The sequence below is a fragment of the Stegostoma tigrinum genome, chromosome 11 (genome assembly GCF_030684315.1).
Source record: "Stegostoma tigrinum isolate sSteTig4 chromosome 11, sSteTig4.hap1, whole genome shotgun sequence".
In the NCBI taxonomy this organism is placed as follows: Eukaryota; Metazoa; Chordata; class Chondrichthyes; order Orectolobiformes; family Stegostomatidae; genus Stegostoma; species Stegostoma tigrinum.
Window position 1 is genome coordinate 23284659 of NC_081364.1, and position 252332 is coordinate 23536990.

Sequence of the window (252332 nt, forward strand, 5' to 3'; positions counted from 1 at the left end):
GCTTGGGTGCTTTCTTTTTATAAACTGGAACAATAGAAGCAGCCTGAATGGGTGTGGTCAAGCTCCCACCCACAGAACCAGGGATTTTTAGCTTCAGCAGCACTTGCCTTTGGGGCCATGAAGAAGTGGTAATGACCTTTCCCCTCTCTCGATTATAGCCAAAAGCTGGGTTGTCTTCTTAAGCTGCTAGATTTCATATGAGACAAAACCTGTTTTCTAAATGGGCCTTTTGCCCAGGGTGGTTATGGGATGTTATTATATTGGAGCGGTTAATTAGTAAAAGTTACTATATCTATTGTTCTGTTAAGTCTGGCAGTAGAGCTAAGATTTTCCAAGTTTTTCTTTCTTTTGTTGTATTTTAACTACAGTATTTGAAAAAATTGTGTTTTTCTTAATGTCGAGTAGTTTGACCAATTGAATTGCATTTCAAACACAACATCTGACATTTGCCATTAAAATAAGAAAAGTTAGGGTCTAGGCTACCTTCTTAATATATTTTGAGGAGGTCTGGTTTGATCCATAACATTGGCAGTATAAGACACGGCCAGCCTACAATACTAGTGCAGACCCTACCTGAAGAGGTCATAGTCAGGATACGCTTCTCATATCGGATAAAGATCCAAATGGTAGGCATCACAGCAGCCATCTTGACTCTTTCTGTCTTTCTATTGGGCTACTTTCCCTCTGCAAGCAGAGAGAAGCAGATATGGGAGATGAAAGAGGGTGACACAGTTGTTATTTTTGGTACTGGTGGGGTGTTTCCTGAGTGAGAGAGTAGCTAATGCAGAGGTCCTGCAGGGTTACATTGGGGTGACAGTAAGTGGGAAAATTGCTGCCGGTTTCAGAGAAAGTGGTAGAGCATGAGCCTTGGTGCGAAGTGGATACAGTAGCAGAGGGAGAGAGAGAGAGAAAGAAAGAGATAGAGAGAGAGAGGTATCAGAAAGAAGATGGTGGACCTTTATCCCTAGTGGAGTAGAGAAGGATATTGACCTTATTCCAACAGTTGGGTATTCCTCCAAAAGGCCGAGAAGATTTTAATCCAGGCTGACGTGGTCGGGTGGCAATCCTTGATTACTCATCATGGGCGAAGAGGAAGTCCTTCCCTTAACATCTTGTCTAGTTGGATTTCCAGAACCTTGCCTACTGAGAGGAGAGCTTATTTTCACTTGCCTGCAATATCCAGGGCAAATGTCACTCACCATGCAGAGCAGCTTCAGACTGACAGTTCTTATCTGGGTGCATGACAAGCTTTTAAAGATGGTGTGAGTGCAAGGGACGCTGGTGAATTCTGAGTTATTTTCCAAGTGGTGAGCTGTTGTGGGAACAATGCATGTTTAGCTGGGGATGAAATCAGATATGAGAGATGCCAGAGGAACCGGGGTAGATAATTAAAGACGCATATTTGGTAAGATATAGCAAAAATTGTCACTGGGCCCTCAGCAGAAGTCTCTCAAAAAACTAATGCAACTTATATTAGCTAAACTAAAATGATTCAGCGCTTGGTGTCCACTCAAGCAAGGAGGAATGCTGAAAGCCACACCACCATTTCCACCCCCCACCAGCCTTGTGTTCCCTCCCTCCAGCAAACCCCATTCTGCAACCCCCATCCCACCACACTCATCCGCTTACAGAGTTCCAATGATGATCTTCTAGGTATCCCTTGGAGAATTACCAGCAGCAATCACCACTCCTGCTGCCTTTTCAGACAATGGAGAGCTGCCATCCTCTGATTGGTCAGCTGGTCTCATAGCAGGACCCCTCTGGGGTCCTTCATTATGTAGGAGACCTGTCGCTGCTCAGTTAAATGCCTGGGTGAACTTATACTGTCTTAGGTCTCCCCCACAGAAGTGACTTGGGACTCCCTCCTTCTTTGTTCACCATGAGGAAAGTGCAGAATAAGTGGTGGGAGCAAAGTCCTTCACAGGAAATCATTGCGTCCTTTTGTAAATGTGATTTGATTTGATTTATTTTTCTCACATGTACCTAAATACAGTGAAAAGTTTTATTTTACGTGCAGTACAGGCAGATCATAATACACAAAGATCTTGCTCATTGTGCACAAAAGAAGGTGCACAAAAAGCAAGATCAACATTAGATTTGAAATTTGACAGGTCTGCTCAGAAGCATCTAGTCCCAATTTGGGATAAATCTAGTCCCATTTGCCAGCATTCCTCTTAAACCCTTCCTATTCATGTACCCATCCAGATGTCTTTTAAATGCTGTAATTGTACCAGCCTCCACCACTTCCTCTGGCACTTCATAACTGAATGTATCCAGAACACACCATCAGAAACTAGGCTTTCACTTATTTTTCTAATCTTATCATTTTGATTTAAAAACTCTTGTACACTTACCTGGGTTTAAATGTATTCTTTTGGCAGTTTCTCAGTATTCTCTCCACTTTGGATGCACTTCACGAAGGCAGCCATTGTGGAATACCGTTACATTGGTAAAACATTTAACTGGTGTTCACATCTGTATAATATCTTTTATTTAGGGTGGACTTTTTTTAATGGAAAATCATTAAAACTAATTCACTATCAATAATTTTACAAGAAGCAAATGAAAATTGGAGCACCGCTTGGCTCTGAAGCCTTCACAGAAAGATATTCAAGTCTATTACTTATACTAAGTAATTGGTGTCATTTCCGAAACACATGCTGTTTTATTACAGCTATCCGTCTTCACCTATCACAGAGCTCCATTATTACCTGCTCTGCCTTGACTCTTACTTCTATATTCAGGTCAACATTTCAAAACAACTTGATGTGCTTATTCAGCCACTTGTATCTTTGGTGGGCTGAGATTCTCCATTTAGTTTCCAAGTTGCTGTTTCGCGGGTCATTTTTGGGGAAGGAAGGCTTAAATAATTAATTAATCTATCTCACAGAATATAAACTGCTTACCATAGATACTATTGCAAAAGTGTCAGTGCGGTTGGAAAAAAGTCCCTTTTGCGAGAAGGCCGGTCTTGCTGGGAAACCTATTTTCTTGCTAATAAAGTGGGCATTGAAGTGTGTTAATCTTGAGGGGTACAGAAAGAACTATCAAGAAGATAGTGTTAAACAACAGCATGTTGAAAGTCACTACTAGTTAAAAAAAATCAGTTCCACATGGGTTTCATACTGTAGTCTTGTTTAGAAATAGAATGTGCAAGGGAACGCAAATTATTATTTAATGAGGTCAATCAATGCAATACAGAAGCATATGATTAAAAATCTTGTAATCACCATTGTTTAAAGATATCTTTCCGAAACACAAAAGGCTTAAACTTAAAATCATTTACAGTTATGTAATACCAGCAACATCAAGTTCAATGGGTTCAAGCACGTACAGGCATCTTGTTTGTCTTTTAAATGGCACACTGTGAATTGGAGCTAGGAAGTGTTTCTATGTGTAGTACAAAGTACCGGCAATATGTAGGCCAAACCTGTTCTTCTTGCTAGATGAGCACAAGCCAAATTCTCTGCAATTGCCTTGTGGAATAAATCTAAAAGTTCCAGGTGATGAAAAGAAAATGAAATAGGCGGAATTCGTCGTTGATTTAAAATTAACATTTACTTATTTAAAATTGTTTATAGTACAATAGAATCATCTTTGAAATACATCTAGAACTACAGTGCTTTATTTGAATTGCCTTAGGAGAAAAAATACAATTTCATTTGATATGAAAGATGGCACTGTGCATTAAAGAAAATGCAATGACATGGAAGTTGGATAAATGATACAAAGCAAAGAGTACAGATTAACAGTTCATTTTCAAACTGAAGGACCGAAAACACTACTGTTCCTTAGAATTTGTGGTGGGACTATTGACATTATTTTTATGTGCATAGTAAATAAATATCTCTCCACTTAGGTGCAAGTGGAATAATATCAAAATATATAGGCTTTCATTTTATATAGGGTGGCTTTTATATACGGAAAATTATACAGGGTACAAAACATGGAGCATAGTCAACCGGCTTGTAAAGAAGGAACAAAAGCAAAGTCGCTGGAAAAGCTCAGGAGGCCTGGCAGCATCTGTGAAGAAAAAAATCAGAGTTGACATTTCAGGTCAAGTGACCCTTCCTCACAATTGATAGTGGCTGGGAAAACGTCAGTTTATATGCAGAAAATAGGGATGGGGTGGGTAGAGAGTAAACAATAAGATAGAGCCTAAAGAGAGAGAAGAACGGTTGGACAGACAAAGGAGTTGATAACAATCAGGCTGGGACGGTAAATAGCTGCTAAAGATTTAGTTTACAACCAGGTAAAGTCAATTGTGCCTCTGTTAGTAATTCTTTTGTTGTTTTGAAGCAAGGTTCAATGATACAAGTCAATTGTGCCTCAGTTAGTAACTCTTGTTGTTTTGAAGCAAGGTTCAATGATCAAGCTCCATACCAGGGCTTGAGAGAAAAAATCAAGGCTGAAATTCATAGATCTCATGGCACTATTTTGGAGAAATGCAAGGTAGTTCTACCCATTGCTCTAGTCAATTCATTTCTATAGATTAACACCACAAAACAAAATTTTGGTCTTTATCATGTTGTTGCTAATTGGAGCCTGTGATATGAAATCGGTTGCCATGTTTCCGGCATTGCAAAATACTTCAAAGGTATCTCAATGACAGTAAAGTGCTTGTAGGTGCCTAGTGGTCAAGAAGGGTGTTATATAAAGGCAACTTTTACCCTTTTTAATGAAGCGGTCAGATAACAGATTTAATTTTTGCAGAGAATCTAAAGTAATACATGTTAGGAAAAGGTTATAAGACAGGAAATGTGCACCAGAACTTTAAAAGGGGGAAGGGAAAATAGAGTCAGGGGTTCTGCTGATAAGACCTTAAAACTGTTTAAAAATAAATAAGTGTATCTTAGGATTTGGGAAGAAATCTTCTCAACCATCTACCATAACTTTGATAGAAAAATTGTCGAAATCCTTGAAAATTCATGAAAGTTCGAGAAAAATGATTTCAAATGCAGGATGGTAGAGTTAATGTGATAAAAGGAGAAAACATGTTTGTTCCACAAAGAAGATATTGTGCCCCATTTGGACAGAGGAGGGAGCTATCTTTAGGAAGAATGTCAAATCCCTTTAGAGATTCATAAGATGACATCAAGTATCAGAATTGTTTTGCAACAAATGGGGTTAAAATGACTTTGTTCAACAGAGTAAATAAAAAGTGGAGATCTGGTTGAAGTGTTCAAAACATTGGAAATTTTCAATTTGGTAAATTGGCGTAATATCATTTCCAACACAAACACAAATAAAAACAGAAATTGCTGGAAAAGCTCAGCAGGTCTGGCAGCATCTGTGGAGAGAAATCAGAGTTAACGTTTTGGGTTAAATGACCCTTCCTCAGAACTCAACCTGAAACGTTAACTCTGATTTGTCTCCACAGACACTGCCAGAACTGCTGAGCTTTTCCAGCAATTTTTGTTTTTGTTTCTGATTTACAGTATCTGCTGCTTTTTTTTGTTTTCATTTAATACTTTCCTATTGGACATAGGTCACTGAATTTAGCACGTTCACCAAATGTATAAAAGGAAAAGTTAGAAGCTTATATTTTTGTAGTACAGAAAAACAGAATTGATAAAAGCAGGATCTATAACAAAAAGGAAAATGGAAAAATATTTGATAAAATAAAAAAACATATTAATTGGTAGAAATGTAAGGAAATGGGACTAACTGGCTCACTGCTTTAGAGAGTTTGGTAAGTTGTGATGAGTCAAATGACTTCCTTCTGTAATGTATGACTTTACAGAGAAAGTAAAATTGTTTTACTAAAGTTGTACTTGATATACAAGTAGGAGACATGGTAACCAATTGTATACAAGCAACAAGTGGTAATGACCAAATAATATGTTTTTGTGATTTTTTTTAACTTTAAAAGTAAACTTTATTCATAAAAAAATGCATACATTGTCACTAAAGCAAACATTGGAGTTTGACTCTGGCCAAAAGACAAACATAAGGCATTTCTTAAATGTACAGGATTACATTTACATGTATTTGAGGCACCATGACGGTCCGACAACTGAATGTGCTTCTGTAATGTTAAACAGATTTATTACAAGTTAACTGTGCTGGGGATAACTCCCCAGTCTTTGCAATAATTCCAGGGGATCTCTGACTAAATCATTTCACATTTGTAACAACTGCAGGAATAGTGGGGCTTGATTTCCATTGCATTATCCTGGTGAGTTATGACAACTCTAAATTTACAAGTTTAAACCAATTGCTGTTGGAGATACTATCTTGAAATTACGCAACTTCTTTGCAACAGTCAGTATGTATGCTTTAAAGAGGCATTAGCAGGTTTATTTTAAGAGAGTTAAATTCCATTATAAAAGGGTGAATGAGATAATCTCAGTAAATAATTAAATATTGTAGTTCGTTAGGACTGCGCTCTACAATACCATGGAGCAAGCTCATGACTCTTTTCTGCACTGTCTCCTGGACATGAATGATTCCTTTGTGCATTGGTGATCAAAACTGAACTGACTACTCATTAGAAATCTTATTTATTGTCCCTCCATTCTATCATTGATTCACTTGCAAATTGCTCACATTAAATTAAAAGTGCTAAACACAACCCTCTTAACCATTCATGAATGTGAAATAAACTATCACAATGGTACAAAATGAATAAACCAGTTTTCTTAGGGAAAGTGATTTTTTTTGTGGCTGACAAGAACAGGTATGCATTTATTGTCCCTTCCTAGTTGTCCTGAATGCAATAAAATTCAATCACAAATGAAAGCAGAGAGTGAAACATAACAAAGTGTGGAGCTGGATGAACACAGCCGGCCAAGCAGCATCTTAGGAGCACAAAAGCTGACGTTTCAGGCCTAGACCCTTAAGCAGAGAGTGGGTCTCTTCCCTGTGGGGCAGATCAGATTTCCTTCAGAGCATGAAGAGCTATTTAGGATTTTCTGACAATCCACATTGTACTTCAATTGGGCCTAGCGAATTACTGTACGTTTCTAATGCACGTATCAGAACTTTAACAGTGCCTCACCCTTGAGAGTAGTTCTCTGTCACCCTTAAGTAACTTTAGTATAAGCTACTTTTGACATTACTATTGTAATGTATGTGAACGTGGCAACTAATACATAGACAGTTCCACCAACAGCAAATGACCAGGTAATCATTGTGGTCTTGGTTGAAAAAATGATTAGCAAGACAGTAAGAGAACTTGTGTTACTCCTGGCACAATAAGATCTTTTATGCCCACCAGAATGTGTAGGCAGGGCCTCTGAAAATGGTACCATAGATGCTGCAACATCTCTTCCATATTTTGCAGAAGTGCTGGCTTAGATTATGTACTGAAATATCAGAGCACTCAAAGGTGAGAGTACGAACACTCAGTAACAAACTGATGTTTATCTTGCTAAATAGGTAACAGCTCTCTATTCAATACCAGAGTTGTCTGCACAAAGTAAGTTTATTACTTTTCCAAGCTTTTAAACGTTCATACACATGCGTCTAGTTGGAGGTATTACACCCTACAGCACTTCTATATTTCACCATTTTTTTCTGTTCTCTTCTCATTCACAGTTGAAATTAAAAGCATTGATCCTCAGTTTGTCCTTTCCTGGCAACAGCTGCAGTTTGATTCCCAGTTAACCTGCAGACTCCTGCAACTTGAGTCCGGTTTTCAAGATACTCGGATTTGTTCCTCATGGATTATAACCCACTCTCAAGAAGTGATAGGACCATCATCTAATTTCAGGTTTGGCCATTTTTTTGTCACCAAAGTTGTAGGTGTCATCAAAATTTAAGATGAGTGTAATTTTTAAAATTGCTCGCATTTTCAATGGATCTGTGTAGTGTCCAGTGACAGGAGTTTCTTTCTTTCTATATAATGCAAGAATGTCCTCAAGTTCCTACCCATTGACATATGGTCTGGTAACTCATTGCAATGTTTAAATAGATCTGCAAAGGATATTCAGTATATTTTTCTGCCATGAGTCCATTGAAATTGATAGGGATAGTGATATAGGATCTTCACATTCACCAGAATATATTGGTAGTGCCTTACTTTAATGGCTGAATTGAAAAGAGATACCTCTAATGATGTAGCACTTCTGATAATCTTTTATCAGCATCTTTTCAACATTGCGCTGAAGTGCTGACCTAGATTTTGTGCTCAAGTCTGAGTTCAGCTTGAATCCACACCTTCAAATTTAGAGTTGAGAGCTGTGTACCAGACAAATCAATTGATGTTGGATTAAGTTAGTATTGCTATTGCTAAAGAGGAAACAATTCTGTCCTTTTACTCATTGTCGGCTTTCAATTCTACCATTGTCTAATCAAGATAAGTATATTATTTTTCACAGCTTTTAATTTTAACATGCATGTGAAACTTGATTGCTCTTCCTTATCTCTAAAAACAGATGTATATAAATTTGTTGTCTCACATGGAAGCAGTATTTCAGCAGGCATGTGAGGAGAGTTGATTATGATCCTAAGGATTCTATTTTCAGATTCTCAGACATAAAGGCACTGCTTCGAAACATTAAACTATGAAACAACTGCATTGCTGTTTTTGGCTCTCCTGCATTTTGTTACACTTTTGGAATTTTAAGATATTCAATCAATAGGGTCTGGTAATAGCTGAACACTTAATCCCTTCAAAAGAAGTCTTTTACCTCTGTGAGAAATTGCACATTAAAATTGATAGCAAAAAATATATTAAATCTTCAATTTGCACATATTTTTCAGAGTATGGAGTGAACTTCCTGAACAAGACTAAAACCAAGAGTTCCATAATCTTTTGGCCAAATTTAAACATTGTGGTTAGAAATGAAATCAGAGTGCATGGGTCATATAGCAATTTCAGTGAAAGTAAAACTCAGGGAGAAAGCTGTATTCAGTTAACTAATTGGGTTAAAATTGATTTTCTTCTTTGTCCCTGTGGCTGAAGAACACCTGCACATGCCCTGATCGCCAGTTAGTCTTTGGGCAGCTCTCTGCCAATCTTTGCAAAACACCTATTGGGCTCAGCTTTTCATCCAGCACTAGAGAACATATTCTCATCACTTACCCTTCTTTTATCCTGGCCTGTTGGCACATGATCCATTGGAAAGTGGGATGGAGGTACAAAATGCCAAGGATGTACTGCAGTGTATGCTCAATTACACTTCTGTACCTATCTCCACTGTGTATCTACCAAATTAAAACAACAAGAGATCAAACATTGTAAACCAATGCAATTGATGTAAAGAGTCACCATTTCACAGTGGGGAGGCATTGGCCTACTGGTATTATCACTGGACTGTTAATCCAGAGACCCCAATAATGTTCTGGGGACCTGACTTCGAATCCCACTACTGCTGATGGTAGAATTTGAATTCAATAAATATGTGGAATTAAGAATCTGGTGACAACCATAATCCATTGTTGATTGAATGACCGTTGCAAGGTGAAAAAACCCATCTGGTTCACTAATACTGTTTAGGGAAGGAAACTGCCATCCTTACCTGATCTGGACCACATATGTCTCCATCCCCACAGCGATGTGGTTAACTCTTAACAGCCCTCTGGGGGGCAATTAGAGATAGGCAAGAAATGCTGGCCTAGATTCTGTGAACGAATAAAAAAAGCTATGAGAGGTACTCTTTCTTCTGAGTCTTACTCTAGATTTAAATATGGATATGACTTTCATTCCATCACAACTTATTGCATAAATTTACATTATTATGGAGACCAGAAAGTTTTAAAAAGAGATACAAGTTTTCCTGTGACCAATGTAAAGCATTCATGCAAGAAGAATTCACATTTTCAGACTTTTACTGTGGTAAAGAAATTGAAATCCGCATTGACTGAAGATTATTTAGTAGGGACTGAATGAACTAATCTACAGGACAAAGTTAGTTTCTATTAAACTCTTAACATGAACAAAAACTTTTCATCATGTTTACAGTCATCCGTATGCATGGATGACTAATACTCCAACAACTCTCATGCAGCTTGACACCATCCAAGTCAAAGCGACCTTCTTGATTGGCACTATCCTGTCCACAAATATTCACTTTCTCTATACAGTATCATCAGTGTGTGCCATCTAGAAGTTTCATAACAGGAATTAAAGCTCCTTGGATTGTACCTTCCAAACCAACAACTACTGTCTAGAAGGATAAAGACATCAAATACATGGAAACACCACCATCTACAAGTGCTCCTCAAAGAGAGCCTATCCTCACATGGAAATAGATCGTTGTTTCTCTAATGTCATTGAATCAAAATCCTGAAACTCCCTCACTGAAGCCATTGTATATGTTTAAATATTGAATGGACTGTATTGCTTCAGGAAGACAATTCTCCACAACCTTCTTCAGTGAAATTAGAATGAGCAATAATTTCTGGCCTAGCTAGCAATGCCCACATCCCCTGTGTGCACTACACTGCCCAAGTGAAATCCTTCAGTTCCTTTTCAAACAAATTCTCTTTCAGTCAATCTTCTGTGCATATTGGAATAGATGTGCATTAGCAAGAGATCCACTCATGACTCTTTGGTGGTTAACTCTTGACAAACTTTATTTCCTCAAGAAGGGAGCTGACTATACTAACATTCTAAATTTCACATTTGGGATAGCAGCTCCTGTTGTTTGTCCTCCTTCTTAAAATCTCTCTGGCTGGCTGACTCTGAAGCTTGAAATTTATGAATTGGAAGGTGCCCAGAGTCATTTATGAATAGTGGGCAGCACCAGAATGCAGGATTCTCTCTCACATTCCTAGGTAGCAAGCTCGCATGCTATACTTCCAACTGGCCAACTCCATTGTAAGGCAAAGCATCTACTAGTCCCTTTCAATTTTCATGGAGTTGAGAGAGATTCTGTGAGACTACTTGGAAAACCATTAATAATTCTTTGAAAAAAAATCTGCTGTTCCTACAACCCTAAAGAAGTGTTAATAACAGAAGTTTGAAATACTTTAGATCTCTTAACCTTGTGCTGATAAATGCTGAGATTTTTAGAAAAAGAGGTCACGGAAGAGATAACATATTATAATCATACAAAGATGTCAATCAAGTGAAGTCAGCAATTATCTCCAGCTGGATAAAGAATCTCCCACGCCATAATCCTTTTATCATCTGAGCTGTCAGACAAGCATGCATAATGAGATTTGGATTCACAGTGCCGATATAAAAAGGCAACTCTATGGCAGGCAGATTGCAAATGGGTTAATAAGATCACAGAAGGACTGAGGAGATCACAAGTTGGGGGAGACTGTAGAAAGGTCACTAGTCAAGAGGAAATCAGGTCAGGGAATAACATCTTTAAATAACTTTTAGAAACATGTATTTACCTGTCGTCATCATACAACTAAAAGCAAAAGGATGCTCAGGTTTGGATTTTTGAAAACTAGTCTCTCATTCCCTTCCTATTCATTTTTGGGGGTTAAACCTCTCCCTGCATATTTTGGATTCAGATCGGCAATTGTTTCTGCTGTTAAAATTAACATACAATGGCTTGATGTGGAAATGTAATGCTCAGGGTCAGATGTTGACATTTACAACTTTTGAGATATTGCACCATTATAACTTTACATTATAAAATAGAATATTCCTTGTGCTCTTGACAAACAGTTGCACCATTGCATTTTGATGTTTGAAGTTTGACTTGTCTTTAATCAGTTTTAATGACTAACTGAACCAGGCTCTGACAATCTTTAAATCTGTGTCGAAACAGGGAGGTATACAATGACCCATTCAAGGCTGCATCAGCTAGTCAAAAGAACTTGATGCTTTTCTGATTGACTCCATAAATACGAAAAATATAAATCATAACAATGAAAATTCACAGGCCACAATCCTTGCAATTACACTGGAATATATCTGCTGGTGGCCCTCTACTCTGACCCTGTCAGATTTCACAAAGCAAATGGCAGGACCTCATTCCCACGCTGCTATAAATTCTTTGGTATCAGTTATCCAAGGACTGAGAGTTTTGCTCATTTTGGACAAAGGGCTAATATAGTAATATTTTCAAACTGTAAGGATACGTACCAGTTACCTGGTTTGTCTGGCTACATTCAGCTATTTATTATTTAAAATAATACTCATGTTGAAGTGTTTGTAGGGGATATTTGACAATGTATTCGTTACAAAGGTTCCCAAGTCACAAGTGATCCAGGAAATCTCAACTGTAACACGTCTAATGTCTAGCTCTGCTCAGGACTGCCCAATTTCATCTCAGTGTCCAAAAATCGGTCTAAGGAACTTCATTGCAGATGACAGAAAATTATCCAATATCAACATGGAATTGAACAATTTTCAGTAATGCTTGGGCCTAGAGACACAGACCTGAAATATTGGTGAGCATTGTCTTTCTCCATAACCAAATCTCATTAAAACCCTGTTCTTTACAGCAAATATCAATTCTTCATTTTTTATGATTTGGGCTGGAATAACCTCAAAACTGCAATAGTTTGGACTGCCTCAGAGATTGTCATGTCTTGGGAGTACAGTCTCCTCCAGGATTCCTGAGACTATTCTCAATTATCTTATTTCCAGCACAATCTCAGTTCTTTCACAGACAGTTAGCTTCTCACTGCATTCTATAAGTTGCAATCTTTAACATTTGCATCAAGAAAGTGAAGCTTGTGGGCTTCTTCACTCCACTCTCAGCTACATTGATCCATCAATGAACTGTTTTCTTTACTGTAACCTTTTTTGACAACATGGATTCCCTTATCCTCGGACTTCTCCATTACAGGAACTTGGGTAACTTAGGGAGAAGAATGGATGTTGGAAGTTCTAGGATTTAGATGCTTTAAAAGAAATAGGGAGGGTGGAAAAAGAGGTGGGGGATTGGCATTGCTAGTCAGAGCGAGTATAGCAGCTACTGAAAGGCAGGTCAAGAATGATATGTCTATGGAGTCAGTTTGGGTTGAGGTCAGGAACAAGAAAGGAGCAGGCACTTTGTTGGCGGTATTTTTACACATCCCTTAATAGTTGCAGAGAAGTAGGGGAGCAGATTGGGAGTCAGATACTGGAATGGTGCAGAAGTCACAGGGAGTAGTCATGGGTAACTTCAACTTTTCACATATTGATTGGAAACATTTTAGTTGTAATAGTTTAGATGGAGCAGATTTTGTCCAGTGCATTCAGGAAGGATTCCTGACACAGTATGTAGATAGACCAACACGAGGAGAGGCCACTTTGGATTTGATGCTTGGCAACGAACCGGGCCAAGTGTTAGGCCTGTTGGTAGGGGAGCATTTCGGCGGTAGCGATGATAACTCTGTTTCTTTCACGATAGCCATGGATAAGGATAGGTACATAATGCAGGGTAAGGTTTATAATTGGGGGAACGGTAATTACAATTCTGTTAGGCAAGAACTGGGTAACATAAATTGGGAACAGATGCTGTCAGGGAAAAGCACCACAGAAATGTGGAGATTGTTTAAGAAATGCATCCTGCGTGTGCTCGATATGTTTGCTCCTAGTAGGCAGAGAAGATGCGGTTGAGTGAGAGAGCCATGGTTCTCGAGAGAGGTCAAACAACTTGTAAACAGGAAGAAGGAGGTTCATGCAAGGTTTAGGAAAAGAGGAATGGAAAGGCCCTAGAGGGATACAAGTTACGCAGGAAGGAGCTAAAGAAAGGGCTTAGGAGAGCTATAAGGGGGCATGAGAAAACCTTGGCAGATAGGATCAAGGAAAACCCCAAGGCTTTTTACACATATGTGCAGAACAAGAGAATGGCCAGAGAAAGAGTTGGGCCAATCAAAGATTGTAAAGGGAATTTGTGTACAGATCCTAAAGAGATAGGAGAGGTCCTTAATGAATACTTTTCTTCAGTATTCACAACTGAGAGGGACCTAGTTGTAGAGGAGGACATTGAGGAACAGGTAGGTAGGCTAGAGGAGGTTGATTTTAGTAAGGGACATGCGCTAGGAATTCTGAGGAAGTTGAAGATAGATAAGTCCCTTAGGCCTGATGGGAATTATCCAAGGATTCTAATGGGAAGTGAGGGATGAGATCGCAGGGCCTTTGGCAATGATCTTTTCATCCTCACTGTCCACAGGTATAGTGCCTGAAGATTGGAAGAGGCAAACGTCATTCCCTTGTTCAAAAAAGGGAACAGGGATAATCCCAGAAATTACAGACCAGTTAGTCATACATCAGTGGTGGGAAAAGTATTGGAAAGGGCTCTGAGAGACAGGATTTATGATCACATGGAAAGGCACAGTTTGATTTGTGATAGTCAGCATGGATTTGTGAGGGGTCTCACAAATCTTATTGAATTCTTTGAAGAGGTGACCAAACACGTGGATGAAGGTAGAGCAATGGATGTGGTATACATGGGCTTAAGTAAAGCATTTGATAAGGTTCCCCATGGTAGGTTCATGCAGAAGGTAGGGAGGCATGGGATGGGGGAAATGTGGGAGATTGGATTCAGAATTGACTAACTCTTAGAAGATAAAGGCTGGTAGTGGATGGAAAATATTCAACATGGTGCTCAGTTCTGAGTGGTATACCACGAGGATCTGTTCTGGGTCCTCTTCTATTTGTGATTTTTGTAAATAATTTGGATGAAGGAGTGGAAACGTGGATTAGTAAGTTTGCGGACGATACAAAGGTGGGTCAAGTTGTGGACAGTGCGGAGGGCTGTTCTAGGTTACAAAGTGACATTGATAGGATGCAGAGCTGGGCTGAGAAGTGGCAGATGGAGTTTCGCCCTGAAAAGTGTGAGATGATTCATTTTGGAAGGACAAACTTGATAGCAGTATACTGGGTTAACAGAAAGATTCTTGGCAGTGTGAAGGAGCAGAGGGATCTTGGGGTTCATGTTCATAGTTCCCTGAAAGCTGCCACCCAGATGGATAGAGTTGTTAAGAAGGTGTATGGTGTGTGAGCTTTCATTAATAGAAGAATTGAGTTTAAGAGCTGTGAAGTTATGCTCCAGCTATACAAAACTTTGGTTCGGCCACATCTGAAGCACTATGTCCAGTTCTGGTCACCTCATTACAGGAAAGATGTGCAAGGGTTGGAAAAGGTGCAGAGGAGATTTACCAGGATGTTACCTGGAATGGAGGGAAGGTCTTATGAGGAAAGATTGAGAGAGCTAGGGTTTTTCTCTTCAGAACGACGAAGGATGAGAGGTGACTTGATAGAGTTGTACAAAATGATCAGAGGTACAGATAGAGTAGACAGCCAGAGACTTTTTCCTCGGGTGGAGGTAACTTTTATAAGCGGACATAGTTTTAAAGTGAAAGGAGGTAGATATTGGGGAGACGTTAGAGGTAGATTCTTTACTCAAAGAGTGGTAGGAGCATGGAATGCATTGCTGGAGAGGGTAGTGAAGTTGGCCTGATTAGGGGCACTTAAGCGGCTATTAGATAGGCATATGGATGATAGTATAAGGTAGGGGTGGAAGTTAGATAGACCTTAGGTTTCAGGTAAAAGTTCAGCACAACATCATGGGCCAAAGGTCCTGTACTGTGCTGTACTGTTCTATGTTCTATGTTCTCTTGTCTTAACTGTACAGAGTTTGCTTACAATAGGAATTGAGCTGCAAGTCACTTCTGCTTCAACACTCTCCCAATTCCAAACTATGACGAACTTTACTCAGCAAAGACATGTTCAGGTAAACTGTTCTACATATCTTTGCAACAAGGAAGCTTGCTCCAGACTATCCTTCCCCTAACCTTTGGCTTACCAAAGGTTTTTAAGTTAATTTAAGTTTAACCCTTTCTGGATTGCCAGCTTTGCAGACACATACCTTCAGCTAAATGGGCCAGTGCTGATTTTATAGCTCATCTCTTGTATTCTGATTCCGTTGTTCAAATATGGGTAAACTTTTGAACTGCCATTTCTTTTAGAAATTCTCTCATCCTACACCCCAGTATTTAATTACCTTAACTTGCTATCTGTTAGCCTCTTACAGCATCGTTACCTAAACCTTTCAATTGCACTAGACTTAAGAGTGCTTCAATTGCATGTATCTCATTTTATGTTGTTAAATGTTAATTCAAGAAACTACGAGTTATGCACTAAAACATGTGAAACATGAACAAGAGATTTGAAACACGTCATAATTTGACCTTGCCCTACAGTAAAGGCTAACCTCTCTAGTCCAGAACTCTGTTGTCCAAAAACCCCAGTTGTCTGGAAATGTTTTTGAGCTGATGCAGACATACTAGGACTTGCCAGTCAACACTTCAGCATCATTTTAGTAAATACATTAGGGAGCAAACACATGGAGAATACAAAATTGAGATAATAAAACAATTTTTATGACTGCTCCAGAATATCTTATCACTCTTTCATGTTTCAGATAAACATTTACATCAACAGTGTTTTGTGGTTCTGATGTTATTCTACAATTAAGAAAATATTGACATTCATAAATGATTGGATCTCATGAATTCTGGACTGAAGAACACACAGTGTAGAAATACAAGCAACAGTCTCCTATAGTCCAACAGCCTGAAACAGTGTAAACTTAAATCTTATTTATTCTCAACCAGATGGATTAAAAAGCCAAAGAAAACCTATTTAAAGGCTTCATTGAAACTTAAAAGATTCATAAGTTTACAGAAAATGTTTAAAAATGTTTAATAAGGCTAACCTAAATCTTATAATTATTGAAAAACCAAAGAACTGTGGATGTTGGAAATCAGAAACAAAAACAGAAATAGCAGGAGAAACTCAGCAGGACTGGCAGCATCTGTGGAAAGAAACACAGAAACATGGAAAGTAAGTGCAGGAATAGGTCATTTAGCCCTTCAAGCTGCAGTATCACTCAATACAATCATGGATGATCATGCAATTTCAGTATCCCATTGCTGCCCTCTCCCCAGGCCTCTTGTTCCCGTTAGCCACAAGGGCCACATCAAGCTCCCTCTTGAATATATCTGATGAACTGGCCCCAACAGCTTCCTGTGGGAGAAAATTTCACAGGTTCACAACTCTCTGAATGAAGAAATTCTTCCTCATCTCAGTCCTGAATGGCTTACCCCTTATTCTTAGACTGTGACCCCTTGTTCTGGACTTCTCCAACATTGGGAACATTCCTCCTACATCTGGCCTGTCTAATCCTATCAAGATATTATATGGTTCTATGAAAACCCTCCTCATTCTTCTAAATTCCAGTGAATACAAGTACAGTCAATCCAGTCTTTCTTCAGTCTTTGTCAGTCCTGTCATCCCAGGAATCAGTCTGGTGAACCTTCGCTGGACTCCCTCAATAACAAGAATGTCCTTCCTCAGACTAGGAGATTAAAACTGCACACAATACTCAAGGTGTGGTCTCACCAAGACCCTGTATAACAGCAGCAAACCATGCTTCCTCCAATACTCAAATCTTCTCATTATGAAGGAGAGCATGCCTTTAGAAGGTAGATTTAACATGTTAAGTCCCATGACTCTTCGTCACAATGGCTTTAATGAAGAGTTTCTAGTCTCAAAACATTAGCCGGGCTTTCTGTCTGCAATTGCTGACAGACTTGCTGAGGTTTTCCAGAAACTTCTGTTTTTGTTCCCTATAATTAAGATCCACGTCAACATGCAAGCGCTTTTCACATTTCTTTAAGTCTCGGTTTGGCAGTAAGATGGAACCTAAATTGTTGTAGTGAGTAAAGTCCTTAACAATGTCGAAAATCAGATTTTAAAAGAAATCTATTTTCCTAATCAACCCATTCAGGCAGGTTATTACATACCTCCAGACCAGGTGGGGCTTGAACCGAGGCCTCCTAGCCCAGGAGTAAGGGCACTACGCCACACCACAAGAGCCCCTGAAAAACTGATGAAATATAGCAAACAACAGATTGAATTCAGTTGTTGGTAAGTACCCCTGGTTAAAGTTCAGATGGGAATCTACCTGTATCCTCGGATTTCCTCATCTGAAAATTATCAGTCTCACCCTTGAACTTCATTTGGTCTCTGCCAACCATATTTCTACTCCTGTTTACAATATGGGAATGATCAACTGTGGCAAAATACAATTGAAATGCTGCATATATTTTCCAAGATTTCATATTGTATAATGAGTATCACAATGTACATGTCACCCCATAAATTATTGCTGAATCTCTTGGGAACTTTTATCATCTTGTTTGGTGCTTTGAGCCCATCTGATGTTACCACTAAACAAATCAGATCCCAGAATGAAATCTAGCTTGATAAATCAAGTTCTGTGATTTTTTTTATATTTAATATAGTGGTCTTCACTGAAACATAAGTATGCCAGACTGCATATTTGGTTTTAATAATAAAATAGAAGTTTAAATAAAAATAAAATAAAATCTATTTACAAGCAACATAGGATGAAAGATTTTAAAACTTATGGCAAAACTGAATTTAGTCTATCTCCACTATCATCACTTTACATCTAGCCAAAACTTCAGCTAAATTTTCCTTCACTACCAAATCTATCTATCTGAATTAATTGTGTCTTCTCAGTTCCAGGCCTGAATTGTGAAGCTTGTTTCTTTGGCTCACACAGCTGAGAACTTATGCAGCCTCAGTCCTTTAATAAAACTGTAGAGTTCCAAATAAACATCTTGGTCTAAAAACTTTCACAAACTATGACAGTTACATTGAGGAAACATATTCCCTTAACCACTCTGAACAATCTGCATTTTTTAAGGAAAAATTATTCTTGCATCTTACACCTTTTCCAACTGAATTTTATCTGTTTGTTTTAATTTTTCTTCCCAGCTTCTGTTAAACTAATCACTCTTTTTATTTTCTCCCATTTTCAAACCCCATAATGTAACAAAGCTTCCAATAACACTTTAAGGACCTTTTAGTCATCTGCTTTCTGTTAAATGTAGTTTACAGTTTTGCTTGTGTAAAAACTGACATTTTGGATTATTAGACACCTTCATAATAAATAGACCAACGTCAATATTCTACTAGTTTCAAACCCCAGCTCTGAAAAAGTGTAATATATAAATGACATACCTTTCATTACATTACATTTTTAACATTGTTATTCTTGATCATTTTCATCTAAGACCCCAACAGTCGCCTGACCTTTCAAATTAATTGTAACTTCTATTATACATTAAGTTAAATCTGCCTGATTTTGTGCAGCAGAACATAAAATAAAATCCTTTAATTATTGTCTACAGTATTCTCTGTAAGTTAATTTCCTTTATCATGCTTTTTAACATTCTGCTGTCATGCAACAATTTGACTTTCATCTTATTACTTCTGTAAAGTCACAAATATGTCCCTCGAGGTGTCAATGACTCTTTCGTACCACTATTTTGGATGCCGTCGATCTTTGGATCTCGTCTACAGTGTGATCACAAGCTGACACTGTACAATTAATGGATAGTCGCCATCTTAATACTGCTGGGGCAAATGTAACTGTATTGGGAGAATATTCGGAACAACAATATCGTTTGTAATCTTAACATTCCACACATGGGGGATGATAACAGATTTCAGAAGTTCTCAGAAGCTGTCACGCAATCTTTTCCAGCTGTGGTCTCAGTAGATAGTGTTGATGAACCATGGAAGTGTTGCAGTCAAATCATCTGTTTTATTCATTCATGAAATATGGGCGTTGCTGGCTGAGCCAATTATTTCCTTTCTCTAATTACTCTTGAAAGTGTGCCTTTTTGAACTGTAGCTGACCAGAATGTAGGAAGACCCACAATACTGTTGATGAAGGAGTTCCAGGATTTTGACCCAACAACACCAATGGAACAGCAATATATTTCCAAGTCAACATGGTGCGTTGTTTGGAGGGTAACCTGCAGGAGGTGGTGCTCCCATGTACCTGTTGCCCTTGTCTTTTCAGAAGGGAGTGGTTGGAGGTTTGAAAGTGCTGTGTAAAGCCTGAGTGAATTTCTGTAATGCATGTTGTAGATAGCATACACAGCTGCTACTGAGTGTTGGTGGTGGAGGGACGGAATGTTTGTGGATGTACTATCAATCAAGCAAGCTGTTCTGTCCTAGATAGTGTCAGGTTTGTTGAGTGTTGTTGGACCTGCACTCATCCACGTATATTTCATCACACTCCTGAATTGTACCTTGTCAATAGTGGGCAGGCTTTCAAGAACCAAGAAGCGAGTTTCTCATGGCAGGACACTTAGGCTATGACCTGCTTCACTGGTTACTAGAGAAAATCAGCTGTCTTCCTAAGCCCCTGCAACAAATACATCAGCAGCATGCATCCCACATCAAGGCAAGGGACAACTCATTGCCTTTCCAGAATCAGTTTAGCCAGCCTAAAAGGAAGAACATTAGACCATCTCACCAAAGGCCAGATGTTGCCCTATCATTTTTATAGATCGAAGGATGCCAATCAGCCTCAACAAGCAACTAGAAACCTGAAAACAAGAGAAACTCATGATCTTGGCATCTCAGTATTTGTAATATGTGAAATGTTGACATTTTAATGTGGCAGGCAGATGGTAACAGCCAGTAGAAGTACATATCCATTGTTCACTAGGTGGGAAAGATGCAAAATGTGTTACGCTGCTTCGACCAGAGTCTTGACTTTCCTCCCCCCACAAATATGGCTGCTGTCATTCTGTCATTATTTGTAAGACCTGTAAGAGGTAAAGTTATGTTCCACCTTCTGGAATCCAACTCAGCCCTAGACCTCCCAAGACAGTCTCTGCGTATTTTGGGATATTGACCTGTTGCTGCTGTGGTGTTAGGCTGGAGAGGAAGAAATACACCAACTGCACTTTTCTCAAGTATGAAACAGCAACTTTGCGTGCAGCAGAAATCTGCATTCATAATATTAGTCAGGATAACCAAGGCAACCCCTCCTTTTTATCCTCGAATACTATCTTGAAATATTTTATGTCTCCCTGAGAGTACAAACAGCTAGGCTTTGTTTGACTACTTCATTTGTAAGATAGCATTAGTCAACGTAACAATGCATTAAGAGGTGCCTGCAGTTAACGAACACATTAATCGACTAGCGACAACAGCTGGGGCTATTTTGTGGAACCACTTTATGACTGAACAATTAAACTCTATTCACAAAGTTTCTTGTCTTCTGTTTCACTGATTGGCTTAGATCTAAGTTGACAGTACATTTGACGGTGGAGCACTTACTCAGGACAAGACTGAATGTTAGCCTAGATATTGCGCTTAAATGTTTGGAGGCTCTCTCTTGACATCACAACATTCCAACCCACCATTGAGAATGCTATCATCTGAGACATATGGACAGTTGAGCAGGCAAATTCTTTACTAATCCTGATTGATTGCTACAATATTAAACTAGAAATTTGTGGAACGCAGTCACATAAACTAAGATTTAGGTACAAAGAGCATTGCTAAATCTCTGCTTCAGTGTTAGTAACTTGGTAATTTGCAAATATTTCTTATCATATTACTGTCTGAAGTGCTGATATCATATTTCTATTTTACATTATTGACCATTTCACTTATCTGAATTATATTCTCATTTGACATCTGACATGTATCTAAATTGATAATTTATGCTTAGTACCAGAATGCCATTCATATAAAATACCATATTGATTTATTAACTGAGAAATCTATGTAATTATTTTATGATTTTACATTGTTAACTTAAAAAGATAATGATGGTTAAGCCTTTTGATCTGTACATAATGTTCGCTCTCTGCACCTTCTATTTACGTATAGGGCTTTCAGACCCGTGTTGAGTGCTGATCTTTCCAGCAGCTGTATCTTCTGTCTAGTGATAAACCTGGATGATAGCCAGCAGATTCCTACAAGATACTGTTTCCTCATATCAAATTTCAACTAAGTCCTCATTCAGCCCTACCTCATCAGAAGTCCAAATCAATCACCTTGGCCTAACAATTAGCGCAACTTTTCATGGTCCCTCTGAGAAATGTTATCATAAGCCTTTTGCTTAACAAGAAGCTTTAAATTGTAGATCGCTACAGCTATGTTTCAAGATTGTCTCAAACTATTCCAACTACACACGAGCTTAAAATTTCTTGTTGGCTGTTCATCCAGCCCTTCTGGTAACTCGTGTAAGATTCTTAATTCAGAAGAAACTCAGAAATACAAGAAACATGTGATGCATAGAACGTGAACATTGCTGAAAAATGATTCAGGCTGCTGAAGCTTTTTGTCTTGCACTCTTCAGAACAAAAGCAAGAATTTTTTACAACAATGGCCACAGTTCAAACTAGAGGAGAGAAGGGTGCTAAAGCAGAGTTAATGTTTCGAGTCTGTTGATTCTTCATCGTGCAACCTCTCAAAGTCCTCAGGTACTTAAAAAAGGGTGCAAAACCTGAAATGTTTTCCTCTTATTTGGAGAGAACAGGTCCCTGTATCCGTAGAGGAGTGGCGTAGTAATGTTCCAGGATTACCAATCTAGAGGCTAAGGCACAATAGATGCTGGAAATACATTAATAAATCTGAAGTTAAACGATCGTCTTAGCCACACTGACCAAAATTATCCAAATATATGAACATTTGAATGTACATACTATCGTGATTGTAATGCAGTCAGCTAGATGGACCTCATAGAATGTGAGTTCTGTGACTGTGGCTGTTAACTTGGTCCAATCAGGGTGCCCTGGTTGACAGATGTAAACAGGAGTGTCAGGGATTCTGTTCACCCTGAGAGCTGGCTCAGTGCCAAGTACTATACATGTGTAAATAAAGGATACCAGTCTCTGTGGAGTTATTTCACCTACTAAACTACAAATTAGGACATTGGTTGTCATTGGGGTCTCTTAAACTCTCTTTACCATTTCATAGGGTCATAGCTGATATGGTTGTGGATTTTCAAATTCCACATTCCAACCTACCCCTGATAACCTTTGATTCCCTTGCCTAATAAGAATCTAATTCTACCTTAAAATATTCAATTAACTCCCTTCTGCAATCTTCTGAGGCAGAGTTCAGAAGGAACTCTTAGAGAAAACAACATTCTCCTCACCTCAGTCTTAAGAGGGAAGTCTTTAAGGTTAAATTTTTAAGTGCCCTTAGCTCTGGATATGCCCAAATGGGAAACATCCTTCCATATCCACCTATTCAAGAGCTTTTAGGATCTTATGAACTTTGATCAATTACCCCTCACTCTTTTAAACTCAATGGAAGCAAGCTCAGTCTCTCTAACCTATGGTCATAACACTCTCACTCAAGCTATCAGTCTAATAAGCCTCCTCTAAGCAACCTCCATTTTATTTGCATCTTTCCATAAATAAGAAGGCCAAAACTGCACCTGGTATTTGAGATGTGGTGTCAACAGGCCCTTTATAACTGGAACATAACATCTTTACTTTTATGATCAATTCCTCTTGTCAAAAAAGGCAACATCCTCTATGCCTTCTCAATTGTTTGTGACACTTGCATACTAATGTTTTGTCCCTCATGCATTAGAGCACAGAGATCTCTTTGAGCCTTAAAATTCTACTGCCATTCCCTTGTTAAGTAATGCTCCGCCTTTTTATTGTTCCTGCCAACGTGAACAACTTGACATTTTCTCACATTATATTTCATCTGCCAGATTTTTGCTTAAACTCAGAGAGTCACACAGCATGGAAACAGACCCTACAGTCTAACCAGTCCATGCCATCCATGTTCCCAAACTGAACTAGTCCCACTTGCCTGCATTCGGCCTATATCCCTTATAGCCTTTCTTATTCATGTACTTATCCGAATGTCTTTTAAATGTTGTAACTGTACCCGCGTCCATCAGTTCCTCTAGAAGTTCATTCTACACGCGACCACTCTATATGTAAAAAAAGTTGCCCCTCATGTCCTTTTTAAGGCTTTGTCCTCTCAGTTTAAAAATATGTCCCCTAATTTTGAATCTCCCCCCACCCTAGGGAAAAGACCCTTTTCATTCATATGTGTCCCTCATGATTTTATAAACCTCTATAAGGTTTCCCAACAACCTCTTATGCTCCAGTGAAAAAAGTCTGAGCCTAGCCAGCCTACATTTATAACTCAAACCCTCTAAAAAACAACCCTCCACCACCACCCTTTGTTTCCTTCCATCAAACCAATTTTATATCCAATTGGCAAGCTCACTCTGAATCTGATGTGATCTATCTCTACTAATTAGTCCACTGTGCCTTGTCAAATGCTTTACTAAAGTCCAAATAAACATTGTCTACTGTTCTGCCCTTATCAATCCTTGTGGTTACATTCTCAAAAAACTGAATCAGGTTTGAGAGACACAATTTCCCATGCACAAAACCATTCTGACTGTCCCGAATCAGTCTTTGCCTCTCCAAATGCATGTGAATCCTATCTTTCAGAATCACCTCCAAAAACTTACCCCTGGCTGATATCAGACTCACAGGTCTATAGATCCCAGGCTGCTCTTTATTCAGCCTTTCCAAGGCGGCCTTCAAAATACACAATGCTACAGAATCGCTGAGCAGAAATTGATTGCCAAGTTCCATTCCCATGAAGATAGTCTCAACCATGATCTTGGATCCATGTCGTGCTACATGTGACCCCACCATACTGTTCTGTATCTTAGTATCTTCCTTACTGTCCTGTTTTGACACCATCGCTTCGATAATTTATTATGTTTTCTCTACGTTCATTAGTTTGTACAGTTTGGGATTACTTGTTACTTTGGTTAGGCCCTCAGCATGCGACTCTTATAGCTACTATCTTATTCCATCCATTTAGTTTGTTTCCAGCACAGCCTTGTTATTAATTTTTTGTAATTATCTCTCTGCTTCAGTTAAATGGATTATAAGTCATCCCTTCAATGTTACTCAGCCATCAACACTATACTGACACCGTCTGACACTTTTGATTGCCTGCAGAGACTTATTATTCAGCCTGTCAACACTCTACTCACACCATTTGCATGGTATTTTGATCTCTGCCTGTAAATTATGTGCCTGTGTGCCCCTCTTCACTTCACCTGATGAAGGAGCAGTGCTTCAAAAGCTTGTAATTTCAAACGAACCTGTTGGACTATAACCTGTTGTCATGTGACTTCTAGCCTTGTCCTTCCCAGTCCAGCATGGGCATCTCCACATCAATGCTGATCTTCTTAATGTTGATCTGGTCTAGCACACATCCTGTGTGACGTAACCTGTACGCCTCACTCTGTCCAAGTTTTTTGTTCACCCTATAATCTATGTGTCCTCACCTCACTTAATATGAACCGCCTGTATTGCTCGCAAAGAAAGATTTTCACTGTACTTAGGTACGTGTGACAATAAATCAAATAAAATCTTAGTGGATTCAACTCACATCTTGCTCCAAAAGTCTTCCATGTTGGACACCACACACCAACATCTCAAGAACTCTTGTGGGTACCACCCACACACACCCAAGGTCTATAGACATTGTCATCCAACTTGTGTCAGCCTCGATAAACCCACACAGTAAATCTCCAAGATAATGGGAACTGCAGATTCTGGAGAATCCAAGATAACAAAGTGTGAAGCTGGATGAACACAGCAGGCCAAGCAGCATCTCAGGAGCACAAAAGCTGATGTTTCGGGCCTAGACCCTTCATCAGAGAGATGAATGTTTATGAACATCAATGCTACACCTCACACTGCACCAGCAGCTATCATTGTAATGCTGTGGCAAGGATATGTTATGTCAGGGAGACACACCCAACTCATGGACTGCACCAGACTGCATCTCCAGGCTTTATCCTTGCTGTCATAGTACTCACTCACTCTGACCCTGCCTGGAGGCTCGTAACATCCCTGCCATGCATCAGCTTATCTTGTGTGATTTGCCTCCTCAGCCAGAGATACCAAGGCCATATTATTACGAAATAAAAACCAAAAGGATTGCAGATGCTGTTAATCAGAAACAACAACAAAGTTGCTGGAAAAGCTCAGCAGGTCTGGCAGTATCTGTGAAGGGAAAAACAGAGTTAACATTTTGGGTCCGGTGACCCTTGAGTTCTGAGGAAGGGTCACCAGACCCGAAACGTTAACTCTGTTTTTCCCTTCACAAATGCTGCCAGACCTGCTGAGCTTTTCCAGCAACTTTGTTGTTGTTCCCATACTATTACTGTCTTGCCATGCCATGTTGCACAGACACAAAGCTAGGAAGCTTGTTTTGGTTGTCAACAGGTCTCAGTTATGTCAAGGTCTGATAACCTTTGCTCAAAACATCATGAAACATTAAGTCAAAGGCGGCATCCAATTGCAGTCCTGGTTCTGCTTGAGGCATTCAGAGTCAGGATCACCTGTTGGTAAGGAGTGAAAAGTTGAACGAATGGCAGCAAACTGTCCATTTTCTGTCCTATTCTGATCTATTTTGCTCATGGACTGAGAGAGAGGCAGATATCATCAATAATAAAAGTGAGTGGCACAACTATTACTGGTGGTGAAAGTAGGGAGGACTCCTAAGTGAATAGTTAGGCCAAGCAGGGGGTGTACAGGATGAGCAGTGTCGCAGATTGGAGTTTTTTTTGAGAAAGGAGAAATGGTTGAGTGGTAACATGTATTTCTCAAAACAATTCAGCTTTCTATGAGGCCTTTACTTCTGTGTGGTCCTGTGTGCCTTCAGACCAGGCTTTGGAAAGTGAAGTGTACATCCTGAAGGGCAGAATAAAGCCAGGGTTGAAAGACTGACAGCGAAAAGAAAAGATGTGAAATTCTGATCGCTCTAAGGACTGTATCCAGTTTTACCATTATACCTCTGGGGATTTTATCTCTGTTAACTATGTGGAAAAGCATCATAAACTTTTACTTTAAAAATAAATTCACAATGTCATTACGTGCAATCTGCAGTGAAAAAAATTTACTGATATTTGTAGTATTTTGAACAGGCATTTAAAAAAAAGACAGATTTGGTATTGAAATACATTTGAATGATTACCACCTTGGAAAGTCTATTTTCTACAATCTGATCAAGTAAAATTGCCTAGGCATGAAGTCTCTACAGAGAAGACGCTTATCACACATAGGTAGGAAACTTTTTTTTAAAATAATCTACCGGAAGGGCAAAACTTGCAATTATATCACTACATTCAGAACCCCAAGATGTCCCAATGCGCTCTACAACCAATTAAGTACATTTTTAAAATGCAGTTACTGTTGTAATAAGCACTGAGGACGATTGCAGAAAATAAGCTTTTTCAAAAAGTGAAGTGATACTGATCAGATTAATTGTTTTTTTAGGGATGTTGTTTAAGGGATACATATTGGTCAGGATCCCATGGAGAGCTGTGTTCTCCTCTTTGGAACTGTAAAATGATATCTTTCACCTCAAACCAAGTGGACAGATAGGACCTCAGTCGAACACATGATCTGAAAGAGTTGAATATCTTATTTTCATAAAGGAAGCAGCATTGTATTGATTTGTCAAGATACATTATGTAGTTGTAAAGGCTTCCTTTGACTCTACAGAAATGTATTAAATGTGTTCTAACAGATTTACAATTTCATTCAAATTACCAAACGAAAGTAACCTTCACACAAAAGTTTACAATGTTGCTACACACTGCATTTGGAAGACTGCTTGCTAACGTGGTACAATTAATGAAAATTAAACTCAAGGAAATGTTTACAAAAAATTGGTATTAGTAACAAGGGAGAAATACATGGAATCTGATAAAGGGGTCCATTTCTGTGAAAACAATGTAACAGCAGATACCTTATCATGAACAATGTGGCAACCTAAAAGTTAGTTTTAAAATCTAATCTCCAGCTCACTGGAGAGAATAATGTGGTTTAAAAACTTCTTCAAATAAATTATCTTCATACAGAAGTCACAACTTGCTACAGGTTTTTCTCCGCAATTTGCATGAGCTAACTCAACTAGCCACTGATTTGAGGATGTCTAATGTGAATAACGTGAAAGAAACTTACAAGGTGATTTTAGCAACAACTTAAATTTCAGTTTGTGTTATTATACTCACCCAGTGTGGGTACCAATGAAAGTAAAACAAAACAAATGTTGTCAGTGGGAATAAAAATCCTTTCCTTCTAGAATTCAGTGTCTGGTTTCTCCTTTCTAGGAGAATGATTCAAAGTCCTTTGACCATGCTGGCACTGATCCTTTGTTCCAACCCGTATTGCAGAAAGCTCCTTAATGATTAACTTCTAAATATATTTATCCAGAAATCTCACATGGTAATTATTAAGTTGCTGATTATTGGAAGGCCTTCTGCTGCTAACACAATTTTGTTTTAAGAGCAAACGTCCTCTTCATCCGATACAGAATGATTTGTCATTAAAGCAATGGGCAGCGAGTATAATCATAACTCTGAGTAGCAAGCCTGAAATTTGGATTGATTGTATTCCAGACTGTGGCAGTTTTAAAATCAAAAGGCAAATGTAGGTTATGAATAATCCATTTTCGAATAAGAAGTTTATTTTATTCTGTCACCGGAATCTTAATAGGCCATAGCATTTCACACAAACATTTCAACCCAAAAGTGAGATATTTATGTACATTCTCAGTCAATTGATGTCATTCCATCTCATTCCTATTCATCAAGCTGTTTGCGCAAGTTCTATGAACCATCAGTCCTTGCTGGCTTATATATATTACTTTGTACACTTTTTTTCTAACTTATTGAAAATTCGATGGTTTTCAATTGAAAGCCACCTAATTTTTAATGTTCTCCAAGTTAAGGATCGGCAAATCCAAAGCACATCTAATATGATTTACGAAAACTATCTCATAAGGGGCAGCATGGTGCCTTAGTGGTTAGCACTGCTACCTCATAGCACCAGGGACCTGGCTTCAACTCCAGCTTTGAGTGACTGTGCAGAGTCTTCATGTTCTTCCTGTTTCTGCTGGATGCTGTAGTTTCCTCCCACCATCCAAAGATGTGTTGGGTAGGTGGGTTGGCCATGCTAAATGCAGGGTGATTGGATAGAGATGTGGGATGTTCTTTGCAGGGTCATTGCAGATTCAATTGTCTGAATGCCCTCTTTCTGCACTGTAGGAATTCTATCTTAATCATTTTGTCTTTTGTTTTGGTTACCAGCACCCAGTCCATGTTCATCAGAAATTTCTCTTATCATCAGTTTTGATGGAGAAAGATATGGGTGTTTGAAAGAGTGGTGTAATATTGTTAGAACATATTATTGAGACTTTTTTTGCTGTGTTTAGCATTGCCAAAAATCACATGACAACAGATTATAGTCCAACAGGTTTATTTGAAAACACAAACTTTCGCAGCTCAGCTCCTTCCTCAGGAGTAGTGTGTGAGAGAGGGTATAAGACACAGAATTTATAAGCAGAAAGCATTGCCCTGAGAGGTTTCTTGCCTCTTCAAACATGGCTTGATAAACAATTCCTGATAGCCCATCATCAGAATGTCATATCAATGCCAAAATGCAGACACCCAAGAAAATGATGCCATGTGTGCAGTAGATCAGTGTTTATGCTGCTCTATAATTTCCTTAGAAATTTGCACTGCTGCATCAAAAGTCTGATGACCACTGGGATAAGTTCATGGTCATATTCATGTGGGCAGAAATTGTGAATTTCTCTCATTTATGTTAGCTTTCTTGCCACTTCTAATTATGCCAAAATTATAACAGAGCAGAAGGGTCTAGACCCGAAACATCAGCTTTCCTGCTCCTCTGATACGACTTGGCCAGCTGAGTTCATCCAGCTCTACACCTTGTTGTCTAGGATCTTGTTTAACTGATTGAGACATAAATTATTCTCAGTGCATTGAGAATATTAAAAGTTATAGCCTCCTCTTTAACTATTGAAATTGCACATATTGATTCATTTCTGTTTCTCAGCTGCTGAGATCCTAGATTTTGCAAAGCAAGGTTCTGTGATTGTCTAAATATAATACTTTTGAGACATCATTCTCCCATTGCATTCAGAAGGGAATGGGATTGCTTTGGACTTTTACAATCTGTTCTTCAGCATTATCATTTTCTGGTTGAAAAAGAAGAGGAGTACAAGGTAGAAAAAATGGTACATAACCTACCATGGCTGGAAATTTTATGATTACTATCTAGCTGGGACACAGTTCTGAGTGCAGGTAAAGGTAACTGTTTTGGGTAATGCACCCAGAGCCTAGTTCACAGACATCACAGATGGCTTAGCTGTGCAGAAGGTAGATTTGTAAAGCAATTGCAAGAGGGAATTCTATCGTTAGGGAAACAGACAGATGTTTCTACTGCAGTAGATATGACTCCAGCATGGTACCTGCCTCCCTGGTGCCAGCGTCCAGCATGTCATTGAGTGGCTACACAGCTTGCTGAGGTGGGACAGTAAATAGTGAGAGGTTGTGTTTCATAGAAAGAGGAATGCAATCCTGCAAGCAGAGGTTAGGGAGCTAGGAAATAGATTAATAAGCAATGCCTAACCATTTGATGATGGAAAACAACATTCTGTTGCATGTAAAAGCACTTCCAGATATCTTGAAAAAGAAGGTGATCAAAGGAATGTTGGAATCCCTCTATCATGGTTGTCTGCAACTGCTCAATAAGCCATGTGATCATGATTTCAACAGCAATATTGCAATGGTAACAATTGAAGAAATGGTGAATGAAGGTTGTACTGTTTCTATGTCTTGTACAACTAAGGCTTCAAGTGAAAATGCTACAGGTGTTCTCATTTATGTTACGGCAGACAGTGGCGCATACAACAGCTGCTATATGACCTCATTACAAACACTGGCATTAAACTTCTACATACTGTTCAGATCATCACCACTTATTTCTGCTAAGTGCCTTTCAGTTGTAAAACATTTCAGATTTCCAGCCACATGTTCAATGATGTATTGTCATACCTGTCACACCCTTTTCAATGTATGAGAATAATGCTCTCCATCAAATATTTGCTCACTTTTCTTCAGAACCAGTTAACCAGCATGTCTATTGTTTCCTTTGTGGAATTCTTTCTTTGAGTTTCCAATGGAGGCACTGTAAAAAAATTTCATATTATTTTACATTTACACCAGCTAAATGGCCTGTCAATAAATTGTGAAATATTAAAGGATTATTGTTATCAGTGCATCATAATTGTATCCTGGCTCTTGTTATTACTGTATCCCCTTACAAACTACAGTTTAGACACACTTCATGTTTTAGATCCTTTAGTGGATGCACAATAGCAATCTTCATTGCCTCAAGTGTACCTATGTCCATCACTGATACTTAGCATGCTTTGTCCTTTCTTTACTTTAAAGATCATTTCTGATTCTCATGTTTTGTTTCTACGGTAGTTGAATGAGTATTTAATATGAATAATTGAACCTGATTTACATGTAGAAACAACAGCGTGTTCAAGAGCCTAATAAGAGTGACAAATTTCTTATGAAAGAAAGAGTAATGGAAACATTCCAGGGACAAATATCATTAATGCCAAAACCCCAGGCCTCCAAAAGAAGGAAATACAAGCAAAGTGATTGGAAAGTGATTATGATCTTCCAAAATTACCACCAATCAACAATGCTGTGAATGGATTGGAAGGTAGCAGATGTGAGATTTTTACTTCTCAATTTGACCTGATACAATTCGGTGATCGGTGTTTATTGACAGATCAATGTATTGCGGTATATTACGGCAGTGGTTTCGAACTTTGTTTGGTTATTACCTACTCAGTCACTGGATAGAATACTCGGTAATGTCCTATTAGCCTCCTTCACTTTGATTAAGCAAATATTAGATTCCAGGCAGCAATTATATTAACCTCCATAAACTCAATGATTGAGTAACACATTTTTGTCTTTTAGACCTCAAAATGACAGTCACTCTCAATTATCTCCTTTGTGATTAAGTTAAACCTTGAAGGGAGGTGGTGGTGGAGAAGTGGTATTACCAAGACACTAATAATTGAGGGGTCCAGACTAATTGTCTGTGAACAGGGGTTCAATTCCCACTTTAGCAGCTGGTGTTATTTAACTTGTGAAGACAATAAATAGGAGAAGCTGTTAATTGATGAAAAATAAACACACAGGTGATGATTGTGTGTAAGAGTATTCCTGGATTATAAAAAAAAGGAAAAAATACACAGGAGCAGATGCAGTTTGTTGGGGCCTTCAACCCTGCTCTATTGTCCAATAGGATCTTGAATGATGTGTTTGCTTTACAAATTCCACATTCCCACCTACTCCTGATAATCCTTTGATGCAATCATCTCCATTGTGAATAATTTAAATTTAGAGAGGAGGCAGTCAGTAATGACATGGGGCTAGTAGTCCAAAAACCAATGCTAATACTCTGGTGTCACAGGTTTAAAACCTACTATGGCAGATCATGAAAAGTGAATTTACTGAAAGAAAGACGGCCTATTGGTATCCACTGCTGATTGTTATAAAAACCTATCTGGTTCATAGATGCTCTTTAGAAAAGGAAATCTTTACCTAGTCTGACCTACATGTGATTCCAGACCCACAAACATGTCGTTGAAACTTAACTGCCCTCTGAAATGGCCCTACCAAATCACAAAGATTAAGAGGCAATTTGAGATGTGCAATAAATACTGGCAAGGACAGCAACTTCCACCATTATGGTCAAACAATAAGATTCTCTTAGCTAACAAGAATCTATCTAACTGTACCTTCAAAGTATTTAATAACTCTGCCTCTGCTGCCTTCTGAAGTAGCGAGTTCCAAAGAAAAAAATATTCTCCTCATCTTTATCCTGAAAGGGTTAACCATAATTTTAAAATATTTCCCCCTAATTCTGGACTTTTTCACAAGAGGAAACAACTGTTTCGTGTACATCTTGTCAAGGGTAGTCAGGGACTTCTACACTTCAATCACAACACCCCTCATTCTTCTAAATTCCAGTGAAAACAAGCCCAAACCATCTAACATGTCCTCATATGACAAGCTGCTCATTCCAGTCATCAGCTAGTAAACATCCTCTGAGCCACCTCCAAAGCACTGACTTCTTTAAATAAAGAAACCAAAGGTGTACACATTACTTGAGATGTGGTCTCAAAAAGCCCTGTATTTGAAACATAACATTTTTACTTATGTGTTCAATTCTTCTTGCAATAAAGGACAACAACCTATTAACATTCTTGATTATATGCAGATTATTCTCTGCAACTAATGGATTAGAAACACCTAGATCGCTCTGTATTTCATATCTGTACAGTCGTTCTCCATTTAAGTGATGTTTTGCTTTCTTCCTGCCGAAGTAAACAGCTACATATTAACCTACAATAGGTTCCATCTGCCAGATTTTGTTCACTCACCCAACCCTGTCCACATCCATCTGAAAACTCCTTATAACTTCATCAGAAACACTTCCGATCTATTTTAAGTCATCTGCAAATTTATCTACCATGCCTTTTCTCCTCTCTTCTTAGTCGTTGACATAAATTGTAAATAAGTGAGGTCCTAGTACAGACCCATTCGGGCCTCCACTTGTCATATCCTGCCAATCAGACAAGGACCCTTCTGTACATACTTTTGGCTTTCTCCCAGCCAGCAAATCAACTTTGCATGCTACAATGCTAGCCCCTACATCATGAGCTTTCATTTTCAGCAGTACTCTGCTAGCAAATCTTCTTTACGTGCCAATATGTTAACGCCTACACCATGAGCTTTTATTTTCTGAATAGTTTTTGTAGTTTCTTGTCAAATGACATCTGGAAATCTAAGTACAGTCCATCTACAAGCTCCCCAAATCTACAACTAATGTTAATCCTACAATTTTATTCTTATTTAATAAATTAGTTCAAAAAGATTTCCCTTTTATGAGACAGTAGGAACTGCCGATGCTGGAGAATCTGAGATAACAAGGTGTAGAGCTGGATGAACACAGCAGGCCAAAAAGCATCAGAGGAGCAGGAAGGCTGATGTTTCGGGTCTAGACCCTTCCCTTACCCCCCAAAAAAATCTGACCCCACTACCATCCCTCCCCACCTTCATCTGCTTTCCGGAGGGATCACTCTCTCCGTGACAGTCTTGTCCGCTCCACACTCCCCATCAGCCCCACTACCCCTGGCACTTTTCCCTGCAACTGCTGGAAGTGCTACACCTGCCCCTACACTCTCCCCCCACCCCCATCCCAGGCCCCAAGAAGACCTTCCACATCAAAGAGATGTTCACCTGCACATCTGCTGATATAGTATACTATATCCGTTGTTCCCTGCACTTCCCAGTTGCGAACTATTTCAATTCCACCCCCCCCCCCACCCCCACTCATCGGATGACATGTCCATCCTGGGCCTCTTGAATGCCACAATGATGCCTCTCCAAGGTTGCAGGAACTGCATCTCATATTTAGCTTGGGAAACCTGTAGCCCATTGGTATCAATGTGTATTGCACAAGCTTCAAAATCTTTCCTCCACCAACCGCATCCCAAAACCAGCACAGCTCATCCCCGCCTCTCCAACCTGTACTTCCTCCCACCTATCCCCTCCTCCCATCTCAAACTGCACCCTCATCTCCTACCTACTAGCCTCATCCTGCCTCCTTGACCTGTCCATCCTCCCTGGACTGACCTATCTCCTCCCTAACTCCCCATCTACATGCACCTTTACTGGTCCCATCCCTGCCTCTTTGACCTGTCTGTCTCCTCTCAACCTATCTTCTCCTTTATCCATCTTCTATCCACCTCCACCTCTCTGCCCTATTTCTTTCATAATCCCCTTCCCCTCCCCCATTTCTGAAGAAGGGTCAAGACCCAAAACTTCCCTTCTATGAACCCATTTTTACTCCTCCCAAGTGACTCAGCATTTCTTCACTTCAATTATTAAGTGTGAACATAACATAATGAGTTTGGTAGCTGGGGAAAATGTCATGTCTGTCTAAAACTTTTCAAGACACTGCTATTCAAAGTCAATTAATTTATTCTACATAGCTATGGAGAAGGAGAGGATTAGGCAAAATGGGAGGATATTTAATTGGGGAAGAGGAAACTATGATGCGATTAGACATGAGTTAGGAAGCATGGACTGGGAGCAATTGTTCCATGGCAAAGGCACTATAGACATGTGGAGACTGTTTAAGGAACAGTTGTTGCAGTTGATGAATAAATATGTCCCTCTGAGACAGGCAAGAAGGGGTAAGATAAAGGAACCTTGGATGACAAGAGCGGTGGAGCTTCTCATCAAAAGGAAGAAGGTAGCTTACATAAGGTGGAGAAAGCTAGGGTCAAGCTCAGCTCTAGAGGATTACAGGCAGGCGAGGAAGGAGCTCAAAAATGGTCTGAGGAGAGCCAGGAGGGGGCACAAAAAAGTCTTGGCAAAACGGATTAGGGAGAACACAAAGGCATTTTACACTTATGTGAGGAATAAGAGAATGGTCAAAGAAAGAGTAGGGCCGATCAGGGATAGCATAGGGAACTTGTGTGTGGAGTCTGAGGAGGTAGGGGAAGCCCTAAGTGAGTTTTTTGCTTCTGTCTTTACGAAAGAAACGAACTTTGTAGTGAATGAAACCTTTGAAGAGCAGGTGTGCATGCTGGAATGGATAGAGATAGAGGAAGCTGATGTGCTGAAAATTTTGTCAAACATTAAAATTGACAAGTCGCCAGGCCTGGACCGGATTTTTCCTCGGCTGCTTTGGGAAACGAGAAATGCAATTGCTTCGCCACTTGTGAAGATCTTTGCATCCTTGCTCTCCACTGGAGTCTTACCTGAGGACTGGAGAGAGGAAACTGTAATTCCTCTCTTCAAGAAAGGAAATAGGGAAATCCCCAGCAATTACAGACCAGTAAGTCTGACATCTGTCGTCTGCAAGGTGTTAGAAAGGATTCTGAGGGATAGGATTTATGACCATCTGGAAGAGCATGGCTTGATTAAATGCAGTCAACACGGCTTTGTGAGGGGCAGGTCATGCCTCACAAAACTTATCGAGTTCTTTGAGGATGTGACTAGAAAAGTTGACGAGGGTCGAGCTGTGGATGTGGTGTATATGGACTTCAGCAAGGCATTTGATAAGGTTCCCCATGGTGGGCTCATTCAGAAGGTCAGGAAGAATGGGATACAGGGGAACTTAGCTGCTTGAATACAGAATCGGCTGGCCAACAGAAGACAGCAAGTGGTAGTAGAAGGAAAATATTCTGCCTGGAAGTCAGTGGTGAGTGGTGTTCCACAGGGCTCTGTCCTTGGGCCTCCACTGTTTATAATTTTTATTAATGACTTGGATGAGGGGATTGAAGGATGGGTCAGCAGTTTGCAGACGACACGAAGGTTGGAGGTGTCATTGACAGTATAGAGGGCTGTTGTAGGCTGCAGCGGGACATTGACAGGATGCAGAGATGGGCTGAGAGGTGGCAGATGGAGTTCAACCTGGATAAACGCGAGGTGATGCATTTCGGAAGGTTGAATTTGAAAGCTGAGTACAGGATTAAGGATAGGATTCTTGGCAGTGTGGAGGAACAGAGGGATCTTGGTGTGCAGATACATAGATCCCTTAAAATGGCCACCCAAGTGGACACGGTTGTTTAGAAAGCATATGGTGTTTTGGCTTTCATTGGCAGGGGGATTGAGTTTAAGAGTCATGAGATCTTGTTGCAGCTCTATAAAACTTTGGTTAGACCGCACTTGGAATACTGCATGCAGTTCTGGTCACCCTATTATAGGAAAAATGTGGATGCTTTGGAGAGGGTTCAGAGGAGGTTTACCAGGAAGCTGCCTGGACTGGAGGGCTTATCTTATGAAGAGAGGTTGACTGAGCTCGGACTTTTTTCATTGGAGAAAAAGTGGAGGAGAGGGGACCTAATTGAGGTATACAAGATAATAAGAGGCATAGATAGAGTTGATAGCCAGAGACTATTTCCCAGGGCAGAAATGGCTAACACGAGGGGTCATCGTTTTAAGCTGGTTGGAGGAAAGTATGGAGGGGATGTCAGAGGCGGGTTCTTTACACAGAGAGTTGTGAGAGCATGGAATGCATTGCCAGCAGCAGTTGTGGAAGCAAGGTCATTGGGGACATTTAAGAGACTGCTGGACATGCATATGGTCACAGAAATTTGAGGGTGCATACATGAGGATCAATGGTCGGCACAACATTGGGGGCTGAAGGGCCTGTTCTGTGCTGTACTGTTATATGTTCTATGTTCTAAATAAGCAATGTTTTTTAAATAACTATTTGACTGTCCATTTCAAAGTAATCAAGTAATCAAAGTAAGGGCGCAGAGGAGATTCGCTAGGTTCTGCATGGACTGGAGGGCAGGTCTTATAAGGAAAGATTGAGGAAGCTAGGGCTTTTCTCATTGGAGCAAAGAAGAATGAGAGGTAACTTTATACAGGTGTACAAGATGATGAGAGGCATAGGCGCATAATTTTAAGGTGATTGGAGGGACATGTGGGGAGAGGTCAGAGGTAGGTTCTTTACACAGGTGGGTGTGTGGAATATGCTGCTGGCAGTGGCAGTACTTTAGGGACATTTAAGCGACTCTTGAATAGGCGCATGGATTGTAGTAAAATGAAGGGTATGCAGGTTAGTTTGATTTCAGTAGGATAACGGGCCAGCACAACATTGTTGGCCGAAGGGGCTGTACTGTGCTGTAGTGTTCCATGTTCTCATCACATGATACACTTCTACTTGGAATTTTAAACGGTAACTGATAAGACATGGCAGAACAGGTTGCTACACAGGTTAACAGTTCCAGGGCTGGCAGGAACACATTAGTATAGTGGAGTATTAGTCAAAGGACAGAAAATGGAAAATTGGAAATAATCAGTCAGGTTATGGGTTATAACTAGTACAATGCTGTTAAGATCAGTGCCAAGAACTCAGCTAGTTACAATCTATGTTAATGACTTAAATGAAAGGATCAAGTATAACCCATCCGAGTCTGCTGCTGATACAAATTCAGGGGGAAATGTTTGTTGTGGTAAGAAAACAACGTATGCTTTTCTCGGTGCAGACATCCATCTGCAGTTCTTATCCTTCTAGGATTAGAGGTCCTGGGCTTGGAAAGTGCTGTTGAAGGAGACTTAAGCAAATTGCTACAGTGCATGTTGTAGATGATACACAAGACTGCCATTGTGTGTTGGTTGAGGAGGGAGTGAATATTGAAGGCAATGCCAATGAAGTGAACTGTTTTGTCTCAGATGGTGTCAAGCTTCAAGTGTTGTTGAATGTGCATGTATCCAAACAAGTGGAGAGCATTCCATCAAATTCCTAACTTGTGCCTTTTCAATGTGGACATTGGGGATAGGAGGTGAGTCATTTGCTTTGAGATTCTGAGCCTCTGAACTACACTTGGGGCCACAGTATTTCTGTTGCTGGTTCAATTAACATTCTGAACAATTGTAACTCCCTAAGATTCAGCAGTGGTAATGCCATTGACTATGAAGAAGTTCATGGATAGATTTGCTCTAGTTGAAGATGGTCATTGCTGGTAATTGATTTGCACAAACATTACCTGAAACTTAACAGCCCAGGCCTGACCATTATCCAGGCTTTGCTCCTTTCACACATGGATTGCTTCAATACCTGAGTCATTGGAAATGATGCTAAACCTCGAACAGTCACCTATGTATATCCTCACTTCCATATCTAATAATGGAAGGGATACTAGCGGTGAAACATTTGAAACCCTAACCTTTTGCTGGTTAAAGAAAGGCACTGTTTCTTTGTTTCTTTTGTCTATCACATTAAATCAATGTTCATTGGCCCTCAACCGTTTTGCCCATGGAAACAGGGTACAACAGTCAGGAAGTTATGGTGAACACTATTCTCTTACGAAATAAGGCAGGGCCAGTGACTGAAGTTTTAATGGGGGAACACTTTGGGACTAGTGATCATAATACTATTGGTTTTAAAACAGGTGTGGGAAAGAAAAAGTCTTCCAAAGAAGTTAAAGTCCTTAAATGGAGTAAGGCAAATTTTCAGGGAATGAAATATGAACTTTGAAGAGTTGAATAGAGTAGATTGTTTGCAGGTAAAGGGACGACTGACAAATGGGAGCCCTTCAAAAGTGTGGTAACCAAGAGTTCAGAAACATTATGTTCCTGTTAGAGTGAAAGGCAAAGCTGGTAAGGTTAGGGAACAATGCATGAATAAAGACATTGAAGTTCTCATCAATAACAAACAAGAATCACATTTTAAATATACATACCTGGGATCAAATGAATTTCTTGAAGAGTATAAAGTGTGTAGGGACAGTCTTAAGAAGGAAATCAGGAAGACAAAGAGGACATATGAGGTATCCTTGGCAGATCAGGTTAAAAATGATCCAACAAGATTTTATAAATACATTAGGTACTGGAAAGCTACTAGAGAGAAAGTAGGACCAACTAAAGGTCAACAAGGTTGTCTTTGTGTTGAACCTCAGGAGGTGGGAGATATTAAATGAATATATGTTGAGAAAGAAATACAAACGACATAACTCAGAGAAATAAACACTGATGTTTTGAGAACAGTTCATGATGCAGAAGCGAAGTGCTGGAGGTCTTAGAAAGTATAAAGGTGGATGAATCTCTGGGACCTGATCAATTGTATCTTACAACTTTGTATGAAGTTATGGAGGAAATTATGAGGCCCATGTCAGAAATATTTGGTCTGTCTATAAACAGGGGTGAAATACTGGATGACTGGAATGTAGCTAATGTTTTTGCAATTCTTTAAGAAAGTCTGTAAGAAGAAACCTGGAAACTATAGATCTGTGAGTCTGGTATCAATGGTGGGTAGGTTATTGGAGATGATTATGAAACATAGGATATATATGTATTTGGAGAGGCAAGGAATGATTAGGAACAATCAGTATGGTTTTGTGCAAGGAAAATCATGTATCACAAACTTGATTGAGTTTTTTTAATGAAGTAACCAAAATGGTCAATGATGGCTGAGCAGTAGACATTGTTGGTAAAGCCTTTGACAAGGCTATGCATGGTAGACTAATTAGTGAAGTTAGATCACATGGGATTTAATGTGAGCTTTCCAGTTGGATACAAAATTGGCTTTATGGTAGGAGACAAAGAGTGGTGGTGGAAGGTTGTTTTTTGGACTGGAGGCCAATGACCAGTGGTGTTCCAGAGGTGTCGGTACTGGGTCCAATTTTGTTTGTCATTTATATAAATGATTTGGATGAGAATATAGTAGGCACGGTGAGTAATTTTGCAGATGGCACAAAAATTAGTGGTATAGCAGACAGTGAAGGTTAGCTAAGATTACAAAGGAATCTCAATCCCCAATGGGCTGAGGTGTGGCTGATGGAGTTTAATTGGATAAATGTGAGGTATTGCATTTTGGTGAAACAATCAAGGGCAGGACTTATACAATTAATGGTAGAGCCCTGGCTAATGTTGTAATAATTCTTTGAAATTTGTGTCACAAATAAGGTGGTTAAGAAGGCATTTGGCACGCTTGCCTTTGCTGCTCAATCCTTTGAGCAGAAGGTTGGGACATTTTGTTGATGCTGTAGAGGACATTGGTGAAGCCTCTTCTGGAGCACCGTGTGCAGTTTTGGTCACCCTGTTGTAGGAAGAATGTGGAGGTGCCGGTGTTGGACGCTGGTGGATAAAGTCAGAAGTCACACATCACCAGGTTTGTTTGAAATTACAAGCTTTTGGAGTGCTGCTCCTTCAAGTCACATGACACTCTCTTAATCCAACAGGTTTATTTGAAATCGCAAGCTTTTGGAGTGCTCTCCTTCATCAAGTGAAGGAGCAGCACTCCAAAAGCTTGTAATTTCAAACAAACCTGGTGATGTGTGACTTCTGACTTTGTTCTAGGCAGGATATTATTAAACTGGAGAGAGTTTGGAAATTTTACCAGGATGTTGCCAGGAATTGAGAGTTTGAGATATCAAAATAGCCTGGAAAGACTGGGACTGTTTTCATGGAGTATATGTGGTTGAGGGATAACTTTATTGAGGTTTACAAAATCATCAGGGGCATAGATAAGGTGAATGACAAGGGTCTTTTCCCTAGCATGGAAGAGTTCAAAACTGGAAGGCATATTTTTAAGGTGAGAGGAGATTTTAAAATGTACATGAGACACAACCTTTTTATGGAAGAGTGTTTAGTGTGTGGAATGAACTGCAAGGGAACATGATGGATGCAAGTACGGTTACAATGTTTAACAGACGTTTGGATAAATTCATGAATAGGAAAGGTTGGAGGGATATGGACCAAATGCAGGCAGTTGGGATTCATTCAGCTTGGGAACATGGTTGGGATAGACTACTTGGACTGAAATGGTATGGAAACAGACCCATGACTCTAAGGAGATTATGTGTGAGTATCAATAGTTAGAACTGAGTTGAGATGTATGGCTTCCTTTGTTTAAGAAAATGTTGTTTTGATAAGAGCATGCCTTACTGCCAAGATGGTGACAGAGAGCTCATGCGACATTTTAGATTTGAGACGTAATTTCTGCAGGAGTTCGTCTTCTTTTTCTTAATTATCCAATCAGAAATTGATCGGCAAACTGTTTACTTGGAAACTTGAACTAAAGATAGACTATATAACATTTGAGAAGATGCATGATACAGTTTATTTTTCCGCTAATGTAACAAGTTGCCATTGACGCCGCACTCGTGCACTGAAGTCCAACGGGTTACGTGTTAAGGATTCTTACAGGTTACAAAAATGGCATTTTCGTTGCTGGTCGTAAACAGTAAAACCTAAAAAGCTCCAATACAGCGGGACCCCATTTTAAGAGTGTGGAGAGGGGCTGTCTTGCGGATCTGGACACAAGCAATTCCAATGTTTGTTTCCATGTAAATATCCACGCTTTGCACAAGTCTGGCTCTGAGATTTGGAGGGTGCTGTTAAATTAAGTCGTGAAAGCCGCCAGGAGAATCCGCAAAGGAAAGGATCATTGTAACTTTGAAAAGTTGAATACAACATGCTATCTGTTTGGATCCTGACTTTCAAATCCACCCCTCTCTCTGTCTCTTCCCCCACCCCTGCGGATCAGAGAGGACTGCATGAGAAGAACATTTGTCATTTGCAGGGAACTGGCTGCTCACAGCTAACGGGACTCCCGCCTCCACCGCATGCCCTTACATTCAGCTATTAGTTGGATATTGATCCGCTTTGCAATTTGCCAGGCTCAGACTGCAAACCGGCCGGCGGGCCGTGCGATAAACCATGCCACCAATGCTTTCCGCCACTAACTCAACAAAACATTACGCCATTAATTGATACATTTCCGTACGGCAAGCGAGAGAGCTCAGTCAGCAGCACATGGCTCGGCTCCAGTAAACAGCAGCAGCAGCAGCATCTGAGAAAAGACTGCGTTTGTTTCCTCAAGTCGGTTGTCTCGCAGAAGGCATCACCAGAGTACCAAGTACATCTGAACTGATTTCCAGCCCCCCTCCCCTCCCCACCCCCTCCACACAGGCACAGCAAGCTGTGGCGGGATTTCCCCGGAGCTGGTATATTGACAATTTCTGTGTTATTTCAAGAAAGGGAGCAGCACTGTTCTAAACAGGCGGGTGTACAGCAAAACCCTTACCCGGTGAGTAATTCTTCACGATCATTGTCAGTTTTAGCACTCAGATGCATCGCAAGGAGATCTTCACGAACTGATCATATAAAGAGCGGGGTCTCCGAATAGCTGATGCTGAGCTTGCTTATCCGCATATTCGCCCCAGTCCATTGCAAATTAGTTTCCGTACTAATTGATCTGTAGAGACCAAAACCTGCAAGTGATTGGAAGAATTGGAAACCAATGCGGTAATGGCTGTAAACTTTTCATTGTCCCCCTCCAGGCCGAGATGACAGCGGAGAAAGCGATTCCTATAATCAATGGGAAGCCAGACGATGCGATGGACACCGAGGCATCGAACGTCAATTTAGTTCGTACCAACGACAAGAAAGTGTCAGACAGAGGCCAATGGAATAACAAAATCGAATTTGTCTTGTCTGTGGCTGGGGAGATCATTGGATTAGGAAATGTGTGGCGATTCCCATACCTCTGTTACAAGAACGGAGGCGGTACCGTTATACGGAATTTATTTGCTTTTCATCTTTAAATTCGTATTTTTAGTTAGCATAGTCACTGAATTATTTATGTTTTACAAAGCAAAATGCCCCCAATCTAGGGGAAAAGCAGTAATATACGATGTCTCTAGATAGTGCGTCCTATCTATTGTGTGCGTGTAAATAAGTTGCACTGTACGAAAGTAATATAAACTCAGGAGCACTTCGGTGCTAACCAGAGTCACATAAAGAAGTGACAAATTCTAACAACTTGTGGTTAATCTTGTTGCCTTTGTTCCTTTCCAGGGGCCTTTCTTATTCCATATGTGATATTTTTCATCGGCTGCGGCATACCGGTGTTTTTCCTGGAGACGGCACTGGGCCAGTATACCAGCGAGGGAGGAATAACGTGCTGGCGGAAAGTTTGTCCGCTTTTTGAAGGTAACTCGTGCTGCCTTTAGCTTGAACGTGACTGGCATCGATACAGAGCTTTCAGAAACCAGTAAGCTATTGCTTGCTGTTCATTTGCAGGTATCGGGTATGCTACTCAAGTGATTGAAGCACATTTGAATGTGTTTTATATCATTGTTTTGGCCTGGGCCATATTTTACCTGTTCAACTGCTTTACAACTGAACTCCCTTGGGCTACCTGTGGACATACTTGGAACACAGGTAAGGTGTGCAGGCTGCCATCCCTCTGTGATGGCATTAATTGTAATAACTTTTAAAGTGCCAATATGCAAGCATTAATTTTCACTAATTAATAATTACTGTTTTAGTTATGGACTGCCCTTTTATTTTTCTTGAAGGAAACTGTGTAGAGTTTCAGAAGCTGAATTCCACCAACTGTAGTCACACAGCTGTGCCAAATGCAACTTCACCTGTCATTGAGTTCTGGGAGTAAGTATGGAATAATCTGATTACAGAAAAAATATTCAAATAAAATTAATAACCACGTAAAAAAAATGCATGTTTATTAAAAGAAAGTATTAAACATTTCAGTTGATTGTATTTACTTTATATTTATTATTGAATTGGGTGTACATTCTTCCTGAAATTGTAAGAGGGTTCCAACATAGAAAGATGCCCATTGGGCTTATGCCAGCTCTTAGAACTGCTTATTATTCATCCATGGCCTTTTCATGTAGGTGCAAAGAATTTTTGAAACAAGTTTTCTCATTATTTTGGAGAGTTTTGTTTTCGAGCTAAAATGAATGCATTTTCTCAATGCATAAATGCAGCTGTGTAAACATGTACTTGATACAAAGTTAATTGTTACCATTCTGTATCCAATCAGGAAAATTTAGTTCAAAATCATCTTTGGCATCTGTTATACAATCCTTGGAAGAATCATTTTTTTCCCCCCATTGTGGTCAATATTCTGTTTTTCTCTGTGCAGGTTTCGTACTCAAAGGCAATTAGCTAAGCTGGGGAACAAATTAGAGATGTTTGGAGTTACTAATCATGGAAACCCCAAGACAATAAGATATTATTTGTGTCTGTATATGACCATTTGTTATCTAGAGTATCACTCACATGATACTCCTATATGTGCAAAATTGCTATCTGAGAATAACTTGCTATGGTCGTATTCTAAGTTTACTGGGGATGTATACTCACTCAAGCAAGGTACTTGGAAGATCCTGGTGGCATTGAAATATTTTGCCTACGGGAATCAACGCATTTTTTTCAAAAAATCTATTAAATTGTTCCAAAGAGTAGCTCCACAGGTACTGCATATTGCCACATTGCCACTTTTAAAAATAAGTTCCGAAACAGAACGTTCAGCTGATCTGCAGAATACAAGTGAAAGCAACATGTTACATTTGATACTGCCCAAGATCAAAGGATAGTTTTGTTATTGCTGGACAAATATTAGTAAGGCCTCCACTTCATTAACAGAGACTAAAGTTGCCACTGAATGTATCTGGAAAGAAATTTAGAAACTTGCAGTAATATAAATTTCTAAACATTTGTATGCTCTCCTGTTATTTCACTGACAGTACTGCTATATTGAATATGTTTTAATTTAACAGTTTCAGAATGTTAATTCTGCTAATTAGGACAAGTGCACAGAATGTAAAATTGGTGCATTGTTCATCAGTTAACACTAAACTTTGAACCGTGGGACCCAAGTTTAAAATCCAATCAAATTCAATTACAGTCAGAAACTGTTCATTAGATTATGTGAGGGTATGTTCTTGGGAGGAAAGATGGTGAGAATGAATTATTTCTCATAGTGAAGCAAATTCTCTGGTGTATTATCTTAAAAAAATGAAAAACATTCACACCAACGTGCTTATCTAGAATAGCTAACTGATGGAGAAAATGTGGATGTTAATGGTGTGAAACTTAACAAGGGGAATAAGCAAAGGGAAAAGTGTTGAAGCATAATGAGAAGCTTTTAACCAGGATGAAAAGCAACGCTCGGAATAGGACAACAGCAAGTGAATTATGATAGTCATTCGCACAAGGCAACCAGTGGAATATATCATTGAGTGTATCACATGTAATTTACAGCAAAAGCTAAAGAAAGTTATTGACCAAATTGCAGTTTGGAGCTCTTTGTATGATTAGTTAAACACAGTTTGTCATGATTATATTTAACCACCATTTTTCTAGCAGGTAAAGCTAGTGATTATTTTATATTTTTCACTTGGCTAATTATCACATGACTTGCTTCTATAATTATCAATATCATCCAGAAGACACATTGAGATAAGGATTTTAGCATAAATGTGCATTGACATAATTTTGTAAGAAATTTATGAAGTTGGGAGGGATGTAGTGTAACTTAAATTAAACCAACGCCATAACTGTAAAACTAAATTAGAATGAGAGTGAATCTTAGCTTGATGTATTCAATATGTTTTTCAGTAGACGTCAAACATTTTTTAAATATGTTAACCAATGCAAAATTCATGATGTGATGTGTGCGACTTGATCACTGCTTGACTTGACAACATTTGTTTCCTAGACCCAAATACAAGGGAAGTTTTTTGATTTGATTCAATTTTCTGCCTGACTCACTGTGGACATTGAACGTAGTCTTGGGTAACAAGTTAACAGGTCCTAATTGCATGCAGCAACATAAGTTTTCTCTTTGCCATCGCATTTCTTTTTACTTCAATTTGTGCTTGTGAAGTAACAAGAAACAACTTGTAGGTAGACCTATTAAGTATCAGTGGTAATTTGATAACATCACTGATTAGTCAGAATGCTGTGAGTTCAATTCCAATTCCAGTAACTTGAAAACAAAATATAAGATGATACTCTCATTAGGTATTGCTGTCCTGTTAAAGATGTTGTCTTTCAGAACTGGAGCACTATCTGCCAGCTGAGATGGATGTAAATGCTTCCATGATATTATGCCAAAGAACAGCAATGGACTTCTCCCCTGTGTCAGGGATGATTTTTAACTACCATCTACATTGAGAAAATAAATTACATAGATTATTGCTATCTACGAACTACTTGTTACTTGTCCTGTGCTATAGCAATGATAGACTTCAATTATACTTAATTAACTGTGGAACTGTTTAGGATGTCCTGAGGTCAAGAAAGGGGTTAAGGAAATACAAGTTTTATTTATTTATATGAAGATATGATGGGTAAATTCCCTTGTCAATTTTGATATTTAGGAATTAAGCAGACCTTTTTATAACTGAGGAAATTTGGGTGAAAGCAATTTTTACTACTTTGTACTTTTAATCTGCATCCCTGGAATTTCCACATTTTTTTTTAGTCTTACAGACTTAGAGACATTTATAGCACAGAAGGAGGTTTCTTGACCCAATATGTCTGCCAGTCAACACTGATCTGACTACATGAATCCCATCAAACAACTCTTAGCCCATAACTCCAAAGACAATGGTAACACAAGTGAATAACTAAGTATTACTTCAATATTACAAGAATCTCTGGCTCAACCATCCTACCAGGCAGTTTGCTCTCAACCCCCACCACCTTCAGCATGATAAGAAATGCTCCTCAGCTCTCCTGTTAGCTTTCTCCCTCTTGTCTTAAATTATCACCCCGAGTTAGTGACCCCTCTAATGATGGATAGAAGATACCTTCTTATCCACCCCCTCTATATCCCTTGTAATCCTATATACTTCTATTAGGTTGCTCTTCAACCGTCACTGCTCAAAGGAAAATAACCCCAGTTTGGCCAATCCTTTCCTATAGCTTAGACTCTAAAGCCCACATAGCATCGTAGTAAATCTCATCTGCACCCTCTCGAGTGCAATCACACCCTTCCTATAATTCGGTGTCTGGAAATGCAATAATCCAATTGTGATATAACCAGAATTTAATATAATTCCAGTTTAAACTCCCTATTCTTGTATTTAATATCTCAGCTAATAAAGATGAATATCCTAAATACCCTCTTAACCACCTTGCCTACCTGGCTTACCAACATTCAGGGATCTGTGAGTCTACAATCCAAGGTCCCACAGATCTTCAATACTTTCTAGGTGTTTTCCATTCATAGTGTAATCACTTAACCAGTTACCTCCCCAGCCACTTCACGTTTTTTTTGGATGAATTCCACGTACCAATGTTCTGCCCATCTACTTAGTCCATTTACATTATCCTGCAGTTTACGGATATCCTCCTATTTACCGTCCTATCAATTTTCATGTCATCTACGAATTTCTTAGTCATATCTCCTCCACTTAAATACAAGTCATTAATGTACACCATTAGGGCCCCAGTACAAGCTGTGTGGATCTCTACACGTAAGCAGATTTCCAGTCACAGAAACATTTATCTATTATCACATTTTACTTCCATCCTCCCAACCAATTTTGGATCTGTTGTGTCACTTAACTGTGGATGCTGTGAGCTCTAGCCTACCACGAAGGACCTTATCAAAAGTCTAGTTAAAGTCCATGTAGACCATATCAGTGCATTGCCTTATTCAGCACTTCTGTTAACCTTCTTTAAAAATTGGATTAGATTTGTTAAACATGACCTTTCCAATCCCTTCACAAATTGCAAGATACAGCTTCACTAATGGACCAATTTGCTCATGTCAGAATGGTGAACAGTACAGTGGCAGTTCCCACTTTCTTGGCCTTACTTGCTGGGTAGCTGAGACTGAGATGTACAAGATACATAAGCTGGCAAAATGATCTGAGGAACAACATCAAGTTATATTTATATAGCACTTTAAACAGAATAAAACTTCATGATTTCTTGCTGGAAGAGTTTGTTTTTTCCGTAATGCCTTACGGAGGAAAGTGAGGTAGAAGATGAAGAGATTGAAGAAGGGAATTCTAGAGTGTAGGGCCAAGCCGAATGAAAGTACAACCACCACTGTTAGGGTAATTGAAATTGAGGAAGAGGACAGAATTAGATAAGAACAGGTACCTTTGGCAGGTTGACGGACTGGATTTAATTACAAAGATAGGGAAGGGGGAGAGCTCAAAATGATTTGAAAACAAGGATGAGAATTTCAGATCAAAATATTTGCTTGGCTGGAAGCCAGTGTATGCTAGGAAGTGTAGGGTTGATAAGTAAATCGGGCTTGGTTGGAGTTAAGTGAAAGCCAGTTTTACAATTTTGAATGTCTTCAATCTTACAGATAGCAGAGTGTGGAATAATCATTTGCAGGAGTAATAAGAGAAAGAATGGGAGTTTTACCAATAGATAAACTTTTAATAGAGTATTTATGCTTCATTTCAGAGGTGGAACTGTATGGTCAAAAACAGATTTTGTAGTCAAACATGATACCAAAATTGAGAATAGACTGATTCAGTCTTAAACTCTTACTAATAAGAGAGATGCAGTCATTATCTAGAGACCAGAGTTTGGAGCAGGGGCTAAAAGCTAATGGTTTCAGTTTTTACCGTATTTAACTGAAGTGGAACATGTGCATGTAAAAAGCAAGAAAAGCAAACAATGTGGATGCAGAAAAATTGAAACAGAAGCAGAGAATGCTGGAGAAACTCAATAGGTCTGGGAGCATCTGCAGAGAATGTTTTGAGTTTTTGATTGTTGTTCAGAACTTTTTTGAAGAAGGGTCATGCTGGACTTGAAATGTTAACTCTTGCAGATTCTAGCGAATTTTGAGAAGATTTGTAGCTCAGGTTGAGGTTCTGGATGTGAGTTTGCTCGCTGAGCTGGAAGGTTAGTTTTCAGACGTTTCGTCACCATTCTAGGTAACATCATCAGTGAGCCTCTGACGAAGCTTCGTCTGATGATGTTACCTAGAATGGTGACGAAACGTCTGAAAACTAACCTTCCAGCTCAGTGAGCAAACTGACATCCTTGCAGATTCTGTCAGACCAACTGAGTATCTTCACCATTTCAGTGGTTGATTGTGAAAAATAATGCTTTGTTTTTGGAAGATGTTGCTGAACCAAGCATTTAGGTGAGCGACAGGAAGTGATCAAGGATAGATCGTTGGGGGACACAAGAGGTAACTGTGCAGGGCATCAGGATGAAGTGAGGATTTCTTGAGTTTCAACAGCCTGAAGACTTCTCCAGAGATTTTTGAGACATAGAACTGCATTTCAAACCTATTTTAAGAATGTTTCCACATAGTTCTGATCTTGATTCTGACCGATTTTCTAATGATTTTCCATGGGCATACCATGGTATGGTGTTAGCAATGAAGAGAAAAAGGAACAATACAGAAGGAGAGTCTTACACCATTTAAGCCAGATGCCATTCCCCCATACTCTGTAAACTGACTATGCTGACTGAACAGTTCATATCCCTTCGTTTCTCAGGAGCTCTACAAAGAAGTGCGCCATGCTTGACATACAGAAAGTTACTATGATGTTTCCATCGTTCATCATTTAAACCTTTACAACTTCTCCAGGTATGGGAATCAGATCCATTGATGGTTTCTACATGATAAAGCAAACCTCCAGCTCCTATAACAGGTACCTTAATGAGGCTGTCCCATCGAGAGTACAACATGCAGCACATGGCTGATGAATTTGTTAGGGTAGTGACAGTTGCCTGGGTAGGCTTGATGGTGGGAACAGCAGAATGCTGCAGATCAGGTGACCAGGATGTAGATAACTTGCCATGTGCTTCACAACCAAGTCTACTGGAAATGCTGATAAGCAAAATTGCTGAGAAGGCAGGTATGGCTCTGGTCAATCCAGGAGATCAGAACACAGCCTATTTTGAGGAATCCTTGCTAACTGTACCATGGAGCACCAAATGTGCACTGAGGTTTGTCTTCATTATAACTTGGTTTTCCTTGCCCCAAACTGCAAATAAAGAGATAGTTAATTGGGTGACTATCTGTCCGAATACATGGCAATATAGCAATTGTCTTTGACTTGTGCCTGTATCAGCAATGACCATCTGAATGACTGATCAGGATCAAGTGAGTGCACCAACTCCTGTATGACAATATCTTTCATGAATAATAATCCATTTCAGTGTGCAACCTATTTAAATACAATAATTGAAAAGTGCAACAATTACCCAATTCTTACCTGACTCTGTTTCCCAAAGCATCTATGCATAACTTGCTGTCATATGTTACTCCTCCTAAATGACATCTGAGGGTCAGGATCACAGGAAGTATTTGACTGGTGATGCTGTATGGAAGGGCATAGAACAAAGAGTTGCTTCATCTGCATGTAGACAATATCTCTAGGCTGGGTCTCCTGAATAGCTGGCTTTGTCTTCCATGTTTCATTAGCATATTATACTGAAGAATAATGCCAGATTCATGGCATGTATTGTTGCCCTGAGGCATGACAATACTCAAGGTAGAGGACACTAGCAATAAGTATTCCTTTAGGCCCAGGTAAACTTGCTGCCAATTTCAGTGGTATGACTAGTATAATGACCATCAAGTTCTGAAAACTCCAAGATGTGCTACGATCAGGAAGTCAAAAGGCAACCCTGCATTTTAATCTCTTTATTCTTACCTAAAGAGATGTAGTCCATGCTTCTGTGGGAATGACAACACTAACTGGTTACAGGCCACTCCTTGCATGACAGTTGCTGTAGATGCAATTCTATCTGCTCCAGCAGTACCTGGAAGGAAGGGAAAACGTTTGGTGCGATGGATGTCTTTAAACTTGAAATGTTTGACCCATCAATTGGAAGTTAATCTTGGAGCTTGTCTGTAGGTATAATGTACCTAAGACATCTTTATTCACTGAATTTTGGGGCCCTTGGTGCATTGGACATTGGGGAGGAATGACATGATTGCCGTTGGTGGGTTGACCTCATCTTTCTCTTTCTCGTCATCATAATAAGTGAGCAACACCTCCCCCAAACCCTAACCCTACCCACAATCAACTTCCATTTACTGCATTTCTGTATGATTACAGTGAACCTGCAGCAAAGGAAGGATAGAAGGCAAGAATTATTGAAGACAAGAATTATCTCCCAAACATCTGGGAAGCAAAGAATGGGGTAAACTATAGAAGAATTTTGAAGTGACGATGTGTGCCTAGTCAGTAATCTGGCACGAGAAGGGCGCTGCCAAACTTGCATCTGTCATAACTGTTGGGAAGTGAGCCTCACTCAAAAGGTTGTAAAGATTTAAAGGGGCAGGATATTCTCCCTCTTTTCACCTCTCTCCGATGGGCATTGGGCACCAACACATCCTGCAGGAACATGAGTGAATGAAGGCAAGGCCAGATGTTGAAGATGAGAGGACTGTTATTATTCATGACATGTGGATATCTCTAACAAGGCCATTATTATTTGCCTGTAATTAATTATCCGTCAGAAGAAAGTGCAGAATCAAGTGTTTTTGTACACCTACAGTACAGTTAGTGAACAGAGTTCAGTATTTTGACCTATCAGTGATGAGAAAATACTGATAAATTTCCTTCAGAAGTAACATCTGGCTTGAAGGGCAACTCAAAGGGGATGGTGTGTCCATGCATTTCTCCCTTGCTTTTCTTGGTGGTAGGGGTCATGGTTTTGGAAGATGCTATTGAAGAAGCTTTCGCGAATAACTGCAGAGCATCTTACACAAACCTTCATCACTGTGCAGTAAGTGGTGGAGGGAGTAAATGTATAAATTGGTGGATAAGGTACACTGGAGTGTTTTATCCTGGATGGTGTTGAGTTTTTAAAGTGTTACTGGAGCTGTAGTCCTTCAGATGAGTGACGAATAATACATGTGAGGAGTTGCTGTGAACGTCACTGGATTGCCATAGTAAGCCACTGGATGAGATCCGTTCTTCATCAGAGCATAGTTTGAAAGATTAGTTGTGGAAATGCTGCTTTAACATTTAAAGAGTGTTCAGTGTGGCATAGGAAGAAAATGAAGGTTTGTTAGCTTGCCAGCCTTGGTGAGGTTGCAGAATGTTTTGAGTACCCAGTTCTGTGTCACATCACTGCAGAAAAGACAAGTTTCATTTTTGGCTGGCTTGGTTGTTCGCATACAAAGAATTTTGTATTTTTTGACTTTAAATTCTTTGAGGAGCGACATGGAGATTGAATTAGTGAAGTTTGCCTTTTTCCTCATTGTTGTGGTGCCACATTTTGTTGCCTTCAGGGGCCAGATGGAAGCTCTGTAAGCAGAACATAAGTGAATCATGAACGATGTGTTTGTAGTAGTCCGTTGGAACAAGGATAATGCTTGTTCGTGGCAAAAGCCTGCAAGTGAAAACCATTGAACTGCAGATTCCACACAGTTCTGGCTGACCAGAAAAATACCTCAACTCTCACTGCTTGCCATTGGTTTTTCAGAAGGATTCACAGATTGGTAATCACCCTGTTTGGCCATACAACAAGGTACCTTTTGTAGCCATCAACTCTTGATGTGGAACCAGAGTCTTGAGCTTATGGCACAGAGATAGGAATACTACTTGCTCCACAAGACCTCCTCATAAGACTGTCAAGACCATAGGAGCAGAAATAGTCCATTCAGCCCATAGAGTTTGCTCTGCCATTCAGTCACTGAATTTTGGGGCCCTTGGTGCATGGGACATTGGGGAGGGATGACATGATTGCAGCTGGTGGGTTGACCTCATCTTTCCTTTTCGCATCATCATAAGAAGTGAGCAACACCTCCCTCAATCCTAACCCTACCCATGATCAACTTCCATTTACTGCATTTCTGTGTGATAACAATGATTCAATTAGATCATGGCTGATCTGATAATCCTCAGCTCCACTTGCCTGTCTTTTCCCCATAGTCCCTGATTCCTTTACTCATTAAAAATGTGTCCATCTCAGCCTTGAATATAATTGATGTCACAGCCTCAGGAGCCCTCTGCAGTAAATAATTCCACAGATTCACTGCCCTCTGAAAGAAGAAATTGTTTCTCATCTCTGTCTTAAAAATGATGTGGAGATGCTGGTGATGGACTGGGGTGGACCATGTCAGAAATCACACGACAGCAGGTTATACTCCAACAGGTTTTTTATGAAATCATGAGCTTTCAGAGCACTGCTCCTTTGTTGGGTGAAGGAAGCACCTGTCAAAGGAGCAGTGCTGCAAAAGGATTTCATCCAGGACTCCCAAACGCCTGTGTTTGTGGCTTTTTGCAACTTTTCTCCAATTAACTAATATTGAACTCCTCAATTTTTCCTGCTGAAGTGCATAACCTCACACTTCCCCACATCATATTCCCGATGCCAGGTTTACGCCACGCCCACTTGCTTCACCTGTCTATATCCCTCTGCAGGTTCTCCCTGCCTTCTCACCTATTTTTGTGTCATCCACAAAAGTTGGCTTACAGTAAATTCCCTTTTGTCAAGCAAATCATTACCGTACATTATAACTAATTGGAACCCCAGCACTGATCCTTTTGGCATGCCACTAGTCACAAATTGCCATCCTGAAAATGACCCCCTTATTCCCAACTCTGTATCTTCGATAAGATAGCTGATCCATGCTAATGTGTTATGGGCTGTTATTCTATTAATTAGCCCAAGTGTGATACCTTATCATTGTGGTGAGAGATGATGGGAACTGCAGATGTTGGAGAATCCAAGATAATAAAGTGTGAAGCTGGATGAACACAGCAGGCTAAGCAGCATCTTAAGAGCACAAAAGCTGACGTTTCAGGCCTAGACCCTTAATCACTTTATCATTAGCGATAGAAATTGTATTCATTTCCTCTCCTCCTACCTATTTACTCTCCAATAAACTGATGGAGAAAGTAGGTTGACTGTAATTGATTTTAAGAGCTACAATGGGCTTTTCCATCACTCTTTTTTTCTGATGAAGGGTCTAGGCCCGAAACATCAGCTTTTGTGCTCCTGAGATGCTGCTTGGCCTGCTGTGTTCATCCAGCCCCACACTTTGTTATCTGTGATACCTTATCAAATGCTTTCTGAAAATCCAAGTATGTTACATCTTTTGCATCCCTTTTATTTATCTTGCTTGTTATCTCCTGAGAGATTGCAAGTAAATTTGTCACGCATGGTTTCTCCTTTGTGAAGCCACGCCGAATCTGCTTGTTCATATTATGGATTTCTAAATACTTTACTATCACTTGCTATATAATATAATTCAATATTTTCCTAAAAAACAGATGTTAATGCTTTGGCTTATACTTTCCTGTTTTTTTTGTCTTATTCCCTTTTATAAATAAAGATGTTACATTGGCAGCTTTCCACTCCTCAGGGACTTTGCTAGAATCTCAGATTCCTGAAAGATTACCACCAGTTCATTAACTGACAGTAACTATTTCTGGTAATATCCTAGGATACATCTGACTGGGTCGAAGGGATCTGTTGGTCTATGCACCCCCCCTCCCCCCCATTAGTTGCCCCAGCACCTTATCATTAGACAGAAATTGTATTTATTTCCTCTCCTCCGACCTATTTACTCTCCAATAAACTGATGGAGAAAGTAGGTGGACCGTAATTGATTTTAAGAGCTACATGGGCTTTTCCAAGTAATTCGGCTGCTTTAGACTGGGTTGGCACCCATATCTTACCAATGGGAATGAGTAGTACCAGGAAATGATATATCAACTCCACAAGAGGCCATCAACCCATGGAATATTTTTAATGGAGCAACAGCTGTTTAATTCATTTCAAGGAGATACTCGGCCATGTTTTTAGCAGCTGCATTTCAAGCTGCTCTGATATAGAGACTTATTAATAACAAATGGCATGTCTGGAAGGATGAACAGAGGACATGGGACACACATCAGAAAAAGTTACTGGAAGAAAGGAGGAAGGTGTGATGAGTTTTCAGTAAGGAGCCACACCCTCTTAGGGTATTTTGGGAACAATTCCCCCACCTAACCCTCTGTGAGGAATAGTATGGACGACAACTCCCTTTAGCTGGGAATGTCCTCACTGTAATGTGCCACTTTTTGCAGCCATAACTTCAGGATAAGGTAATGATGAGATTGCTAGTTGGTGTAAATGTGAGCATAAGCATTAATCCTTACACTATTCATTCCACTCATGTTGAACCCAGAGAAATATCTTACAGCTTGCTGTCTGCTCTTGTGTAAGGAAGGTGGCTGATGTTCTTGGTTCAAAGAGAGCTGGTGACTTTTAATTCTCTTTTGCCAAAGAGTGGCAGATTAAACAGCTAGCTTCATGAGAATTGAAGGCTTTCTAATGGTGCAAGGTGCCATCGAATATGTGCAACTTGCTTGTAGGTATCTCTGAGACATACCAGGTCTGAAAGAGCCTCCGTTGCCCTCCTGGTATTCGAGCCCAGGTAGCAATATGGTATATATTGGCACAGTTGTGATGCATTTATACAGTGGCAGTCTGTGCACTATTTGCATTTGAGATGCCATAACAAACAAAAGGCTGAATAGTGGACAATAAGTGCTGACTGCATGGTTAATAACTCCAGTTCATGCAGGAGCTACCATATAGAATTCCTACAGTGCAGAACCAGGCCTTTCAGCGCATTGATTCTGCACTGGCCTCCAAAGAGCATCTGACCCACCTTTCCTATATGTTTCCCATGGCTAATCCACCCTGCCTGCACCATCCCTGGACACTACGGTAATCCCCGTTGCTTGCATGTGTTTGGGCTGCAGGAGTAAACCAGAGCACCTAGAAGAATCCCACGCAGACGCAGGGATAACGTGCAAACTCCACACAGTCACCCAAGGGGGGAAATTGAACCCGGTTCCCTGGTGCTTTGAGACAGCAGTGTCAACCACTATGCCACCCCAGCCAACTGTGCAGCCCATTCAAAAATGTGACAGAGCAGATCAAAGGGATTCTGGACCAATGCTCCCACTACATGGAAGGTGCCCTACAGCGCTTAACACTGCAGCTGTCATACCTCTTGCTGGCTTGCTGTATAATTTCACCACTGTGTGAGTATTTCTGTAGCCACCAGTTCCCTGTGAACAACTGAGGAAGAGGAAGAGAGATGGTGACTGAGCCCCTTTGTAGCTCAGCTGTCTGTGAACAAATTGATCTACATTGATACCAGCAAGTAGAATCCCAATTTCCCAGTCACAGACAAGGCTGCAGGTTACTTTCAGTTTGTTGCTGACTATCAGAGTGCCTGCCAGGTCACTATGCAAAATTAAAAACCATCACAAAATAGTCCTTCCAAATCCAAATCAAATCAAATCATGCCATGTTACATACAAGTGCCAACTCATCATCCTTTGGCATTTCCGTACTGTTGGTTGTCCTTGTGCCTTTGTCTGACATAGAACCACCCTAGCAATGAGGCATGGTTTTGCAAAGCTGCTGACCTTCAACACAGGAGATTACGGTTGACCTCTTGAGCAGCTTGGCTACAGAATGCCTGACTTTGGACTGCACAATTCCAGTGTGGCTGGTAGGCTGATGAGCATTGGCAGGCACACAAACAATGTTGCTTTGGTAGGAGGCAAATTTATTTTTCTGAGAGGAGATGGTGGGTTGATGCTCATAGTACCTCTGTCACCCTCCTGCATGCCTGTGCTTTCCTCCTCCTCCAGATTGCTAGTTGGCTGGGGCACCTTGCAAGCCTCGTTGAACACTGGCATTTGCAGCTCAGTTGGCATCAGCCTACAATTGCATGACAGTTTGAGCTTTCACTGCAGCATCCAAATAAATGCTGGGTGACTTCAGTTTGTTGGATGCCAAAGACTATGACCTCAGACACTTCCTGCTAGAGAGGATGAGCTCCAAGCTCTGAATAAAGTTTTGTGGAATGTTGGTGCCAGATTCTATCCTGTACCTTGTACAAGCTTTCTACCAAGTCAGCCAATGCACCAAGTTCTGAGCTCTGAGGAAGGGTCACTGGACCTGAAACATTAACTGTTTTCTCCTTCACAGATGCCACCAGACCTGCTGAGCTTTTCCAGCAACTTTACTTTTGCACCAAGTACTTTACTGTGCAGGCCAAAAGCTTCTTATATTAGCATAGCTGAGTTTGAGATTGAACAGTGGTGTTTATCAGCCACTGTCACCATGTTCTTCCGCTTGTTTCAGCCACACTACTACCTGGGCATTTTCAATTCTTTGTGATCTGAAACGATAAAGGTAAAAGCTTAAGGTGATGGGAGTGAAAGGTGTATGCTTACTACGTTTAGGGATGCAGTTGGGGAAGGGGATCGTCCCCTCCCCCCACTGCACCACACAACCAGCCCAGCTCTTCCCCTCCACCCACTGCACCCCAAAACCAGTCCAACCTGTCTCTGCTTCCCTAACCTGTTCTTCCTCTCACCCATCCCTTCCTCCCACCCCAAGCCGCACCCCCAGCTACCTACTAATCTCATCCCACCTCCTTGACCTGTCCGTCTTCCCTGGACTGACCTATCCCCTCCCTACCTCCCCACCTATACTCTCCTCTCCACCTAGCTTCTTTTCTCTCCATCTTCGCTCTGCCTCCCCCTCTCTCCCTATTTATTCCAGAACCCTCACTGATGAAGGGTCTAGGCCCGAAACGTCAGCTTTTGTGCTCCTGAGATGCTGCTTGGCCTGCTGTGTTCATCCAGCCTCACATTTTATTATCGTGAAGTTATGAATGTTAGTTATGATCCTAAGTGATAGAGCGTGCTAGTAGGTGGTATGAATTGAGCAAATGTAATAATAAATGCTAGCTGTGCAGTTGGCAGGATATGTCATATGTGTGGACCAATTTTTACCACACACTTTAGGTCATTGTCATTCCTGTGACACTGCATCCAGATCCTTGAGATGTGACGCTTTGCAATAGCTACTACAATATTTTTCTTCTTTCCTGGGATATGGGCAACAGTGGAAAGGCCAGCATTTGTTGTTCATCCTTAATTGCCTTGAACTGAGTGCCTGGCTCAGCCATTTCAAATCAAGCAGATTGCTGGGACCTGGAGTCACCTGCAGTGCAGATCAGATAAGCATGACAGGTTTCCTTCCTTAACGTGAACCAGATGGGTTTTTAACCGACAATCATTGTTAGTTTCATAGTTTTCATTCCTGTGATTTATATTAATTGAATTAAAATTCCACCAGCTGCAAGTTGGGATTTGAAACCCAGCCCCCCCCCCGGGGTATTAGAGTTAACATTGTTCAGTTCTGAGACAGAGTCAGACTGAATTAGAAGGGTTAACTCTGTTTCTCTCTCCAGAGATGCTGCCAAACCTGCTGAGTTTCTCCAGTTTTCTCGCATCTGTGGTGTCTTGCCTTTATTCCAGTGTTAGCCTGGAGTATAGGTTCAGGGATGTTACCACTTCACCACCATTTGTGGAATTTATCTGAAGGTCAGACTGCCCTTTTCCTCATCTGTGGCTTGTGCGCAACTCTCCTCATCTTCGTTTCCTTGACCTTGTGGATCACACCTCTTGTATTCTGCCATTCTGTCTTTTCCTAGGACAGAATCTGTTGGGAAATAACTTGCAGCACCTGCCCAGTCATAATTCACCTCCTTTTCAAACTTTGTGAGATCTAAGTAGTGCAGGCTAGTGTTGGAAAAGGGTCTGATGAAGGGTCTAGGCCCGAAATGTCAGCTTTTGTGCTCCTAAGATGCTGCTTGGCCTGCTGTGTTCATCCAGCTCCACACTTTGTTAACCTGCATCAACTGAGCTTGGCCACTTCAGTGAACGCAATTGCATAGTGTCATTCAAGACATATCTTGAACAGACGGACTTTAGGTCAGTTCACAGCAAAATTGCAAAACAAAGCCAAGCCCTGGCCAAATGGCCAAATATTTCTTCAGCCATTGCAGCTGCTGCCAGTATGCAGACTTGAGACTGCAGAAGAGTCCCACTAAACTTAAATGAAGTAAGAGAATTCATCACTGGTATCCAGGAGAGTGTGCACCCTGGAAAGCCCAGTTGAATCTGGTTTGGAACAGTTACATTGCTTGGCAGCATCCAAATCAGAACCAATCAAAATAAACGTCTGAGTAAATAGTCACCTGGTTCTAATGGAGGTCAATATCAGTGCAGCAGTGTCAGTGATTGCAGAACTGGCCTTTAACAAAATTCATTTTGAACTCCAACCTTTACGTTTGTGAAAGGACTCAGCTGGACTGAGAACCTACACCGGGGAACCTTTACGGGCTAAGGATACAACTTTGGTTTGGGTCTCGTGTATGAGAAGCAGCTGGTTCAGTTACCACTGATTGTAGTAAAAGGCTCAGGCCCAAGCCTGGTGGGGAGGTATTCACTGAGAAAGATTCACCTTGATTGGTTCAATGTTTTTCAATTAGAAAATGGTTGCCTGAGTGAAGTCCTAATTGAATACCAGGAAGTTTTTTCAGGAAGGGACTATCAAAGGATCCAAGGCCACTTTGCATGTTGACCAGGAAGCAATTCCATGATTGTGCAGGGCCCACCCAGTGCCATTTGCCTAAAGTGTAAAAGTAGAAGCAGAAGTCAGAAGTCTGGAAAGTGAAGGAATAGTCAAACTGGTCCAGTTTCTACAACGGGCAGCGCTGGTCGAATCGATTGTGGAGCCCAATAGGTCAGTTCGCATTGTGGGGATTTTAAACCAAGAGTAAACCACTCCCTGCAGCTAGATAAGTACCAAATCACTCGCATAGAGGATTAATGCATAAATCTGGGAGGGGAGCTGTCCTTCACAAAGCTGGGCATGATCCATGCGTGCTAGTAGTTGTGGTTAGGTGAGGATTCCCAGAAGTATGTATGAAACTACAATTTAGGGTATTTTCAGCTTATGCACTTTTTCAGCTTCAATGGAGAACATTTTACAAGTTGCAAGCCAGATTGCTACTTATCTGGATGATGTGCTAATAGCAAGGCAGATTGATAAGGAACATTTAGAGAACTTGGACATTGCCCTTAAACGTTTTTCCCAAGTGGAGCTTAGGTCTTTCCTTGACTGGTGACTTATTATGGAAAGTTCTGAGGCTTTATAAAGCTCTAGTTAGGCCCCATTTAGAATACTGTGTCCAATTTTGGGTCCCACACCTCAGGAAGGACATACTAGCCCTGGAGCGTGTCCAGCGGAGATTCACACGGATGATCTCTGGAATGGTAGGTTCAATGTATGATGAATGGCTAAGGATCCTGGGATTGTACTCATTAGAGTTTAGAAGGATGAGGGGAGATCTAATAGAAACTTACAAGATAATGTATGGCTTAGAACGGGTGGACGCTGGGAAGTTGTTTCCGTTAGGTGGGGAGACTAGGACCCGTGGGCACAGCCTTAAAATTAGAGGTGGTAAATTTAAAATGGAAATGAGACGACATTTCTTCAGCCAGAGAGTGGTGGGCTTGTGGAATTCATTGCCACGGAGTGCAGTGGAGGCTGGGACGTTAGATGCCTTCAAGGCAGAGATCGACAAATTCTTGATCTCAGAAGGAATCAAGGGCTACGGGGAGAGTGCAGGGAAGTGGAATTGAAATGCCCATCAGCCATGATTTAAATGGCGGAGAGAACTTGATGGCCCGAATGGCCTTACTTCCACTCCTATGCCTTATGGTCTTATGGTCTTATAATGTGGGGGCCTCCATCTTTGCATCAACTCGAAAAAGAAGGGTCAGCCTTGAAAATGGTTGCCAAGCCATAGCTGTTAGGGAAATGAAGAAACAGCTATCATCCTCAATGGCGTCGGTACATTGTGATCCCAAGTGAGATCTGGTATTGACATGTGATGCCACCGGATGTGGCATTTGGAAAGTATTGGTTCATAGATGGCCCAATGGAGAAGAATGCCCAAAAGCATATGTATCCAGGATTTCAGCTAATGGAGAACATAAATGCACCCAGATAGAGAAGGAAGGTGTGGCCATCATACTTGGAATCAGGAAGTTCCACCAATTCTATTATGGACACAAATTCATAATAATAATGGATCACAAACTCCTCCTATTTCTGATTAAAGACGATAGAGCAGTGCCGCCCATAGTTTGCGACAATTTCAGTAGTGAGCTGTAATAATAAGCACATAAGTTGGAATACAGTCCAGGAGGCCAAGTAGCAAATGCAGGCGCATTGAGCCTCCTCTTGCTGGCAGATAGATCACTGGCGGTCCCGCCACTTGAAGAAACCATTATGGTTTAAAATTTTTAGTCACAGCTGACAATGTCAGACTGTGGTCACAGGAAGATCTAGGCTTGGCAAAACTGAAACAGCTGGTGGTGATGGGAGAAACCAAAAGGCTGTCACTACCAGATTTGAAATCTTTTTGTACCTGCAGACACCAGCTCGCAACAGATGATGGGCATTTTAGCATGGGGTGATATGGGCAAGAGTGATTGTCCTGGGCAAAAGTCTCTGCCAGGTACTGACTGAACTCCACCAGGGTCATGCAGGGGTGTCCAAAATGAAGATGTTGCTGAAACATTATGTCTGGTGGCCAGGATTTGGATGCAGACATAGCCATGTTTGTGGTGCGGTGCCCACACTGCTGGCAAGATCAAAAATTACCACTAGCAGCTCTCCCACATTTGTGGGAATGGCCAGGTAAACCCTGTTGACTATGTTGGCCCTTTCATGAGCTCAATATTCTTAGTCTTTGTGAGTGGCCATTCAAAATGTCCGGACGTGCGTAGAGTTCATTTGTCAAACATGAAGATGATGGTAGAAAAGCTGCGCGTATCTTTTGTAATACACGGACTCACGCAAGTGTTGGCCACAGATAACAGGCCATCTTTTACCAGCAGGACTGTTGAGTATTTCCTAAAGTCAAATGGTATTCAACATATAGGGACAGCTCCATATCATCCATCGTCCAATGCTCTGGCAAAAAGGGCAGTCTAAACTTTGAAGGCAAACTTAAAGAAACAGCCTACAGCTTCGCTAGATACCAAAGTGTCTCAGTTCCTATTTGACAATAAGACCACCCCTCATGCAACTGCAGGGATAGTTTCATCAGTGTTGTTATTGGAGAGAAGACTCTGCACAAGGTTAAATCTGATCTTCCTGGACCTAAGGCAGGGGAAGGGTGAAACAGCATCAGGAATGCCAATGCCAGACATAAGACTCTGCCAAATGACAGAGAGAGTTCACTTAAGGGGATGAAGTGTGGTGCAGGAATGAGGAGAACAGCCCTGCAAGGGTAAGAGGCGTGGTCAGTGCAAGGTGAGTGACATATAAAGTTGGGGTAGGTGCGACAGTCCTGAACAAGCACGTAGCCCATATGAAAGCTGCAAACAATGCGGGAATATGACATGTCAGCTCTTCAACAGCTTTTCAAACCATTCTGGAATATGTGGATTCTCCCTGTTTGTCAAGCATTGAAGAAATTTTGGAATCTGAGATGGACATGGCACGCCATTGTCGGCGGAAGCAGGGAATGATATTTTCCTGAGATGCTGTGGGTGCAAGATGTGAGCTACTATGTATTACACGCTGCCCATACCGGAGGCAGAGATGGAGAAATCGGACCGGTGCTACAACACCCCAAGGAAGAGCTACAAAATTAAGAACTGGCCTATGTCCTTGGACTCAGAGGGAAGGATGTAGTGATTGTAATGAGGTTATGAATAACAAGGAATATGAATTTTCTGGTTGAGGTGTTAACCTGGTCCAATCAGGGACCCCTGGCTGACAGATATGAACAGGAGTGTCAAAATCCCCTTCACTCTGAGAGTTGGCTGTGACGGAGCTAGATCAGCGTCAAGGACTCTCCACTTGCAAATAAAGAGTGACTTGGTGACGGGATAGCAGCCTCTGTGGAGTTATTTAACTAAGGTCTTAGCTGTGCGGCGATTCATGGAAAAGATTCACAGCTCACATGACGGGAACTGAGAGGAAAAAAAACAGTTGCCAAATGCACAGATTTGATCAGGAAGGGAAGTTTTTCTGGTTTTGAGTAACTGTGAAGTGGTGGTGTTGGGGAGTAGATATAATTTTCTTTTGTCCTGTGTTTTGAAACCTTCCAAGTTATGTTATGTGCAGATAGTTTTCTTTGTTTTGTTGTATTTACTTTACTTATGCATAATAAAATTCTGTATTACTGTTAAAATCAAATCTGTAATCCTGTGTGCTTGAGTTTCAGTGAAAGATCGCAAAGGTTAAAAAGAAACAAAATAATTCTTCAAGCCTGATCTCATCCGGAATCTAATTTGTCTAGTAATAACATCAGCTGTGATCATTGTCAATGTAATAGGATTCTATAAAGTCAGCTTATCTGGGTTGTGTCCTGTGTTGCCTTCATCAGGATATGAATTGCACTTTTAAATGTATCTATATGGAGTTAATCAAATGCTAAATATGTTCATATGTAAGGTATGATAGGTTAGAGTCATAGAGTCACAGAGATATACAGTACCTCAAAAGTGTTTCATTGGCTGTAGAGCAGTTTGAACTGTATAGTGATTCTGAAAAGTACAATAAGAATGAAAATCTTTTTTCATATAAATTTCCAACTACTGAACTTTTAGTTGAAAAGAAAACCTGGCAGAATAAAGCAAAACCCAACGATCTTCTTTGGAATATGTGATGGAAAAGATATATTTCAAGAGATTTTTAATAAAACATTATTTATTACCCTCAGACGTAGAGTGCTTGGATTATCAAGTGGAATTGACCACATTGGAAGCGTACGATGGGAACTGGCTCTTTGTCTTCTTGCTGCTTGGATTATCTGTTATTTCTGCATTTGGAAGGGACCAAAGTCCACTGGAAAGGTGAGCTGAGATCTATTAATTTATACTTAACACTTGAAACGATCGAAACATTAATGGCACATGTATAGTTTCCTCAATAAAACCGAGTTGCTTCCTTCCAAGCGATTTAATATTGAATGAGTGTTGATATCTCTAGTATTTAATTCAGCTTCTACCTCATTGTTGCATTAGGGTAATTAGGGTAATTTATTCGTCAAAGCCAATCACACCGATATCACAATTAAAATAGCTTTCTTGTCTTCCAAAAGAAGAAAACCCTGGCATACATGGAAATAAATTGTCATTGGCTTATGTTATAGGACCCTTTCATATTTTTAATATTTTAGCATTGTTAGTGTAGATCTGAAGAAAGTAAGTCTGTAACATATAATGAATTTGTATACAGGCTTCTTATTGAATTGCCTCTTTCACATGCTTAATGTTGTTGTAGCATTTCATAAATAAATCCCTCTTGGCCAACACTTTTGTACCTAACATCTTTAGATTAGATTAGATTCCCTACAGTGTGGAAACAGGCCCTTCGGCCCAATAAGTCCACACCGCCCCTTGAAGCATCCCACTCAGACCCATCCCCCTTATAACCCACACACCCGTGAATACTACGGGCAATTTAGCATGGCCGATCCATCTAGCCTGCACATCTTTGGACTGTGGGAGGAAACTGGAGCACCCGGAGGAAACCCACGCAGACATGGGGAGAATGTGCAAACTCCACGCAGACAGCCGCCTGAGGTTGGAAGAGGAGAATTGACAGAGATACACGTTCATTTATGACAATGGTAAATACCATTCAGATTTTCCTCATAAGACAATTTGTTTGTCACTTGATGTGATAATGGGAACTGCAGATGCTGGAGAATCCAAGATAATAAAATGTGTGGCTGGATGAACACAGCAGGCCCAGCAGCATCCCAGGAGCACAAAAGCTGACGTTTCGGGCCTAGACCTTACATCAGAGAGGGAGATGGGGTGAGGGTTCTGGAATAAATAGGGAGAGAGGGGGAGGCGGACCGAAGATGGAGAGAAAAGAAGATAGGTGGAGAGGAGAGTGTAGGTAGGGAGGGGATAGGTCAGTCCAGGGAAGACGGACAGGTCAAGGAGGTGGGATGAGGTTAGTAGGTAGGAGATGGAGGTGCAGCTTGGGGTGGGAGGAAGGGATGGGTGAGAGGAAGAACAGGTTAGGGAGGCAGAGACAGGTTGGACTGGTTTTGGGATGCAGTGGGTGGAGGGGAAGAGCTGGGCTGGTTGTGTGGTGCAGTGGGGGGAGGGGACGAACTGGGCTGGTTTTGGGATGCGGTGGGGGAAGGCGAGATTTTGAAGCTGGTGAAGTCCACATTGATACCATTGGGCTGCAGGGTTCCCAAGCGGAGTATGAGTTGCTGTTCCTGCAACCTTTGGGTGGCATCATTGTGGCACTGCAGGAGGCCCATAATGGACATGTCATCTAAAGAATGGGAGGGGGAGTGGAAATGGTTTGCGACTGGGAGGTGCAGTTGTTTATTGCGAACCAATAAACAACTGCACCTCCCAGTCGCAAACCATTTCCACTCCCCCTCCCATTCTTTAGATGATATGTCTATCATGGGCCTCCTGCAGTGCCACAATGATGCCACCCGAAGGTTGCAGGAACAGCAACTCATACTCCGCTTGGGAACCCTGCAGCCCAATGGTATCAATGTGGACTTCACCAGCTTCAAAATCTCGCCTTCCCCCACCGCATCCCAAAACCAGCCCAGTTCGTCCCCTCCCCCCACTGCACCACACAACCAGCCCAGCTCTTCCCCTCCACCCACTGCATCCCAAAACCAGCCCAACCTGTCTCTGCCTCCCTAACCTGTTCTTCCTCTCACCCATCCCTTCCTCCCACCCCAAGCCGCACCTCCATTTCCTACCTACTAACCCCATCCCACCTCCTTGACCTGTCCGTCTTCCCTGGACTGACCTATCCCCTCCCTACCTCCCCACCTATACTCTCCTCTCCACCTATCTTCTTTTCTCTCCATCTTCAGTCCGCCTCCCCCTCTCCCCCTATTTATTCCAGAACCCTCACCCCATCCCCCTCTCTGATGAAAGGTCTAGGCCCGAAACATCAGCTTTTGTGCTCCTGGGATGCTGCTTGGCCTGCTGTGTTCATCCAGCTTCACATTTTATTATCTTGTTTGTCACTTGCTGTTTTCTCTGGTGGCCCAACTAATCACGGTGAATCTTGCTTATTGAAAGCAGGCACATGTGAATACAAGCCAAAACTGAAATGTTATCTCCTCACTCTCTGGTTTCTTAACTTCTAAATTTAAACTGAAACCATGCATGACCACAAGTAATTCTATTTACAAACCTTGCTACAATGTTTATAAATTAATTAAAAACTGAAGGTAGAAAGCTGATGCCAAACCATAGTGACAAAACATATTAATGAATTTGCAGAGATAATGGGAACTGCAGATGCTGGAGAATCAAAGATAACAAAGTGTGAGGCTGGATGAACACAGCAGGCCAAGCTACATCTTAGGAGCACAAAGGCTGATGTTTCGGGCCTAGACCCTTCATCAGAAACGTCAGCTTTTGCGCTCCTGAGATGCTGCTTGGCCTGCTGTGTTCATCCAGCTCCACACTTTGTTATCTTTAATGAATTTGCAGACTATATTTCTGCTGATTCAGAAAACATGGAACAGTGTTGTGATCAAAATCTTTTGCAATGCGATTAGTGAATTACATAGTAGTCTACTGCAATGTAATTTACTGTAGTAAAAGTTTGCACTTCTACTTTTTTTGCTTGACCAAAACCTCTCTGATAAGACATTTGGAAATGCCTTAACTTGTCAACAAAACACAATGCAACAAGTTTATAAGCAGCAATATAGTAACCCTGGTTATCCCAGTCCTCCTTTAGTGTTTAGAAGTACAGCCTGGAATATAGTTCTTCCAAGTGCCGCAATAACTTGTTTAGTTACAGTAAAGAACATGAATATTTTTTGAGATTTCTCTACAATCTGTAGTAAGATTCACAGCAAATCATGACAAATGTGATTTTGTAGACTTGGGTTGCTTTTACGAATCTAAACTAAACTGATGTATCAGTGATCATAACCTGGCATGCCACTGTGTTTGTGACCATTTGTTGCGTTATTTCCAATTCAAGGAATTACAAATGATGAATTTCACAAGTATTAGCCTCCTTTCTTCCAATACCAGACAAGATCCGGACAGTGGTTCACTCCACGTATTGTCAGGTCAGGAGGGTTGATTGGCTCCCCTCTTTTTAACCCACTCTCAGTTGATTGCAACAAATGTTTTTACTTTTTAACGATTCAATTGAGCTTAGTTAATTCAGTCAAAAATGAAAGCAAGGCAATTCCAAAGTTTCTTTGAGAGAATGAGTGGAGTTTTATTACTAAGCAAAATTTTAAAAAGATAGAAAAAGTAAAGAAAATATAAAAGAACACTAAGAAAATGTGATATTATTAATGTGTTTACAAAATTGGGGTGGGGGCTTGTGGATGTCAAGTATAGACAGGAAGATAAATCAGTTGCAGTTTAAAATTCTTCACTTGAATGTGTTAAATCTGCATCTCAACTGCTGTTCACCTAGTACATTAGCAAAGATGGTGTTTATAGGTATCCTAAGCTCTCAGTGAAGGCTATTGTTCCACTTGATTTTTTTAAACGAGGTATTGATTTCTTATCTTGACGAGAGAGAGAGAGAGACTGGCAGAGACTCTTCAAGTCTTGCTTACAAATGGATTTTTCCTACCTGCAGCTTAAAAGTAGCTGTTGATAAAGGTCCATTTATATACTTCTGAGTCTATACATTGTTTTCCGAATACTCCACAAAAAATCTATCACCTCAATATGTAAGTTTGAATCAACCAGTTCCAGTGCCTATTTATAACAATGTTAATTCTGGCTCAGACTGATGTTTGCTGAGTCGTTTCACGAGCTTGTCCCAATCAGGTAATCGCAACAGTTATTTTAAATGAGTATGTGTCCTTTTTTTTTGTCTATAGAAATCTCAGGTATTAACAGCAATGAATGAAGTTGAATGTTGATAGTCCACTTTCACTACAATTTGAGTCCACTGGACTTCTTACTTTCAGTGATAATTAACCCTTGTTTCAGAATAAAAACCATCTCTAATGTAGCTAATAACTGTGCGGTATTTACTGTTAAAAGAACTGTTTTAATGAACATTCAAAGTCATATTAATTACATCTATCAGTGCCACATATACAATCATTGACAGAAATGTCACTTAGCAGTCTTTAATGGACAAGTTTTAAAATTAAAAATACGCTGTTGTAAACGAGTTTGAGAAATGAACCCAAGCCATAGACTCCTTCTACCTTTTGCATTTTGTGCACTTTCCCTAACATTAGAAGAAGCCTGACTTACACTGATGCCAGCAGCTTAGATTCTGTCATTGGTTGCGCTCAGAAGGGTTTTCAAAAGCACACTATAATGAGGCTAATGGATTCAATGAGGCATAAAGGAACACTGGACAAAGGAAAAGAGATGTGTGAAATAAAAGGAATGAGCTACATTGTGATGACCTAGGAAAAGGAGCTAGGCAGCAATGATTATATCTCCTGAAGTGTCTTTTGTTTCAGTCTGCAGTAGTAGCAAAGAATGGTCCTTCACGGAGAGGCATTAATAGTAGGGCAAAGATTGATCTCTGTATTCACAGGGGGGAAGAAGAACATTCATGAGATGCATGCAGAGTTTCTGCACTCCAACCGCCCCTGTGTGGGGAATTAAAGCAGCCAGTAAAAGATTTTTTTCCTGTTCAGATCTAAGCATTCAAGTCGGCCTCCAGGCTGTTTGCTGCATGTCTTTGTATTTGTGGTTGGAAAGTTTTTCACATATTTCTCAACTCAGGAATAACAGTAAACCAATACTCAAAAGGCTCAAGCAGTCAACAAAGTCTTAATCTTCATGCATTACAGAATAATCCGACTGACTCCTAAAAGAAGTTGTAGCAAGGAAAGCAAACGTATATCCAGAGAGAAAAACAAACTTATGGGGCTAGGGGAAAGAGAAAGGGAGCTGGATGATTGAGATGACCGACACAGGTAGAAGAGTCCTCCTTTATACTTCAGTTTTCTACTCGAAGGTGGTCTGGCTCACAGCATGACAGAATCTACCGTGGGAGGGGAAGAAGCTAGGTCTAAAATCTACTGCAACCAGACAGAGACTGAACTCCATGGTATTGACATCAATGTGACCCACACAGCTGTCCAGCTGGGTGTATCAACTGGTTCCCTGACTGTCACAACATATATAAACTTCATTGAATCATAGAATCCCTACAGTGTGGAAGAAGTCCATTCAACCCATCGAGCCTGTGCCACCCACCAAAAAGCATCCCACCGAGACCCACACCCCTAACCCTGCCCCTGTAACCATGCATTTCCTATGTCTAATCCACCAAACCTACACAACTTTGGACACTATAGGCAATTTAGCATGGCCAGTCAACTTAACCTGCTCATCTTTGGACTTGCATGTTGTAGCCTGGAGCTATGCTAGAGGCTCCAATTTCTTTCCATAACAGCGCTGACCACAAGTCATACCCTAACCACCTGTCACTGATGTACGTTGGAAGGATCATGGTATGCTGGCAGTATTTCACAGTTGCTCTTTTATTCCTCCTGGTAAATGTTTCTACAACAAGGTTATGTTGTAATCACAATGCTGAAGTGTGCATCTGTGGAATGGACGGAAATCAGCAGTGGCTTGAAATGACTTGATCATTATTCAATGAACTCCAGTACCTTTTTCAGATTTTGACATAAATTTTAATTTTACTTTGATGCCATTTTGTAGCGTACCATTAGTATTCAATTTATGTGCAATGATGACCATTCAGTTTATGCACTAAATCTGATTGGATTGTGAAAAACCCACCCAAGAGCACATCATGGCTGATATCCTGTGAGGGGGCAGCACAGTTGCTCAGTGAGTAGCACTTCTGCTTCACAGCACCAGGGACCTGGCTTTAATTCGAACCTTGGGCAATTGTCTGTGTGGAGTTTGCACCTTCTTCCCTGTGCTTGCTTGGGTTTCCTCTGGGTGCTTCAGTTTTCACTCACAGTCCAAAGATGTGCAGGTTATGTGGATTAGCCTGCTAAGTTGCCCATAGTGTCCAGGAATGTGCAGGCTGGTTGGATTAGCCAGGGCAAATGCAGGATTACAGCGATAGGGGAGTGGGGGTGGGTCTGGGTGGGGTGCTCTTCCGTGTGGCAGTGTGGAGTTGATGACCCGAATAGCCTGTTTCAACACAGTAGGAGTTCTATGATTCTGTGTGTCACCGTTGACAATTGGTGAGGAATAAAATTTGTATATTTTCTAAGTAATGCATAAATCGACCCCACAAGTGAATTATTTTTAAAAAATGGGTAAAGTAGGAAGGTGAGAATTGCTCAAGGACTCATTTGCCTAAGTGTGACATCAAACAGTCCAAGCAAAGTTGGAGTCACCGGTTATCAGAGGGACAATTCTTTGCTGGTTGGAATCAGACTGGGCACAAAGTAGGATGATTATGGTTGTTGAAGATCAGTCACCTCAGTTTCAGGCCATCCCTGCAGAAGTTAGTGTCCGGAGCCCAATCACAGTCAGCTGCTTCATCAGTGACCTCTCCTCCATCATAATGTTAGAAGTGGGATGTTCACGAATGATAAAGCGTTGCATGTCCAAATACTAGAATGTTGCTGCTGGAGGTCACCACTGCTCATGCTGCAGGGAGGTGTGGTACCCCAGTTTTGAGTTGTAATCAAAGGATGGGTGAGACGTGAACAATATCCAGACTTGAATCAGAATCATGGAACTTTCTCCCTCATGGCAATGTGGGTATACTAACAGCAAATGGACTTCAGTGGATCACAAAGGAAGCTTACCACCAACTTCTCAAGGACAAATAGGGTTGGGCAATAAATGCTGCTCGAGCCAGCGATGCCCACTTCATTGAGTGAATTAAGAAACGACCTCCCTGGGTTTCCTGTGTGTAGCAAATTTCCATGTTGATTCTATGACACATGGAGATATGTTTTTTCTATATTGTTGTTATGTTGTATTAGAATTGAATTGTGCAGTTCGGGTGGCAAAAAAAGGAGTAAGTTAGGCAAGAAACCACAGTAATTGTGACCTCAAACAATAGAGGATGATATCAACAGTAACAGCCATCTGACGGGAATGCTCAGAAACTTTTTCAAACTAAATATACCATGAAGCATCCAAATTAATGTTTTATTATTGGTAATGGTATTTTACCTTCAGCATTGTATAAAAGGCTTACTCTGAATAACTAGTCCATTCAGAGTAATAATGAAGTAAAAGACATTTCTTTACATGTGCAACAAATGAATATACAAAAGTGAGAAATTTACCTGAAATACATGCGTGAAACAAATTCTAAACTTTTGTCATGAGGAGAAAGTTATTAAAGGAGTGAGTAATTAAAGAGCATTTCTCTAAACAAGTGTCACTAAATTATCATGTTAATTAAAAGACAAATCAAAATATTTCTTATATCAGAAGGGAATTCTGAAAAGGTTTTAATTCTGTTCAGATTATAGAAGTTTTGTACTTTTGAATTATTTGATCTTTGGAAATGTCAGAGTTCTTTTATGTCTGTAAAATTGTACAGTAATGATTGACTAGAATTATGTAATTGTTAGTGCTGTAAGGAACAATTTAAAGGGTAAAAACATAAGTGAGTGACACATTACATATTGTTCATTGCGGTTCATAAAGCTATCTTGAGATTGAAAGGCTTTGGGAGAATCTGTGTTCAGCAAAACTTAGCAATTATTTTATATGAATATTTATGGGAAACTATCTACCACCATTCAACCAGTTAATGTAAATTTTGATACATTGTCTGAACATAAATTTGATATGCAGTTCTATTCTTTAGGTCTGAAAGCTACTTTAATTCAACATTTATAGTGTTGGACAGACTGTATTGCGAGCCTTTACTGTTAATGTCAATCCATCTCCTTTTATCTCAATATCTTTGGTATAGCTGTCACTCCTTCACTATAAGTAAGGCTTTGCTGAACCTGATGATCACTTGTTCCATTGAAAGTCATGAACGATTTATAAGAAGTTTTATCTGTGCACCTGTTTTTGAACTAAAGACAACACATTAACCGTGGTTAAATGGCAGCATTTTATTAAGGATCTTAAAACTAGCATCACTAAATATTTAAAATAATTGCACAACAAGAAAAGTAGGATAAATGAAGCAGAATTACTTAATATTAAACATTATTATGATTACATTATTGTATTCCTAGCCTGGGTTGTAAATATTGTACCTTATGGGTCATTAAACTCTGAATCTTGCATTGCGTTAGTATGAAATTTTCCAAATGATTGCTCTAGAATATCAAATCTAAATTCAAAGTAACAATTAGTAGCTGTCATAATAATCTCTCTTGTATATTTTGTTAACATGAATATTAAAGGACCTAATAATTATTGATTGTTGCCTGTTAGTTAAAGCATTATCTTTGTTCAGTGAATAACAAGAAGGGCATCTTGATATCCACAGAAGTTTACATGTATTACATGCAATTTCCTGAAGCCATCTCTTGATTAATGCTAAAATGCATTTTCAGGACATTGGACAAAAGTCCAAAGTTTGTTCGGTATTTAAACAATAAGTGCAATTTATCGTGTACAACGCTGAATAGCATGATGTGAAATATACTGCCCTAAGACGGATCACTAAATGATTGGCATGTATCATCAACTGTATGGAGCCATAGCAATATTCTGGAGTGTGACATTAATCTTAGAATCACAGAATATCTACAGTGCTCAAAGAGGCCATTTGGCCCATCAAAAGTGCACTGACTGTCCAAAGAGGATCCCATACAGACCCAGCTTCCTACCCTATCCACATAACCCTGCATTTATCATGACTAAACTACTTAACCCCTGCATCACTGGACTCTGTGGACAATTTAGCATTGCCAGTCTACCGAACCAGTACATCTTTGGAGTCTGGGAGGAAACCAGAGCACCCAGCAGAGAAACATGCTGACATTTGAGGAGCATGCAGGCTCCACACAGACAGTCACCCAGGGCTGGATTTGAACATGGGTTACCTGGCGTTGGGAGGCAGCAGTGCTAACCGCTGAGCCACTGTGCCATCCTTGTTGGGGAGGGGTTGGGGTTGGGGGTGGGGTGGTGGAGAGTGGAGGAGCATCTTCTAATGCTCATAGTTAAAGTCCTCATTAGCTGCGACACTTGGTTCTTTAGCTGTTCGAGCTTAGTACAGCATCATCATAGCAGGGCAAGCCTCTGCTAATAACTTAGCCCCTTTTCCCTTGGATCTTAGTTGATCGAGGCTGAATAGCTTTCCATCGATTCTGGTACACCAGACATCCTCTACAGATAATTTCAAAACATATGACAGCAGCAAATTGTAGAATATTCCAAATGTCGATGCCAGAGCATAGCTGTATCTGACCCCAACGTGGATTTCAAAGTGTAACATTATTTCTCCACATTAGAGAAGTTGTTCATGGCTTTTAACTAGTACTAAAACTAATTAAATCAGGATCTTGATCAGCTGGGCCAATAGGCTGAGGAATGGCAGGTGGATTTAATTTAGATAAATGTAAGGTGTTGCATTTTGGTAAGAAAAGCAGAGCAGAACTCATATGGTTAATGGCAGGGCACTGGGGAGTGTTGTCAAACAGAGATACCTAGGGGCTCAAGTACGTAGTTCCTTGAAAGTAGAGTTACAGGTAGATAGCATGGTGAAGGAGGATTTGGCACACTTGCTTTCATTGGTCAGAATATTGAACAAAGGTCTTGGGACATCATGTTGCGGTTGTACAGGAAATTCGTGAGGCCACTTTTAGAGAACTGCATATAGTTCTGGTTTCTTGGCTGTCGGAAGCATATTAATAAATTGGACAGGGTGCAAAAAAGATTTACATGGATGTTACCAGGACTAGAGGGTTTCAGTTACAAGGAAAGGCTGGATAAGCTGGAATTTTTCCCCCTGGAGCATAGATGGTTGAGGGGAGACTTTATATAGATATATAAAATCATGAGCATAGATAAGGTGAATATCAAGGATTTTTTTCCCTAGGGTAAGGGAGTTAAAAACCAGAAGGCACGGGTTTAAGATAGGAGGGGAAAGATTTAAAAGGGAACTGCCAGAAGAAATGGTAGATGTGGGTGCAATTACAACATTTAAAACATGTCTGGACAAGTACATGAATAGGAAATTTTTAGAGGGTTATGGGCCAAGTTCTAGCAAATGGGACTAGTTTAGTTTGGGAAACCTGGTCGCCATGGATGAGATGGATCAAAAGGACTATGCTGTATGACTGTCTGATTCACTTGAAGGAGCCCTGAATGGGGTCAAAGTAAATATAGTTTCTTTCCTGAAAAACAAGTGTAGAACAGTTCAATGAATTCAAAGTTGCCTCAGCAGAAACGTTTAGTTTGTACAACTCCCAAGCCAGGTGTGTTTGGTTATTAAAAGCTGAAAAAGTATAAGCTCTCAGTTTTGAGATAATTCATGCAAGGAGTCATTGCAATTCACAGTAAATAACTGGGAAGAATCAGTTGTGTTGAACTAAAAGATTTAAAGATTTGATAAAGATGTATAATTCCTCTGGATTTGCATCACTGATGATGTTGAGGAATAGATTGAACATTTATTTTGCTGGGTGTTTTAAGATTTTCTCTAGCTGGACTGTATATTTAGGTAACATTTTTTTTTGTCCTTTGTTTACTAAACTTTTGTTCTATTGTTAAAGAAGCATTCTGCCCCTGCACCAAGTCCCGTTCATTGATTACCCCCCCCCCCCCCCGTTTGCTGCCAAACATCATTGGCTGTGCATTTTTAAATGAGGTTCCATCCATGGTGCTGACTCTCTCTCTCTCTCTCTCTCTCTCTCTCTCTCTCTCTCTCTCTCTCTCTCTCTCTCTCTCTCTCTCTCTCTCAGTCATCTCCTCAAATTCCACAACTCAGAAGATAACTGCTCCTCTAGTTCTGGCCTCTTGCACATTCTTTATTTCAGTTGCTCCAGCATTGACGGCTGTGCCTTCAGCTGCCAAATCTTTAAATTTTGGTGTTTTCTCTTGAAATCTCTTTGTCTGTCTATTTCTCTTCTGTCCTATAAAACACTCTCTGAAATATACCTCTTATGGTCATCTTTCGAATATTGCTTTGTGTCTCAGTGTGAAATTTTGCATGCAAGAATACTTGCAAGTATAGTTGAAAGGTCGACTTCAGATTTGCTGCACTTTGTAATAATTTTCTAGACATCGAAACATTTAGAACAGAAAAGGAAACATATTTAGAAGATACCAGGTAGTTAAAAGTAAAGGAAAATCAACGAGGAGTCAGTTCTATTCACCGCTCTTGCTCACTTTACATTGAAAAAACCATGTACTCATGAAATATTTGCCTTTTTTATTAAATGTTTACCTCCTTGGAGCTGTTTGATGGAATTTGCATTTCTTCCAAGCTTTTGTTGGTTTAGGCAATGATGAATACAAGAAAACCGTTCCCCCACTTTGCTTAGTGGGTGTTCTTAAGCAATGTGTTTCTCTAATTGAATAGTTTATGATTTGTTTTCCTGTTTTCTTTGATTAAACTCCTGAGTCACATGTTTGGACAGTAGCCATAGCTAGCCCATAGAGCAGAGCTTTCATCCTCCCTTGGTTGCCTCATCAATGGGAGAGCATTACTTCTTTTATGGGATATTCGTATTGTTTCGACTGTGATTTACCTTCAAATTAGCATAGTTCATTAAGATAAGGCTCGTTAAGACAGGTTTCCTCTCTGATTTTTGCTTTGTCAGGAGTGCACATTCATTCGCTAAGAACGGCATAGATTCTCATTACAATAGTGACATGATTTTTCTCATGGTGAACCCTCGCAAGCAATTTCAGTGACACTGCCACCTACCTGGCACTCTGTGTATTTTTTCACTAGTAGCAACAATCACTGCATTGAGTTGGGAGGTCATGTTGTACAGAACATTGGCTAGGCTACTTTTGGAATACTGCTTTCAATTCTGGCCTTCCTGCTATAGGAAAGATGTTGTTAAACTTGAAACAGTTTAGTTAAGATTTACAAGGATGTTGCTGGGTTTGGAGGGTTCGAGCCAGAGGGAAAGGCTGAATAGGCTGATGGGGGCTATTTTCCCTGGAACGTCCGATGCTGAGAGGTGTCCTTGTCGAAGTTTATAAAATCATGAGGGGCATGGATAGAATGAATAACCAAGGGTTTTTCCTCAGGGTTGCAGAGTCAAAAGCTCGAGGGCATAGGTATAAGATGAGAGGGAAAAGGTTTAAAAGGGACCACAGGGGCAACTTTTCATGCAAAGGCTGGTTCACAAAGGGAATAGGCTGCCAGAAGAAGTGGTGGAGGCTGGTACAATTACAACATTTAAAAGCTTATGGATGGATACATGAATAGGAAGGTTTAGCGAGATATGGGCCAAATGCTTGCAAATGGCAGTAGATTGAACAAATGAAAAAGTACAGCACAGGAACAGGCCCTTCGGCCCTCCAAGCCTCTGCTGACCATCATGCCCTAATTAATCTAAAAACAATCCTGCCATTTTTTGATCAGTATCCCTCGATTTCCTCCCTCTTCATGTACTCGTCTAGGTGCAGCTTAAATGTCTTCAATGTGCCCACTTGCACTACCTCTTCTAGTAGTCCATTCCAGGCTGCTACCACTCTCAGCATAGAAAATTCGCTTGCACATCTCCCTCAAACTTTCCCCCTCTGACCTTGAACCTGTGCCCCCTTGTAATTGACGACATCTGGTCAGCATTGACCGGTTGAAACAAAGGGCCTCTGCTTGTCCTGGTCAACTCTATGACCCTATCACTACATGGATGTGTAATTTGGGCCAAAAATACCGTCACAGCCAATGACAAAAATAAGCTGAGAATCCCAGTTGAAGTAAGTAACGAGAGCTAAATAGAGACTGGGTTATGTCAGTGGATTATTTCTTACATTCTGGAAACCTTCTCTGAAATGCTATTTGATACTTGAGTCCTACCAATAAGGACAGGGCCCAGCCATGCCATAAACTTGACACGTCATTCAAAACAACATCAGAATGAAATTGATCTCCAGCTGGTGGAGTTGAAATTTTCCCCTCAATGGAAGTGACAAAGTAGATGGCAGGAAGTAACAGGAGATACCACCCACTTCCCACCAAATTAGCAATGAAATGCTGGGCAATGAGGTCCATAGCCTATTTTTTTTTCTGCTGCCAGTCAAGGCCTTTAAGTGGTCAATTTAAAAACAAACATGAACACAGAACATAGGAATGGGGTAGGCCTTTTGAGCTTGGTTTATCATTCAGTATGATCATGCCTGATCATCCAACTCAATACTGTGTTCCTGCTTCCCCCACCCCTCCCCTCCATGCCCTTTGATCCCTCTAGCTTTAAGAACTATATTTAACTATTGTTGAGCTAATTCATGGCAGTGATTTGCTACTGGACTGGGCCATAAAATTGATCTTAGTCACTTTTTAAGACCGCTTCAGCATTACTTTCAGATTGTAATACTTTTTTTTTCTTGCCTGAAAGTTTCTTCCTTCCCTTCTGGTTTCTGAAGATGCTAATTTCTCAACAGGGCACAGTCCCAAAAGTTGCAACTGTCACTGTTATTTCACCCAATGTCAATGCCTGTGAAGGCTTTGCTAATTTTGTTCACAGTGTCTTGCAATGATCAAAAAAAAACTATTTTATATAATATTAGATTCCACAGAAGTATCAAACCATATTTTGAAAAAGCGAAATACTGGCTGCCTAGCAACCACAAAAAGAATCACATGACTTTGAGTTTTGCTGTCTGATGCCACATTGTAACATCTAAATATTCTTAGCATGCACACTCAGATGTGGAAATTGTTATTAATTCTTGCTGTGATCTTTACGATCTTCTTCAAGTTGCACTATCTATTTGAAATAAAGAGGTTCAATTGTCACAAAAGCTCAGTGTAATTTTCATGGGGGTGCCACTCTCAGAATCTTGCTAGCTATAAATACAAAATCTTTGCATGAAAAATTGTTCTAATTTAATCATGCAATGCAGCGAAAAATTCTGCCACACACAAGGATGGGAATTAATGTACAAAAACAGCGAAGCACCCATTTTATATGGATATGCCATGCAATGAAGAAAAGTGTTAATATTCATTAGTTGTTGCACATTTAGCATCAATGTATCTGACATGACCAGAAACTGACCCAGTGCTTTGGGTGCATGTTTAGCCAGCAATTTTTTTTTTGTATTTACCATTGATATCTCTCTGGTAGCCAGCACATCCTTTTAAATAGGGGATATTTATAAAAGAGAAAAACCAGAATGCTTCTCTCAGCCTTAAGGATTTTCAGACCTTCCTGCTGCTTTATGTTCTAATCATTTCTCTGCAGCATTTCAGACGTTGTGATAATGATATTCTTTGAACTTAATCTCTTCCAGCTCCCCACAGAATGTACTGATAATTCAGCTTCTGTAACTATGTTCTTTTTTTTAAATTCATTCACGGAATGTTGGCATCACTGGCTAGACCAGCATTTATGTCCATCCCTAATTGCTCTGAGGGCAATCAGAAGTCACCCAAATTGCAGTGGGTCTGCAGAAACAGGTAGGCCTTTCCTAAAGGGCATCAGTGAACCAGATGGGTTTTTTCAACAATGGTTTCAGAGTCACCATTAGACTGTTAATTCTAGATATTTTAACAATTCAAATTCCACCACCAGCGAATATAGGGTTTGAACATGGGATTCCACAACATTACCTGCGTCTGTGGATTCTTAGTCCAGTGATGATATCACATATTGTTTGTTGCGATAACTACAATATGGTGAACGTAAATTGTTTCACCATTGAGACAGGATAAAGCTCTAGTCAATCATTAGAGTTCCATATGTTCTGGAAGGCCTGGGATTTATGATTGTTGTCAGTGAGTGAGTTGAAGCAAAGTAATTGCAAGTGAATAGAACAAAGTGAAAGATTTGAATTTTACATTTTTCAAACCTTTATGTTGCGTTAGTTGGATGACATGTAAAGCAGACAGACATTACAGTCGCAGTCAAATTGATAGAGAGGAACTGCAGCTAATATCTGCTGCTCAGTAATGCCAGTTGCACAGGAAGCTGTGGACCAGTACGACATTTTATGAAATTAAAACCGAAATTGCTGGCAAAACTCAGCAGGTCTGCCAGCATCTGTGGGAAGAAAACAGAGTTAATGTTTCGATAGCAGCTAGGAAAAGCTGATATTTATGTTAAGGATGAATTTTGGGGGTTGAAGGCTAGAGGAGGAGTGAAAGGTGAGAGGATAAGTGGAGAACAAACTCAGAAAATGAGAGAGGCGTATAAGGGACAGGCATTGGTAAACAAGGGAATTATTTATAATAGGCCAAGACAGAAGAGAAGCTGAGTAAGTGATAATGAGAGCTGAGGATAGCAGAGAATGGGTAGTCTGTGTTGAAAGCCAAACATGTATTGCGATAATAGTCCTGAGAGCAGTTGCAAATGGATTGGCTGTGCTAAAAGCAAGCCATGTTATAATGGGACTGGAGATAGGGTGGGTAAAATACATGGAAGGATGGAATCAGGATCTAAAGTTATTGAACTTAACATTGAATCCCAGTGGCTGCAAGTCCTCAAGCGGAAAAATGAGGTAGAGAGAGATAATGGGAACTGCAGATGCTGGAGATTCCAAGATGATAAAATGTGAGGCTGGATGAACACAGCAGGCCAAGCAGCATCTCAGGAGCACAAAAGCTGACGTTTCGGGCCTAGACCCTTCATCAGACAGGGGGATGGGGAGAGGGAACTGGAATAAATAGGGAGAGAGGGGGAGGCGGACCGAAGATGGAGAGAAAAGAAGATAGGTGGAGAGGGTGTAGGTGGGGAGGTGGGGAGGGGATAGGTCAGTCCAGGGAAGACGGACAGGTCAAGGAGGTGGGATGAGGTTAGTAGGTAGCTGGGGGTGCGGCTGGGGGTGGGAGGAAGGGATGGGTGAGAGGAAGAACCGGTTAGGGAGGCAGAGACAGGTTGGACTGGTTTTGGGATGCAGTGGGTGGGGGGGAAGAGCTGGGCTGGTTGTGTGGTGCAGTGGGGGGAGGGGATGAACTGGGCTGGTTTAGGGATGCAGTGGGGGAAGGGGAGATTTTGAAACTGGTGAAGTCCACATGGACTTCACCAGTTTCAAAATCTCCCCTTCCCCCACTGCATCCCTAAACCAGCCCAGTTCATCCCCTCCCCCCACTGCACCACACAACCAGCCCAGCTCTTCCCCCCCACCCACTGCATCCCAAAACCAGTCCAACCTGTCTCTGCCTCCCTAACCGGTTCTTCCTCTCACCCATCCCTTCCTCCCACCCCCAGCCGCACCCCCAGCTACCTACTAACCTCATCCCACCTCCTTGACCTGTCCGTCTTCCCTGGACTGACCTATCCCCTCCCCACCTCCCCACCTACACCCTCTCCACCTATCTTCTTTTCTCTCCATCTTCGGTCCGCCTCCCCCTCTCTCCCTATTTATTCCGGAAAAATGAGGTGCTGTTTTTTGAGCTGGCACCGAAACTTGTTGGAACGCAGGGCACTCTGGTCCTCTCCTCCTCCATTCCCAACTCCCCCTCCCAGCCCCGTGGCTTCTTCCTATGCATTTGAAAAAATGTGTAATATCTGTCCGTTTACCTCCTCCCTTCTCACTATCCAAGGCCCTAGACACACCTTCCAGGTGAAGCAGCAATTTGCCTGCACTTCCCTCAATCCCTCCTTTACTCACTGCTTATATTGTGGTCACCTCTGCGTTGGGAGATGAATTGCAGACTGGGTGACCACTTTGCAAAATACCTACATTCTGTCTGCAAAAAAATGACTCTGAGCTTCCAGTTGCCTACCACTTCAACACACCATCATGTTCCCATGCTAATATATCTCCCGTAGGCCTGCTGCAGCGTTTCAACTAGACTCAGTGCAAGCTTGAAGAACATCATCTCATTTTCTACTTGGGGACTCTACAGCCTCTGGGACTTAACATGGATATCAGTAATTTTAGAGTCTGACTCCATCCTTCCATGTTTTTCACCCACTGCCAGACCTGCTGAGATTTTCCAGCAATTTCTATTTTTGTCTGCAGAGTTTGTTACTCGCAAGGCCTCAAAATGACAATGAAGGCAGAATCTGAGATAACAAGGCGTAGAGCCGGATGAACACAGCAAGCCAAGCAACATCAAGAGGAGCAGGAAGGCTGGCGTTTTGGGCGTAGACCCTTCTTCAGAAAGGTTCTAGGTTCTTGATTTCTGAAGAAGGGTCTAAGCCCGAAACATCAGCCTTCCTGCTCCTCTGATGAGCTTGGCCTGCTGTGTTCATCCAGCTGTACACATTGTTATCAATGAAAGCAGAATCGCAGCTTCTCCCGTGGCTTTAAGGGACAGATCAACATTTAACTTTGGTCAAAAATCTCACAACACCAGGTTATAGTCCAACAAGTTTATTTGAAGACACAAGCTTTCGGAGTCTCACTCCTTCGTCAGGTGTCAGTGAGAGTCAGACACAGAATTTATAAGCAAAAGATCAAAGGGTCATAGAACTGGTGTGAATGTGTTGAATATGAATCCTTTCTAACTGATTAAAGATTTAACCGCCACCTTAGTTGGTTCAACACATTCCAAATAAATCTAATAAAAACCAAAAGGACTGCAGATGCTGTAAATCAGGAACAAAAACAAAGTTGCTGGAAAAGCTCAGCAGGTCTGGCAGCATCCGTGGAGGAGAAAATGGAGTTAACGTTTCGGGTCCGGTGACCCTTCCTCAGAACCTCTTGGACTATAACCAGTTGTCGAATGATTTTTTTTACCTTGTCTACCCCAGTCCGACACAGGCACCTCCACAATGTGTAATCTAGGTATGTAGAACAAGCAGCCTGGAGGATTATTGCTGGATGTGTGTTGAGGTGGTAAGCAATCTGTTAAACCTGGTGAAGGTTGATGGTAGTCCTGAGGGTTTAATTAAGGTTCAGAAAGAAGTTTGTCATCTTGCAGGAAAATATCCATGTACTATATCAGGTGAAGTCAGCATTAAGCTTTGCTGTGATCCTTTTCATTCTCCCACACAATCAGATAACCTTGACAGTACACCATATCTAGACACTGAAATGACAGCATTTTCCAGTATTTCATATTTGGCTGGAGAAGAGTTGAAAATTGAATCCGTGAAAGGAATGTGTAAGACATCATTAATGTGTAAGTGGGAATTTGTTTGTTTTAACACAAAACATATCATGTAGTCAGGACGATTAAGTGATCGACTGTAATAGTTTTACAGACTTTAGAAATAATTATCAGCTTTTCAGTTTGTGAAAAATGTCACTTTTACACCAGTGTTAGTTACCTTATTTGCTCCCTGATTTGGTCTAGCAGTGTATGACTTTCTATTTTAATTGAAGTTCCACTTATTATGTAATTAACAATGTGAACATTGGTTTTTATTTGCTTAGTCCAGTAGAAAAAAGATAAAGACGTCAAATAATGTCCAATGTTTCGTTGGTATATAATTCATCATAAACAGCTGAGAATTTAACAGAACGTTCTGTGCTAATACTTCATTACATATGATGAAGTCTAAATTATGGAGAGTTTAACTTGCCAGAAGCTTAAAAGAAGACAGTTGGATGAGAAAATGAACAACCATTTAACTGTCAGGCTGTTTTTCATTACTTAATCGGACAAAGCCTCAGTTTCCAAATGATTGCCTTCCTTATTTTATGTTTTATTTTCGCTCGAGCTAAGTCAAAACTCAGAGGTGTATTCAGCTACAAGAATACTGGGGATTGTTTTTTGTAACACAGCAGTAATATCAGTTTTAGGCTCCCTTTCTCAGTTAGTAGTAAAATGGTAGAGAGGGGACAGAATGGATTTATCAAGTTGTCATGGGGACAAGACGCTTCAGTTATGATTAAAGACAAGAATAACTAGCAGCTAATTACCCAATTTTCAGCAGCATTAGGATCAGCTGTAAATGTTATTAAAAACTCACATTCTGAGAGGGTGTCCCTGAAAATCCTGACATTTTTCAGGACAAATTTGATTTTGCAAAGCAATGGTGAGCAATGACAAATTGAGAACGTGCTTGCCTCCAGTTAGGTAACCATTAGGCTCCTGGAAGAACTTACTAATGGAATGGACAGGGCACACATGCAATTTTCAAATGTGATTCTGGTGAAGTCAAGTGGTTTGATACATATAAGTACAGTGTTGTCAGGTTGAAAGCAAGATGATAATAATTCCTTTTTATGCATTTAAGAATATTGGAAAGTGGGGTGTTTGCACTACATGTTGTACATTACTTCTGATTTGAGCAGAGAGATAATGTCTTAAACTTCTTTGCTGCTAGCCCTATGAAGTGCTGCCTGTTATTTACAGCAGGACAGCAAACAGGCCCCATCACGGTTACCATCTATCATTGGTGCCTGTGCACTATGACCAGTTCCTGCTTTCTGGAGGTACCTATCACCACTTATCACCCAATGCGCTGACCTTCTGCCCAATTAGGGCATTTCCATTTCAAAACATCATTGTTTTCCTTCTTTGAAAATCCAGCCAGGAGACTCTTCACCAAAGCTGAAACTGTTGGGAGAAAATCTGATAGAGCTGTTCAAAATTAAGAGAGTGCTTTGACAAAAAAAAACAACCATGGAGGGAAGAACGATTAAACGAATTGGGTGGGTCAGTAGTCATAGAATACAGTCCTAAAAATAAAACAAATGAAAGGAGAAATTTGGAAGAATTTATTTTGCACAGAAAATTAATAGGATGGGAAATATCTTACTGAAAAAGTGGTAGTAGCAAATCCATCGTAGTTTATTAAAAGAAAGTGATTCAGAATTGGATAAAAAAATCTTTAGAGACATCAAGAAAGAAGGAAAAAGAGCTTCAGAGATAATGGGAACTGCAGATGCTGGAGAATTCCAAGATAATAAAATGTGAGGCTGGATGAACACAGCAGGCCAAGCAGCATCTCAGGAGCACAAAAGCTGACGTTTTGGGCCTAGACCCTTCATCAGAGAGGGGGATGGGGAGAGGGAACTGGAATAAATAGGGAGAGAGGGGGAGGCGGACCGAAGATGGAGAGTAAAGAAGACAGGTGGAGAGAGTATAGGTGGGGAGGTAGGGAGGGGATAGGTCAGTCCAGGGAAGACGGACAGGTCAAGGAGGTGGGATGAGGTTAGTAGGTAGCTGGGGGTGCGGCTTGGGGTGGGAGGAAGGGATGGGTGAGAGGAAGAACCGGTTAGGGAGGCAGAGACAGGTTGGACTGGTTTTGGGATGCAGTGGGTGGGGGGGGAAGAGCTGGGCTGGTTGTGTGGTGCAGTGGGGGGAGGGGACGAACTAGGCTGGTTTAGGGATGCAGTAGGGGAATGGGAGATTTTGAAACTGGTGAAGTCCACATTGATACCATATGGCTGCAGGGTTCCCAGGCGGAATATGAGTTAAAAGAAAAAGAGCTTGCAGGGCTCAGTCTTTAAGAGATCTGGTAAGGGGCAGCTAGGACCCCAGAACAGGTAATAGTTTACCACGTTGTATGCATTACATAATTTAAATAGACCAGGAAGAAAATGCATTTTCTATAGAAACCAGGTTAGATGAACTATTGCATTGTTTGTCTAGAGATTTTGTGATTCTCTGTTTTTATGTCAATTTGATATCAACATTGAACAATTACTGTATCAGAGTGAGCCAAACATGTCAGTTATTACATGCTGCCCTGCCTAGGTCTGTTCTTGATGTGGTGGGGAACAATCTGTGGCTAGCCCACCAGCTTCTCACTCAGCCCTGAGCTCACCCCATAGTGCAGCAGGTGGACAGAAACTGAAATTATCAGCCTGCCCACCATATATGAGTAAACAGAAGTATTTCAATGGCATGAGGGATGAGGGGCAATTACTTTAGGAGGATGCCCTTTAAGCTTTGCGTGAACCACCTGAGAAAATAGTAACCTCTCATTCATCCTACTGATGACCCACACTACTCTGTCTTCCAAGGCAAGTGAACTGGCTGAAAGCATGTTATGATTATGGTGCTGCCTCCTTTCTGGTGTGACCATTTGCTCCTCACTTTCCTTCTGGGGTGGACGGAGACAGCAGTAATTTTTGGCTTGTGCTACCCATTATAGAACTTATCCATGAACATCTGCCAAATATGATTTTCTATCACTTTGTCATTGGGCTTGCATGGTGATAGACAACGTTAATGACATCAGATGGAAACTTGCAATCCATCAGACATTGGCTGATATTGAAATAAAACAGAAACTGCTGGAAAAGCTCAAAAGGTCTGGCAGCATCTGTGAATTTTAAAAAACACAGTTAACATTTCGGGCCCGGTGACCCTTCTTCAGAGCTGGGACCGAAATGTTAACTCTCTTTTTGCCTTCTCAGATGCTTTCAGACCTGCTGAGCTTTTCCAGCAATTCCCATTTTGTTTCCTGATTTACAGCATCCGCAATCCTTTCGTTTTTTTATTGGTTGATATGGACTGATGGTCAATAGGAGGTAATCAGAGTAGCTATTTTGTTCTTCCTTATTATGTTGAATATTTTGCCAGTAATATTTACCAGCTTAGTCTCTGAAATTATGCATCTTGTTTTCTGAAAAGGATTCATCAGTGAAAAGTAGATAGGAAGTTTATTTGATGAATGAATCCGGTATAATTATGAAAACACACAGATGCTGTCCTAGCTGATATGATACATGACCATGGCTATGTGTTAAAATAAATATTGTATAAAGATAGCGATTTAGGAGGAGAAGTGGAGTCAATGTTAAAACACGGCTATGTAAATAATAAACTACATCAGTAATGTTGAAAGAAATCCTATGACAGGAAGACTCTCTCTCTCTCTCTCTCTCTCTCTCTCTCTCTCTCAAAGAGAGAGAGAGAGATGCTACAGGGTACATCTTGTGACAAAAGAAAGTACATTGTTCACAGAATGTTGAATAAAATTAACTTGCTAAGCTTAGTCTCAAATATATATCTTTAAATTTTGTCATGCACCTAACCTGCTTCAATATCCACCAACATTATAACAAAATGAGATTTTTTAAATAGCTTTCATTATTATCACAATCTTTCAATAGGAAGAGTCAGTAATAGATTGCAATTTGACTGATATTCAACTCAATTCACACACATCGCAAAACAGTTGAGATGGGGCCTATTTGGCAGAATTTGGATCTTTAGAATTAACTTTTACTAATAATTAAGCACACTCTTTTGGTCATGGCAGAAAATCATGACACAAATTTATGAAGGGGCCCATTCAATTTCTACCTAGCCCTTCCTCAATATAAGTTTACAGGCTACTATTTTTAGCCTGGTACATAATTGCTACCTTTCTTTCTCAGTTATCTTGAGGTTACAGGCTTAGTAGTCTTGTAGTTTGGTGTTCTCAGTCAGATTGCTATTGTCTAACTGTCTCGTATTCAGCTGGGATGTAATAGCTGCAACTTTAACAATGTGTGAATAGATTTCAGCATTAATTGACAGATCATGAGGGATTCTAGGCCTAGATAGGTGAAGTTATCAACACCACCAGTTATCCACTCAATGTCATAATATCAGCGCTGGTAAATGGTAATGTGCCATCATCCTAGAAGATATTTGTCTCCCTGGTGCTGCTGATCGAACCAACCTCATTTCACATGTAAAAGAGTCTTTCCAATTGACAGCGAAAGTATTCCTCGCTCTGGAACGCTAGTCTGGTATCATCAACATAGAACAAGCATCTGGTGTCAACTTGGACCTTTTGCTTTGCAGCTCGGGGTCAAGGCTGAACAGCTTTCTGTCAGTTTTGAATATAGGGCAGACAACCTCTGCAAATGAACTAAAGGCATAAGACAACAACAAAAAAATGCCAAAACACAACTCTGTTTGACCGCTGTTCAGATCATGAAGTATTCTGCTGCTGTCATGTCACAGTTAGCTTTCTTTTAGCTATATCTTATAAGTTATTTAGACAGTTGACTTCTGTAGACAATCTTATTCTGGAAGCAATTTTATTTCAGGCTCAAGGGGCTATACTGTCTGCTCCATCTCCAATTTCTTATATTCTTTTATAATCAGGAGCCAAATAAGTTAGAATCCATAAACACTGCAATAAAGCAATAAACTGAGCTGGATTTGCAGCCATCAATTTCCACCTCCATTTGATCCTGTTTGCTGTTATTCATGTACTACAGGCTGCACCTTATTTTTAGTTATGTTACTAATTGCTTCAGTTAGTGAGATCATGTCTAGTTGTGATAAAGTGCTGACTTTCTAGGGGAGATTGCGTCCTTTCAAGCCTACAGTAGCAGGGAAGTACCATGTCATAATACCGTCCAAGAAATGCCTCAAACATCTTTTGTACTGCAGCATACCATGCTTGAAATCTTTTGTGGTTGCATATGTTGGTACATTTAGTGGAATGGCAAAACATGGCAAAAACATGAAGTCATTGTTCTGAATTGGAGAAATGCTCTGTCTGCATCCTTCCACTTTGTCTTCATGCTCTGATACCAAATTAGGTCCAAGAGGCATTCGTTCAGCGGACTGTACAATGTGTAATTTCTGGGCTCTTCTCCAATTAAGTTCCATTCCCTTCTAATACATGATGTCTAATCTTGCATTACCCCTCGTAAGTTGCACTGTTTAGAAAGCACAGCTAGTGATCTATGTCGATCTATGTTGTAGCCTGCCCTGGTGAGAGTAGATAATGATGCACATTGTGGTTACATTCTTCTGTAAAGCTCTTTCAAAATTTTAACATGGCAAAGCATTAGTTGTCATCTCTAGTCAGCGATGTATTCTACACAAAAGGAGCAGTTGGAACTTGAACCTGGAGCTCCTGGTCCATCAAACTGCAGCTGACTTTGTTTGAGCTATTTCCTCATCCATTCCAGTTTCACCATCTACATGATGGAGCTTGAATCCATGTTCCCAGAACATTAGCCTAGGCCCCTGAGTTATCAGACCACTGTATCACTTAATGACACCAGCTAGCCTTGTTTGTTTGACTGTTGTGGCCTACAGATTTGAAGCTGCTGCATGGCAGTGAAAGACATTTAGCTGGACCTAGGCTGCATTTTTCAACTATGCTTTTTCTGACCTGAAAGCAATTCGTCTGAGCTATACTAGAAGCATGAATTTACCTGCAATATTTGACCAGGCTCTGTGTATGCTTTTAAGAACTGTCCTATGCCATTAGTAACAGCTTTAATTGCTTATCTCCTGCATCACTAGCTCCATGTGCTTGTATTGTTGAAGCCAATGATTGTCCAAATGTGGGCAGTGGACTGTCGTGTTCTCAAGATGGCCTGGAAGGTGATTAAAAATTCAATCATTGATAAGCAAGACCATGTGAGACCATAAGCCAGGACTGTCCTCTCCACGACTCACTACTTGATGTTTTTGTCCGCATGCATGTGGTCTAAAATGACATGAATGTGAGAAATAATGACACATGTTTTATAAGCAAGGTTTATGTTACTGATGCAACATTTTAGAAGAAATGGTGGTGTCATGATCATGTAGAATAGATTCCCTACACTGTGGTAACAGGCTATTCAGCCCAACAGTTCGCACTGACTCTCTGAAGAGCATTCCCTCCCTACCCTATCCCCATAACCCAGCATTTCACATGGCTAATCCACCTTTCCTACACATCACTGGGGCAATTTAACATGGCAATCCACCAACCCTGCACACTTTTGAACTGTGGGAGGAAACTGGTGTCCTGGAGCAATCCCACATGGACACAGGGAGAATGTGCAAACCCCACACAGACAGTTGCCCAAGCCTGAAATTGAACCCAGGTCGCTGGTGCTGTGAGACAGCAGTGCTAACCATTCAGCCACCACACTGCTCCTGTAATTTTAACTGCACCAGGAATTCAAAGGCTTGCTAAAGTTGTGGGGGCATGAGTTAAAATCATAGCACAAAGCTAAGTGCATTTTGAATTCAGTTGATAAATGTGAAAAATGAAGTTGTTTTCAGTCGGGGTGCATTGAAGCTATGTCATAAAAATCGTTTTGATTCACCAGTGTCCTTAGGGAAGGGCATCTGCATTTCTACATGGCTTATGTGTGATTCCAAACCCACTGCAATGTTAGCTGTTAACTATCCTGTAAAATGGTGTAGCTAGGTGCTCAGTTCAAATGCAGTTACGGATGGGTAATAAACACTAGCATAATTGGAGACACCTGTATTCCATGAAACAAAAACAAGATATAACTGCAAGATCAGATCAGATATTCAGCACTTCTAATAACTGAAACCAGCTGAACATGGAGTCCAACATAGGACGGAAACTGGGCATTATCTCACGGATGTATTATCAAAAGTAGCAGAATCCTCCTGTTATGTTCTTATAAATTTAGTTGTAAAACCAAGTGAAATCAGGAATGGTTGGTTGGGTAGGTAATCTGCAAATTCTTTTGCCTCCACTGTACAATCTGCAAAAAAAAGATTTTGAGAACCACTGGTCAAGCGAACAACTCACAGGTTGGAAGTCTGTACCTGCCTGGAATGTCAGTGTATGAGTTGCGCTGTACTTCTCAGTGAAAATGTCAGAGCTTATAAATTTGCTGACACAGGGTTTAACAGCTAAAATAGTATATCCAACCATACCCCCACCCCCAAAACATATAATTCCTGACTAATCAAGTTTATACTGTTTACTTTTTACCTTTAGGTTAGTTAGATGATTCAAATGAAAGGAGAATAACTCCAGTTCCTCAAGTCTCTCCCCCCCGATTTGATCGCTGATACTATTCTGGTGAATGTCTTCTGCTCCCTATCCAATGCTTTGATATCCATCCTACTTTGTGCTATCCAGAAGTGAACACTGGGCTCTGGGCAAAACCTGAGGCAGTGCTTTTAAATGTTCAAAGTTTTCCAGCTTTCCAACTCTGTTCCTCTTCTAATTCAGTTGATGATCGCCTTTGGTTTTGACATTCTCGTAGATTTGAGTAAATACATTCCAAGCCTCTCTTCCATCTCCTGAAATTCATACCAACTGTTTGAGCATACTTAGTATGCTGTATACCAGGAGAGCTGTATATTTTTTCCAAGCTGCTTCTCACATTCAGATTATAAAGAGTTAAAAGCAGTAGGAAGTCATGATCCAGATTCATGCCAACTCTTTAGTCTTTAAGAAAATTATTTATATATGTACATAATTGTCTGCATTAACATGAAAATATTATAACTCAGGCCTCCAGATGACTTAGAGCTTTGTAAACATTTTCACATTTGAAATATTTGCAAGGGGTCTTGACATTGAGATAGTATATTTTCCAAATTTAGCTACAAGGTAATAAAAGGTAGTGTTTTGCACAGAAGAAGAGAAAGACAGGGATGATGATGAACTGAATAAAGACTGTAAATTATTTAAAGATGTTATTGTATTGTCACAACAGAAGATTTTGTATCTAAATATTGAAAAGAAGTGTGAAGCTCTCAACTGACCTAATTACTGAGTTGGGATTAGTGCTTTGATTATTTTTGAATAATATCTAAAAAAGTAATTGCACCTTTTAAAAAACTGGAAGTTACAATGTGTAATTTATGGAATTTTAATGAGCCATAACATAATTCTGTAATTGAAGATGCTTCACAAAAGTGTACATCCTGGCTTAAAATGCAGTTGCAGTCTTTAAAATCTTAAAAGGGACAATTATATGCATTATATTTATCAAAAATAATCATACAATCAGTTTTGATGTCAGTTATAAAACTACAAATTAACCAGCTAATATAATTTTAGGCGCTACTTTTCCACTTCATTGCATTTGTTTTTTTCCATTTTTTGTTAACAAGGAATGTGCCTCTGGCTGAGAGTTAACATTCCCACCTCTGCATCAGTAGGCGATAGGTTGAAGCCCACCCCAGACAGCATTGGCAAGTGGAGGCAAGAGCATGAGATGTGAAATTGGATTTCTGTGCTGCTTGGTTTTCTCCTGCGACATGAGTCATATCTGATTTCCAAGAAAACCCATGTAACAAGTCTAAATGTCCTCACTTCTGCACCAATTCACACTTAAATCATCAGTCTCCCACATAGAAATTTTAAACATGTCTGCTGCAAAAATTCAAAATGGGCCAGATTTTGTTGCAGCATGTCCCATTAGAATTGTTTTTATTATTCATTTTTGTGGCATGTGGGCATCGCTGGCTGACTAGTATTTAGTGTCCGTCCCTAGATGCCCTTGAGAAGGTGGTGGTGAGCTGTCTTCTTGAACTGCAGCAGTCCACCTTCAGTGGGCTGACCCACAATGCCAATAGAGAGGGAATTCCAGGATTTGGACCCAGTGCTGGTGAAGGAATGGTGATATATTTCCAAGTCAGGATGTTGAGAAGCTTGATGGGGAACTTGGTGGTGGTGTTCCCAAATATCTGCTGCCCTTGTTGTTCTAGATGGAAGTGGTCGTGGATTTAGAAGGTGCTGTCTGTGGGTCTTTGGTGAAATTCTGCAGTACACCTTGTAGATAGTACACACTGCTGCTACTGAGCATTGGTGGTGGAGGGAGTGAATGTTTGTGGATGCGGTGCCAATCAAGTGGGCTGCTTTGTCTTGGATGGTGTCAGGCTTCTTCTGTGTTGTTGGGGCTGCACTCATCCAGGCAAGTGAGGAGTATTCCATCACACTCCTGACTTGTGCCTCGTAGATGGTGCACAGGCTTTGAGGAGTCAGGAGATGAGTTACTTGCTGCAGTATTCCTAGCTTTTAGCCTGCTCTTGTAGCCACTGTGCTAACTTGGTGAGTTCAATTGAGCTTCTGATCATTGATAACTCCCAGGATGTTAGTAGTGCGTAATTCAATGATGGTAACACCATTGAATGTCAAGGGGCGATGGATAGATTGTCTCTTTATAAGTGATGGTCATAGACTGGCATTTGAGTCACTTGCCACTTGTCAGCCTAAGCCTGGATTTAGTTCAGATCTTGTTGCATTTGTACATGGACTGCTTCAGTGTCTGAGGAGTCATGAATGGTGCTGAATATTGTGCAATCATCAGCGAACACCCCTACTTTTGACCTTATGATGGAGGGAAGGTCGTTGATGAAGCAGCTGAAGATGGTAGGGCCTAAGACATGACCCTGAGGAACTTCTGCAGAGATGCCCTGGAGCTTAGGTGATTGAACTCCAACAACCACACCCATCTTCCTATGTGTCAGCTATGACTCCAACCACCAGACAATTTTCCCTCTGATGCCCATTAATTACAGTTTTGCAAGGAGTCCTTGATGCCGCACTCTGTCAAATGTAGTCCTGATGTCAAGGCCTGTCACTCTTACCTCACCTGTAGAATTCAGCTCCTTTTTCCATGTTTGAACCAAGGCTGTAATGATGTCAGGAGCTGAGTGGCCCTGGTGGAACCCAAACTGGGCGTCACTGAGCAGTTTACTTTTGAGCAGGCGCTGCTTGATCGCACGGATGACTACACCTCCCATCACTTTACTAATAATCAAGAGGAGACTGATGGGGTGGTAATTGGCCAGGTTGGGCTTGTCCACCTTATGTACAAAATATGAAATTGGCAATTTTCCACATTATTGGGTAGATGCAAGTTTTGTAACTGTACTGGAACAGCTTGGCTAGGGGAGAAGCAAGTTCTTTAGCATAAGTCTCCAGCACTATTACCAGAATGCTGTCGGAGTCTATAGCCTATCCAGTGCTTTCAACCATTTCTTGGTATCATGTGGAGTGAATCAAATTCGTTGAAGAAGATATCTGTAATGCTGGGGACCACTGGAGGAGGCCAAGATGGATCATCCACTCAGCATTTCTGGCTCAAGATTACTGCTAAAACTTCAGCCTTATCTTCCGCACTGATGTGTTGGGTTCTTCCATCGTTGATAGTGGGGATATTTGTGAAGCCTCCTTCTCCAGTGAGTTGTTTAATCTTCTACCACCATTCACGACTGGATGTGGCAGGACTGTGGAGGTTCGATCTGATCCGTTGGCTACAGGATTGTAGCTCAATCACTTGCTGCTTATGCTGTTTGGTGTGCAAGTAGACCTGTTTGTTGGCTTCACCAGGTTGACGCCTCAACTTCAGGTATGTCTAGTCCTGCTCCTGTCATGCCCTCCTGCACTCTCCATCAAACCAGAGTTGATGGTAATAGTTGAGTGGGGGATATGCCAGGCCATGAGGTTACAGATTGTGCTGCTGCACATGTGCTGTTACCTATTTAAGCTTGAAAATCATCTGTGATCTCAAAATCACTGAAAGTGCAAGCACATGAGAGCATCTGAGAACTTGGCAAACAATGGGACAATGTATTTCTCCTTAACCAATGAGATCTAAGAATTGAGAACTAAATGGAGGAAAGACTGAGATGGGGTTGGAAATTAAAGCAGATGAATTCTATGTCAAAATAGATACAGAAAGAGAAAAATAAACACTATATTAAATTAGGAATGGCATAGACATGATAAGTCAAATAGTCCCTATGATTTTATACTGTTATGAATTAGAGAGAGAGCTTAGAAAAATTGTAACAAAAAATTAACATTGGACATTTTACCTATTACCTAAATCAATTCACATCTTGAAGGAATGTGGCTTCAAAATTATGATCATTAACATTTTGACCATTGTTAGCATTTACAAATTTTTCAGAAATGTGCTGGTATTGCTAATTACTAAACTTGCCTTTCTGTGATGAGTTCAATGGGCAATTCATGTATAAAGAAAACAATTTCCTGGAATGCACAGGGAGGTCGAGTGTTTTGTTTCCATTCAAATGGTTGGGAAAGTAGATATAGTTTGAAGTTGAGGTTAACAATAGAGAGAGATTTCTCTCCACAGATGCTGCCAGACCTACTGAGCTTTTCCAGCAATTTCTGTTTTTGTTTCTGATTTACAGCATCTGCAGTCATTCTGGTTTTTATCAGAATGTGCAAAATATGCTCACTGGAGGAGGAGGCTTCACAAATATCCCCATTATCAACGATGGAAGAGCCCAGCACATCAGTGCGGAAGATAAGGCTGAAGTTTTAGCAGTAATCTTGAGCCAGAAATGCTGAGTGGATGATCCATCTTGGCCTCCTCCAGTGGTCCCCATGAGCCACATGAGCTGAATTGTTGTGAACATCCAAGAAATAATCCTCATGATTTGTTGGACATCCCTAACTACCATGTCTGTGCTGATGCTCCCGAACCAGGTTGAGCAGTGGTACTCTGTTGTTGGGGAGATGAGAAACAGTTTGTTGGCTCTCCTGTTCCACATGATACCCAAAAATTTCCAGATGAGGTTCGCTCTCATTTAGATTTTAGCTCTGGTGACCTACCTCTCCAGGTCATTGTATGGTCAATATTTTGGCACTGGATTGAATAGTTGACCACAGATCTGGACATGAGATTCTGCACTGCTGTTTGAATTGTTTAGGTGGAAGGCTGGAAATATTTTGTCAACGTCTCTGTTTCTCATCTCCCCAGCAACAGAGTACCACTGCTCAACCTGGTTCAGGAGCCTCCTCACAAACATGGTAGTTAGGGGCCTCCAACAAATCATGATTATTTATTGGATGTTCACAACAATTCAGCTCAGGTGGCTTTCTGGAATAGGCTTTCAGAAATGTTCAACAAATGTTTTCTCAATGTCCTGGGAGTTCTTTAGCCTAGAAACCAAGGGCCAAGGTGTCAATGCCTGTGAACAGTCATGTTCTGGAAGGAGCAGTCACTGGTAAATATGTTGTAGTTAGCCACTGTGAGAACTGATTCCCGTGGTGGTTGGGAGGAGTGTGGGGGAGGGGGTTTGTGAGTGGGGGGGCATTAGTTTTGCTTGAATGGCTGATATCATCTCCTACCAGTTGTTGATGGAGCTACAGGATTCTCTTACAACAGATAATCATGAATGTTAATTATGAAGAATTTCAGCAGAATGCCTGTGTGTCACACAACATAGTAGGCTCAGGATAAGTCAACACATGTGGTTCTTGGCTTCAGTCCTTTCTGGAAACCAGCCTCAATATGCAGAGTAAGTCACAGAACCATTGGGGTCAATGCAAAAGTTTGCCTCAATAAAAACTGAGAGGTCTGCAGATGCTGTAAATCAGGAACAAAAACATAAGTTGCTGGAAAGGCTCAACAGGTCTGGCAGCACCTGTGAAGAAAAAAAATCAGAGTTAACGTTTCAGGTCCGGATTCAGAGGAAGGGTCGCTGGACCCAAAACGTTAACTCTGATTTTTTTCTACACAATTGCTGCCAGACCTGGTGAGCTTTTCTAAAAATCTGCCTATTTGGGTCATTGCTTTTCCAAATTTGGACTTGACCTGTTCAGCAGGAGGAGCTCCAGGTCTTTATGTGTTATTGAGAGCAAGGGACAGAAGTTGTGCAGGTCTTTAAGCTACCGCCCTGGTTTGGCAATGGCTACCATCTTGTTTTGGTGCCAGATGTTTGGAATGCTATGAATTTTGGTAAATAGCTTTGCTAGCCACTTCCTTCACTTTGATGTGATATTTTTCAGGAGGGAGACAGCAAACTTCACATGACTCCCATGTAAAGTAAATTTTCCAACCTGAGAAACTGTGAACTAATACTGCCAAGAAGACAACTAAAACCTAAGTCACCCAGGCTCGAACTGCAGAGGGAAAACCCCACGTAGGAAATGGATTCTGCCAGTGAAAGAAATGGGGCCATCACCAAGAATATACCATCTCAGCATCAGATGCATATTCTGGTCAAATGTGAGCTACTCATTATAGAACTCATTGATGGAAATAGATATCTGCAAGAAATCCATCTCATAGACTACTCCAACCATCAAGCCACATTTCCCACTACAAATCATTCCAAGGACAGACAACAAGATGAATGGTCTACCCTACTGCTACATCAAGGAAAGCCTGTCCAAAATCACACAAGATCTAAAATCGGATGACTTACCTACTCTGCTTCCATCAAAAAAGATAAGATTGCAAATTGCAACAGCCCAATATTGTAGTAGTGCCAGCAGCACACCTAACCATCTACATTGGTGACTTCAACAGCAAATATTCTGTTATCATATTGGATTGGTTCCCTGAGGCATTCACATTTTCATTAAAGGTGGGGTCAGTACACAGGCAGTGGGCAATCAATTAGAAGGCAGTTGTGGGCAACACCGCAACAAAGGAGCTGTCAGAAATGAAATTCTCCGTCCATAGCACATGGCCTGGCGGCTAGTAGACCTGTTTATTCTCAAATTTACAGAGACATCTAAGAATGTCTCCTTGTGGAGGATGTATAACAATAATCTTCCTGCCTCTGCAGTGCTCACTTCTCCTGCTGGGGCGAGCTGTTGTATTTGGCAATGGTTCTGAAGGAGTTCATGTTCACGTTACGTTGAGCTCTATCCAATCTCAAGCCATACAGTCTTTGGATGGAGACAGTTGAGTCCTGCACAAGATCCTATGGAGAGTGAATATGTTGTTTACGCATCCTTTCAAACCTAGTAGTTATGCCTGACTAGTAATGCAATTGTATGACTGCTATCGTTCAATAAACTCGCTTGTTTACAAAAACAAGTGCTTCTTCTGTATAGGCTCTGAGATGGTGTAACCTCTACCATTGATTATGGGGTGGACCCTAGATACCAGACAGGCAAAGTTGGAACAGTGACAGCAACACTTAAAACACTCCTTAATGCACACCACATACTGCAGGAGGTGGCAGATATCTCGAGGTGCCAGCAGCAGCAGAAGCAGTAATACCACACTAGTTATCCTATGCAGTGATTGGACTGCTTGTTGCTGGGTCCCCAGTCATTCTCCCTAATCAAACAAGGCTCCTGGAGGTGGTATATTGATTACCTATGGAAAGAACAAACACCACAGCTGTGTCCATGGTCCCAAGTGGAGATCATCCACTATTGGATTGTGACACACCCAGAAAAGTTCATCTCATAAAGCACTCTGTGTGAAACTGAACTTTACTACATATGACTGGGAATTGACCTCTGCTGACATTGGGTGCCAAAAGTCTTTCCTCCCTTTAACACAAACAATGTTTAGTTTTCTGAATAGAAAAAATGAACACCCAAATGCAGTTTCATCTTTAGTTTGATATATTGCTTGGTTAATGCATTACTTCTGATACTGATGCTATCACACTTTGTAGTATTGTGATCTTTCCAGTCTCTACACTGGCACCACCAGGGTGATATAGTTGAGTACAAATTCATATTTGGGTTAGGCATTGCCATTACTTGCTAGTTTTCACAATGTTTAGCTTTCCAAGGTATCTTTTGTGAGTGAGTGATAATGAAGAGGTTTTGCCTGGTGAGCTTTATACTGGGACATTGGGGCTATTCTGTCCACAATGTTCAAACTATAATGGCTGGAAATTATTAAACCACTCTGCTTGTAATTCTTTTAATTTCAATAAAACAGCAGTCCCCAGTGATAGCCCCTGATCTTATAAAATCCAATTGATCGGGACCAAATTTCATTTAAGGATAATTGGTTGGCAAAGATTGACAGGTGCCAGCTGCAGTGTTGTTTAAATTTGATGGGTTTTAAATTGGCACATGCCAGCAGGGTAATTTGATGAGGGGCTGGAAGGTGAGCCCAAACACGAAGCATAGAGGGCCGGAGGCAACAATGCCCTAGATTCTTTTTGTAGAGTGCACGTTGATGTTTTTCTTTCATGGCTTCCTTTGGTTCCATTGCCCGTGAAATTTGGTCAGCAGTTCCGACCAGAAATGTTTTAAAAAAGGGACAAATTTCCATATTAAAAATGGTCAAACTAGGTGGGTCATTTGAAAACCATGCAGCGTTATTTCCTTTCAGTATAAAACCAGATGAATTGCTAGTGTTAACAGGATACAAGGCTCCCCTACTATTTTGATGTCATTAATACTCTATTAATGCCAAGCAAAGGCAGTTAAAATCAACCCCATAGTATGTAGTCTTTTGGATATTAATGTCAACATATTGCTGTCTTCTGAGTCAAGCCACCCTATGTGGTTTTAACATTCCAATACATTAATTAGTATTTGTAAGAAATTCCTTCCCACAAGACCATAAAAATTTTCAATTTTTGAGTTAATCAAACTGTTTTCTCAAATCTGAGTGTTTTTATGAAAAGGACAGAAATTTCTTGGAGGTGATTTTAATAATGTGGTAGAACAGAGAGACGTAAGGGTTCAGGTACATAATTCTTTGAAATTTGAATCACAGTTACAAAGGATGGTTTAGAAGGTGTTTCGCATGCATACTTTCATTGCTTAGACCTTTTGAGTATAGGAGTTTAGATAGCATGTTGAGGTTATCCAGGATGTTGGTGAGGCATCTTCTGAAATATTGTTTAAACTTCTGGTTGCCTGTTAACGGAAGGATATTATTCAACTGGAGTGGGTATAGAAAACTAGAAACTAGAGTGTTGCCAGGAATGGAGGGTTTGAGTTATAAAAATAGGCTAGATAAGCTGGGACCGTTTTCACTGGAGCATAGGAGGAAAAGGGGTGACCTTAAAGAGGTTTATAAAATCATGAGGGTTGTAGGTAAGTCAAATAGCAAAGGTCTTTTCTCTAAGATGGAGGAATTAAAAACTAGGGGACATATTTTTAAGGTGAGTGGTGAAAGATTTAGAAGAACATGAGGGGCAACCGTTTTGCACACAGAGTGGTCCATGTGTGGAATGAACTGCCAGAGGAAGTGGTGGATGCAGGTGCAGTTACAATGCTTGTAAGACATTTGGCTAAGTACGTGAATAGGAAAGATTTGGAGAGATATGGGCCAATTGCAGGCAAGTGGGACTGGTTTAGTTTGGGAACATGGTTGGTTTGGACTAGTTGAACCAAAGGGCTTCTTTCCATGCTGTATGACTCTATGACTAATAAATGTACAGCAGCGCATGTCCTTGTATTTGATATTATTACCTATTCAGAACCATTGCATGGCCATTTGGCTCATAGCATCTATGCCAGCTCTTTCTGAGAGCAATCTAAAAGTAATACCCCTTACCCTGTGCTCTCCATGTCTGTTTTGCAACTTCACGTATTTACTTGACTAGCCTTTAATTATAGTGCAATGGTCTCTCCTTTCTATGACAAAGCATTCCAAACTCTAACAACCATCTGAGAAGGAGGATTCTCTCGATTCAGTCGTTAGGGGTAATAGTTCCCTTTTTCTGATAACTCATTGAACAAAAAATTAGTGAAAACCATTGCTCAAATGGTGGCTTTGAAAATACGATTTTTCAGAACGTGATTTTATAAGTAATCCCTCAAGTATGGACAATGCACTGACTCTCATATTTAGCTGAAAGAGGAAACCTACTTTTAAAAAAAATTGCACAATCAATTTAGAATTGTTGAACAAAAACAAAGCTCAGCAGGTCTGGCAGCATCTGTGAAGGAGAAAAAAAAGAGTTAACGTTACAGGTCAGGTGACCCTTCCTCAGAACAGCTCTCTGGACTGGAAACGTTAACTGTTTTCTCCTTCACAGATGCTGCCAGACCTGCTGAGCTTTTCCCGAAACTTTGTTTTTGTTCCTGATTTACAGCATCAGCAGTTCTTTTGGTTTTAATTTAGAATTGTTGTTTGTCTGTTCATTTCCATGCACATCTGGTTACATTACATAAGGCAAATGGCAGGATCATGCATTTTATTATTCTGTTTATCAATTGTTAATGCAATAATCAGGGAATGTTAAGTTCACTGCTTTTTGTCATTTATGCAAATGATTTGGATGTGAACATAGATGGTATGGTTAGTAATTTTGTGATTACACCAAATTGGAGGTGTAGTGAACAACGAAGAAGCTTACCTCTGAATACATCAGGATCTTGATCAGATGGGCCATTGGGCTGAGGAGTGACAGATGGAGTTTAATTTAGATAAAGGTGAGTTGCTGCATTTTAGAAAGACTAATCATGGCAGGACTTATACACTTGATGATGAGATCCTGGAGAGTGTTGCTGAACAATAAGACCTTGGAGCGAGGGTTCATAGCCCCTTGAAAGTGGAATAGCAGGTAGATAGGATAGTGAAGAAGGCATTTGGTATGCTTGTCTTTACTGTTCAGTGCATTGAGTATAGGAGTTGAGAAGTCATGTTGCAGCTGTACAGGACATTGATTAGGCTACTTTTGGAATACTCTGTGCAATTCTGGTCCCCCTGCTATAGGAAGGACATTGTGAAACTTGAAAAGGTTCAGAAAAGATTTACAAGGATGTTGCCAGGGTTGGAGGGTTTGAGCTATAGATAGAGTTTGAATACGCTGTGGCTGTTTTCCCTGGAGCATCAGAGACTGAGGGCTGACCTTACAGAGGTTTATAAAATGATGAGAGACATGGATAGGGTGAACTGACAAGGCCTTTTCCCTGGGTTTGGGTGTCCAAACCTAGCAGGCGTAGATTTAAGGTGAGAGGGAAAATATTTAAAAGGGACCTAAGGTGCAACTTTTTCATGTAGACGGTGGTGCTTGTTTGGAATGAGCTGCCAGAGTAAGTGGTGGAGGCTGGTTCAATTCCAGCATTTAAAAGACATCTGGATGGGTATATGAAGAGGCAGGGTTTGGAGGGATAAGGGCAATATGCTGGCAAATGGGACTAGATTTATTTGGTATTTCTGGTCAGCACGGACAAGTTGGACTGAAAGATCTGTTTCCGCGTTGTGACTCTGACAGTAAAAGGTGGGATTTTTGTATTAATTGCATAGTGTTTAACAGTCACCACTGTTTATTATTCTTTCGTTGGAAATCAGTACAAAGGCCAAGTTGATGGTGTGCTTCCTTTCATTCTCAGGTGGTGTATGTAACAGCAACATTCCCCTATCTGATGCTGCTGGTTTTATTGATTCGAGGAGTGACTCTACCTGGAGCTGGAGAGGGAATAAAGTTTTACCTTTACCCAGACATCTCACGTCTGTCGGATCCTCAGGTAGGAACACAGAGTACAGATATTATATCTCAATCCGCATCTTCAGTCGATGCATGAATGGTGTGATGAGGAGACGCTGTATTATTCATGTCCAGGCACTTGTTCACTGTAAGTAAAGTTTACTGATTTCATAATAAAAACAAACCACTATGCATAGTGATTTATCATGGTAAGTATGTTGGGCTGAGATTTAGAGAGTACAATACCTGCGGCCTTCTGCACAGTTTGTAATTTTGTTTCCATACGAACGAAGGGTGGGACAAAGACCAAGAGCCCTGGATATCAAGGAATGTAAATGTTAGGATTAAGTGAAAAAGAGAATTTAATGTCTGGCATTGAGGCATACTGAATATAACGCAGTCCTAGAGGAGTGTGAAAAATGCAGGAAATTAGGAAATCTAAGAGAATGCAGGAGAAAGTATTGGCAGCTAGAGTAAATAAAAACCTAAGGGGGTTTTGTAAATATGGTATATAAAGAGCAAGGGGAAAATGAGGGGAAAAGCAGGGAAAATTTAGGTAATCTGTGTGTGGACCCACAAGAAGTGGGCATAATGATCTTCACAATGGAAAATGATGATGCAGGTATACACATCAGGGTGGAGGACTGTGAAATATTAGAAGAAATTAATGTGAAGAAAAACGAGTTACCAGAAGGTTTAGCAGCCTTAGAAAAGGATAAATTCACAGGCCTGGACGGAATTTATCCCAGGCCGTTGAGGGAGGCAAGGGAGGAGACATCAGTGGTCCTAGCTGTAATTTTCAAATTTTGTCTGGCCACGGCCGAGGTGCCATAGGAATGCCTACTGGTGCTATCTGATTATTTTAAAAAGGAGGAAGGAATTGATTGGGAAATTACAGGACAGTCTGTCTAACTTTGATTGTGGACAAGTTATTGGAAGAATCCTAAGAACAGAATAACTTATGCTTGCATGTTACGCATTAATCAGGGATAGTCAGTATCAATTTCTGAACTGTAGTTTGCCTTTGACAAATTTGATCAAACCTTTTATGGAAATAACCATGTTAATGACAGAAATTGCTGGAGAAATTCAGCAGGTCTGCCAGCATCTGTGGAGAGAAATCAGAGTTAGTGTCTGGTAACTCTTCTTTGTTTTTAGGTTTGAAGAGAGTAATGCATTTGATGTCATCTAAATGGACTTCAATGAGGCTTTTGTTAAGTTTCTTCATAACAGCTTGGTCAAGAACACATTGGATCCAAAATTAGCTGAGAGACAGGAAGCAGACAGTGATGGATGAGGAATGTTTGTGTAAAGGAAGTTTGATTCTAGTGGGGTCCCGCAGGGCTTGATGCTGGGGCCCTTGCTCTTTGTGGTGTTTTCAATGCAGCATATTGCCCAAATTCTGCCTCTTCATATACCCATCCAGATGCCTTTTAAATGCTGGAATTGAGCCAGCCTCCGCCATTTCCTCTGGCAGCTCATTCCAAACATGCACCACTGTCTACATGAAAAAGTTGCACCTTAGGTCCCTTTTTAAATATTTTCCCTCTCACCTTAAACCTATGCCTGCTAGGTTTGGACACCCGAACCCAGGGAAAAGACCTTGTCTATGATTTGCACTTAAATGTAGGAGATGTGATGAAGAGGTTCATTGATGGTATGAAAATTGATATGATGGTATATCATAAGGAAAATAGCTATAAACTGAAGGAGAATATCAACAGACCATTGAGGTGGACAAAGCACAAGTAAATAGAATTGAATCCAGAAAAATGTGAGGTAAATGCACTTAGGAGAAGCTAACAAGGCAAGGGGTTGCTTTATAAGTGGTAGATGCCTGAAAAGTATTGAAGATCAGTGAGAACTTGCATATTCACAAATCACTGAGGTTCGGTAAGGCAATCAGAAAGCATGTTGGATACTTCCTTTATTAGCAAAGACACAGAATAGAGCAGGGAGGTTGTGCTGGAACTCTGTAAACTATTGGTTATGCCACAAGTGGAGTACTCCTTGCAGGTCACCACATAATCAGAAGGATTTGATTGAATTTGAGAGGATGCAGTGGATACTTACCAGGATGCTAGCTGTGCTAGAAGGTTTGGATTGTGTGAAAAGGTTATATAGGCTGGAGCTGTTTCGTCCTGGAGAAGTGAAAATTGAAATGGGACCTGATCGAGGTGTATAAAATTGAGATGGAAGAGATAGAGTGGATAGGAAGGCTAATTTCATTAGTGGAGGTGTCAACAGCAAGGACTATAGATTGGAGGCAAGAAGCAATAGGCTAAATAGAGCATTGCGGAGAAATGTTTCACCCAGAAGGTGGTGGAATTCTGCAACTTACTGGCTGCAAGAGTGTTTGAGCCAAAAACTCTTGAAATATTTAAGCAGTATTCATATATTCAGTTACATTGCCATAGCCTTCAGGGCTATGTACCGTAAACTGGAAGATGGGATTAGTGTAGTCAGATCTTTGGTGACTGGTACAGAGGTGATTGGCCAAATAACGTCCTCCTATGCTGTAAACATCTATGAGTCAAAATAATTTCTATAAATTTGAAGATGTTGACTGTTTCCAATGAGGAAGTCTTTTGGTGAAGTGAGTAGTGCCCCTCACTCTGAATTGGATGCTCTGGGTTTAGGACCCCTCGAGGACTTCTTGGGCAAGGAAAGCTACAATCATGACATGTTCAAACAGGTTGATTATCAATTTGTAAATTCTTTGAGCATTTGCCACTGGCAGGAGATAACAGCAGAAGAGATTTTTGATCAGCCATGTGTTGGAAAGAAATTTGGAGCCTCTATTATCATTGTCCATAGCTCCAGATTACAACATACTTCCAGAGAGATCTGTAACACACCACCACCATTCCCAATCCCAACAGACTATTTACCCCACCTGAAACATCAACTTTCCTGCTTCTCTGATGCTGCCAGGCCTGCTGTGTTTCTCCAACTCCACACTGCATTATCTCTGACTCCATCATCTGCAGTTCTTGCTATCACAGACTATTTTCATGACAGTTCTCAGAAAGTGGATACATTGTTTACCAATATGCATTCGCTGTCAAATTAGAAAGGAAAACTTTTCTGTCATCGGGTTTCTTCTAAAATTTTGAAAGTGATTAAAATATTCCAATGATATTTCACAGCGTAAAGATTTTATTCTGTTAATAGTTAGAATCGATTCAAATCTAGTAGATGAATTAAACTAAAAGAATCAATGATACACTGACAGCAGGTAACTGTGTGTAGCCTGGAAAAAGACATCATTGAACAGGAGTTGAACCATCGGACCTAAGGTCAAATTCTTACACAGACGCCGAAGGGTCTGTGGGATCCTGTTTCTTGTGAATCATGTTTCTGGCTTCACTGTTTGTATGAAAATCATTTGCTGCCAGTTTGAAAATCCTATACAGCAGCTTTAAATCTGGAGGCAACTTTAGGAGAGAACAAAGTTGGCCTCTCTCGACTGCATGTTGTTGTGCAGGGAAAGCCTGGCTGACTAACCTTCTAATATTGTTATCGTGTTTGCTGCAGTTCCCAGCCTCTCTTTAGTACCAAGCCTTGACAGCACAGTCAAGATTGGAAACATGAAACCAGGATCACAGATCTGCATTTTAACTCTCTCTTTAGCATTGTGCTGGAGTTATCACACAGATGCATAGCTAGGTTTAATTTGGTTAAGATGTTAATTGTCTGAGTAACATCGTGGTCAGAAACTGCATTAACTCTCTATTAAACCTTCTTTTCAGTATATCATAGATTAGAAAAAACAGAATCAGAAAATATACGCTGCCTGTTTCTTCAGTTGCAAGCAATCCGTTATGCATCACAAAATAGTTTATTGGGCGCAAAACACAGCTAGAGGTATCATTAAGTGCACCATTTAAACAGATAGGGCTGACATTAATAGCTACAGTGGTGGCCCTCCCACTTGTCAGAAAGCCAGTGGCCCTGGTGGGATTAGATGGCAGACAGTTCATTGTCTGCTTTTGGTGTTTCTATACCTTCCAAGAACTGCCCACCAATCAGAGGTTGCTTGTGTGTCAGGACATACAGCGCCACAGGGAATGGAGTCTGTTGCTGGAACTGCAGCAGGCCCTCTTGGAACAGCCAACAAGAAGGCCCAAAAAAAATGAATGGGATAAGCTCACTGGTGAGAGAGCGCTAGAATGGAGGACAGAAGGAGAAATATCAGGAGAGGACTGCAGAGGCCCAGAGCTACCTGGAGTAATAGCATCTGAACTTATTTTAATGTGTATCAGGGTGAAAGATCACAAGAGTTTTAAATGATTAATAACATTTTGAAGTGCAGTTATTGTTAGGTAGGCAAGTTCATTTTACATTTCAGACAGTGCCCTTCAGTGTTCTATAAATAGAATGAACACATTTTGATACAGAATATGTGCCCAGCACCAATTTGTTTAGATAAAATCTATTATTTTATGTTTACTATAGATGAATGAGAATGCTGAGCTTTGTTATTTGCATTTTCTGAAGTGAATGTTTAAAGTAACTCAGTGAAAGATTGCAACTGTTTGAATGCTGTGAAATGGCATTTTCAAAGAAATGGTTGGCCTTTGAGAGAATTTGTGTCCACACATATGGATACGAAGCATGACAAATCCCTGGGCACTTTCAGTATCTACTCCATCAAAGACTCTCTAAATATGACCTATTATATGTCCAATGAATGTGTTAGCTTACATTAGTGATACTTGCAATTAGAGGATAGACTCCACAAATACAAAACAAATTCAGATGATAAACCATAAAAGTGCTTGCAGTAAAAATAGCTTCTCTTAACCTGAACAATATGTCATTTATCTTACAATAAATTATTCTGTCTGCACCTTGATTTGCAAGTTGCAACTGTGCGACTTGATGAATTCTTCACTGAATTGCAAGAGCTGTTAATTACATTTCATAGAACTGCAATGCACAGGATGTTGATTAAAGGTGAGTTGCTGCATTTTAGAAAGACTAATCATGGCAGGACTTATCCACTTGATGTCAGAATCCAGAAAGAAGCAGAGAGGAAAATGTTTTGATGTTGGAAACAGCACTTGATGGGAGAGTGTATGTGTGTCCCACAAGTAGTTTCTGTAGACGGAGCAAAACAAAAGAATTGTAGAAAGAAGAATGCAGAAGTTCAAGGATATCCTGTTCCATCACAACTGTTGGCTTCCTGCTTCATTATAGCCACTAAATCTGGCTGGATTTCTGAAAGGCAAGTCAGGGTGACTGGAGTGCAGTGTGATAAACAGTTGTGCAGAACATTTCATGAAAAATCATCCAAAATGCATTTTACTAATACTGCATAGTATTGTCCAATTAAAGTGAGATCTAGCACATGCCAGACACCATAGCTACAAAACACACAGTTTTCTCTATATATTTATTTCCTTTATTTCCACAAACCAAAAGACCTACCACTCAGTGAAAGCTGCAACTTTGTATAGTTTGTAAAAATAGCTCAAAATGTTGACTGTGAATGAAAAGGATCACACATCCATTATTGCAGTTTAAACAAGCATGACATTCAAAATTGTTCCAAGTTGAATGACCAGTTACTTTGCTTTTGGTGAGGTTTTGAGGTCAAACATTTGTTTCATTCTCTGGGAGTTCCTTGGCCAAATCCAGGTTTGAGAAATGGCATTTTGACATTGATCTAAATGGAATAACATAGCAACGTAGAAATCTAGAAGCTAGAAGCAGGAGGAGGCCGTTCAGCCCTTAGAGTCTGCTCCTCCATTCTTCAAGACCACGGCTGATTGGCCAACTCAATAGCCCAATCCTGCATTCTTCCCATAACCTTTGAACCCATTTGCCCCAAGTGCTATATCTAGTCGCCGCTTGAATACATTCAATGTGTTGGGATCGACTACTTCCTGTGGTAATGAATTCAGCAGATTCACCACTCTTTTTAGATGAAGAAAAGTCTCCTCATCTCCATCTTAAATTGTCTACCCCGAATCCGCATACTGTGCCCCCCTGGTTCTGGACGCACCCACCATCAGGAACATCCTCCCTGCATCTACCCTGTCCAGTCCTGTTAGAATTTTATAAGTTTCTATGAGAGCCCCCACTCCACCTCATTTGCCTGAACTCCAGCAAAAACAATCCCAACCTAGTCCATCTCTCCTCACATGTCAGACCCCCCCCATCCCCGGAATCAGCCTGGTAAATCTTTGCTGCACTCCCTCGAGAGCAAAAAATTGAATTTTGGTTTAGCAAAACACTTGAAGTATGTCATCTCTAATAACACAACCTTTCCCTGGAAGACTCTGTTAGTGGAATGTTAGCATTGGCTGGGTCGCCATTTTATATGGTGGGATAATCAGCCTAAGGGGAGCATAATGACCTGAAATTGGAGTTGGTAACCTCACTGCTCTGTTAACCTCAGTGACCAACTTCCACATGTTTCCAGGTACCTATTACTTACAGTCTGAAGTACTTTTCTGAGACAAACAGTAAACCTGCTTCCCACGAATTCTGAAGTCTGACTGATAGAGTTATTTGTTTGAGTTAAAAATTCCAACTGTTTGGAAAGATGGCGTTTGTTGAAGTGAGTTTCTCTGACAACCAGGTGAGGAGCCAGAAAGAGTACTTTAAACGTGAAGGGATGAGTGAAGCTCATAAACTAGAAGCTGACAGTTCAATTGCACCAAAATGTGAGGCTGGATGAACACAGCAGGCCAAGCAGCATCTCAGGAGCACAAAAGCTGACATTTCGGGCCTAGACCCTTCATCAGAGAGGGGGATGGGGTGAGGGTTCTGGAATAAATAGGGAGAGAGGGGGAGGCAGACCGAAGATGGAAAGAAAAGAAGATAGGTGGAGAGGAGAGTATAGGTGGGAAGGTAGGGAGGGGATAGGTCAGTCCAGGGAAGACGGACAGGTCAAGGAGGTGGGATGAGGTTAGTAGGTAGATGGGGGTGCGGCTTGGGGTGGGAGGAAGGGATGGGTGAGAGGAAGAACAGGTTAGGGAGGCAGAGAAAGGTTGGACTGGTTTTGGGATGCAGTGGGTGGAGGGGAAGAGCTGGGCTGGTTGTGTGGTGCAGTGGGGGGAGGGGACGAACTGGGCTGGTTTAAGGATGCGGTGGGGGAAGGGGAGAGTTTGAAACTGGTGAAGTCCACATTGATACCATTAGGCTGCAGGGTTCCCAGGCGGAATATGAGTTGCTGTTCCTGCAACCTTCGGGTGGCATCATTGTGGCACTGCAGGAGGCCCATGATGGACATGTCATCTAAAGAATGGGAGGGGGAGTGGATTGCAACCTTCGGGTGGCATCATCGTGGCACTGCAGGAGGCCCATGATGGACATGTCATCTAATTGCACCAGTTTCTTCACTAAGCTGGATCAGCCTTTAAAAGTCACCAAGCAACTTTCTGGTGTGGATGTTCTTAATGTGGTGTCAATTTTCTTGACTGCCTCGATAATACCCCTCCAAAACCTGCACCACTGTCTATTGGGCTTCCTACACTCAGGGTGCAATGGACAGTCTATCCTTATCTTCAGTTCTGACAGCTGTACCTTTTACTTTTCAGTATTGGGAAGTGGGACTCACTGGTAATGCCAGCATTTATTGCCTGTCCCGAATTACCCTGGAACTGTGTGGCTTGCTGGGCTATTTCAGAGGACGTTAAAAGGTTCAGAGGTTAAAAGTCAACCACATGGCTCTGGGTCTGGGATCACATGTAGACCAGACTAGGTAAAGATGACAGATTTTCTTCCCTAAAAGACATTGACCAACCAGAGGGTTTTTGCGACAATGGTTACAATTAGACTAGTATTTTTAATTCCAGATTTGTTTTAATCTGAATTCAGATGTCACCGTGAGTGCAATTCCATGTCCCCAGAACATTTAGAGCCTGGACCTCTGGATTACTAATCTAGTGATATTACCACAATGACACTGCATTCCCAATTAAAGTACTGGAAATTCAGGAAATTGATAACACACCGGCAGAAAAATAGAGTTAAGATATGGGTCAATCACAATCAAATTGAAACGCAGAACAGGTTTTGAGAGACTGAATGGTCTACTCCACTTCCTGGGGTCCTATTACTACAGTACAATATTCTGATTTAATATCATCTAATTCCTCTGTTTTTTGGCTTGCGGATTATTGAATCATTGCCTTGTTCTTGAAGTAAACCAGTTGATCTATTTATTAAGCTTTTATGTTGAGTGAAAGTGATTTTGAAATAAGTAACTCATGTATATCGTTTACAAGCATGCACTAATGCTTAAGTTGGAGTTTTCTACTGCTAGATATAGTTACCAACATAGATGAACCTTTTGTGTAGACCTCAGTGTATACAATTATTTCTAACTCACACTTTAGTGGTTGAAATTACTTGAACAGGATAGAGATTATATTCAAATATTTAGTTTGGCTCAGCCATGTTAAGTTCAAATGAATATGTGTGTTGAACAATGTTGATTAGTTGCAGGCATAGTTAAAAGTTGGAAGCTTTATACTGTAATGCCCAAGTTTAGTTGTCTTACACAATGTAAATTAAAAACAATAAATGTTGCAGTGTAGAAACAGGATCCCTTAGGTACCAGATTGTATTTATTTTATTATCTAATGCACAATTGCATTCATTTTCCTTTCAGCATAACATTAACCATCTGGTTTGGTTCAAACTTCCATGAAGTTTGTTCAGTGTACATATATAGCCTCTAGTCAGTAACTGAGATTGAAACAATCTGTGAAGAGCATTAGACTGTGGCAGCAACAAACTCAAACTAAACCTGAACTGAAGAGGTACCAGGTGTGAGGATTTATGATAGACAGTCTCTATTATTTCTGCATATTGGGCCAGATTCTCTGGGGAGTGACAGTCTCACATAAATTGCCATTACAGTCTTTTTTTTAATGTGAGAATGGAGGTCCATATTTCTGAAAGATGGTTCAAATCTGGCCTCCCTCAGATATATAGAGCCATATTTTCATTCTGAGAATTCTTTCCTGCTTCAAAACCATCAGAGGAAGGAAAACTTTGGCCCCATTTCACAGCTACCATATTCTGATATTTAAATGTCCTTACATTCACTTCGACAGCTACTGTCAAAGGGGAAATGCATACAGTACTTGTGAAGTTTGTGTGCTGGGTGGTTAGGTTGCTGGAAGTTAGAATACTAATGGGTAGGGTGCAATGATCCAGACAAATAGGGTGTCAGATGGGTCAGGGTTAAAGTGTCAATAAGGTGTCGGGGGTGGGATGCCAGGTGCCAAGTAAATCAGATGTTAGGTGAGTTAGACTTATGATAGCTGGTAGATGGTGTGTCAGAGTGCATTGGTGGCAAGGTGCCGGGTAAGTAATGTAGCCTTTGAGGTAGGTTTGGGTGGTTATGAGAACACAGGTTAGGCAGGATGGCTTGTGGCTTCAAGGTAGTTCCAAGGTAAAGTTCCATGTGTCTGTCACTCTTGTCCTCTTAGAAGGTAGTGGTTATGAATTTGGAAGGTGATCTCTAGGGAGGCTTGGGGAATTTCTGCAGTGCATCTGGTCAATAGCACACGTTACTGCTGCTGAGCAGGAGAGCGAGTGAATTATTGGGGATGTGCTGCCCATCAGGCAGGCTGCTTTTTGCTTCTTGCATTTCTTGTTGGTGCTGCTCTCAGTTAAGGGAGTGGAGAATATTTAGTCAAACGTCTGACGTCTGACTTGTGCCTTGTAGATGGTCGACAAGCTTTGGGGAGTCAGGCAGTGAGTTACTCACTGAGGGATTCCTAGCCTCTGACATGCTCTTGTCGTCACATTTTTATACAGTCCAGTCAGTTTCTGATCAGTGACAACACCAAAATGTTGATAGTGGGAATTCAGCAATGGTAATGCCATACTTGCTCAGGAAAGAAGGTCAGGTTCCGAGATAGTAGGAACTGCCAATGCTGGAGAATCTGAGATGACAAGGTGTAGAGCTGGAGGAGCACAGCAGACCAAGCAGCATCAGAGGAGCAGGAAAGCTGAACTTTTGGGTCTGGACCCTTCTTCAGAAAATGGAGAGAAAGGACAGATTTCCTCTTGTTTGGAATGGTTTTTGCCTGGCACTTCGGTGGTGTGAATTTTACTTGCCACTTATCCCCCTAAACCTGGATATTATCTAAGAATTTCTGTATTTGGACTGGTTCAGTTTCTGAAGAGTTGCCAATGCTGCTGAACATTGTACAATGTCCCGTGAACATCACCACGTGTGACCATATGATGAAGGCAAAGTCATTGATGAAGCAGCTGAAGGTGGTTAGATTTAGAATGCTCTGCTGAAGAACTCTTGCAGACATCTCCTGGAACTGAGCTGACTGACTCCAACAGCCGCAAAACATTCCTTTGTGCCAAGCATGACTCTAACCAGCTGAGAGTTTTCTTACTGATTCTAATTGACTCAAGTTTTGCTAGAGCTCCTTCCTGGCACTCTCACATCAGTATTCAAGTAGTTTGGCATGGGGTACATGAGAGGCCAATGGGTTGAATGACATACTCATGAGCAGCTGTTTTCTGACGAGACCCCCCACCTACACAGGTAAAAGCATTTCTTGTATTTCTGAATTTAGAAAATTGATAACTGACCAATAGGTCTTCCACAATCAGTTGTTCCAAAAACCTGTTATAAAATGGAATAATTATTCCACAGGGCTCAAATGTTTCAAGAGTATAATGGACATCTGGCCTCTTTATCAAGAATGTATAATGAGATTTGGCATACACTCGAGTTTTAGCTGAGCCCCTGAGAAAACATTGCTTGATTGACAGCTCTGGCTTTGTGATCTCTTCTGTCAATTGCACAAGCATTTGTAGTTTCTGCCATTGATAGTTTAAATAGTCTGAATGATTGGCACTTTATTGACCTACAGTGAGACAAGGATGCTTTCAATGAAAATGGAGAGTTATGAATGATAGGATATGTCAAATAAATCACCCTTAATGGGCAAAAAAGTGCCATAGCTTGGCATGGGATATATGAAAGGCAGTGAGTGGACTGTGCATGGTATAGCTTGTCATTGGGCATAGCAGGAGCTAAAGTTATTGGGTGCATGTGTCATAAGGAAGTAAGTGGGATGTGAATGGAAAGGTGTTGCTTGATATGAGAGGTGGATAGGGCATGAAATGTGAGTGGTTGGGCATAGCTTTGCGTAGGGAATTGAGTGGTTATTGGGTTGAGGGAAGGGACATGAGGCCTGTGGCATGGGGAGTGGGTGGAGTTTGAGGGGATATGAGTGATGAGGGCGAGAGAGTCTATGCTTTTTATTACAATTACCACAAAGTCACGCAACATGAAGTGGGCCTTTTAATTAGTTCCCCATGGCATACAGCAGCTCCTTGATTGTTTTATTTATTGTCATGTGTACCAAAATACAGTGAAAAGCTTTGCTTACGAGCAGTACAGCAGACCATAGTAAGCAAAGGATGCACAGATCAAAAAAACTGAGGCAGAGGTATACAGGTTACATTGCACAGAGCATGAACTAGGCAAGATCAGATCAACATTAGCTGATATTACAGTGAGATGCAAACCTCTGAGCTACCTCTGAGCTTTTTCCACTGTGGGCTAGCCATACTCCAGCTCATACTGGTACCTGTCCTACAGAATGAAAATCCCACCTTTGCAGGCACTTTTTCTTGAGGAGTAGAGGCCAAACTAGGAATTTTCCCAACCCTTACAATACACCTGAAAGGTGAAAATCCTTGCCAATAAATGAGTCACTACGAAGTGGCATAACATTTCGCATTAGTATACGAAGGACGTAAGCAAAATTCTTTATTTCCTGCAACATATCATTAGAATGAGGAATAAATTGTTGCAACTGGTTCTTGGAGCCAAGTAAATCACATTATTGCAAAGAAAATTAGAAGACACTAGAGGAATAATATTCCAGAAATGGTCAGACACGTGGAATTGTACTGTTGAGGTAACTCTGGAGAAGGGAAGAGTGATGGCTGGGAGTTAGCATAACATCTCTGGATGTAATAGTTTAATTTCATCAGCATAAAGAGGTTCATTGTGAATTTGCAGAGTTTTTATTCTCCCAAACTTCATCCAATTGGCGTTAACAGAACAATTACTCAAATTCATATTGAAGACATGTTTCTGAGACTCACAGTTGCCTTTATTCATTTAAAATTAAAAATATTATAAATACTTTGTATGTTAACGTGAAACTGAAAAACTGGAAAAGTGACAGCATCAGCACTGTTTCACTCTGAGCATAAACTAACTTTACCTTGCTGCAGTTTGCTGAATTACTTTCTGACATTTGGAGGAACTCCTTGTGAAAGTAACAGTCATTTTCCCCTCTTATTTTTGACTCATTAACATTTCTATTGATTGAAGAGCCAGTGAAGATGATGACATTGCCTTCATTGTACAATTAATATTTTCTTCTGGTTGGGAAAGCTTCCCATTAATTCCAATTTAACCTAACTTGCTCAGAGAAAGCAAGGTTACATTGGAGATAATGGGAACTGCAGATGCTGGAGAATCCGAGATAACACAGTGTAGAGCTGGATGAACACAGTAGGCCAAGCAGCATCTTAGGAGCACAAAAGGTGATGTTTCGGGCTTAGACCCTTTTCTGATGAAGGGTCTAGGTCCCAAAATGTCAGCTTTTATGGTCCTAAGATGCTGCTTGGCCTGCTGTGTTCATCCAGCTCTACACTGCGTTATCTAAGGTTATATTGGACACTGGAATTATAACTTCTGGGTTTACACTGCATTGAGGTCAGTGAAGATGTTAAGCAACAGCAAAAGCTGGAAATTCAATGCATGTTTAATTTTCTACTTTATCTGTACAGATTTGAAGGGCAAATCATTTTGCATGGAATTTCTTTTATAGTTAATCTGATAATGACATAAATTCTTTGCTACCATAACTAAAACATCACCTAATTGTTAAAAGTGTTAACACATATAAGGATTCAGTTAACAAATTCAAACTGTGCACAGCATATAATACATCAAGAGTGCAATCAGGTCACAGACATTTGGGCCTGTTTACCTCACAGAACTTTCTGTCCATCAGTGGACATTTGTAAAGCTACCCCTTAACATCCATGATGATGATTTGGCATCACATTTTGCACTAATTGTGCAAACTGCCATGCCTGTATGAATTGTATGCTATTACGATAATGTGTGAAAATGCCTCTGGGACCAATCAGGGTTGCTTTTGGAGCTACATGAGCCGCGTTTATGGCATGGTTAAAATAGAAATGTGTTAATTGCAAGCTGTTCCTGGAGGCTTCAACTGGATGATATGGAACCCCATGTAAACAGCTGCAAAATACATCAGTCACGCAGAAATACCCCTGCTGTTGCTTAGTTCTATACTTGGAATAGACCTGTGAACTGTGGCAGAGTTCAAGTTGGTTTAAAGCAGACCGATATATGTTACTGATGCATATTACAAATGGCCAGATGTGTTTGCTGTGTTCTCAACTTTCACAAAACCTACATCAGATTATTTTCTGCTGATAATTTTTACAAAATGTTTATGGTGAGATTTCCTAGCTCTTTTAAACTGATAATTTTGAGTAGGAGAATGGAAGTGGTTTGTCAGTAATTTGCTTAATTATGAAAGCTACTTCAGCTTCAGTTTATATCTGAGAAATTTCATAACAACGATTGAATGTTATGGCAGGGTTTAAAGTTGTTTCTTACCCTGCACCGTGTGATTGATTGATTGATTCAGAAGCAAACTTAATAGAGACATTTTTCTTTCTGCAGTGGTGATCAAACTTCCTGAATGTTCATTGAAGCACACAAATGTTGAATGAGTGAATCTGTCTGTGAATACTTGACTAAACTTAGCAGGATCAGGATAAATTTATACAAAAGTGTGAATGTTTTTAGTCTTGCACACAATGTTTGTGTGGGTGAGGAATTGCACTATGCCTAAGAAGATGATTGACACTAAAGATCAAGAAACTATGGGATAGTAGATCCATGTTTTTGTTTAAATACTTGTTGCTTTAGTTTAAAAAAAAGATCTTTTTACTTGTTACTGTGGAGGAAATGTGTAATCCTATAGGGAAAAAATGGAACAAATTGTCCTGTTAAGAAACATATTGCACAACAATTGTGCAACCACTTGAAGTTTACTACATGGACCTGGGCATGTGACTAACCAGACTCTTCTGTGAAAGTCATTTAGATGAGCAGAGATCAAACCAATGTATCTGTATTCACAGTAGCCAGGGCAGACCTGAGCAGAGCAGTAAAACCTCTATAAACTTTCGTATTTTTGCTAGGAAAGTTAATAAAATTGGGTTGTTTGTCAAAATATGTTCTCAATGAAAGACATTTTTATTCTTTAAGTGCAAGTGGAGTTGTGTATGGAGTCTGAACACAAGGCTCATCCCCTCCATCTGCTTTTCTTTTCATTTCTTTTCTTTCTCTCTTTTCTCAATTTCATTTTCTTTCTCTTTTATTTTACTTACAACTTGTTTAAGAGCTTGGTCACGGTGACAGCATCGGCAGTGACCGAGCTCCCAGCGCAGACACAAGACAGCCCAGCGCTGACTGACGCCGACTGCAGTGGAGGTGGGTCTGGGCTCCCGGCAGTTTCTGTATCGACGAGGCAGTTTCCGGTGCTGACTCATCACTGCTGCCGCAGAGGGTGGGCTGAGTTCCTGGCAGCGTCTGTGTCCAGCGCGGATTTCATGGAAGGGGGCGGGCGGAGGCAAGCTTGTGCCCAGTATGAGAGCTGGTGCCATCAGCAACTGCGGCTTCGGTGAGGTGGGCCTGAAGCAGATTCATGACAGTGTTGGGGTCACGTTTGGGCTGGCGCAGTACCTTTCAGCATCGGTAGTGTCTGCATTGGCGAGGGTCCAGGGAGGACTCATCGTGGCGAGGGTGCCAGTGGAAATGAGATGCCGCTGAGGAGTGGCAAATTTTGTTCTAGTAGTGCCACAGAGAAGGAGGCTCCTGCCTGGCCACCAGGGCCATGGCCCATGGCAGACCACTCAACAAGAAGGACTATCAAGTTGAACACTTTAATTATTTCATTACTTTTCTGCCTTTCTATTCTATGTTCTGGCTTATTTTTCTGTGTTTTAAGATGGCACCGGAGAATGGCCGACAGCAAACAGCACTTTTCACTGTATTTTGCAACAAAATGCATGTGACAGTAAATAAATCAAATCAAAGCAAGTAGTTACATTTATGGAGCTGATTCAATCAGCAGGTTTTGCGAGAAAGCAGTTACTTGCCGAGGAAAGTGAAGCTAGAACCAAAAATTGAGAAAATGGGGTGCAAATTGAAGCCCGTGATGCAAGTATTTGTGTAAGGAGTTTGTATTTGAAAAGAAAACGTTTTCAAGCCTACAGGGAAAAAGCAGCAGAAAGTATAGGGCTTCCAACTGTGATTAGTCATCTTTCTGAAGGTTTCATCACATAACATTCTAGTAGCTTGTCAGCCAATACATCCATCCTCACTACATCCTCACTGGCCTTCCTATACCTTTTGGAAAGCAAGAAGAATTGTATTTAACTGCTCGACAGATGACCAGCAGCCAAACGGTCTTTTTTCTCCATTTTCAATATTTCTATATCAGGCAAAGAATTATTTTTTGTTAATGCCCCTAATGAATTTTGCCCAGGATTGCATACAGCAATGTGCTGGATATTAAGCTTCAATTCCTGAAGACTCCAGGCCAATCCTGGAGAGCTGGCTACCCTAACAAAATATCAGAACAGTCCCAGGGAGGATCACATAAAGACAAAATACTATAGATCTGAAATTAAAACAGAAAGTGCTAGAGAAACTCAGCTGATCTGCCAGCATCTGTGGAAAGATAAAGAGTGTTTACATTCCCAGTCCAATGTGACATTTCTTTTGATCAGTTCTGAAGACGAGCCCAACTGAATTTGAAAAATTAAACTTTGTTTCATTCCCCACAGTTGCTGCCAGACCTTCTGAGTTTCTCCAGCATTTTCTGTTCTTGTCTTTGTAGACCAAATCTGTTTTACGGAATTTCACAACAGAAGTTCAAAGTAACTTGCTATAAAAAGTGCTTAAAATATTTTGACACAGTATGCCATCATATGTGTAAGTATTGGGTTGTCATGGGAACCAAAACACAGTGAGTGTCATTCACAAAAGTGTTAGATTTACAACATAAAGAAAGATACTGATGAAAGTACACTCCAGTGCTATTAATGAGGTAGCACTTGCAAGTCCCACATTTAGGATTTTGGCAAGCCACATGCTGCAACATTCCTATCATTACCTTTTGCATCCATAAAATAAGCCTCATTGCTCGCTTAGTGTAGGCAAGAAATTCATTCAGGTCAATCATTTAACCTGTCATGCAACTTAGACAAACAAGTCTAGTTGGAAAAACTGCACACTGAACAAATAGTTGACATTGTAAAGACTACCCAGAAGCACATTGTAATGAGTTTCCAAAGTTATATGGAGTGCATCAGATCTGATTGGCTCATGCTTACACTGTATAGTACAAAATACCCAGAGAAAGATAGTTATAGTGTAATGAAGGCACAGAATTTGACTAGTGAAGCTTCCTAATCAATGTGTGCTTCACCAAATTATTGTTTTCATGAGATTTCATTTGTAGGAGCTTAGTAATATTTAACAATTGAACATAATAACAGCATTTAGTAGCACATCACTGACATTTTTGGCTGGATCACAATAAAGAGAAGAATCATTTTGTTATAAATAAAGTGTCCTGGTTTATATGTGGGTGGGATGTTTCATTGATAATGCATGTTTTATATGAATTTGGACATTTTAATTACATTTTCACTAATGTAAATGTTTGTATCTGGATGGTTTTCTTTTATTTGTGTTACTAGCTGTGCTCTGCACTACAGATGTAGTAGATTGGAGGTTAAGCACAAATTTATATTTGTTTAGTTGTCTTCAGCCAGTGTAGATGGAGATCCTAACGCTTCTCCAAGCTGTTTTCCTGGATTCACGAGAAGGAGAAGATCCATTTGTGACTAACACTGTCTGCTGCTTGTAAGGAGCTTATTGGACATCAAGTAATCGTCAGATCAGATTCACAGGGCTAGATTTCCAGATCCCACCTCTGCAGTTGCCTGGATTAAGGGTCATTCTATTACATGAGTGCCTCTGGTGACATACCAGCAGATCCCTGAAGAGTAAGAAAGCAGCATCAATTGACTACAAGGCCCCAACAACTCCTCACACTTACATCTTCAACAGTTGACTGGAGAGAGTGAGAGAGGAGAATTGTATTTAAACGTTGTCTCTCCAATTTTTGCCAAGGCATTTGTTCACTCGGAGGATAAATGTCATGGTTTGCGTGGTGGTCACAAGACCAGTAGAAATGGGACACATAGGTGGGAGATGGTCTGGGAACCCTGGCCCTGACAACACTCGCAAGGAACGAGCAGAGAAGGAGTAGCCAATGGCTGTCTTATCAGGGACATACAGAAGGAAATTAGTGCAATATTGGGAGGAAAATCCCTCTGTCATTGTTCAGATAAATGCAGTTGTACCATGCTGACTTCTGTGTTTATGAGGTGGTATGTCCGAGATGCTGGAAAGCCAGTTAAGTTAGGTGTTGCAAAGTTCCTGGAAAACTCTGTTCCTGGCTTGTTGGGAGCCAAATCGATAACATAAAAAGGAGAGCCAGTGGCAGTAAATCAGAGCTAGGGTCCTTAGAGATTGGAGTGGTGGAGAGACAGAGGTCAGCTGTGATATTGAGATGGAACAGAGGTTGGTAATCATTATGGAGGAAGAGAGGTTGGTGTTGAGCAGAGTGGAGGTAAAGGAATTGCTTCTGAGATCTGAGGGCAACCAGTCTTGTTTCTTCTGTCTGCAAGATGAGTTGTTAAAAGAGACTTGTGAAACTGGCAAGTCCTGCCTGTCCACTCCACTTACCGCTCCCCCTACAATGAGGGTTCTCAGCCCCAGGTTTCTAAAACCCACACAACAACAATGATTTTTAAGTCAGTCACCTAACTGTGGTGGGAAAATTATTGGCTTCTGAGAGATAGTAGTTATGAATATTTGGAAAAGCACAGTTTGATTAGAAATAGTCAGCATGGCTTTGTGAGGGGCAGGTCATGCCTCACAAGCCTTATTGATTTCTTTGAGGATGTGACAAAACATATTGATGAAGGTAGAGCAGTGGATGTGGTGTGTATGGATTTTAGCAAGGCATTTGACAAGCTTTCACATGGTAGGCTCATTTCAGAAAGTGAGGAGGCATGGGATTCATGGAAATTTGTCTGTCTGGATACAAAACTGGATATCCAATAGAAGACAGAGGGTAGTAGTAGATGGAAAGTATTCAGCCTGACCAGCGGTGTTCTGCAGGGATTTGTTCTGGGACCTTTGCTGTTTGTGATCTTTATAAATGACTTGGGTGAGGAAGTGAAAGGGTGGGTTAGTAAGTTTGCCGATGACACGAAGGTTGGTGAAGTTGTGGACAGCGTGGAGGGCTGCTTTTAAGTTGCAATGGGACATTGACAGAATGCAGAGCTGGGCAAACAAGTGGCAGATGGAATTCAACCCAGGAAAGTGTGAAGTGATTCATTTTGGGATGTCGAATTTCAATACAGAATGCAGGGTTAATGGCAGGATTCTTGGCATCTTGGAGAAACAGAGGCATCTTGGAGTCCATGTCCATAGATCCCTCAAAGTTGCCACCTAGGTTGATAGGGATGTAAAGAAGGCATATGGTGTGTTGGCTTTCATTGGCAGGGGAATTGGGATTAAAAGCCATGAGGTTATGCTGCAGCTCTATAAAATGCTGGTTAGATCACATTTGGAATATTATGTTCAGTTCTGGTCACTTCATTATAGGAAAGATGTGGAAGCTTTAGAGAGGGTGCAGAGGAGATTTACCAGGATGCTGCCTGGATTACGGGGCAAGTCTTATGAAAAAAAGTGAAGGGAGCTAGAGCTATTTTTATTGGAGTGAAGAAGGATGAGATGTGACTTCATAGAAGTGTACAAGATGATGAGAGGCATAGATAGAGTGGATAGTCAGAGACTTTTTTCCCAGGGCAGTAATGACAATTATGAGGGGGCATAATTTTAAGATGATCGGAAGAAGGTATAGGGGAGATGTCAGGGGTAGGTTCTTCGTACAGAGAGTGGTGGGCGTGTGGAATGCGCTGCCAGCAGTGGTAGGGGAGTCAGATACTTTAGAAACTTCTAAGCGACTCTTAGATAGGCACTTGGAGGATAGTAAAATGTGGGATATGCAGGGTAGGTTGATCTTAGTAGGATAATAGGTTGGCACAACATGTTGGGCCGAAGGGCTTGTACTGTGCTGTACAGCTCTATGTCTGTGTTCTAATTGCACAACTTCAAGATGTTTGTTAAATATCACAAGGCTCTACAGCTGGCCATCCAGACTATAGTCTATTGCCTATGACTACAGCCTATAGCCTATGACTATAGCCACCACCATAGGCATGCTCATTCCCTTACCCAATATCCTCCTGCCTATATTTGGGCTTTTAGTATCAAGTTCCAAGACTATATAGATTTAATTTTGCACATTATAAGGGCCCCAAAACTAAAACCTAAAGTTAATTCCCTGTCATTTTGCATCTTGGTTTTTTCAGCGTGCTTCCATCTTGTTAAAGTTAAGTTGTCTGATCCAGAATTGAAAAAGAGTCTTTATTTACTCTGTGCTACAGTCACTGTCTGTGGAGCAGCCTGCCAGTCACTTCATTCTGTAATTTATAAGATTTATCTGTGGGATATAGGCATCATTGGCTGGGACAACGTTTATTTCCCATCCCTAGTTGCCCTAAGATGGTGGTGGTAAGTTGTCTTCTTGAACTACTGCAAGCCAAAGCTAAATTTTTAAAAAATGAACTGCGGATGTTGTAAATCGGGAACAAAAGCACAATTTGCTGGAAAAGCTCAGCAGGCCTGGCAGTATCTGTGAAGAAAAAAATCAGAGGTAATGTTTTGGGTCCAGTGACTCTTCCTCAGAATTTCCTGCACTTTTAATCACAGTATTTATCTGCCTTGTTGAGTTCAGTTTCTGTAGTAAATCCAACATGTTGATGGTAGGGGATTCAGTAATGGTAATTCTGTTGATTGACAAAGGGCAATGGTTACGTTCTTTCTTATTTGAGATAGTCATTGCTTAGCTTTTGTGTGTTAAGACTGTCACTAGCCACTTGTCAGCCCAAGCCTGGACATTGTCCAGGACTTGACTGCTTCTGTATCTGTGAAATCATGAATGATGCTGGAAATTGAACAGTCATCAACAAAAATTCCCACTTCACCTAATGATGGAGGAAAAGTCATTGATGACACAACTAAAGATGGTTATGTCTAGAACACTACCCTGAGGAATACCTGCAGAAATGTCCTGGAGCTGAGATAACTGGTCTGTAACAAACAGAGCCATCTTCCTTGTGCCTCTATGATGCTGACCAGTGTGGTGTCTTTCCCCTGATTTTGCTCATATTCCTTGTTACTAGAAATGGGCTCTGATATCAAGGGTAATCACTCTCAGCTCACTTCTGGAACTCAGGTCTTTTGTCCTCACTTTACTGACGATTGAGATAAGATAGATGGCGCATTATTTGGCAGGATTGGATTTGTCCTGTATAGGACTTAACTGGGTAATTTTGGACATGTTTGGTTAGATAAGGTCGTAGAGTCATACAGCATGGAAACAAATCCTTTGGTCCAACCAGCCCATGTTGACCATGTTCCCGAACTAAATTAGTCCCACTTGCCTGCATCTGGCCCATATCCCTCCAAACCTGTCCTATTCATATGCTTATCCAAATGTCTTTTAAATGTTGTAACTGTACCTGCATCCATCACTTCTTCTGACAGTTCATTCCACACTCTCACCACTCTGTGTGTAAAAAAGTTGCCATCATGTCCTTCTTTTAAAAAAAATTTCTCTTCTCACAATAAACATATGCTGCCTAGTTAAGAGTCTCCCACCCATGGGAAAAGACCTTTCCTATTCAGCTTACTTATGGCCCTCATGTTTTTATAAACCTCTTTAACGTCACCCATCAACTTCCTAGTCTACACTGAAAAATGCCTCAGCCTATTTTTTATAACTCAAACCCTCCCTTCCTGGAAACATTTTAGTAAATCTTTTCTGAGCCCTGTCCAATTTAATAATATCCTTCTGATAACAGAGCGACCAAAACTGCATACTGTACTGCAGAAGAGGTCTCACCAATGTCCTGTACAACCTGAAAATGACATCTCAACCCCTATACTCAAAGGTCTGAGCGATGAATGCAAGCATGCTAAAGGCCTTCTTAACTAACCTGTCTACTTGTGACACAAATTTTAAAAAATGATATATTTGAAACCCCAGATCTATCTGTCCTACAACACTACCCAGATGCCAGTGTAATAGCTGTAATTAAATGACTTGGCCACAAGAAGTTCTAAAGGACATTGTTTCAGTACTTTTGCTGTAATATTGTCAGGGTTTCAGTATCTAGTGTCTTCAGCCACATCTTGATTTTACATGAGATAAATTGAATCAGTAATAGAACATGTCAATGTACGGATATGACCAAATCCCCATTACTTGACTCTCAGAAAACTAGCAAGGAACATGACTTGGAAATGAGAAGTCCCTGTATGACAATTTTTTTGAATAGTGTGCAAGGATATGAAGAAATAGTAAGAGACTGGCATGAGGTAATGCTGCTCGTTTGAAGAGCTGTATGCATGATGGGCCAAATGATCTCTTTTCTGCACCATAACAATTCTGTGATTCTGTAAATAATGGTGCGATATATCTGGATGATTAAGTATCTTGAAAGAAATATTACCTGCCACAATTTTCAGAACTAATCATGGACATTTGCTTTTGGTAGTTCCTTAGGCGGATCCTTCCCACACTATATTCAGTTAGAGAACTTGGAGAACATTGAGCACTTCCAATAGCTCAACAGTGACCTGTTGGCCAAAGAAGTTGTTGAAGAAGAGATCCAACACCATGTCCTCTGTGCTAGCGCAGCCATCGGCCGTCTAAGGAAAAGGGTATTCAAGAACAACAACATCAGATACGACACCAGGATCATGGTTTACAGAGCTGAGTTAGTTTCCCCTCATGCTATATGGGTCTGAGATTTGGACTGTCTACAACAGACACTTCAAGGCACTGGAGCAGTACCACCAATGCTGCCTGCACAAGATCCTGTGAATTGGCTGGGAAGAAAGACACACTGACACCAGCATCTTTGACCAGGCCAATATCTCCAGCAATGAGACATTGACCGCCCTTGATTGGCTACAATAGGCTGGGCACATGGTCTGCATGACCAAACAAGATTCCCCAAGCAGGTGGACAAAAGAAGCACACAAGGGGATCACTGAAGTGCTTTCTTTGTCCACCTGGAAGCAGAATACCTGCTCAGGGAGTCTCGTGGGAAATGTTCATAGACACCTGGGAATCAATGGCCCAAGATTGTCCAAAGTGTAGGAGGACCATCCAGGAAGGCATTCAACACCTCGAGATTTGCCATTCGGGAAAAAAACAGACACCAGAAAACAATGAACGCAGCATGCCGCCACACCAATGCCTCCCCCCACCTTTCCCGTGATCACCTTCTGCCCCAAGCGTAAAAGAGCCTGCGGTAGCCGCATCTGTCTGTCCATCCACCTACGGACTCACGCTGAGAGTGGAAGAAAGTCGTCCTTGTCTGTGAGGGCCCATTGGACTCAATGAACTTCTACCCTAATATTATTTAAAATGGCCTTAGAATTGCCAGTGCTAAACATTTCCCTAAAAAATAAATTTCTGAAGATAGCTTAATGAATATGTTACTTACTGTGGAATGGCCTGGACAGAGCGGATGTTGGGGAAGATGCTTCCATTGGGAGGAGAGACTCGGACCCGAGGGCACAGCCTTGGAGTAAAAGGAAGACCTTTTAAATGGAGATAAGGAGAAACTTCTTCAGCCAGAGAGTGGTGAATCTATGGAATTCACTGCCGCAGAAGGCAGAGGAGGCCAGGTCATTGAGTACATTTAAGATAGAGATAGATAGGTTCTTGATTTTTGGGGATCAAGGATTATTAGGAGAAAACTGAAGAATGGGGTTGAGAAACTTATCAGCTATGATTGAGTGCCAGAGCAGACTCAATGGGCTGAATGGCCTTATTTCTATTCCCAGGGCTATGGAGATAATGGATCATTTAGTCTTTCTTAAGTGAGATAGAAAACCAATGGAGAAATGACCATTTACAGGTATGTGTCAAACAAAAAATAAGAGCAAAGAATGAAAAATAGGGAGAATATGTTGCCAGTAGTTTGAGGGGTGCAGAGTAAAATGAATCGTACAGGGAGCAGAGATTGTACAGTATGTATGAAAATATTTTGCATACTGAAGTACGAAAACAGAAAAGAGCTCAAGATAATGGGCTATAATTTGCTTTCAAAATAACAGAGATTCTAATAGCTTTCCCCATTATTTATGCAAATATTACAGTAGCTTCAGGCAAGATGTCATTCTAGATGAAGCAATCCAGTGATAGTTCCTGAGTTGTGTTGCTTAGCTATTACATTCAAAAGCACAATATCTCACTGGCTCATTATCAAACTGCATTGAATAGTGTAGAGTTGATGTATTTGGAGAAGGCATGAATTAAATTCATCAAAGAAAGTTAGTATTGTACTTTTCACGATCAGTAACTACTTTGTGAAATAATAAATATGGCCAAAGAACTACTGGAAATTTACAGTTGCAAATGGGAATGTAATTCCTTCAGATTTTGATTTTCTGTAGAGATTTTAAAAATAGAACTTTCCTGTCCAAATTCTATCATTTAACCCAATCTGCCTTTCATTCTCTTTATTAGACTTTTGTACCATATTTAGCATTCAGTTCACCCACTCTAATTTGCACATTCTTAAGACCATGAGACATAGGAGTGGAAGTAAGGCCATTCGGCTGATAGGGTCCACTCCGCCACTTAAATCATGGCTGATGGGCATTTCAACTCCACTTCCCTGTACTCTCCCCGTAGCCCTTGATTCCTTGTGAGATCAAGAATTTATCGATCTCTGCCTTGAAGGCATCTAACGTCCCGGCCTCCACTGCACTCCGTAGCAATGAATTCCACAGGCCCACCACTCTCTGGCTGAAGAAATGTTTCCTCATTTCTGTTCTAAATTGACCCCCTCTAATTCTAAGGCTGTGCCCATGGGTCCTAGTCTCCCCGCCTAACGGAAACAACTTCCCAGCATCCACCCTTTCTAAGCCATACAATATCTTGTAAGTTTCTATTAGAGCTCCCCTCAACCTTCTAAACTCTAATGAATACAATCCCAGGATCCTTAGCAATTCATCGTACGTTAAACCTATCATTCCAGGGATCATCCGTGTGAATCTCCGCTGGACACGCTCCAGCGCCAGTATGTCCTTCCTGAAGTGTTGAGCCCAAAATTGGACACAGTATTCTAAATGGGGCCTAACTAGAGCTTTATAAAGTCTCAGAAGCACATCACTGCTTTTATATTCCAACCCTCTTGAGATAAACAACAACATCACATTCACTTTCTTAATCACGGACTCTACCTGCAAGTTAACTTTTAGAGAATCCTGGACCAACGCTCCCAGATCCCTTTGTACTTCTGCTTTACGAATTTTCTCACTGTTTTGAAAATAGTCTATGCCTGTATTCTTTTTACCAAAGTGCAAAACCTCGCATTTGCTCACGTTGAATTTCATCAGCCATTTCCTGGACCACTCTCCTAAACTGTCTAAATCTTTCTGCAGCCTTTCCACCTCCTCAGCACTACCTGCCTGTCCACCTATCTTCATATCATCGGCAAACTTCACCAGAATGCCCCCAGTTCTTCATGTCTGTCACAGTCATTCAATCTGATTGGCAAAATGCACAGCCACTTGGCCTGTTTGCTTAGATCTCAGGTGCGTGTTATATCAGCTAACACTTTCCACAATTTGCAGTGCAACGTATCAGCAAGGTTAGACAAGCAATGCTAAGTAAACCTAACAAACTGAGAAGGCATTTTGTGGTGAATTCAGTGACTCAAATTTCTATAATGAATTTTAGTTCATACCTGCTACACAACTTCACACCATTCAATACACTCCATTCATGAGCCAGTCAACAGAATGATGTTTTTGAAGTATGAATTTTTATTTAAATAAATGACTGGTTCTCTAAATTTTGAAACAATTAACACTCATCAGAGCTTTTGGAATGGAATGTTCATGAAAATGGCAGCACCTATCTCCAGGCAGATAAAAATTACCACCCTGGGTTTTTGATATGGCAAAACAAATACAGTTAAATTTGAATTCAGAGATGCTTTGGAATGAAGGTATTGCATCTGTCAAGACTGACTTTACAGTCTCCTTTCAAAATGACTATGAACTAAACATCAAATTGTTTTCTCAGTAAGGGCGTGACATGTTTCGCTGTTTGCTTGATAATTTTTTAATCCTAACATTTCTACTCATGCCTAAAACTTCAAGGCAATTCACATGAAATTACTTTGAAATGCTGCAGTTGTTGCTGTGTAGGTGAATGAACTTCTCCAGAACTAAGTTGCTGCAGGTATGGACTTAGGTCAGATCTTCTCAAGCAAAATATTTTGCGACAACTGAAACTAAAAGTGTCCAAACATTATTGCTGCCATTCTCAACTCAGTTGTGCAATTAATTTTACCAGAAGGCCAAAATCTGATTATTTTGATTGGTTGATGAATTAAGTGAACAACTAGTAGCTCTACATTGCAACCCTAAGTATCTACCTTTGGAACATAGTGCGGAATATTCAGGGACATAGATCAGTTAAGTTGACTGCCCGTCTTCTTTTTGTTGTACACAACCAAGAAAATCACCAGAAATGGGCATGACTTTAAATTGAGTGTGAATGAAGTGGTGTCAAATTGTTTTCCTGGGCTTCCTGTCTAACTGATGGTAATAAACAGCATTCATTGACTGCAAGATTTATAGGCTGAGGCTAACCCTTTGAGATTAGGCAACTGAGATAGGCTGCCAGCAATTGTTTTGACCTCCCAATCATTGAATTTTCATTGCTCCAGTCCAGCAAGTTGGATGCTGCAGGCCATCTGGCCGTGGTTTTATAAGTGTCAGAAGGTCACAAAACAGACTTTAGCAATACCAAGTTTCCTCCCTTCATCAGATGAATTTCCATGTTTAAGTGAAGATCGTACATTCAAATGAGCTGAATCAAGAAACTCGTTAGGCTTCAACAGTGCTCCTTCTGAGTGTAGTGCAGCTATTTGCAATGCAGCTGAGCTATTGAGGCAAGACAGTGTGTGACACTATCACATATTTAGGTTTTCAAAATTGAAATAAAGGTTTTTCTTTGGTGATCAACTAACGTCTTTTATACCTCAAACTTACCCCTTGGCCATTTGAGCCAAACAATTATGAAAAGCTGCCCATTTTGATCACTGATTATGAGTTGAAATCTCCTCTGAGCGCTTGTGTGCTTGCAGTGTTTAGACAGGCATTACTGAAAGTCGCTGCTGAGATCAGCTTGTTATGAATAAATTGTATTCCTGATGAATTAATTAAGCTACGACCTTGCAATACCTCAGCGTTCAATTCATCAGAGATAAAGGGAACATTTCCATTCTTTGTTGATTATGTCAGAATGCCAGTTCATTTAATGACCATTCAAGATGCTGGATTCTACAATATAATTTTCCTGACATTTTAAATATTGATCATGCTTTTGAAAATAGTCTGTAGTAATGTTGTTACAAAATTAAAAAAAGAGAAAGCACAGCACAATTTAGTACAAAGTGATAAATATATCAAAGTGAAATAGTTAGAATATAAAGAATACACAGCCAGGATTATAATTGAGGCAAAGATTCCCCAGCGTTTTAAATGTAACAACATCTAGCAACAAAATCTGGATGCACAGTGCCAGAAATTAATTGGAGCTATTAGTGTGGTTTTGTCTCTGAAATGCATCAGCACCATACACATACACTATACGTTCTAAACATCTAATGCTAATGCCATTTTGCTGAGGGTGCTTGTACATGTACAGGGAACATCCACTGGACACATGGAGAGTTTGCAGATTGTAACAATATCAGTGCCTTCAGCCGCAGAAAGGATCCCCCATCAGCTTTATTTAAAATGATCAGAAACTGCTTACAGGTTAGCTGCTGAGTGAGTTCTGTCAGCTCTTGCTGTGATTGTAGAGCTGTTCCATGGTTTCTGAATTGATTAAAGTTGTTGGAGTCTACAAGAAGTATTGTGGTATGTGTGACTTTGTCTTAATTTCAAGGCTTTTACACTCGTCCTGAGCCTTTTATGTAATACTGTGCATTGCCTTGCGGGATTACAGGGAGACTGAACAGAGGTGCCAGAGAGTTAGACAAGTATTGGAAATAGGAAGGAGAGAAAGAAGTCTCTCAGGAAGTTCACAGGACAGTCAGTGTTCAAAGATTGGTTCTCCTAGGGAAACCTAGGGAAACCTTGGCAACAAACAGTATTTAAGGCATTGAAATCTGCCACCTACTGCAGCCACAATTATTACTGCAGGGCAGGATGAGGGCTGTGATGTCGATGGCTGTGAAGGTAATCACAATCATGAACCTTTCTGCATTTGCCTCCTATCAGGCTAGAGCAAGAAATTATTTCAAATATCTCTCTGCTTGTACAAAGGATATTGCTGAGGCTCTGTGTTCTGGCAGAGCTAAATACATTTCATTCTTTCTTACCAGTGAAAAGCAGATAGAGCAAAATAATTAGTTTCAGAAGGACTGTAGACTGGCGTAGGGTGACAGGTACCACATATGCATCAGTTTGAAGATACCTTAATACCAATTCCCTCATTGTTCAGCTGATGTGTGACTATCCACTAAATATTGTGCACATCTATGCCCAATTTTCTGGGAACAATCATAATGATTTCATTCTGCAAAAGACTGCCTGGATTTGAGCCTCCATGACAGCAGAGAGGGTGCCCCCTGAAGAACAAGAGAAATCCTTTGTTGATACAGTTCACAACACCATTGCACAACAGATGTAGATGTGAGTAGCATTCATGTAATGAAAACCTGCCTGCCAAATACTGTGTGGTATTTCTGATGATTGTTATGTTTCATCTACCTGGACTGCTGTGGAAGTGGCTTGTCATAGCATGTTTACCTGACGAGATTCATAGCCTCATTATTATGAGGGCCCAGCCCTTACCTCAATCATAAGAAGCAGGAGAGAAATAGAAAGATGAAGAAAAGGAAGAAAGGAAGCAAAAAACTCAGCCTTCATATCTGGCTGTCTATAGTGGACCCAACCGATTGCATTGCCAGTAAATGCAACCCAATTTCCTGTTCACTGCCAATTCCACATCTTCCCTTCTGTCATTGCTTACATTACAAAGATAGTACCCACCAAAAAATAAATATTCCAGACCAAATATACAAATTCAACCATGCCATTCTGCATTCAGGTATCAACTAATCAGCCTGTGCAGTTTCCATTATTCCTACCTTCCGTGTGCTTTATCCTACCCTGTTGCAGTGATGTAATGTGAGCTCAGTGGCTGCAGAGTGACTGGGGACTACTGCTGAATCTCTGTAAGAATGTGTGGTTGGACTTGCAGGATGTCATGGGGCAGCTCTGGGATCAGACGGCCTGACTCTGGATTCTACCACCTCGGCACCAGTAGCAGCTCACTAGCTGACCATGAGAATAAACAGTAGGCTTGAGCTGCACTCCCTTGGGGCATGCAATGATTATGCTCGTAATGTGATGGAGAATAGATTGCACAACGGTCGTAATACCTTGGAAGCTGCTTTGAAATCTGGTACCTGCAATTATGATAACAAAGTGCGGAGCTGGAGGACCCTTCCCAACCCAAAACATCAGTTTTCCTGTTCCTTTGATGCTGCTGGCCTGCTGTGTTCCTCCAGCTCCATACTTTGTTATCTCTGACTCCAGTATCTGCAGTTCTTGCTATATGCCGTTATGATGGCAATATTCTCAATTCTCTTGATAGCCGTAATAAGCTTGGTTTCATGAAAGCAGCCTGAGCTTGTACAGCAGCAAGCTGAACTCAGAGTGCTTTCCAGTGCAGTTTCCAGGCGTGGAGGGCTCTGTCTGTGCAGCAATGGAAAGTACCACCAGATGCTGTATCAGAGAATTTGCAAATGGGCTAATGGACTCGGTCATCACTTCCAAACTGAAAAGGATGGGCTCCATGCCCTGTTATAATGCCCTGTGGCAATTTGTCCCACATTCTATACTCCTCAATGTTAACTGCAAGCTTTCTGACAAACTTATTAACATCTCAGTCATTTCATTGTATATATGCCTTGGTCTTCTTCTGTAGGTCACCACACTGAAGTTCTCCTCCAAGCCTTCTCTTCAGTGAGCTGGCACCCATGATGCCCTTGTGTGCATCATGGTCATTTAGGCCTGGTGTCTCAGCACATGTAAATTCCACCTGTAAGGTGTCCTGTGAAGTACACTGTGTGACAACATACAAGCTGAATGCATTGGTTCTTCATCACTAATGTCTTCTTGCTCTTCCATCATTTTCCCTTCCATTCTTTCCTGACCACATTGATGTTCTGAAAGAAGGGAGGCAGAGGACACAGAGAAAAGCAAGAGAGTTCAAAAAAGATATGGGAAGAGGGAATTAGGATGTAAGGGGAATTAGATATATGAGAATATTGTTATCTTTAATGGCTTCAGTCCTGTTCCTGATTACTATCTCAGCCATGGCTACTCCAATGATGATCTCGTCCATGTGGATAAGGTGCTGTAACTGTACCTGCCACCAGTTGATAAAATTCTGCAGTCTCTGATTATGCATCACCTTATCTGGTAAGAGAACAGGAACTGTACCAAAGTGAGGTGTGCAATTTGTCTGAGCTTTGAAGCTGTCAAAATATTACATGTATGTGCACCTCTCTGTTTGGAACCAAAATAACACTGTTGTCCATTTGTATCCTTTCTGACTTTAATCTATTTGCACAAGGGATTTGATATTTATTCTTAGATATTGATTGTGTTTGATGTCATCTTTTGTTTTTGATTTCTGGTAATTTGTATTCAGGGCTCAATATTGAGATGCAACATGTAGTAGTCAACTTCCATTTGTAAATTGCTAACTTTCTCAAACACAGGCAAAGAAAACAGACCAGCCCTCTGGGAAGGAGTGATTTTGCCAGGATCTATTGGTTTTCTGGGGAGTAAGCAAATGTTATGTTTCACACCTGTGAGCTGGACTAATGCAGACAGAGATTAGACAACAAAATTTTATCCTTCTCTCAGTTCTGCCTCAAGTGCACATCGATTGGAAGGGATTTATGTGTTCCTGCACCACATGCCCATTAAAACCTTCCAGTTCCCCAGGATATCTATAAACTGCACATGTTTACTTCTTACTATTTAGGACACACTCACCTGCTTTATTCTGCCACCTTCTCAGTCCAGTTCAATGGAAAGAAAAGAACTAAAGAAGTCTTCTGACATTAAGACGGCATTCAATTATAGTTACAGAAGAGTCTTATTTTCAAACATTCAAATCGCCAAGGCCAAAATCTTTATTTTAGTGAAAACTACAACATTGGGAAATAGAACATCACAAACCAGTAAACAAACCAAGATTATCATCTCCAGTATTCTAGCAATCCAACTTAAATGTTCGTTTGTAAAATTCAGGTTAATTTGTAATTTCCTCCCCCTACACTGGCTTGTAAAATGTCTAAGAAACTTTTGATAGGAATTGTGCAGGCAGGATTAGGGGTGGTCAGAGAGACTTAACTCAGGATGTATCACTGGATTGAACATCTGTCTCCTGCCCAAACCCCTGGCCCACAAGGAAATAGGAAAAAGCAGAAATTTGCTAAATTTCTATCCCATCAATCAATACTGCAGAGTTTAACCTAAAAATCCAACTGGAGGTTGCCAGTATTTCTATGAACTGTTTTTTAATAGTTGACTGTCTCCATTCAGACACAACTGGAATTAGGTTTTCAATTACACTGGAAACTATTTTTATGTTCAGCCAGTATTTGCAAGGCTAGATGTGGCTGATTCCATTACCTTTCTACTATTTGGCTGTCTAACGAGATACTTCTGTGGAATACCCTTTGCTCCCTTTTGTATATGCCTTGCTATTGTGGATATTCATATCAAATGACTCCTGAAAATCTGAAAAATTAATGTTAGTTAACAAGGTGTAGGGCTGGATGAACACAGCAGGCCAAGCAGCATCAGAGGAGCAAGAAGTTTCGGGCCTAGACCCTTCTTCAGAAATGGGGGAGGGGAAGGGTGTTCTGAAATAAGTAAGGAAGACAGGTCGAGGCGGCTCGAAGGTAGATAAAGGAGAAGATAGGTGGAGAGGAGACAGACAGGCCAAAGAGGCGGGGATGGAGCCAGTAAAGGTGAGTGTAGGTGGGAAGTTAGGGAAGAGATAGGTCAGTCCAGGGAGGATGGACAGGTCATGGGGGCGGGATGAGGTTAATAGGTAGGAGATGGGGGTGGGGCTTGAGGTGGGAGGAGGGGATAGGTGGGAGAAAAGACAGGTTAGGGAGGCAGGGACGTGCTGGGCTGGTTTTGGGATGCATTGGAGGAAGGGGAGACTTTGAAGCTTGTGAAGTCCACATTGATACCATTGGGCTGCAGGGTTCCCAAACGGCATATGAGTTGCTGTTCCTGCAACCTTCAGGTAGCATCATTGTGGCACTGCAGGAGGCCCAGGATGGACATGTCGTCTGAGGAATGGGAGAGGGAGTGGAAATAGTTTGTGACTGGGAGGTGCAGTTGTTTAGTGCGAACCGAGCGTAGTTGTTGGAAGTGGGTTAATGGAGTCCAGTTCATCCACTCTGATTGCTGCTTCACTTTATTTGTGCCTATCTTTAATCACTGCAATATAATTAGTAGTCTATTTCATGAGTCAGTGAAAACGATGCCCTCCATGCTAACCAGGAAATACGGTGCATTAATTATTTAGTAATGTATCATTTTTAAATTACATATGAAGTAAATTTTCTCCCAAGATGTATTCATTTTACATATTTTAAAAAGTCTTAGCCTTAACCTCGGAGACTGTACCTCTGAAATGAAATACAGTGAAGTCAACTCCTCCAAAAAAGCTTACTCCTGTTCACGCTCATGCAATCTACATTTACACTATAACTGCAGTGACAATACAAAATGAAATTGCTTCACGCTGACATGCCAATTAAGTTTACTATTGACTTCTTGTTCCTCATACTTGCAAAATAATATCATTAACATTTGACTACCTTGGCTAATTTTGGCATTATTCAATCTTTGCATTTTGACAATGTTGATGATTTATAGAAAAGTTCAAAAAGTAACCAAATATTACATTGATGCAAGTAAGCATTTATCGTAGTGAATTCTGACAACAAAATGATTATAGCAATTCTTGGAGTTACTTTTCCACTTGGCATACTGTTACATTCCCTGAAAGAGGACAGAATGCAAAACAGTAGTCTGTTTCAAATGAACTGACAGCATTTTAATTTCATCTTAGTAAGCTTCAAGTGCCCAAAATTAATGAGAGTGGATTTTATTCATTTTGAAAAAAACCCGGCAGATCTTCCTGTTACTCAGGTTCAGCTTTGGCAATATTAAATGGATCACAACTAACAATCTTTAAAGACTTTGCAGGTTTTTATTTCTAGAACTAATACGTCAAGTAATAATAATACAGAGCCACTTGCAAGCTATGGACATAATGAACTGAAAATCTTCAGAAACTGGGCAGTTCTCTGTATACCAATAATGTTTTGCTGGTTCTGAATAGGTGCATGTAGGATCTGTTCAGTTTACGTTAACTTATTAACTGGTGTCTCACAGCACCAGGGACCTGTGTTCGATTCCAGGCTCAGGTCACTGACTGTGTGGAGTGTCCACATTGTCCCCATGTCAGTGTGGGTTTCCTCTGGTTGCTCCTGTTTCCTCTGATAGTCCAAAGATGTGCAGATTAGGAGGATTGGCCGCAGTAAATTGCCCACAGTGTCCAGAAATATGTAGGCTAAGTACAGGAATAGGGTAGGATGGTGGATGTGAGTGGGATGCTTTTCAGAGGTTGATTGTGGACTTGATGGGCTGACAGGCCTGCTTCTACACTGCAGGGATTCTATTCTATTCTTATGCCTTCATCGGTAACTCTGTGTTTGAAATAGCCATTTGTAGCTCCCCTACGCTGTCTGCTTTTCATGTGGCTTTCGACCAACTACAAATTATGCAGCCACTTACTCCTTGGCTCTGTCACTCATCTTCAAAATGGTGAGGGTGTAAGCTTAAAATGCGTGAATTTTCAGGTTGTCATAGCCATGTGGCTCAGAGCTGGAATGAGAAATCAAGAGCTTGGATATTTGGTATTGCCAGGTCTGTGGCATGAAGTACATGCTTCTAGTAAACTTTCAAATCAGGCCAAAGTGTTTGAAACAAGTGGGAACTTCATTTAATATTAAAATAAAATTTGAATCAAACAAAGCTGTTTTAGCATATGGTTATGTTTTGTTCAGGGCAAGCTTCACATGGGTTTCAGGGTTCTGATGTCATAAGACATAGGAGGAGAATTAGGTTATTTGGCCAATTGATTCTGCTCTGCCATTCAATCATGGCTGATTTGTTTCTTAACCCAAATCTCCTACCATGTCCCCGTAATCTTTGACCTCCTTACTGAACAGAAACCTATCAATCTCTGTCTTAAATACACGCAATATCATGACCTTCATAGCTTTCAATATGTTATACACGTTCACCACCCTCTGGCTGAAGAAATTCCTCTTCTTCTCAGTTCTAAAGGGTCATCTTTTCACTTTGAGGTTGTGCCTTTGCGTACTTGTTTCTCCAACTAGTGGAAAGATTGTCTTCACCTCCACTCTGACCATGCCTGTAAGTATTCTGTAAATTTAACTTAGATTCCCCTTCATCCTTCTAAACCCCACCGAGTACAGACCCAGAGTCCTCAACCATAATCAAGCTATGCTACTTGCTAATCATGGAGTTAGTCCATCAATTTTACTGCAGGCCAATTCCTGATTCTGTTCATGATAGTGACTGAAAGATTTCTAGATACTTATGAGAGCCAGGAACATGGGGCTAATGTGGGAAATTGCCATTGAGGTAGATGATCGGCTGTGATCTACTTGAATGGCAGAGGAAGTTCAAAGACAATATGACCTACTCCAGCTCCTTTGTTCCTCTGTGGAGGGAAGTTTCTCTGTATTCAGTCTCCATGTTGGAAAACCAATCTAGTATTGGGTCCACATCGAGGAGACATCCTGTCAGAACATTCTACTTTTCTCGTACACACTTGCCCCATATCCCAGGTTCCCCATCCTAGGCCAGGAAAATTCTCGGTGCTTAAACACAGGAGCCTTGGGCCTTTCACAAAGCCATTTTTTTAAAATTACTGTCTCTTGTCACATACATCAAGCCAGAAGCAAGTTTACATATCTAGCCTCTTCTATATTACAATGGATGGGATAGCATTACCTACAAACATTCCTTTAGATTAATAGCAACGATCATACATTTTCTCAACACAACATTTCGTCTGTGATGTTGAGATTAAATTTCCAGTTGTTTAAATGTTGAAGAATGCCTGTTTTTCTCCATGATTAGAGACGAACTAATGTTAACTCTTTTAATGGATAACTGTGAAATGTATGACTCTCAATTTATAATGTTGTTAGTTAATTTGAAATTATGGAATAAAACAGACATTTACCAATTTAAAATTCGCAAGGTAATTCTATCTCCATACATGAACACTATGCAATCAAAGATCTTTTTGCAATCAATGAAAGAAACTCTTTTACAACAATTACCAAAATTGGTGTGAGTCTAATAACAATGCAAAAAGTTTGCTGCAAACATAAAATGACCTGGAAATCGGCTCTGCTACCAAGTGAAGTGGCTTTTTTTTAAATTACATTGATTATATTCTTCAATTTCAGTTGAATGTGGTTATAGAAATCATTTGAGCTCTTTATCTGCATCATGCTTTTAGGATTTGCCTTTTCCTTAACAGCAACCTTTTGTAAAGTAAATTGAATAAACACAGTCTGAATTTGTTACATAGTAAAATGCGACTAATAAGACTGCCATCATAAGACAGCTGTCACTAATCGCATTAGCACTATGGTTTGAACAAAATGCACAAACTGAATTCCAAACTGATGGTATCTGGAACAAGGAAAGTTCATGCAAATATCCAAAGACTAGATTCCTTTAGGAAAGCATGTGTTTCTAGTGGAATGGGATCTTTCACTTTTCCAACCAAAGACGATCCTTTGCTACACTCCAGTCACAATGGCGGTGGAGAGCAGGTTAGCAGACAAATCTTTAGCAGAGAATTTGGGGCATAGCTTGGGGCATTGCCATTCCATCTTCACAACTCGGGCTGTGTGCCTTTAAGATTCAGTGGAAATGATTCTACTGAGAACATGGGTTCAGTACTTTCTCAAGGCCCTAAAAACTTCAAGGAGCATGACTACTGGATCCCAAGAAGAAGTTATGACAGCCCAGCATTCCTTGAGGGCAGGCAACTCTGTTGCCCTTTATAAGAATTAATCTCACGCTCAATTACTACAGTTACTTTACTTTGGATTCTTAATGGAATGAATATTGCTTCTGCCATGCAGTTAGGATAGCTACACTTTGCAGTAGTACTGGCTGTGGAGCAAGAATCCAGAGTATTGGACCCCTAATGTTCAACTCCTTACTCTTGGTCCAACATTAAAGAGTCTATATGAATTAGGAAATTTCTCACATACCAGCTCGCAAAATTTCTCGTTGCAGTGTTCTGTATTTCTTTGTTCCTTGTTAATGCTGAACACACCTTGGTACAAAAGTTCTTGTATTTGGAAGGATGAGAAATAAATCACATTGGCCTTTTTTTGTTTAAGCTACACTCTTATGGAAATTTACATTTGTTATTATGCAGACAGAAATGCTTGAAGGTTTTTTTTGAGGAGCAGCTTGCTGTCTAAAGGTTAGGGCTCATTTTTAAAACCAAAATCAATTGTTTTCAATTGAAAAAAAATGCTGCATCCTTTATAAGTTTATTTCATTTTATAGAGTATACAACAGCGCACACAAGCCATTGATAATAAAGTGTGGAGCTGGATGAACACAGCAGGCCAAGCAGCATCTTAGGAGCACAAAAGCTGACGTTTTGGGCCTAGACCCTTCATCAGAAAAGCTTTTCTGATGAAGGGTTTAGGCCCGAAATGTCAGCTTTCGTGCTCGTGAGATGCTGCTTGGCCTGCTGTGTTCATCCAAGTCCACACTTTGTTATCTCGGATTCTCGAGCATCTGCAGTTCCCATTATCTCTCTCTTACAAGCCATTGTTCTGTTTTAGGTGATCAAGTATTTGTTTCTGAGGCTTTTCATAATTTTGAAGCCGAGGCAGCCCATTTTTTTTTCACTTGTACTTCTTTTCTTGGCTTGCCCACTTTGACATTTTTGTATCTGAAGGGTTTAGAGAGATTTTATTATGGGAAGCTGTCAAGTCTGTCAGCTAATTGATCAATGAACTCTATGAAAACACAGACTATTAATGCAAAATTTGGTTATATACTAGTTAAAGGAACCTAATAGCTGTCATCCAAGTCTCCTTGAATCTTAAGCATATGTTGATCTAATGCAAATAACATGGTACATACAGTAATTGTTCAACATCCCTCACACCTTTATACATGACACAAGTCATGAGTAGCGGAGAGGACATGTGTTGTCTAGAATTTTGTGGTTCAATTGCCATTGTATTAAAAAAGTCTTGCATTGATATAACACCCTTCATGACCTCAGGATGGCCTCGTGCATTACAGTCAATGGAGTATTTTAGAAGTGGAACTACTGTTCTATTGCACAATATCAGGTGCCCCCTTAATTAGTTAATTTTAAAGAACAAATCCACTGTGATGTACTAAGTGGGACATTAGGCAATAAAACACTGACTCATCTAGTACTAAGGTCTGCTGTACCAGGCATTAAACTTAACAATATGCATACAACTTTATATACAGAACTGACACTGACGCACTGACTACTTGTACTTAATCACATATTTTTGAATAGTTCTTATTTACGTACTGGTTCTATGAAGGTTAAACACTTCATCGGAAAGTACAGAACACAGTTAAGTTAAATAATTAAAAATATTGCAAGGATGGTCCATATAGATGGAGTAAACATCAAGAGCCAAACACCTTAATTTCGTGATCTTTAAGTTCTAAAACTAAATTCGTTTATAAATTGTCTGAACATAGAACCAGGAAAACCTAAAGTGGATTTTTATGGCTCCCCGATAATTCTGCCAAACAATGCTTAGTTTAGCCAGAGTCCTGATTGTCCAAGAGCTCAAATTTCATGTGTTCCTCTTCTGATGTAGTTCAGCCTGGCAGTTCATGGTTAATGCTGAGCATACATGCAACCTTGTTTGCAGGCTATATTAATAATAAATTTATTTAGCTATTACTACATCTTCAATTGAAGGGCTATAGCAACTGATGCTCAGGCTTATGTTTTGTACACATATTCAATGACAATTACTGAAAATGGGATGGACGAATGAGACAAGAGCTCAGTGGAATGGCTGCACTATCTGTCCCAAGCCATCTTATTTCACAAGGGCAGGAGATCAGCCAGTTGTCTGCTCCTCTTCATGGCAGTAAAAGAAAAAATAGGATTGGATCTCTTTGGTGGAGCAGCCAGCCTCCCAGTGTGACATTCTGTTCCTTGAGGCCTCGTAAAATCCCAGGCAAGGCTTCAGCTTGATGCCCCCTAAACAGAATGTTGCTGTATTTTATTGTAGTTCATGCCTGTGAGCATGAAAGTCATCTGACCCATGATTGTGTGGTTGGCTAACTGGTTACATGAGGCAGGGAAAGACAGAAGTAAAAAACAAAACTGCAAATCCTGGAAAATAAACAAAGAAAACAGCAAGTTAGTTGGCAAAATGGGCAAGTAAGTTAATGGTCTAGATTTTCCAATGGGCACAAGACCCTATAAATTAACCTCAACATCCAACACCTCCCAATGTCCTTGACAATCTCCCCATAACCTCCACTATTATCTCATGACTTCCAAAACCTTCCATCCGTATCTACGACCATACCTACTTGCCTCCATAATCTCCCAGTGATCTCCTTAATCTCTCTCAATGTTATCTCCCCCTTTACCTCTATGATTTATTCCCCTCAAGGATCTATTCCCTATTCCTTTATGTTAGCACTTCTCAAATCTTTCTTTCCTCCTCCCACCGTCTTCTGATCTCCTGCCCCAGGCTGATGGCACAGGTCATCTTTCTTGTTCACCTGGCTGTTGGATAGCAAACCCAGAAAAAGTATTTCAGCAGGAATTCAGGTTTTCCAAGCCAGAAATCCTCCATGTGTAAAATCATCCTGCTGTCCCCATGGCTCAAATTTAAATGTGAAGATCATTATCTACAGCTGAAAGGTGTGAGTTCCATTATAATAACAAGTGTCTGACATTCATTTCAAGGGATGAATCACCCATCCTGACAACAACACAAGGATTATTCTTATATAAGATAACAAGGCGTGAAGCTGGATGAACACAGCAGGTGTGCTCCTGAGATGCTGCTCGGCCTGCTGTGTTCATCCAGCTTCACACTTTGTTATCTTGGATTCTCCAGCATCTGCAGTTCCCATTATCTCTGATACAGGATTATTCTTATGTTTTGTTTTGGCTGAGTCTGAATTGCATTGAGTTTTGTGGAGGGTTTGTAGCTAGAGAGTTCTCTTGGACTTTTGGGCCCCATCTTAGAAAACGCACCTCATTAATTGCCTATTGCACCCCTAAGGTATCCATCACATCTGATTTCTGCCCTATCTTACTGTGCTCTGTTCCTGGAACAACTCACAATTCATCGGATACCCTGAAGTTCACAAGCACCACTAGTGCCCATGCTTTTTTTAAAAGCCTGTTGTGCATCCTGGCAAAGCACTGCTGGTCCAGAGCCACCCTACATGACTGTTGATGCCTGCCTTGATCAGGGATTCAGGAGGATAGCTGCGCTGCATGGGCAGGGGTCATGAAGGTACTGCTGGATGGGGTGGTGCACAGGAAGTGGATTTCCTCCTCCCTCAGTGACCAGCAGTGCAAGCCATGACACTGGGCCATACCAGCCTGATCCAAAGTTGCCATCTGGGTTGAAGCAGGCTGCAACATCTGGAGGAATGCCCAGCATGTTTGGAAAAAGATTATGTCCTTCTCCACTCACCAGCCCCCCACCTTGAGTAAGTAAGTTCAACCGTCTTATCTCCAGTACGCACACACTCTCTATTTCTGCTATCGCACCTACATCCCACCAAGGGTCATGCTCTCACTATTGCCTCCAACATCTCTACTTGCTCACAGTCCCCCAAACCCTTCCACTGATAACCCTGCATGCCCTCTGTGCCACCCACAGACTCGCCCAATGACATTTTCCCACCAGCACCAACAGTAATAGCCATGCTGCTCACTTTCACCTCCCAAAATGACTGCTTCTGTCTCTTTCTGTGAGGAAAAACAGCTCACAGTTGGGCAGAAGGAGTCAAGACAGGTGACGTGTTGCACTTTATTTAGCTCCACACTTCTTCCACGATCATGATCCTGGATTGGTAGCAGAAGTCGCTCTTGGCATACCCTGTGGGGTTCCCCTGGGCAAAGGCTGTCCCCCTTGATTGGACTGAGGTGTACTGACACCCGTGGCAAATTTCTTGCCATTCTGTCTATGCATTATGTCATTGGGCGGCACGGTGGCTCAGTGGTTAGCACTGCAGCCTCACAGCGCCAGGTACCCGGGTTCAATTCCAGCCTCGGGTAACTGCCTTTGTGGAGTTTGCACATTCTCCCCGTGTCTGGATGGGTTTCCTCCAGGTGCTTCGGTTTCCTCCCACAGTCCAAAGATGTGCAGGCTAGGTGGATTGGCCATGCTAAATTGCCCGTAGTGTTCAGGAGTGTGTGGGTTATTGGGGGATGGATCTCGGTGGGATGCTTCAAGTGGTGGTGTGGACTTGTTGGGCCAAAGGGCCTGTTTCCACACTGTAGGGAATCTAATCGAATCCAGTCTATTCTAAATAGACATGACAAGACAGCAGTATGCAAGCTTTTAGAATTTCTGGTAGAGAGAGCAAAGTGCAAGAAGGAGAAGGTAGTGCAATAGAAGCTAGGAATGCTGTGAGTGTGCGGGTAGGTGGTGAGTAAGTGAGTGAGTGCCATGAGACCAAACCAAGAGCCTGGTGAGAGAGCTTGCTCCAGCCCATGAGCTGGGTGTCCACTGTCTTAGATGCACTGTAGCAATGACAATTTCTGGTGCAGCCCAAAGTGCAATATTGGAATGAAGAATTTACTGTAATTGGATCGGAGATGTGCCATGAGGGTTCTTAGGGACTGGTACAGATTGGAGGCCAATGCCATCGATGTTGGTGGTGGTTTGTGCCCACAGAGCAAGCCCTGAAACATTGATGGCTGGTTTCTAACATAGAGTTGATAGCCAGAGACTATTTCCCAGGGCAGAAATGGCTAGCACGAGGGGTCATAGTTTTAAGCTGGTTGGAGGAAAGTATAGAGGGGATGTCAGAGGCGGGTTCTTTACACAGAGAGTTGTGAGAGCATGGAATGCGTTGCCAGCAGCAGTTGTGGAAGCAAGGTCATTGGGGTCATTTAAGAGACTGCTGGACATGCATATGGTCACAGAAATTTGAGGGTGCATACATGAGGATCAATGGTCGGCACAACATCGTGGGCTGAAGGGCCTGTTCTGTGCTGTACTGTTCTATGAAGGTCACTTGGTGAAAGCAGTCTGCTAAATCTGCCAGGGGCTCACACGTGTGTCATTGTTCTCCCAACACATTGTTTATTTTACCTAGTCTACCTATCACTACCTCATCTCACCTCACTAATGTGCAGGCTCACAAATTTCCAATCACCATGTCGATACCAGAATTCTTGATCTGAATATCTGGGGAGGTATGTGACCATTGTAGCTCACTGCTTGCTCCTCCATACCATCTACCTCGGACACCTGGCCACAACAGCTCGTACTACATTGCATTGGAAGTGAACACATGAATGTCACGTCCACGGATGTTGGCATCTAACACTTGGAGCTTCATTACACATTCCTGGAGCATTTTAAATCTGTTTCGAATACAGTTCTGTAGTTCAATGCTGCACTTTGGAGCACACCAGCACCTTTCATTGCAATGCTGCTGCAAATACACGGTGCCTGCAGGGTCAGGCCCCCAGTTGACGGGCCGCACAAACAGAAATTGCAGGAAAAGCTCAGCAGGTCTGGCAGCATCTGTGAAGGAAAAAAGTCAGAGTTAACATTTCAGGCCCGGTCTTCACTGAGATGTAGGGAATCAATTTACTTTCAAAAACAAGAAGTGAGAAAAGTGAAATATTTCAATGCTAGCTTTGTTGGAGAAAAGGAAATGATATTAACTCTGTACTGGACATTGTTTATGTTACAGTTGAAGTCTTTGTGTCATTCTTGCCAACCCATTTCTGTTAAGCAAAGGCTTAAAATATGGTCTGGTAAAGTGAAGATTTACCAGGAATGATAACCGATAGAAATAGAGTTGTAAAGTCATGGAAATTTACCACATGGAAACAGGCCCATCGGCCCAACTTGTCCATACCACCTAGTTTTCACCATTAATCTAATCCCATTTACCTGTGATTGGTCCATATCCCTCCATACTTAACCCATCCATGTACCTGTCCAAATGTTTCTTCAATGACAAAATTGTAGTCACCTCCACCACTACCTTTGACACTCGTTTCTGACACTCACCACCCTCTGTGTGAAAAATTTGCCCCCTCCGCCCTTTTGTATCTCTCCTCTCTCACCTTAAACCTATGTCCTCTAGTTTTAGATAATAAAGTGTGAAGCTGGATGAACACAGCAGGCCCAGCAGCATCTCAGGAGCACAAAAGCTGACGTTTCGGGCCTAGACCCTTCTCCCCTACCATGGGGAACAGCTGTTGGCTCTTCCCTTATCTGTGCCTACCATTATTTTATAGACCTCTATAAGATCATCCCTCCATCTCCTATGCTGCAGGGAAAAGGATCCCAGCCTATCCATCTTCTTAAACTGGAATTGAGAGGAATATATCGGAAAACCTTGGATTTTGGCAGCTCACAACATGTTCTCAGTTCTGAGTGATCTATCCAGAGGCATGGACTAACTAGCACAGCAAGCTGCTTAGCGGTGTCGATAAGCTAATTAGCTTTTATTAAGTATCCAGTTAGGGATTAATTGACAATGCTACTGGGCTATTCCCAACCGTATGGATGGGAAGCCCCACTGAGACCAATACCCAGATGTTGCATAGCGGCCACCTCCTCTAATCTGACCAGGAAACCAGTGAGGTCCTATTTAATCACCCTGCGCTGAGTGCCGGGGGCCAGAACTGCAGGTCATGCTGCTGAAGGTCTCTGTCTCCAGAATGGTGATCCAACAGCAGTGGCTCTATTTAATTTCTGCATTTTCCTAAATCTTCCGAGGGTGCCTCTAAATAGGGCTCTGGGAGGGGTCTTCTTCATTGGCCATCTCTGGGATGTACCACCACAGCCAGTTCCAGGTTTCTGGCTAGAAATTGAGCCTGATGTCGATGCCCAAAGATCTCAATGAAGTCAAGTGCTAGCAAGGAGGCATCGGCACATTGTTACAATGAAGTTGGAATGCTTGAAGAAATGGTCTTCACTTAGAGTTTTTAGAACAGAGAAAGGCACAATTTAAAGTGTGCTTCCAAAATCTCTCATTTACTGTGTTGTTTCAGGAATGCTGCTGTAGTTATAAAAGAATGTCCATGGAAATTATACCCTGAAGGATTCAGTACAAATAATGATTGAAACAAACTCTCTATAATTCAAAAAGAAAACTGACTTAAAGCAGATAGTTCCTGTTAAAGATAAAACATAGAGTAGTGGAGAAACTTAGCAGGTTTGGCAGCATTTGTAGAGAGAAAAACAGAGTCCATTTTGGGCCCATTGACCCTCCATGAGAACTCTAGTCCTAATTAAAGACCTAGCATTTGCATCCAAACAATCCACACATGACAGCTTTAATTTAATTGATTTTAACCTCATTCAAAGCGCTGCATTTTAACCACACAGGCATTACACATTGTAAAATAGGGAAAGTCTCATCAACTCAAAGGGAATTATGCAGATTGTACCTTTATTTATATTCAAGTCTTGACATTCTTGACCCTCAGGACCAGGATCTTCCTGGAAAACCTGACCTTACGCTTAACCAAGATGGAATCAAGGAAAATTCAGTAATAGGAAAATGAGATCGGGCACACTTTCCAAAGACTGTTCTGTTTCTCAAGTTCTGAGGACAGTTCTGCAGCAAATTTGAATAAATTACAGGCAAATGGATAATCCTATGCAGATTGACATGTCACACTTGTGACTGGGATATCAAAATATCTAGTGAGAGAGCCACAGCTAATCTTTTATAGGGGAATTAGAGAGGAGGCAAAAGTAGAGACATTGATCAAAATGATACCTTTGCAAACATCTGTTCAGTCCTCTGTCACATTCATTATTTGCACTGAAAGATCTCAGTGTGCATTTTCTACAGTCATTGTCTTATCATAACCTTCACACAGTGGTACCTTTGATGGTGGGGGATTGGAGGTTTTAGTGTTTCCATAAGAGTTCAGGTAAAAGCTTAGCAGGTGTTTCTGACCCAGTCAAGGCAGTAACTCTGGTCTCGTTCATTTGTCTATAAATGTGGAAGGACTAGTATCAAAAGGAAGATGAAAATAGAACAATTTAGAGTAGATTTCTTGTAAAATCCTTCAGATGTAGCAAAAAAGTTGAGAAGTCCTGGACAGCACCAGTATAAATATTGTGCATAATACTTTCTTGATTGTATGGACTTTCAACATTACATTAAAGTGTTCTCTTACAAATTTAGATGGCAGATATGTGGCAGTAAATATGTGCTATAGTTGCCTGTGCAGTTGAGGCATTTTTCAATGGGGTCTGCAGAGTTGGATCCAGAAATTTGTTTTTATCTCCATCCCAATATTTTATCTCCTCTCGAATATGCAGAGACTTTATACAATTGACATTGCAGGTGGCTCCCATATAACTGTTCTCGGTGCGTCTCCACTGTTCCTGATGCCAAACGCCTTTATCAGATACTGAGTGATGTTGAGTGTGGATACCTTTTAATGAGGCACTCCTGGGGACCCCAGAAGCAACCCCAACAGGACTTATTTTCTGAGCTTCCCAGAGGGTGACCATCGTACCTGCTACTGGGTAACAACAGCAGTAACTAAATAAGGCTATTTATTCAACATTAATTACCCAATCCAAGGCCTCAGTTAGTGATAAGGCAGGAAAGACAGATGAGGGATGTGGATTCACTGACTGGGACCCCAACATTCCACTCAAATAAATACCTGCTCGGCCACTGAACCCACCCGAAAAAACAGTAAAATTTTCCTGAAAAGGCAGTCTCCTTCTCCACCTATCTTCAGAGACTTACAGAATGAATACAACTTCTAAGCAGCTTCTTTGAGAAGCCCATGCTTCAAGGCCTCTAATGCACCTATTTTAAGAAGGACACTAGCAAGCCATAAGGAGTCTCTTGTTCATGGTTCAGGATTTTCATGCATTCTTTTCATTTATTCAGATTGTGAGCATCATTGTCCAGGCCAGCATTCATCATCCATCCCTAACTATTGTTGTAAAAATGGTGGTAGCTGCCAACTTGAATGGCTGCAATCCTTTCAGTTTAGTTCACTCACAGTGCTGTTAGGAAGAGAATTCCAGGAAATTGATCCAGCAACAGAAAAGGAATGGTGAGACAGTTCGATGTCAGCATAGTATGTGCTTTGGAGGAGCATATGCCAGTTGTGATGTTCTCATGTACCTGCTGCTGTTGTATTTCTAGATGGTAGTGGTTGTGGGTTTGGAAAGTGCTGTCTGTTGGTGAATTTCTGCAGTGCTTCTTGTAGATGGTGCATACTGCTGCTACTGTGTGTCACTGGTGGAGGGAATGAATGTTGAAGGTGGTGGACGCAGTGCAAGTGGGCTGCTTTGTCCTGGATCGTCTAAAGCATCTTGAGTACTGTTGGAGCTCCACTTTTATCTCATTCATTTGTGGGATCTGGGTGTTGCTGGCTGGGCCAGCATTCATTGCCTATCCCTAGTTGCCCTTGAGAAGGTGGTGATGAGCTGCCAGACAACTGGAGAGTATTTGACCGAATGTATGCCTTTTAGATGGTAGACATGTTCTGGAGGGTCAGGAGGAGAACTACTTGCAGAATCCTGGCCTGACTTGGTTTCACTACCACTGTATTTATATGCTGTTCAAGTTTAGTTTCTCATCAACAGTAATCCCCAGGATGCTGCTAGTAGGGAATTCATTGCTCATAATGCTATTGAATGTCAAGCTGAAATGGTTAGATTTTCTGTTGCTGGAGATGTAGCATATAGCATTGCCTATGTAGCATGCCCTCCAGACTAGGCCATCATGGTGCAGCCCAGAACTTACTCTGTATGAACATGGATTTCTTCAGTGTCTGAGACATTACAAATGATGCTGACCATTGTGCAATTGTCAGTGAACATCCCCACTTCTGACCTTGTGATCAAGGATGAAGCAACTGAAGATAATTGGACCTGGGACACGACCTCAAAGAACTCCTGTAGTAATGTCCTGTGGCTGAAATGAATAGTCTCCATCAACCAGCCCAGCCTCCTTTGTGCCAAGCATGACTCCAAACAGTGGACAGTTTTGCCCTTGATTGTCACTGACGCGTGTTTTACTGGGGCTCATTGATCCTACACTTGGTCAAACAATACAGTAAAGTCAAGGGCAGACAACTCTCATCTCACCTCTAGAGTTCAAATCTTTTATCCATTTTTGGACCAAGGCAATAATGAAAGCAGCAGCTGAGGGGCCCTGGTAGAACCCAAACTAACCTTCTGTTAGTGGGTTATTGGTGTGAAATTTTTGCTTTATAGCAGCATTGATGACCCCTGCCATCACTTTGAGAATAGATTGATGATAGGGTGGCGATTTCTCAGGTTGAATTTGTTCTGCTTCAAGTGGAAATATTCAGGACAAACAAGACCATTAGACAGAGAAGCAGAAGTGAGCCATTCAGCATGACATGCATCTCATAATCGGCAACAACAGAACTAATCAGAAATGGAGCCTCACTCTCAAAGAAAAATATAGTTTACTAATTACTTATTGGTGATGTAACGAGGGAAAATCAGTGGCAATGGTGTACAGTACAAAAGCAGTTGTTCCTTTGTTTTCTCTGACAGATTTCCTGCTTTTAATTTTTAATAGAACAAAGAGAGTCGTATTCACCCATTTATTTCAAATTATATATGTGTATGTTGAAAAAAATACATCCATTAATATCTTGAAGATTGTTAAGAGAAAAGGGAAGGGCATGAGGAAGATTTTCAGTTATAAACATACGAAGGGAGATTGGGCAGGGAGCACTCTGGAAAATTGGGTGATTTCTATGAGGAGAATGTAGTCCTCCCTTCACTGTTGATCCTAATGTGCTTTATACTGATCATGCTTTATGTTCAAACACAGATTTCTCTCCTACACCACCATCATTTTAGTAACAACCCTAAATAAATGTCAACCTTGCTCAGATAGACGCAGTATATTCACCTCTTAGAAGTAGGTTGTGTTTACTAGCCCCACACCACTTTTGAGCAAGCACTCGCATCTTGTGCCATGGCCCTGTTTATCCTGACATGTGGAGGTGAAAAATTCTATACAAGCTACCTAGCAGTTTATCCCTTTTGCTGTTTGTGATACTTTGCTGTACTTTGAAGCCAATTTGTTTCACAAACAGGCTTCACTGTGTGCTTGTATAACAGCGTTAAGTGTTCCCCAAGACTAATTCATTGGCTGTGAAATTCTTCGACATTCCTGAGAATGCAATAAATGATGTTATCGTTTGCTCTTTTCTGTGACTGTGCTGCCTCAGAAGCAAAAGGCTGCATTTATCCTATGAACTCAATTGAAAAAAGTAAGGAATTAAGTAATTAATTAGGCAATTTAATATCTTAAAATGGCTGACCAGTGTTTTGAGGTGTATGCACATAATTAATTATTTTGTGTAAAAATTCCTCAGAGTGCAGTTTCGAGAAAATTAGATCATAATCTGTTCACAGCCAGTGGACAGAAATGCACTCTTCTTGCTATGTTTGTAAGAACAAAAAACAAATAGTGGAATTAACAAGAAACTTCTAAAATGATTGCTAGTATGACAAATATAACCTGAGAGTGGTGTCACTTATCTGTAATTATCAAGCTTTGGCTGCATAAGGACTCAGGGTTAATAAAAGGGGTCATCTTACTTGAAACAATAATATGGAATAACAATATATTTTCAGTTTTGCAGCAGAATAGTTCTTGTGTTTATCTTTTTGTCAACTGAAGGATAATATTGACAATATTCATGAGAAACTCCATGCATGCAGGATAATATTTTGGTGTTACTGAAGCATTGTTGTTTGTGGTTCGAATACATTTTAAAATTTTGGCTGTTCGTGAGCTCATTAACCTCACAATTTTCACTTTGGTGAGTAGAGAATCACGAAAACCTTGAATTAATTTCCAGATAAGTAACCTTTTTGCAAGCAGCACTGCACTGGGCATGCTCAGGGAAAGTACCTGCCCTTTATATTTTGAAGCTAGTGTTTATGCATAATAACAAAGGTGCTTTTTAGAGTCTGGTTATTGGATGCTGTGGTATGTTCCATCCTCTCCAGCTAAATGACAGCTTTTACCAGCCAATTCACACTCCACAAAGGCCCAAGACAGGTTTTCTGCTTCAATCCAGAAATGGTAGCTAATGTTGGGACTGCAACCAGATGTGAACATTGAGGAGCCAGATGCAAGGGGTACCGGGGATTGGGGGAATTTCCCTTGCTGACTGGCACCCTATCCACCAAGCATGCCACCATGTCTTGACCCATCTGGTTATGTCCAATCCTGGCATTCTAAACTCACACTTACCTTAGTGATAATGGGAACTGCAGATGCTGGAGAATCCAAGATAGCAAAGTGTGGAGCTGGATGAACACATCAGGCCCAGCAGCATCTCAGGAGCACGCAAGCTGATGTTTCGGGCCTAGACCCTTCATCAGAGAGGGGGATGGGGAGAGGAAACTAGAATAAATAGGGAGAGAGGGGGAGGCGGACCGAAGATGGAGAGAAAACAAGATAGTTGGAGAGGAGAGTATAGGTGAGGAGGTAAGGAGGGGATAGGTCAGTCCAGGGAAGACAGACAGGTCAAGGAGGCGAGATGAGGTGGTAGGTAGGAAATGGAGGTGCGGCCTGAGTTGGGAGGAAGGGATAGGTGAGAGGAAGAACAGGTTAGGGAAGCGGAGACAGGCTGGGCTGGTTTTGGGATGCAGTGGGGGGAGGGGTTGAGCTGGGCTGGTTTTGGGATTCAGTGGGGAAGGGGATATTTTGAAGCTTGTGAAGTCCACATGGATACCACTGGGCTGCAGGGTTCCCAAGTGGAATATGAGTTGCTGTTCTTGCAATCTTTGGGTCGCATCATTGTGGCACTGCAGGAGGCCCATGACGGACATATCGTCTTAGGAATGGGAGGGGGAGTTAAAATGGCTCGCGATTGGGAGCTGCAGTTGTTTGTTGCGAACCGAGCGGAGGTGTTCCGCAAAGCGGTCCCCACGCCTCCGCTTGGTTTCCCCAATGTAGAGGAAGCCACATCGGGTACAATGGATACAATATACCACATTGGCAGATGTTCAGGTGAACATCTGCTTAATATGGAAGAAGGTTTGGGGGCAAGTGTAGCACTTCCTGTGGTTTCAGGGGAAGGTGCCGGGTGTGGTGGGGTTGGAGGAGAGCGTGGAGCGGACAAGGGAGTCACGGAGAGAGTGGTCTCTCCGGAAGGCAGACAAGGGTGGGGATGGAAAAATGGCTTGGGTGGTGGGGTCGGATTGTAGATGGCGTAAGTATCGGAGGATGATGCGTTGTATCCGGAGGTTGGTGGGGTGGTATGTGAGAACGAGGGGGATCCTCTGTGGGCGGTTGTGGCGGGGGTGGGGTGTGAGGCATGTGTTGCGGGAAATGCGGGAGACGCGGTCAAGGGCGTTCTCGACCACTGTGGGGGGAAAGTTGCGGTCCTGGAAGAACGTGGACATCTGGGATATGCGGGAGAGGAATGCCTCATCCTGGGAGCAGATGCGGCGGAGGCGGAGAAATTGGGAATAGGGGATGAAATTTTTGCAGGAGGGTGGGTGGGAGGAAGTGTATTCTAGGTAGCTGTGGGAGTCAGTGAGCTTGAAATGGACATCAGTTTCTAGCTGGTTACCTGACATGGAGACTGAGAGGTCCAGGAAGGTCAGGGATGTGTTGGAGATGGCCCAGGTGAACTTGAGGTTGTGGTGGAAGGTGTTGGTGAAGTGGATGAACTGTTCGTGCTCCTCTGGGGAGCAAGAGGTGGCGCCAATACAGTCATTATGTAACGGAGGAAGAGGTGGGGTTTGGGGAGAGGTTGGAGTGGGTGAGAGGGGTGGAGAGGTTGAGGCGGTTGATGTCTCGACGGCAGTTGGAGATGAAGAGGTCAAGGGAGGGTAGGAGGCCTGGGGGTGGTGTCCAGGAAGAAGACTTGTGTTGGAGGTGGGTGAAGGGGTCAGTGGAGGGAGGGTTAGGCTCCCGGTTAAAGAAGTAAGCGTGGAGGCGAAGGCAGCGGAAAAACTGCTCGATGTCCAAACGTGACTGGTATTCGTTGATGTGTGGGTGGAGGGGAACGTGGATCAGTCCGTCTTCCGCACCTACACAGGCCCCAAAACCCATTTCTTCCTCCATTACATGATGACTGTATTGGCACAACCTCTTGTTCCCCAGAGGAGCACGAACAGTTCATCCACTTCACCATCACCTTCCACCCCAACCTCAAGTTCACCTGAGCCATCTCCAACACATCCCTGACCTTCCTGGACCTCTCAGTCTCCATCTCAGGTAACCAGCTAGAAACTGATGTCCATTTCAAGCTCACTGACTCCCACAGCTACCTAGAATACACCTCCTCCCACCCACCCTCCTGCAAAAATTCCATCCCCTATTCCCAATTCCTCCGCCTCCGCCGCATCTGCTCCCAGGATGAGGCATTCCACTCTGCACATCCCAGATGTCCATGTTCTTCCAGGACCGCAAATTTCCCCCCACAGTGGTCGAGAACGCCCTTGACCGCGTCTCCTGCATTTCCCGCAACACATCCCTCACACCCCACCCCCACCACAACCGTCCACAGAGGATCCCCCTCGTTCTCACATACCACCCCACCAACCTCCGGATACAACGCATCATCCTCCGACACTTCCGCCATCTACAATCCGACCCCACCACCCAAGCCATTTTTCCATTCCCACCCTTGTCTGCCTTCCGGAGAGACCACTCACTCTGTGACTCCCTTGTCCGCTCCACACTCCCCTCCAACCCCACTACACCCAGCACCTTCCCCTGCAACCGCAGGAAGCGCTACACTTGCCCCCACACCTCCTCCCTCACCCCTATCCCAGGCCCCCAGATGACCTTCCATATCAAGCAGAGGTTCACCTGCACATCTGCCAATGTGGTATATTGTATCCATTGTACCCGATGTGGCCTCCTCTACGTTGGGGAAACCAAGTGGAGGCTTGGGGACCGCTTTGCAGAACACCTCCGCTCGGTTCGCAACAAACAACTACACCTCCCAGTCACGAACCATTTTAACTCCCCCTCCCATTCCTCAGACGACATGTCCATCATGGGCCTCCTGCAGTGCCACAATGATGCCACCCGAAGGTTGTAGGAACAGCAACTCATATTCCGCTTGGGAACCCTGCAGCCCAATGGTATCCATGTGGACTTCACAAGCTTCATAATCTCCCCTTCCCCTACTCCATCCCAAAATCAGCCCAGTACTTCCCCTTCCCCCACTGCATCACAAAACCAGCCCAGCTCAACCCCTCCCCCCACTGCATCCCAAAACCAGCCCAGCCTGTCTCCGCTTCCCTAACCTGATCTTCCTCTCACCCATCCCTTCCTCCCACCTCAGGCCGCACCTCCATTTCCTACCTACCACCTCATCTCGCCTCCTTGACCTGTCCATCTTCCCTGGATTGACCTATCCCCTCCCTACCTCCCCACCTGTACTCTCCTCTCCAGCTATCTTCTCCTCTATCCATCTTCGGTCTGCCTCCCCCTCTCTCCCTATTTATTCTAGTTCCCTCTCCCCATCTCCCTCTCTGATGAAGGGTCTAGGCCCGAAACATCAGCTTTTGTGCTCCTGAGATGTTGCTTGGCCTGCTGTATTCATCCACCTCCACACTTTGCTATCTTGGATTCTCCAGCATCTGCAGCTCCCATTATCACTGATACAATTTTAACCTCACTGCGAAGCCTCTTCCAGGGATGCCTAACCTGAAGAAGTTACCCTCCTCCCTCCGACCAACTTCAGGGAATCTCTCTCCCACTGCAACTCTCTTGTAATGTCTTCTGCCTTGAAACTGCTCGACCATATCCTGAAGCAAACCAGGTCCCAGTCACATCACCTTCCTCAGCACCTGCCTACAGAACCGGATCATCCCCAGTGGACTACAGTCTACATTCAAGCCTTCCCAATTTGGCCTCAAACATGACCTCCTCTCCACCCAGAACATCCAGACCCTTCAGAAGCGTTTCTCCCTGCAAGTCCTGAAACAGACACTCGCAGCCATGCGCCGGCATCTCCAGGCACTGCAATCCAGCCTGCCCCAGCTCAGAGCCTCCCTCTCCCAGACCTGCAAAGGACATCTGCTGTTTTTTATCCTCCGCAGGGTCCACAGACTGAACATCCAGTTCTACTCAGCTTTACTGGACTCCAAAAATCGTAAGTACAACAAACTCACTGGCTCCTGCTTCCTTAAAGAGGATTCCTGCACCTCCCAAATCCCGAGCCTGTCCCTGCCCCTCCCCCCCATGCACCCGCTGCCATTGACTATGAGGACACGGCCGGTGACCCCACCGATGACGTCACATCCGCCACCGCTGGGCACACCACTTCTGGTACCGCGAACGCTACTGCCGCTGCAGTCACCGCCTCCACTTCCAGAACCAACCCCACACTAATCACCCTCACCGCTGCCCACTCCGCTCTGCCCACAGCCGACGTCGACGGAACCCCACCCACAACCTCCCCAGCCAGCAACCCCAGAGAAGACAGCCACACTGAGCCCTGCCACATCTTCACCATCCCGCCAGACCTCTCACTTACTCAGCACGAACGGTCAGTCCTAAGCAAGGGGCTCACCTTTGTCTCCCTCCACCCACACATCAACGAATACCAGTCACATTTGGATATCGAGCAGTTTTTCCGCTGCCTTCGCCTCCACGCTTACTTCTTTAACCGGGAGCCTAACCCTCCCTCCGCTGACCCCTTCACCTGCCTCCAACACAAGTCCCCTTCCTGGACACCACCCCCAGGCCTCCTAACCTCCCTTGACCTCTTCATCTCCAACTGCCGTCGAAACATCAACCGCCTCAACCTCTCCACCCCTCTCACCCACTCCAGCCTCTCCCCCGCAGAACGGGCAGCCCTCCGCTCCCTCCGCTCAAACCCCAACCTCACTATCAAACCTGCAGACAAGGGTGACGCAGTGGTAGTATGGCGCACTGACCTCTACATCGCCGAGGCCAGACGCCAACTCTCCGACACCTCCTCCTACCACCCCCTTGATCATGACCCCACCCCCGAGCACCAAACCATCATCTCCAACACCATCCATGACCTCATCACCTCAGGGGACCTCCCACCCACAGCCTCCAACCTCATTCATCCCCAACCCTGCACGGCCTGTTTTTATGTCCTTCCCAAAATCCACAAACCTGCCTGCCCTGCCCTTGTCTCAGCCTGTTCCTGCCCCACCAAAATCATCTCCACCTATCTGGACTCCATTTTCTCCCCTTTGGTCCAGGAACGTCCATCTGCTGTGTTCATCCAGCTTCACACTTTGTTATCACACTTACCTTATATGCTTACACTTTGACTTCAGCTGTCAGAATGGCTGTTTGTGATTCTGAGTTTTAAATTTGATTTGATTTATTATTTTCAAATGTACTATTGTACAGTGAAAAGTATTTTTTGTGTGCAATGCAGGCAGGTCAAACTATACAAAGTGCCTCAGGATAATAGAACGGAGTTCAGAAACACAGAATACAGTGTCACAGTTGCAAGAATGGTGCAAAGAGAGCTTCACATTAAAATGTGAGGATTAAATTTCAGAATGCAGCACCTGACTGCCGTAAAAAGGGGCTACAGTCTTTCTTCTGCATTACAGGGAGCCAGCCTGTATAGAACTTTGGCTCCACATTTCGGAGAGAGACCTGTTTGGACTCCTGTCAGAACTGTTGAGCTTTTCTGTAGTGTGAAACAAGAAGATAGTTGGCAATTTGCCCCTTAAGATGTTGAACTAGTTAGCTGTTATTTTGAAAGCAAAACATTGATCCCAAAATTAATGTCTTGTATACATTTGGGAGAGGGAGGTAGTGGTGCCAGTGTTGCGGAAACTTCTGGGGCACATGGCATAATGTGGAAGAAGAAAGAACTTCCAGAGGATAGACTGGGAGTAGTGTGAACAATGTGACTTTGGGCATTCTGTTGTCCCTTCCCCCATGCAATATAATAAAATGTGAGGCTGGATGAACACAGCAGGCCAAGCAGCATCTCAGGAGCACAAAAGCTGACGTTTCGGGCCTAGACCCTTCATCAGAGAGGGGGATGGGGGGAGGGAACTGGAATAAATAGGGAGAGAGGGGGAGGCGGACCGAAGATGGAGAGTAAAGAAGATAGGTGGAGAAGGTGTGGGTGGGGAGGTAGGGAGGGGATAGGTCAGTCCAGGGAAGACGGACAGGTCAAGCAGGTGGGATGAGGTTAGTAGGTAGCTGGGGGTGCGGCTTGGGGTGGGAGGAAGGGATGGGTGAGAGGAAGAACCGGTTAGGGAGGCAGAGACAGGTTGGACTGGTTTTGGGATGCAGTGGGTGGGGGGGAAGAGCTGGGCTGGTTGTGTGGTGCAGTGGGGGGAGGGGATGAACTGGGCTGGTTTAGGGATGCAGTGGGGGAAGGGGAGATTTTGAAACTGGTGAAGTCCACATTGATACCATATGGCTGCAGGGTTCCCAGGCGGAATATGAGTTGCTGTTCCTGCAACCTTCGGGTGGCATCATTGTGGCAGTGCAGGAGGCCCATGATGGACATGTCATCAAGAGAATGGGAGGGGGAGTGGAAATGGTTTGCGACTGGGAGGTGACCCTCCTCCTTCCCCCATGCAGTTGGGCATCTACGAAATGCTTTGTTCCTTCAGGCTGTTTTCCTCACCCCATGGGGATGGAAGAGCCAGAAAAACAAGGGGGAGTCACATTGGGACAGCTCCCTGACACATTCCTGTGGGTGGTGTTGAAAGTCAGTAAACTGTTTCAACAAGGCAGACAGCCAACTATGCTACCAAATGATCCAAGTGAGAGCTGTTTTCCAATAGCAATTGAATGTATCCACTGTTGGAGCAGCATGCAGTTTGTGCCGAGCTCACAAGTTCTCTTGGTCTTGGTCACATTCCAAGCCATGGGAATATTGGAGCCAGACTCTCTATATCATAATAAGATGCCGCTGAGGCAAACATCTGCAAGGTTTCATCAAACGAATCCTGTGAAGGATTTTCCTGTGCACCCCAATGGTCCGATCAGCTGTGGGCCTCTTCAATAGAACTTCTGTAGGCAGATGTCACGGTGGGCTTTCTGGATCCCTGTTCTACCTGTTATTGTCAATTGGCTCTTTTTTAATTGTCTGCCTTCAGGAAGATCATGGCCAACAATCCACTCCAGTCACTTACAGGCTCCCATCTCACAATTAAGGCTGATGTTGGGATAACAAGCAAGTAGAGAATATCTAGCACCTCAAATCATATGTCATTCGCTGTCCTTTCCTAGTTATCTGTTGTTTACACCTTCTCTTTTTGTCTCTTACATCATTTTTTTAATTTAACTAAACTTAATTCACTTTCTCAAAGTGAGAGAAAGCAAAGTTAAAGCTGCACTGGCAGGGTGTGCTGTATTTTTGTCTCACCTTTTCAGACACAAGCATAGTTAACAATAACTCAGTGTATACTTTGAAATGTGTCTAACACTTCTTCAAAGTAATTTTGATTGAAGAGTTGCTGGACACAAAACATATTCAATCAGAATAGTTACTTTAATAGGGATGGTAAAGTCTCTTTCTCTAGAGGGAGACTCCTGGTGGTTGTTTAACCTTAGTGTCATCATGCCCCAGGCAAGGTGGGAGATAGAGAAGGAGAGTCCTTCGTGGTAACCTCAGCCAGTAGCAGGAATTGAACCAACACTTTTGGCATTACTGTGCATTGTAAACCTGCTAACCTGCAAACTGAGCTAAACCAACCTCCAACTTTGCCTTCTACCCATCAGCCTCATCCCACCTCCTTGACCTTTCTGTCTTCCCTCGACTGACCAACCCCCATCCCAACTTCCCACCTACACTCACCTTTACTGGCTCCATCCCTGCCTCCTTGACCTGTCCATCTTCTCTCCATCTAACTGCTCCTTCATCTACCTTCCATCCCCCCATCTCTAATTATTTCAGAGTGCCCTTCCCCACCCCCATTTCTGAAGAAGGGCATGAAGAAATGTCGGCTTTCCTGTTCGTCTGATGCTGCCTGGCCTGCTGTGTTCATCCAGCTCTACACCTTGTTATCCCGTAATAGTACTGGTGTGTTTTGGGAAGATAGGTATATTGCACATGTTCTACTCAACCTGAGTGGAGACAACATCACTGACAGCCTAAGTAACTGTGCCGTGTCTAAGCCGAGGCTGTAGAAAGATGTTGAAGATATTCAAGTAATTATGGCATTAAGGGCCATAAAACACAATTTGATTGTTAATGTATTATTGTGAAATGTTCTTTTTAAATCTTGTTTAAACTGTTCGTTTCAACATTACACATATTAATTTCTGCCAAAAACTAGTGATAAACATGTTACAAAAGGAAATTTAAATAATTTGTGAGGAATGGCAGGCAGCGTTATGTGACTAAAGGTGTGGAAACTGTTAGACTGGAAATCCCGTTTAAACATTCTGTGCAGGCTTCAAGAAAATGCAGACATTTCTTATAACGTGAACTGCTATTACATGAACTTTTCAATAAAGTATGAGCATCCAACCACAACAACATTCCTAAACAAGCAATTACAACAATTTATAGATACCTTAGTAATATCTAGAATATCTAATTGTAAACTTCCTCCTAATCTCATTCCTGCATCATCTATATTGCCTGTGCATTTTTAATTCATACATGAGATGGGATTAGCAGAAAATTATAATACAGAATGACCTAACCGAAGGAGATCCTGCTAATGAGAGGACTCTTTGAATGGTTGTTTAGGCATCAATTTATTTTTATATATCCGTGGCATTTATTTAATTGGGGTGACTAGTGTATGGAAATATATGTTCATCATCAAAAATGCTGCCATTAAGATGCTTTAACTGTATGAGAATCGACTCTCACTGTCTAAGATACGTTGCATTACGTAACATAGGGAATTATGGTAATGAGGGTTGTTTGTTTCTCTGAATGACAGTGCCACTTCCTGTTCTTTGTCAAAACAAACCCTTTTCTTTTCTCATGACCTTTGGTGTGCACTGTTCGCCAGTGAGTTAGACACATGCTTGAATAAGTGTGTCACTCAAAGCCTCCCTGCAGACAACAGTGCTGTTCACCCATCTATGGTAATGCACTGAATAAATTGAAAGTGTGTTTTATCTGAGCTGACAACATCAAGTCGAGCTAAATTACTCATGCAAATAGCACTGGAATTTTATACTTACCTTTATCCGAGAAACTTGTGTTCTTAGAATGATTTAGCACGCACTGTTTCTCCAAGCTAGTACCAAATGTAATAATTACAAAGTTGTGTGAAAAACCTCAACTTTCTAAAAATTTTAGAAATGCAAGCAAATTTTTAAAAATATAGTGTGCGCATAAAATAATCATTATGCAATATTTGCAATTCTGTAATGAGTTGAATATTTGCATAAGTATATGAACTTTTCCATGTTTCCACTCTCTGAGGAAGAGAGGTGAATTGTCTCGCTCTCTACCAGTCAATTTTCCTCCATGCCCTGGTAAAACTGTCAGAAATAGGCCTGGACAGAAAGACTGAGGAGTGAAACCTCTTGAACTCAACGGACTCCTTTTGTAGAAAGTTTCAAGATAACTCATGCATGGAATTTCTGGTGAAAATGAACTAAACTAGCCTTTTCTTTGAAGTTATGATACAGTACATGCAGTAAAAACTTGAATCTGCATAACACTTTCAAAAAAGGAAAATGGCACAAGGCATTTCACAGAAGGTAACCCCGAATGTCAAAATTATGCTTTATAAAGGTGAATTGATGTATCAGTCTGGCAGTAGTAATGAGCTGCTGCCATCTTACTGGCAAATGCAACAGAAGTTTGTCTTTATCTCTTAGGAGCGCAAAAGCTGGTGTTTCAGGCCCAGACCCTTTGTTATCTCGGATTCTCCAGCATCTGCAGTTCCCATTATCTTTGTCTTTATTTCTGTTCATTTCTTCCATTCATTAAGAGTTAAAGGACCATGCACATTTCCCCATGTTGCAACACCCACACTTTTTGCTCACCTTCTAACCCTGTAGAGATCCTTAATATTTAAAACGTTTCTGCCAACTCTTTAAGTAAAAGCTGCAAAGTGTAAATTAGTCTTATACGTTATTCTTTGCAGAAGGAAAATCGTCCAGCAGAATACTTCTCAACCCTTAAGACTTGACTCATATTGCATCTAACACATTGCAATTCAATCAAATGGAAGTGTTTTCCTTTTGTCATGTAGTTCTAATGTAGAAAACCTAGCAATCATGGCAGAGCTAAATGTGAACCTGGGACATTGCATGTGATACAATCAACTGGTGCAGCCATAGAAAAGGTGATAATAAGACTGTGATTTGTAATTAATTCTCGTCTTCTGCTGCAAGTCTAAGATCTCCACATCTGTAGCGGCTGATGCGTCTTTTCCCGGTGCAGCGTACATATTAATGTTTGACAATTGCTAAGGAATATAAGCCATAAGCGCAAAATCAAAGCCTGTTTCTGGCCTTTGGGTTATATGATCATATTCTGGCCCAATGTTCTTGTCTTTTAATTTTAGAATGTGCATGTGCTCCCACTCAACCTCAATTTTCAAGCAATAAAACTAATGATCGATCATTTGCTTCACAGATTTTTAGCAGAAATATATTTCAGTTGCTTGAAGGAGCTAATCACTAGAACCCCTTGATTAAAGTATAAAGCTCTCAAGTTTCACAGTTGGTCAGTATGTGTTGTGATATCTTGTAAGTCTGGCCATGAAAGGCATTCATCATTTCACATCAATCTTCAAAAATGATGGCAAAAAAAATTCTTGACAGGGGTCAATCTACATTTGTACAAATACCAGTTGATAAGCGAATTTAGTTGACATTAAACAAAGGGCAGAATGTTTTGAACTACTGAATGCTTTTATTAAAGGCAATAGATTGTTAAACTAGTGGAAGCTTGTGAGCAGGTAATTAATTTAGTTAGTTATTATTCTGTGGGATGAAATGTCATTGTATTCAATGCATTCTCTTTATTATTCTTTCATGGAATGTAGGCTTACTGGCTGGGCCAGCATTTATTGGCCATCCATAGTTGCCCAGAAGGAGGTGATAAGCTGCCTTCTCAAAACACTGTACACAACCAGACTAACAATGCTGCTAAGGAGGGATTTCCAGAATTTTTACCCAGCAACATTGAAGCCATGATGTTATTGTTCCATGTGAGGACAGCAAATGGCTTGGAGGGGGACTTGCAGGTGGTGGTGCTCCTATGTATCGGCCACCCTTGTGCTTCTAAATAGTAGTGGTTGAGCATTTGAAAGGTACTGTGTAAGGATCTTTAGTGAGCCTTAGTGCAGTGCCTCTTGTAGATAGTACATACTACTGCAACTGAGCATTGGAGTGGAGGAAGTGAATGTTTGTAGATGTGGTGCTAATCAAGCAGGGTGCTTTGTCTTGGGTGGAGTAAAATTTCTTGGGCCTTGTTAGAGCTGCACTTACCCAGGCGAGTGAAGAGTAGTCCATTGCAGTGCAAACTTGCGCTGCTGAGACTTTGTGGTTGCAGTGATGGTAAACTGTCATTGTTCACCGTCATTATTTAAAAACTGACACTGACTTCCAGAGTTTACACATGTGAAACTAAAGGAGAAAATACAAATATTGCTCTCAGGAATTCTCCATTCCTATGAAGGATGTGTTGATTAGCTCCTTGAAAATGGAAATCAAGTATAAATCATTGATTTGCCATGAAATTTTGCTTTTAATGCTACTAGTCTTACAGTAAAACAGCTATTCATAGAGTTATACAGTATGGAAACAAACCCTTTGGTCCAACCAGGGCATGCCACCCATAATTTTCTTTGTTGAATGAGGTCATAATTATTGTTAAATAGCCTCTATGTCTGGAAACTACTTTTGTGTTCATAGAGTGTCGATTGGAAGGAATGGAAGGTCTGAATTATGGGGAGAGTCTGGACAGGTTGGGACTTCGTTCACTGGAGCGTAGGAAGTTGCGAGGTGACCTCATAGAGGTTTGTAAAATCATGAGGGGTTTCCTCTAATTTGAGGGATTTCAAGACCAGGAGGCATATTTTTAAACTGAGAAGAGAAACATTTAAAAACAAAGAGGCATTTTTTTTTTAAACGCAGAGAGTAGCTCATATGTGGAATGAACTTCCAGAGAAAGTGGTGGATGCAGGTGCAGTTACAATGTTGAAAAGATATTTAGATAAGTATATGAACAAGAAATGTTTGGAGAGATTTTGGTCAAGTGTAGGCAGGTGAGTCTAGTTTAGTTTGGGATTATGGTCAGAATAGACTGGTTGCACCAAAGGGTCTGTTTCCATGCTGCATGATTCTATGACTCTATGTCTGTAATCCATACCAAAACTTAAATTGGGTGGGATCTTATAGGGGTTTGTGTGACAGGACCATTGTGAGATTTGTGGCAAAATTGGTTAAGATGTCCAGCAAGGACATTGGGAGCATCTCACTCCATCTTCTAAAGTTTTGACAAGTGGTGTGCCATGTTTCTTTGTATATAGTGGTGAGTTGCCAATTAAAAGGTATTATTGTTTGTTAAATGCCTTGTAAATGGACTCATTAATATTCAAATGTCCCACCTTATCAAACATACCGAGCAAGCGGGATATCAAGAAAACCTAACGTGGATATCAGAACAGATACCTGGTGACTTAGGTCACTGCTTGCTCCAAAGGACAAACATGTTGCTTAGGACCAAACAACATCCCAGGGCATGATCCACAGGCACCAGCCACACCTGTCATCCACGGACATTGTCATCTGGCATTGCCAACCCTTCACAATCATCATGGCAACTTCTGAAGAAGAGTCATTGTGGACTTGAAATGTTAATTATTTTCTTTCTCTCTACGTATGCTGCCTGACCTGCTGAGATTTTCCTGAATTTTCTGTGTTTGTTTCAGCTTGGCAAAAAATGCTATGTTTTAAGGAGTATCCTGAAGGAGCACAGTAAGACAGAGCAATTGTATACCAGAAGTAATCAACAGAGGTCTCAGCTATCTATGGTGGAACAATTATATTTGGAACTATACAAGAGGCCAGAATTAGAGGAGCACTGATAAATTGGAGGGATGTTATTGCGGAAGGAGATTCTGGAGATAGAAAGGACTAAAGGTTTTGGAGGGTTTTGAATGCAAGGAAGAGAATTTTAAAGAAAATATTGCATTCTTCAGAGGTAATGTTGGTTAGCGAGCAAAGGGATGATGGGAGCTTGGACCCTTGGGCAGCAGTTTAGATGACCTCAAACTGACAGAAGGTAGGAAGAAGACCCGCTGGGAGTACTTCTAAATAATCAAGTAGGAAGGTAATGAAGACATGAAAGTGTGTTTTAATAGCAGGTGAACTGGAACAGGTCAAGTGATGTTATTGCATTGGAAATAGTGGCCTTAGTGATGGCACAAATATGAGAGCAGAAATCTTCTCAGGATGTGTCAAGAATATTGTGAACAGACTGCTGCCAGGACGAGAGTTGGAGATGGTAGCAGGGGAACAGAATTTGGAGTTGACATCACAATCAATGACCTTAGTCTTGCCAATGTATAGTTCACTATTCAATAGAATACTTAAGAATCAGGTATCGAGGAAACGTGTGCCTCAATTTTGCAAACAGCATTTTGAAAACTGGAGCGGCGATGACATAGTGGCATTGTCACTGAGTTAATAATTCAGTAGACCCAGGTAATGGCCTGGGAACCCAGGTTCAAATCCCAACAGGACAGATTGTTGAATTCGAGTTGGCAAATATCTGCGGTTAAAAGTCCATGAAGCATTGTTGATTTTTATAAAAGCCCATTAGTTTCTCTAATGTCCCTTAAGGAAGATATTTTCCTATCATTACCTGGCCTGGCCTACACATGTCTTCTGACCTACAGTAATGTAGTTGACTCATAACTGATAATAAAGCACGGAATGGAAGTCAGGAGCATCTGATGGGATGGTGGATACACATATCTTGCATGGTCACCTCATACACCAGGGCTGGGGATGTGAGAAGCCTGTGGAGTTTATGGGAAAGACTAACAGGAAGGGAATCTGGATGTTTGTGGCTTCACTGACGCTTGGAGCTGGAGGCTGTTACCCACTGGCCAATGAGCACTCAGCGTCACCTTCCATCCGGCTGGAAATCGGCAGTAGGGAAGGAAATGGCTCCGATCACACCTGGAGTGAGTGGGATAAGCATCTCAACTGGTGAGGGAAGGGGCTGCAGGACCTACCAATGAAAGGGCACAACATGAGGCACAGACCCAGGCACTGTACAGGACACAGAACTGCAGGGTCCCTAATCCTTTCCCATCCTTATGCAGTGGCTCCCTGTGTGCTGTACACCTCCCTATCTCAGACAGATGGAACAGTTTATTCTGATTGGGACTTTTGGCCATGAGGGACACGATGTGTCAGCAGAACCTGCAGCACTATGTACATCTTGGTGGCTTTGGGCTCTCAGCACAGACATCTGGAAGTGTTTATAGTGAGAGATTCAGTGATGGCAATGCCATTGAATGGCAAGGGGCTGCAGTTAAATTCTGTCTTGTTGGAGCTGGTCTTTGCCTTACACTTGTATGGCACAAATGTTACTTGGATATTGTTCAGGTCTTGCTGCCTCTTTACAGAGTCCTGCAGATGTCTCAGCTTCAGGACATTTCTGTAGCGGTTCTTCTGGATAGTGCCCTAGTAAGGACATAAAGTCAGGTATTAGACATCGATAGTACCCTGTAAGGACATAAAGTTAGGTATTATGCTGGCATAGTTTTATTTGAAGTGACAGAGAGAGTCAAACAAATGGATGTAGTCTGAAATCAATTGAATTTATGCAAAGGTGCTTCATATACAGTGCGTTAAATATCATACCACCAAAGTGCGCTCAAATGGTTTGTTTTTTTCTTTCTTTCCCTTCCATTCCATCTGAATATTATCTCAGATTTAATACTCGGGATGGAGGGATTCTAATCAGTAGTAGAGCCTGTTGTCCCTAGAGTTCTGACAAGGCAACCCTGAGGGTTTTTGTATCTGGGCAGCACAGATATGCTGACGATCTTCTTGTCTCAAATGGATCCTCTCAGCTGACATTCCAAGGGTGGGAAGGAGTCTGGAAAGGTAGAGGTGGGGGGCCAAGCCATCTCCTGAGTATCCCAAGAGGACATTTCTGATGGGCTTCCTCAGACAAGGTGTCTCCGACCCTGCCCTGGTTCCTTGTGAGAAAAGGGCACCTGGAGCATGTGCCATTATCCAGTTCCCCTGCTGCCGTGCCCTCAGCCCTGAGGCTCCAGGGATGCTGCTGTTTCAGTGGATATCTGGTGAGTGGCGAGTTGTTCGAGGAACAAAGGTTGGTAAGTTGGGGATAAAAGTCAAATGAGAGGGACGTAACAGGAATGGGGAAGCCTAATTCATGGGAGGAGGTTCTTAAGATATGGTAAGAAAACTCACTAGGCAGAATACTGTTGAATAAATTCAAGGCAACTCACAGTTACTGAAACAAATATAAAAGATACAGTCCCATGTCCCAGATACCATCATCATTGCTCCTGAGTCAGTCCCATCTCAAAAGGAGAATAGGTCCAGCAGAGGTGGGAGCTTTGTGGAATACTGTTGTGAGGGAAATGTTCTGTGAGTCCTCCACATTCCCACTGGATGCGATGATTTCTCCTGTCACCAGCTCAAACCTCTGCTGAAAACCACAGACTCCTGCAGATGTCTCAGCTTCAGGACATTTCTGTAGCGGTTCTTCTGGATAGTGCCCTAGGCCCAATCATCTTCAACTGCTTCAACAATGACCAATGACAATCCATCAGAAGGTCAGAAGTAGGGATGTTCGCTGGTGATTGCAGAATATTTAACACAATTCATGACTCCACAAGTACTGAAGCACTCTGTAAAGAGGCAGCAAGACCTGAACAATATCCAAGTAACATTTGTGCCATACAAGTGTAAGGCAAAGACCAGCTCCAACAAGACAGAATTTAACTGCAGCCCCTTGCCATTCAATGGCATTGCCATCACTGAATCTCTCACTATAAACACTTCCAGAAATTCAACTGGAGCAGTCATGTGACTACAGTAGCTATAAAAGACGGTCAAAGGTTGAAGTGAGTAATTCACCTCCTGCCTTCAAAAAGCACAAGTGACGTTTATGCTGGAAAACCCTCCACTTGCCTGGATCCATGCAGCTCCAACAACATTGAAGAAGCACAATTCCATCTGAGGCAAAGCAGCTCACTTGATTGGCTCCGTATCCACATTCATGCCCTGAACCACCAATGCTTAGTAGCAGCAGTGTGTACAATCTACAAAATGGACTGCAGAAATTCACCAAGGTTCCTTAAACAGTTCCTTCTAAATCCATGGCAACTTCCATCTAGAAGAACAAAGGCAATGAATGCATGGACCACCACCGCCACCACATGCAAGTTTTCCTCCAAACTACAAACCATCCTGACATGGAAATATATCACCATTCTTTCAGTGTTGCTGGGTCAATATGCTGATCCTTTCCCTAACAGTATTAAGGGTCTCTGTAATGGTTGGGACCAGGTGGACCTCAATGACTGAGGTTCTTGATTGGCCCAAGCTAATCACCCCAATCAGGAAAGCCCTGGCTGACCAACATAACCAGGAGATTAGAATCTTCTCAGATGAGGATTGACTCCGAGCTGGCTGTTCGCGGCTGGTGTACTTGCACCAGTAAATAAGAGGTGATTTGGCGATGGGATCCCAACTCTGTGCAGTTACTTCAGTGGCAACAGGAGAAAACAGGATGTGCCTGAAGAACATTCGCTTGCAACTGTCATCTTGCAGGCATCATGGCACTATTTAGGAAGCTTGATTCATTTGACCCTGCTGTCAAAGACAGGGCACTGGAGATGGAAAGAATGCAGGTTTTTTTCTGGGTAAATGATATTGGGAGAGCTGTAAAGCAATGAGTAGTCTTCTAACTGCATGTGGGCGAACAGCATTTTCGGTTATAAGGGGCTTAACTTTCCTAGAAGCACCAGATGCCTAAACCTTGCAAGAGTTGACAGAGTTGGTTAAAGAATATTACAACCCCAAACCTCCACTAATCCTGAGGTCCTATCAGTTTTATTTGGTGCATAATGACAGCACCCTAACACACGTTGCCTGATGGTCTAACAGAAAGAAGCAGCCTACAGTGTCAATTGATTCCAAAATGTCCTGGTTCCTGTTTGATTAAAGGACCACCTGCATGCAACAACAGGGATAGCTCCAGCAGAGTTGCTAATGGGGAGAAGACTCTGCACCAGGCTAAACCTGATATTCCCAGACCTTGGGGTGGGGAATGGGGGTGGGGGGGGGGGGGGGGGGGGGGAGAGTGAAACGGCAGCAGGAACACCAGTGCCAGCCATGTGTATCCACTTAGCAAGAGAGACACTTTAATTCTGGAGACAAAATTTGGTACTGGAACCATGGAAATGTCCCTGTACGGGCTCGAGGCAAAGTCAGGTCCTGTCACTTAAAGTTCGGGTAGGTGATACAGTCCTGAACAAACATGTGGATCACCTGAAAGCTGTTAGATCACAAATGGGGCAAGAGTAGAACATATCTGGTCTATTAGAACAGCCAGAAAGCCTGGCAGAAACTGCAGGTGCTGTCTCTACATCTAGTGTCAAGGAAACCTCAGAGTCTGAGATGGATGCAGCCTCCATACTGTTGCCACTGGAAGAAGAGAAAGGAACTCTCCCAAGATGTTCCAGATGCAAGAGACAGTCCACTGTCTGGTATGCCTCACCTACATCCAAGTCCTAATCAGAGGAACTGGACCTGGGGCAAAAACGTTGCAGAGGAGCCACAAACAAAGGACAAGACCTACATCCCCGCACTTGGTGAGGATGGTTTATGTAGTGATTGAAACCAGGTGGATCTTGTGGGCAACGTTGTTAACCCGGGCCAACCAGGAAGGCTTGGCTGACTAATATAATCCGGAGATTAGAATTTCTTCAGTTAACGATTCACGCCAAGCTAGCTGGCCACAGCCTGTGTATTGTCCTAGTAGATAAATGGTGACTCGGTGACAGGACCCAACCTCTGTGCAATTATTTCAATCCCTACACTAAATGGAATGCAGACATTCAAGACAGATGGGTTAAGTGCCAGGCCCTGGGCAGGTCGATATATCTGGGCCCAATAAGTAGGATCTAGGGCAATAAGGAAATGCTGTTCTCAGGTTGAGTGGGCTATGCCATTGTTCCTAGGCAGGAACAGGTCACAACTTCAGTGATTTAGTTCCTGACCCCAGTTACAAAGTGTGTTCAAGACCCACCTATTGCTTCAGAAATGACCCCTAGATAATTTAATCTGGTAGGCTTCAATTTCATATTGGCAGCTGACTTCGCAAATGAATGCCAGAAACAGAAGGGAAGTGGCAGACATTTGCATGGTCTGGAGCTTGTGCCCCAACACAAGAAAGTGGTGGGTTTCAATTCCTGCACCATCTTGCGCATACAGTGTATTAAAGATCTCAGGGAAGGGAGTATTGAATTCCTAAACCTGGTTGCTATTAAAAAGAAACAAGTATTGTACATCTTAAAACATTTTTAAGTTAGATGAGCCCTTAAGTTTTAGTATGGAAGGGCAAAATGTGTTACTGCAGGCTTAGAGGGCCAAAGGGCCTGTTCTGTGCTGAATTGTTCTTTGTTCTTTGTTCAAGATAGGAGTCACAGTTGGGAAGCAGTTGAGAGGAGACAAGAGCTTTCCTTCTGGGATCTAGAGGAGCCAAAGCATTTATTCTTTCATTAATGCCTTGATAATGTTAAAAGATGATGGTTTAATTTGGTATTCTGTTTTAGCCAAACTACAAAACAGAATACCAAATTACAATCCATCCAGTGTGGAAGAATATTGACAAGTCATCTTGTTTTTTGGCAGGTCTGGCTGGATGCTGGCACCCAGATTTTCTTCTCATATGCAATTTGCCTTGGATGTTTGACTGCATTAGGAAGCTATAATCCCTATCATAACAATTGTTACAGGTAAGAAAGTGATTTGCAAGTTTTGAGAAGATTTGTAGCTCAGGTTGAGGTTCTGGATGTGAGTTTGCTCGCTGAGCTGGAAGGTTAGTTTTCAGACGTTTCGTCACCATTCTAGGTAACATCATCAGTGAGCCTCCGACGAAGTGCTGGTGTTATGTCCCGCTTTCTATTTAAGTGGTTAGATTTCTTTGGGTTGGTGATGTCATTTCCTGTTCTTTTTCTCAAGGGATGGTAGATTGGCTCCAAATCAATGTGTTTGTTGATGGAGTTCCGGTTGGAATGCCATGCTTCTAGGAATTCTCGTGCATATCTCTGTTTGGCTTGTCCTAGGATGGATGTGTTGTCCCAATCAAAGTGGTGTCCTTCCTTATCTGTATGTAAGGATACGAGTGATAGTGGGTCATGTTGTTTTGTGGCTAGTTGATGTTCATGTATCCTGGTGGCTAGCTTTCTGCCAGTTTATCCAATGTAGTGTTTGTCACAGTTCTTGCAAGGTATTTTGTAGATGACGTTCGTTTTATTTGTTGTCTGTATAGGGTCTTTTAAGTTCATTAGCTGCTGTTTTAGCGTGTTGGTGGGTTTGTGGGCTACCCTGATGCCAAGAGGTCCGAGTAGTCTGGCTGTCATTTCGGAAATGTCTTTGATGTAGGGGAGAGTGGTTATGGTTTCTGGGCCCGTTTTGTCTGTTTGTTTGGGTTTATTGCTGAGGAATCGGCGGACTGTGTTCATAGGGTACCCATTCTTTTTGAATACGCTGTTATAGCCTATACAGCGTATGCAAAAAGAATGGGTACCCTATGAACACAGTCCGCCGATTTCTCAGCAACAAACCCAAACAAACAGACAAAACAGGCCCAGAAACCATAACCACTCTCCCCTACATCAAAGACATTTCCGAAATGACAGCCAGACTACTCGGACCTCTTGGCATCAGGGTAGCCCACAAACCCACCAACACGCTAAAACAGCAGCTAATGAACTTAAAAGACCCTATACAGACAACAAATAAAACGAACGTCATCTACAAAATACCTTGCAAGAACTGTGACAAACACTACATTGGACAAACTGGCAGAAAGCTAGCCACCAGGATACATGAACATCAACTAGCCACAAAACAACATGACCCGCTATCACTCGTATGCTTACATACAGATAAGGAAGGACACCACTTTGATTGGGACAACACCTCCATCCTAGGACAAGCCAAACAGAGACATGCACGAGAATTCCTAGAAGCATGGCATTCCAACCGGAACTCCATCAACAAACACATTGATTTGGAGCCAATCTACCATCCCTTGAGAAAAAGAACAGGAAATGACATCACCAACCCAAGGAAATCTAACCAGATAAATAGAAAGCGGGACATAACACCAGCGCTTCGTCGGATGCTCACTGATGATGTTACCTAGAATGGTGACGAAACGTCTGAAAACTAACCTTCCAGCTCAGCGAGCAAACTCACATCCAGAAAGTGATTTGCTAAAGTGTTTTTTTGGCTTTCAAGATATAAGCTAGATATCAACCATTGTTATTCTCAATGCCTTATATAACACTAGGCAGTTTACAAAGCCTATACTCATACAAATCAGTATTCTTTTATCAGCTAGAGACACTAAAATTCTATTTCATTGTTCTCCTCAACAATACACGATTTGATTTTAAAAAGCCTACTCCTTCTGTCCTTTTACATTTTCATTGAGAATACAACTGGGCTGAAACACTACGCAGAAGCACTTTAGATAACGTTTCAGAACTTATCCAGTTCTTCACAAAACTGTCTGACACTTTTGCCCATGCAAACGTGAATCATAATTCATGTTAATTTATTTCTAAATTATGTTCCTGATGGCTTAGTAAGTTTGTGGTCTTTGAGACACACTGACAAAGACATTTCTGAATTCAACTCCTGGTTTATGTAGCAGGAATAATGGTTTCAATGTCACTGAAGGGGAATAAATAGCTTGAGTTTAAATTCTTGACTACTGATAGTTGGAAAGTCAAATGCATTTTATCCCCTTTATTCATTCATGGGATGAGAGTGTCACTTTCTTGACTGCTTTTATCGCCCATTCCTAATTGCCCAGAGGAAGTTAAGAGTCTACCACATTCCTGTGGATCTGGAGTCACATGTAGGCCAGACCAGTAAGGATGGCAGTTTCCTTCCCTAAAGGACATTAGTGGACCAGATGGGTTTTTCCTGACGATCAGCAATGGTCATCATTAGATTCTTAATTACAGATATTCATTGAATTCAAATTCCACCACCTGTCATGGTGGGATTTGAACCTGGGTCCCCAGAACATTGTCTAAGTCTCTGGATTAACAGTCCAGCGTTAATACCACTAGGCCATCACCTCCCCTTATGACCAGTCTATTTCTCCCCATGGTTGATCTTTGCAAACACCCACCATTTAGACCAACAGAAGAATGGGATTTGAGCAAAGCAAAGAGCTCCATCAATGTATGCAAGTAATACAGTAAGTACTGAGACATGTGCGACAGGCCAAAAGTAGACATTGCTGAAAATTTAGCATTTATCCAGCACGCTTTTAATTGCAAATAATGTCCCTATCATTTTTATTTTAAAGATAGCTTTTAACCAGCTGGCCTAAAAAACAGTTTAGCATTAATTTCTAATAAGATGTTGCTGCAGAATTAGCTTTAGTTCACAAGAGGTTAAGGCTCAGAGTTAGAAGTTACCCTGGGATCTGTTAGATGAGGTACTACGTAGTAAACCAAATTATGTACTGCAAGATTATACTTTAACATAATCGGGGTTATTAGCACACTCCAAAAAGATTCCCATTTATAAAATTCTCTTAGATCCAACCATTAAACCCTTAGGAGATTTGGTTACAATGGCAAAATGGTAGCTTTGGCTTGCATATCACTCAATTAAAATAGTTGATTTGATTGGCAGTTTAGTGACCCAGTATTCACAGATGATGAGGCAGAGTTTTTAGACTCTTGGCTATACTTTGTATGAAAAAGCCAAGCTGATTCTGGTTGTTTGTGTGGAACAGGAGCTCAGACCATTTGGCATGAAATTACATGCCAAAACGGGTTATGATTTAAAAATTTAAGAGGTCCTCCACCTGTCACAAAAATGGCATCTGGATGAGTATATAAACAAGAAGGGATTAGAGGGATATGGGCTAAATGCTGACAAGTGGGACTAGGGTTATATAGGATATCGGGTCAGCATGGATGAGTTGGACTGAGCATGGTCTAAACGGCGGGTGCTTGCAAAGATCAATGGCCCACTGCCATTTTTAATGGAGGTGACCAATCCATTTGTCAACAACCAATGTTGTTTGTTTATTGGGGCTCCATGTCTAAGTTTTAAAAGTTATTTTATTGTTAACTCATGTGCATTGGGTTTCCAAGGCCTCAGGTAATCTGCCAGATAAAATCACAAGGCCAAAAGATATAGGAACAGAAGCATGCCATTTGACCCATTGAGTCTGCTTCAGCATTTAATGAGATCATGGCTGATCTGATAATCTCCAGCTCCACTTTCCTGCTTATCCCTGTAACCCGTGGTTCCCGTTAATGATTTTAAATCTCTCTATCTCAGCTGTGAATATACTTAATGACCCAGCCTCAACAGGAATAAAGAATTGCACAGATTCACCACCCTCTGAGGGGAAAAAAAAACTTCACCTTCATACCACTTTTAAATGGGCGACTCCTTAACTCTGAGATTATGCTCCCTGGTCCAAGGCTCTCTCGCAAGGGGAAACAATCTCACTGCATCCACCTGTCGAGTCCCCTAGGATTTCATATGTTTCAATAAAGGTGTCTCTCATTCTCTTAAACTTCAAGCAAAGTCATAGAGATGTACAGCACGGAAGCAGACTCTTCGGTCCAACTCATCCATGCTGACCAGATGTCCTATGTAACCCTAGTCCCATTTGTCAGCATTTAGCCCATATCCCTCTAATCCCTTCTTGTTTATATACTCATCCAGATGCCATTTAAATGTTATAATCGTACCAGCCTCTATCACTTCCTGTAGCAGCTCATATCATACGTGCACCACACTCTGCATGAACAAGTTGCCCCTTAGGTCACTTTTTTCTCTTTCCCCTCTCACCTTAACCTATGTCCTCTAGTTTTTGACTCTCCCACCCAAGGAAAAGACTTTGCCTATTAACCCTATACATGCCCTTCATGATTTTGTGAACCTCTATACACCGCCCGGCCTCCAACGCTCCAGTCTATTCAGCCTCTCCCTATAGCTCAAACCCTCCAATCGTGGCAATGTCCTTGTAAATCCTTTCTGAACTCTTTCTAGTTTCACAACATCTTCCTATAAGAGGGAGACCACAACTACACGCATTACTCCTAAAGTGACCAAACCAATGTCGTGTACAGCTGCTACATGACCTCCCAACTCCTATAATCAATGCACTGACCAATAAGCACAAGCATACCAAACACCACCTTCACCATTGCAACCGCCTGCAACTCCACTTTCAAGGAACTATGAACCTGAACTCTGAGGTCTCTTTGTTCAAAAACATTCCCCAGGACCTTACCATTAAGTGTATAAGTCCTGCCCTGGTTTGCCTTTCGAAAGTGAAACACGTCAGGTTTATCTAAATTAAACTCCATCTGCCACATCCTGGTCCATTGGCTCATCTGATCAAGATCTTGTACCGTAAGGTAACCTTCTTCGCTGTCGACTACGCTTCCAATTTTAGTGTCATCTGCAAACTTACTAACTATATCGTGCAGGGTGAAAACCCAGCAGATCTGAATTCTGGCAACAGCTCTCGGAATTCCACATCTACCTCGCTTTACCTACCTCATTGACCAAGCTGAGGTCACCGTAATGATTGTGTGATGCACAATCGTACTTTGTTCTAGAATTCTGCAGTGAAATGCCTTGAGACATGTCATAACACTAAGGCACTACAGATGTGTAAGTTATTGTCCCAATCTTAAAGTATCTGGTGGGAACTTGGAGCTTTTTATTTCTTTCTACAATGTGGAACTATGTGCCAACAAACAAGATCTTCATGTCATGGAAACAGGTTCCAGCTAATTCGGCAACAGGTATTTTATTTGAATTGGGGCAGTTAGGTCACCTTAGAAATGCCAAGCTAAGCTCAATATGAAGCACAAATCCAGCCTTTATTTGGTTAATCACAACAAATATACAATTCAGAGTTATGCTGGGCCATTATTAAATTCTCCTAGTTGGTGACTACTCAGAAGGATTAATATCAACACTGTCAAACTGCAGAGTGTTAGGTTCTATACTTCAAAAGCACTCGCCAAGCCCACAGAACAAAAGATAACTTGAGAGCCTAATGTCTTTTGAGTGCCATGAGGGTCTTGCAGACCTGCGCTAATTCAGCTGTTTTTCTGAGTGTGAATATCCTACAATTACAGGTTGTAAGCTGCAAAGCGTACTCATGTTGATCTGGCTCTGCAAGTATTCCAGATATTGGGAAGATTATGAATGCCCGCTAACCCAATCATTATGTGAATTGCTGTTTTTTAAAACCCTTTGTTCCAATCTATCTCCAAAGGAATTTGAAGATAGATGTTAGGTGCTATTAGGTTCAGAGGTATCCATAATAGGAGTAAAATGAAAGATAGAACTTGCATTTATTTCATGATGTTAAGGAATTCTAAAGTATCTTACAATCATTGTACATCTGAAGCTTTCCAATACAAAAAGCCAATCAGATGCTCCAATCAGGTGTTTTAGCAGCTAGCAAATGCTGATGGCAGGTATAAAAGAGACATTTTCATTGTTTCTGACATTGCAGGAGGTAATTTAGGCTTGTAATTGCTGTTCGTAATTGTAGTATGTTCAATTTTAGTAAAGCTATCTTTGATCCAGAAAGTCAAAAGACAATAACAAAGGCTTCCTTTAAAATCTGACTCTGGGTCTTGCTATTGTTACAAAAACAGAAATTGCTGGAAAAGTTCAGCAGATCAGGCAGCATCTGTGAAGTGAAATCAGAGTTAATGTTTTAGGTCCAGTGACCCTTCTCTCAGAACTCAGGATGGAGATGCAAACCCAAGCTGGAACCACAACTAAGTTGTATTTGAGTCACCCTAACTTCCCAATTTATAACTAAATTAATAAACCCTCTCAAAATGCAGCCAGAGTGCCTGAGCAACTCTCCAACCATATTGGACGCCCTTGAAATAGCTGCAGAATGGCAGAACATTTTAGACATCAATGGGTGTACCCTTGCTTCGGGTTGGGCAAAAAAGTGTTGATCTTACCAATGATACCCATATCCATGGAAGAATGAAAAGAACTGTCCTTGCCTTGCTGTCACTGAGATTGGGAAGGACACAGTTCCCTGAGAGTTCCTTTCCCTTTCTCCTCCGGCCTCATCTTCTTGATTACTCCACATGGCCTCATTCAGGCATGCTGAATTCCAAGGCGAAGTTCTACTCATGATTGGGGGAGCAGCCTCATGCAGAAGCCTCAGCAGATCTGTGGAGAAAAATCAGAGGTAACATTTCAGGTCCAATGACTTTTCAGCAAAACTGATTGGAGTTAGGAAAAGGTTGGTGTATATGCTGAACATGGGGCTGGGGGAAGAGGAGAAGAAAAACGTTAACCCTGCAACTCTCTACATCTGCTACATCTGCTGAATCTTTCCAGCCATTTCTGTTTTGCTCTGATTTCCAGCATCCACAGTTCCTGAGTTTTGTTTTTATTCAGTTCAGAAGCATGCTGCCTCCATCTCATACCTAATGTTCCTCTCCTTGTTGACAGATATTGAACTGGTGTAACAGACAACTATTGCCTTTACAAGTCATTGATGCTTGACATTGATGACATGCCCAGGAAACTAGAAAATTTTGCAAATGATCTTGCCTTGCATTATCGAATGAAGTAAACTGAACTGTGCAGTCAGGCTGCTTTTGGCTAACGTTTCAGGTTATTTGTAGGAAATCATTTGGGAGTTTATCAGAGTAGAGATGATTCAGATATTATTCCTGATTTCTTTATGGCAGAAACAATAGTATCACTCTTAACAAAGAAGTACTTTAATATCCTTCTGTGTAAAGGTGAATTCAAAAAGGTAATCATGGTGAATATTAACCAAACTGTTCCATGTTTAACAGACAAGGTTTTGTTGAACACGCACATGGTTTTAAACATTAAGTTATTGTTGTTGCTGTTTTGCAGGGATTGTGTAATGCTATGCTGCCTCAACAGTGGCACCAGCTTTGTTGCTGGTTTTGCTATTTTCTCTGTGTTAGGATTCATGGCTTTTGAACAAGGAGTGCCAATAGCAGAAGTAGCTGAATCAGGTGAGTTGTAAGCAATCACCTTTGTTGTGACTTGATCATAGTGAACTGATGCACGCTGGAAAAACAAAAGAATGTTAAAGGCAAATTTGAGCTCACCATTGTTTTTAACTTAACATCACTTCTTAACAAGTGCCCTGTCTCTTGGAGAGTAAAGAATAGGCATCAATCCTTGCTGACAGTCCAATATGGATATTTTCTGAATCAGTTGCTGGTTATACTTGCCACACTATAATAAGTTAGGTTGAGCCCAGTGAAAGTGATCATCAGTTTGGGCCTATAGTAGGAGATTCAATGCAATGTCCCCATTCTGCATTGCTGGTCAAGAGAAATTGTAGCATCATCGTCTCTACGTATCTCCCATTGTTAGCTTCCCTTAGAGAGAAGGACAGACCAAATTATGAAGTTCCAAAACATGATCAGCACTATTTGGTGGCCTGCTAGCAAGAATTGCATGTCTTCAGGGCAAAACCAGTCTTGACTTTGATTCTTGGCCTCAACAGAGAATGTTTTGGAACAGCCAATACCGACTGAGTTAGCAACTGGATAAAAACAGAAAATGCTGAAAACATTCAGCAGGTCAGGTGACCTCTGTGGATAAAGAAATAGCGTTAATGTTTCTGGTTGATGATATTTCATCAGAACTCACATTTTATTGATTCACATTTCCACCATCACCATAATTTTCATCATTTGCATCATGTGCTGCATTTTGATACAGAAACTAGAGAAATATTTTGGAGGACAGCATGGATATCTAAATAACACCGAAAACCAAAGCTCTAAATTTGCCACTTGCCCATCAGTTTATTCCTAGGTTTACTGAAGTAGCTTCTATCTGAATTAACTTCAAAACTCACCAGGGCTGAAAGATGATATTTTATTCCCGTCAGCAGAAAGAATACTTCACCACCAACAGTAAGGTTGTGGAAACATTACACCAGCTAAATTACTAGGTTCTGCTGTTTTGCATCCTTTTGAGGCTTGACAGAAAGAACAGAGTCCCAGCTTTGCTACCAAACCTTAGCAACAAAGTTAACCACACCACTGAGCAGGGTGAAAGCAATGATCTATCTATGCTGCCCTTACATGTATCCCAACTTTAAACAGCTGCTGGTGCACCAGTGTAAGATTTCACTGACCAGCTATTACTTTAGACATTCTGAGGAAAACCCATCTTTTATTGGCTGCACAAAAACTTCCTATTCCTTTCCAACTTTCTTTTCCTCATTTTGATTTGCTATTTTATCGTTTCCCACTTTACTAAAACCATTGTGCCAGCTGTTTTATCGAAATTGTTTTAAAGGTTTTTTTTTCTCACTGGTACTTTCTTGTTTCCATTTTTTCTCTTTCAGTGATGTCTTGATTCATTCTGCAACAGGAAGCTGCTGAAAGACTGGAATGATTGGGGTTAGAGGGCGTTGAACAGGGAGATTTTGAGATGCTTTAATATTGGGGTGGCTCAGTGGCCAGCACTGCTGCCTTGCAGAGCCAGGAACCTGGGTTCAATTCTAGCCTCAGGTGACTCTGTGTGGCGTTTTTACATTTTGCCAATATTTGCATGGACTTCCCCCAGGTGCTCTGGTTTTCTCCCATAGTCCAAAGAAGTGAAGGTTAAGTGAATTGACCATGCTAAGTTGCCCATTGTGTGCAGGATGGATAGAATAGAGGGGGCTGGGTAGAGATGGGATGCTGTTCAGACGGTGAAGGTGGACTTGATGGGCCAAATGGCCTCCTTCCCCAATTTTATGAATGTAATGGAGAAGCAGCAGGAAAAAATTTGGGAGACGATAAGCTAGGAACGTTGTTTTGCTGTGTGTCAGTTCATTTAACTTAGAAAAGAACGCCATCCCATGAAGGTGGATAATACTATACTCTGCAGAGCAATGAAAGGATTTCTGTCAGCTACCTCTTCACAAATGTATGAGTCAAATTATTGCACCATTCAGTGGCAGTACCAAGTAATAGCATTGTTTGTACAGTCAGGATGCAAACCAGAAATAAAATCACGTTTCCATGGAAGCCACAAATAAGAACTCACAGCTTTATTCATTACAAGATGAGACAGAATAATGAAATAACTCAACTCTGCTTCATGGAAATGCCAAATAACTGATTTTCACAGCTGTTTATTCATGAAAAGGAAGTATGCAACACTAAATTCTGCCAAAATAAGGATTTGAATAGTTGAATTTAGATAGGTACAATTGAGCATTTCAAGATTGGTGTAATAAGGATCCCCATTTTCCTCTGATGAAAAAGGTAGCTTTGAGCAAATAGGGAACATAACAGAAGAGTCACAATAACTAGGGGTATTTATGTATCATTTCGGTAAAATGACATGAAACTTTTCAGAGAGGGGTTATTAAAGGGAAAAATTGACACCGATCAATATAAGGAGGGATTAGGACAGATGACTGACTAATTAGGCAAGAAGATAGATTTGAGTAACATCTTAAAGGAAGGAAGAAAGAAAATAGAGTTAATGTTTGGAGTCCGGTTCTGCTGCTGGGCCAGCTGGACATGAAACATTAACTCTGCTATCTTCTGCCAGACCTGCAGATCTCCAGAACTACACTAGCAGTTTCTGTTTTTGTTTTGATGTTACAGTAGTCTTGGTGACATTGTAGATTTGCAGTTATAATCTCATCTCATGATATCTCATAAGGACAACATTGAACATGAGGGAAAAGGATGGCATTGGGCGGCTAGGGAATGAAGTTTGCCAAGCGGACTGAAGATAGTAACCTCAGACTTCCCAAGATTTGTTTGGAGAAAATTTCAACTCATCCTGGAATTCCCTTCCTCAGAGCATTGTAGGCCAACCTACAGCATGTGGACTGTAACAGTTCAAGAGGCACCCACCACCGCCTTCCCTAGAGCAACTAGGGATGGGTAACAAATGCTGTCCAGCCAATGATGCCCATGTCCCATGAGTGAATATTAAAAACTAATCCATTACCAGATGTCTGTCAGGCAGGCAGTCTGACAGATCAAAGATAGTGAAGGGTTTGGAAGAGATGGTGATCTCTCGGGTTGGATGCCATCAGTGTACACATGGAAACTGACAATGGGCTTTCAGGTGGTCTCCCCAAAGGCAACATGTAATACGAAAAAAGTAATGATCCCTGGGGGACAGCAGTGGTAATAATACTGCAACAAGAAGGTAAGTCTTCGCAGATGGTTCTCTAGAGATGAGAGGTAACAAACAAGCACTGTGTGCTTAGCTGGGCAACAGAGAGGCACTGAAGAAGAATTGTGAAACCATGTCAAAGGGTACAAGTTTATCAAAAGGATGAAGCTGTAGCTCAATGGGTAGTGCTTTTGCCTGTGAATTACAAGGTTCAAGTTGCGCTTAGAGATAGAGCACAAAATTCCAGCACAGTACCAAGAGAAAGCTGCATTGTCAGAGGTGCCATCTTTTAGATAAGACATTAACTACAGCCCCCATCTGCCTACCTGAGTGAGATTAATAGATCCAGTGGCATGAATCTGAGGAAAAGCAGGGGAGTTCTTCCCAGTGAATAAAAGCAAAGTACTATAGACACTAGAAGTAAGGGGAGGTAATGCCCTAGTGGTATTGCTGGACTGTTAATCCAGAGACCCAGTTAGTGTTCTGGGGACCCAGGTTCAAATCCTGCCATGGTAGATGGTGGATTTTGAATTCAGTTAACATCTGGAATTAAAAATCTAATGATGACTGTGAATCCATTGTTGATTATCGGGAAAAACCCATCTGGTTCACTAATGTCCTTTAGGAAAGGAAGCTGCCGTCCTTACCTGGTCTGTGCTTACACGTGAATCCAGATCCACAGCAATGTGGTTGACCTTGAACTGCCCTCTGGGCAATTGGGGATTGGCAATAAATGCTGCCTCGCCAGCGATGCTCTCATCTCATGAATGAATAAAAAATCTGAAATCAAAACAAAGTGCTTGAGAAACTCAGTGAGTCTGGCATCATCAGTGGAGAGAGAAAAGCAGAGTTAACATTTTCAGTTCAATTTGACTCAGCAGTTGGATTCCAATAGCTATGCTTCTTTCTGTACAGATGCAGACAGACTTAGAATTTCTCCAGCACTTTCTGTATTTATGTGAATTCTTCCAGTGTCTTTGTTGATATAAATCCCTCTGTTAATAGCTTATCTGGTTATTGTCACATTGCTCTTAGTGCGTATTTGTTGTGTTGAAATTGACCAGTATATTTCCTGCAACTTGACTGCACTTCAAAAGTGGCTATAAATTCTTTGAACTCTCCAACTGTTGTGAAATGCACCATATAAATGCATGCCTCTTTTAAAAAGTAAAGGATATTAAATTAAAGTCATCATTAGCATAGAACCGTGTGAAGAGTTGGTTGTGTAAGTGTTAGTTTAAGAAGGGTTATGTGTGCTGGTGCCCAAAGTAGGCAAGCAAGTAACGTAGAGAGTACCTAGTGTGTTACCTTGCCAGTTTTGGCGAGACCACTGAACTTGTTGTGGCTCAGTGCCAGTATAACCTTCTAGGCAGTATGGGTCATCTTTTTGGACAGCTTGTGGTATCTCTTCCTAGTAGGCAGTATGTTGTCTGAGCTATCTGGTTTACTTGCTCATTCCTGATCCATAAGGCCTGCCTGGTATAGGGTGGTAGAGGAAATTCACTCTGCAGTCTAATGAGAAGAGGCTGTTGTTTTAAGCAAGACATTGGCTATTGCATGATAGCAATTATGTAAAGTCACATTTATGAGTGACATTATTGCAGAGACAATGACAAGGGCCTGAATGGTAGATCTTTGAGTTTTTAACCTGCTCTCGCATCATGTCCCTGTGATATGATCATACTGAACAGTGGTTGAGGAATTCCTTTGGGTTAACACTTTCAGACCCTTTATGTAACACATGCCTTATGATTCTGATTTCATTGAGGAGGATTTAAAGCTCTGATAGAGGGAAACAATTTCTTCTTTTTATTCTGGCTTGGTGCTATAACCTCCGGGCCCCTGCACGGCTGGAAATCTACATGTAGATAGTAAAAGCGTTGTTAAAGTAAGCTGTGAAGTTATTAGAGGGAAGCGCAAAGACAAATGTCGCTCTCATACTTGCCTGAAATACTCTCACTGACCAGTCTGCTGCTTGATAAATGTAGGCAGTACTGTTTCTTAAAGACTACATAGGAATCTTCTGCTCGTTCAGTTGCTTGCATCCATTTTATGTATGTTTTACACCAACGTCTAGGTCAGTGGGTATGCAAACAAGCAGATCCTTAGTTACTTTTGAAATCACGAGCAAGCTGAGATTTTTTTAAAGAGGCAAAACTGGACTATCTCATTTGAAGGAATTTCAAACCACTGTACTGTATTGCAGTAGAGAATATATCCATTGAGACATATGACGTGCTAAAGCAATTGTCCTTGTTCTGCTGGACATATGATACAAGGGGCATGCATTTTAGTCACTGCATCACTGTTATATGCCATATTAGATTTTTCTACTCACTGTGGATACACTTTTAGCATATTAACTATATGCTAAATTGTACTGTACATTACATAACACTTGCTGCTCATTCCCAACCTCTTGCCTATTACCACCACAATTGCCATTTTGTAAATGATTTGCTGTGGAGAGATTGACTATTATGCAAAACTGATTTAGCTGATGATTTGGTCAACATAAATATCTTATGGCACCACACTGACTTTGTGATTATGACATGTGTTGTGCAGTTTGCATTATTCCTCCTTGCGACCTTATTAACATTTGTCTCTGTGATTGCACTCTCTGTTACAATATCTATCGTTTGCATCAATATGGCCTGCTGCTACTTTACAGTAATATAGTTGCTATACCTTGGGGTTCAATCCAGAAAGTTTTTTCAGGTCTTGCCTTTAGTTCCAAGAGCATCTGTTCAAAACAAGCCATGATGTATTGCCTTGAGGGTTGTTTGTGGTCAACCTGCAGAGCCATAAAAATATCTTTCTGTTCCCCCATGACTCCAGTGAAAGGATCTTGATGAATTTGCAGTGCTCACACTTGTATAAAGCTTTGTGCACTCCAGAACTTGATTCATAAACTTGTAACCATTTATTCGAAATGATTAGCCTCTTCACTGTTTCAGAAGTGTTTAAGGTGCATTATCTCACTAATACCATGAGCTATTTTTCTGTTGTATCCCCCAACAAGATTATTTTGAAGGTGGGATGGGTCATTGATGTCATAAAGAAGTGACATGGAAGGCATGAAAGGGGCATGGGTCATCTATGGCAGCATGTGTGTCATGCTGCAGAACTGCATACAATCGTCAATTTGGTTGCAAGTCATTGATATCGATTGGAAAAGACCGTTTCACTTCCTATTGATAAAGTGGAAAAACGGGACAGAGTAAAATAATGGCAGTAAGTTTGACCCCAAACAAAATGCACTTTGTTTTACATTCAATCCTTTTTGCACATGTTTCACCTTGTAATGTTAAACACTATTCCCAACATTTCACTTCCACAAAAGCAATCAGTTCCAGGTCCAGAATAGAAAGAAACCTGTATTTCGTACATTAATGTACGTTAATTAAATAGCAAAACCCAATTATCTGAATGGCAAAGGATACAAGAAATGTGAATTGTAAGCAGAAAACATTCTGCAGGCTAGACAGTGTCTGCCAGAAATCTGCTGTTTGGTTTATGGGTGAGATTTTATGGAAGAGACGCACAGCAGAAACAGACTCTGTGCTCCAACATGTCCACACTGTCTGAGTTTCCCAGACTAAACTAGTAATTCACTCAAAACCCATTCTCTTATGCAGAGGTAGATCTGACTTTCAATGAGAATGATAAAATGTTTGAGATTTTTTTGAGCAGGGAAAGGAGGTGATGTGGGAAAATAAAAGCAAAAAGAGAAGAATCAAAAATGAGAAGGAGAAGGCTATTAAAGTCAGGTGATAGCTAACTGGTTCTATTAAGATCATAAGACCAAAAGAAGTAGGGAGAGGAGTAGGCTCCTTGGCCTCTCAAATCTGCTCCGCCATTCAATCGGCTCTTGGCTGATCTGACAGTCCTTATATACACTTTCCCTGTAATCTTTGATTCCTCTGCTGATCAAGAATCTATCTATCTCAGCATTAAGTGTACACAAGGATGTTTATGGATGTTAAATACTGAATGGTTGAAAGTACATAGATGTGTTTTGGGGGCTCCTATGGTGCAGTGGTAGCATCTCTTCTTCTGAGCCAGAAGGTCTGAGTTCAAGTCCTACCTGTCATGAGTGTGTCATAGCATGTTGAACATGGATTCAGAGTTTTTAGTAGCATGGAAAAAGGCCATTTGACCCATCCTGTCCAAGCTGGTCATCGAACAGCTATCTGCTCTAATTCCCTTGTCCAGCATTTGGCCCGTAGCCTTGCATGCAATGGCATTGAAAGTATTTGTCTAAATAATTCATAAATGTCACAATGATCCCCACCTCTACCACCCTTTTTGGCAGTGAGTTCCAGATAGACTCAAACCTTGAGTGAAAAGACATTTCCCAAAATCCCCTCTAAACGTCATGCTACGTTACCTTAAAACTGTGCCTTCTGGTGAATGACCCCTCTGTTAAGGGAAAAGGTTTCTGCTATCTCCCCTCTTGATGCTCCTTGGAATTACACACTGCAGTCACATCCGACGTCGGCTTTACCTGCTGTCAGGAAAACAACTTCAGCCTATTGAGCCTCTCTTCCTAGCTGAATCGCCTCAGCCCGGGCTACATCCTGATGAATCTTTTCTGCATCTACTCTTGTGCAATTCCATGCTTGCTATGGCAACCAGAACTGCGCACAGTACTCCAGCTAACTAATGTTATTCACAGTTTTTTTAAAGTAACTACCTAGACATGTTTAGGTGTCTCTTGTGGTACAGTGATAATGTCCCTACCTTAAAGCGAGAAAACTTGAGTTCAAGTCTCACCTGTCATAGAATGCCTGAACATGTTTGTTAAAAATATCTACTTAGATATGTATTGCCAAAAGTGTACTTAGATGTGTGGAGTAGTGATTATCACTGGATTGGAACTCCAGACTAATTTGGCAAAGTAGGTTCAAATCCTGCCAAAGCGGATATTGAAATTTGAATTCAATAAAAGTCTGGAATTTAAAATGAGCTAACTTCATGAAAACAGTGTAACTACAGTCATTTGTTATAAAAATCTATCTGGTTCACTAAAATCATTTAGGAACATAAATGTAGCACCCACACCCAGTCTGGCCCAAACCCACAGCACAATGTTGGACGTTAACTGCTCTCCGAACAATTATTGATGGACAATAAATTCTGGACTCGCCAGCCATTCTCCTGCTCAAATAAAAAAGCTACTTAGATTTGTATCTAAACTGACTTGAGGCACAGTGATAATGACCCTACTTCTAAGCTAGGAGGACCATGTTCAAGACCCACCTCCTCCTGCAATATGTCATAACACCTATGAACAAGTTTCTTAAAATAACTAGTTAGATGTGGATTTTTTTAAGTGACCTGCAGGTAGGACATGGCAGGTAGGACTTGGACCTGGGCTTCCTGGCTGAGAGGTAGGGACACTACCTAAGATAACTTTTAAGGTGTGTATATAAAAAGGTGTCGTGAAATGGTATTGGTTAGAAAGCACTTATACATTCTGTGGCAACCGATAAACAGTCTGTAAAAATGCGTTCTAATCTTGATGCTTTCTTCATAAGTCTTCAACTTGGAGGTTCTCTAATTCTGCCATTTGGGCCTTTGAGCCTGCTCTGCCATTCAATAAGATCATGGCTGCTCTGATTTTAACTCCTGCTTCCTGCAAGCTCACCTTTGCCTCCCTTGTAGATCACTAATCCATCAAAACTCAGTTTTGAATAGATTTAATATTCCAGCCTCCACTGAACTATGGGATATAGCATTCCAAGATTATTGTCTCTATGAGAAAGGAAATTCCTCCTCATCTCTGTCTGAAATGGAGATCACTTAATTTGAAACTGTATTTCCTAGCTTTAGATTCCCTCATAAAGGGAAACATCTGTCTGCATCCACCCTATTAATCTCCCCCAGAGTGTTGTATGTTTTAAGACATTTGGGTAAGTTCATGAATAGGAAAGGTTTGGAGGCAAATGGGCCAAGCACAGGCAGGTGGGACCAGTTTATGAACATGGTTGGCATGGACTCGTTTGACTGAAGCGTCTGTTTCCATGCTGTATGACTGTATGTCTCTATAACTCTGTGTACGTAGGTACAATCTACTGAACTTTTCCTAATACATCAACTGAAACAGATAGCAATGGCATTTGACTAAGCCACGTCTTGTCATTTCATTCCCTGCTTAAATCTCTAATGTCTGGTCTCAACTCATCATAGTACTATCCTTCAGAATTTGAAAGATGGGTGACTGTCTGAAAATTTCTCTCAATCCAGGGAATATTTGATATTATTGATAATACCTTGATCTTTATCTTTAGGTCCTGGTCTGACATTTATTGCTTATCCGAAAGCTGTCACAATGATGCCTCTTGCACCACTGTGGGCTGTTCTTTTCTTTTTGATGCTCATTTTCCTTGGACTGGACAGTCAGGTAAAATAAACATGAACTTAATTTCACGTAAATGAATGTATAAATGCTTTGACAATCTAGTGTAATTAAACTATAATAAGCAGTGTGTTACTATCGGACTTTACAATCAGGTCATCAATCACACTATTTGACAGGGGACTCTGCTGGCAACATAGCTTATTTGTGAATCCAAGAATTTTCAAATGTAATCTCTGATTTTTTTTTGTTGCAAGTTGAGTTTTTTTAAAAATCTATTTTAACTTACGAATTAGTATATTATATCGTAAATTTCAAAGTACGTCTGCATAATACGTTTTAATAATGAGGTATTATTGAAATTGTTCAAACAGCTCATTTCCTTCCAAAGTTTAGAAAGGATCACATGTAAAATGGGTGCCTCCCTGCATATATAAATTTTGACTGATGATTACAAAATACTTAATGCATAAATAAATGGCAAGAGCATCAAACTAAATTGATGCCCTTATGCATCAATCTCAACACAGTTTGTCAGTCAAATCAATAATGACTTTTCCAGAATTGAAAATATGACCTTCCTTGTTGTTGACCAGAATCATAATGAAGTTAAGGACCTTTCTCATAACTGAAACAACCAAATACGGTTCAGGCCTAGAGAAAGAAAGAAGATTCAGGAAAGTGAGGAAATAGATTGATTATGTACAGAATTTCTGCTCTGTCTGGGGATAATGGTTAAATGTAATCATGGCATATTCAGTTTTGATTTGAGCTCCTGACCATGCCTGTTCTTAGCTAATGGCATTATCTTGGATGGACACAGTGTCTATTCACAACCTGCCAATCAGAATCCTAACTTAGTGCCAGACTCCTTAGTTCATGTTGAAGAATCGTTCATCTTCATAAAGTACAGTTGTGCAAGGTAGTTTTTGTCATTTGGACAAACTGTAGGGTGAGCTGGAATTAGTTACTGAGGAGACATCAACACGGTTGATACGTGGATTAGCAAGTATTGATCAACGAGCCTGTCTCTGCTGCTCTGGATAATTCTCACTTGAAAGTGCAAGAAGTAAAATAGGTTTGTTTCACATTGTTGGGGACCAGCTAACTCTGACCAAGGGATCAAGATAGCTCCCAGACAACCTGTGTTTTACACTCAGTGAACTTAGTGCTCTCCAGCAGTGATATAAGTGGAGAAAAGCAGACAGTTACCACTCCTGCAACTGACAGTTTAACACCATCATGTAGTGGCTGAAAACCTGTTTTCAAAAAAGCATTGATCATCTATCCCCTACATACACAATGCTTTTTTGCAGTTGTATGCCCGCAGACCTCTCGGTTGAGGGCCATAATTCATCTAAACTAACAACTCCGTATGCTCTCTTTTAATAAGGACTGGCGAACAAGGCAATTTATTTTGAAATTTATGCATACACTGAATAAAAACGCAATGAATGCAAATACCACAACCATTGAATAGAGTCATCTTATTTTGTCATCATTGTCTTATGCCAAGGGAAAATAAGAGCCGCTTGTTAAAGGTGAAACAACCAGAACATATTCAATTCTGAGCCAAAACTAAACTAGTGAAGCAATCAGCAGAGCTCAGAATGAGAAACAAACAATGCTGGCTGGTCTCTCACTATCAGCTGCTTCAGACCATCATTTCTGATCTTTATCCTGGTATATGGTGAAGCCAATGTCCATGGTAATATTGTGCAGCACTGCCACATACAGTTACTGCTTAGTTAATTTTTTTTTGGTTTACACTGGCTTCCTTTGCCTCCCCTCACCTTTTCCCATCTCTTCATCGGGAAAGTCATCTGCAGTGTTGTTTAAATGTTCCAGATATCTGCTCATTGATGTAATATAAGAGGCTAATTGGCGATGATATCAGAGCAGAGATAGCTGGAAGCTGAAAGAGAAAAGTTCAGATGACATTTTGCCACAGTTTACCTTGCTTTAAATAATGTGAACAGCCAATGACTGCATATTAGTTTATGACAACATGGTTTTCATCTCTGGATGATCACAGGCATGTAGATCCCCCCCCCCCCACTTCTCCCATCGTCATATTAATGCAAATGTTATCCTCAGGTTTGTTCTTGTCCCTCATTTAGCAGTCCTCAGTTATATGTGAGAATTAAACATATTATTGGCCATGGTTGCCTCCTTAGAGCACAACACTGAGGAGTCAGTCTTCCATACTTCCTTCCTTGAGTTTGATTGTCTTAGAGTGAAAACATCATACTCAGTCACTAGACTCTGGCAGAATTTAATTGGACAGGTACCTCACATTTTTCCTCTTTAGCTTTGCACAGCATTATGACTTAGATGGAAAGTGCATCCAGCTCCACTATTCTGTGAGCTTTCACAAATGTGTAAATAATCATCGAAACACTATGTTGATACGTTTACCTGAATTTGTCCATCATTTCAAAAAAAAAGACTTATAGTAGGTTCCACCAATAAATAGAACTTATCCTTTAGCAATTGACAAAATGAATTATGGACTATCACTATACAAACTTAAACTATACCCCCTCTTAACCCAAGTGTGCACACATTCAACTATATATGGGACAGTCAAGACTTTGCATAAATATCATGGGTAGAAAACATAAGCAAAAAGGAACAAACGTAAACAACAAGGGTGGAATGAGGTGACTTTCTCAAGTTATTTTGTTTTTTGGCAATGATGTCACATTGTTGTCGATCACAGGCCGATTAAAATATCCTCAGTTTGGTACCCAGACAGAGAATCATACAATCCCTAGTGTGGAAGCGGGCTATTCAGCCTATTGAGTTCATATTGGACCTCTGAAGAGCATCCACCCACTCCCTCCCCCTCCCAAAGGCACCTAATGTCAGCTTGTCTCTCAAAATAATCAAATATAGCTTCTCCAAAAGTTATTGATTACACAAGGTCATGTAAGTGAACACCAGATATTTCACTTTGATCTGCAAATGCTGGAAATATGAAACAAACACAGAGAATGCCAGCGAAAGTCAACAGGTCTGGCAGCAACTGTGGTGAGAAACAGAGTTAACATTTCAGGTCTGATATTTCAGATTTTCTTCAGAATTTCTTTGAATTCTGAATATTACCTAAACACTGTCCCATTTGCTGCGTGTGTGTCTGTAAGAATCCTTAATTTTAAAGTTTGGATCTATGGTGACTTTAATTGTAATTTGGAACACATAAATGACAGTGTTGGAGGCTTTTGTAAATCAATCGGAGGCAACCCATGGAGCTTTGTCATAAACTGCTGGTACCTGTTGGAATCTCTGCCTGAGGTGATTTACCTTGCTGCAGTGCCTCCTACATTCCCAGGCTATCGTTTGTCTGCCCTCACTAGGATTACAGCTTGATTTAAAGGATATTGTGACCCTGAGAGATGCTATGCTGTCAGCACTGTAAAGCCTGGTAAGGCCATACAAGTCAGACATGTCTGAAGGTAGGAGCTAAATCAGGGAGGCCAAGCTCAGTTTATGTGGTGGGTACGACCCAGGATTTTTGCATTTAGCAGCAGCCACATTCAAAGATAAATCGCAGTAGGTCTTCCACAATAATCGTTCATTAGCTCATATTTTACATGCCTTCAATTATTCCATTCCTTACAAATTTAACAATTTTTTAAAATGTGCATTTATTCAAAGTATTTCATCAGCCTTTCCATGTTAGTTTTGCACAGTCAATTTTCTTACCCCATTTCAATATCTCTTTCATGACTGTTCTTCCATTTTAGAGACAATCTGTTTTTCCTTACATTTGTTACTTTCATTCTTACACTTGCTGTTAAATTAGTCAATAATTTAAGCAATAAATAATTATGAAACTGTTGTTGAAATTAAGAGCCAAGTTAATGAAATGCTGACCGAGTTTATTAAGTTATTACTATGTGATTTCATGTTGATAGTTATGTACCACACTGATAGCTTTGTTTTAGAATTGCTAAGGTAACTGTGAAATTAAAGAATGTCTTTTTGAAAGTACATAGTGAGGTGTTTTCAAAGATTAATTAATAGCAAAATACTGAGTCAGTTTTATTCATTTATTTTTGTGGTATCAACTCATGCAGAGTTGCCTTTGAGTTCTCACTTCACTGGTTCCCCATCTATTGAGGAAATTTGTCGTACCTGTTCCAAGATCAACTACTAGCTACCTTCTCTCCAGCATTTCTGAATGGTCTTTCTATTTCTTACATTTGCTCATCTTGATATCCTGTATCATTTCCAACTCTTTTTCTTTAACTTACAGCGCCCATTCAAAAATTGTCAACCTAATCATCCTACTGTCTTCTGGGGTTTTGCTTCCTTGTTTTGGAGCTCCCAGCAGAAAAATAACTTCCTGTGTTGCTTCCCTGTTTATTCACTTAATTATTTTATGTGGAACAGTGATTACATCCTTCTAATTCCAAGGCATAAAATACTCAAGAGTTGTGATACAATTAGCCATGAGGTTCATTGGCATTTCACTGGTTTGATGCTGTATATTATGTAATTTTGCGTACACAATATAACCATGAATTTCAGTATTGTCACTCTTTTCTTGTAGTTTGTCTGCATGGAAAGTCTGGTAACAGCTATAATAGACATGTATCCTAAGGTATTCCGTGTAGGATACAGAAGAGAACAGCTGATTTGCATTATTGCAATTGTGTCATATTTGATTGGATTAATAATGGTAACAGAGGTAAGCTAATTAACCTGAAGCTTTTTGTTCATGTTTTAGATTTTTATGTTAAGAATATGTTAAGGTGAACACCCTTCAAATCATTTACAGATTGTATCAATTAGAGCAACTGATTTTAATTTTATTGTATAAAAGCAACTGCAGAAAATAACATTTTATTTTATGAGAAATGCTTCATAAAAGCATAAATGAAATATAAATGGATACTGCGCTAAAGATGACTTTAATCGAAGGGTGATTAGCAGCTTGGTAAGAAGTATGTTTTCAGAAGAGTCAGAAGAGAGAATATGGAGTTAGAGAGGCTAAGTAGACAAAGGAGAAGCAGACAAATTTAAGGATCCACAATTTATACAAAATGGGGAATTTTTAGGGAAAGCAGGAACAATGAAGATCTGAATGGGAGACTGAAATCAGAGGGTGAGCAGTCACTCAGCATTCTTGCTTCAGTGATGATAATTGAAAGAATAACTATCAGAAAATCAGCGTAAGGCATGGAAGGTTACTTTAGACACCAAGGATTTTAAAGGAGAAGCAGGAAGGATAAACCAGGTAGAGTTCTCAAAGATGTTGAAGGTCCCAGGAGAAGTTAGGAGGAGACACAATTATGATTTAATGAAGGGCATCACACCACCATGACAGCACCTTTGATGACAGAAAGTGTGGCCAAGCGAAGATGCAGAGCGGAGGTTCTTGTGATTAGTGAGTATGAGTGTTAAGCTTGGATGGAAGTGAGAGACAAGTTTGGCTGGAGGGCATTGTTGCTAATTAGAAGGCAGCAGTGGGTATCTTAAACCCTTTGAAGAATGCCAAGAAAAACTCAAAGATGGATATGGTCTGGTGAGCAAAAAAGGCATGAAAGTAGAAATAGTTTGGAATATGTATTTGAGACAACAAAATTCTTTAAAAGGAGCAATATCAGAGGTGGCCTGAACTTTTTGGTAAGAGAAAGGAAAGATAATAGGGATATAGAAAAAGAATGGGCTCATATCCAACACATAATGGACAGAAAGGATTTTCAACTGTACAGTCATGGCAGAGATTAGGACAGTGCAACATTGTCAAAAACAATGGATTGGTTCCTCCTTATCCTCTGTTAGCCAAGGGGGTATAAAGACTTGACCAGGAGTCATCAGAGATTCATCCAGAGATGAGCAGATCTGTCCTGAAAAGTTGGCGGAGCATGCCAGAAGAACATAGAACATAGAACAGTACAGCACAGAACAGGCCCTTCAGCCCACAATGTTGTGCCGACCATTGATCCTCATGTATGCACCCTCAAATTTCTGTGACCATATACATGTCCAGCAGTCTCTTAAATGACCCAAATGACCTTGCTTCCACAACTGCTGCTGGCAACGCATTCCATGCTCTCACAACTCTCTGCATAAAGAACCTGCCTCTGACATCCCCTCTATACTTTCCACCAACCAGCTTAAAACTATGACCCCTCGTGCTAGCCATTTCTGCCCTGGGAAATAGTCTCTGGCTATCAACTCTATCTATGCCTCTCATTATCTTGTATACCTCAATTAGGTCAGTGAAAAACAGTGTAAGTAGAATGTTGTGACCAAGATCAGGGATTTAGAGAAAAGTGTAAGGTAAATTTAATAAATCTATTCAGATCCTGGCCTAAGGAGCAGCTATGAGAGTTGAGGAGCACAGAAGTTCTGAAAAACAGTTTTCATGCTGGAATTATCAGTATCGTTGCAAAGAAAAATAGCAAAATGCAGAACAAATTGTACTTTCCTTTCAAAGTACCAGATATTGATATGACAAAAATTGAATGGGTATAAGTTGAGTCAATCAAATTTGAAAAGCAATGAAGTTAATTATATTCTCTAATCTGATGTGTCAATCTAACCGTGTTTCTGAAGATCAATTTACAAGTTCCAGTCTCCACAAACTGAGTGATTTCACTAACATGTTTTATTTAGTGTGTTCCATAAGATGTTATTCAAAGTAATAATATAATGATTTAACTGCCATTTGGGTATGAGATCATTCATAATTGGTGATATTGAGACAGTTTCTTTGGATATACAATAGAGAAAAAAGAGCTACAAACTATTAAAATATATGTTAGGAAAATTGAAGCAACAAAAAAAAGGCCCTGAATGAGAATCTGATAATACACAGAATCTGATCATCATAGTCATCATTGACCTGGTGACCTCTGGACACAGAATAGGCTGTTTGCCACCCGTGAGGAATTGGGCCACCCAGAACCCAGCAGCAGCCCTCAGGTGAGTTCTTAAAGGAGACTGGAAAACAGCGCAGGAGGAGGTAAGGGTCTGCCTGGGGAATATCCAATCGATTACAGTTGAAATGTTGGAAAATCCAGTCAGGAGAATGTTGGTGGCTGGAAGGAGCTGGAGAGCAGTGATTGGGAAGAATGGCTAGTGGCAGAGACCAGGAATGAAGAGAGCAGAGATAGGTATCAATAGGGGTTGTGATCTTGCAGAGTGAAAGTGAGGGTGTGTGAAGTAGTGGCTGACAGTGGACTTCATGATTGAATATAGAGTTCCCAGCTCAACATTCAGGTAAGTACATTTTAAACACCTACCTTGTTACTTGTGGCCACACACGGTTCTGATTAGGGACAGTCTGTTGAGGTCACAGACAATATTTCTGAAAGCACTCAGTATGTCATTAACTTCATTCAGGCCAACTTAATATTGCAGTGGAAGCTGCAAGCATGTCTTAAGCCCCCATATTCAAATATAAAATAGACCTAGAGACACAATATTATTTTACTTATGCCATCATGGAGGGAGCATGCATGAGGTCATAATGAGAATGTGCTTCATGCCACCTCTATTGGAGGATTAGGAAGCTGTTTAGTGTTTTGTGACAGTACCACAATATGAGGCCGAGAAGCTTACAGAGTGACCTTGTCATGTAGAAGTACTTGCCTCTATCCTGTGTTTTGCAGTAAAGTCCCAGTGGAGACAAACAATCTAACCTGGTTGCAATGTAGCCTATTCCACTTAATTTTCTACACTAATTCATGGATACTGTTATTTTTGAATACAAAGTTCATTTCTATTGCATTTTGCCATGTTAGGTTTATAATACAGGAAATGATATTGCAGATCAAACTCCCATTGAATTGTTCAGAACAAAATGTTGTCAACAGTCTAATCCTGATTCACAGTTAAAATATTTGATTAATCACCTCCAAATAAGAGGAGTAGGCTGCATGAGCAAGCTATAATTAGCTTTATCATATTCTAAGTTATTCTTTAAGGAACCCAAAAAAGATTTACTTATTCTAAAGAAATTACTTTTTCTACTACAGAATACATTATACTCTGCTCCTCTTAAATAGATTCTCCCTGGAAGGGCTGCCACAGGAAAAAAAAGGTAATACTTTGTCAACGACACTGGATGCATGTCTCTTGGGCTGCATCTTATTCCAAGGGTCACAATAAGATTTGGAAGCTACGGAGTGACCTGCTTCCTCCATGATTGGCTGTGTGTTTAAGACACAGGGCAGGAGCAGTTTAAAAAGTAAATTAACCAATTCAAATGGGCAACCTTAAAAGATCAATGTACAACATTGCAGGGGGCCATTTATCTCTGTTATTTTCCCATTTCTTAGCTGAACAGGAAGATACCAGGAGAAAATCACAGGAGCCAATTTGGTCTCATTATCACCCCATTTTATGATGGTTTTTGACAGCAGTGGGAAGAAATTACTGAGCAGCTGCAGTTAACACCCACCACAGTTTTGTAGCTAGTCAAATAATATGTGTCTGGCATCCTACCCAGATTAGGTGGGAATCTTATGGATTTACACACATCGGGATCCTGTGGCATGCAAACAACTGCAATGCAGGTTTAGTGTCCAAAAGGACTGTGGGTGGGCTTCCCAAACCCAGCTAGGTGGAACTCAGCATGCAGTGGTGTAAACATTGGTCCTGAAAGGGACTGCTAGAAGCTGCAGCAAAAATACTTCGGTAAGTTCTTTTCTAACAATTTTATTGTGGAACCACGAGGAACTCAAATGCAATGGCATCTCAGGATTCTTATTGAAATGAATTGTTTGGAAGTCCCACCAACATCCCACCTAACACCTCCCCACCCAGAACAAAAATCGACCTGACCTTTCTATGTTTTCAAATTGAAATAACTTGGATATTATGAAATCATGAGTGTTATAAGGAAGAAAATGTTTCCTCAGATACCAGTTAATTCTTTTGTTCCACATAAGATCAATCTTTTGAACAGACATTTATTGTATTGATTTACATTTATTGGTCCACTGTTGACTACTGTTGTTTTTCAATGATGTAAATTTAGATTACAGTCAACTTAAGTTATATTCAGTGAGACAGTTCCAGGCAAAGCTTAGAATTTCTGCAGAGCAATTATCAAATATACAGTAGCAAAACTATGTAAGCATTTTCCAGCAAAATGAAATACTAAACTGTTTTCTTTCTGTTCGAAGGGAGGAATGTACGTTTTCCAGCTCTTCGATGCATATGCTTCAAGTGGCATGTGTCTTCTCTTTGTGGCCATTTTTGAGTGCATTTGTATAGGATGGGCCTATGGTAAGTCAATTACAATATGTTTAATCTTTGCCGGTGGATCGGTGTTTAAACCTTGAATAATTAAAACCTGAGATGATTAAGATAAAACTGATCAGCTACTTCAGGATGTGTACAAGTCATTCATACAGTCATAATTTCAACAACATTGCATTATTCTAGTGATTTGAAAAATGATAATATTTGGCATTTGTCTCACAATAGCCAATGGAAAAGTAAAATATTCCATCAATGAGATTAGAGAAGTTAGTACTGAGTAAGACACATTGAATGATCATTGAATAATCTGCATGCTTTTGCGAATAAATCACAAAAAAAATCGCCTCACAAGTTAAGCAACTAATTAAGATAGGAATAGATTTTGGTTTTTAAAGTTAGGAAATGACAGTTTAAAAATAGGGAATTCTTGGTACAACAGTACAGGCTGTTAGTGAGTCGTACCTGGAGTACCGTGTACAGTTTTCTTATTTAAGAAAGGATATATTAACATTGCAGGTAATTCAAAAGAGATTCACTTGGCTGATCCTGGGATGAAGAGGTTGATTTATCAAAAATGGCTAAACAGGTTCGGCCTTTATTCATTAAAGAGGATTGCTCTTATTTAAAGGTTCTGAGGGAGCTTGTCAGGGTACACATTGAGAAGAAATGTCTATTCCCTCCTCCCACCTCAGGCTGCACCTCCATTTCCTACCTACTAACCTCATCCTGCCCCCTTGACCTCTCTGTCCTCCCCGGACTGACCTACCCCCTCCCGGCCTCCCCATCTATACTCTTCTGTCCACCTATCTTCTTCTCTATCCATCTTCAGTCCACCTCCTCCTCTCTCCCTGTTTATTTCAGAACCCTCTCCCTATCCCCTTTTTCTGATGAAGGGTCTAGGCCCGAAATGTCAGCTTTTGTGCTCCTAAGGTGCTGCTTGGCCTGCTGTGTTCATCCAGCTCCACACTTTGTTATCTCGGAATTCCTTACCCAGACTGTTGTGGAGGATGGAACACTGAAAGCATTTAAAGAGTAGGTTGCCAGATTTTTGAAATATCAGGGAGTTGAAGGCAATGAGGAGGTCACATGACAGAGGAGTTAAGGCTTGGGACAGGTCAGTATTAGCTTATTGAATAACAGGGCAGGTTTCTGGGACTGAATGGCCTACTCATGTATCTATTCCTTATGTCCTTATGAGATGCTACATTACTGAACTAGTATTCCAAAATCCAGGCTAAGATTAGAGGTCACATTCGCACCCATCAATCAAGAGCAAGCCCTGCCTCAGAAGGTTGTGACTATTTAGGTTGGCTGGCAGTTCTGTAGTGCCACAAACCTACTGGGGAGTGGTGGTCACTGCTGCAAATGCAAGCTGTCTCCAGTTTCTGAACATGAGCCCTCAGGATCAGGTAGGAGCAGCATCTCAGTGGAGACGGGAAGGGAAGGCTATGCGTGGTGGGGAGAGGAGGGTGAGGGTCTTGATGGAGAGACCATGAATGGGGAAGCACCCAGGAGGTGAGCAGCCTTTGTAGAAAGGATGACAATACCCAGTTTGAAAAAGAGCTAGCAATGAAGGTGACACCCTTTCTTGCCTGTGGCCCAAGAGAGGGGATTTGCATCCCCCTCCATTAGTGGCCAGTGTATAATGTCACTTCAAGGGTAAAAGGTCACTGGGGTAAATGGAGGCTTCCTTTAAAATTGCAACAAGTTGGGAGGAGACAGCAAGATGGCTACAAGGCCCCTATGATAGTTTTCTCAGCCCCCTCACCTGCAAACCCAATGTCAGGAGATGTTGATATTTTATACCATTAACAACTAGTGTTGAAAATTAATGTATAATGCCACTTCTATTAATCATATTTATACAACTATAAAGTAATAAATAATACTACTTCTGGCATTATTGTTTGTTTTTCTGAAATCTGGAAAGAAAGACAATCTAGGCTGTTGAGTTTGATGATCAGCCATGATCATATTGAATGGTGGAGCAGGTTTGAAGCGCTGAATAGCCTGCTCCTGCTCCCATTCTCAATGTTTCTATGTTTAAAGATGTTTACAAATGAATGTTGGAGGCTGCGATACTAATGAGACAGTAGATGGTGCTGTTGTAAAGCAGCCTAAACTTCTCCAACTCTTGTAGTGTGCATCAGTGAAAATGAAGCACAAGTCAGTTGTACCAATGGCTGGGAATTTATGGGTATTGGGATGGTAAAATGGCCATTGTTCACTGTCATTAGTGCGAAATTGACAGTAAATTATGGCATATGCGTACACCACTAGATACAAAGCCCCATACCTTGCTCTCAACAGTCTCTTATTCCTTCATAGGATGTGCTATTGAAATGCTTGCTGATGGAAATAATTAGAAATTAATGAATTGATGTGAGTTTCCACAGCCACAATTTTTTAGCTGTAAATGGTTGCCCTATTCAAATCATGTTCAACCAGGTTTGTTGCAGAACGCTAAGTCGTTCCTAGTGTTCGATAGCCCCTCCAATCATAAAGACATAATTTTATATTTGTGCAGCATCATATTTTCTCACTCCATGTTAAAAATTACATGTATGTTTAAAGTAATCCAAAAAAAATGTTTTTATGATATTTTTGACTTCCACATTAATCCCATTTGTTCTCATCTTTACTTTGTTTTCTGGAAAATTATTGAAAAGGTTTGCCTGTTTCATTCCTGATTTGCTGTCTGTTAGAATTCTTGTTGTGCAGCCTGCTTGATTAGATTGCTATTACTAAATGCCAGAGATCCCCTATCACTAGCACTGTAATTAATTCTATGCCATAAAAAAATTGCTAGGTCTTTGTGAGAAGCTTTTGCGAAGTCAGCAAAAAGGGCAACTAATGGTTACAAAATCTGGGTCACAGCCACAAAATACATTTGGAAGGTCTGTACCAAAATCTTCCTTGTTTTAAAAATGACAAATTGTTACTGTTTTTGTCATTACGTAGTAGATCTTCCTCCTCTAAGAAAATTGACAAATACGTAGGAACAGCCATTTTAGTCATTAAGCCAGTGGCCTCTCAACAAAACACGATTATCAGTTTATTTTGTGAACCTCTTTGGAAAGCTTATGAGAATTCATGAGTAAATTACAGCTAGCTGGTGACACTGTGCAGATGAGAATTTTTAAACATGGCATTTCAAGTGGAAAATATTAAATATTTTCTACCTTTGTCTTGCTCTGTCTTTACAGTTTCAGACATGTATATCCGTAAGCTAATTTCACAAAGAAAAAGAACCAGACCGTGTCACTAATACATAGTATTTCAGAATCCATGGAAATATCTAGTTCCCTGCATACAAAATGTCTCCTGAGCTCTATACAACAGATTGGTGGAATAACTTATCTTAATTCCTGAAATAAATGTATCCACAGTATTCTGTCCTGTATGTATGCAAGAAAGATTGGAAACCAAATATGTTAGTTGAACGATTCAGATTAATAGGACTGTGAAATGTTGCACTAATATAAAATCATCCAGATAATGAGATTGCCTATCTTATGTATAGTGTTAACTTGATATTTTCTTGACCCTTCTTATGTTGACAGGAAGCAATAGATTCTATGACAATATTGAAGACATGATTGGGTACAGGCCATTCATTTTAATTAAATGGTGCTGGAATTTCATCACTCCTGGTATATGTTCAGTAAGTTCTTATGCTGTTGCTGCACCTTTTGTCAAATGCTTTTATTTTACACAGTTAAAAAAATCTTACAAATTGTTCTCAGAATTAGATATTTTACATTATTGTTGCACCTTACATCCTCTATTTGTAATCATTTACATAGTATTTATTTTTATTTTTATTTCTTTTTTTAATATTTAGTTTACAATCTTACTGTGCGCCAAATACACTTGGCTTCTTTAGGGTTCATAACTTATGCATATGTTTACGTTTAGAATTACATACTTATCTCTTCAGAGCATGAATTTGACTGATGCTGTTTTTATTAGGAAAACATATGTCTGCTGGGTTTATATTTTGCGAAGGGGTATAAAACAAGGCAGGCTGTGAAGACTGGTCCAGAGACAATACACTATGGATGTTGGAAATCTGACATGAGAAACTGCAGTGGAGCTGGACTTGCAGTGGGTGGTTTAAACTGCAATGCATTTAAGGGTTTAAAGTTATTTGGCAGCTGTAAGTGACAGGATGTATCCCCGGACAGCGGTTATCCTGTTGCAGTCACTTTGTAGAGACCAATGTATCCTCTGATTCATGCCCTGCTGTCATGACAGCCACCTCGGCTGATGGCCAGGCAATAGTCACATTAAAGACATGGTTGACGGTCTTACTCACTGACTGGACCTCCCGACGCCAGAACCTGACTACACTCCCTGAAAGACAGGGCTCCGAGCAATTGCTTCCCGATTAGCTGCCTCTGGGAACATCACGTCTGTCATCCTGTCACAGTTCCCTTGTTCACAGCTGTTCGCAGTGAGGCAACTGGGGACTTTGGGCCAATGTTTAGATTGGTTGAATCTGAAGCCAAGAAACAAAGAATGCAACCAAATAACAGCTGAAAACCCAAGTAATAGAATGTGTGCGCAGTAAACATGAAGTCAATATAGTGCTGCTGCCTGATCAGACACAAACAAATGGTGGAGGTTTAACACCCCTCAGGTGAGGTTGAGAAAGTGGGGCTGTAATGGTAAGCTCAGCTGCTACTGGAATTGATGTCACTGCATTGCAAAGCAGTTTATCAACAAACTGAGCTAGCTGACCCCATAAGTAGTAAATTTTGAACATCATCTTAAATTTCTTGTAAGAGAAAGTTGTTTCACAAGCCTGGAGTGACACTGAACTGGAGTCGTGCTGCCTCCGGTAACATGATAAAGCTTTGAGCAGTAACTTTCCTAAGGGTGCCCAAGATGTGGAGTCAGATCAGAATCTGACACCAGAGTTAGATTTGAGGCACACTGAAATTGGAAATCTGAAACTTAATTTAAAAAATGCTGGAAATTCTTAGCAGGAGAGCGAAACAAAAGTAACACAGGGTTAGGCGCCCTTCGTCGCAAACAATCATTATCCTGAAGCATTAACCAGAGCAAATTGTTACTTCTGCAAAACAGTTTTTTTCAGTATTGCAGGATAATTGAATTCTAAGTGATATATTTGGGAAGCAAGTTTCAGATGTTTTATGTGAGCACATTAGAGTATCTGAAGCAAATATTTATCTTAAATGTTGCTGAATTGTTTATCTTACAGGCAATTTTCATTTTCTTCATTGTGAGATATAAACCACTTAAATATAACAACACCTATGTCTATCCAGACTGGGGTTACGCTCTAGGATGGGCTCTGGCTCTTTCTTCCATGATTTGTATACCTCTAGGATTTATCTTCAAACTATGGAACACTGAAGGAACTTTTCTACAGGTAATTATAATTGGATATGTAATCACTGTCATTATTGCTCTTATCTATTACATTATGAACTGTTCTACTTCTTGTCAAATAAACAACCAGGTAGTTTGGTGCATCAACTTCTGCTATGAGCTCAGTGTTTCTTTCTTTATATGAAATCTTGAGTGGCTTGTACTTAAGTTATGATGAGAAAAATCCTTGTACATTTACAGTCAAAAAAAGTCCTAGTTCTGGAAACTGAAAGTCTAGTTTGTCAGTTATGTTCCAACAAAAAAAAGCAGCATAAACTTGATTTCCTGTTTGCTCCACAACTATTTGCATTGGCTGTTCTAAGCTCATATTTCTGTGACATTATCTTTAAAAAGATTATAATAACTTTGTAGCGTGTACAGCAAATGCCAAGTTGGCTGGTAAAGATGGCTGCCAACGCTTGTGCACGTGCAGGTGGTACCAGTGACACTTGACATTCACCCAGGACTGTGAACCACTGCCACATGACAGTTCACTGAAATGTTGAGGTTGGTTGGCTCGCCGAACTGGTTTGTTGTTCCGCAGATGTTTCGTTACCGTGCTGGGTAACATCCTCCGTGCAGCCACTGATGAAGCATCGCTGTGTTTTCCCACCTGGTTTTTAAACACTAGGGTCCATTGCGATGGATCGTCTCACTTCTGGGTTTCCTCCGTAGTGGAGTGTATTTGGGGTCGAGCTCAATGTGTTTATTAATAGCATGCTTCATGAAATGCCATGCTTCCAGGAATTCTCGTGCTTGTCTCTGCCTAGCCTCTCCCAGGATCTTGGTGTTGTCCCAGTCGGAGTCGCGGTTCTCCTTGTCCATGTGGATTGAGATGAGAACCATCACCTTAAAGATCAGTTGTGGTTCCAGTATGCTTTCTAGTTTATTCTGATTTGCTTCTTTTAATTTTGTGTTTAAGTGCACACAAGGCAACACATTTCCTTCTACTGAGTGCAACCAGCAGCTTGCATGCTGGATTGTGTCTACAGCTAAGTCTCTTTTCACAGGGATAAGTCATTAGTTTATGTCGGAACACCTCCCAGAAATACCATCAATGTGCAAAGGAGGAGTGATGTGGCTGGCTGCTCCCATTAAACATGAGAATCTTACAGAATACCAGCTTTGAAGCTTGCTTTCCACTCACCTAGGGTTTATTCATAAATGAACTATCAACTTTTAAAATCTAAAGTCTTACATTAAACTAGTATTCTAAAACTACATAAGCACTCACCTTCAAAAAGGAGAAAATAATAAGATAAATATCCCCAACACTAAACTGTGTTCTTCTAAATTTTTGTCACAATTACAGAGAATTAAAAAGCTTACAACTCCCAGTCCAGACTTACGACGAAAAGGAGTGGGATCGTCCCATATGGAGACATGCTGTAGCACAATTAATGACTATGACAGTAAACTTAAAGGTGATGGACGCATTCCTGCCATCACAGAGAAGGAGACACACTTCTGAAGAAATTCCCCGGTCTCTTTTTTTTAAAAAAAGGTACAAGGAAGCAAGATGATATACTTAATTATAGAGGCCTGCTTGTTTTGCACAAACCTTATTATTAACATGTTAATTCAAAATTAAGCATTATATCCTTGTTTTAAAAGTGACTTTTTAATGATTGTGTAAGTAACTGATTATATATAGTACTTGATATTAGTGAGCCCATGTAATAGTGTGACACTGGTAAATATTTTATAGAAATTCTAGTCTGGAATCAATGTATAATGTGTTGTAAAACTTTTCTACTTGGAACTCTTTTTCATTATGGAAGGCACAGTGTTTATTAGACATTCTTGCTCATCTGTGAGTATGAAAAAGGCCATTCCAAGTCATACTGCATGTTTGTGGAGTCATTATTTTTGAGCCTCCTACCTATATTCATTTGGTAGGTACAACAAAAGCCTCCGATGTTAAGGAGGCACATTAAATACAGTACTTCAGCTGTCACTTCTGAATCATTTTTGATGGAATTTATTATTTAAAATCTTTTAAATTTACAATATTTCTATAGATGCGACTTTCGTCACTTGTATATTTTCCCTAACCAAAGTCCCTTATGCATACATATTTGATTGGTGAGGTCCAAAATACATTACTAAAGCTCTCTGCTTGTAAATGTCTGCTATTGATATTGAATAACCTACTACTGATACCTTTAAAAAAAATTTCAACTTTCCTGTTATTTTCTCAGACAAATATTCAAGAAATTTTTGGGGGGGTAATTGGATCTTTTTAGTTTCTGTGAAGATGTTTTTGGTACATAGTAAGGTTAAGTAATCATCCCTTTTAAAAAAGAATTTGCAGTATTAGGTTTGGTGCCAAGTTTTTTCACACACTGGAGAGTTCTGTGGCACAAAATATTAATCTCTGCTTAGTCATCATTTTTAAAGATAAAAATAAAATTATCAATTTACCTCAAAGCTGTTCACTTTTTTTATGGAATTGATATCTAGCCTGGAGCTATGGAACAGAAAGGTATCGTTATATGTGTTGCTGCAAATAATATTTCAAAGGAGATCAAAAATCAAGAAATCAGAGATCAATGTCATTCCTGTGTAAAGTAGATGTAAGCTGCTTGAGGGTGCTGGAATCAGAATGCAGTCTTTAAACAGCTCAGTCTAAATAGTTCAACTGCTTACCGGGATCAACGAATTTGGGAAGGAACAGAGTTTGACTCACTTATTTGCTCCCCCACATAATTTCACGACATCTGTCATCTGTTTTCCTCTGTTAAAAGTGTCTTAAGTAGGACCATCTGGATTGAATACCAAAAAAGGGCAGGATGGATGATACAGGTTTTCCTGATGCAAACCTCAGCTATCTCCTTGAGAAAGTTAAATGAAAGGATACAACGTTCCTTGGTGTCCAAAGCAACAAGCGGCCCAGGAAAGATCCTTATTATACCTTAGAGGTTGGTGGCATTGATGCCAAATGCCAGCCCTCTTACTCCAGGACTATTGCAATACATTTCATTTGTGCATAAAATTAACTCCCTTATGTCTTTCTTATACACCTGAGCACTATTAAAGTAATACTTGTACAATTAAATCTTCACAATGTAACATAGGGAAGTAGGTGTTGCAATTCAGCAGTTTGTGCTATCCTTATCCAGCTACACTAGTGGGAATCACTTACAGGCACATTACAAATGCTCCTCCCTCCACATCATCTGACTCAAACCCCAATATTCTTACTTTTCTGTCTCCCATGTCACTTGTCACCAATTTCTCAATTGCCATCCTTCCCTTCATTTACCTTATCCCCTTGCTGGAGACTTGAAGACGTAAAACTGAACAAGGACAGATCACTTCAGACAAGCCCAGATCGACCCTGCCTGTCCTTCCTCAGACTTATCCCCTCCTCACACCTCAACTTCACAAGCTTCAAAATCTCCCCTTCCCCTACCGCATCCCAAAACCAGCCCAGCTCATCCCCACCTTTCTAACCTACCCCCTAATCCCACCTCAAGCCCCACCAACATCTCCTACCTACTAACCTCATCCCACCCCTTTGACCTGTCCATCCTCCCTGGACAGACCTATCTCCTCCCTACCTCCCCACCTACACTCACCTTTACTGGCTCCATTCCCACTTTTTTCCTTGACTGGTCTATCTCCTCTCCACCTATCTTCTCCTCTATCCATCTTCTAGCCGCCTCCCCCTCCCTCCCTATTTATTTCAGAACCCCCTTCCCCTCCCCCATTTCTGAAGAAGGGTCTAGGCCCGAAATGTTAGCTTTCCTGCTCCTATGATGCTGCTTGCTCATGCTGTGTCCATCCAGCTCTACACCTTGTTATCTCAGATTCTCCAGCATCTGCAGTTCCTACTATCTCTCATTTCAGTCATATTTCCACCTTAAACCACCTAATCTCACACAATGAATATGATGGATCTCATCAAGAGTAACTCTGTTCTTGCCACAAAATGTTGGTGGCACAATGCCAGAGCCAGGATAGTGACTTAATATCCAAGTTGTCAGTTTGCTATCTCTATAACAGGAGACTTTACCTCATGGTTAATTTTGATGGCGAATGATAGCAGATTGAAATACACCCAGGGATCCTGGGCAAAAATCTCCTGTTTCATGTTCCACTGTCATAGGTTCTCCATTCAGAATAAGACCTGCATTATTTGCTTTTTTAGCTGTCAGTCAGTGGAATGTGATAACATTTAGTGAATATGTGGCACTGGTTTATATATAGATATAACAGGGATTGGGAAATGAGTGAGGATGTTTCTATTAGAGCTGAATTTATGGCTTTGGAGACAGTGGTCTCCAGAGTTCATAGCTTTTCACCTCAAAGCAAGTTCAAAGAAGCATCACAGCAACGTTCGGGCTAGAGATTGGTCAGTCAAGCATGAGCAACAACTGCCATGTGAAATTCTAGTCACCAACTCTCCTTGGCTGCAGCGGGAGAGAGATCTTTTTCGTTTCAGGTACCAAGGCAGTGTGTGATAAACTGCTTGGAAGCTAGACTGTTCGAGATCCTGGAGGATTATTGGACATACTGGGAGTTTACAGTCCAGGGCCAAACTTCTTTTTATTGTACAATAGACTTCCCAAGATAAACAGGATGGCTTTGAAAGTTGTACTTTGACCATTTATGTTTCATAGCCTAACATCTTATAAGTGATCTTGCAGGAAAATAAGTGGCAGTTATGTCATGAAGCCTCATTTGAGAAAAGTAGTTTTGGAATAAGCATTTACAACAGTTTAAATGTATTGACAGTTTTCAGATGATTTGTGAATTAACACGTCATGAGACCTTATCTGTGACATGAACCTTTGATGTAGATGTAAAATTCTTATGTATAAAGAAACAGAGTTTTCAATAGTTTTCAGCAAGCTCAAGAGATATGGAAAGCGAACAGCTGCTGTTTCTTGCGTTGTATAACAATAAACAATGTTCCATTGACTCTGCGCTATGTGTCCCATGCTTATTCAGAACACGTTGCTATGGATTACACTGTGAAGATTGAATGCTAACGTAGATGCCCACCTTTTGAAGTAGTCAGCAATCAGTGTCTACACTTCCATGAATTAATGTTAATAATCTTTCAATGTATTAAAACTAATTCCAACTGAAATTATGATGATAAAGATTGGAACATGGAGGAGAGAAAAATGTAAAATGAATTGTGATGCACAGGAGGACTGATGAGAAATGCTGTGACGCATTTTGCTAGATTCACTGAAAATTCTCTGTCCTGACACTGTGTCCCATGTGGCTCTGGTTCCAATCAAGCCTTCATTATGAGCAGTGTCCAGCACAAGAAAAATACAGAGATCAGAAAAGAGCCACAAATTATTTTATGAGAGCTACTATAAGGGATAATGAAAGGAAGGTTGCAAAGGTTATCAAAATCAGTAAGAAGCAATGATATGTTTACATAAAGGAAAGCTGTGTGGTCTGGAGCAATGTTGGTCCATTAAAGACTGAAAGTGGAAATATTGTCGATGACTATGGGAAAATAGCAGACGTTGAATAATTTCACAGCCTCAGTATCCTCTGAAAAGGAGGATAGTTTTCAGAAATCCATGGGAAATTAATTGTGTACCGGGACCAGGGACTGAATAAACCTAACATAAGCAAAACTTCGGTAATCAGGAAATGAATAGAATTTAAGAATGACAAGTCCTGAGGACCTGACTGTTTCCATCAGAATCTGTTAAAGGAAGTAGAGGAGCACATTGTAGATGGTCTAACTATAATATATCAGGGTTCCCTAGATACAGGAGTTGTCTCAATGGATTAGAAAATTGTACATGATACTATTTTTTAGAAGGGAAAAAGAGGAAAACCAGGGAATTGCAGACCAACTAACCTAACATCTAGGGTAGGGAAATTATTGAAATCCATTGCCAATGATGAGGTAACAACTCAAAAATTTTCAGTTAATCAGGGAGAGTAGTTGTCAGGGGAATTTCTATGGATGTTATTTATTTGGACTTACAGAAGTATTTGCCAAAGTGCTGTATAAGAGACTGTTAAATAAGGTTGACTAGGTCCATGAAATTAGGGGCAAATTACTGATATGACTGGGAAATTGGTTGAGAGGCAGGCAACAGAAAGAAAGGATAATGGGTACGTATTCAAATTGGCATGATGTGACCAGTGGTGCCCCACAAGGATCTATATTAGGGCCTCAATTACTCTATTTGTGAACAACTTGAATAATGACATAGAAGTGCATATATATAATTTTGCATCATTAGGCGGCATTGAAGACAGTGTAGAAGATGGCATATATTACAAAGTGATATTGATTGACTAAAAGTGTAGATAAACTGTGGCAGATGAAGTTCAATGTAAGCATGTGTGAGGTTATCCATTTTGGACTGAATAGGGATACATCGGCATACTTTCTAGATGGTATGAAATTAAATACAGCGGTGATTCAAAGAGACTCATGGGTTCAGGTACATTGATTTTTAAAATGCCACGAACAGGTGAAGAAAATAATTGAGAAAGCTAACAAAATTCTAGCCTTTGTATTCAGAAGACTGCAGTATAAGGATGCAGAAGTTATGCTGCAGTTATATGAAATCCTGGTTGGATTACACGATGTACTGTGAGCAGATGTGAGTGCCACACTTTAGGAAGGATATATTGGGCTTAGATGGAGTACAACATAGGTTTACAAGAATGATACCTGGAATTCAGGAGTTAAGTTATGGATAAAGTTAAAACAAATTAGGTCTATTTTCTCCAGAAGTTGGAAGGTAAGGGATTATCTGATGAAAGTGTTTAAGATATGAACATGAAAAGATAAGTTAGATAAAGATAGAATTTTCCACAGGTTGGGGATTCTAGAACTAAGGGGCATAGGCTGAGAATTAGAACTAGATCATTCAGGAGAGATGTTAAGAATCACGTCTGTACAAGAAGGGTGGTAGATGTGTGGAACTCTCTTCCATAAATGGCAGTGGATGCTTGATCAATTAATTTTTAGATATTTTTGTTAAGCAAAGGTGTCAAGGGATATGGGCCATTCATCATGTGGAATTAGACCACAGATCAACCATGATCTTATTAAATGGCAGAACAGGTTCAAGGGCTGAAAGGCCTAATCCTGTTCCTATGTGTTTTGGTTATGGCTCTGACTGTTGTTTGAACTATTCTGACAGGTATCATCATTGGAGGTACAAGGTTTGTCATTCTAGCCATTCATTAACTTGATGTTCTCCCTGAACGAGTCAAGGAGGGCTACATTTCAAACAGTTAGTGCACTGTAACAACTTGCAGTATCAGGAATATTTGTTTCCTAAAATGTGCGCTTTGTAGGAATGGAAGCCCTTCTTAAGGAGGTGTTGGAATATTCAGTGGGCCACACAAAGCAACGTGTGTGACATCAATTGCACTTTTGGCTTTGGAAGTCATAAAAACAGGAATTGAGTAAGATCATCCAGTTCCTTAGCCTATTCTGCTATTTATTTATAACATGGTTAATGTGTAACTCAAATTCATTTATCAGTTCTTGCTCCACACGGCTTGAATCACTTGAAGCCCTCATCTAAAGACATCGAGGTGAACCAATTCCACGGAAGAATCCTGAGGCTAGTGTAGGGTCTTTAGTTTATCTTTGTAATGAGTTTCTGAATTGTTCCAATGCTTTGATACCAATGGAACAGACCTGATATGGCATACGCTGCATTTTCAGGACACGAGGGATGCATATTCATTGTACTTTGTGCTGGCCCTCTAAGCTCACATTTTATAACTAATAAACAGATAGAGTACTATCAGGTGTGTAGCTTCAAGAGTGTATTGGCAAAATAGTACAAAGAAAAATCACCGGAAGTGACAGGAAGTATTACTCCAACTCCAAAATCCCCAAACTCAGGTGATCCTCTTTTCTATCTGCACCAGTTGATGATCACAGCATCTGTACCTATAAATCTCAGTCCAATACCATCTTTTTTGCAATGCAAATAGAAAAGCAGGAAGCTGGCAGACCCAGAAACATTGTCCCTGATTAGAATATATTTAGATGAGTGGCCTGGGGACACTGGCATATTGCAGGAAAACCTAAAAAGCCTGAGAGTATTTGGGCTGGGAGATATAATTGAAAAGACAGAAAGAGAGTGGGAACAACATACTTGATTCCTGTCTCATAAACATCCGTGCCCTGTTTATACAATACTGCTGAAAAGGAGAGATTCACCCACATAATTTTCATAACAAAATTATGAAGCCATAAAAATTTTCCAGCTTCATTATGATGTATCAATTCCTTCTCAAGGTAATGGAGACAGTGCTGTATTTGAGGCTGAATTTAGTTACCATTTGCACAGGAACTGAAAGTTCAGACACTCATGCATTTGATTGTTTACTAATTCTGATATGGGTATGACATGGCATTGTGTTCAACTAAAACATATCTCTCGATTTAATTATGTATGCAAATTGCAAATACTGAAGAGTGTTATAGCATAAATGTCTGTAACATGGATAATGGGAACTGCAGATGCTGGAGAATTCCAAGATAATAAAATGTGAGGCTGGATGAACACAGCAGGCCAAGCAGCATCTCAGGAGCACAAAAGCCGACGTTTCGGGCCTAGACCCTTCATCAGAGAGGGGGATGGGGAGAGGGAGCTGGAATAAATAGGGAGAGAGGGGGAGGCGGACCGAAGATGGAGAGTAAAGAAGATAGGTGGAGAGAGTATAGGTGGGGAGGTAGGGAGGGGATAGGTCAGTCCAGGGAAGACGGACAGGTCAAGGAGGTGGGATGAGGTTAGTAGGTAGCTGGGGGTGCGGCTTGTTGTGGGAGGAAGGGATGGGTGAGAGGAAGAACCGGTTAGAGAGGCAGAGACAGGTTGGACTGGTTTTGGGATGCAGTGGGTGGGGGGGAAGAGCTGGGCTGGTTGTGTGGTGCAGTGGGGGGAGGGGACGAACTAGGCTGGTTTAGGGATGCAGTAGGGGAAGGGGAGATTTTGAAACTGGTGAAGTCCACATTGATACCATATGGCTACAGGGTTCCCAGGCGGAATATGAGTTGCTGTTCCTGCAACCTTCGGGTGGCATCACTGTGGCAGTGCAGGAGGCCCATGATGGACATGTCATCTAGAGAATGGGAGGGGGAGTGGAAATGGTTTGCGACTGGGAGGTGCAGTTGTTTGTTGCGAACTGAGCGGAGGTGTTCTGCAAAGCGGTCTCCAAGCCTCTGCTTGGTTTCCCCAATGTAGAGAAAGCCGCACCGGGTACAGTGGATGCAGTATACCACATTGACAGATGTGCAGGTGAACTTCTGCTTAATGTGGAATGTCATCTTGGGGCCTGCGATACGGGTGAGGGAGGAGGTGTGGGGACAAGTGTAGCATTTCCTGCGGTTGCAGGGGAAGGTGCCGGGTGTGGTGGGGTTGGAGGGCAGTGTGGAGCGAACAAGGGAGTCATGGAGAGAGTGGTCTCTCCGGAAAGCAGACAGGGGAGGGGATGGAAAAATGTCTTGGGTGGTGCGGTCGGATTGGAAATGGCGGAAGTGTCGGACGATGATGCGTTGTATCCGGAGGTTGGTAGGGTGGTGTGTGAGAACATGGGGGATCCTCTTGGGGCGGTTGTGGCGGGGGCGGGGTGTGAGGGATGTGTTGCGGGAAATACGGGAGACGCGGTCAAGGGCGTTCTCAATCACTGTGGGGGGAGTCTCCATCTCAGGCAACCAGCTTGTAACTGATGTCCATTTCAAGCCCACCGACTCCCACAGCTACCTAGAATATACCTCCTCCCACCCACCCTCCTGCAAAAATTCCATCCCCTATTCCCAATTCCTCCGCCTCCGCCGCATCTGCACCCACGATAAGACATTCCACTCCCGCACATCCCAGATGTCCAAGTTCTTTAAGGACCGCAACTTTCCCCCCACAGTGATCGAGAACGCCCTTGACCGCGTCTCCCGTATTTCCCGCAACACATCCCTCACACCCCGCCCCCGCCACAACCGCCCCAAGAGGATCCCCCTCGTTCTCACACACCACCCTACCAACCTCCGGATACAACGCATCATCCTCCGACACTTCCGCCATTTACAATTCGACCCCACCACCCAAGACATTTTTCCATCCCCACCCTTTGCTGCTTTCCGGACAGACCACTCTCTCCGTGACTCCCTTGTTCGCTCCACACTGCCCTCCAACCCCACCACTCCCGGCACCTTCCCCTGCAACCGCAGGAAATGCTACACTTGTCCCCACACCTCCTCCCTCACCCCTATCGCAGGCCCCAAGATGACATTCCACATTAAGCAGAAGTTCACCTGCACATCTGCCAATGTGGTATACTGCATCCACTGTACCCGGTGTGGCTTCCTCTACATTGGGGAAACCAAGCGGAGGCTTGGAGACCGCTTTGCAGAACACCTCCGCTCAGTTCGCAACAAACAACTGCACCTCCCAGTCGCAAACCATTTCCACTCCCCCTCCCATTCTCTAGATGACATGTCCATCATGGGCCTCCTGCAGTGCCACAGTGATGCCACCCAAAGGTTGCAAGAACAGCAACTCATACTCCGCCTGGGAACCCTGCAGCCATATGGTATCAATGTGGACTTCACCAGTTTCAAAATCTCCCCTTCCCCTACTGCATCCCTAAACCAGCCTAGTTCGTCCCCTCCCCCCACTGCACCACACAACCAGCTCAGCTCTTCCCCCCCACCCACTGCATCCCAAAACCAGTCCAACCTGTCTCTGCCTCCCTAACTGGTTGTTCCTCTCACCCATCCCTTCCTCCCACAACAAGCCGCACCCCCAGCTACCTACTAACCTCATCCCACCTCCTTGACCTGTCCGTCTTCCCTGGACTGACCTATCCCCTCCCTACCTCCCCACCTATACTCTCTCCACCTATCTTCTTTACTCTCCATCTTCGGTCCGCCTCCCCCTCTCTCCCTATTTATTCCAGCTCCCTCTCCCCATCCCCCTCTCTGATGAAGGGTCTAGGCCCGAAACGTCGGCTTTTGTGCTCCTGAGATGCTGCTTGGCCTGCTGTGTTCATCCAGCCTCACATTTTATTATGTCTGTAACATGGGTTGGTTTTAGTTTCTGGCATGGATCACAAGCACATTGAGTCAGTCAGCATTCTATCTGCCTTATGAGCCTCAATAAGTACAGGATGTTTGCTGCCTGTGCTAATCATGTTACTCCTAGGGAGCACATTGTTTGAAAGTGTGGGAAATATGGTAGAGTAGAGATTGAAATATGCCTACAGCAACACGTCAAAGGGGAGGCTCAAAATACAAAGTTGTGGGTTAGCAGAGCAGCAGCAGATTAAATTGGAAGTGAAATGTCAACAGTACAATTGCCTTTGAGGCTCCAAAGTACCAAAATAAGGATCGTATTAATGCTAGTTCACACAGAAATAGTACTCATGTCTTGGCTTCTTCAGTCTTTGAAATGGAGATTACCTTGTCCATCATCAGAGTGTTTGGTACATTCCAGTGACTACTTAGCTGGCAATAAAGGCTGGCCTATATCCATAAGGTTCTGCTGTAAATTGGACAGGAAACCATGCATGATTAAGATTTGGCAAATTGCTGGCTCTGTATTTCCTTTCCTTGTAGTTTCTCTCTGCCCTCGATATCAGCTTCCTTTGATTACCATGAGAGCACACTCCATTCCGAAGCTCATTGTTGAAGATTCACTTTGTTAAACAAGTGTGAAGCATTCTGGCTTCATGACCAGCAAACTAAATTGAACAACTCAATTTGATATGGATGTTTGACATGCCAGCTCAAGTGAACTTCTCACTGGCTGGCATTTGGCCTGCCATCTGATCTTTAGAAGCTTCTAAAGGATACCCAAGTGAATGTGATTGAGCTTCTTGGCATGGCAATAGTGTATCAGTCCAAGTCCCCCAGGCAAAGAGGAGAGCGATCAGGTGTACTACTCAATAGACTTCCAATTGTTAGGCAGACTAATTCCTCTTTGACCCCAATGATGTTTAAAGTTTGTCAAATGCTACACCTACTTGGCAATTTTGAATGTGTCTTATCATTGATATAGCATGTCAAGAAAGTTTGCTGTCATGATAAGTGAACTTAGGCTAACAGAATTCAATGTTAAATTAAAAGCCTGGGCTGGAGAAGGGGCTTCCCCAGTACAGAGTGATACGTTACTTCAGTTTCTTCATACTGATTGTAAGGCCATAGTTGTTGCATTTTTCAGACAAGGAGAATTTTGGGTAATCCAAGATGGATGATGGGAAAAAATTCTGGCTGAAGGAGCTGCTCCTTTTTGGGGTATTTTAAGTTGATTTCCTCGAATTCTAGGAACAGTAATTACTGTTTTCTAAGCTATTTTGGAACTTTGGAGGGGGGAAATCATCAAAACAATGGCTCTTTAAAAAGGAGGAATAGAGACAGAGGCAGTGACTGCATGGGAAGTGAATCAAATGGAGAAATAAACCTCCACTGCTATCTGACTCAAAAGATGATCTGCACAGCTGATTATTTTGCTGTTTGATTTCAAGCTTCTCCGGACATTGGAGTCATCTAAGAGAAATCAACAAACAGTGAAATTTACAGCTGGCCTTCATGGTGTGGTAGAGTTCACAGCAGGGGAGCAGCTAAATTGCTTTTTAAAGTGTAACCTTGATTTTTTATAAACTTATTACAGTGAGTAGTAGATGTTTTCACTAGATGTTTTTATTGAACTCTGTCTTTTAATTAAACTTTAAAAATATAAAACCTGGGTGTTTAGCTAGCCTGGAGCAGAGTTTTTAGAGCAGTAAGACTGTGCTAACTTCTGGGCCTGTAGACTGTTAAGGTATAAAGATGCACTGTAGTAGAGTGATGTGCATTTCCTGTTGGATATGGGAGATTTGGGAGAATTTCCATGTGACTGATGATTATGTCTGCAGGAAGTGTGTTTGGTTGTGCATCCTGTCGAATCGCAGAGATCAGTTGGGGTAGTAGTTAGAGGCAAAGAGGAATTTACAGGAGCTGGGGGTGTGATGGATGGCAGTTGCAGAGAGAGAGATAACCCGGAGATATAGTCAGGTAGTTGGGTTATCTCCAGGAAAGTGCAGAAGTCTCTCGTGGCTATCCCCATCTCAAACAAGTATGCTGTTTTGGAAATTATAGGGGGTGATGGACTCTCAGGGGAATGCAGCGCTGACAGCCAGGTTTCTGGCATTGAAGCTGGATCTAATGTAACCAGGGGTATGCCCGGTTCCAAGTGATCAATTAGGAAAGGGGACTGTCTAATCAGAAGCACAGACAGACATTTCTGCGGCCAATAGTGAGACATCAGAATAGTGTGTTGCCTCCCTGGTGCCAAGATCAAGAATCTTTCGAAAAGGGTGCAGAATATTCTCAAAGAGGAGAGGGAGTAACAGCAGGTCATTGTACGCATTGGTAGGAAGAGAAAAGGATGAGGTTCTGAGGAAAGAATATGGGAAGTTGGGCAGAAACTTTAAAAGTAGACCCTCAAGGGTAGTAATGTTTGTGTTACACCCAATGCTTTGAGGTAGTGAGGGTAGGAATAGGAAGATAAAGCAGATGAATGCATGGCTCAGGAACTGGTGCAGGGGAGAAGGATTCCAATTTTTGGATCATTGAAATCACTTCTGAGTAGAAGTGATCTGTTTAAGAAGGACGGATTGCACCTGAATTGGAAGGGCACCAATGTACAGGTGGGGAGATTTGCTACAACTGCTGGCGGGGGGATTTAAACTTGTAGGAGGGCAGGGGTACCCAGGCAGTCAATGAGGGAAGAGATCAGCCTGACACAGTTGGGAAAAGGAACAAGCCAAACTGTCAGGACAAGCAGAAACAAAGCAGAGAACGAGGTAGAGCAGATAAATTAAACTGCGTTTATATCAATACAAGAGGACTCACAGGTAAGGCTGATGAACTCAGGGTACGACTGGGAACGTGGGACTGGGATATCATAGCAATTACAGAAATGTGCCTCAGGGATGAACTGGACTGGCAGCTTAATGTTGAAGGGTATAGATGCTATATGAAGGATAGAAAGGGGGGACAAGAGTGGAGGGAGAGTGGCATTTTTGATTAGGGATAACATTACAGCTGTGTAGAAGAATATTTCCCAGGGAGTTATTTGGGTGGAGCTGAGAAATAAGAAAGGAGTGATCATCTTATTGGTGTTGTGCTATAGATCCTCTAATGGTCAGCAGGAAATTGAGAAACAAATTTGTAAGGAGATTTCAGTTATCTGTAAGAACAATAGAGTAGTTATGGTAAGAGATTTTAACTTTCCAAACATAGACTGGGATTGCCATTGTGTTAAGGGTTTAAATGGAGAGGAATTTGTTAAGTGCGTACAAGAAAATTTTGTGATTCAGTATGTGGATGTACCTACTAGAGAAGGAGCAAAACTTGACCTACTCTTGGGAAATAAGGGAGGGCAAGTGACCGAGATGTCAGTGGGGGAGGGGGCCAATGACCATAATTCTATTAGTTTTAAAATAGTGAAGGAAAAGGACAGACTGGATCTAAAAGTTAAAGTTCTAAATAGGAAGAATGTCAGTTTTGACTCTATTAGGAAAGAAATTTCAAAAATTGATTGGGTGGGTGTTAGAAGGTAAAGGAATGGCTAGAAAATGGGAAGCCTTCAAAAATGAGATAATGAGAATCCATCAACAGTATGGTCCTGTTAAGTTGGCTGGTTGATGCAGGGAATGCTGGATGACCAGAGGAATTGAGGTTTTAGTCAAGGAAACAAAGGAATCGTTTGTCAGGTATAGACAGCAGAGATCGAGTGAATCCTTAGACAAGTATAAAGGCAGTGGGAGTATACATAAGAAAGAAATAAGGAGGGCAAAAAGGGGACATGAGATAGCTTTGTTTTCTTCCTTTTTGTGTGTTTTCTTCCTTTTTCCTGCTTAATGTTGGTGCGACTGTCTGTCTGAAGGTTTGCTGGGTTTCTTCTGTGAGTTTGTTGTCTTTCAGTGTTGTTTTTAACGCTGCTAAGAAATCTTTCTTGTCCGCATCCCGGAAGTTGTAATTTAATCCTCTTACTGAGACGGCTTTTCCAGTGTCTGTTGATGGCCGGTCAGATAAGTTTTTTATCCATGCTTCTGTGTTGTATGTGTTATTTTGTGTGAGTTTGTCTAGTTTTTTCTGCAGGTCTAGTTTTTTTCGTTTTCTGTGTTTGCCATTGTCTAATGTCAATGGCTCATTGTACTGTGTCTGTCCATTCATGGTCTGTCGTGTTAGTGAGTAAAGTTTTTTGGCGCGAATTTTCAAGTAAAGAAAGCATTTGGTGTGCTTGCCTTTATTGCTCAGTGCATTGAATATGAGAGGTCATGTAGTGCCTGTACAGGACAATGGTTAGGCCAATTTTAGAATACTGCATTCATTTCTGGGTCTCCCTGCTATGAGAAGGAAGCTTTGAAATTTGAATGGGTTCAGAAAATATTTACAAGAATGCTGCCAGGACTAGAGGGTTTGAGCTATAGCGAGAGGCTGAATAGACCGGGGCTATTTTCCCTGGAGCATTGGAGTCTGAGGGGCGATCTGACAGAAGTTTATAAAACCATGAGAGGCATGGATAGTGTGAATAACCAAGGTCTTTTCCCTGGGGTGGAGGAGTCCAAAACTAGATAGCATAGGTTTAAGGTAAGAGGGGAAATATTTAAAAGGGACCTAAGGGATAATGTGAGGGTGGTGAGTGTATGGAATGAGCTACCTGAGGAAGTGGTGGAGGCTGGTACAATTACAACATTTAAGAGGCATTTAGATGGGTATATGAATAGGAGGGGGTTAGAGCGATATGGGCCAAATGCTGGCAAATGGGAATTGATTTATTTAGGATATCTGGTCAGCATGAACCAGTTTGACTGAAGGGTCTGTTTCCATGCTGTACATCTCCATGACTATATAACAAACCCATGCTACATTGCATGTTAAGTTCTGGTCTAGCGGTTAATACAGCCAACAGCAAACAGAAACCCATGAAATGTGTTGTTGTAAACTCTAGTCTTTGCCCTGTGGCCCGTCAAGTTGGCAAGCTTCTTGTATGTATGGTATTTAATTTTGTTGCCAGGTCATCTTCATTGAGACTATCAGTGAGGATTGTGTAGAAAGCAGTGCTCTTTTGAGGGTTGGTGCAAGCAAGCAGCCCTGAATAAATCCTGATCAACACATCATAATCCATGAGACAAGTGTGAATGCTTTATCTATTATTCTTTATCTATCCCCCAAATATTTTTTTACCTTTGATGGCTTCAATCAAGTGTGTTAGGAGAGGCAATGGCCTATTGGCAGTATTCCTTGTTTTTTTTATTCCAGGGACTCAGCTAGCCTTCTGTGGATACAGATTTGAATCCTGCCATGGCAAATGGTGGTATTTGAATTCAATTTTTTAAAAAATCTGCAAGTAAGTATCTACTGGTGACCATGAAACTATTGTCAATTGTTGCAGAAACCCACCTGGTGCACTAATGTCCTTCAGGGAACGAAATCTGCCATCCGCACCAGATCTGGCCTGCACGTGAGTTCAGACCCATAGCAATTGTGGTTGACCTTCAAATCAATAAATGCTTGCCTAGCCAGCTTTGTCCACACCCTGTGAGTGAAAGCATTTTGTGTCCAACTCAGTGGAATTGAGTAGCATAGAAGGAATCCAATCAGTCCATCAATTTTGTGTCAGTAATTTCAAAGACAAATCCAATCACATAAACTGCCACTGCCTCAAAACTGCCCACCCATTCTTCTTGCCCAAGTATTTAACAATTTCCTTTTGAACTTAACTTGAATTAATAAACTTAAAGCTGTAGTACACAAGAAATACATTTATTTCCTAGACAGTGAAGTGGTTACAAGACAATAGACATCAGTTAGCAATTGTCATTTTTTCAAAATAACCAATGGACACGTCTAAACAAGAAAAAAAAAACATCCTAAATGGCCTTCTGCAGATTGATGGAGTTGTAGTAATGTGTATCCATCACATAGATAGAAAGCTGAAATATTCTAATTGGGCAGTGACCACTCTTTTACTGCTTCTCAGATCCTAATTAGATCCTAATTTAAGTTTTCTAACTGACATTGTTGATTGCAATAGAATTTCCTGATGGTATTTGGCCTCAAGCTGGAGATTCAGCATTCTTTTGCAAGAACTTTATTGCCTCAGTGATTTCAAGTCTTCCTGACTCCCAAGTTGTTGAGTCTTCTATTGTTGACAGGTTTAAAACTGTTCCCTCTTCTTTCCAGCCTGCCTCTCCACCTTACCTTGCAACCTCCTACAACCTCTCACATCTTTGTACCCACACTTTTTGTATCCTCACCCAGCTCCTTGCAGCTTCCTGCTTCCCCTGACACCTCTTGCTGTCTCCTCCTTCAAGCCCCTTGCAGCCACCTCCTCCCAACCCCTCACTCACAACATCCTTCTTTGTTTTCTCCCCACTTACAGCTTTCTCTTTTGCTCCCAGCCTCTGCACTCAATTGAGAAGTTATTGACGGAAAGGTAGGACAGAAGTGTCCTGTGAATGGAAGAGGATGGGGGATGCAGCTTCACTACTTGCAGTAGCAGCCCCTCACAGTTTCTGTCTCCTTATTATTCAGGGGAGACCTCATTCTGACTGGTCACAGAGGAACAGCCCCACTTGAAAGCAGGTGACTTGGTAATGAACATCGCCCTCATACCCACTTCCCGGACCTTAACAGTAAACATAATATCAATGGTTCCTCAACCTTTTCTGAAGCTGCCCTGACCCTTTGGCAGCTGATCCTAGTTCAATTGGCATTTAGATCCCAACAATGTCCTAAAAACCTCATTTTACAATAACAAATTAAGGCTTCAGCAGTCTTGGGAGGGCAGGCTCTCTAAATCGATACCCACCTTAAAATTGCATTGGGCAGCGCTCCAGCTGGACTACTTTCTATTTCCTCTCAACCTTTATGTCTCACTTTTGAAAATGGATCAGTGAAGATAAAATTTAAATCATTGAATAATACGCATGCCAGACATTCAAGTAAACCAGTGGAGGTTAGTCAATAAAGTGGACATTATTTTTAAAGCACTTTTGATAGTCAAAGAATAATCAATGAACCACAGATTAAAAGAGATACGTTTCTTCCAAATTGGTGCTCTATTGAGAGATATACATCATTTACAGTACTACTTTTGATTGCATGCAGAGTCAATAGTTGTTGAAATATTGGGAAAAGATATTTTTTGTTCACATTTATTGTGAATTGATTCAAGACAGCTACTTAAAGAAAAATGTAACTGAATATAACTCAACATGTTAGGTACAACCCAGATCCCAACTCAAACTTGAAACAGGTCTCCATAGCATAGTTAATGCTGAGGGTATCAGAAAGTATGATAGCCTTTCGAATAAAGTTAACTATGAAGCTGGGACTTAGAATTAATTGTAAAACTGGCTATTTATTATTAGTATTAAAGGCAAATGATGATAGACACAAAAAGAAAGATACAATCGCTGTCCAAAATGTGTGAAGGCAATACTGGCAGTGCAGCAGATCAATGCGCAATAGGTGATTGTTGGTGGAAATAACAATGCAGTTGCCATGACAATGTCAATCATAACGTTGCACAAAGTCAATACTAAGATACTGGTAATTTGTGTAACAATATCTGGCCCTGGAAATTTTGAAACACATCTCTTTGCAAGAATATTCTTTTAAAGTAGTTTCTGTGATTGTTTGGGCCCATCCCTGTTTGACGTGCCTCTCCCAATGAGATCTGCTAAGCTGGCTGTGCTCAGTACAGTTATCCAGAGAATCCATAGACTGTGGAAAGAGACCATTTGGCCCAACAAGTCCACATCAACTCTCCAAACAGCATCCCACCCAGACTCACCACCCTACCCTAACCCTGTATATTACCCATTGTTGTTCCCTCTAAATTGCACATCCAATTTAGGGCACTGGCAACTTTTTAGCACAGCCAATCTACCTACACTGCACATCTTTGGACTGTAGGAGGAAACCAAAGCATCAGGCAGAAACCCATGGTGAAACAGGAGTTGCCTGAAGCTGGAATTGAACCTGGATCTCTGGTGCTATGAGGCAGCAGTGCTAACCACTGACTATCCCAATGTCACAATACAGTTTGCGCAATGATTTTCTCAGAAAGTGAATATTATCCTCCTCAGTGCTCTTGGACAGAATGTATAAAGTTGTGTGAAGGTCAAGATTGGCATCATTAGGCTATTACCGCCCTCAGCCACTGCTACGAATGTACGAACATGTGAACAAGGAATAAGAGAAGGTGACTGGGCCCTTAAAGCCTGCTCCATCATTCAAGAAGATCATTGCTGATCTGATTATCGCCACAAGTCTACATTCTTGTATATTCCCAGTCGTGAGCTGCTTGCTTGCACCAACCCTGTATCTGCTTCTATCTTCTGATTATTTAAAGATGCTACATTAACTGTCTTTTGAGGAAGGGAATTCCAAATACTCACAGATAATAAAGTGTGAAGCTGGATGAACACAGCAGGCCAAGCAGCATCTCAGGAGCACAAAAGCTGATGTTTCGGGCCTAGACCCTTCATCAGAGAGGGGGATGGGGTGAGGGTTCTGGAATAAATAGGGAGAGAGGGGGAGGCGGACCGAAGATGGAGAGAAAAGAAGATAGGTGGAAAGGAGAATATAGGTGGGGAGGTAGGGAGGGGAAGACGGACAGGTCAAGGAGGTGGGATGAGGTTAGTAGGTAGGAAATGGAGGTGCGGCTTGGGGTGGGAGGAAGGGATGGGTGAGAGGAAGAACAGGTTAGGGAGGCAGAGACAGGCTGGGCTGGTTTTGGGATGCAGTAGGTGGAGGGGACTAGCTGGGCTGGTTGTGTGGTGCAGTGGGGGGAGGGGACAAACTGGGCTGGTTTTGGGATGCGGCGGGGCAAGAGGAGATTTTGAAGCTGGTGAAGTCCACATTGATACCATTGGGCTGCAGGGTTTCCAAGCGGAATATGAGCACATTGATACCATTGGGGTATACTCACAACCATCTGAGAAGGAAAAAATAGCCTTCCTTTAGAAAACATGCAGCCTTCTTGCTTCAATGCTGTTGAATGTCCAATGGCAAATACTGATGCTATTCAGAAGCCTATAACCCTCAAATGTCCGCAGGCAATGTGCGACTCTCCTCATTACTGAAAGACTCTATTTGATTACCATGATTCAACTTGCCAATAATCTCACAGAAGGATGCACAGAAGGTAGAGGAAATGAACTGGTCAACAAGTAAGAACATACAGGAGCTGGAATTGGGTAAGAGACTCAAATAATTGTACCTGACCATGTGCCTCTTTCTCAAGGCCAATGACTGAAGGGTTCCCAAGTCTTGTCAAATGCATTTTTTTTTTACTTTTGAGTTAGTTGAAAATCAGATCTCATCAAATGAAAACACACAGGATGCATGTTTTTATTTTGAGTGATAGCCAGATCACACTGTAAAACACCAGAACGGCCATCAATGGACTTTGATCTACAGCAAAATGTAATAACTTAATTATTCCCCAGAGTGTGTTCTTGGAGGTGGTGGGTCGTAGCTGGGGCTCATGTGGGAGATGGGGTGGGGAGTAGATGGAGTATGTGGTGCATGGTTGTGGTGGAGAATGTAGAGTCAAGCCGAAACGTGGGCAACAAAGTTCCTTTTGATTTAATATTCCGTTGAGTAAGTTGGGAGAGAGTGGGGGTGAGGTGGTGAATATGTTCAAGGAAGCATTCTCCCTGAAGGCCAATTGAAGCCCCCAGGGCTCAGTAAATGAACATTGAAGGGCCTCATCTGAACACTGCTAATATCAGTCAAGGGGATAGAGAGGCTGCACAATAAAACATGGCAGCCTCCCCATGGAATGGCAGAGAGAGAAGAGGAATGTATAGGGTGTGATTTATATTTCGTGGTGAGCGTACAATCAAGAGTAGTGCTCCTGATATTATTGCTGCATCATAGAGTGCAACCTGAGGGTATAAAGATCTAATACTTCATCTTAATGATCATTTGAAGCATGACGTGGCCATGGAGGCACAGTGTTCTCTTGCAATCTAATATTTGTGTATAATAATTAGCTGCAGAAAACATCTGGTGGATTCCTCTGTACCACAGTATCCATGCCCTCTTCTTTATGTTATGAGGAATAGCTTAAGCATTGGCAACCAGCAAAAATACCCATGCTGGTGGCAATATCAAATCATGGTGAGCAATAGTGGCTATTTAAATTTAAAAAAAATTCCACTATCTTCATGTTTGAAGACCAATGAGCTACAGTACTGGACATCATTAAATTTCATTGAACAGTGACATTAATTCCTGTGGGTATAGACTGTCATACAGAGCAGTAGATAGGATACTGACTATCAGGAGGACAGAGCTAATAATAATTTGTGTAAAATGTAAGTTCCATTGAAATACAATACCTAAGAGTGTCTCTACCTAAAGGTAAAACAGCTGAAGCTAATAAAAACTAAAGGCTACAGAGCTATGCCAAAGCAGTGATCTCTCTGCGTCTCCCTCTATTCAAAACAACAAAGAACTGAGAGCCTGCTGATCTGATTTTTTTGAAGAACAGTTCAATGGTCATGAATGAATGAAAATAAGGTTCAACAACAGTGAAAATATGCTTTTCTAAATTAATAAAAGCCTTACCTGTGTCCAGACCTTGGTCAGTTCCATCATTTCATTTCTCCAAATCCACACACATGTTTAGCAAAATGCTCCATGATGTCATCACTCCTTACATGTCATGAACACTATCTACAATCAGAAACCTGCAACTACTTCCTGCCACTCTTAAACTTAAGAGATGTACTTCTAAAACCAGCAGTCTTCAAGGGTGCAAGGACAATAGAATGGCAGTTTTAATTTACGCTGACTGTAACAATATTATGGATTTAAGAGGCGTATTTTGTCCTTTTTATTTTGAAGGGAGATTTTAAAAAAGAAGTCCAACCTGTCTATTCAAAGCCAATAAAGGAAACAGCTTGTGAGGGTTGGGTTTCTTTTAAAATTGGACCAATTGAAACAGCATGAATGGATGGAGTCAGGCTCCCACAGAACCAGGATTTTAGTTTAGCTTTCAGTAGTTGCTGGTTTTGTAGTTGGCTGTAGAAGCTTCTCCCTTGGCCACAGAAAAGTGCTGAGTTCTCTCTACTACCAGCATCACATGTGAGACAATCTGTTTTACTGCATTTGCCTTTACCAAGGATGTATATATGGGACGTTACTATATTGAAATATTAATCTTATAACTCTTTCACCTGTTGGTGTAAATGTCCACTTGACAATATATGCCTATGTACATTTATGCAAATCAATTTGGGATAAATTTAATTTTTGAAAGTAAGGGGAATGTGTTATGCCTCATAACAGTATACATTTAAAAAATATGCTCGTGATATCATCACTGTATCATAGCAGATAACCTGAGGGTATGATCTATATTAACTTGAGGATCATATGAAGCAGCACATATTATTGGAAGCATGTTGTTCTGTTGTAGTCTAATGTTATTTATACTATTTCACTATGTATAGTAGTTAGTTACAATAAACTTCTATTGGATTCTATAGTACCACAATATGCATGCCTAGTATCTTATGTTTTGAGGAATGACGTAAGCATTGCCAAATCAGGTAAGATGCCCCACAGAAAGTGAAATCACATCATTGGCTCTCTGATTCAGGCATCCCGTTGCTTCCATCATACTGCAGTGGCAAAGGCTGCTCCTACCACACGTGTTATCCTACCTTCCAGAACAACTCTTAACAAACTTCTGTATGTCTCCCCCAAATCCTCTCCCCTTGCTCCTCAAATGTCAAGGCCTGCTACTTCGAACCACTCTAGCTGGGACTCAAGAGCTGGCCATCTGACTGACTAGCAGATATTGAAGCTGGCCTTCTAAGGAACCAAAGACCTGTTCGCAAGGAGTTAAAAACCTGATATTTAATTCCATTGAGTCTTCCAAAATTGACCTCAAAATGATTTTGGCCAGCATTCCAGGCTATGGTTTTGGCCATTACCTCTGCCATTAAACTCAGTATTTTCAGATGCCACATCTTCATCTGGAATAGTTCCAAGGTCAAACTCATACAGAGGTTCTCTTCATTTTTGGTTAGATGTTTATAAGAAGCAATGTGAAACCAGTGAAAAATTGGACAACTATAATTTATATCATGTTTTAGAATTTGTACATCTCTTTATCAAAGCTTTGTTAGAAAATCCACCGTATCATTGCAACGCTGCACCCTCAGAGATTTTATAATAATTTTGACTGAAGGATGAAGGATCATGTAGGAGAAATCTTTCTGTGGCTCATCTTCTGTGTATTGTGTGTGCATGTTTTTTTCCATCTTAGCTTTGTCTATCACCATCTCCAATGACACCACCTGTAACTAGAGGAGGCAGTGATATCATAGCAATGTCACTAGACTAGTAATCCAGAAGGCCAAGTTAATATTCCAGATACTTGGGTTTGAATCCAACCATGGTGGGTGATGAAATTTGAATTCAAATAAAAGTTCACCTTTTATCACCATGTAACCATTATAGATCGTTATAAAAACACATCTGATTCACTCATAACCTTTAGGGATGGAAATCTGGCCCACATGTGAACTCAACAACTTCTGCAAATTGATTGACTCTTAACTCAATTAGAAATGGAGAATAAATGCTGTCCCAGCAAGCAACGTCCTCACCCCATAAACAAATAATAAAAAATGTAGACATAATCTACTATGAGGACTTCACAAGTACTGTGTGTCATCTGGTTGCTCAAAGATTCTTGGACAAGAGTATCAAATCTATTTTCTCTGATAAATATACATAAAATGCAAATTGGCTGAATATAAACTTGTCTTTTTCCGTAAACTGATTATTCTTTGTTCACTTTAATGCCGTACACATTGTTCATGCACAGTCCTGCGCATGCATCTGTAATTTATATGCAAATACAAGTTACTGTTAATCACTGTCTAAAGCTTTTAAATGAAAATGAAAGCATTGCTCTTATTGTGTGCAAGCAATGGAGTATGAATACTGATGTAATCAAACTAGCATGACTTCCTCTCTGCTGCATACTTGGTACAAGATACCAATTTCTGCTACATCAGCTTACGCTTTTCAATTCAGCAGGTGACTGAAGAGTCAAGTTATTTTAGCATTTGCTTCAACTTCTCCATTTATATACTCTTTTGTGCTACAATAACAGATATTGTAAAGCAAATTATCTTTTTCTGAGTATCTCTTCTGAGCCTATATTGTTATCATTTTACTTTTGTATTTTCCAGCTTTATGTTGCTAAGAGGCCTACGCACTTGGCTAATTCAGTCATGCCTTTTATATTCAGAGCAAATCATATGGATAGCTAAGATTTAATTGGAAACAATGGTAGACAAAAATTAGGACACCTAATGACTGTTAAGTGAATCAGAGTGAACTTAATTTGTGCAGCATAGTTTAAACAGAGGGCTGGTGTGACAAGTGGTACTCCATAGAGATTTGTTCTGGGTCCTCAGTTTTTCACTATGTTTATTCATGAGTTAAATGAAAACACCTAGTATTATGTATTCAGTGCTTCCAATTATGTCCAGTTGGAAGAATCGTAGTAAGTAGTACAAAGGAAAGCAGAAACTCACAAAGGGAAATTGATTAGATGGACAAAACTGACAAATGCATTTCAATGTGGGCAAGATCATCCATTATGGATCCAAGAAAGAGAAAATGAAATATTCACTAAATAATGAAAGGCTAGCAACTATAGAGGAAAGAAGAGGTCTGGGAGTCCATATACAAATCTTTAAAAGTTAGTAGATTTATACATAAAAGCAATGAAAAAGACTAATGAAATGTCGGCTTTTCTTTCCATGAATGCTGTAGTACAAAAGATGCCAAATACAATGACAGGTCACATTATCCATTTTGTTTAAAAACCAATCAATCTCTCCCTTCTGCTTCATTCCAAAAGAGTGTGGATTACTTGTCTGGTTTCTCCGAAGTCACACTATACTTCATCACATTACTGTGATGAATACTTTTGGATTTTCTTTACTTTTAGGGGTGGGTCCAGGCCTAGGATTCCAACAGCCTGGGATTCCTTACGGTGGCTTCTTGAGCATCTTTGGCGACACAGTGGGTTCAACACGGCCCAGAATTCCTTGTGGCGGCTTTAGCATCAGGTCAATGGCATCCTGGAATTCCTTTGATGTTGGGTTTCCTCAAACTCAGGAGCTCTGGAGCCATGAACTGAACCAAGATGGACTTTGTCTTAATTTTTTCTTTTGTGAAAATAAATTTTATTTATTATTAAGATGGTGCCAAAGTATGGCAACTTAATCACTTTTCACTTTATTCACCTTCTTTATGTCACTTTTTAATATCAATTAAACAATTGACTATAAATTACTATTCTATTAATTATACTTCAGTTATATGGATGCTAATGATGTGGTCAGGTCCCACCTGGAGTACCATGTTAAGCTTCGGGCATTGTGGATGTTACTTACGAAAACAATGAGGATCTCATTGGTTGGTTGGACTGATAGTGAGAGCTTCTTCTCATCACTTTTGAATGAAACACTACTCAAGCACTTAACTGGACAGTGTTGGCTTTTCCCAGGATCAAAGCCCATGAGGGCAGAAGATGAAACAAGCAAGAGCTACTGGCCCATTTTATTGTGTTAACCATTATCTCAATACTAATGGGTGTAGGATGAAGCCCTCACAGCAACATTAATTATTCACTTAAAGCCTTCATTTGGCAGCAGGAGGAGCTTTCCCGTTGAAGACTTCACTGGGGTGGAAAGGTGGCGAGATCCCCTTTCACCACATCGCTGCCTAATTAGACACCATGTGGAAAGATCATAGAATCCCTACAGAGTGGAAGTAGGCCATTCATAGAATCATAGATTCCCTGCAGTATGGAAACAGACCATTTGGCCCAACAAGTCGACACTGACCATCCAAAGGGCATAACATCCAGACCCACATCCCTATAAGCATGCCTTTCCCATGACTAATCCATCTAGCCTAAGCATCAATGGACACTGTGGGCAATTTAGCATGGCAAACCTAACCTACGCATCTGAGGAGAGTGGGAGGAAACCGGAGCACCTGAACAAAACCCATGCAGACACAGGGAAAATGTGCAAACTCTACACAGATAGTTGCCTGAATAGAACCCAGGTCCTGGCATTTTGAGGCAACAGTGCTAACAACTGAGCCACTGTGCTGCCCTTATTTAGGGGATTAATTTTCACCCTGCATCTCAGAAAGGACATCTTGGCTGCCAAGGGGGAAAGTGCACATTTGCCAAATAGATATCAGGGCTTAGAGGGCTAAATTATGGGGATAGGTTTCATAAACTTTGCTTCTATTTTCTTTTGTATGGAAAATTAAGGGCTGAACTGTTCACAATATTTAAAATGAAAAAAAAATTGATTGGATGATTATGAAGAGCTTATTTGTTACAGAAGTCCTATACAAGGGAACAGCACTTTAAAATGAGACGAAGTGCTTCTGGGTGCAAAATGAGGAAGCACCTTTTCACAGAATTGTCAGTAAAATTCTGGAACTGTTTCCCTTAAATGCCTATAAGTGTTAGAACAAATTGATCAACCAAAACTGAGATCAATTTTTATTTTAACTAGTTAAAGACATTAAAGGATAGGGAAAAATGAAATTGAAGCACAGGCCAGCCATGATCTGATTAATAGGCATAGCAGACCCAAGCGGCTGATTGGTCAATTCCTATTGCTATGTGCCTAAGGCAGGGTGAGAGCCACAGAAAAGAAATGAAAGAAAATGTAGGATTTTAAAAACAAAGGAGCAAAATTTGCAAATGTATTAGATCTGAAATGAAAACATCAAAAATTTGTTGAACTGATTTATAGCCCACTTTAGCTGTTATGACAGAGAAAAGATCTTTGGCAAAGTAGTTGCAGATGACTGAGCTAAGGAGAATTCCTTAAGAAGCACTTAAACTGATGTCCTGTGTCTGGGGTGACTGGCCTCTGTAAATTACCGTCATCATCCTTTGCGCTGGAAATGAGTCAAGTCAATGGATAGTTTTTCCACCAGGTCCATATTATCGGTTTCTCTTCAATTCATGTGGTGTTGAGCAATTGCAGAGCCTGAAAGACATATTGAAGGCTTTAGGCCAGACCAGGGTCCAGTTCTACTGCTCTAGTGATGCACACAGATAACGTAGATAGGAAAACCTTTCCCCCTTAGTAGAGGACTGGCTAACTGAGCATGGATGGGTGTGTCAGTTTTAATGTAAGGAGCAGGAGGCTTCATGCAGACATTGTTGGGAATATGGAATTCACTGGCGGAGGCAGGAACCCTCGAGGCATTTAAGAAGCGTTTAGATGAGCCCTCAAAATGCCACAGCATACATGAATACAGGCCAAGAGCTGGATAATGTGATTAGAATAGATTAGATGCTTGATGACACAATGGGCTGAAGGGTCTTTTCCATGCTGTATGACTCAATGACTTTCTATTTTCTCATTAAGCTGCAACAGACAGATAAGGACAGAAACATGTTTCCAATATTTTAGCAAGGATTGTGTTAAACACATACTGTCATGGAAAATTCTAGCAGTTTCCAGGAGTGACGATTATGCTAACTGGCTGTTTAAGAGTGTAACAATAGTTTAATTCATTGCAAAGAAGAAAATGAATCAAGAAACAGCAATTTCATGTTAAACTTAAAATATTTGTATTTTTCTGCCTCCCACCCATAACTTTAGGTTAAATAATCAAAGCATCCATGAAGTACCTTTTTAGCACTGTAATACCTTAGGTCTATTCTTTATCAACATTCAATGACTGCAGTATGTTCAAAGTATTTCTCACTTGAAAAGTTTGCATTCCAGTTCAATGCTATGAGCCAGGTCATTAAGATGGTCTGAGATAATAAAATGTGAGGCTGGATGAACACAGCAGGCCAAGCAGCATCTCAGGAGCACAAAAGCTGACGTTTCGGGCCTAGACCCTTCATCAGAGAGGGGGATGGGGGGAGGGAACTGGAATAAATAGGGAGAGAGGGGGAGGCGGACCGAAGATGGAGAGTAAAGAAGATAGGTGGAGAAGGTGTGGGTGGGGAGGTAGGGAGGGGATAGGTCAGTCCAGGGAAGACGGACAGGTCAAGGAGGTGGGATGAGGTTAGTAGGTAGCTGGGGGTGCGGCTTGGGGTGGGAGGAAGGGATGGGTGAGAGGAAGAACCGGTTAGGGAGGCAGAGACAGGTTGGACTGGTTTTGGGATGCAGTGGGTGGGGGGGAAGAGCTGGGCTGGTTGTGTGGTGCAGTGGGGGGAGGGGATGAACTGGGCTGGTTTAGGGATGCAGTGGGGGAAGGGGAGATTTTGAAACTGGTGAAGTCCACATTGATACCATATGGCTGCAGGGTTCCCAGGCGGAATATGAGTTGCTGTTCCTGCAACCTTCGGGTGGCATCATTGTGGCAGTGCAGGAGGCCCATGATGGACATGTCATCAAGAGAATGGGAGGGGGAGTGGAAATGGTTTGCGACTGGGAGGTGCAGTTGTTTGTTGCGAACTGAGCGGAGGTGTTCTGCAAAGCGGTCCCCAAGCCTCCGCTTGGTTTCCCCAATGTAGAGAAAGCCGCACCGGGTACAGTGGATGCAGTATACCACATTGGCAGATGTGCAGGTGAACCTCTGCTTAATGTGGAATGTCATCTTGGGGCCTGGGATGGGGGTGAGGGAGGAGGTGTGGGGACAAGTGTAGCATTTCCTGCGGTTGCAGGGGAAGGTGCCGGGTGTGGTGGGGTTGGAGGGCAGTGTGGAGCGAACAAGGGAGTCACGGAGAGAGTGGTCTCTCCGGAAAGCAGACAGGGGTGGGGATGGAAAAATGTCTTGGGTGGTGGGGTCGGATTGTAAATGGCGGAAGTGTCGGAGGATAATGCGTTGTATCCGGAGGTTGGTAGGGTGGTGTGTGAGAACGAGGGGGATCCTCTTGGGGCGGTTGTGGCGGGGGCGGGGTGTGAGGGATGTGTCGCGGGAAATGCGGGAGACGCGGTCAAGGGCGTTCTCAATCACCGTGGGGGGGAAGTTGCGGTCCTTAAAGAACTTGGACATCTGGGATGTGCGGGAGTGGAATGTCTTATCGTGGGAGCAGATGCGGCGGAGGCGGAGGAATTGGGAATAGGGGATGGAATTTTTGCAGGAGGGTGGGTGGGAGGAGGTGTATTCTAGGTAGCTGTGGGAGTCGGTGGGCTTGAAATGGACATCAGTTACAAGCTGGTTGCCTGAGATGGAGACTGAGAGGTCCAGGAAGGTGAGGGATGTGCTGGAGATGGCCCAGGTGAACTGAAGGTTGGGGTGGAAGGTGTTGGTGAAGTGGATGAACTGTTCGAGCTCCTCTGGGGAGCAAGAGGCGGCGCCGATACAGTCATCAATGTACCGGAGGAAGAGGTGGGGTTTGGGGCCTGTGTAGGTGCGGAAGATGGACTGTTCCACGTAACCTACAAAGAGGCAGGCATAGCTGGGGCCCATGCGGGTGCCCATGGCCACCCCCTTAGTCTGTAGGAAGTGGGAGGAGTCAAAAGAGAAGTTGTTGAGTGTGAGGACGAGTTCCGCTAGGCGGATGAGAATGTCGGTGGAGGGGGCCTGGTCGGGCCTGCGGGACAGGAAGAAGCGGAGGGCCTTGAGGCCATCTCCATGCGGAATGCAGGTGTACAGGGACTGGACGTCCATGGTGAATATGAGGTGTTGGGGGCCAGGGAATTGGAAGTCCTGGAGGAGGTGGAGGGCGTGGGTGGTGTCACGGACATAGGTGGGGAGTTCCTGGACCAAAGGGGAGAAAATGGAGTCCAGATAGGTGGAGATGAGTTCGGTGGGGCAGGAGCAGGCTGAGACGATGGGTCGACCAGGGCAGGCAGGTTTGTGGATTTTGGGAAGGAGATAGAAACGGGCCGTGCGGGGTTGGGGAACAATGAGGTTGGAGGCTGTGGGTGGGAGGTCCCCTGAGGTGATGAGGTCATGAATGGTGTTGGAGATGATGGTTTGGTGCTCGGGTGTGGGGTCATGATCGAGGAGGCGGTAGGAGGTGGTGTCGGAGAGTTGGCGTCTGGCCTCGGCGATGTAGAGGTCAGTACGCCATACTACCACTGCGCCACCCTTGTCTGCGGGTTTGATGGTGAGGTTGGGGTTGGAGCGGAGGGAGCGGAGGGCTGCCCGTTCTGCGGGGGAGAGGTTGGAGTGGGTGAGAGGGGTGGAGAGGTTGAGGCGGTTAATGTCTCGACGGCAGTTGGAGATGAAGAGGTCGAGGGAGGGTAGGAGGCCTGGGGGTGGTGTCCAGGAGGAGGACTTGTGTTGGAAGCGGGTGAAGGGGTCAGTGGAAGGAGGGTTGGGTTCCCGGTTGAAGAAGTAGGCATGCAGGCGAAGACGGCGGAAAAACTGCTCTGTGTCCGACCGTGACTGGTATTCGTTGATGTGTGGTTTAAGATGGTCTGTTGGCAATCCTCACACAAGCCAAGGTAGCCTGATAGGAGCTGCTACCAAGGAAAAGGGGAAGAAATAAAAACACATTTGTAGGGCATCAACAACAGAGAACTAAAATACCCAAGGTAATGAGAATTTGGCAGGTAAATGAAAAACAGATCTGTCCAAGCTTTTTTTGCATTTCTACTGGACTTTGAGTCTCCTATCTGAGGGGTATCGAGTTGTGAAAGTGCTTTCATTATGTATTTGAGGACTCATGTTTAAAATGTTGTGAAAATTGGTTCATTTGAAAGTCTGCAGCAATGCCTGTGTTAGATTATTTTACAAAGGTCATTGAAAGGATGCTACAGGTGTTAAAATAGTACTGGAAGTGACAATAAAACTACGTCAGCAGTCACAGCCTTACAACCTATAGAGCTGCTTTGTCTTACGAAGAGAGAAGTCACATGTCTAGGTTTGTGGCTGTTCGAAGATTTAAGTTTTTTCTTTTTTTTTAGGAAGGCAGTTGCTCACGGCTTTCTAAGAGATAATCCAGTTAATTCATTTATTGTCACCTTGTTGAGAAACCTTTTAGAGAATTCACTATGAGTCCAGAAAAATCTGATATAGCAACTCTCCTGAGAAGCTCCTTGAATACTTCTTCTCAATGTCTTCAGAATGTACTGTTTCTGAAAAGATCGCAGTGCCAACCTTTTGTGTACAATGATCCAATTCTACAACCAGCAGAACACAAAAATGAAAGCCATCTGCAGTATTTTGTATTTGCTTTTTCTTCAAAAATTAGTTTTATTAAAGTTGGTCTTTACAGAGAAATTTATCTATTTATCTTTAACTAGTGCTTGAATGTGCGTCAGGTCATTTAGAATGGCTAGCATATATATTTTGTATTTAAAACTTTGTGTTAGTCAGCTGTGCAACTCTGTTAAGTAAGTCTTATTTTTATAATAAATCAACAATTGTGTTTCCTATTAAAGAAATTTGAATGAAGAATTTTTTTGTTTTGTATTCTGATGTGAATAAACTATATAATTGGCCAGTGTAGTGATGGGTAAAACATTTAAATACATAATGTGACAAGTAGAGAAAGACAGTGCACGCTTCCAACCTCAGTTACATACTGGCACAAAACCCATCACCAATATCGTGCGTATGCCTGGACTGTAAGTATATCCAACTAAACTAAAAGATTGGGCAAGTTCTGTCTCATTTTGTTACTTTTGCAACATTGTACCTGTATATGTTGCTGGTGAAGATCCTCCTCCACCTTCTACTGAAACCCAAAATTTCCTGGGGCAAATGAAATGAGGGGCCAACCCCACTCTCTGGATGCATATGCCCTTTCAGATCTTTGTACATGTTGCCTTTGCATTTTGAGTTTCTTCACATTATCTTGACCTATGCAAGCAGTTAGGTACAAGCTACTACAACCAAACAAATGGTGATATGTCTGTATCTGCTCAGTGTCTGGACAGCATTGGTGAAAGCTCTTTATCAGGTGTCTGGTGCCTGTGTCTGAAACATGCTGAAGGCTATTTTCTTATACAAATAGAAAGGGGTGGACCTCAAGTCTGTTGTAAAAATGATTAAGGACTCAGGCAACTGGCAACCAGACTAAAGGTCCTGAAATGGAAAAGCAGGAGTTCCTTCCAGATAGACACATATTCATTTTCATCCAATCTATTGTGGAGCCAGGAAAAGCAGTAGTGCATAAACTTTATTTTTAAAGTTCCTAAATTGCAAATAGAAAGTATAGTCAATGATGCCATGAGAAATATTCTTTCATCAGAGCCATTAAACCAAGATGCCAAGATGCTGGGATTATCTCAGTAACTCACACAGCTATGATTACGGCACATATCCGATACAGTAGAAAATTCACCAGCTGTTTATCTTCAATGCTGTTCAATTAGTCTGATTTTTTTCTCTGTGATTTCTGTATTTTTCACAGCAGGAATCTCTTGTTAATCACATGTTGAATATGTCAGAGCTTCAGCTAGAAAACAAAAATTATAAGTGCCAAAAAATTGGCCAAATGGAATTGAATAGCTATTCCTTATAATTTACAAAGACGGGAGCAATTTTAAAGAAGTACAAAGTTCCTGTATATGCAGCTGTTTCAGTTGCAGCAATCAGAATCATAAACATTTCTTCCATGATATGTTACTTGTCATTTTTCAAATCTCTTTCTTTCCCCAAAACATCCTGCTCAGCATTTAAACTGAAATAATTGTACCAATGAATCAGGCTTCCTTCATCTTCCGATGCAGAATTCACACCTCTCAGAAAATCAACAAAAACTTACATTTATATGGTAGCTGTAACGTTCACAGAGGTCCCTGAGTTGTAATCTGGCAAATATGGACGCCAAAGCAAAGAAATAGAAATGTCTGATGTCAGGACAATAAAATGTGAGGCTGGATGAACATAGCAGGCCAAGCAGCATCTCAGGAGCACAAAAGCTGACGTTTCGGGCCTAGACCCTTCATCAGAGAGGTGGATGGGGTGAGGGTTCTGGAATAAATAGGGAGAGAGGGGGAGGCGGACTGAAGATGGAGAGAAAACAAGATAGGTGGAGAGGAGAGTATAGGTGGGGAGGTAGGGAGGGGATAGGTCAGTCCAGGGAAGACGGACAGGTCAAGGAGGTGGGATGAGGTTAGTAGGTAGGAGATGGAGGTGCGGCTTGGGGTGGGAGGAAGGGATGGGTGAGAGGAAGAACAGGTTAGGGAGGCAGAGACAGGTTGGACTGGTTTTGGGATTCAGTGGGTGGAGGGGAAGAGTTGGGCTGGTTGTGTGGTGCAGTGGGGGGAGGGGACGAACTGGGCTGGTTTTGGGATGCGGTGGGGGAAGGGGAGATTTTGAAGCTGGTGAAGTCCACATTGATACCATTGGGCTGCAGGGTTCCCAAGCGGAATATGAGTTGCTGTTCCTGCAACCTTCGGGTGGCATCATTGTGGCACTGCAGGGGGCCCATAATGGACATGTCATCTAAAGAATGGGAGGGGGAGTGGAAATGGTTTGTGACTGGGAGGTGCAGTTGTTTATTGCGAACCGAGCGGAGGTGTTCTGCAAAGTGGTTCCCAAGCCTCCGCTTGGTTTGGGGACCACTTTGCAGAACACCTCCGCTCGGTTCGCAATAAACAACTGCACCTCCCAGTTGCAAACCATTTCCACTCCCCCTCCCATTCTTTAGATGACATGTCCATTATAGGCCTCCTGCAGTGCCACAATGATGCCACCCGAAGGTTGCAGGAACAGCAACTCATATTCCGCTTGGGAACCCTGCAGCCCAATGGTATCAATGTGGACTTCACCAGCTTCAAAATCTCCCCTTCCCCCACCGCATCCCAAAACCAGCCCAGTTCGTCCCCTCCCCCCACTGCACCACACAACCAGCCCAGCTCTTCCCCTCCACCCACTGCATCCCAAAACCAGTCCAACCTGTCTCTGCCTCCCTAACCTGTTCTTCCTCTCACCCATCCCTTCCTCCCACCCCAAGCTTCACCTCCATCTCCTACCTACTAAACTCATCCCACCTCCTTGACCTGTCCGTCTTCCCTGGACTGACCTATCCCCTCCCTACCTCCACACCTATACTCTCCTCTCCACTTATCTTCTTTTCTCTCCATCTTCAGTCCGCCTCCCTCTCTCTCCCTATTTATTCCAGAACCCTCACCCCATCCCCCTCTCTGATGAAGGGTCTAGGCCCGAAACGTCAGCTTTTGTGCTCCTGAGATGCTGCTGGGCCTGCTGTGTTCATCCAGCCTCACATTTTATTGTCTTGGATTCTCCAGCATCTGCAGTTCCCATTATCAATGTCTGATGTCATCCCATTTTGGTGGAAGAGTTGTATTTTAAGAAGCATTTCAAAGAAGTTGGAAGTAGTCATGAAAGAGAAGGATACCATAATTTTGGTAGATACCCAGAAGACCTGGAATGACAAGGGGAAGCACACACAAGGCTAACATCAGCCACACACAAATTCCCCTCCAAGCCACACACCATCCTGATTTGGAACTAAATCGTTATTCTTTCACCATCACCAGGTGATAAACCTGGAATTCCCTTTCTACCAGTACTGTTGGTGAACTTATCCAAAATAGACTAAAGCAGTTCAAGAAGCCACTTTACATTTGTCCATATATAATTAAGATGTATTTGATTAGATCCTGTCAACCTTGAGGATGTCTTCCCTTTTTCATAAAGAACAAAATGAGCGGCATCGATTGAAGATGGAGTCCAAGAAATCCAATTTGGAATTCATAAGGAACATCTTTCCCCAAACAGTAATAAGAGCGTGGAACTCACAACTGCAAGGATTGGTTTAGGGGAACAGCACAGCAGTTTTTAAGAAGAAACTAGGCAGGTGTATGAGGGAGAAGGGAATAGGTGATTCTGATGGTTGATTTAGATGAGGAAAGTTGAGAGGATTCTTGAGTGAAGCTTAAACTCTATACTGATTATTTGGGCTGAAAGCTTCTTTCAGTGCTGGATATGCTAGGTAAACAAAATCAGAAATGGCTGGAAAAAATCAGCAGGTCTATTAGGAGAAAGCAGAGTTTACGTTTCGGATCCTGTGATGCTTTTTCAGAATCTTTGTTTGGTTTTCTTTTATCCTAGATTAAGTTGAGCACAACAACTTATTTGACATTTTGTATTGTTAAGTCATTGGAGACTCCTAAGTCTTTCAATATATACAACAAAAATATTGCTTGGCCACTTAACCTACCTGATCTATGCTCCACACGTGCATCCTTCCGCCATCTTCATTCAATGTACCGGCATAACTTCCTGTCTTTCTCCTTTATGTACTCCCATAGCTCCCCCTTTGTACATCTATGCTATTTAACTCAACTACATAGGGTGGCACAGTGGCTCAATGGTTAGCACTGCTGCCTCACAGCACCAGGGACCTGGGTTTGATTCCACCCTCAGGTGACTGCCTGTGTGGAGTTTGCGCATTCTCCCCGTGTCTGCACGAGGTTTCCTCCAGGTGCTCCAGTTTCTTCCCACAGTCCAAAGATGTGCAGGCTAGGTGTATTGGCAATGCTAAATAGCCTGTAATGTCCAGGGATGTTTAGGTTAAGTGGGTTAGACATGGGGAAATGCAGGGCCGGGGAATGGGTCTGGGTGGAATGTTGTTTGGGTGGGTGGTGTGGATTTGTTGGCCCAAATGGCCTGCTTCCACACAGTAGTGATTCTGTGATATTCGTTACGGTAGTGAATTCTGTAAGTTAACAGTGTTTGGGCAGGATATTTTCTGTTTTTTTACTATGTTATATCTATGGGTCCTGTTTTTGGAGTTCATCATAAATGAGTGTATAAAATTGACGGATGCGTTCACATCATTTGGTTGGATTGACTGCAACCATTTAATAGCTGTCAGACTATTAATTGGCTTGAAGTGGACCTTCTGCCCCCATTGCGGACGCAATCCCACCAATCAGACAGCTAGAAGATGCCTTGACCCAATAGCATCACCTGAAATGTTGAACTTTTGTTGGTCCCAGAAGGAGACATGCAACTGGACTGAAAGATAAGTTCAGAATCTCGTCAGGGTCAGGCTAGCAGGTGCTAGTGAGTGAAACAGAAATCAAGCATTACTTTCATGAAGGGCCTCAAGTTGGATGCAGGGCGCCAAAAAGAAAGCAGCCTCTGATCCAGTCACCAGTCTGTTAGGTCTAACCTGAACCTTAATGTCATCTTCCAGTGCCATAGGTAAAACTCTGCCAATAACAAGACAATCAGTTGGCTATTGAGGGACCTCAATTGGATCAGGGACATTCAGGCTGTCTCCACCTCCCTTGCTGCTGGTAAAGTCTTGCCAAAATGGATTGTGTCAGATAGGAAAGGGGCACAGTCTCACTAACATGAAGTCTAACTTCACAGCCCCACAGCATGAAATTCCAATCCCTGTGCATTTGCAAGGTTTGAGTTATGTTTGCAATAACTTCATCACTTTTCAATTCCATTTATCTAGAAATGAATCTCAGTACATTGTCTGCTTTTTATAGCTTTTTTACTCTCTTGCTATTTTTAGTAACTACTGCTAGATCTTGTGCTCTCCTACTCCATTTATATTCTTACTGTCCAAGCAACACTAGATTCTCCTATTTAACTTTTTTGTTAACTGCAAATTATACATTCATTCTGCAAGTGTTTTCATGCTTTGTTGAATTCTGTGGGAGTCTCCCTCAGCATTTTTTTTTGTTCATTAACGGGACTTGGGCATAACTGACTAGACAGCATTAATTGCCCATCCTTATTTGCCCAGAGGGCATTCCAGGTTCATAATGTCAACCACATTGCTATGGGTCTGAGGTCACATGGAGCCCATACCAGGTAAGGATGGCGATTTCCTTCCTTAAAGGGCATTAGTGAATCAGACGGGTTTTTTCACCAATCCATAATGGATTCAAGGTCATCATTAGATTCTTAATTCCAGATATTTTATTGAATTCAAATTCCACCATCTGTCATGGCAGGAATCGGACTCGGGTCCCCAAAATGTTATCTGGGTCTCTAGATTAACAGTCCAGCAATAATACCACTCGGCCATCGCTGCCCCACTACTACACCACAATTAGCTGTCATGCGCAAATTTTAAATTGGTTCTTCCAATTCCTGCGTACAAAGTGAGACTATCATCTCAAACTCACCTCATTAACAACTATCACATGTCTATGAAAACCCTCTCATCTGATGCTAGCCCCTGCTGTGATAACCAAGATGCAATGACATACTTGTATCCAATGCCATATTTAAAAGGCTGTTGCTCACCTATTCATGTGCTGTAAGTATGGAACTGCCCTGCTCATTTGCAGACATTTTACCCAGGCATGGCCATGAAAGAAAGAGAATTTGGATGATGGGATGTTACGGGTGAGGATTGCCCTCGTCCTTGAGGAGCACCTGTAAAGTCATGCAACCAGACCTTTGCCAGCTTGGCCTTAAGACCTCACTTGGATCAGTGCAGCCTTTATGGTCTGCCCGGCAGAGTCACAGGAGATTTGATGGCCTTCGACAGTCTACTAGCTGACAGTCACTCTATCTCCGCTACTGCAGCCACCTCCCATCAATTCTCATGGCTGGCACTCTTACTATTGCGTGCAACATCTTTCATCACTCACTCTTGCTGCTGAAACCTCCCACATTACTACTCCTGCACAGCCTCTGCACTGCCTAATCACTCACTCAGGACAGCTCACCACCCTTTCCCTTGTTTGCATAAAATTAACAGCAATTCTATCCATTTTCATCTCATCCAATCTACCCTTTTCTCTCCTTCAGAATTGAGTTAGTTTTGTATAAATAGGCAAAAACAGAATAAGCAAAGGCAGCGTTAAACAACTGGACAGTAAAGCAGTGAGGTGGCATGGTGGATTGGTGCTTAGCACTGCAGCCTCGCAGCACTAGGGACTTGAGTTTTCTTTTAATTCATTCATGGGATGACAGCATCACTGGCTAGATCAGCATTTATTACCCATCCCTAATTGCCCAGAGGGCAGTTAAGAGTCAACCACATTACTGTGGGTCTGGAGTCGCATGTAGGTCAGACCAGGTAAGAACAGCAGTTTCCTTCCCTCAAAGAGATTAGCGAACCAGATGGGTTTTCCAACAACTGATAAGGGTTTCAAGTTCATCATTACACTCTTAATTCCAGATTTCTTTTAACTGAATTCAAATTTCACCATCTGCCATGACGTGATTCGAAGCCACGTCCCCAGAACATTATCCGGGCCTCTGGATTAACAGTCCAGTGATTACATCATTAGGTTTCTCCCCATGGCTGTATGGGTTTCGTCCTGGTGGTCTGGTTTTGTCACACAGTTGAAAGATGTATGGGTTAACCATGGTAAAAATCCCATGCAGGGTTACAGGGATGGGGAGAGTCTGACTAGAATCGTCTATAGAGGGTTGGTGCAAACCTGATGGAGTGAATGGCCTCTTTCTGCACTGTAGGGAATCTGGAGTAATCAGTATGGAGCATGATGACCCTGTTAGAGGTTGAATTTGTGACTTTTGTTTGAGCAGTTTTGATTATGGACAGATATAAACTGGAGAAAATTGAAAATGAAGAGAGGATCGCGGGTTAAGGAGAGATGAGCATCTAGAGCTAAGACACAAGTGTGTGACATAAAAGGGAAAGGAAAAGGAGGTTAAAAATGGCAGCATTTGCTAAAAGGGATGGATTGGTCATGGATATTTTTCAGATAGGATGAATAGCATCAAATTTCAATTAGACAAAAATGCTACTAAATGATACAAAGTGATGATCGATGTCAGGTTGGAAAATGTAGCTGCCTGATATGGAATAAGAAAAGGCAAATCATCTTGTCTAGTTTGTTCTGCCATTGCATTTAGAGTTCTTTTCAGGATCTGCACAGATAATCGTTTCCTTTCTGTTTCTCTAACATCAAGGATATACTCCCTATAGAGCCAAGATTTCATTTTGAATGTTTCTGATCAATCATCAGTCACCATTCACTGTGCTAAGTGCCAGTCTTTCAAAACCTAACAACTCTGAGCTGAAATGTGAAAAAAATTCTACTCAACTCATATTTAACTCGTGACACCATCCTCAATAGTATTTAATCCATGCCTTTCATGTGAAGTCTAGCAGAGTAGAAGTGAACATTGCAAAATTAATATAATTAGTGTAACACACTCCTTTTAGATTGCTGCCACTTACAATACATTAGCAAGTAATCAATGAATATTACACATTATCCAGAATGTTCAAAATATATAGATCCCAATGTAGGAGGATCTTTCAATAGATGTTATTTTGCACAGAGTGCCTGGAGTTTACTATTGGATGAAAGGCTACATCAAAATGGCTAATAAAAATGGAGATAATAAAATGTGAGGCTGGATGAACACAGCAGGCCAAGCAGCATCTCAGGAGCACAAAAGCTGACGTTTCGGGCCTAGACCCTTCATCAGAGAGGGGGATGGGGGGAGGGAACTGGAATAAATAGGGAGAGAGGGGGAGGCGGACCGAAGATGGAGAGTAAAGAAGATAGGTGGAGAGGGTGTAGGTGGGGAGGTAGGGAGGGGATAGGTCAGCCCAGGGAAGACAGACAGGTCAAGGAGGTGGGATGAGGTTAGTAGGTAGCTGGGGGTGCGGCTTGGGGTGGGAGGAAGGGATGGGTGAGAGGAAGAACCGGTTAGGGAGGCAGAGACAGGTTGGACTGGTTTTGGGATGCAGTGGGTGGGGGGGAAGAGCTGGGCTGGTTGTGTGGTGCAGTGGGGGGAGGGGATGAACTGGGCTGGTACGTCAGCTTTTGTGCTCCTGAGATGCTGCTTGGCCTGCTGTGTTCATCCAGCCTCACATTTTATTATCTTGGAATCTCCAGCATCTGCAGTTCCCATTATCTCTAATAAAAATGGAGTGTGTTTTTTGAGAGCTCATTGAAAAATAAAGGATTGCAGTTATGTAGTACCTTTCACAATCCCTGCATTTTCAAAGTGTTTTACAGGCAATGAAGTACTGAAGAAGCAAATGTATTCGTCTTCGCTGGCTGATGTTGGCAAACAAAAATGAAAGGTTATCACTTTTTAATCATCATTCACTCAATCCGCTTCAACAATAATAGGCAAGAGAAATGTATTTAGCATTGGTTTTTAAAGTATTGAAGTGTTTTTCTTTGCAGTATTTGTTTCAATGTAACATGGAAAAAATGTTACTGGCCTCTTATGAGAGATGTACATGCATGAGCTGTGTGAGACTTCATTGGCCGCAGTTCTGTAATGTTGATTTAATTTTATTGGTGTTTGGGGGGTTTTCATTGTTCTTAATTAATTTCCTTACTTTACAGGCTGGGTTTTCCTTAAAAATAAAGTGGCCTAGCAGGTAAAATATGACAGCAAAACTCCAACCTTCGGATATTTGCAATTATTTTCCCCATTTCTCCACTATGATCCTGACCTACTTTTTGCATGAACACTTTACATTCAAGGGAACAGTTGAAGGACATCTGTACAGTCCCCTGCTCCATGTTCTATGTTTTATGTTCCTGTTCCACTACCGACTCACTCTTCCTGAAAATCATTGAGATTGTGAAGGTAATGGTACTGATCCTGCTGCGTGACCCTCAGAAGCAGCAGATCAGGAAAGTGAAAGTTGATGCAACAGCATTTAAAAGACATTTGGGCAGCTACATAGATAGGAAAGGTTTAGAGAGATATAGGCCAAATGCAGGCAAATAGGACTGGTTCAGTTTAGGAAACTTGGTCAGCATGGACGAGCTGGGCCAAAGGGCCTGTTTCTGTGATGTATACTTCTAAGCCTTTATGACTCTAGAATGCAATTTGAAAGCCTGATTTTGGCTGGGAGTCACTTCCACTACTTGAGAGCTGCAGTTTTTGAGGACTGGATTTTCCCATGAAACTTTAAATGTTATTTTCAGGGATTTTCATGGCAGGTGTCTCATTATGGTTCACATTGACTTTTGTCACACTATTTTCTGTCCCTCACCATATTAATTGTGCAGTTTTGGTGTCCCTTTTGATCAATCTTGGTGTTGCAGAGGTGTAATTCCTGCTTTGGTCAGGACTTTTCAGTGTACAAATGGCTGGCGCACAGCTACACACCATCTCAAATACCACAAGCCAGGTACCACCTCAAGCATCATCCACTTCGAAAACCATATGTCCCCAAAAAGGGAAGCTGGCACCATTTGTCAGAGGAGGTCATGGTGAATGGGATGGCCAAGATGAGGGTCATCCTCTACCCAAGCAATGTACCTGAGCTGGTCAAGGTATCAAACATTAGCCCAGGGTCTGTAACATCTCTGGGCTAAGACTCAACCCACAGCAATGCAGCAAAAAGGCCAATGATTTTCTGTGCTCTGCAGAGCTAAGTGCCAGCATCTCTGCCCTGCATCCCCACACTCATTCTAATTCTGCCACTGCACACAATCCTCACCAACACTCAGACAACAAGCATTATTACATGCAGTATCTTCACTCAATCAGTCTCATCCACCTCATCTTCCCCAAATGCTAACCCTTCCTGCCCTCAGGCTGAAAGGGTATAAATTGGCTGCCAGCCTCTAAGTAAGTGCAAAGTGAGTGATTGAAGAAATTAAGCTGAGAGCCACGAGATGCATCCATTGTAGATACTTGATACAGCTGTGTGCCCCTATGGAAGAAAGCATCTTGGCAGTGCCATGAAAATCACAGGCGTTCTTAAGCAGCAAAGCGAAGCCCGTGGAGGGCTGGCGTGGATTTTGACTGGGGCGAGAGCAGCCATGATAATGTTCAAAGATACCAACTTAGGAAGATGGAAAGTAGCACAAGACTCTGCCCATAGAGCATTCAGTTCATCTACTGCCTGCTTTCCATTTCAGTGCTCCTCAAGAAGCAATCGAAGGATAGGTAAGTTACGCTGTAGCTTTATAGAACTTTAGTTAGGTCATACTTGGAACATTGCATTCAGATCTAGTCACCACACCATCTGAAGGATAAGAATGCTCTGGAAAGGGTACAGAAAATGTTTACCAACATGTTCCCACTCCCTTGGCGACATGTCTATCCTGGATCTCCTCCAGTGTCACAATGACATCACCCGCACACTGGAGGAGCAATACCTCATATTCTGCCTCAAGCCCAATGGCTTCAACATAGAATTCACCAGTTTTAAAATCTCCCCAATCCCGGCCTCTTTCCGTGTCCAACCAGCCTTCTCATCCCTGCCTCCTTGACCTGGCACAACCTGTCCATCTTCTTTCCCATATATCCACCCTACCCTTCCCATTGACCAATCCCCACTACCCCCTATCTGCATCCACCTATCACCATCTGACCTATCTTCCCCCAGCCCCACACCTCCTCCCTCAATTTATTCCCCAGCTCCCTTGCCCCTTCCCAGTCCTGATGAAGGGTCCCGGCCCAAAACATCAACTTTCCTACTCCTCTGATACTGCCTGACCAATTGTGTTCCTCCGTTCCACACTGTATTGACTCTGACTCCAGCATCTGCAGTTCCTGCTATGTCTGAGCTTTCCAGCCATAGAAGGTTTCACTGTGCTTTGGGACCTGAACAAAAATTAAGGCATAGAAGGAGTAACCCCAACTGGGGATGGATTGAGGGTGAAGCCACATATTATTCAATTTGGGGCAGAGAATTACGATTATAAGTATGACCCGAATCTTTAATACTTGTTAATGAGGAGAATGAATTAACAAAGCATAAGCTATTACAGATAACAATAACTCTGGAATAAACTGTTCAGTGACAAAAACAAACTTACACAGAGACTGAAACAATTAGCTATGTTTTGGCGGGATTACATAAATAAAACTGCTTTGACGCTGGCTTGTTAACTTGAATGTTTTATTACCACAAGTAACTGAATGCCCTGCAGAACAATTTAAGGGGTTAACTACAGGAAAGGTATGTATTTGAACAGAAATTAAGGCCAAACAAAACAAGGAACCAATAAATTACTTTGAATAAGAAGGCTTCCAGTAATTTGGATGAAAGGACATTTTAGAGAAATCATCAATAATATCAATCAGTACAAGAATCGAACACCGCAGCTCCACCTTAGCAGAACGTCAACGAACTGCATGAGGATCAAACCCTGGAGACTCCTCCTCGTGATAGATTACTGTTGGTCAAAGTCATAAAGTCATACAGCATGGAAATGGACACTTTGGTCCAACCAGTTCACGCCAAACATAATCCCAAATTAAATTAGTCGCACCTGCCTGCTTCTGGCCCATATTCCTCCAAACCTTTGCTATTCGTGTACTACAAATGTCTTTTAAATGTTGTAATTGTACCCACGTCTGTCACTTCCTCAGGAAGTTCATTCCACACGTGAACCACCCTCTGTGTAAAAAATATTGTGCCTCATATCATTTTTAATTTTCTCTCCCCTTACCTTCAAAATGTGTCCCCTAGTCTTGAAATCCCTCATCACAGAAAAAAGACTCAGCCAGATTTCACCATTGAGTATTAGCGAAGTTGTATCGCAGGCTCATACTTGTTTACTTGAGAGGTCTTACATTTGGTTGCTATATGCAATGAAATTCAAATTACTTTTTCAGTACTTGATTTTCTGTGAGATTTCTATACACGTAGCCAAATTAGAGGTAACTTGTGGTGATTTACCCACTACTGTAATTCTATTGCTATTATTAGCTCTGAGGAAACTGGGGCTTAGAGAAATCATGAGAGCCATTTGGTAGGTCTACGCTGCTGAGATTGATGATCAGAGAGGCCCAGGAATAACATCGGCTCAGAGTAAATGCATTTGTGGCAATGGAAGTCCAGCGGACAGTCGGAATTAGTTCTGCTCAAAACATTAGAAGAGCTGTAGTTGTGCCACAGATTAAAAGTGGAATACAGCCTTGTAAATTCTGTAGGTCCATCAGAACCACTAAAGGAGTAGCATTAGACAAACTTATAGGGCTAGTGGCAGATAGGTCTTGCAACCTAGGGTCCTAAAAGAGGTAGCTACAGAGATACTGAATGCTTGGTTGTAATTTTCAAAACTTGTTAGACTCCGGACAACTGCGAATGTGTCATCCCTATTAAAAGGAGAGGAGGCAAAAAGAGGGTAACTGCAGACCAATTAGCCTGACATCTATTTTTGGAAAAGTAGAGGAATCAGTTATTAAGGAAGTAATAGCAGAACATTCAGTAAATAATAATCCCATCATGCAGAATCAGCTTGGCTTCATAGAAAGGGAAATTGAGTCTAACTAATGCATTTGAGTTTTTTGAGGAAGTCTCAACCAGACTGGATAGAGGGGAAGATAATAAAGTGTGAAGCTGGATGAACAGAGCAGGCCAAGCAGCATCTCAGGGGAACCCTACATTCACCTTTACAGTTTCATCCCCACCTCCTTGACCTGTCCATCTCCTCTCCACCTATCTCTGCTCTTTTATCCATCTTCAATCCGCCTCCCCCTTTCTCTCTATTTATTTCAGAATTCCCTTCCTTTCCCTCATTTCTGAAGAAGGGTTCAGACCCAAAACATCAGCTTTCCTGCTCCTTTGATGCTGCTTGGCCTGCTGTGTTCATTCAACTCTAGACCTTGTTATCTCAGATTCTCCAGCATCTGCAGTTCCTGCTATCTCTGAACCCGTAGATGTGTTGTGTTTGGACTTCCAGAAGGCATTTGGTAAGGTACCTCTCAAAAGTTTCAGCTACAAAATAACTCACAATGTTGGATGTGGTATAATGGCACAGAGAAATGGTTATTGGGCAGGAAACCATGAGCGGGGATAAGGGGTTCTTTTTCAGGTTGGCAACCTGTGACCAGTGGAGTTCCACAGGGATCAGTGATATGACGACAACTATTTACAATACATATTAATAACTAGGAGGAAGAAAGTGAATAGCCAAATTTGCAGATAACACAAAAAATATGTTTTCAAACAGAATACAAAGAGATATTGATAGGTTAAGTAAAGTGAACTAAAAGTCAGCAAATGGTGTATAATGTGGGAAAATGCAGAGTTGTTCATTTGGAAGGGTGAGCAAACAAACAGAATATTATTTAAATGGAGAAAAAAAACTACAGAAAACTGGAATATGAAGGGACTGTGGCAAATATTTGAGCACGAAACGCAGAAAGCTAACACACACGTGCAGCAGGTGATCATGAAGGCCAATGGAATTTTGACCCTTATTTCAAGGGGTTTGGAGAATAAGTGTAGGGGTATCTTACTGCTATTATATAAGGTGTGGGCGAGATCAAATCTGGAGTACTGTGAGCAGTTTTGTTCCCCTTATTTAAGGAAATGCTTCATTTCATTGGAGGCAATTTAGAGAAGGTTCACTGGGATGATGAAAACCGAAAGAACTGTGGATGCTGTAAATCAGGAACAAAAACAGAAGTTGCTGAAATTGCTCAGTAGGTCTGGCAGCACCTGTGAAGGAAAAATTGGAATTAACACTTTGGACCCAAAACATTAACTCCAATTTTTCTTCATAGATGCTGCCAGACCTGCTGAGTATTTTTAGCAACTTCTGTTTTTGTTCACTGGGATGATCTCTTGTATGGAGGGATTAAGAGGTTGTAGACTTGCTCACCGAGCCAGTGTGCTTGATTGCAGATGTTTCATCACCCTGCAGTCAAGCACACCGGCTCAGCGAGCAAATCTACAACCTCATCGACAACACCAACTTCAAATCTTCTCAAAAAAAAAGCTTTAAATGGAGGCAATGTCTTATGAACAATAGCTAAACAGGTTGGGACTCTACACATTGGCGTTTAGAAGAATGAGAGTTGATCTTGTCGAAACAGATAGGATTCTTTAGGGGTTGGATTCAGAAGGGATAAGAATTGTGAAGGGGGGAACTCAACATACAAGGGGGAAGACCATACTGAAGGAGGTGGGTTGCTGTAGACACTAGTGTAAAAGATAGTCACAATCACTCTGGCATGGATGGGAAAGACACTGCAGCAGAATGGTTAATATGAATAAGCTGTAGAGTACACTGGGCTTTGGGAAAAGAGCAGAACTCCCTGAGAGAGATACTGACCTGGGATGAAGATAAGGATGGATAAGCTGTGTGGGTTATTTGTGAAATAGCAATATGTTTTCTATCTATGTACTTGAATCCACAAAGAAGTGTCAGCCACAAAATCCATATACTGTAGAAAGCATTTGAATTTGGCTCCCCTCCCATAATGGGCATTATCTGGGTGGTAGCACTTGACTGGATACAAGACTGAGCTGTAAAAAAATGGTGCTGAGATACCTGGACATACCTCTGCCTGTGGTGAGAGGCAAATGCACTGAGTAGGATGCCACAGAGAGTGGTCCATTGTTAATGAGATGGTTTTCAGAAAATAGAACAAATTTCTCTCAGTTGCATGGAAACAGACCCTCCATGATAGCTGACAAAATTGATACTTTCCATATTCCAGTAAAATTCAGCTCGTTAATCCAGAAGGTAATGCTAACAATTCTATGCTTCTTCATATTGTGTGCTTTGAAGATTTTCGTCCTCATGTCTCTGATGAAGGACCTGAAGATATTATAGACTCAGGAGCAACAAAGCATCTATCTAAACGTCTGCTGAAAATGCACCATGTTCTGACACCTGTTTGACCAGGATGCTCTGCTGAGCAATGTCAAAGAAACTACTGTGCCCTGGTTAAATAAATCGTTAACCAAATTTAGAATTGTTTCCTCTTGGATCTATCTCTGATAGCAAAAGAGATTTGACCAATGTCTTTCAGGAAATTTGTCACTCCTGCACATCATCCTCAAGTAACAGAAATAACAGCATGCAGTGCGTGAATCTGTAAGCATGGGAGATGGAAAATGAAGCTATTTCAATGACAGCTATGACATGCAACTTTCTTTTCAAGTAAGGCTAGAATTTAGACAGTAGCTAAATATGATCAACATGCAGAAAACCCTGACTATGGAGGCAGGTCCTCAGTTCTTTCAACAAATCTTCAATATCCATGTCTGACATTGAGAATTCATCAGCTGCTAATATGCAAGCAATGCACTGCGAATGCAGTGAAATGTGAAATTAAAATTGAAAATGCTGGCAATTCTCAGCAGGTCAAACAGCATCTGTGGATAGAGTTAACTTTCTGAAATGTTAACTTGATTCTCTCCACAGATGTTGCTTGATTTGTTGAGTATTTCCAACATTTCCTGATTATATTTTAGTTGCTCATTTAGTATTCTGAGCTGAGAGATTGAACTATTCTTCAAAGTTAGACTTCATAGTTCAAGAGAAGATGCAGATAACTTGCAAAATCTGCATTGAACTGACAGGGCTGCCATGTACTCAGAACATTTCAGTCATAAAAGCATTTGAGAACCTGGAAATATTGGCAAATCCCCTGTGGTTCGTAACTGAGCCTATGTGGAGTAATCAATAAAATTAGCCAGCTTTATCCTACTTTAACCATTTCAAATCCGGACAATATTAAAGAACGGTCAATTGGAAAGAAAAATATTCATCTGTTTATAGATGATTACGATAATGCATCAGGTGATGGTCATAGTTATGCCTTGTTTGTCTGAGAGCTGGTTAATTATCAATTTATTAACTAAGCCCATGTGAGTCCCTTAGAATAACCTCTGGCTATCCAACATCAGTGAGTGGGTGCCTGCTGCCCTGAGCTCAACCTGCTTGTCTCTGGACTATTCAGCTCTTCATTTTGATTGAATGTGTTACGAAATCATTTCAGGAATTGGGGCACTAAACCAATGACTCAGCTTTGGTCCTGCTCATATGCCAATCCAGAATTTGACTGGAGCTAAGATCCCATCCTCCTTTGTGGCACTGTTACCCTCCTGCTAGCTCTTCACCAACACTCATTTCCTTTTGTCACTTGTTAGGACTTATTGGATGCAGTTAAACTGAAGGGCCACTTCACAATAGAATAGGTTTGCTGCCTCTGTTCTCTTTAAGTGTAGGGATCATTATGTTCCTAGCTGATCTTAGAAAGTGAACATCACTGACTTTCATTGCCTATCACTCATAGCTCTACATAGGATGGCGAAGGTTTTCGTCTTAAATCTCTGCAGTTCCCATGGTGAAGGTGCTCTTACAACTGTAGCAACATAATTTAAGTCACATGTCTTTGTTACCCTGGATACATATGTACAATTCTGTCACATCCCAGACTCATGTAATCAACTGAAATCAATTTTTAAATTATATTTTCCCGAAATGCTTTCAATGTTGCTATTTAATTTTAAAAATGTTGCAGTCATATAGCATGTATTTCCTTGTCACAGAAAATTGGAACTAATATTTCCATAAAATTTGTATTTAGTAAATTCACTGTTTAATAAGTCATTTTCATTACATGATATCCAGGACAGGTACAAAATCATATCAATCTATTTAATGTTTTCTATTGTTTCTACCGCTGAGATATTCTAATTTGTGCCACTAATTTTTTCTTTCCTGGATTACAGTTCCAAACTCTACAGTCTCCTTGTCCAAATGGTAATTATTCATGTATGAGTCTTAACAGAGGTTGCCAGAAAGCTATTCCACTGTTGATGATCTCTCAGCCAACTGTGATCCTGATAATGAAGTGTGAAGCTGGATGAACACAGCCTGATCTCAATTATTATCCACATAGTTCACTTCCAGTGGGGGTAGTTGAATTCCAGTCAGGATGTAGGAATCCAGACTTACTTTCTAGGTTCTCATGAAGGGGATGTTGCAAATGGTTGTATCACATGTAGCACTGCTTCAAACGAGATCAACTACATCAGTGTTGAAAGGCAAATAAACTTCAAAAGTTCCAATATTGATTTCAGGCTGGATCTTCCCATACTTTAACAAAATCTATTTTCAAAGTGTTTCAAGGAGGTCTTCTCTCCATGGGGTATAGTGAGTTTTCTTGCATGACTATCCCCAATTTGGCTAATTAACTAACTGACAAACTCTTATAGCACTCCTCTCACCTGATTCCCCTGATCACCATAGCCTGAAGTGCTTGCCACTGCCAGGATACACTGGCCTATGCCAGCATTCCTGGCATGGATACCAGTTGTGTACCCCATTAAGTATTGGTAGTCTGAAATTGCTCTTCACCATCAACATAGTAAAGCATCTGGGCACTCTAATGCAGCAGGAATATGAGGACTCTCAAGGATGTATTTATTATCACAGCTGGATTGAATTGAATTGAGTTAGCATGAATGTCACACGTACTCAAATGAATACAGTGAAAAGTTTATAAGTCGGCACTTACAGTGTCATCTTAGGTGTAAAGATGCCGAGGTACAGCTTCTTCAGTGACAAGATTAGTTACAGTTGTAACAATTTTATCAACACACAGTGCCATCCTACGTATACAGGTGTAAACCATAGTTACAGAACAGAGAAATGAAGAAAGCTGAAGAAGTGGCTACAAACTTCTAAACTACGGAATCAGTGATCATAGATCACTTGCACATTGATGGGATAGAATTTTTTTTGATTGAAGAACTTAGCTGAATTATGATATGAGATAACACAGTGTGAAGCTGGATGAACACAGCAGGCCAAGCAGCATCAGAGGAGCAGGATAGCTTGACATTTTGGGTTGGGACCGTTCTTCAGAAATGGGGGAAGGGAAGGGGATTCTGAAATAAACAGGGAGACAGGAGGAGGCAGATAGATGATGGATAAAGAAGAAGATAGGGTGAGAGGAGACAGACAGGTCAAAGAGGCGGGGTTAGAGCCAGTGAAGGTGAATGTAGTTGGGGCGTTAGGGAGGGGATAGGTCAGTCCAGGGAGGTCGGACAGGTCAGGGGGGATGGAGGTTAGTGGGTAGGGGATGGGGGTGGGGCTTGAGGTGGGAGGAATAGTTAGGGAGGTGGGGACTAGCTGGGCTGGTTTTGGCATGTGGTCCAGGGAGTTTTGAGCTTGTAAAGTCCAAATTGATACCCTTGGGCTGGGGGTGGGGATTGAAATGGTTCGTGACTGGGAGGTGTAGTTGTTTGTTGCAAACAGCGCGTAGGCTTTCTGCAACGCTGTCACTAAGCCTCCGTTTGGTTTCCCCGATGCAGAGGAGGCCACAACGAGAACAGTATATAATATTGACAGATGCACAGGTGAACATCTGTTTGATGTTAAAAGCCTTCCTAGGGCCTTGGATTGGGGTGAGGGGGTAGGTGTCGGGGCAGGTGTAGCACTTGCTTCGGTTGAAAGGAAAAGTGCCGGGGTTGGTGGGGCTGGAGGGGAGTGTGGATAGTTGAGAAGATAGGTGGAGAGGAGACAGACAGATCTAGGAGGCAGGGATGGAGCCAGTAAAGGCAAGTGTAGGTGGGGAGTTGGGGGGGAGATAGGTCAGCCCAGGGAGGACGAACAGGTCAAGGGGGTGGGATGAGGTTTGTAGGTAGGAGATGGGGGTGGGACTTGAGGTGGGAGGAGGGGATAGGTAGGAGGAAGGACAGGTTATATAGGAGGGAACAAGCTGGGCTGGTTTTGGGATCCAGTAGGGGGAGGGGAGATTTTGAAGCTTGTGAAGTCCGCTGTTCCCATTGTGGCTTCCTCTACATCAGGGAAACCAAGCAGAGGTTTGGGGACCGCTTTGCAGAACACCTACGCTCAGTTTGCAGTAAACAATTGCACTTCCCAGTCGTGAACCATTTCAACGACTCCTCCCAATCCTCAGATGACATGTCCATCCTGGGCCTCCTGCAGTGCCACAATGATGCCATCCGAAGGTTGCAGGAACAGCAACTCATATTCCGCTTGGGATCCCTGTAGCCCAATGTTATCAATGTGGACTTCACAAGCTTCAAAATCTCCCCTCCCCCTTCTGCATCCCAAAACCAGCCCAGCTGATCCCCACCTCCCTAACCTGTCCTTTCTCCCACCTATCCCCTCCTCCCACCTCAAGCCCCACCCCCATCTCCTACCTACTAACCTTATCCCGCCCCCTTGATCTTCCTTGGACTGCCCTATCTCCTCCCTACCTCCCCACCTACACTCACGTTTACTGGCTCTATCCCCACCTCTTTGACCTGTCTGTCTCCTCTCCAGCTATCTTCTGCTCTATCCATCTTCTATCCACCACCTCCTCCCTCCCTATTTATTTCAGAAAACCCCTTCCCCTCCCCAATTCCTGAAGAAGGGTCTAGGCCCAAAACGTCAGCCTTCCTGCTCCTCTGATGCTGCTTGGCCTGCTATGTTCATCCCGCTCTCCACCTTGTTATCTCTAGGCAAAACAGAAGTACAGTGGGACTTTGAAGTGTGGCTGACGGAGCAGTGTTAAAGGGCAATCCAAAGATATTCTGAACATGGAGGTAGGCAGTAAATGACTGAAACAAACAGCCATGTGAAGCAGCCTGGTCCAATCTGTGAATGGCCTTCCTGTCCCTGCATACAAAGGATGCCCATAGGAAGCAGTTTAATTTCTGCAGTGGCAAACCAAATAGGGTAAAAGTTGAAGCATCAATTGGCAGAAGCTTGACATGTAAAACAAAGTTGATGATAACCTGACATTAAGCCAGAGTAAAACACTGAAAAGCTAAGGATCTTTCTCATTAAAATCCACATATTGATAAAGAACTAAACTGCATTCTCTGAAGAATGGAATATTAATGCTATTATAGAGCATAAATGCTAATATGAAAGTTGATAAAGATGCATTTCGCTAAAATGGATCATTCGTGCATGAGACAGAAAATGCGTTTGCTTGGATATGTTTTTACCAAAACACTTACTATCAATTATTAGGAACATCTAAGACAAATTTCAATCAGTAGAAATTGAAGTAAGGCAATGACAATGACTTTTCACGGTTACCTTGAAATTTATACGGATACAATTGTGAATCCCAAATGTTGCTTGCTTTGCCAAAATTATTCACTAGCCCATTTTTTCTCAACTGCTAGCCATTCCCTTCTCTATTAGCTCTTACTGTCCTCTTTTATATTACTTGTGAGTTTATCATCAATGTTTATATTTCTCCCTCTTTATGTCTTTGTTGATCATCTTTTGTTAGCTTTTAAAGCATTCCTAGCCCTCTGGTTTACTACAAGTCTTTTCCACATATTCTGTTTTCTTTCTATAAATTTGATATTGTAGCGACTGTAATAAGGCCAGCTAGATGGACCTCATTGAATACAAATTTCTTGACTGGGGCTATTAATCCGGTCCAATTAGGGAGCGCTGGCTGACAGGTATAAACAGGAGCGTCAGACATCCTACTGACCCTGAGAACCGGCTCTGAGGCAGCTGGATCAGTATTGAAGACACTCCATGTCTTAAGCAAGAGTGACTTGGTGACAGGATACCAGCCTCTGACAAATTATTTCAATATGATCATTAACTTTGCTGGTTAACCATAGTTCTTTTCTCTCTTTCTAGAATCCTTCATCCTCAGTTGAATATATCTTTGTTGTGAATCATGAACTATGATTAACTAACTTTGCTTAAAAATCTGCAGCTGTTTCTCATCCATTTTTGTCTGTTTTCCTAGCTATGTCTAGTCTATTTCTACCCTCGCTCCTTTGTAATTACTCTAATATAAGTTTAGCTGAGTTGTAATTGGAATATGTTTCTCACTTTCATTTGAATGCTGCTATGTTATTGTTACTGTTCCCTCAGGGATCATTTACTCTGGGATCATTAAACCTATTCCATTGTACATTACTAGATCCAAAATACCTAAGGCCTGATTGGATTCACAACATGCTATTTTAGGAAATAGTCCTGACTACAATCTATGAATTCTTCCTTGTGTTAATCTTTGTCAATTTGATTTTCCAATCAACATGAAGATTAAAGTCATCCCTTAATGTACTACCTTTGTTACCTACTCACTACCTCCTGATTCATTCTCTATCCTCCTGCATAACAACTGTAAAGAGCTTATAGGCTACTCCTACCTATGTCTTATTCAGCTTTCTAATTTCTTAACTCCACTGGTACAGATTTTATATCTTCTAATCCAAGATCATTTCTTGCTATTGTGCTTATATGACCAGTGCTAACAAAGCTATCCCAGCATCCTTTCCTTCCTGCCTATCCTTTCAAGGATTCAGGCATTCCTGAATATTTGGTTCTCAACTTTGGTCTGCTTGTAATCATGTGACCTTAATGACTATAATGTGACACTGACCTCAGTTTGTGCCATGAATTCTTTGAATTGGTTCCATGTAAAGAGCAATTACATTTGCCTTTTTACCAACTAGCATTGCGCCCCCCCCCCCCCCCCCCGCAATCCCACCACTTTGACCCTGTTTGCTGCTGTTTTTTTCAATGTTTGTATTCTCTGTACTGTTCCTATGCCATTCAGGATACTGTTGTTCAAAAAACTGCACTATTTTGTTGCCATATAGTTTTGTTTTGTCAGTTTACACTTCCGCTCTCCCAGCACACCACCTCCACCCTCCCTGTTAATTTAAAGCCCTCTCTGCACCCTTAGTTTATAATTCACCTGGGCACTAGTTCCAGTATTATTCGAGAGAAGCCCATCCCACAAGAAGAACTCCCTTCTATTCCAGCACTGTTATCAGTGCCCCATCACCATATTTTCATTCCAGGATGGCTCAACTTACAGTATGTGTTCAATCACTTCATGGAGGAGATACAAGGGGCTCAATATGGGCACATAATGTACATAGAACCATGAAGCTGTCAAGTTATCTAAATTTTATGCCCTGCTAATTTTGAAATGTGTGCCTGCTCCTATCTATGTGAGTAAAAGAAAAGTTCATACTGATTGACTGATTAACTGGGGGAGGGGCTGGTGCCATAAATTCAAAGTTTGATTTGCATCTTCAATAGGTTATTGAAGTTTTAGTTCCCTTACATATGAGTTATCAACATATATGTGTGTATTGTGAAATCAGTAGCACATACTTGGAACTTTAATTTCTTTCACTTCAGCATGACCCTGAGGTCTGACCATGGTAAGATGCTG

At 41.4% G+C, this 252332-nt stretch overlaps 1 protein-coding gene and 2 long non-coding RNA genes across 4 annotated transcripts; 1 reads left to right on the plus strand and 2 right to left on the minus strand.

The window, feature by feature from the left end:
- Positions 1-3597: 3597 nt before the first annotated feature.
- Positions 3598-27882, minus strand: LOC125460407 (uncharacterized). Its single transcript, XR_007249248.2, has 4 exons — positions 27765-27882; positions 9465-9567; positions 9029-9150; positions 3598-4023 (listed from the first exon to the last, which is right to left on the minus strand). It is a non-coding gene; the product is annotated as an uncharacterized LOC125460407 (long non-coding RNA).
- A 13410-nt stretch (positions 27883-41292) lies between these two features.
- slc6a11b (solute carrier family 6 member 11b) lies at positions 41293-203496 on the plus strand. Of its 2 annotated transcripts, XM_048547413.2 has the most exons (15): positions 41298-42198; positions 42452-42677; positions 42969-43103; positions 43194-43334; positions 43472-43562; positions 63475-63607; positions 100393-100527; positions 167047-167150; positions 174325-174449; positions 183876-183988; positions 188502-188639; positions 193090-193192; positions 196732-196832; positions 198396-198566; positions 199878-203496. In XM_048547413.2, exons 2-15 carry the CDS (start codon positions 42458-42460, stop codon positions 200034-200036), a joined length of 1869 nt encoding a protein of 622 aa, XP_048403370.1. In that variant the 5' UTR covers positions 41298-42198; positions 42452-42457; the 3' UTR covers positions 200037-203496. The 2 variants fall into 2 exon arrangements, with proteins under 2 accessions (XP_059505815.1, XP_048403370.1); XM_059649832.1 differs by lacking the exon at positions 43194-43334 and having other exon boundaries at positions 41293-42198.
- Positions 136757-182192, minus strand: LOC125460225 (uncharacterized). Its single transcript, XR_009446489.1, has 4 exons — positions 181973-182192; positions 178227-178359; positions 173406-173622; positions 136757-138373 (listed from the first exon to the last, which is right to left on the minus strand). It is a non-coding gene; the product is annotated as an uncharacterized LOC125460225 (long non-coding RNA).
- Positions 203497-252332: the final 48836 nt, after the last annotated feature.

What these genes read in the sequence shown, in the direction of transcription:
- slc6a11b (XM_048547413.2), top strand. Translation starts at nt 42,458, where the DNA reads ATGACAGCGGAGAAAGCGATTCCTATAATCAATGGGAAGCCAGACGAT. An exon ending in TCACTCCTGGTATATGTTCA is followed by an intron (nt 196,833 to 198,395) that starts GTAAGTTCTTAT and finishes TTTATCTTACAG; the next exon opens with GCAATTTTCATTTTCTTCAT. An exon ending in CTGAAGGAACTTTTCTACAG is followed by an intron (nt 198,567 to 199,877) that starts GTAATTATAATT and finishes TCACAATTACAG; the next exon opens with AGAATTAAAAAGCTTACAAC.